At 48.3% G+C, this 281,079-nt stretch overlaps 5 protein-coding genes, 1 long non-coding RNA gene and 1 other non-coding gene across 47 annotated transcripts, besides 1 other annotated feature; 3 read left to right on the top strand and 4 right to left on the bottom strand.

Annotated features, from left to right (window-relative positions):
* Positions 1-5,555: 5,555 nt before the first annotated feature.
* On the bottom strand, positions 5,556-74,850 carry Gnb1l (guanine nucleotide binding protein (G protein), beta polypeptide 1-like). Of its 16 annotated transcripts, XM_011245830.1 has the most exons (10): positions 73,285-73,339; positions 73,096-73,190; positions 33,740-33,844; positions 31,661-31,801; positions 31,139-31,264; positions 27,963-28,121; positions 27,023-27,119; positions 24,045-24,143; positions 19,654-19,869; positions 5,556-8,201 (listed from the first exon to the last, which is right to left on the bottom strand). In XM_011245830.1, exons 4-10 carry the CDS (start codon positions 31,783-31,785, stop codon positions 7,950-7,952), a joined length of 1,074 nt encoding a protein of 357 aa, XP_011244132.1. In that variant the 5' UTR covers positions 31,786-31,801; positions 33,740-33,844; positions 73,096-73,190; positions 73,285-73,339; the 3' UTR covers positions 5,556-7,949. The 16 variants fall into 16 exon arrangements, 14 of the variants coding, with proteins under 14 accessions (XP_011244132.1, XP_011244131.1, NP_001272422.1 ...); XR_003951760.1 differs by lacking the exons at positions 27,023-27,119; positions 33,740-33,844; positions 73,285-73,339 and adding exons at positions 23,177-23,301; positions 73,385-74,850 and having other exon boundaries at positions 27,963-28,125; NR_104347.1 differs by lacking the exons at positions 27,023-27,119; positions 33,740-33,844 and adding an exon at positions 23,177-23,301 and having other exon boundaries at positions 27,963-28,125; positions 73,285-73,365.
* Positions 14,599-18,068: an enhancer, noted in NCBI's record as "VISTA enhancer mm321". NCBI's record gives its function as "enhancer in: limb[4/5] | eye[4/5] | heart[4/5] | facial mesenchyme[4/5]" and the evidence as "EXISTENCE:transgenic organism evidence [ECO:0001131][PMID:17130149]".
* Positions 74,851-93,162: 18,312 nt separating the features above from the next.
* Positions 93,163-145,819, bottom strand: Txnrd2 (thioredoxin reductase 2). 2 transcript variants are annotated; one of them, NM_013711.3, is made up of 18 exons: positions 145,677-145,819; positions 142,360-142,425; positions 135,619-135,675; positions 134,590-134,734; positions 133,843-133,917; positions 131,365-131,443; positions 130,426-130,488; positions 128,962-129,032; positions 118,496-118,515; positions 117,656-117,747; positions 116,038-116,212; positions 103,350-103,486; positions 99,987-100,082; positions 99,350-99,442; positions 97,483-97,554; positions 96,617-96,714; positions 94,379-94,585; positions 93,163-93,378 (listed from the first exon to the last, which is right to left on the bottom strand). In NM_013711.3, the coding sequence occupies exons 1-17, from the start codon at positions 145,789-145,791 to the stop codon at positions 94,456-94,458; spliced, it is 1,584 nt and encodes a 527-aa protein (NP_038739.2). In that variant the 5' UTR covers positions 145,792-145,819; the 3' UTR covers positions 93,163-93,378; positions 94,379-94,455. The 2 variants fall into 2 exon arrangements, with proteins under 2 accessions (NP_038739.2, NP_001340072.1); NM_001353143.1 differs by lacking the exon at positions 99,350-99,442.
* Comt (catechol-O-methyltransferase) lies at positions 145,520-165,354 on the top strand. 3 transcript variants are annotated; one of them, NM_001111062.1, is made up of 6 exons: positions 145,520-145,880; positions 147,876-147,932; positions 160,279-160,546; positions 160,916-161,109; positions 161,422-161,553; positions 164,196-165,354. In NM_001111062.1, exons 3-6 carry the CDS (start codon positions 160,279-160,281, stop codon positions 164,397-164,399), a joined length of 798 nt encoding a protein of 265 aa, NP_001104532.1. In that variant the 5' UTR covers positions 145,520-145,880; positions 147,876-147,932; the 3' UTR covers positions 164,400-165,354. The 3 variants fall into 3 exon arrangements, with proteins under 3 accessions (NP_001104532.1, NP_031770.2, NP_001104533.1); NM_007744.3 differs by lacking the exon at positions 147,876-147,932; NM_001111063.1 differs by lacking the exons at positions 145,520-145,880; positions 147,876-147,932 and adding an exon at positions 158,742-158,970.
* Positions 147,855-158,648, bottom strand: Gm15764. Of its 3 annotated transcripts, XR_875942.3 has the most exons (3): positions 155,320-158,648; positions 150,949-151,067; positions 147,855-150,556 (listed from the first exon to the last, which is right to left on the bottom strand). It is a non-coding gene; the product is annotated as a predicted gene 15764 (long non-coding RNA). The 3 variants fall into 3 exon arrangements; XR_003951900.1 differs by having other exon boundaries at positions 150,949-158,648; XR_003951901.1 differs by having other exon boundaries at positions 147,855-150,553; positions 150,949-158,648.
* Positions 165,160-224,054, bottom strand: Arvcf (armadillo repeat gene deleted in velocardiofacial syndrome). 11 transcript variants are annotated; one of them, NM_033474.3, is made up of 19 exons: positions 223,780-224,054; positions 219,399-219,450; positions 182,846-183,076; positions 175,119-175,277; positions 173,910-174,939; positions 173,091-173,274; positions 172,463-172,580; positions 171,983-172,151; positions 171,438-171,455; positions 170,598-170,669; positions 169,501-169,628; positions 169,186-169,336; positions 168,712-168,910; positions 168,497-168,608; positions 168,315-168,402; positions 168,048-168,101; positions 167,691-167,776; positions 167,015-167,134; positions 165,160-166,629 (listed from the first exon to the last, which is right to left on the bottom strand). In NM_033474.3, the coding sequence occupies exons 3-18, from the start codon at positions 183,056-183,058 to the stop codon at positions 167,027-167,029; spliced, it is 2,889 nt and encodes a 962-aa protein (NP_258435.2). In that variant the 5' UTR covers positions 183,059-183,076; positions 219,399-219,450; positions 223,780-224,054; the 3' UTR covers positions 165,160-166,629; positions 167,015-167,026. The 11 variants fall into 11 exon arrangements, 9 of the variants coding, with proteins under 9 accessions (NP_258435.2, NP_001258958.1, NP_001258957.1 ...); NM_001272029.1 differs by lacking the exon at positions 171,438-171,455; NM_001272028.1 differs by lacking the exons at positions 219,399-219,450; positions 223,780-224,054 and adding an exon at positions 191,278-191,453.
* An 83-nt stretch (positions 224,055-224,137) lies between these two features.
* Tango2 (transport and golgi organization 2) lies at positions 224,138-271,411 on the top strand. Of its 11 annotated transcripts, none has more exons than NM_001359110.1 (10): positions 224,138-224,365; positions 247,786-247,879; positions 252,449-252,492; positions 255,502-255,590; positions 259,478-259,597; positions 261,253-261,367; positions 264,196-264,266; positions 268,400-268,553; positions 269,446-269,550; positions 270,684-271,411. In NM_001359110.1, the coding sequence occupies exons 5-10, from the start codon at positions 259,486-259,488 to the stop codon at positions 270,802-270,804; spliced, it is 678 nt and encodes a 225-aa protein (NP_001346039.1). In that variant the 5' UTR covers positions 224,138-224,365; positions 247,786-247,879; positions 252,449-252,492; positions 255,502-255,590; positions 259,478-259,485; the 3' UTR covers positions 270,805-271,411. The 11 variants fall into 11 exon arrangements, 8 of the variants coding, with proteins under 8 accessions (NP_001346039.1, NP_001346037.1, NP_001346040.1 ...); NM_001359111.1 differs by lacking the exon at positions 224,138-224,365 and adding an exon at positions 228,304-228,341; XM_006522230.2 differs by lacking the exon at positions 224,138-224,365 and adding an exon at positions 228,324-228,438.
* On the top strand, positions 244,771-244,835 carry Mir185 (microRNA 185). Its single transcript, NR_029571.1, has one exon. It is a non-coding gene; the product is annotated as a microRNA 185 (primary transcript).
* Positions 271,412-281,079: the final 9,668 nt, after the last annotated feature.

Genomic DNA, 281,079 nt, shown 5'->3' with positions numbered 1-281,079 from the left:
CTGTGACAGGCCTGACTATGCTGCTTGTTGGCACAATGTAGACTTTGAGACTCTGGATTAGGAAAGTAATTGAACACTTTTAAGTGAAGCTTAGGGGGCCATACGAGTAGGAACGTGGAAGACAGTGGTGCTGAGAACGATGTAAATTATAATGGCCCAGCACAAGAAGTTTCAGTAAGTGGCCCAGAGACCACTCATGGAATATTTTTGGCAAAGAATGTGGCTGCTTTCTTTGTGGTAGGCCCTTGCCCTACAAACCTGCCTGTGGCTAAATTAGTTTTGAATTCATGGCTTTGGAAGAGGAGATTTCAAGATAGCTTAGTTTTGACTATGTCTATGGTATTTTTGTAATCACTCTTATGCAGGTCTACAATGAAAGGGAGCAAGCTGGACATGTAAAGTACAAAAAACCCTAAAAGTACAGACAAAAAAGAAGTCTGAGGAGAAAGGGGCATCAGGAAATGTTTTGTTGGAGCCTAGTATGGAGCTCTAAGACATAAAATGTTTAAAGAAAAGCATGATACTAATTGGAATAAAGGAAGTGGTGACCTCATGTCAAGACCCCACCCAGCTAAGTTTCCAATCTGTGGAAAGGAAGGAAAGAAAAACTTAAGCAGTGAAGGGAACCGTCAACAACAGAAAACTTTTGCACATGTAATTGGACAAGGGGACCAATTTTTGGCCCTATGAAGCCACATAACTTGGCAGGTTCAGCCACATGGTTCTGGCTTTGGAATCAAGAGTACAAGAAAGAGGTTGTGAAATAGCTCTCTGTGACTAAGGAAGGCCACTGAAGCCAGGTGTGTTTCAGGGGTGTCCAGGCGTGGAGGCCCAGAGAGGTCTTTTAGTGAGGCTGTGAGGGTAAAGCCTGGATTATGTCAGAGACCCCAAGTCATTGGAGAAGTCAGGTGTGGGACACCTGCGAAGTGAAGAACTACACACACACACACACACACACACAGAATATTTCATTCAATGAAGAGTTGGAGATCTGAGGAGCACTTTGACATCAGACATGGAGATACAAAATTTGGAGTTTGCCCTGGGTTTTAGCCTTGTTTTGGTCCAATATGTCCTTCAATGCTTCCTTTTGGAATGGTCATGTAAATTCTGTGTCAGTGTATGTTGGAAGTATGTGATCTGCTTTCTTGATTTTGATTTTTTACAGTGGGTTTCATATTGCCATGAGTCTCAGAAGAGATTTTGGACTTTTAAATAGTGTTGAGACTGTAACAGACTATGGGGACTTTTGAGGTTGAACTGAATGCATTTTTGCATTGATATGGTTATAAGCCTATGTGGGGCCAGGGAATGGAATGTAGTGGTTTGAATGAGAGTGGTTCCACAGGCTCATAGATTTGAGTGCTTTGTCACCAGGAAGTGGAACCATTTGAAAGGTTTAGAAGGATTAGGAGGTGTGGCCTTGTTGGAGGAAGGGTGTCACCAGGGGTGGGCTTTAAGGTTTCAAAAGCCCATGCCAGTTCCAGTCTCAGTCTCTCTCTCTCTTTCTCTGTGTGTGTAGCTCTTAGCTACTGCTCCAGCACCATGCTCCCTGCCACGATAATGAACTAAGACACTGAAACTATAAGCGAGCCCCCAGTTCAATGCTTTCTTGTTGCCTTGGACATGGTGTCTCTTCACAGCAGTAAAAAAGGGACTAAGACAAATATTTTACACAGCTCAGGCTGTCCTGAAACACACATACATATTTTAGAGAGTGCTGGGCTACTCCTGGCCTGTTGGATTTGCTCTTGGAGACTCCATGTAAGAAATTTAACTCTTCTGAGATGATTTCACTGAGAAAGAAAGGCACGGTTTGTACAATCCTCCTGTCACCAGCCTCTGGGGGACCTGGCCAGTGAATTGGTCAGATACATACCTGAAGGTGGAGGTCAAGGAGGGAAGAGCAGATACTCCTGCCATGTGACTGCTTTGTGGCGGAGATAAATCCCATGGCCAAGCTCTAAGAGACCCCTGACCACAATGAAAAGACAGCTGTTACACCCATCAGTTTACTATTCAACAACACTGACAGGCGGAGAAAATGATCCAATTCTGCAATAGTCTGCGTTTACAAACACTGAGTACAGTACCTCTGGCCTGTGCCCTGGGTAATGTCCCACTATCGTTCCTGCAGGTCAGATTTTCCCATGTGAGTGAAAGAGCTCCTAGCATGTCCATCTGCTATCTGGGCTGTGCCCAGACCCCTCAGGTACATGCACAAACCCCAGAGATGCCCTGTCATTGAGGAACAGTGTGCTTGGTAGTCACAGCCGGGCCCTCTTCATCTGCACGTAGTAGAGCTGGGTATTTAAAGTGAAGGCTGATATACTTTCTCTGTAAACACTGGCTGTGGCTCTGCACTTTGTCATCTCTGATTGGACATCATAGGGCACCTGTGAGCAACAAACAGGATGGCTGTGAACAGTGCCCAGGAGGCAGGAGCTTGGGCATGTTGCTCCCCACAGCCCATTCCCTGGCAGGATGGGCCATGAAAGCAGGCTGCTTATTTTATTTTATTTTTTGACATCATCTACTTTCTATTGAAGAACAGGGTAGATTCAAACTCAGGACCACAGACGTGTACTACAACACCTGGCAAAAAACCATTAGATCCCTTTTTGTTTTTGTTTTTGTTTTTTGGTTTTTGGTTTTTTTTTGAGACAGGGTTCCTCTGTGTAGCCCTGGCTGTCCTGGAACTCACTCTGTAGACCAGGATGGCCTCGAACTCAGGAATCCTCCTGCCTCTACCTCCCAAGTGCTGGGATTAAAGGTGTGTGCCACCACTGCCCGGCTAGTTCCCATTTTTAATTTTATTTTTTGGGGGACCGGGTCTTATTATATAATCCTGGTTGGCCTGAAACTCACTATGTAGTCATGGTTGCCTTTGCAAAGATTCACTTGCCTCTCAAGTGCTAGGATTAAAGGCATGTGCCATAATACTTGGCTAATTACTTTGTCTGTCTGTCTGTCTGTCTGTTGCTGGTAACAGGATTATCTTGCTGCATAGCCCAGGCTCACTTCAAATTGTGAAACTCCTGCCTTTGCTTCCTAGGGATGTAAGCTTCCACACTCAGCAGAAATGAGTGCTTGCTACTAATTTCGGCTTGATACTATTAGCTACACCATGTTCCCTAACAGTCCACAGTGTCCCTCTCACGTGGAGTTGCATGTTTCTTGAGCAGAGCTGAGAAATCTTTCCTGCACAGTCCACCAGTCTACCAGGTGAGCTATCTGCACCTTCCATCTATCTATCCATCCTGCCCAGACACTGCCATCCTGTTTTGCTCATGAGCCTCCCTGAAGGCCAGAATGGCTTGCTAACCTTCGGAGGCCACCAAAGTGTTAGGAGAGCTCACCTGCCAAGCTGCTGAGGCTTCCCCAGTCCTCAGGCAACTGCTCAACACCTATGGGGGATGGGGTGGGGTTGCAGGCTGAGGCCTCACAGCAGAGGCGGGCCTGGTAGACCCTGCAGCAACATGCTTTTCCGAAAGCTGGTGGAGTTGGTGGGTCTACGCCTTGTTTGTGTGAGACATAAGCATACAGCAAGTTAGCTTTAATAGTGTCATCGATGCCAGCTTGCTGTTTGCCACGGTGGGGTTCCGCATGAAGTTATACCTAGTTGAGAATCAAGCATTTCTAAAGAGCCCCAGAGGGATATTTTCTCTTTGAGCAAACAGTCCTTTTGTGCAGAGGGAGCTCTGTGGCTTTTTGGCAGACACAGTGGGGAACACCTCGGTGAACTCCATTCACTCCTGGGAAGCAGAGACATGCACCACACTTGAGCACAGCCCTGGGCACTGGTCTCTGCACACTGTGCAGCGAGTTGTCTTTGGATCTCAGGGCATCTGATAACCCCCAGCATTCAGAGCTGAATCCAGATGCAGCCTATCTAGTTTATCCCCAGAGGCCAGAGCTCTACACGACCTGTGATGCTGTCTTAGTTTCCTTTAGTTGCATAAAACCGTGACCAAAATCAGCGTGGGGAGGAAAGGGTTTATTTCATCTTGTAACTCTCGTGTTATAATCTCTCACAGAGGGAAGTCAGGGGAGGAACTCAAGGCAGGAACCCACCTGGAGGCAGCAACTGAGACAGGCCAAGAAGGATGCTGCTTATCGGCTGGCTCCCCATGGCTTGCCCAGCCTGCTTCCTTATACAACTTAGGACCACCTGCCCAGGGGTCCCATCTGAATCAATCATTAATCAAGAACATGCCAGGCAGCTTCTCAGTTTAAGAATCTTTCATCCCAAATGGAAGTGTCAAGTTAACAAACAAAACAACCAGTCAGCCAGCATACTAAGTTATCCAGAAACAGCCAGGGGCTCCAGGGTCACCTGTCCTACAGGGGCCCAGCGAGCAGCACAGGCTGAGTAGGTGCTGACCACCCCAATGGGTGATAATCAATGCTATCTCGGAGTAGCTATGAAGAGAGTGGGCATATAGAGGTCTAAAGGCAAAACTCTCTTCAGGTGGTCATACCTCAGTCCTCCAGGTCCGGTGCAGCAGCCACTGGGCATCTCTGGTAAAGCTCATAGGCTCTACCTCCAACCCTTAGACTGAGTTACCCGAGTAACGAAGCAGACACTCTCAAGGCTGTTCTATCTGTTAGATAGAGAAACATGGACAGGCCTTGGGGCAGCCCCACGAGTTCAGAGCCCTGCTCAGCAGCCACAGGGTCTGACAGGAACAGAAAAGGATCGTCCCACTACTTCTCATACTTCTGCTCCCAACTCAAGGAAATATCCAATAAGGACATATGGCAGTTGGAAGGCTCTGGTAATTGCACACAAAGACAGAAGGATGTAAAGTTTCAGGGTAGCCTGGGTTACAAAGGAAAACAAATGGAAAGGATGCACTGGCTGAATACAGCAACTCAGAATCAGCACTGAGCACAGGACTGCCTACCACTATTTCCAACACTAGTTTTCTTTGGCTGTGAGTGGCCTCCCGTGTTGTGAAAGCATGTGTGGGCAGCCACTAGAGAGGCAGTGGATGGGCTCTGTCGTTCAGGTGACTGGCCAGCTGGTCTACAAAATGTTTAAGGTGATGAGTACCCTTGATTACTGGTCAGGGCTATACTGCCGCAAGGAGCTATAGTCCCATAGGCTTGTTCTGGGAATATAAGCAACTTGTCCATGGAACAGCTCAGGTGTTGCCTCTGGGTCACACTTCCTTTCTGTGTGACTGTAGCTGATAGGAAGCTGCTTGTTTATTCAGACACAGGGACAACTTTCACAGAGGTCTCATGGCTTAGCCAATGTGGACGGTGCGATTTAAAATGACTCCCAAAGGAAACGGAAGGAAGAAAGCAGTTCAAGTTGCCCGAGTCGGCATTTGGGCACTGAGAAGAAGTCACAGGGTTGGATCCACACATCCCCATCATGTGATGCATGCGCTGGGTACAGGGGGCTCCCAGAGCATCACACAGGCAGATAAAGGCACTGTGGTTCTCCCATGTCCCATTCCCTATGTTGTATGTCTTCCTGGGGAGACATGGACATACACCCCAGATAAGGCACTGATGACAGTCCCCTGGACAAATCAAGTCTAGCGTAGTGAACCAATGACTTTATTGGGGTAACTTTTAGGGCATCTGAGATCCCCCAGGTCAGTCCTGGGGATCTCTCAAAGAAGCTGCGTCCCTGGAGCTCCTGGCTTAGCTTGCAGACAGTCCACTGGAGAGCGTCCTCTTCCCCAGCAATTGTTACTGCCTTTTGTAACTCTGGGCAGGGAGCCTGAGGATCTCAGAACTGAGTCCTGTAAGCCTCCTTCCTTGGAAGGAGGAGAGAATGTTCCACTGTGGAGGAAACAGCTCATGTACAGACGGGGCCTCCCGGTGTGTGGGGAAGGTTGGACAGAGCTTGTATGAGATGACACTTCCAGTCCTGGGCTTCCTGAGGCAGCCACATTGATCTACACAGGCTTGAGGTCATCTCCAAAAGTGTTGGTAAAAGACAACTGGAGCACTCCACGGAACAGCATTGCTCCGTGCTGCCGGGTATCACAGCACGGTTTGGCCACAGATGAACTGGGTTATCTTTCCCACTCATAGATGGGCTCACCAATTTCCCTTCAATCAACCTACCCATGCCCCCGGCCCAGGGTAATAAAATAGAGCACTTGGTGGTGGCAGGGCCCCTGGGGGATTCTGAGAGAAAAATGAGCAGTGTCTGGATGGTACTTCCTTCAAAGGGAGTGAAGAGGCCTGTGCCTGTGATGTGGGTTGGCCTGCTCGCTACTGCTTCTGCCTATGTGGACCAAGTTGATCCATGCCATTTCTAGGGACTCCAGGAAAGCCAGCTCTCGCGGTCAGGTTCTGCTGAGGGCTGCTCCCGATCCATAGCCCATTACGGGGAGCACTCCCACTGGGGCAGCTAGTGATCCCCACTCCAGTTAGAGATTCCAAACTGGAAGCTGCAGTTGTACTATCCCAGGACCTTAGTTGGAGCCAGGGCCTCCTGTGTGCAAGTGCTTACCACCAAGTCGTAGCCTTCACAGGTGTACAGAGAGGAGCCACCATGAAGCCCTCTGAGGATGTTCCCCCGGCAACTGCCTCCCTCAGTATGGGGCAAAAGGCACATCCTCCCAACCCAGCCCTAACAGGCCACATTCTGATCTTCCAACCGCTGGATCCCTTCCTCCACCTGGCTTCTCAGCTCCCCATGTACGTTAGTCAGACACAGTTCCCATCTTTTCAACTGTGTCTAACTAGCTTACCACCAATCCAACCAGCTCTCTCTGGCCCTGGCGCTGTGGCGGCAAGCCATAGTTCTTGATATATGTATTTCACCTGGACCACACACTCCTTTCCTGGCCTCCTACGTGTGCTCCCCAGCTTGGGGACACCAGGCTGAACTGTGACACTTTCAACATAGACACATTCAGCTTCAGCAGGCTATGTGTAGTGTTTAGTTATAGACCAGAGGCCCAAAGGGCAGTAGGGATTCTAAGTTAGCAGTGCCTGGCAGGGCAGCACTTGGGGGCGCCCCAGCTCTTCGGGGCACAGGATTCTTTCTGGCAGTGATGGAAGGAGAAAGGTCCGAGGTCCACACTCCTCACCTGCATCCTCACCTTTACAGTCCTCCACCCCAGTCAGCACTACCTCGGAGGCTGCTTCCCTGTCGGCCACATGGAAAGAGGCATCAGGCGCTCACTCCTGACTCTCAAGGCCTTGTTACTCCATATACCACATGGCTGTGCTTGCAGCCTGGGCACTACAGAAGGTCCAGTTTGTGGCCTGTCGAGAGTGCTTTCCCTTGCCTCCTGCAGGTTCACTGAAAGACAAGCTATCCCTTTACCTTATCCTGTCAGAGGCTAGAGCCTCCTTTCCTGGTCTTCTATCTGGCCTTATACTGCATTGTACACATCTCTCCTTCCCTGACCACCTTGGTCACCCCATTATTAACTCTTACTTGCCTCCCTCTTTAAGGAGCCCAGTTTCATCCATTCCTCATGCTGACCTGAGTCGTGGATGTCAGGAGTCCCAGAACATGTCTGGGACAATGTGCCAGAGGGTATGGCAGATAATCACTGTGGGATTGGCAGCCTCCCAAGGCCAAGTGCTGAGTACCTGCACCCAGAACCACTGCTTCCGAGTAAGGCTGATGACAGGCCTGCTGGGCAAGCTGAATGCTCTACTCTAAGTGCAGAACACAGGGAGATCTTTGGGGGAAGTTCCCACCTTGAGGCTTCAGGTTGGCAATGGGAAATTTATTGTCAAATATCTTTAGTCTGGCCACCCAACCAGGTCTAAAACATGCCTGTTACCAAGCTATAGGTGCCAGGTGTCTATCATCTGAATGACAGTCACAAAAGGAACAGAGAACCTCACGAAGAAAGTGGACCCCAGGGATCTTTGGCCACAATTTGCTGTCCTCAGAGGGACTTGAAGATCTTCCACAGGGCTGGGTCAAGACTGGAGTAAAATAGCAGTGTCCCACAGCTAAGTCATGGGCAGGGGTAGAGTGACCAGATGCTGATACGCTGGTCCTTGGACCCCGCAGCAAGCAAGCCATCAGCAGCAAAGGCCACGCAGTACACAGGAGCGCTGTGGAAAGCCAGAACAGCTAACGGTTTCATTGTCCTCCAGTGAAACACACGGATGCGATGGTCCCAGCCTGCTGTGGCTAAGATCTTGTGGTCTGGCCGGATGGTGACTTCGGCAATTCCAGGATTGGTGAGTTCATGAGTCTTCTTCACCTTTGAACAAGCAGAACAAGAATAATAAGGCTGTGCATGGATCTGCTGCAACCCTCGTCCTGCCCTCACTCTGCCACAGGCTTTGTGACATTCCACATTCTTGTGGATCTGGCTTCCTCCTCAGCCCCATGGTCACAGGAGGGGCTTCCCTGAGCAATCCAAGGCCAGCAGGCAGTGCTGTGCAGCTCCTCAGGCTGCTTGGACAACTCCAGCCCTGGAGGAGCCTGCGCGGCCAGATCCTGGATTCTCCATGTGGAGGACATAGCAGAAACCTCCATGGAAACTTGTGGCATGTGGGAGACACAAATCCCAGCAAAAATAACACTGAGAGGCAAAAAGACTTGGGGATGAGGGAGGGGTTCCAGGACAGCCAAGAGAAGGGCAGGGTGCTAAGATTGAATGTGTCCCACAAGAGTTCACAGGCAGAAACTTAATTCTCAAATTCACCCATTAATGCTATCTAAGGTTGGGTATTTGGCAGGGAACTAGGGCTATGTGAAATCAGAAGGCCTATTAGTGGCTTTTTCTAGGAGGAGACCTAAGCTGGCAGCCTGTTCTGTCTTGTCTGGGGATAGTTCCCATGCTGAGACCGGCACTCAGCAGATGCAGGCTTTGAGTCTCCTGGACTTCAGCACTAATAGCCAGATAAACCTTTATTTTTGAATAAAAATTGTCTTCCTTTGTATTTTTTGTGTTTGGGTGTTTTGTCTGCACATGTATCTGTGCACTCTATGCATGTAGCATCCACAGAGGCCAGAAGAGGGTGCTGGATCCCCTGGGACTAGAGATACAGACAGATGAGCTGAGAGCTGACATGTGGGTGCTGGGAATTGAACTTGGGTCCTCCGCAAGAACAGCTAGTGCTCTTAACCATTGAGTCATCTCTCTGCCCCCAAACTTCTATTCTTCATACACTGTCCAGTCTTAGCAGTCTTAGGCATTCTGTTGTAACAGAAAATGGAGTAAGGTACAGGGTGAGAGAGACAACACTGGAGGAGGCAGAAGAAATCACAGATGTACTCCTCACTGACTCTGGGACAGCCCATTTCTCTGGCTTTCTGTCTGTCAATGTGTCTATTCTTCTATATATTCTCTGCAGTGCCATTCCCACTGTGTCGCTGCCGGTGCAAGATAATGTGGCCACCCAAACTTTAGAACACTAGAACTTCAAGCAAATAAAACTGCCTTTATAAAGTTAGTCTGCCTTAGGCTCTTTGTTCTAGTAATGAACACAACTCTCAGCAGTGTTCAGGCTACTGGACATCTCTGTTCCTGTGAGTGGCCTGCCTCTGAACAACAAGCTTTCTGTGAGTCCCCCTTGTCTTCAGTGCCTTCTAGCAGGGCTGCATCACCCTTTAGAGACAAGGATGCACCTCCACAAAGATGACAAGGCGGCCGAGCACAGTGTGGCCTGTGCCTTTAATCCTAGCACTCTAGAGGAAGAGGAACGGGTAGGCTCTGTGAATTTGAAGCCAAACTGCTCTATATAGAGAGTTCTAGGCCAACCAGGGCTACAAAATGAGAGTCTGCCTTAAAAAGAAAAGAAAAGAAAAGAAAAGAAAAGAAAAGAAAAGAAAAGAAAAAGAAAAGAAGGAAAGAAAGAAAGAAAGAAGGAAGGAAGGAAGGAAGGAAGGAAGGAAGGAAGGAAGACATAAGGAAAAATAAAGAAATAGGAAAAATGAATGGTAGCATTCATGGAAGTCAGCAGAAATGGTCACAGAGCAATTTAGCTACAAATTATCAAAACACAACTTGATGGAGTAGGTTATTCTTAAACCAGGCCAGGCAGTCAATCACTATGGAAGCTGGTAGGGCTTGGGAAGGAGGAAGAAAAGAGTGATAAAGGGAACAGGGTACCAGTGAAGAACTTGAATGAAGCAGGATGGGGTGTGGAAGGGAGGATGATTAAAAAATACATCTGCAAGAACAAAGCAGTTAAAATGGACCAGAGAAAACACGAAGGGCAGCGGAGGAGCAACTTTAATTTATTGACATAGAAATTTTAGAATCTAAGCCAAAGAAAGGCTGTATGAGCATTCAAAAGTAAGATATGCTCTAAAATTATTAGGGGCTAAGAGTGAAGAAAGACATTCTGATAGCCAGGCTAACAACAACAACAAAAAAATCACATGGAAGATGAGGGCACAGTAAATGCTGTCACCAGAAAATTCCAGGGCTACATGTGTGCCAGCAGACAGCAGAGCAATACTTATACAGGCAGAAGGGGAGTATGGTCCAAGAGTTGTATATCCAGCCAAAGTGTCACTCAACTGTGAAAACAGTAGACAGACATTTTCGAACATGTAAGAGCTGAAAGATCATTGCTCCCGTAAGTCCTTCTGGAAGAACAAGAAGATTAACTCCATTCTTGCAGGAGATGGCGGGAGTAGTGCAGTGAACGGTCTGGCACACGGCACTGAGTGTGCTTACCTATAGGATTAGGCACAGACATGGGGATTATAGCTAGAAAACGAGTTATGTAACCAACGGAGGCATGGGTGGGTAATGAGAAAGATGGTGGCGCTGAGGATGTGGTCATCTAGGTGATCCGATCCCCGTCATGATCCCCGCAGCTTAGCATATTCCTTCTCCTCTCCCACCTCACGGGAGACACCTTGTTTTCCTGGTATTTGCTGTGCATACCTGAATATGATAATACCAGGACAATAAACATGCTCTGGCTTTATGATTAAATTTCACCCCAAAGCTAAATTTAAATCTGGGCTATGTAGAAAGAAACCCCAAAGGGTTAAACAATAGATAAGCCAGAACACAAGTGAGAGGCATAGTGGATCATTTGGGTTCCAAACCCAAAGCAGTAAGAGAAAACTTGGCACCTAATGCTGATCAAATGCTGTGCACAGGCCACACTCAAGAGCTGTGACTGTTTAGCAAATAAGGTTATCCTTCATAAAGTGGTTACAACCAAGTGTTTGATGCCTAACTAGTCACCTGGCTGGAAACAACCAGGAATGTGAACAAAACACACAAAGTAATTGTTAAAGGCCCTGGACAGCAGGCAGAGGCGGGGCCTGGCATTCTCTGCCTAGGGGCAAAATCAAACTGGAGTATCATAGTCACATTAAGCTGAGAAGCAGATCAAAATCTGCAGCAAGTAGAAGGCTGAGATCTGTGAGGATAAGATGGAGGGAGATGTGGCTTTGTGGGCTGAGGACTAGATATGGGTTCTCTAGGAGACCTTGTTTGAAGGCTAGGCTATGTATGCTCAGAGCAGATAACAGGCTGACCAGCAAGAGGCTGATGCAAGGCTTTAAGATTGAACAGCTATGAAAGGTCACCAGTGAGAACTAAGGAAGGGATGAGCCCCCACCAGGCCTCACATTAATAAGACCCCACGTAGGAGTGAGGCCTGCACTAAACATCTAACAAAGCCAGGAGCCAAGCCTGGCAAGGTCCGAGGGGGAGGGGCTAGCTGGGGTTGCAGAGACACCACAATGAAGGCGGCTGAGATGGTTTTTCCACAAACTTGCTCCAACACAGCATGAAGCCACGCCTACACAAGTCCAAAGTGAACAGACAGCCACTAAACCCACCACTAAAGAAGAAGAAGAAGAAGATAGATGCTCATCAGTTCAGAATAACAGAACTTATTGTAGTCATCACATGCCATTACAATGTCCAGCACATTAATAGGATGTACTAGGCACACAGAAAGGCAGGACAACAGGCTCTGTAGTCAAGGGAAAGTCCAACAGAAATGGGTCCCCAAACAGTGCTGGTGCCAAATATCAAATAAAGAGGTCTATGAAAGGAAAAGGGCTATGCGGATGGCATGGAATGTGAAGACCTGAGTTTGTATCTTTAGGACCCATGCACACACATATACAAGATACATAATACATACATACATACATACATACATACATACATACATACAGTCTTCTCCCAGATAAAAGGGTTGAACTCTAGGCAGGACTTGGGTGTCCAGGAAAAGTGCCAGAGCTGGCCATTGCTGATAAATACCAAACACTCTGCATGCGTGTGTGCATGTGCCTGTGTACATGTGTGCCTGTGTACATGTGTGCCTGTGTACATGTGTGCCTGCGCATGTGTGGGTGGGTGGGGCAGGGGATGCTTAGTAGGAAGAAGACCCATATGGCGGCTCACAACCTCCTGTAATTCAGCTCCAGGTGATCCGATGCTTTCTTCTGGTCTTTGCAGGCACCTGTATACAAGGTATCCACTCATACACAATACATAAACAAAAATTTAAAACCAAAACCTAACTGTCTAAGCTAGACAGTGGTGCTGTATACCTTTAGTCCCAGCACTATGAAGGCAGAGGCAGGCAGGCTGGGGGTTGACCTGTCAACAGCCCATGCAGGTAGGATCCATATTCAGAGGCTGCCACACTGGCCATCTTGAGATCCCACCAGAGGACTGGAAAATAGCCATGATTAATGGGAGGCCCCATAGATCATTCATGAATTCATGAATGCTCCAGCATGATGGGCACAGTGTCACCGGACTTTAATCTCAACACTCAGGAGGGAGAGGCAGGCAGGTCTCTGAGTTTGGATCCAGTGTGGTCCAAATAGCAAGTTTCCAAACAGCCAGGACTATATACAGAAACCATATATCTCAAAACAAAACAAAACAACAACAACAAAACAACCCAGGATTCTTCACTGTATAAAACACAACCCTCTGGGCTGCTATGGCAGCACACGTCATCCTGGTTCTTAGGAGACAGAGGCAGGGTCAGGAGTTCAAAGTCATCCTTGGCTACATAGTAAGACTGAGGGAAGTTTGGGCTGCATGAAATGTCTCAAAAATTAAAAATAAGGGGGCTGGAAAGATGGCTCAGCCATTAAGAGCACTTGCTGTTCTTCTAGAGGACCCATATTCGATTCCTGTCACCCACATTTTACCTGTCAGCCATCTGTAACTGCAGTTTCAGGGGATCTGACACCTCCTTCTGGCCTCTGCTGGCACTGAACACACATGGTTAACAGGCACACACAAAACACCCACACACATAAAATACAAATATTTTTAAAATATTAAAATAAAAGAAAATGTATGAAAGAATGAAAAAAAAGAATAAAAGAATATCAGAAACAACTGCAGCAGGGCGGCAGAGCAAAAGGGCTATACAAGAGACACACCTACATCTTGAAGGGCCAGGAAGGATTAAGAAAACCTAAACCTTGGTCTAAGCCACACTAACAGCTGGTTGATAGACCTCTTTTCCAGAAAGTGACTGAAGAAAACTAGGAAGGTAATTACTTTATTGGTTGTTCTAAAGCTGGCTTTTAAATGCATAAAGCAAGAAACAATGGGGATGGAGAAGAGGGAAGGGCAGGGCCAGCTCAGCTCTCACTATGGGCCTAGGCCACATATGTGCCTACCGGGCATCTAGTGCACAGTGGAGTACCTAGAGAGACCCTTTTCTTCTCAGCCACTTGTGGTCCATTTGTGCAAACAAGCCCAGCTCTCTGCACTTCAGAGAACGGAAATCATCCGGACCTTGTTCTCTGACCACAACGTAATTAAGTTAGAACTGGAAAACTAGAAGATAGCTGGGCTCTGAGGTGGGGAACCATAAGAACTCCAATCAGCTCAGCTCGGAGGCCAGGGAACAAATGAATTCAAGGTTCACCCAGAAGTGAGGTCTGATGGTACCTGGTAGTGTGGGACCCAGCTCCAGCGTCACATTATGGGAACACAGGCAGAGGAACTAGGTCTGACAGGTGCCATGTCCAACGTGAGTTGGAATGACTGAATGTGCCCCAGGACAGTAAGAAGAGAAAGAATCAAGGGAAAGGACTGAAGAAGGATGTCATTGACATTTACATATGTCCCCAACAACCTCAAAGTCTTCACGATTAATGTTAAAAATCTAGAGAAACACATCCCCCCCCAACCCCTTTCTCAAGCCCAGCACGCAGAGTCCAGACTCAGGCCAAGTATGTAAGGAGCAGCAAGAGGCCCCGTGTCTCCTTCCACTGGACCCCCAGCCCTGCAGTAAAACAGCCCAGACATAGCCACTGAGCAGGAGCAGCTCCCAGCCCCTCAGCACCATCAGCAGAACTATGTGGTAGAAAAGGCAGGTATCAGTTAACCCGCAGACCCAAACTGACCCAGCCGAGCAACGCGGAAAACATGCGGTGCACTGAGTTAGCTCGGAACTATTGTTCTTTGAGATGGAGTCTCATTGTTTGGCCAGAGTGGTCTTCAATTCCTGGGCTGGAGTGATCTGCTTGCCTCAGCCTTCTGGAGAGCAGACCCTACAGGCACACACTGCCACAGGAGGCTTTATTTCACTGCTTTAATACTAAAGGGAAAGCAACAATTGCATTTACTACATCAACAGTCAAGAAGAAAACCCAAGGCTGGAGAGAGCTCCTTCGGCAGCGTGTGCCTGAGTTTGGACTGCCAGCATCCACATAAAAAGCCCAGTGCAATGGTGCTTGCCTGTAATCCCAGGTGGAAGACAGTCTAGGTGAACGGGTGGCTCCAGGTTCAGTAAGAGAGACTCTCAAAAAGTGAGAGTGGATAGGTTGGAGAGATGGTGCCTGCATTGTCAGGTAGCTCACAACTGCCCATACCTCCAACTCTAGGACATCCAACACCCTCTTCTGGCCTCTGCTCATATACACATACACAGACCTTAAAATAAGATGAATCTTAAACAATAATAGAGTGGAGTGTGACTGATGAAGGTACCAGAGGCCAGCATGTACCTGCACAAACTAACACACACACACACACACACACACACACACACACATACACACACGAACACACATATACAAATAAAAGAAAACCTATGTCAGTCAGAGAGAGGCAATAAACACATATGTCAAAAGCTAGCATGCACTCACAATCCAGTTCTTCCCCAACAGATGCGGAAGAAATGTCAACCAATAAGAACCTGTCACTGCGCAATGGGAAACAGCTTCCCTGCCCAGTTCTATCCAAGGTGACCTGCTTACATATGACAGGTCTGGGTCACAATCAGTGCCACCAGCAGCTCAGTCCTCCAGCTTAATTGCTGCTCTGCCCTCCCCTGCCCTTCCAGCTGCTTCTCCAGTGCTTGGCTCCAATTCATGGACCTGCTGCCACTGTGTTGACTGGCCCTGACCTCTGACCCTCTGCTTGTCTCTTGTGGCCAGGCTACCTGTGTGTCCTGGATATTGTGTCCACCTTCGATGCTCACACCTAGCAGAGCCCCAGTTCTAATGTTAAATGCTTCCCCCATGTGCAGGCACAAGCATCAGAAGGGCTGTAGAGTGCAGCTATGGATGAGCTCGGGCAGTCTCTGGTCCCTGACATGTACCCTCCAACACCCCTCTTACATGGTCTGTCCTCACTGGGCTCCACCCACAGGCTGCACTCAAAGCCTGCTCCGGGGCAGGATGTGGGGCAGATGCTGTGGCGTGGTGCACCTGAGCACATATGTGGGGCCCACCCATGCCTGCAGACAGGACCAGTTGCTCCTCCCAAGACTGGAGTGCTATGGTCCTGCAGAACTGGAGGTGGGGGTGGGGTGAGAACCTGTGCAGCAGACTGGATTGACACTGTTTTATCCTTGTCTCCCTGGGGATGTTGGCTTGGCTGAGGTAGAAAGGGGACTGTTGGGCACAGAGAGTCTCCACTGGAACCCACTCAGAGCCTTGTCTCAGGGACACTTCCTTGCTATCTCCTTGTCCCAGGAACTTATCAACACTGTCAATTCCCAGAGAAAGAGAGTGGCTTTTAACCCTGTACCTGGCTACTAAGCACACCTTGTGCTGGCGAGGTCCACCAGAGCCCTGACTGATCCTCAGAGGCAGAGGTGTGCAGGGATGAGGGCAGCTCTCACATTCACTTCCCCCACCTCCCTACTGGTTCACCATGTGAGAGGGCCAATCTGCCAACTCTGACCAACCATGGCCCTCTGGGATAGGAGTGAGTTCATGTCCAGCACACCTGGAAACAGGTCATGGCATCGAGGTAGAGACGGCCTGGCTGGAGGACTGGGTATTGAGGGAGGTGAGAGACTGCAAGCCTGCTAGGAACTTAAACTGGACAAAGACCAGCGCCCACCCGGGGGCTGTGCTCCTGAGTGTGAGAAAGTGCAGGGACATGGAGGAATGGGCAGGCCCTGTGCCCCTATATCCCTCACACGAATACAAGCATGCAGCATGCTCACAACCCTGCTGCAAACCCTATGTCTGCTTCAGTATGCACAGGCAGTCTTGCTGCACATCAAGATGACTCTGGGGTTTCTTCTGCTGAGCAAACTGGGCTGCTCTGGCCCAGGGTTCACTGGAGTGGGGGAGCCTTGTTATTACTCAGAGACCTAAAATACTATTGGCTGTAAATCAGTCCCTGCTTCAAGGCTACGGGCCCTACTCCATGTGGAGGCAGGAGCAGGGCCTGGGCACCACCTGTACCTGACAATGCCCGCCCGAGGCTCAAACTTGGTGGCTAGCAGCAGTCACCTCAGGGAGGCAGGCTCGAGGTTCCCCAGGCACTTTCCGGTAGGTTGTCTCCCTGACTGAGCTCTGGCCTGGGCTCGGGACCCTCCAGAAGGATCTCTGGCCACCAGTGGCTCTCACAACTCATGACCTCAGGTGGCAGGAATGCTCGGCGCGGCGCCATCTGGTTCTGATTACCCATGCTAGGCTGCGGGCGCCTCAGCCAGGGATCTGCGTCCCAAGTGGCTGGAGATTGATTTGGGCTCCTCGGAGGCTTTAGCAGGAGGATGTGAGGAAGGCACATCTGCACCAAAGTGGGGCTTGGGCCAAGGCAGGCAGGCGGCCATGGTGCCGTGCCATGGCACCAGTGAGGATGCTGTGGACTGAAGGCCACCTCGATGGCCCTCAGGTGTTAAGAATTACCTCAAAGAGCTTGCTTTGCAGGTTACCAGAGGCTTCCTTCTCAGAGACCTGGGCTGTACAGAACCAGGATCCCTGGGCCTCTAGGGCCAACACTGGCCCTGACTCTGGGCGAAATAGGACCCAGCCTTCACCAAACCCGGAGTCATTCTCACCCTCCCAGGCAGGAAGGCAAGCTCAGCAGGGGGCTGGGGCTCCCCACCTCCTTTGATGTGTACAGGCCCTGCCCACCTTACCCCAACTACTTCCAGGCTGCAGTTCCTAGTTCCCCTTCTGCTTTAACTTTTCAAATCATTAGTAGAGTAAAAGTTCATCTCTGGACTAGAACATGCCCATAAATTAAGTCTTAAGTTCCAGCAGCTGTTTCCCAAACATGTTGGGAGATTCCAACTATCTGGGCTGGAAGGGCTGCCTCCTGGGTGCAGCCCCAGGGCCCTGAGTAGGAGCTGCATAGCTCTGCCTTCCAGCTGATGAGAGTCAAGCCACTAAGGAGATGGACGCTGGACCCACGGGGACACTGCTGCTCTCTTCCAGGCTTCAGAGGCAGCGAGTGAAGGGGAGCCCCAAGCTTACCTGTTGGGCTCAGCACCTGTGAGGTGGGGCTCAGGACACACAGACCCGGTGGCTGAGTACTGTGCTTCTCCACATGCTCACATGGTTCTGAGGGTTAGGGACTTCTCTGAAGGTTGGAGGCCCCTCCCTTCACAGCAAGGAACCTGTGGGTCTCTCAGACCCTGAGAGAAGGATGGATGGACTGACATATAGAGCAGTCTTATTCTGAATTCATTATGTGTCCAGCACAACTGGACCCCCAGGAATGGTCTTAGCTTAGAGCTGGGGATCAGAGGAGCCTGCCTTACCAGTGGGCCTACCTCCTTTTCCTACTAGGCACTGCTGGTGGGGAGGCCAGGTTATCTATGCTGTCTCTGCTCCCCAGTGAGGGCACTCCTGGATCTGTCCCTACTTAGTCACTTCATTGTTCCCAGGCCCCCAAGCTATGGTATGTCATCTCTTTTGGGCCTCTCTTATAGTTCTACTCCACATCAGTCTCTTTCTGCTCTAGGACTTCCACTGATCCTCTATCCACTGCCCATAACCAATCCCTTTCCCAGAATGGCCTCATGATAAGGCCCTGATTTGTACCCTGGGTTTAGTGACGCCCTTATGACCCTGGGTGCCATCCGGCATCAACCAAGCCCTACCTTTACCCACCCACCCACATGCCTCAGGAAGGATGGGTGGACAGACATAAAGGACAGTCTGCCTGTGTGGACAAGATACTCTGAATCCATTGTGCCCAGCAAAATTGGACCCCCCCCACCCCCCCCACGGACAGTCCTGGCTCAGAGTCTGCCTTACCAGTGGGCCTCAGTGCCCACCTTCCTTTCCTGGGAAGAGCCTTTACTGTCCACCTTCCTTTCTTGGGAAGAGCCTTTACTGCCCACCTTCCTTTCTTGGGAAGAGCCTTTACAAGGCACTGCTGGGAGGAGGAGGCACTTAGGCTTGGACCTGACCTGCTCAAAGCAAACCCCATCCTCAGCCATAAGGCCTGAGCTGAGCAGTGTGAGGCCGCTGTGCCATGTGAGGCCGCTGTGCCGTGTGAGGCCGCTGTGTAGTGTGAGGCCGCTGTGCAGTGTGAGGCTGCTGAGCAGTGTAAGGCTGCTGAGAGAGGCTTCCTTCCTACTTTGGGAAGGCAGCAGGAATGACCTGTGAAGCCTCCTATTGGGTGGAGGCAACCTGAACCATCATGCTCCCCAAGAAGGGTTGGCATGTCCCCCTAAGCTCTATCCTCAGTGCTCTGGCTAAGTCCAGTGAGGCTAGGAACTGGGCTATGGCCACACCATACTCCACAGGGCATGTAGCTCTTCCACCAGGGCGGTTTCTAAGGCTAGGTTTATCTCTGAAACTCCTGGTAACAGGCTCCTTTCCCACCCTGAGTCTGTATAACCAAGTCACCTCTGGGGGCTTGGCAGCCTGTTGTCTGGCAGGCCTGCACAAAACCAAGTCTGGGTACATCTTCCACAACCCCTCCATCCCAAATGGGGAACAAGCCAGCTGGGCCCTTTATGCTGCACTCAGAGGGCCAGAGGCAATCCTCAGGCCATAACAACTGGGATGGTCCACGAGACATTGTGGGGTTGTCTCTACCAAGCCCTGCTCAGCCAAGGCCTTCCTGCCTAGTGGGCTCTCCTGTTACACGTGACCAGCAGCCCCCCTAGGACCAGCTTACAGATCCTCCTAGGCCATGGCTTTGCAGGGCTTTCCACAAGTTCTCATTTCTTTTCTTTCCTTTTTCCCCCTTTGATTAATCAGTTCCTTACTGACCACATTCCTCCGAGTTTTCACAAAGGAGTTTGGTCTGCCTGGACACTACGTGCCTTTTCTCTAGATGGACAAGACTTGATGGCTGTTAACCTGAGGTCTAGGAGAAACCCAAACCATGTGAATGGCAAGCCCACGCCCACTGGCCCTTGCTCCCCTACTGCCTCCGAGTGATTAATTAGCTAGGGAACTGCAGCGGCTCCTCTTCATGCCTAAATATTGTTTCAGCCTATCAGACTGTTAGTGCGGAGCAGGATAAATGAGACCCGGGCCTGTGCACTGACCTGCAGGGACTGCTGATCGTCCAGACTCCAGACAGCCAGTACCTTCCCAGCAGAGCCAGAGATGCCCTTGGCCTTCTGAGAGTCGAAGTCGAGGCCCATGACAGGCTCTTCATGGCAGGTGATTTGGCTGCACACCTTCCGCTCTGAGATGTCCCACAGGGTTACTGATCCATCCTCATAGCCAGCCAGAAGGAGGGGGCGGAGACTGGAGTTAGTCTGTGGGGAATGGCACAGTGGTTGGCTCCCAAAGGGTCTTGTCTTCAATGAGCTCTAGGGCTGTGAGAACAGCTTTTTTTCTGGCCACGCCCAGAAGTGGGTTAGGCCAGAGAACAGTTCCTTTGCTTTCCATACAGCCTAGGCTCCGTATCCTAGCAGCCTTCCATACCCCTCTCATGGGGCTCCTAGGGCCACTGCTTAGTACCTGAGGAGCTAGAGGTGGAGTCCAGAGGCCTCAGAGTCATGCATTTCTACCTACACTGGATCCTGTCCAAATCAGGGATGACATGATACCCACTGGCACCCACCAGCACCCTGGGGTGGCTACGAACGGCCTCATCCTTCCTCCTCATCGGCCCCAGGTGTAAGCGTTGAAGCCACTCCTTGTTGAGGCCAGTCATCTAGAACCAGCAGGCAGGAAAGCTGAACGCTCAGTGAGGAGGCCTCTTTGGGCTTTGTTAATGAAGCTGCAGAAGCCCCCACCCTTGGAAGCTTGATGTGAGAGGCCCTCACTGTCATGATGGATGAGGGCGAGGGTCAGAGGGCTCTGCGCCCTGGGCTGACGCTCGTTTATTTAGCCTCTGAAACAACTACAAAAGAAGAGTGCTGCAGGATTCCAAGTCACCCTCAGGGACATGCCATCAGTCCCTGCACTGCACAGCAGCCTGAGAGAAACTGCACAGGGCCGAGCAAGGAGGCCCAGGCTAGCTGGAGGGCTATGGCATGCAGCTAACAACGGCATGAGGGCCAGGATGCTCGGGTCAGCACAAGCTGTGGCTGGGGTATGGTGCAGGACATCTTTGGTGGGAGGGGAGGGCAGGGCCTACTGAAGACTAGCATGTGGAGGGATGGCCACAACAAGGAAATAGGACACAAGTACCAGGCTTTTTTTTTTTCCAGCAAGTACAGTGAACTTGCCAAGGCCAGAGGGGCCAGTGCAGTTGTCTCTGACTATCTCCAGAAATGGCTTGTAGACTGATTGTGTCCTGTTGGTGGCCAAGTTCACACATAAAATAGGAGGGAGTGAGGTGCCTGGGAGGAGGCATGAAGCTTCCTTCCTGTGTTTTCTCGGGTGATTTCTTTTCAGCATCATCTTTAGTCCTTCTCCCTAGGGCCAGAGCCCACACTGTGCACTTTGACCGTACGGCAGCGGCAGGGTCGTCTCAGGTCTCCGAGCATGTACTTGGCTCTGCAGGGCCCTGGCTGCACTGCTGCTGTTCCTCAGCTTTATCACAGGCATGAGTTCCCTGCTTCTGTTTCTCAGGGCGCCTGCTTTGAAGTGATTTGTGCAGATCCACACTGTGTGCCCTATGGACAGGGAAGCCCCCTTCAGACAGGCTGCTCAGGCAAGCAGGTATGAGCTGGGTCAGGATTGGGGCAGCACCAGGGAAAAGAATTACAGAACCCTTTGCACCCCGATCAGGAATGCATGCCAACTGTTGCCACTCTTACTCCGCACCCACAGCGTGGCTACCTGGTAGAAGCTACCCTGAAGCCCATTTGAGAGAACGATCCCAGGCTCCTTGGATAGAGCCCTAAGCAGTGGTCTGTGCTGACATCTACGCCCACTACAGCTACGGCTCTGCGGCCTCTCTTCACCTGGCTGCTTCCCTTGCTTTTGGAGTCGGGGAGTCCAGAGCTTCCCATCATCACTGGTATCAGCTCTAGCGGCCATGCACAATGCTTGCTGACTATGAGTTCTGAGCAACATGGATTATTCAGGGACTACTAGAAAGACCCCTCTTCCGTGGTGGCCAGAGCAGGAGCCAGTTACCACCACAGTTCAGTACCTTGGCCACTTTACTCAATCTACCCTGGTCTCTGCAGCCTTCCAGTGACAGCCACCACAGGCTGGAAAAAGTGTTCTTGTAGCCACAAGGCCTCTGGTTGTCACAGCCTCAATGCTGCAGGAATGAGGATCTGAAGTCACCCTGCCTTGTCCTCTTTAGCATCTCCCCTGGCCCTCAGTTGGGACCCAGAGACAAAAACTGGCTCTGCAGCCTCTCCCGCCCTTTAAAGTACAACCTGAAAGGTGGTAGCAGGCCAGGGGCCAAAGGAACCCCAGAGAGGTGCACTAGAACTCCTGGAAGAGGCCCCAAGACTCAGACAGGCAATCTTCTCTAAGGGTGGGTACTGACGATGTTAGCTCAGGCCTGATTTACAGCCTGACCGATCCTATAATTATTATTATAATTATTGCAGCAACGCAGCACAGGTACTTTAAGGCACAGACCAAAGATAGAACCAAGTATTTCAGAAGGAAGTCTCGCAAGTCAGGATACTGTGCCACGCTCAGATTAGGAATTTCATACCCTAGGATCTCTGGATTTAGGAGAAACAAAGAACATTCTTATAACCAAAGGCTTTTCGCAGCTGCGGGCTTCCCATGGCTCTGTATCGCCAACAAAGCGGTGATTTGTCCTTCTGTCAACTATATTAATTACCTTAACAAGTTGATACATCCCATTCTACACATTTTTTTTTTCTGATGGAATTTTTACATGATTGTGCAATGACCTATGTTTTCCAGGGTACGGAATAGGAGTGTGCAGGCACAGGTGCCTTTGCCAGGACCTGTATGTATCACGGTCACTTCCCTGAATACCTCAGTGTGAGTACGGCTGGGGGGCAGGATGAGGGTACACGTATTTTCCCAGGGAAGTGCCCAGAAACTCTTGGGGAGCCGTGTCTGGACACACTGAGGCAGGAACTAGGCTCTGCCCGCGTCAGGCTGCAGACTTATATATAGACTCCAGGGGCTTTGTCAGACAGGGTCTGCCCTGACTCTGCCAAGGCTTCTCTCTAGGAAGCTATTATAACACAGGCAGCACACTAGGATCGACTTACTGAATGCTCCAAATCTAACCCAACCCTTGCAGGTAAGAAACTGCAAGGAGCTAGAGGGATGGCACAGTGGATAAAAGCACTGGCTGCTCTTGCAGAGGACCCTGATTTGGGTATCAGAACCTGCATGGCAGCTCACAACTATCTGCAACCCAGTTACGGGGATCTGAAGCTATCCTTTGACTTCATAGGCACCAGGCACACAAGAGGTACACACATATTCATGTAGCCAAAATACCCATACATACAAGATAAAAATTTAAAAGGAAACTGCAAAGAAAGCCAACTGGAAGCAGGCCAGAAATCTTTGTTCCATCCAGACAGACAGAATCTCTGGGGCAGGCACAAAGGTGCCCTTCCCATGCCTCTGGTGGGTCACACAGGCAATTCCAAACTGAACAAGTCCATCTCATCTCACTTTAGAAGAGTTCAAAGAGGCAGCAAGACATGAGGCAGAACTTACCAATGAGAACTAGGAAGGTGGCCAAAGGGTTACAATCTCTCTCAAAATAGGCAATACCCTGTGATGACCTTCCCACCGCCGCGTCTGTACCAGTTAAGACACGGACACTGAGGCTTCTGGGATTCCTTGCAGAAAAATACGGTAAATATAAGTGACCCAGAAAGTAAAAATGCTGACTTGGATATGGCCAGGGAAAACCTCACACTGGAAAAGTCTAGGCCTTTGTGTGTGTATGTGTGTGTGTGTTGTGGGGGAGGGCACAACTCCAGACCTTAGGCTGTGATATCTACCCGGGTCCTAGTTTTTGGAGCAGCCCTGGGAGATAGCACCTGACCCTCCAACAGAAAAAACAGTCAAGAACAAAGAAAATGGCTACAGGGTAGAACTCCATGGAATGGTCATGGGGAAATGATCCCGCTAATGTTCCTGGGACCTCCATAAGGTTGAGGAGTGGGAAAAGTGGATCCTAGCAGTGAGGTCCATGCAGGCTTGTTGGCATTAGTTAGCTTTTCCCCCAGCCTCGGCAGAGCCAAAGACCAAGGTGCTGAGGAAAAGAGCCTGCTGTTCTGGGAGCGGGTCCCACAGCTGACCCACTGTCCCTCCTCACAGCTACACACGGGCATCTGTAAGGCAACTGGCCAGGTTCTGTGGAGGGTGGCTATGGGCTTTCTCTGCAGTGTTTCTCTTGCGGTGCCTTCCAAGCACCAGCACCAGCTCAGGAGAGCCTGATGTCCAGTCAGCTTTGGGCCACAGAGGACAGCAGGTACATGGTCTCTAAGGGACAGTGCCCATAGATTTGATGACAAATCCAACCCTGAGTGGGGCATGACTCAGGGCTGTTGGGTGTGGCTGGCACATGCTGTCTTACCTGCCACAGCCCCAGGCACATGGGCATGCCTGGCCTGGCATCGGCCTCCGGCTTCAGGGTGCACACTGACGTCTTGGATGGCATCTCCAGAATCTGAACCTGACAGTGAGAAAACAAGCTGATTTGGGCTGATGCCAAGCCAAGTCTATGCTATGCAAACAAGAGACATTTAAGGCGATTAGCCAAGGCTGCTGCGAGTTTCTGTCTGCTCCTCTCCCTGTAGGGACCTGAGAGCAGAGCCTCCTAATTAGTCTGCACAGGCTAGAGAGCTTAGATGCTGCTGGGGTCCTTACAAAACAAATGCTCACATTATTCCTGAGTGACCAACCTTCCACCAGCAAATAGCTAGCACATGCCTTTGCCCATCTTGTCATCTGGGCAAGTCCTGGGCTTCTTGGTCCTGCTTACTTTGGACATTCTCCTTCCTTTCTTGTCTTTCTTGCCTGGGTAGGATTTCCAAGGGCCTTTTCTGAATAATATCATGCATGTAAGATGATGTGCAGAAAGCCTGGGACCACCAACCTAGGAAATCAGCATGTTACCCAGAGCCAAGGCCAGCTCCATTGGATCTTGAATCTTGGTTTCCTAGTACCCAAGAACCTGACTTATCAACCCAGACTACTAAGATGCCCGGGCTTTCCCGTGCCCAGGCTAAGATGGGCCTCGCGGCCCACATGGTCCAGCTTCCTTCCCATGTAGGTATGCAAGTCCAAGAAGACTGTTTATATGCTGGCCAGCATCATTCTTAGAGGATAGCCAAGGCCCAAGAACCAGACTGGATTGGGTTCCCAGACATCCCGTACCTAAGGTGCTAATCCTGTGCCGTCATTCATTTGGGGGGATGCAACACCTCTCTTATGAACTCAGGGAACAGAAGGGTCCCACATGACATGTTGCAGCATAGCATCAACCAGATGTTTCCTATGCCTTTTATCTGTGTGGTGTTCTACTGCACTGTTGGGCTTATGTATACCTTCTGGTGTCACGGGGCTGAGTGGGTTCTGGAATCCCTGAGCTTCTCCAGATATCAGCAAGAGCACAAAAGAGCCTGCTCAGCATGCACACACATGGCATCAGAGCTCCAAAGGGTGCGGGGCATCAACTGGACAGCACATACCTGGTATGACCAGACTGAGGCCGATGTCTGAGGAGCCAGAATCTGGGCATGTAAGAACTGTGTTGCCCTTTCCAACCTATGCCACATAGAACCTTATCTGCCACAGCCACAGAGATGATTCTTTATCAGCTGCCTGAGTCCTGTGGGGCTGAGTCCAGGGCAGCTTCCAGGCAGTGCAGAATGCCAGGCATACAGCCTGCACCTTCAGTTGGAGTCCTGCTGATATGTCCACTTCTGATAGATGGGTAGCCAGGGTGCTGTCTGGCAGGGTAATCTCACTAGGTTACAGTGACTGGACTTCTAATACCCAAATTGAATGCTAGAAATGGTTCATAGCTCTCTGTGCCATCTGCTGTAGGTGAGTCTTATAGCCTCTGCCTTTGGGAGACAGACTGGAGTCTGAAGAACCCTTGGCCACTGGTGGGAGGTGGTAAGGGATGGGGGTATGTTTGGAAGAAGCCAAGGCAGAGGCTAACAGGGTAGGAGGGCCGAGCTGCTGCAGGGCAGTGGAGATGGCCAGTGTGGCAGTGGGTCTGCAAGCTTGCATTACAGCTGCTCCCAGGCTGCAAGGCAGAGAGGAAAGGAGCAGCTCTTATCCATCCTGCCCCCTCAGGCCCATGGTCCTCCACAGCCAGCAGCACTGAGTAGGCAGCACCTAATGGTGCTGGCAGATCAGGTCGGTGTACTGGGTTAGACTTGGCTCCTGCCCAAGAAAAGTCATTTTGTCTCCAAGCAGATCTAGTTCATAAATAATGAGATAGTAACAGGCATTTATTTGTTCATGATTGCATTTAAATCACTAATTAGGAGCTACATACACTTTTCTTGCCAGTTTGCCAAAAACCTGTTAAGTTTTATTAATGTGAGGGGTAGGGGAATTGCTTCCTCCTCTACAGCAAGGCAGGTGGTACTAGGTCAGCCCAAGCCACAGACACACGAGATGCCACTCTGAGGGTTCAGAGGGCTGAGCCACCCTCAGGCCATGGACCAGTAGTCTTCCTCTTTGGAGGTCACACAGCTTCCTGGCCCTCATCTCCAACGCAGGTGGCACTGTATTTTCAAAACAATTTTTATTACATTTATTTATTAGTGTATGTGTGTGTGTGTGTGCGCGCGCGCGCGCGTGAGAAACTTTTGTGAATCAGCTTTCTCTCTTCACTGTGTGGGGTCTTGGAAGTTGAACACAGGTTGTCAGCCTAGGCAGCAGGAACCTTTACCCACTGAGCCGGACACTGCATTTTCAGAAGCAGCCAGCACATCCTGGGCAAATGATTGTTTTCCAGTCAGCCTGGAATCTGCCTAAACTGGGCTCTGGGAAGAGCATAGATGGCTTAGGCCCAAACAATGCCTGGGAGCATGCTCCCACCCCTCACGGCTGTCTGGGTGGCCACACTTGCTCAAACCTAGCATTTTTCCTTCTGGAAAAAAACAGTTGGGAGTTGGGTGCCAGGTGGAAAGCTCCAGGGTCTGTAGGAGGCTCCATGCTCAGGGAGGCTCCAGGAGGCCTGGGGAACCAGGCAAGGCAAGGTATCTGACCTGAGTCTGACCTTGGGATCCTGCCTTCTGATACAGGATGGTTGCTATGCTCTCTATACTCTTAATACACACCCCAGCTCAGACTCCTAGGCAGTCCTGGGTTTGCTGTCCCTCTTCTTATCCTGAGAACAAATCTGAACAGCTCCTACCTAAGGCCCTTGCTATTCAGCCTCTCCCTGCTACCACAGTGGGGTCTTTCTGGGCTTCTCATGACTTCCTGTCATGGCTTGTGGGCTGTGCAGATTGTGTATCGTTGACTTCTGCATCTGCAGGCTGCTGCGCTACCCACCCTAGATTGTACTTGTGTGGAGGGAAGCATCCTCACCCTTAGTGTTTGGATCAGAGCATAGTCCCGGCCCTTTGGCTGCTCATCACTGCCCACGCCTTGTGCCCGTACTCTGCCAACAGGGTGATGGCTGATTCTATAGAAAGAAGCCCCGAGACAGGGTTAGTTTATTCTCACAGAAAGCAGAGGCTCCTGGGGCTGCAGCCTGACTCCATCTCCTGGACTCCATATTACTCTGTCCTCATTGCTGCTAGGCTGTGGTTTTCAGATATCTTTTTTCCTGTTCTTCCTTTTTACCAGAGTTTGTAGAATAGTTTGTTTCACAGGTGGCCTGGATGTCCAGGAGCTCCTTGGTACCTCCAGACTCGCTCCCTTTCTGGCTTTTGAATTCAGACCTCCCTTCCCCAAGTTTGTGGCCATCCCCAACTTCATTCTGCTCCCAGAATCTGAATTTTTCACTGTATCATAGCTCTGTCCCTCATTGCGAACTCCCCTGTTGCTTCAGTTTTCTTTCCTGTGTCACTATATTGATATCTCTGGTGCCTCCTCCAACAGGTTGGCAGTACACCAAGGCCCCAGTTTCTGGAGAATCCTCTGTGTGTGTGTGTGTGTGTGTGTGTGTGTGTACGTACATGAATGTGTGAACAGATATGTATGCTTGTCTATGTGTGCACACAAACACTCAGGCCTGGACACAGCCCTAAGTGGCCCTCCTCCTGGAATAGTGTTATGTTAAGTCTCAAGGTTTGCCTGAACCCTTTCTGATTCTCACCATTGCCCTGGAAGGGTACGACATCACAGATGAGCAGCCCGAGGCTGCTGTAGCTGCAGTGAAGCAGGTAAGCCACAGACCTGCAGCTGGCAGGGTCCTGTGGCAGTACTAGGCCCTTCTTACTAGAGGAGGACAAGTGTGTCCAGTTAAGACAAAGCCAGTGCAATTAGTGTATGGAAGGGGCTCCAAGGGCTGGCTGGTCCTTACCTCGTCGCTGCCCTTCCCTGGCACAGCAAGCATCCAGCACTGCTGTCCCCTGACCAGGATGGAGCCCCTGCAGAAGCCCACACTGTCCAGCTGAACTGAGTCCATGATGGTGTTCCTGCCCTCCTCCAGGTCCCACAGGCACAGCCGCAGGTCTCGACCCTGGCTGACAAGGCAAGGGGAGGAGTCCGTGAGACACTGTAAACGTATATGTGCTGACTTGGACCCTCAATGGTGAAGGTAGCCATGTTCCCTGAAGACGGCTAGGTAAGCCTCACACCATCCGTGCTGAAGGCCTCAGTGAGGAGGGCTTTCCCCTCAGTGTTCACATCTGGGTTGGTACCCAGGGCCCTGAGGCCAGGACATTCAGTAGACTAAGGATGTGGACACTGAGGCATGAACCTTTGGCCAGTCTTGTGCCGTTCTGGTGCCACTAAAGCATACCCTGCACCCCTTTCCTTTCTGTCAACTGTCTTTAAGGACTCAGAAGTCTCACTCAGGCCTCTACCAAAGTGTATGTGAGAGCTGCATTCACTCTAATGCTATGCAAGCATGTTGACAGCAGCTCTATGCTTCATCACCCGAGCTGGAGACGACCCAGCTGCTCTGCAACAAAAGAACTACCAAGCATGCTGTGCCAGAGTGCCACTCAGCAAGGGACGGCGCCGACTGCTGACACATGCAACAGCTGGAAGGACGCTGAGCTGTGATTTGTTAAGTGAAAGAAGCCAGATCTGAAGGTTCTGCAACATGTAACTACACTCCTGTGACATTCTAGAAAAGGAAGGGCTAGAGAACCAGGAGAGAACTGACCACAGTGGGTAGCTCTGGGCTTTGTGGGATGGCAGGCTGTTTGATGTGGCCTTGGGGAAATGGACACACGACAGTGCTGTGCCAAACCCACAGACAGTCTGACTGTCACTGTGCACAATGAAAACAGCCCTAGCCAGCTGAGCTAGAGCCAGGAGCCTATGAGGGACGGCACTGTGATTGTGTGGATGGCAGTGCACTGGGCCAGGAAGCTCAAACATAAGTGGACCCAAGGCACACAGACAGCATGGGTAAAGACACACACAACTGTAGAAGCCATGGCCCTGAGCAGGCCTGGCTCCTTGCAGGCATCAGTTCTGCCCTCTCTGGCAGAGAAAATATGGGAGCCAGTAGTAGATATAAGGTTCCTTATCAAAGAGCTGATGAGCATATAACACTGTGGGTCAGGTCCGAGCTCAGAGGTCAGCATCAACATGCGTGTGGCAAGACACATGCAGATAGAACACACAGTTGAACATAGGTGAATGACAGTATGGGCAATGTAGGTTCACCCATGGACAACCGGGTTCATTGGTTTTCTAAACACAACAGCCAGGTTTCTGAAGAGATGTTGCTCTCAGATCTTTATACAGGGAGCGGTGGAACATGCCTTTAGGTCTAGCACTCAGGAGGCAGAGATAGGCTCATCTCTGTGAGTTCAGATCCAGGTTGGCCTATAACATAAGGAACTGAGGTTGGCCAGAGCTACATAGTGAGACCCCGTCTCAAAAAACGAGCGAACAAAACCAACAAGAAACAAGCTTTCAGATTTTTAGATTAGGGAACTTCAACCTCTAGGATGCTGACAGTGGCCCCAGCAGGCACTACCCACCTGTGTGACCAAAGCCAGTCTCTCCTGCCAAGGAGCCCCGGGGACTCATGCACCTCAGCACCACAAGGTTGGCAGTCACCACACTGGGCTTCCTCCCTGAGCCCAGGACCGTGTGGTCTTGTCCTGAAACTAGGGGTATTCTACCCTACAGAGAACTTGAGAAGTACTGAGAGCATGAGAAACGTGGACCAGGAAACTGATCTCAGAGCCCACACACAGCTGCTAGCATTTTCTTCCTGTCTGTGGCCTTAGATGCTGATGCCAACAGGGTTAAATCTACAGGGGGAGAACAGAAGGCAGGCTTTGCCTGCATCCCATATCAGCAGCACAATCCAGAGAAACTGTGGGTTTAAATGAAGCAACAGTGAGCTCGGGAAACAGGTAAGGACGCCCATCCATGTCTTAGCATAGGCTTCTCTACGACCCAGGAGCCTGACCACAAGGGGGAAGGCCTGGCCAATGCAACTCCATGAAGACACCCCTAAGAGAGGGGTGATATACACCACCCTGTTGCAAAAATTATCTGGAATAGAAGAATACTATCTGAAATATAATAAGAAAAGTGCAATCTGTCAATAGAACAGGTATGCATTAAATACCTGGTAGTCTTTTAGTTTGTTTTTTTTTTTTTCTCTTCTAACTTAAAGTTTAGAAAAACTCATAAAAATCATGCTTCTCCTTTTTTAAGACAACACATCAAGACAGTATAGCAAGTCCTGGCCGCCACTGACTCCACAGGGGGAGGTCACAGCTACAGTGCCGTCCTTGCCTGGGCAGTGGTTACTCAGGTGCTGCAAGGGCCGGCATACTCCTGAACTGGCCTGTAAATATGCGTTTCACGATGACAAAGGTAAAGAAATACTAGCTGGCGCAGCTCTTGTGGCCCAGGTGTGACCAGTGCTGGGGGTCCTCCAGCTTTGCTGGATATGAAAGCCCAAGCCCCTTCCAGGGCCTCTTGAAGAAACCTGGACCCAAACACAGCTGAGGCCAGGCAGCTTTGGTGGGCTGTGGTCTCCGGTGCCATGCAAATGCACCTGGCATTCCACACCCAAAGCCCCCACCACAGGCTCTGACCCTCAGTGGGGACCCTGGCTGGGAGATAAGGGGCTTATGTAAGGCATACCTTCATGCCTTTCAAGCCTGCCGGCTTGGCAGGCATACCTTCATGCCTTTCAAGCCTGCCGGCTTGGCCCTGCTTTATCCGTCCCTGTCCCTGTTGTTACCTCTGCCCACTTCTAAGCCATGGCCCAGAGCCTTGCCCTTAGCTGCCTGCTGGGCTGGTAGCAGCTACCTCTCATGGCACCTCCCAGACCTGTCTCAGAGCACCAAAGGGCCCCAGGGAAGAGGGTAATTTCACCTGACAGAAGTCAGAGTCATCTACTTCCCAAAGGCTGGAGCTGGCCCCACACTGTCCACAAGCTGCAGCCAAGTTGGCCAGATCCACGCCCTACCTCCACCCCACTCATTCTGCCACCCTGCTCTGTTAGAGTTCCTGGCATAAATCCCCTGGGACCTTCCTTGGGATGCTGTAACCCACCTGAGGAGCTGGTGTCCCTGTGGCAGTGTCTTCAGCCAGATTACACCCTGGCCCCCATGGCCATTTAGAGTGGTAACTATTCTTCTTGTTTGTAGGCTCCAGATATGTACTAGGCCATTCTGAGACCTGTTGGAAAGGAGTCGGACATAGACAGGTCAGGGCCTGGAGCAGTCTTGAACTCACTTCAGGCCAACATCACACACAGCCCGTGGATGAAGATACTTCAGCTGGAACTGATGGCTGACGCTGAACCAAAGATCAGACAAGCCTCCCTTGCAGCAAAGGTGGCCAGAAGGGCCAGGGGATGGGGTACTTTGTCAGAACTCAGTGTTGTGGGGCAGAGACATGACTGACTCTCTGCCCCTGCAAGGAGTTCAGAATGTGCAGTGTATCGGTCAGATTCTGAAAGCGAGGCACACTCCCTGAACAGTGCTTGCCACCAGCACCTGAGACGGCAACGTGCTCCATGCAGCTCCAGGATGGACCTCACCCTGGGCTTGGGGCAGGACAGCTGTCACTCACCCTGAGAAGAGAAGTGGGTTCCCTGCAGCTTGGGATGGTGGGCAGAAATGGAGCGTGTTCACAGCCGACTGTGTGCCTCGGAGGACAAATCTGGGACCAGGCGGTGGTGGGAACAGGGCTGCCATGTGGGTAAATGCAGTCCTGGGTACAAGGGAAGACATGTGAGAGTCAGGGAGCTCTACACACCTATAGAAAGCAGCTGGAGATCTTTGTTTATCTATAGAAGGCAGCCAGAGAGGGACATTTAAAAAGCTGTTGGCTCAGAACCTAACTTTCGCCCCTTCTGGAAAGGGATTCTGCTCCCCATGGTGTGGGCAGGCTCTGTGGCTAAAGAAGAGCCAGGCCTTGGTGTGGGCCACAGGGCTGCCACAGGTGCAGCCCAGCTTACGCCAACCGCCAGCCTGTCACTGTTCCCGATGGGTACCTTCTCCCCACCCTGGAGCCCTGTCCTATCCATCAGCTCTGTTATCACCAAGGCCCAAGCCTGTCCCTCTTGGCACGTAAGCCTGGGTACTGTGTATAGCCCTTGCTGCCTCTCTGGTAGAGTATATGTCTAGCAAGCTCAAGGCCCTGGGTTCTACTCCCAGTACCATAACAGAAAAGGAGCCTTTGTTTGGCCAAACTTGATTCGAGCTCCTAAGCATTCTTGTAGGCCCATGTGACTACAATTATAAAAAGTCAGGTCTACAGAGTGAGTTCCAGGACAGCCAGGGCTACACAGAGAAACCCTGTCTCAAAAAAAACAAAACAAAACAAAACAACAAACAAACTCTAAGTCAGTTTAATATCACCCTCATATCTGCATGCTTTCTGAACAATGGGGCCCCTCAGTGTTAACTGTCCACCACACGTGACGTTTGCTTACCCTGGCCCACCTTCAGCCTGAATCCTCGCAGCTGCTGTCTCTTCCTTCCTACTTCCCATGCACTTCCCCTACCTGCTCCTTGCTATGAACTCTATGTCACACTTGTCAGAGTTAGACCCAATCTCTTTCTCTCAGGAGTCCTTGTCCCTGTGACAGTCCATGAGTCAGGTACCCAGACTGTCTCCTCCCACGGTGACCCTGCATACTCACAGCACTCATCTGACAAGGTCTGGGCCGAGTCCTTTCCCAAGCAAGCAGGCTTTACTCGTGCCTCCCTCAGAAGCCCTCCCCTCTGTACAGGAATGGCGTGCCTGGATGACGAATCCCACTCCTGCCTTTTGGCTAGTGTGAGGAGTCTGGACTGCGCTGTCTCTGCCCTGCACTCAGTGGCTCAGCAGACATGTGCTTACAAATGAGAGTGGCATAGAGTCCTGAGAATGCTACAAACAGCCCTACTGGATCATGGCCTGAACCACCACATCTTCTAATTATAACCACTCTGCATAGCATACTTCTATTTTTTGAGAAACTGAGGCAGGATTCTGGGATGAGCTGCACTAGATTCCGTGGAATGGGCTTGAAATGTTCTCAAGACATGTGCCACCAAGGGGCTGAACAGCCTGGAAGGGTACATGGAAGGGGCAGGACCAAGTCTTTTGGCCACACCCATAGAGCTGCTGCCCCAACAGACAGACCACTCCTCAAATCACAGGACTTGTATTTAAGACCTGATAGGGTCTACCTTGCAAAAGAGAACTTTCCAGAGTCCGCCTCTGCAGACCACCCTTCTCACACTTCCGTAGTCCCACAATCACAAGCTGGATGAAGGAACAGGAAAGGGTCAGAGGGAGACAGCAGGGGGCCTGTAGCAGCTTGTTTCCGGAGCTTTTCCAAGGGGCAAGGGCAAATCCTACTCTACTTATATGCAGCCCACACAGCAGGGAGAGGAAGCTCTGCCCAACTTGGGTGGCAGTTCAGCCATCAAAAGAACATGGCAAGGAAAAGAACAGAGCAAAGGAGCTACCAGGCAGGATTCTTCTAGAGTGGAGACTGGCTTTAAGTCTGCGTGGAATGTGGGAAGAGAGACTACAGGCTGAGGCCACACCCAACTGTGTAGAAGCCAGAGAGACGAAGCCTCCCAAGGCAATCCCATCAGGTACATCTTCCAGCATGCTTCCTCCAGTGCCGTACCTCCACAAATCCTATGCCCTCACCTTTTCTTCTTTGTTAGGAGAAATGACGGTACGGGCTATGAGCCACACCACAGTGGAAGAAGGCACGCAACAGCCAGAGTCAGGCTCCCAGGAGGCCACCAGGCCCTATGGAGGGTAAACCGGAAGGATGGGGGTATGATCAGGGCTGTGCCAGGCCAGTGAGCTCTGTACCCATGCCAGTGGCATGAGATGAGACACGTATCTAGTCCTACTGACCTGATGCAGGTCCCACCAGGTCAAGCCCTTCCTGGGCTAACTCTACTCTTGAACCCTACCTCCCTCAGGGACTTAAAAAAAAAAAAAAAAAAAAAAAAAACAAAGTTAAAGGAATGCATGTACAAACTGCAAAATCCCCTATTTTGAGTTTTTTTGGGGGGAGGTAGGTGGGCAGGGAAGGAGCTTTAGCTAAATAAAACTCATAAATTGCTAAAAGGTAACTGACTCTTAAAAAATGTGATGGTGCCTTCTGCTAGAGGAGAGATAGGACCTCACACTGTTGTTCACAGACATATGCCCCAGATCACAGATGCTGGAAGAACTGCCTCAAACAGGTGATCCAAAGGACAGGGTCAGAGGGCAGCTGGTGGTCCTCCAAAGCTCAGCTGTGTTCTTGCCAGATACAGGTCTACAGGCCCTAGCTTCACCACTCTCAAGAACTTGATCTCTCACCCAGCAGGAAAGCTCCAAAGCCAGTCTAGGGGCATCCTGCCACATGGGTCCAGGCCATGAACTCTGACATGACTCTTTGTAGGCACATGGTGCAATCCAGATACCACACATACTGTAGCCATGTGTATATACACGGACACCTAGATGCTCACACTTATACATGCAAACATAAACACCCACCCACACAGATGCACCCCCTTCATGTGCATTCCACATGCGGGGACATACAGACCCTCAGGTACACACCAAAGCACATGTGCACACTTGTGTTCACATGCACATATGTGCATAAGAGTTCTCACACCATGACCCTGGGCAGTGCCAGCTGAAGCTCAGCCCACACTTGCCACCTGCCTGCGGCATGGTAGGAGTTTCCAGAACCTTATAGCAGAAGGCTCATTGTGAGGTGATGAAATCAAGGTCTCCTCTATTGTCTCCCGAGAAATGCAGGGAACAAACCCGTCACGTCACGCTGTTACAACAGCTGAAAAGCTCAGGCCAAAATGATGCATCAACAATTAAGGACTCCATCATTTCAGGCAATTAAAATAAACGCTTTATTTGAAAACTAATTAATTCAACCTACATATTTTTCCTATGACAATATCCTATGATTACTTGATTTATGACATCTAATTATTCTTTATTAATCTAATTGAGAATAATTGTATTATCCTATCACTCCTGGCCCCTGGCCACTGGCTGCCCTTGGTAGAGGCTGCAGCCCCTGTGCTCTGCCCTGTGCAGCCACAGTGCTACGTGGCTCGAACCCAATCTCTTCCTTTACAAGTGGGAAGGCAAACCATCAGAAAAAAATCCAGAGTACATTTTGGTTCTTCATGATGTCCGAGAGAGACAGTTTATTTAAGAAACTTACAGAAGAGAAAACCCAGTGATTTGGAAAATGGATGATCCTTCCTATAAATGCTGCAAAGTGCCCTGAAAGTGCCGAAGGCCTTGGCCCCCACACAGTAGATAATAACGGTGCCCCTGGGCAAGCCACAGCAGCCGTTGTCTAGAGACCTCAGGATTAGTCTCAAGGGGAGGTTCCTCTACTGCACTGCTAGCTTTATGTCACCTTTACACAAATTAGTATCATCCAGGAAGAGGGAGCCTCAATGGAGAAGATACCTACATCAGATTGGCCTGCAGGCAAGTACATGGAGGGCATTTTCTTGATTAGTGATTGATGTAGGAAGGCCCAGCCCACTGGTAGTGGCACCACGCCTGTGCAGATGGTCCTGGGTTGCATAAAAAAGCAAGCTGAGCAAGCCATGGAATTATAAGCTAGTAAACAGCGTTCCTCCGTGGTCTCTCGAGGTCCTGCCTCCAAGTTCCTGCCTCTGCTTGCATCCCTGCCCTGAATTCCCTCAATGACATTTTGTGATCAGGGCAAGTAAGCCAAATAAACCCTTTCCTCCCTAGTTGCTTTTGGTCACGGAGTTTTATCACAGCAATAGAAAACAAACTAGGATAGGAGGGATATATCCCAAATCAGATCTGAAAAAGATCCAATCTGGTAAAAGGTTGATAGGAAATAGGTTTCTATGGTACTCTTTTAAGGTTACTAGTCACAAAAGGTAAGTGTACCTTTACAATAGAGACATCTAGCTGTCATCACCTTCTCCAAATGATAGAAGCTGGCAACGCCAATGCTAAACAACAGCTTATCTCCTGATGATATGCGATAAGATACCATGGCACCATTGCATGAACCCATGCTGACAATGTTCAAACATGAACCTGGCCATGAGGAAACAGACACATCAGACATAGGACACAGTACAAGTCAGTGTAGCTTAGGCTTGTGAAAATGGCCAAGGTCAAGAGAAACTACAGAAGCAAAAGGCAGCAACTCTTCTATCTTAAAGTAGACTGAAGAGATATCAAAACCAGCTGGGAAGCTCTTGGGAGACAGAAGCAGGAGGATCGCTGAGTTAGGGACAGCTTGGTCTACATAGTGAGTTCTAGGACAGTGAAGGCTACACAGAGAAACCCTGTCTCACTCCTCTCCTACACACACACACACACACACACACACACACACACACACACACACATACGGGGGGCGGGCGGTGAGGGAGAGATGGAGAGAGAGGGAGATTAAAACCCAATACAACATGTAAACCTCAGATACTGTATATTGAATTAGATACTGAGTCAATCAACAGAGAGGGCTAGGCAAGGCATGATGGCACACGCCTTTGATCCCATCATGTAGGAGGCAGCATGTGGATCTCTGTGAGTGTAAGGTCAGCCTAGTCTATACAGAGTTTCATGCTAGATAGATAGGGCTACATAGATGCCTTCTCCCAAGAAAGAAAAGGAGTTGGAGGAGAAAAAAAGGAAAGGAAAGGACAACTAGGATACCAGGGGCTGTTCAGTGGATAAAGTACTTCCAATTCAAGCCTGGCAACCTGAGTTGAGCCCCAGCACCCACATGGAAGAAAGAGAGAACTCCACAAAGTTATTTTCCAACCCCCACATGCATGCATCAACAACCCCCCCATATCATTCATATACACATGAATTACATAAACAAAAACCAAGGGGAGAGCCATGATGGATACCCAGGGACATCTGATTTTGAAGATATTTGAGAAAATCTGGGTATGGACAACAGGTCATACTGTGTTATTTGTGTGTGTGAATGTGTAGTATATTTATTTTAGATTAAAAAAAATTAAGCCTGGTGGTGGTGGCACATGCCTTTAATTCCAGCACTTAAGAGGCAGAGGCAGGCAGATCTCTGAGTTCAAGGCCAGCCTGGTCTACAGAGTGAGTTCCAGGACAGCCAGGGCCACACAGAGAAACCCCGTCTCAAAAAACAAAAAATATTTTTTTGTTGTTGTTTATGGATGCTTTACCTGCATGTATGTCTATGTACCAAACGCATGTCTGGTACCTGCAGAGGTCAGGACAGGACATTAAATTTCTGGAACTTGAGTTGTAAATGGTTGTGAGACACCAAGTAGGTATTCGAAACTGAACCTGGATCTTCTGCAAGAACAATTGATCTTATCCACTCAGGCATCTCTCTGTGTTTTTTTGTTTTGTTTTGTTTTTTAACTTGGTAACAAACCAGGAAACAACAGGAAACATTAAGACATATTGATAGAAACTCAATATAAAATCAGAAAGAAAAAAATGCTGAAATAAACCACTAGGAAAGCAGAGGCATTCAGAGCATAAAGCCCGAGAAACGAGTGAGAAGAGATCAGAGGGGGGGAGAAAAACAATTACTTAAATACACAATGAAGGAAAGTTTGGGAAAGACAAGCGCTCAAAGAGGACATAGTAAACTCAAGCCACTGACATATGCATCATGATTAAATTCTGAAAAACAGAAGCACAGCAATGGGAACTGGGGACAGCTGACCTGAAGTGGCTTCTCTCCCAAGTCCCAAGCAATGTGGAACCCTTTATGTGTAGTACCTATTGTATTTATAACAATTCTCGCTCACTGCAGAGGGAGGACTAATCTCCAGGTCTCATGGGCACACTCTGGTGAGAATCGGGTACCTGAGCAGCAATCTGGATTCCTGTCTGATGATGGCTCCTTCCCTCTTGCACACACAGAAGTCATGATGTCACCTCCCCCAGCTCTTCCCCAGAGGACACCACTGTGACTGCCCACTCCCCCAGACTGTGCTAAGAACCCTTTTGTTCTAGGTTAGCCTTTCTCAAGTGCTTTCCTGTAGTACAGAAACAGAGAGCAAGCACCTCTGTGTCACCAGGCCTTCTTGCACTTCTGCTCATGAGCCTTTCACAGCCGTGGGTCCATAAATACACATAATGGATTTACTGATTGTATGGCATAAATTTATTCTAAAACAGTTCCTGTGTGTACATCTATTAAAGATAAAAGCAAGATTTAATGCTAATAAGATGAACGTGCTTATTTTTTATATAAAAACTAAGTCTTGCTTGAACATTGATATCACAGAATCTTCTAAGTTTTTAGGGTTAAAGGATAACTTGATTTTTTTAATTATTATTATTTTTAAAGATTTATTTATGTATGTGAGTACACTGTAGCTCTAGAGATGGTTGTGAGCCTTCATGTGGTTGTTGGGAATTGAATTTTTAGGGTCTCTGCTAGCTCTGGTTGGCCCCTCACACTCCAGTCAACTCTGATCGCTCGCTCAGTCCCTGCTTGCTCCGGCCCAAAGATTTATTTATTATTATACATAAGTACACTGTAGCTGATTTCAGACACACCAGAAGAGGGTGTCAGATCTAATTACGGGTGATTGTGAGCCACCATGTGGTTCCTGGGATTTGAACTCAGGACCTTTGGAAGAGCAGTCAGTGCTCTTACCAGCTGAGCCATCTCTCCAGCCTGGATAACTTGATTTTTATTACTGTCAATTCTGAGGACACGGCTTTACAAATATATAACAAAATATATATTACATATTATATATTACAAATATATAACAAAAGGGCAGAAGTATGTTTAGGGTTATTTTTTTTTTTTTTTAAGATTTATTTATTTACCTGGTTGATCCTGCCAGTAGCATATGCTTGTCTCAAAGATTAAGCCATGCATGTCTAAGTACGCACGGCCGGTACAGTGAAACTGCGAATGGCTCATTAAATCAGTTATGGTTCCTTTGGTCGCTCGCTCCTCTCCATGGAGTACTACTCAGCTATTAAAAAGAATGAATTTATGAAATTCCTAGCCAAATGGATGGACCTGGAGAGCATCATCCTGAGTGAGGTAACACAATCACAAAGGAACTCACACAATATGTACTCACTGATAAGTGGATACTAGCCCAAAACCTAGGATACCCACGATATAAGATACAATTTCCTAAACACATGAAACTCAAGAAAAATGAAGACTGAAGTGTGGACACTATGCCCCTCCTTAGAAGTGGGAACAAAACACCCATGGAAGGAGTTACAGAAACAAAGTATGGAGCTGAGATGAAAGGATGGACCATGTAGAGACTGCCATATCCAGGGATCCACCCCATAATCAGCTTCCAAATGCTGACACCATTGCATACACTAGCAAGATTTTACTGAAAGGACCCAGATGTAGCTGTCTCTTGTGAGACTATGCCGGGGCCTAGCAAACACAGAAGTGGATGCTCACAGTCAGCTAATGGATGGATCACAGGGCTCCCAATGGAGGAGCTAGAGAAAGTACCCAAGGAGCTAAAGGGATCTTCAACCCTATAGGTGGAACAACATTATGAACTAACCAGTACCCCTGAGCTCTTGACTCTAGCTGCATATGTATCAAAAGATGGCCTAGTCGGCCATCACTGGAAAGAGAGGCCCATTGGACACGCAGACTTTGTGTGCCCCGGTACAGGGGAACGCCAGGGCCAAAGGGGGGGAGTGGGTGGGTAGGGGAGTGGGGGTGGGTGGGTAAGGGGGTCTTTTGGTATAGCATTGGAAATGTAAATGAGCTAAATACCTAATAAAAAATGGAAAAAAAAAAAAGATTTATTTATTTATTATATGTAAGTACACTGTAGCTGTCTTCAGACACTCCAGAAGAGGGCGCCAGATCTTGTTAGGGATGGTTGTGAGCCACCATGTGGTTGCTGGGAATTGAACTCAGGACCTTCAGAAGAACAGTCGGGTGCTCTTATCTGTTGAGCCATCTCACCAGCCCCCTGTTTAGGGTTATTTTAAAAATTGTTGGAAATTCTCTCCCAATCCCAAGCTAAATTTTATTAAACAAATTAAACAAGACTCAAATCAGCAACTCAAACAATAATTTTTAAAACTATGCAAATACAATCCAAATATAATACACTAATTTGATACTTACCTGATCAGAAATAACGATAGAAAAAAATTAAATTTTTTTCTTTTCTCTAGCTTTCTGTAGGACAGTTGAGAAGAATGACAAGTCCCCGGATGGATGTAAAGGTTTCTCCTTGCCCTGTCAGTGAGCATGAATGCCTTACTATTTTATATGTATGAATGTTTTTCCTGCATATATATGTCTGTGTACCACACATGTGCCTGGTGTTCACTGAGGTCAGAAGAAGGTGTCAGATTCCCTCCAACTGGAGTTACATATGGTTGTGAGCTGCCATGTGAGTGCTGGAAACCAAACCAAAGTCCTCTGGAAGAGCGCCAATGCTCTTAAGGTCTGCATCATCCCTCCTCGTTAATAATCTTTAAAAACTTTTAAACCTTTAAAACATTAGCCAGGTGTGACGGCATACACCTTTAATTCCAGCGCTCAGGAGACAGAGGAGGACTGAGTGCATGAGTTCAAGGCTAGACTCATCTACAGAGTGAACTCTGGGACAACCAGGCCTGTGTAGAGAGACCCTGTCTCAAACAAACAAAGCAACGGTGGGGCTGGAGCTGGGTTCAACAATTTAGAGCACTGGATGCTTTTCCAGAGGCTCCAGGGTTCAGTTCCCAGCACCTATACTAGAGCAGCTCTAACTCTAATTCAAGGGGATCTGATGACCTCTTCTGGCTTCTGTGGGCACTGCATGCATGGTACACATATACATTCAGGCAAAATACCCATACAGGTAACACTGAAATTTAAAAATCTTAAGGAAAAACACAAAGCATGACACTGGCAGGCTGAGAAGATGGTGCCCTGGGTAGGAGCTCCTACAACAGAAGTATGAAGACCTGAGTTCAGATTTCCAGCACCCACGTAAAAAGCTGAGCAGCCACTGCACACCTAAACCCCAGCGCTGTGGGGAGCAGACACAGTAACTGACTGGCTGACAGCTTAGCTCAAGGGAATGAGATGGAGCAGGCTAGAACGGGATGCCCAGGTCTTCCTCTAGCATTCATTTGCACACTGTGCAGGAACTATGTAGTTGTAAGGCTTTATTTGAAGTAAGAAAAAAAGATTGGCTCAAAAAAAAAAAAAAACCTTAAAAAATAGATGAGTTTAATAAATCTAAAAACATCAGGTAACACTCAGGCACAGTCCACCAGAATTTCTAGGGAACAGTGTGAAAAGGTTGGAAACAGCTACCAGAAGAGTCAAAGATGCTAGAGCAAATGCCACACCCAGGCCAGGAGCAGTATTACCAGGAGGCACCAGAAAGACCCTCTCACCGCCTCACTGGGTGCTCAGTCCTAGCAACTGCCCCAGCAGGAGAGATATGCCCTTTCAAAGGCAGCCTGGCAGCTCAAGTGAGAAACTCGGACCAAGGTTCACTCTATCTGAAACCCAACAAGCCTGAGTACTGCAAGACTGTGGGAAGTAGCTTCGAACCAGATCCATGTAGTGCCCAGACCCCAAGTCTAAAGAGGAAAGAGCTGCACAGGTGCTAAAGTCCTGAAGGAGCATGCAGCGGTGTGACCAGGATCCGAGACTCTGCTGCAATATAACATTTACACTAACACCATTATTTTTTTTTATTATTATTATTTATTTATTATATGTAAGTACACTGCAGCTGTCTTCAGACACTCCAGAAGAGGACATCAGATCTTGTTACAGATGGTTGTGAGCCACCATGTGGTTGCTGGGATTTGAACTCTGGACCTTCGGAAGAGCAGTCGGGTGCTCTTACCCACTGAGCCATCTCACCAGCCCACTAACACCATTATTAACCCAATCATCCAAAGCAGGACAGAGAGGGGAGCACCTGCCTGCCCTCCCATCAGAGAGCAGCTGTCAGTAGCAGGGAGGTCTGGAAGCTGAGGAAGGAATGGAGAGAGAGTGCAGAATCCAGCAATCACAAAGTGAGTTCCATACCCTGTATCTCTACCCTCACACCTATTCCTTGTTTATACAATGTCTGATGTCAAGTTCACAGGCAACATGGCCCTGCTGTGCTTGCCCTATTTGTCTTATTTTTTTCTCAGCTTTCTCGTCCCCTTCTCTTTGTGTCTCTCAAAAACCACAGATGGGACTGGTCTGCAGGGTCTCTATGGCTCGGCTTCCTGACCCGGGGCAGCTCTGTGTTACCTAACAATCAGTACGTTTACCTCTTTATTCTCAGTCCCCAGAACACTTACACCTTTCCTACAGCTCTTCCTAGTTACAATTCCCATCTACATTCCTCAACCAAGCAGTTACCCTGAGACTTACTACCTACCTTCCGTCCTTCCTCTCTTCCTCCCTCCCTCTCTCCTTCCTACCTTTCTTCCTTCTTATGACAGGGCCAGGGTCTCTCTACAGACCCCTGGCTGTCCTGGAACTGCCTCTGCCTCTAAAGTGCAGACATATTAGTATACACACAGGTTCCATGCACACACATGTGGTAAGTAACATTAGTACATACATATAGGTTCCACTCATACACACAAGTACTTTGAGGGTCTCTTTACTCCCCAAAGTAGTTCAAGAATTGAGGGTCATCTTTTTGTTTGTCTGTTTGTTTGAGACAGGGTTTCTCTGTGTAGCTCTGGATGTCTTGGGACTCATTCTGTAGACCAGGCTAGCCTTGAGCTCAGACATTCCGCTGCCCCTGCTTCCCTGGTGCTGGGTTTAACTGTTTTCATAGAGGGTCTACCCACAGAGAGAGGCTGTTGTTGCATACAGTATTTCCCTCTAAGGGGAGGACTGTGATAGTGTCTAGTGCTCAAAACACCAGTGTTAACAAATGGCACCTTAACCCTACTAAGCTAGTCCTACTGAATACTGCAAACACTTTACTGAGAGAAGAAACCTGACTTAAATTTTAAAAAATATTAATAAGTCCAGATTTGCAAATCCAAAAGCAGAAAGCAAAAGAAAAATGAAAAACCAAGAGAGCATTGACCTATTCAAATATTACCAACCCCACAGTAATGGTTACCAATGATAAGGATATTCTTTTTCTCTTACAAAAACAAAAAACCTTAAGCAAAATACAAAAGTAACTACACACAAACAAAACAACAAAAACCACATAAAGTCTGCATTGCGTTGTCCAAGCATTCCAGTGAGTGAGCCCTCCCTGCCGTGTGGGTTTCAGTTCACTGAACGCTGTGTGGACCAGATTAAAGCCTTTTTCATAGTTTCCCAGGACTCAGTTGGTAAAGGTTCAGCCTACAGTCCCATGACAACTTGGCCTGAGTTTCATGAGAGTGTGAGTCATAGAAAAACTGAAGAGAAACCAAACTAAAATGTGGGGTCTGTATCCGATCGCAAAGATGCTTCCTGGTCCATGTCTAGTGCTGCTCTAGTAACAAAGATAGGAAATGAAATCAGCCTAGACATTCACCAACTGATGGATGGTTAATAAATATGTGGAAATTTATTGGTAAAGAAAAATGAGAAAATTTCAGGAAAATGGAGTTAGAAAATGTTATATTAAGTGAGGTAACTACCTCAGAAAGACAAACAGCACACGTATCTCCCTTTTAGAGACCCTAGCGTCTAATTTTTATGTATGTGGATTTCTATGGGAGTGAATAAATGTAGAGATCAGGACACTAGACAGAAGTCCCGAGAGGGAAAGGCTTTAAGGGAGAAGGGGAGTAAAACTCACGTGGCTATGGAAGTGGAAGGGATACATTTGGGGGAAGTAAGGTTTAAGAGGGAACAGGGGCAGGAAGATGAGGAGGAGAGGGAGTAGAAGGGGAGGGTCATCTATACTAAGGATATATGAAAAAGCCATAAGGAGACTCGATAGCTAACAAAGCAAAATTTTAAATATAGAGATGGCTCAGGATGGGTCTGGTGTCAAAAGACTTTAATCCCAACACTCGAGGGGCAGGGGCAGGGGCAGGGGCAGGGGCAGGGGCAGGGGCAGGGGCAGGGGCAGGGGCAGGGGCAGGGGCAGGGGCAGGGGCAGGGGCAGGGGCAGAGGCAGAGGGATCTCTGTGTAGACCAAGGCCAGCCTGGGCCCTTGCTGCCCAAGTAACATCGAAGTTCAGTTCCCGAGATCCACTTGGTGGAGAACCAGGAACCAGAGAGCATGAGCATGCTATAACTTCCACACAAAACAAATAAGTAAGTGGAGATGAAAAAAGTACTCTGCCCAGGTAGATAAAGGTGCTCCCAAAAGCCGTAAGTTATTAAATGCCAGGGGTGAGCTATCTCCATACAAGTTGTTGGCCAGGGAAGCCCTCTGGGTCCTCAAAACAATACAGGCAGCTGTCATTGTGATTGCTTACCTACCAGAACTATATGGTGTCTAAGCCACTGTTTTACTACTGTGAAGAGGCACCATGACCAAGGCAACTTTTATAAAAGAAATCATTTAATTAGGAGCTTGCTTACAGTTTCATAGGTTTAATCCATTATCATCATGGCAAGGAGTATGGTGGCACACAGGCAGACATGGTGCAGGAGAAGTAGCAAGAAATTACATATCCTGATCCATAGACAAAGACTGAGACTGGGGTTAGCCTGGGCTTTAGAAACCTCCACCCCACCCCCACCCCCACCCCCAGTAACACACTTCCTCCAACAAAGCCTCCTAATCCTTCTAATCCTCTCAAAGAGTTCCACTCCCTAGTGACTAGGCATTCAATTACATGAGCCTCTAATGGCCATTCTTTTTGTATGTTTGTTGTTTTGTTTTGCAAGACAGGAATTCTATGTGTAGCTCTGGTTGTCCTAGAACTCTCGATGTAGACCAGGCTGGACTTGAACTCACAGAGATCCACTTGTCTCTGCCTCCTGAGTCCTGTGATTAAAGGCATGTGCCACCATGTCTAGTTTTGGCAGTCATTCTGATTCAAACTATGACAGATGGTAAGACCCTGTAGTGGTTGAATAAGAATGGTTCCCATAGACTCATGTTTCAATGCTTGGTCCATAGGGAGTAGCACTATTAGGAGGTGTGACCTTGTTGGAGTAGGTGTGGCCTTGTTGGAGAAAGTGTGCCACTCTGGAGGATATGCTCAAGCTATTCCCAGTGTGGAACGCACTCTCCTGCTTCCAGCAGATCAAGATGTAGAGCTCTCAGCTCCTTCTCCAGCACCATGTCTGCCTACAAGCTGTCATGGCAATAATGGACTAACCTCTGAATCTTTAAGCCAGCTCCAATTAAATGTTTTCCTTTTAAGAGTTGCCACTGTCATGGTATGAAGTGGAAAGTTAAGGGTTCTTTGGAAAATCATTTGTGTTGGATGGTGTTTTACTGGGGAAAACACATGAAGGAACTTTTGTGGACACAGGTAAAAGGCTAAGGCAGACTCGTGAAGGAAGATTTCGCAGAAACAGACACAGGAGAAAGGATGTTCTGCTAAAGCAAGCACGTGAAAGGACATACAATGAAGGATGCTTTGCTAACAACACACATGTAATGGTCTGCCTTACATTGCGTAGTTGAACTGCATTTGTCAGGACTCCATAGAGAAAGGCACCAAGCAACTTCTGGTGACGGGCTACAGTTTCTTTCCACTTCTGAGGACTTGGGCTGTTTGGCAGTGATGTCAGCTGAGACAGATGCACGTGCTGAGGCAAAGCATGTGGAGGACACGTGATGTTTGGAGAGAATATAAAAAAGACTCGATGGACAGTGACGGAGGCTGAGCTTGGCTTGCTTTCAGAGTTAGCTGTGAACCCTTGTAGGTCTCTCATCTTCGATGACCTTCGCTTTGCTCAGAGAGGCATAGCTGAGAATTTCTCCTGGCGTCCCTCCTGGTCCCTCCTGCTGACTGAGCCGAGGCTGAGGCCTGGCTGTTTCTGCTAGGTTGGGCCACTGCTGCTGATTCATGTTTGCTATCCTGATACTACTGAAGTGGATTGCTGGTATATTCATGAAGTGTTTGCAAATGGATTGAGCTGCTGCTGCTAACCTGTGAACTGCACAGACGGCAGTTGCTCCAAAGAACCTTTCTAAACAGGTCCACTTGCCTGTAACCTTTCTTTTCCACTACTTCTGGTGGGTGGTGGGCTACAAGGGAGGTCAAAAGTATTTAAGAAGCAAGTAGGATTTGAAAAAATTGAAGTTACAATGGTATCTCTTCACATTAATGGAAACCCTTAGACAGACCCTACTACAGAAAAAACCACATGCCCTAGTTCCAGGACATAAATCAAACTGGAACTGAGATGGAGGGCTCCTCCCAACAGTAGCCCTCACAGTGCTGAAAAGCGTTACTAAGCTGCCAGGGAAGAACTGACATCCACAGCCTTATTCATAGTGAATCCTGCTAGATAATATGTGCTCTATCCAGCACACTGTGTAAACAACTGCTCTCTACAGAACTGAGGTATGCTCCACAGGAGGAAACTCATGTCCCGTACTGTCTGTCTATCGGATTAAAAGCCCATGGTCGGGGAAACCCTAGGCTTACTGTTTTGCTAACTGGACATGATATGCCTATCACATTGCCTTTGGAATATGTATAGAGTAGTGCTGCTGTGAGCTTTAGTTCGAGAAGTTCCTTTTGCAGGGGTCAGCAGTAACTGTAGAGGCTCATTATAAATGGTCAAAGCAATGAGACTTTAATGTTCAGACCTAAACAGGGTGTCTCAGGCCCTCAAGGTGCAAAGAACTCACCAAAGAGGGCAGGACAGGACAAGAGCCAAAGGATGAGGTAAAATGCCATTGTGGAGTGCTATCTTCTGGGCATGACACAGCCAGGGCACTCCGGAACTCATAGCAGTTGTGCACAAGACCTGCACAAGACTGGGCCCATCAGCATCTTGTCACAAAGGAGACAAGAAACTCGTGAGGTTCTACCTCTCGTTGAAGCCATTTATAATCACGGAGGGGAGGGAAGAGAGCTTCTGGTCAGTAGAATAGCCACTAGTAAGGTGCCCAGATCCCGTAAATAACCTTTCATCCATGCCATACACACGCAGACACACACAGACATGAAAGTAGGAGAGCTAGGTGGAAAGAAAGAGGAAAGCGACCAGTGGGTAGAGGGGCACAAGAGGGAGGATATCTATTTAAAACACATTATGGACATAATGAAGTCTGTTATTATGTATACTTACTATCCTAATAAAAAGATTAAATATGTGTATGTTAACAGAAACACATAGCCAAAACAAACAAACAAAAAAATTAGAATACCTAGGTAAGCATGGTAGCTCTCTACAAGTTTGAGGTCAGCCTGGTCTACACAGTGAGTTTCAGTACAGCTAGAGCTATGCATAGAGACTTAAAAACCAACAGACAAACAAACAAACAAAAATCAGAATACTCGAGACTATCAAAATTAAAAAAAAAAATAAAGATGGTATTAGACAGATGGCTCTAGTGACAAGTACTTGCTGCTCTTGTAGAGACCCAGGTTTGATTCCCAGCTCCAACATGGCAGCTCACAGCCATCTGATGGCACCACACGGTGCACAGACATACAAAGAAGCAAAACACCCATGCACATTATAAAAATAATAAACAAACAAACAGAAGGTAGGAAAGGAAGAGAGAAACAAAGCCCGAGGGAGAAAAAAGTGAAAAAATACTTAAATGAGGCCAATTATGTATTATTATAATAAACTTTGTCTTATCAACTATTATAATAAACATAAACATTCTTAGCATGTTAATTTTTTCCTTCTTGATACAGGATCTTGTTATGTCTCTCAGGTTGGCCTCTAATTCATAATCCTTCTGCCAAACTTTTCTCCAAAGGCCCAGTTAGGAGCCAGTGACACAGCGCATCTGGTAAAGGTGCTGCCACCAACACAGACCACCTCCATTTGATCCCCTGAACCCACATGATAGGATGAGCTAAGCATCAAAATTGCCCTCTAACATCCATACCACACACACTGTAACATATGTACATAACAAAATAAATGTAATAAAAATATTAAAAATTCTATTGCAAGCACATTGGAAAGCTGAGTCAGCTTCTCCATCCATCTGACAAGGCCCACATGCCCAGCTCCATCCAACAGCTCAAGTGCACGTGGACCATCGCCAAGATGGCCGTCATCCTCACTCCCAGAACAAAGCTTAACAAGTTTCAAGCGGGAGCACACTCACACAACTTGCTTACATACGCCTTGATTTGGAATCAGCACCTGCGTGTATCTATGGGTAGAGTGTGACATTCCAACCCATGCGCGCACACTGCCATTATCAAATTAGGGTAATCAGCACAGATGTCAGCTCAGTTATCAGTTCTTCATACTGGACAACATTCAAAGTCCTTTCTACTAGCTATTTTGAGATACACTATTGTCAACCAGCTACCCTGCTGTGCTATACTCAGCTGCAAAGTTATTCACTGAATACCACCTCTATACTCACCCTTCCTGAGCTATTAATGTCTAATCAGTTCCCAGCATTCATACAGAGGCCCACAAACATCTGTAACTCCAGTTTCAGGGCATCCAATGCCCTAGATGTATACACCTTCTAGGGTACTGCACAAATGTGGTGCATAGGCAAGCACACAGGCAAAACACCCATACACATGAAATAATAATTTTAATAATAATTTTTTAAAAAATATTTATTTATTTTTATATGTAAGTACACTGTAGCTGTCTTCAGACACACCACAAGAGGGCATCAGATTTCATTACAGATGGTTATGAGCCACCATGTGGTTGCTGGGATTTGAATTCACAACCTTTGGAAGAGCAGTTGGTGCTCTTAACCACTGAGCCATCTCACCAGCCCTTTTTTTTTAAAAAATATTTATTTATTTATTATATGTAAGTACACTGTAGCTGTCTTCAGACAAATAATTTTTTAAAAACCAACAAAAAGCCAGGTGGTGGTGGCGCACGCCTTTAATCCCAGTACTTGGGAAGCAGAGGCAGGCGGATTTCTGAGTTTGAGGCCAGCCTGGTCTACAAAGTGAGTTCCAGGACAGCCAGGGCTACACAGAGAAACCCTGTCTCGAAAAAAACCAAAAACCAACCAAACAAAAACAAAACTCAAAAAAATTTATCGTGTTCACGTGCCTTAAGGGGCTTGATCTTCAGGGCACTGCTACTGGATAGCACAGGACTCTTTAGGAGGTGACACTTAGTGGGAGACCCTTAGATCATTGTGGTGCACGCCCTTAAGCAGGACAGTCAGACCCCAGCCTCTTCATTTCTGTTCTGTTTCTTGTCCATGAGGTAGCCAGTGTGCTTTGCTGGGTATCCTTCATCACTGCCATCCTGAAGCCCAAAGCAATGGTGCCTGACTAGACTTGTGAGCTAATACAGCTTTTCTTTTTTATTTAATTAGGTATTTTCTTCATTTACATTTCCAGTGCTATTCCAAAAGTCCCCCATACCCTCCCCCCCCCCACTCCCCTACCCACCCACTCCCACTTCTTGGCCCTGTCGATCCCCTGTACTTAGGCATATAAAGTTTGCAAGACCAAGGGGCCTCTCTTCCCAATGATGGCCGAGTAGGCCATCTTCTGATACATATGCAGCTAGAGACACGAGCTCCAGGGGGTACTGGTTAGTTCATATTGTTGTTCCACCTATAGGGTGGCAGATCCCTTTAGCTCCTTGGGTACTTTCTCTAGCTCCTCCATTGGGGGCCCTGTGATCCATCCAATAGCTGACTGTGAGCATCCACTTCTATGTTTGCTAGGCCCCGGCATAGTTTCACAAGAGACAGCTATATCAGGGTCCTTTCAGCAAAATCTTGCTAATGTATGCAATGGTGTCAGCGTTTGGAGGCTGATTATGGGATGGATCCCCGGATATGGCAGTCTCTAGATGGTCCATCCTTTAGTCTCAGCTCCAAACTTTGTCTCTGTAACTCCTTCCATGGGTGTTTTGTTCCCAATTCTAAGAAGGGGCAAAGTATCCACACTTTGGTCGTCATTCTTCTTGAGTTTCATGTGTTTCACAAATTGTATCTTATATCTTGGGTATTCTAAGTTTCTGGGCTAATATCCACTTATCAGTGAGTACATATCGTGTGAGTTCTTTTGTGATTGGGTTACCTCACTCAGGATGATGCCCTCCAGGTCCATCCATTTGCCTAGGAATTTCATAAATTCATTCTTTTTAATAGCTGAGTAGTACTCCATTATGTAAATGTACCACATTTTCTGTATCCATTCCTCTGTTGAGGGGCATCTGGGTTCTTTCTAGCTTCTGGCTATTATAAATAAGGCTACTATGAACATAGTGGAGCATGTGTCCTAGATAGGGGACTAATATCCAATATATATAAAGAACTCAAGAAGGTGGACTCCAGAAAATCAAATAACTCCATTAAAAAATGGGGCTCAAAGCTAAACAAAGAATTCTCACCTGAGGAATACCGAATGGCTGAGAAGCACCTGAAAAAATGTTCAGCATCCTTAATCATCAGGGAAATGCAAATCAAAACAACCCTGAGATTCCACCTCACACCAGTCAGAATGGCTCAGATCAAAATTTCAGGTGACAGCAGATGCTGGCAAGGATGTGGAGAAAGAGGATCACTCCTCCATTGTTGGTGGGATTGCAAGCTTGTACAACCACTCTGGAAATCAGTCTGGCGGTCCCTCAGAAAATTGGACATAGTACTACCGGAGGATCCAGCAATATCTCTCCTGGGCATATATCCAGAAGATGTTCCAACCAGTAAGAAGGACACATCTTTTCTTTTATATATTAATTTCCTTGGGTATTTACTATGTTAAAGCAAAACTGACTAATACGTGATAGGAGACACAGTACTTCTTTTTAGTCTCTGTATAGGGATGTCCAATTCTCCCAACCCATCTCCTGAAGAGACTGTCAGCTTCAACTTCCACTAAGACTCAGCTGATGCTGGGCAGTGGTGACACATGCCTTTAATCCCAGCACTCACTCGGGAGGCAGAGGCAAGCAGATTTCTGAGTTTGAGGCCAGCCTGGTCTACAGAGTGAGTTCCAGGACAGCCAGGGCTATACAGAGAGAAACCCTGTCTCGAAAAAAAACAAAGGGCTGGTGAGATGGCTCAGTGGGTAAGAGCACCCGACTGCTCTTCCGAAGGTCCAGAGTTCAAATCCCAGCAACCACATGGTGGCTCACAACCATCTGTAACAAGATCTGACGCCCTCTTCTGGAGTGTCTGAGGACAGCTACAGTGTACTTACATATAATAAATAAATAAATCTTAAAAAAAAAAAAAAAAAAAAAAAAGAAAAAAAACAAAATAAAATAAAATAAAATGTCTCTTTTTTTCTCATTGAATCTTTCTGGGCTTTTTTCTTAGTACTAATCACACTTCCCTGTAAAACCATGCTCTGTTTCAGTGATGTTTTGCATTGTGTTTTTCTCAGTTCATTTATCTCTACCAGACCTTTATTCTTCCCTCCCACTAATGTGGGACTCATTAGTTCTCTCTGTATTGTTGTGAAACAGGGCCTTATTATGAATCGCTGGCTGGCTGGAACTTCCTATGTAGATCAGGCTGACCTCGAATGTAGAGATCCACCTGCTTCTGTTTCCAAGCGGGCTGATTAGTTCTTTTAAGGATAAATAGATTGATTGATTGATTGATGTATGTGTACACATGTATGCACATGTGTGCCACAGTTCACATGTCAGGGGCAGGGGACAGCATTTGCCTGCATCTTCTATCCCATTGAGACAAGGTCTCTCTTGTTTCTGTTGCTTTGATGAATACCAGAGAGCCGCCCTTCACTTTCCTAAGCAGGTTTCCTGTCTCCATCTCCCATCTCACCATAGGCATGCTGACATTACAAACTCACCACTGCATCTGTGTTCTTGGTTTTGTTACTGTGTTTTCTAACAGGTTCTGGGGCTTGCTTTTGGGTCAGCAGCTGAACCGCCATCTCTTGGTTAGTTCCTACTTTCCTAGTTCCTAAGCCACACAGTCATGCAATGCTTATTTGAAACCTTTGCACCTTGTGGATGTAGGTATTTGTGGTGGCAAACATCTTAAAACTCCTTTTGCTGTGCCCCACATATTTTTTTGAATACTGTTTTTTGGGGTTTTTTGTTGTTCTTTTTGTTGTTTGTTTCTTTATTTTTTCTGAGACAGGATTTTTCTGTGTTGCCCTGGCTGTCCTGGAACTCATTCTGTAGACCCCGAACTCACAGAGAACTCACAGATATCTGCCTGTCTCTGCCTCTCAAGTGCTGCAATTAAAGGTGTGAGCCATCACTGCCTGGCAGTATATTTTCTTTTTCTTTTTTTTCTAAATATTTATTTATTTACTTATTTTATATGAATACACCGTACTGTCTTAGACACACCAGAAGAGGGCATCAGATCCCCATTACAGATGGTTGTGAGCCACCATGTGGTTACTGGGAATTGAACTCAGGACCTCTGGGAGAGCAGTCAGTGCTCTTAACCATTGAGCCATCTCTCCAGACCCCATATTTCTATTTTCATATATCTCAAGAAATTTTCTATATTCCCCTTTTAATTTCTTCATGAACCCATATTGTCTAATTTTCACTTACTTCTATAATTTCCACAGCTCCTCTTGTTGGTTTCTAGTTTTGTGACCAGAAAAGAAATAATTTTGATTTCTAAAAATTCATTGAGATTGTTTTGTGGCCTGCTACATGGCTTACACTGGTGAGTTGCATACACTGAGGAGAGAATGCACTCTACAGAGGCTGCGGGGAACGTTCTGTGTGTGCCAAGCTGTTTGGTCTATTCTATAGTTTAATTCTGCCATTACATTGTTTGTGCCTGCGGAATCTGTCTCCTGGGAAGCTGACATCCCAGCTATTACTGTGTGTAGTGGCTATTCCTGGTTGTCAACTTGACAATATTTGGAATGAACTACAATCCGGAATTGGAAGGCTCACCAGTGACCCTTATCTGGAGGCTTGGAGATCCTTATCTGGATCTTGGTTTGAAGATCTTGAGCCATAGTGGCTATGGATTCCAGAAGATTGAATCTCCGAGTTTAAGGAACACACCTTTAATCTGGGCTACGCCTTTCATCTGGGATTAAAGGTGTGGTGGAACACACCTTTAATCTGGGCTACACCTTCTACTGGAGACAAAATAAGGACATTGGAAGAAGGGAGTCTAGCTCTTGCTCTTGCTCCTTCGCCTGCTTGCTGCGTGAGACTGAGTAACTGCTAGATCCTTGGACTTCCATTCACAGCTGCGACTGAACCATTGTTGGGAATTGGGCTGCCGACTGTAAGTCATCAATAAATTCCTTTACTATCTAGAGACTGTCCATAAGTTCTGTGACTCTAGAGAACCCTGACTAATACACTGTGTAAGATTCTCTCTCTCCCTTTAGACATGGCCACATTTGCTTTATGTATTTGAGTAGTGCTGTATTGGATGCATGCACTATCAATAGATGAACTGAATCTTTTTATCATTATACAACCATCTTCATTTTTTCACAGGCTTTTATTTCTATCTGCGTTAAGTATCTTTTCCTAGTCCTTCGCTTTCATCCTATGACTTTACACAAGAAGCAAGTAGAGAGACTACCTCTTAAAACTTTAAAGAGGGTTTCTTTTCCTCACAGAGAGAGACTTTTTCCTGTAGATGGAAGGTACTCTGTCAGTCTAGCATATTACTAAGTTAAATTTCAAGTGGACACAATAGTGCAGTTTCTTCAGCTGTGATGTTCACTGGTGATATACTTGTTTGTGTTAATGATCTAGCTTGTGGGTGTCTGTGATGCAGCTGTGTGGTACAGCTTTGCCAGGGATAAGTCTGCTGTTGCTTGGCAGACTGCAGAGCCACTGACTGGTGGCTGTGTGGCAGGCTCTCCAGTGGGTGGGGCTGTCAGCCTGAGTTTGTGTACTTGGGGGCACTGTGGGTTGGCAGCTAAGGAGCTGGCTCATAGGGGCAGAGTGAGGCTGCTACTTGGTTGGCTATCAAGACATGCACAAGTGTTCACAGGCATTTCAGGCTTGTGGTTATATGTCAGTTTCCACTCTGTTCCCTGGTGCCATATCAGTTTAGAAGCCAGAGTCTGGACACTTCTGCTAGGTGGATATTTTCAGAAGCTGGGGCTACGGTGGTGCAGTTGATCCTGAGTATGATGGAATAATGGCAGGTCCCCAAGAACAGACACAGAACATCTGCTGTTTTCTAGGGTGGGATGCACTGCACAGGTAGGTTCAGAGTCCAGATGACCATAGATACTTAGGCATAGTGTGTGTGTTTGGGCGGAGGTGGGGGTGTAAAAACATGAGCTCTTAACTATCGCATGACAGGCCTATGAACCCCAGACCACTCTCTGAATATCTCAGGTTCTGTGAGGACCGTGAAAGTCTGTCTACAGAGACAACAGGGACTCTGAGGTCTCCTTGTAAGCAGAAGGTTGCCTTGATCTGAATGGGAGAAGCAGAATACAGCCCTCTCCTCTCTGTGGTTAATGGGTTTGTGTCCCCCAGGGGTCCTGTTGTTTCTACTCGGATGCTCAGTCACTTCCCTACTGCCTTCTTTGTGGAGAGAATGAGTAAAAGGCAAACCGACTATCTTGTCAACATGTCTTCTAGAGGAAAATTTAAAGCATTAAAAGATAGCATTAGGCCTTTAATCCCAGCACTCAGGAAGCAGAGGCAGGAAGATTTCTGAGTTCGAGGCCAGCCTGGTCTACAGAGTGAGTTCCAGGACAGCCAAGGCTACACAGAGAAACCCTGTCTCGAAAAACAAAAAAACAAAACAAAACAAAAAAAAGATAGCATTAGAAGAGAAGATGAGGACCAGCATGACGACTTTGCAGTTAAGGGAACTAGCCACCAAACCTGAGAACCTGAGTTCCATCCCTGGGACCCATACGGTGGAAGGAGAGAGCTGACTGCCATGAGCTGTCTGTCCTCTGACCATGTGTGCACCATGGCATGCACAGGCCTAAATACATATACAAAATTAATAATCTAAGAAAAGTCTTCAAGCCAGGCATGGTAATACATATCTATAATCTCAGTACATGGGAGGCTGATGCAGAAGGATCATGTAAGCTGGAGGATAAACTATAAAGTGAGTTCCAACCTACCCTAAGAACATAGTAAGACCCTGCCTCAGAGAGATATAGGGGAAGAAGCCATCCATAGTCTTCAACTCAAAAGTAGTAACTAAGCTTCCAATTTAGAAAGCCAGAAAAAGTCAGTATAAAACTAAACAGCAGGAGAAAGAAGTAATAGGATTAGAGAGGAAATAAATGAAGAAGAGCACAAGCAGGGAGGAACCACAGAACTGGATGTGGAGACTAAGTAAGATGGGCAACTCTTCCTGGTCAACAGTGCTAAAAACAGAGAAGGAATAAATTAAACATAGACCAAAAGGGCTTATGCTTTAGACAGCAGAACACTGAAAACATGACACTATAAACCACACTTCTACCCCATAAAAAGCACAGCTTAGAGAAGGGCACCTAAGAGCTGCAGCCACTCCTTGAGTGGCTGCACTCTAAGCTCTGTTTTGTTTTGTAGTACTGAGGGTTAAGACCCAGGGCCTATTGCAAGCAGGGCAAACACTCTCCCTGCTGTGCTTTGTGCTACATGTTCTGCTTAAATCCTTGCAAAAACAAAATATACACAGTAATCCAGCTCACTGTGACCATCTGACACAGCTTACCAAATAGAGGAAGACATAACACTAGTTCTGTACAATGTCTTCCAAAAACCAAAACTAACAATAAATAATATTAATGGTAATGTTAGTAATGATTAATAATAATAGCAGCTTTAAATTATTTCCCTAAAACACAAACCAATATTCTTCATGCCTGGTCTACATAGCAAATTCTGGGCTAGCCAAACACACCTAGTCAGACCCCATCTCAAAAAAAAACCAAAAACAAAATAAAACAACAACAATAAAAAGTCCTAAAAAAAATCAGCAAAGAATCCATCATTACAAAAGAATATATGCTACTATCCTACAGTTTATCCCAGGAGTTGGAAACTGATTCAATATTCAAAAGCAAATTGATACTAAACACAAAACACTGAAAAAAATTGCCAAGTCATACTAGCTGACAGAAACTGGGAAAATTCATTATTCACCCATGATTTTTTTTAAAAGATTTATTTATTTATTATATGTAAGTACACTGTAGCTGTGATTTTTAAGAAATGTTCAGGCCAGGCGGAGGTGGCGCACGCCTTTAATCCCAGCACTCAGGAGGCAGAGGCAGGCGGATTTCTGAGTTCCAGGCCAGCCTGGTCTACAAAGTGAGTTCCAGGACAGTCAGGACTACACAGAGAAACCCTGTCTCAAAAAAACCAAAAAAAAAAAAAAAAAAAAAGAAAGGAAGGAAGGAAGAGGAAGGAAGGAAGGAAGGAAGGAAGGAAGGAAGGAAGGAAGAAAGAAAGAAAGAAAGAAAGAAAGAAAGAAAGAAAGAAAGAAAGAAAGAAAGAAAGAAAGGAAGAAAGAAAGGAAGAAAGAAAGAAAGAAAAAGAAAGAAAGAAAGAAGTGTTCAGGGCTGACAAGATAGCTCAACAGATAAAGGCACTTAAGCCAGGAGATCTAAGTTTGGTCCCAGAACACATGTAAAGATCGGAGGAGAGACCCTGCTCTATAAATCTGCCCTCTGACTTCCACATGCATGCTATGACACATGCATGCACACATCCACACTATGCACTCATACACACAATAATAAATCATAATACAAAATAATAAGTTCGATTTTAACTTTTACTCTTTAAAAAATACTGTAAGGGCTGAGCATGGTGGTGTACACTTAAATCCAGCCTTTGGAAGGCAGAGGCAGGCGGATCTCTGTGAAATGGAGGCCAGTCTTTGTTTACATAGCACATGGCAGAACAACAAGGGTTACAAAGTAAGACCCTGTCTCAAAAAACCAAGTCAAACAAAAATACTAAGACAGGCTGGAGAGATGGTCTGGCAGTTAAACAGCACTCACTGTTCTTCCAGAGGGAACGTGGAACCCAAGTTCAGTTCCCAGCACCTCCATTAGGCAGCTCAAAACTGCCTGTACCTCTCACAACCACCAGCTCCACAGACTCTAACATCCTCTTCTAGTCTCCTCAGGCACAGAACATGTGGCACACGTACACGCACACAGGAAAACAAGTTATCTTGAACATTACGTACAACTTTTTAAATATTTGTTTGTGTTGTGTGTGTGCCCTTGCAGGTAGAGTTACAGGCAATTAGTTATGAGCCTCCTGACACGGTGTTGGGACAAAGGGAACTCAGGTCCTCTGCAAAAGCAATAATAGTTCTTAATCATCAAGCTATCTCTCCAGCCCAAGTTATGAAATATTTTAAAAAATAATACAAGAAAATAGAAAGATAATCACCTAGGAAAAATATTTACAAATCATATCTGGTATACCTGGTAAATAATCTATATGAAGAGGGATGATGCAATTCAGTGGTAGATTCCATGTAAACTTGATCCCAGGGTAGAAAGGTAGAATTTATATGCTGAACTTAAAAAACAAACAAACAAAAACAAACAAAAAAAACCTGGGCTGGCAAACACACACCCATCCATACACACACACACACAATCAATCAATCAATAAAATGTCCTTTAAAATTTTTAAGTATGTACCAGGCATGATGACACGTCTATACCCCTAACACTCAGGCGGATAATACAGAAGGATTGCTGAGAGTTCAAGGTCAGCTGACCCACAGAGTAAGTTGAAAGCCAGCCTAGGATACATAATAAAACCCTGTCTCAAAAATCAGAGTAACTAATAAATTCAATGCTGATGCTGCAGCTTAAATGCAGCTTGGTGGTCCAGCACTTGTCCGCCATGCAGGACCCCCAGCACACATCAAAAAAGTGTTATTATTAGCTGGACAGAGTGAGACACAAGTGTAACCCTGGAGTTACACAAGTATAACTCTGGAGGCTGATCTAAGGTTTGGCCTAGCCTGCACTACATATAGAGCCCTAGCCTGAAATATACACAGAGCTCCTGTGAAGAAACAGTAAAACAACAAAATGAATTTTATTTTTTTCCAAATAAGACAATGACAAAAGATAGTTAAACAAAATTAAAACTAGGTAAACATATTTAAACAAATTCTTGGCCCTAAAACAAGTGGTTGGCAAATGAAAGCAGAGTGTCTCTGGTCCCTGTCACGAAGGAAGCATTATAATAAAAAGCCACTGTATGCCACCAGAATGGCTAAAATGGAAAAGCTGACACTAATTCCTGGAAAATATGTGAAGCAGCAGAAACAACCACACTCTGTAATGGGATTATAAAGTGGTACAACCACTTTGAAAAAAAGTTTGGTCATTTCTTTAAAAACAGTCCCAACCTGGAAATAACCCAAACATCCATCAACAGCTGAATAAACAGCCGTATATATCCACACAGTGGAACACACCGCACACTCTACTGTAAAGGGTAGGAAGGACGACACACGCCTCAACGGGAATGGATCTCAAAATACTCAGACAGAGTAAACACTCCGATCCTATTTATATAAAATTCTAGGAAATGCTAACTGACCTACTGGGAATCTAGGGAAGGGAAGTGTAGAGAAGGGGGAGGGGAGATGCATACAAAGGGGCAGGAGGAAACTCTGAGGACAATATGCCCATTGTGCTGAAGACACTGAGGTGTATTAGACCAGGGGTTGAAAATTGTCAAGCTGTTAAATGACTTATAATATGTTCAGTTTATTGTATATAAATATATGTTGATTTTCTAAAACTTAACAATTAAAACAAAATTTAAAACTATATATAGATTTTAATATACATACATACATATACATAAACATGGGCTAGAGAGATGGCTCAGTGGTTAAGCTCTTCTAGCAGAAGACCTGGGTTGAGTTCCTAGCACCCACATAGTGGTTCACAGTCACCTATAATTCCATCTCTAGGGGATCTGATACCTTCTTCTGACTTCTGCAGGCACCAGGTACACATGTGGTGGATACACGTATATGCAAATGAAGCACCATACACATAAAAATAATTATAAATAATTTTTAAAACAAACCACAAAACACCCTCTAAGATGCGCAAACAGTAAACAGGCAGAAAAGGATGTTCACTAATAGCCATTAGAGAGATGCAAATTAAACCAAAACCCAGACCAGTATCTACTGAGTGGCTAAAAGCTAGACAAGGCAACAGATAAAATCAAGTGCTGCCAACAAGGTCCCACTAAAACCCAGGTTTCTGGAGAAGGCACAGCATGGCAACACTCTGAAAAGTGGAAATTTCTTGAAAGTTAATATGAACCAAAGTAGCCCATTTCTAGGGTCTTAGGAGAGATAAAAACTTAAGGGCAAAAAAGCCTAAATATACATATAAATGTTTCGTTTCATTCATAATCTCTCTACACAGAAAATAACACAATTGACTCTCCTTAGGCATATGTGCTACAATGAGGAACAAGCTATTGACAAATCCAACAGTGTGGATTAATTTCCAGCAAATTAGTGTTAAGTAGCCAGGCAGTGGTGGTGCACACCTTTAATCTCAGCACTTGGGAGGCAGAGGCAGGTGGATTTCTGAGTTTGAGGCCAGCCTGGTCTACAGAGTGAGTTCCAGGACAGCCAGAGCTATACAGAGAAACCCTGCCTCGAAAAACAAAAAACAAACAAAAAATTCGTGTAAGTAAAAGGATATGTGATATACTGTTCTGTTCATGTAATTTTATATTTATTAATTTATTCATGTAATTATTAACATTTATGGAATGCTCCAGAGCAGTTTGGAAAAGACAGAAGTGGAGCTAGGAAGGAGAGATTAGTGGGCACTAGGGTCAGAGGAGAAGAAGGGCCTCATTATCAACAGGCTGTTGAGGGGATGAGTTTTCTGCAGCCTGACACTGCTATAGTCATGTTAAGCCTCACTGGTCACAAACACTTCTACTTCTACTAAAGTATCTACTAGTAAAGTCCATGCTCAGCAAGGTTTGATGGAAGCCACCCATGGCGGTACACACTGAGACCCCAGCACTTGGTGACTGTCGCAAGAGGATTACAGGCCAGCCTGGGGTGCACTACCAGACCCTGGGGGTGATCTCCCACACAGGATCCCACCTGACGTATGTTCTGGCTATGCAGTGACTCCCTTCCTTAGAGTGCAGGATGAAGAGAGCAACTGCAGTGGAGAAGCCTGAGGAACGCCACCTCTGCCAGCCGCCAAGGTCAGCATTGGCAGTGAGGAGGCACAGGGATGACACACACCAATGATTTTATGTAAAAATACAGGCACTTTATCTTTGTATTTTTCCTCCCTAAACCCAGGGCCTTGGTGTGATCATGAGGCAAAAAAGTGATAAATCAACTGAGGAGTGTTCTCCAATGTGCCAGCCAGACTATGGCGCCTCACAACTGCCAAGGTTATCAACAATTCAAAGGGTAAAGGACTACAGAAACGGCTCAGCAGTTAACATCACTGCCTGCTCTTCCAGAGGTCCTGCGTTCAATTCCCAGCAGCCACGCGGTGGATCACAGCCATCTGTAATGGGATCTGATTTCCAGTTCTGGTGTTCATGGTTACAGATCATTCATGTATATAAAAATAAAAAAAAATAAGAAAAAGAAGTATAAAAGACTGTCAAGAGTCAGTAGGCTGAGGAGACATGAGAAAAGGTACAAGGAGAGGTCCTGGGATGGAGAAGGACATTAGGTTTACGTCAGTCTGCACTCAGCCTGGATTTCAGTCCTCGGTGGTGCCTAAGATCTCAATGCAAGAGAGCTCTCTTTTGTGCTGGGCCCTGCTCACCTGGCCATCCTCTGGAAGGCTATATTCAAATAAAACATACTATGCAATGTATGTAGAGTAATTTTCTTGTACTTTGGTTAATGGCATTTTTTTTAAAGATTTATTTATTTATTATATGTAAGTACACTGTAGCTGTCTTCAGACATTCCAGAAGAGGGAGTCAGATCTCATTACAGATGGTTGTGAGCCACCATGTGGTTGCTGGGATTTGAACTCTGGACCTTCAAATCCCGGAAGAGCAGTCGGGTGCTCTTACCCACTGAGCCATCTCACCAGCCCAGTTAATGGCATTTAATTTGCCTCTACTATATGATAAAAACTCAATTCTTGTTCAGACATTTCTAGCTTTTGAGCAATCCCTAATTCTGCCCAAGGTCACTATAACAGACTTATAACACCTCATTTATTTCATTTTGTTTTTGAGACAGAGTCTCACCATGTGTTTGTTGTTGTTTTTAAGCCAAGACATTTATATGTAGCCCTGGCTGTCCTGGAACTCACTATGTAGACCAGGCTGATCTCTTATTCACAGAGCTCACCCTACCTTTGCCTCTTATGTGCTGGGATTAAAGATGTGTGCCATCTTGCTTGGGTATTTGTTTTATCTTAGGTATATGGGTGTTTGCCCCCATGTATGTATGTGTACCAAATATACCCAGTGCCCATGGAGGCCTTAAGAGGGCATCAGGACCCCTGGAACCAGAGCCATGAATGTGCTGGGAACTAAACCCAGGTCTTCTGCAAGAGCAGCAAGCCATCTCCTAGCCCCACAAGGCACTTTCTTTGCATACAAAACATTGTGCCAGGGAAAGTCAGCTTGTTCCCTTCAGCCTAGGGCACTTGTCATGATCCCCCAGTGTGGCAGGCCTGACAGGGGATACAGATGGGGTACAAGACCTCCTCCCACCTCCTGCTTGCCCAGCGCCTTCCAGGCTATACCTAGAACAAGGAAGGCACTGCCGGACCATTCTAATCTGAGCAGAGGACTCTCTGATGCGAGAATTCAGTGGCAGCCAGTTCAACATACTCTCCTTCATGAAGCTGTACTGCAGCTGTGGCTTCCAGTTCAACATACTCTCCTCCATGGAGCTGTACTGCAGCTGCAGATGCAGATGCAGCCTTGAGCTGTCCAGCCAGATGACTGACATGTTGCTCAGGGCTTCTTTGGCTTAAAACCCAGGCACCCAGAACCGAGCATAGCCTTCTGTATCTGTGAAGTGCAGGGTGATCCCAGAGATCAGTCTCCAATACCTTTTCAGTCATGAGTTGGTCAGTCCACAGCAAGATACACTTTAGTGGCCTGGACTGAGCCCAAGACAAGAGTGGAAGCGGCCTACAGAGCAACCTCAAACGAGAGACCTCAAGGCTTCTGAGGGGTGGTCCTGCCATAAGTAACACTGAGAAGATAGCCCTTTCCAGAGAGGGATGGCCTGCCTCCATGTGCTGCAGCAATGTCGTGTTCCCTGTCCCATAAAGAACTGGAGACACACTCCCAGGCAGGGTTCATGTGCTGCCAGCTCTGGCATCCAGAGACTGGGTCTCTACTACAACAGATGCTGCAGCTCAGCCCAGGAAGGACCCCAGGAGGCTGAACCCGCCCCAGCCACATCCCTTGTCCATGCCCATGCAGCCCCTCCCGGCTCCAAGTGCGCGGGAAGCAGGTCTGCAGAAGTAACTCAAGCTGCACAAAGAAACCATTCCTGGAATGGGGCTCCATTTGGAGACTCAGAGTCAAAGGCGCACTTCATTGCTGCTTTCCAAATCCCAAGCATTGTCAGGGCCTTTCCTCTTTGAAGCCTCGCTGAGTGATTGAAGCGTCTACTTTCTGAGGGGCAGATAGCACTGGGCCAGTAATCTGACTCTAAGCCACGGGATAAAGGTAGTTTGTTTCCTCTCAGCCTGTCTGTCAACACCTCCTCAGTAATTAGCCCTAATTATTACAAAGGGCCAGCCTCCCATTCGGTTATTAAATCAGAATTGGTATCATGGCCGGGCATCTGTCAACGCCCCAACTGGCGACCTTCGATTCATTGAATCCTCTGTCAGTCTCCGCCTTGGGAAGTACCCAGGCAGGCAGGGAGGCAGTAGCTTCAAAGCTACAGAACCCAGGAAGCATTCTGGGGCAGTAAGGAGGCAAAAGGATGGCAGGAAGATAAGGAAAACAGCAGAGAAAGTGGGTGCCTGTAGCCCAGTGCCAACGTGGGAACTGGCACCTTCCCCAGCGCCTAGAGGGCACACTCCAACCACTGTCTCACCTTGCTTACCACCGTCAATCTGTGAATGTGTAGACAGGTGCTCTTTCCTGAGAAGGGCAAGATACCCCAGGCCAACACTGGGACATATTCCATGAGAAAGACAGGCAGGCTGAAGCGTTGGCAGAAAGCTTGGCCTGAGGGCCAGGGAAGCCCTTAACTAGATTGTGTGGTTGCACAGATGATCTCCATGCTGAGCTGACACTGTATTCCTGAAAGGACTGAGCAGGCATGACTACTCCTGCAGCCTGAGCCAGAGCCTTGACTTCTCCCCAGGAGAAATAGGTTGCTGCTCCTTCTATGACTGAAACCAACCACTTGCCAATCACTGCCTAGTTCTGAGGTGGTACTGCTAGCATGGCTTTACTTCCCTTGGGGCAGTGTCCAATTCTGGTCCTCCATACCTCCTGGCCACTTGTCCCACCCGGTCTCTTTGCCCACTCCCAAAAGGCCCCAATGACTTAGAGAGGTGACAGAGACCAGCTACAGTCCCAGTTTCCCAACAGGCCTGCCCTGCTGGAGAGACAGCCAGTGTGATAGAGCAAGGAAGTAAGCAGACCATCTCAGCCCCCCTGCCAGCCCACGCTGCTACCTCTCTCTCCCAGCAGTGCCACCATCAAGTCCTGTCAAATCCTCATGGCTAATAACTGTCACAGTGGCAAGGCCGGGCTGACGGAGTAGTAGGAGTAGGTCTCAGGAGCTAAGTACATGAGGAAGTCGTCACCCTTGCTCTCTAGAAGTCTCTAGAAGTCTAGAACTCTCTCGGTTGGAGCATGTGAAGCACAGAGTACTGGTCAACCCTGCCTCTCAAGGCTTCCATCACTGACTGAGCTAAGAGCTAATGCCAGGATAGAATTCCTGAGCTGTGGGGCAGACAGGGGTTCTCCAAGAACAGGCACCACAAGTTGCACCCAAGGATATCTATCCACTGCTTAGGAGAGGTCTAAGGAGCCTAAGCAGTGTCAGGAAGGATACCTGCTCTGAAGCACTTACGGGCAGAGATGGGAACCTGGCCAACACAGGCCTTTCTGTGTCTCAACACATGGAAATTCCTGCTTCTCTACAGGAAGTGTGCCCATCCTGTGTTAGAACCAGCTCTAGAGCCCAGTAATCAAGGCCTCTTGGAGACAGTATCCTTAGCCATGGTGGTGGAGACACTGTCCAGCAGCCCCAGATATCCGTCCAGGCCCTTGCACTGTACAGTCACAAAGAACAGACCGTGGTAAGGGGAAAAGTCAGATGTCCCTTTCCATCTGCCTGGTAGCTCACTTACCAGCAGAAGAATGTGACAAATATACAAGCCTTCAAGAGCCATGGCTCTTAGCTTGCTGGCCTCAGTGTTTGGTGCCTGCTACGGAAGACACTGTGGCTCAAGGAACAACTACGGTAGCTCATGGCAGCTACTGTCCTAGAGAGCAGACTAGAGAGCAGGTTGCTTAGATACAGTGATCCCAGGACATGAGATACAAGTACTGCCAGAGCTGGGTGAGTGGCACACCAGAGCCCATTACACTTTCCTCTCTCGCTGGGAACAAATGTGGTTGTAAAATTAGCCAACATGAGGAAGAAGGTGCAGGCGGACATTTCTCTACCACAAAGTCAAGACTTCTTATAAAACTAGCTAACTAAGGATAGACTGTACCAGAGTGGAGTCAGAGAGCAGTGAGTGGCTGAGGCCAGACCCAGTTTGTGTTCCATGGAAAAGAGAGAAACAAAATCCTCTGTCAGTCAGGATACAACAGGCTGTACTCTGGCATGTGCATGCACACACACACACCCCTACCTCGGTGGCCTCACACATGAAAAATTTATTGCTTGCTCAGATTACACAGCCATTATGGTTGTCAAGAGTCTCTGCCCATCACAGGCCTTGACAGCAGACCCTCCCTTATCCCAGTCACACTAACAAGGAGACTCCAGGCTTAATGTCAAAGGCAACACATGAGACTTTAGGAAAACAGGACAATGCCTTTGAACCCTCATGTAGGGAAAAAATTTCTTAAATAATAAATGAAACAAGCTCATGTACAGAGCAGCTAAGAACAGCCTACTCAGGGTAGAGACTAGAAATTCCACACCTCAGCACTGGCCCTAAGACCAAGGACCCAAGGGGCCCTGCACACAGTACAAAGGCTGCCCACAGCACTGCTGAAAACCATGCCAAGCCCAGAGTCTCTCCCTCTTTGCCTACAGATCAGGATGTAGCTCTCAAGTACTTTAGCTACTGTTCCACTGCCGCCATGCTCCCCACCATGATGGAAATGGACTAAACCTCTGAAACTTTAAGAAGCCCCCAGTTAAATGTTTTCTTTTAAACAGTTGCCTTGGTCCTAGTGTACCTTCACAGCAATAGAACAGTGACTAAAACACCACCCCACATGAGGACCTTTGTACCTCAGGTGCAGATGTGGCTTCCTTTGGTCACAGGAGTGGAGGTTGGGTGACACGTATCACCTATGACCCATGATTCCCCTTTGCATCAATTGACTGTGCAGTACTTGCAGATGAGGACCTATTGGTGCACATCTACTCCATCCCAAGATATATAGATGAACAGCAAATGGCAGGTGCCCACTCAGGTTTCGGAGATTTTTAAGTTCTAGCTGATGCTGACAGAAGCTGTAAGAATGGCCGTTGTAACTCACCCAGTCCCTGCAAGTCAGCTCTTTAACTCTTCTAGTTTTGTTGTTCTTAACGTGATGACAGGGGCTTAGGCCTCTGCCAGGGCATAGTGTGTATCATCCTCATCCTCCTGACCAGCCAGTGAGGACAAACGGAAAGCATTTTATATCCCCACCAACTGCATGAGGGAGCCCACCTGCCATATCCTTTGTAATGCTGGACATGTAAAAGTGAAAATCTTAGAACTACTCATGTTTTTCTGCAGAACTGCTCTCGTTTGGATCTCAAATGCTCTGCAAAGCACACGTGTTAAACGACTAGTCCCCACCTTGGCTTCGCTAGGAGGTGGTAGAACCTTAGATGGGGTCTCAGGGAAGGTTTCAAGTCACAGGTGTGCCCTTGAAGGGGATCCTGGGACCTCTGCCCCTTCTTTCACCTTCTCATCCTGGACATGAGGTGAATGGTTTTACTACATGTTGCCACCAGGATGAACTACCAATAGAGGCAGCTGTGACCCCAAAATTGTGATCCCGAACCTTTCCTCTTCACAAACTGATTACCTCAGCACTTGTTACAATAGGAAGCTAGTAAGCATTTTTATGACCTTAAAAAAAAAATGTATCTTTAATCCATCTGGAGTGTGTGCTGCACTGATGTAGGCACCCTGCTCTACGACATTCCAGAAAGCCAGTCAGTTATCAAGTGGTTTTATTGGCATTCATTTGAAACACCACCCATGATGTGCCAAATTTTCAATATATATATGGATCTAAATGGTTTGTCTCACTGTTGTTTCTCTCTATTCCAATATCCAAGTACTTCAAAAATTGTAGCTTTACAAAGCACTCCAACGTCTCTGAGGACTTTATTGCCAGTACTTTCTGGTTTCCTTTTAAAAACCTTTTGATAAGGCCCATGGCCTATTGTCTAGAGATGAGAAGTCAGGGAAGTTAGCAATATACACTAATCAGAGGCATGCCTGTCATTGTGTCTACCTCCAGAAGAGCCCTCTTCTCGGTCATCATTCCTAGTGGAAGCACGGGTAGATGACCCCAGGCCCCGCACACAGGCCTAATCTGATACAGCCTTCTCTCGGAGGAATAGATCACCTGGGTCACTGCTGATGGAAGCTGGATGCTATTGACACTGTTGCTGATGTTACTAGAAACAAACTACTTTGTTTTGTTTTCATTTTTAACATTTGTATTTCATGTGCATTAGTGTTTTGCCTGCATGTGTGTCTATGTAAGGATGTTGGAGCCTCTAGAACTGGAGTTACAGAAGTTGTGAGCTGCCATGTGCTGGGAATTGAACCAGGGTCCTCTGGAAGAGCAACCAGTGCTCTTTAATCGATGAGCCATCTCTCCAGTCCTGAGACAAGCTACTTTATAATGGTCTGGAAGAGCACAATCCTATCTTTTGTTCCACCTACAGATACCCAGGGGCAGACAACCTGGTCACTACAACTACAAGGCCTCCTTTCCTCAGAACCCAACACAGTAAGACTTCTAAAGAGGACCCAGATTCATTTTCTAGGACACCTAGACTCTGCTGAGTGCTCTCAAGCCTGTCAACTGTAGACGCCATACACTAGGCCTTTAGACATTCGGCAGACCATTACCTTAAGGTTCGCCTTAAGAGATGTCCCAAGAAGATCAGGGTCAGCAAGAGTAATGGCAATTTCAAGTAGAGGGGAAGACAGATGCATTAGGAGCCAGCAACACAGCAAGTGCCAGTGAGTAATTAGACAAATCATCCCAGAGAGCCATTCCAGGGTCCACTACCAGAGTCCAAGGCAGGCCCAGCCACAGTCAATTAAAGAATAAGAGAGAGCAGTCCATTCTAGCCATGAGCAGCTGGGCAAACTGGAATAGAAGCCTAGTGCTCTACAAGACCATTTCTGTCAGCAACATTCCTAGCTGTTTTATGTACACAGGGTCTGTGCTTTGAAATAATTCACAAATAAACCACCTAGACTCAAAACATCTCTTAGTAAGTAAACAATGCAACAACCTGTTCCAATTCTCACCAGATGTTTGCTCATCATGGCCTCTCCTAAAGTAGCCAGCTGTATTTCCAATCTAGGATTCTATTAAACGTCTAGTAAAGTTTCCTCTTGTTGCTTCCACAGCGGTAAAACTGAAAGAGTGATGCTCTCGTCTAAGCACTTCCAAGTAGGCACATTCTGTATACTGGACAGCGGTATCCTGTCCTCAGATCAATTTGGCTCAAAGGAGCCTGCATGCTCAGCTCTCACTAAAAACTCACCCTTGTACAGAACTGGTCTTTCTTCATTCCGAGCCGAGGCCTCACATTCCCATCTGCTACCTGCTCCTCTCTTTACCTAAGCTCTCAGAAGTCAGATCCCCAGGCCACCCAACACCTGGCACTCCTTCCCCTTCTAGCCCCAGCTCTTCTGACCAGACCCTCTCACCTTCATAGGCTCCACTGGGAACTACCACTGCACACCTGTGACACTCAGCTGGGCTCTGCTGACAGAATGAGTACAGAATTTCTGTTCACAAAACAAGACTCTGTCAGCAGCCACCATACACTCAGCAGTTAAGTCAACTCGTGTTTATTGAGATCAGCAATGCTTCCAGGAACCCTGACATTGAGACTCAATCTGCGAGAGCGTGCGTGCGCGCGCGTGTGTGTGTGTGTGTGTGTGTGTGTGTGTGTGTGTGCATACTCTGCAGAGCGGGGGTGGGGTAGGGGCTTTTTTTTCAGCATAACCATGTATAGTGAGAATGTAGCCCTGTGAAAACGGCAACAACTAGAGTTGAACCTAGCAAGAGGCTTAGATCCTACCCTCCTGCATTCAAACCTCCCAGCTGCCCAAGGCTTCAAATAAGCCACAGGAAGTGTGGTTCTCAGCCAAGATGTCATCTTATCCCTCAGAAGGATGAATATGGTTGCTTCTGCACTGCTTACATGAAATGAAATCCAAGCTGGGCGTGGTGGGGCATGCCTTTAATCCTAGCACTTGGGAGGCAGAGGCAGGTGGATTTCTGAGTTTGAGGCCAGCCTGGTCTACAAAGTGAGTTCCAGGACAGCCAGGGCTACACAGAGAAACCCTGTCCCGTAAAAAAACAAAAACAAAAAAAGAAAAAATGAAATCCAAAGTATGCAGTAACAGGTACGTTTGGTGTTTTTTTTTAAAGTCAGTATATACATACAATAGGTTATTTAACCATTAAAAAAAAATCCAAAAACAAAAACAAACAAACAAACAAAAATCCAAGCAACATGGAACCAAAGGCACTGTTAAGTGAATTAAACAGGTAGAGACACAAATGCCACATGCATCTGCATCTGTATGTGAAAGCTCTCCGAGTTGATCTGATGGAAGCAGAAGGCAGATCGTGGTAACGAGACAGGAAAGACCAGGAAGAGACAGGAGTATTGGATACCTTCCACCACACATGTGTGCGTAAGAGTTGGCAATAACAGAGTTCATCTTTTATAAGGAACCATGAGAGGAGTGTAAATACCATCCCATACAAAGAAATTATCAACACTTAAGAAAAGGAAATGGTAATTACCAGATAGGATCATTATACATCTATATATCCAATTATACTATACTCCATAGATAGACCATTTTTAAAAAGGAAGAATAGCCGGGCGTGGTGGCGCACCGCCTTTAATCCCAGTACTCGGGAGGCAGAGGCAGGCTCATTTCTGAGTTTGAGACCAGCCTGGTCTACAAAGTGAGCTCCAGGACAGCCAGGGCTACACAGAGAAACCCTGTCTCAAAAAACCAAAAAAAAAAAAAAAAAAAAAAAAAAAAAAAAAAGGAAGAAAATTTAGTTCCAGCACTCAGAAGGCAGAGGCAGCGGGGTTGAGAGTTCAATGCCAGTCTGGTATATATCAAGTTCCAAACCAGGAAAAACTACATAGTGAAACACTGTCTCAAAAACAAAAAAGCCAAACCAACAAAAATATTTTAAAAAGAGCACTGGCTTCCTTCAAACAGCCTTCTTTCCATTGTAGACGAGCATCAGAAGTCACCAAGAGCAGGGCAGAGAAACACCAAGGTTATGTGTGGGGGCTGCATCTGGACACAGTGCTATAAATAATCTGATGGTGGCTGATTCCTGTAAAACTGGCCAAGTAAAACAACACTTCCAGGTGTGGGGCAGGAACTCAGCTAGGAGCCCAAAACAAGCCCACATCCCAGTAGGAGCAGGGAGAGCTTATGTACCTTTCTGTCTATCTATCCAGCCACAGGGTAGGTGGAGTCATCTGTAGACAGCACTGTCCTGTCTAGGAGCTGGGGGACTCCCTCACTCTGCACAGCACTTCATCTCAAAGGGCACTGCTGTACATCTAGAGCATGCTCAGAACACAGGGATAAGGAGTAGTGAACAGGGTGGCTCTTGTGGGATGTCTGGGACATTGTTCACCCACCATGGGATACCTAGCTACAACTCTCAGTCTCCTTATGTTTTAGAATTCTTCTCTGTTTTCTGAGGGTCTAAGTTCCTCAGATAAGCTGATTCTAGCTTCCAAGAAGAGGAGTTAACAGATTTTAAAGATACTGAAACAAGTTTGGGGGCTGCCTCCTTTAGATGGGAGACAAGTTGGCCTCACAGCATTACAATAAAGACTAAATGCAAAACTAGACTGGGTCAGGGACTCTCGGGGTCCAGGGGAGCTCTCCTTGGCCAGGTGCTCCTGGATATAGGGTTAGACCTCAACCAAGCAGGGTTTGGAGGGAGCAGCTAAGGCAGGCTTCAGTTCCCATGCTAGGGCTTCTGAGCACACCTAACTAAGCACAGCTGTGCTTAGTTGTGGGCTGCCGTGGGGCCACTGGTGGCTGGCTTGATGTGGAAGGCAGGAGACAGTGGCATGGTACTCAACAAAACTGTTTTGAATAACTTCTTCGAGATCCTGGCAGAAGAGTTCATAATCGCCAGGCAAGGTACCTATTTCGGTAGGGAGCGAGCCAGGCCCAAGCCAGGCCTATCAGTCAACTGAGGTTCTCACAGACAGAGCTGAGATTGTCCTAATAGTGTTCACAGTGGAAGACATACAATCACCCAGCTGAGCCAAAAAAGCAGTCTAGTAGTCGTGGAGAGCCATCGAAGGTTCCAGGTTGGAGCCAGGAACCCAGTGGAAGTCTGTCCTGAGTGGCCAAGGGTCTGGTATGCATCCAGCTGGAGGGCTCCTTTCTGCAGGCTTACTGGCAGCAGAGTCATTAATTCCACTGTTCCACTCCACGGTGATGCATACACATGTGGGGTTCCCACAGGAGGGCCTCTCAGACCAGGAATCCGCCAAGGGATCATGTCGTGAAGTCCCATCGTCTGCTGCCAAGGATGTGCGTTGGTGAAACTGGCTGCCATCTGGACAGGGTTGCCAGGGCTCTGCCAATGGTACCTGCCACGAAGCCTGCCAGGAGCGAAGGAAGGACGGGCCCATAGAAGACCTGGTGTGGACAGAAGAGGCAGGCACAGCACAATAGGCCAAGAAGCAGCTGGGCAGGGTGTGGCAGAATGCCATTCCAGGTAAATGTCGAGGACCAGGGGAGCTGAGGCAGTGAGAGTCGAGGGACTGTCAGATGCAGGCCATCATCCAAGGAAATCTGTCCAAAAACAAGGTAAGGAAGAGCAGGGACCAGGCTCAACCATCACCTCTGACTGGCAGGAGGAGGCAGCGGGCAGAAAACCCTAAGGGACCCGACTAACTGCTCTGAATTGGGGGAGGGACCAGAGGCTGGCCCTGGAGTTTGGAAATAAGACAAATGCTGCCTACAACTTCCAAGGTGTAATGACAGATGTTGTCAATCCAGATCAGAACATCAGGGAATTTTGGGGCAATGACAGCAGCAACTGTCATTTGTCCCATTTGTACTGAATGCTGACCACACACCACCCACAAATTGGGTACTATTATCATTGGCAAGAAGAACGGCAAAGTGATGTGTATGCAGTCACACACCAACTAGTAAATGATAGTAGAGGAACAGAACCTGGCTGCAGAGACGAGCTTAGCCACAGATCACTTTGAAGGTTACGGACTACCCTTCTACTACTTCAGAGTGGAGTGAGTGGGCTCTGGCTGCCTCAGCACTGTAAACTAATAAGAACAGAGCACACCAAAACACCCCTGCACACACAGCACCAGGCACACCTGGCAGACAGAGGCATTACAAAACTGTCTTGCTTATCTGTCTCCTCCTGCTCCCAGCATTTCCAGAGAGACCACCTGCAGGCAAAGCTACCCAATCCTGAGCACCTGTCCCTCGTCTTCATCCCAGTCAATAGCCAAGCACCCTCACCTCCACAAGTGAAATTCTGATTCCACTTGGAGGCCTCCTCCTGTGACCTCCAGCACACAGGCTGAGCCTGGAAAGTGCCTTCTGTGGTTGGATCTATCTGTATTCCAAGCTATGGTCACCAGAGGCCAGGCAAGGAAGGAGGACAAGGAACCCACCTGGACTCTCACACTCTGCTCCAATCTCTCTAGGGAGGGAAGCCCACCACTTGGAGAGCTCCTCTCAACTCTCTTCATCCCTATACACCTAGCCCAATTCTCCGCAACTCTCTCCTAGGAGCACCAAGTTCTGCACATGCCTTCACACCTGGCTTTCCATGTGTTTACCCCAAATCCAGAGTCAGTTTCTCCAAAAAGGCATAGCAAGGTTCATCTTTCACCAGCACCTCCCAACTGGCTTGTAACACTCAGCTGTCAGCACCCCCAGTACCTACTTCTACCACCCAAGCATTTCAGAACATCTCTGGTAGACCCTTGACTCACACCTGAAAGCCCAGCCCTTGACCTGGGATTCCCACCATAATTATCAGCCAGACCCAGTCTCTCAGTGAGTAATTCCCACAAGCCAGGCCCCACTCCCCAAAGTTAGGCTGCCCACAAACACCATGTTGCATGCCCAGAGCCCATGTGCCACCAAGACCTCTTGCCCCAACTTCGAACCTTAGATTTTATCTGCCTACCTGAGTGCCCCTGACAACCTAGGAAAAGAGCCCCTACCCCTGCGCGAGCAGTCAACTTCTGCTGCTTCCTTACTGAGATAGTCACTAGCTTTTTGAGCTTCATGATCATCCATCCCATGCTGAGGTCTCATGCCCTCAGCATGCCTGTCTGTTGAATTCTCTCGCTTCTCTCCGCCTTCCCTGCCTGGCACTAGGTAATTTCGTTCCTTTTCCCGGGCTGGACAACAATCTAGAAGAAGACGCAGGGCCGCGGCGCACGGTACTCTTCCTCCGAAGTTCTCTGCTCCCGAGACCCAGGAGACCCGGGAACAGAACATGCCCAAAGCCACCATGTGAGTGGAGGACAGACTACCTGCACCGCCCGCCCGCCAGAAACGCCATGCAGGACATTCAGCTCTTAAGCTCCGGGACAACTAAGTCCACCTACCTAGGACTGCGCCAGGAGGGGCCGCCAGGATCAGAGGCTCCGCTGGAGAACACCAGGCAGAGGGGCTTCTTCCGAGGGCAGGATCCCACCGCCACCTGCAAAGGGAAGAGCGAGATCAGGTGAGCGGGGACGGGACTCTTCAAGACAGGGCCCCTACGCCGGCTCCCCACCTCACGCCTCCACACAGACCCCGCCGCGAAGATCCGAGCCTAACGCAACCGGACCCGAGGGTCTTGCTGCCACCTCGTCGGCCACGCCCCCTCGGCGTGCGCGGCCACCCCCGACGTACCGGCTCTGGCGCTCCGCACGCCCCAAGTTAGCCTTCCCGCGGGGCTGCGCGCGCACGTTCGGCCCACCGCGCCTGCGCCGTAAACAGCGAGGCCTCCATCTCGCAGAGGGTCACACCGCGCCAGCGCGCCAGCGCGGAGGCTGATGGGAGCGCGCGCACCGTACTAAGTGGAGAGGCCCGGTGCGCAGGTGCTGGGTGGTCCTGGGTCCCACTGGAGCAGGCAGGGGGCGGTTCTCATGCGTTGTGAGTCCTGGAGGACTACCCAGAGCCGGCTTGGGTCTAAAGGCTAAGGGCGTCATCAGGCCTCCGGTACTGAGTGGCTGCTGAGCCTTCGGGCCTGGGGAGTATTTCTCTCTGAGTGGCAAGTGTCTGTCTTTTTGTGTGTGTTTTGTCCCTCCTCTTCAATGCCTAGCAGCTACAGGCAAGCAAGCTAGCGCGCTACGCAGCACTGTCACTTTAGAGAGGCCAGGAAATGAGCCTGTGTGCCCCTCACATGCATATGCATGGCTTGTCCCTGTAGCTCCTCTGTGTTCTTGTAGTGTCATCCATCCCACAACCAGGACATGTGTTTAGATGGGTCTTGGACCACGAACAGAAGGCTTTGCTGCATCCCATCTGAAAGCAAGCACACACATGACACACCACCTCCCTGTTTTCCCTGCTCTGATGACTCCTTTCATGAAAGATCTCTGAAATGTTATCTGCATTTACACCCAAACGCACTGGCTTTGATCCTTGAAAGGGGAATCAAAGATCACATTGTACCTTCCAAGGGTCTGTGGGCCTTTCAGTAGCTCGGGCCAAAAGCAATAAAAGTGGCACCCAGCCAGGAAACACCTCCTTGAAGTGTGAATGAAACTTAGCTTTTTTTTTTTTTTTTTCAGTTGTATCTTTTCTAATTGACCTGATAATTTAAACTTCCTCCCTTAAGGGAAGGGTTGTTTCTGTGAATTCCAATCACCCTCAGGCCCAAGCAGCTTTAGCCAGTTAATAGTGAACAGCAGGCTTGTGCAAAAGACTACCCAACTGTCGGCCTTTTTCCAAACTGCCTTTTGGGGGTTTTCTTGTTTTTTTTTTTTTTTTTTGGTTTTTCGAGACAGGGTTTCTCTGTGTAGCCTTGGTTGTCCTGGAACTCACTTTTTAGACCAGGCTGCCCTCGAACTCAGAAATCCACCTGCCTCTGCCTCCCAAATGCTGGGATTAAAGGTGTGCGCCACGCCCGGCCACCTTTTGGGTTTTATTTTAGGGCATCACCTCAAATGTCCACGACAAAAGTTAACATAGTAACCATTGTAAAGCATACAGTTCAGTAGTAATATTAATAAATGTATTCTCGAGGCTGTGCAACTATTGCCACCATATCCAAAACTATTTCATCACACTAGAAACTATCCATTAAGCACTGACTCCTCGTCTCCAAACCCTGAGCTCCCACCATTTGCAGTCTGAATTTGACTGTGTACCCCATGTAATTGGTGCTCATGAAATGTCCATTTGTGAATGTATTTAATTTCATATATTTTCAGGGTTCATCCATGCTGTAGTATGTACCTGAATTGCCTTCTTTTTAAGTGCTGACTGAGAGACTGGAGAGAAGGCACTGACGGCTCCTGCGTAGAACCTCAGTCTGTTTGCCAGCACCTACACTGTGGCTCACAAATATCCATAACTCCACTTCCAATGTATGATTTTTTTCTAGTTTCCGGTCACTAAGCACATACAGAGCTCACATATTACATGCATGCAGAAGCACTCATCCATATAAAAATAAACATTGGTTTTTTTTTTTGTTTTGTTTTGTTTTTCGAGACAGGGTTTCTCTGTATAGCCCTGGCTGTCCTGGACCTCACTTTGTAGACCAGGCTGGCCTCGAACTCAGAAATGAGCCTGCCTCTGCCTCCCGAGTGCTGGGATTAAAGGCGTGCGCCACCACGCCCGGCATAAACATTGTTTTAAGCCAGTCTTTAATCCAGAACTCAGGAGGCAGAAGCAAGTGGATTTCTATGAATTCCAGACCAGCTTGGTCTATATACTCAGGCATCTGTATCAAAACCACCTGTAGTGGCTATTCCTGGTTGTCAACTTGACTATATCTGGAATGAACTACAATTCAGAATTGGAAGGCTCACCAGTGACCCTAATCTGGAGGCTGGGAGATAGAAGTTTCTGATCTGGATCTTGATATGGAGATCTTGAGGCATAGTGGCTATGAATTCCAGAAGATTAAGACCCGGAGATCTCTGAGTTCAAGGTCATCTGGAATTAAAGGTGGCACACAACTTTAATCTGGGCTACACCTTCTGTTGGAGACCATATAAGGACAATGGAAGAAGGAACTCTCTCTTTCTCTCTCTCTCTCTCTCTCTCTCTCCCCCTCTCTCTCTCCCTCTCTCCCCCTCCCCCTCCCTCCCCCCCTTCCCCTCTNCCTCCCCCTCCTCTCCCTCTCCCTCTCCCTGTCCTTTGCCTGCTTGCCGTGCATGACTGAGCAACTGCTAGATCCTTGGACTTCCATTCACAGCTGCTACTGACCATTGTTGGGAATTGGACTGCAGACTGTAAGTCATCAATAAATTCCTTTACTATATAGAGACTATCCATAAGTTCTGTGACTCTAGAGAACCCCAATACACCACCCAAAAATAAACAAACAAAAGCTAATTGATCCCTCTCGTGAGTGTCTGCACTGCCCATCATCCCTTATGACACTGAACTGTTTGTGCTGGTGGCCACTGTGGGATAACAGTGCTGTAGGATCACTGATCACTGTACCTTAGGGTTTCTATTGCTTTGATGAAACACCATGACCAAAAGGTAAGTTGGGGTGGGGGGTTTATTTGTCCTACACTTTCAGATCTTAGTCTATCATTGGAGGAAGTCAGGACTAGAACTCAAACTGGGCAGGAACCTGGAGGGAGGAGTGCTGCTTACTGGCTGCTCCTTGCAGCTTGCTCAGCGTGCTTTCTTATAGAACCCAGAACTATCAGCCAAAGTATGGCACCATCTATAATGAGCTGGACCCTCCCTCATTGATCACTGAATAGAAAAATGCCCTACAGACCTGACTGCAGCCTGATCTTATGGAGGCATTTTTTAACTGAGGTTCCCTCCTCTCAGGTGAATTTAGTTTATGTCAAGTTGGCATAAAACTAGCCAGGACACACTGTAAAAGATGTTTGAGTCACTGGTTTTAATTTATTTAAAAAAAAAAAAAAGCGGGGGGTGGGGGTGGGAGAGGGCTGGAGAGATGGCTCAACGGTTAAGAGCACCGACTGCTCTTCCAGAGATCCTGAGTTCAATCACATCGTGGCTCACAACCATCTGTAATGGGATCTGATGCGCTCTTCTGGTGTGCCTGAAGGGAGCAATGGTGTACTCATATACATAAAATAAATAGATCTTTAAAAAAAAAGATTTATTTATTTACTGTATGTGAGCGTTCTATCTGCATATACATCTACATGCCAGAAGAGGGCATAAGACCCCATTATAGATGGTGTGAGCCACAATGCATTTGCTGGGAATTGAACTCAGGACTTCTAGAAGAAGATGGCCACATCATTATCTGTTGCCATCAGTGGTGCACAAGTCTTCCAATACCTCCACAACCTGCCAACAAGTAGCTATGCTCTGGGTTTGCCATGCAGATACTCAGTTTCCCAGAACTATTCATTAAAGATATTGTCCCTTCTCTGTCTTGTCACCTTTGTCAAAAGTCATTGGTGGGCTTAGAGAGGTGGCTCATTGGTTAAGAGCACTTGTTGCTTTCACACAGGACCCAGGTTCAGTTCTCAGCACCCACATGACAGCTCACAACTGTCTGCAACTCTAGTTCCAGGGTATTCAACACCTTCTGGCCTTTGAAGACACTGCATGCATGTATTGTACATATATGCAGGCAAAATAGTCATACTCATAAGATAAAAAACATTCTTAAAAAGTCATTTGATATTGTGTGCACAAGCTCACACACATTACACACATACTAGCAATCACAAACGTGTGTTTCTTTTTATACAGAGCTTTCTGTTGTTTTCCATTGGTCTATATATCTGATTTTTTTTTTCAAGATAGGGTTTCTCTGTGTAGCCCTGGCTGTCCTGGAACTCACTTTGTAGACCAGGCTGGCCTTGAACTCAGAAATCCACCTGCCTCTGCCTCCCAAGTGCTGGGATTAACGGTGTGTGCCACCACACCCAGCCTATATGTCTGATTTAATGCTAGTACCACACTGTTTTGAGTACTGTAGCTTTATAGTTAAGTTTGAAATCAAGAAGTATAAGACCTTCAAATTTGCTCTTTCTTTCTTCCTTCCTTCCTTCCTTTCTTTCTTTTTTTTAAAAGATTTATTTATTTATTATATGTAATAAGTACACTGTAGCTGTCTTCAGACACTCCAGAAGAGGGCGTCAGATCTTGTTACAGATAGTTGTGAACCACCATGTGGTTGCTGGGATTTGAACTCCGGACCTTCGGAAGAGCAGTTGGGTGCTCTTACCCACTGAGCCATCTCACCAGCCCCTCTTTCTTTCTTTCTTTCTTTCTTTCTTTCTTTCTTTCTTTCTTTCTTTCTTTCTTTCTTTCTTTCTTTCTTTCTTTCTCTCTCTCTCTCTCTCTCTCTCTCTCTCTCTCCCTCCCTCCCTCCCTCCCTCCCTCCCCCGATTCTTTCTTTCATAGCCCCCTTCTTTCTTACTGAGACAGACAGCCTCATTCTGTAGCCTACATTGGCAGCTGAGGTATGTTGCCCCTTGCCAAACAGTCTCTACCACAGCTGGTTGAACATGTTGATGCAGAATCCACAAGCACTGAAGACTATATGTGGGTTGTCTGTATATCAACCTATGTACATATCACACACACATTATTTATTTGAAATCCTGCTGTCTCAGATTCTTCCCTCTCAGTTGCCAGGGTTACAGACATATACCACCAAGGCCGGTTTAGAATAGGTTTTTCTATTTTTACCAAAACACCATTGAAGTGTTAATACAAATCGCTTAAGTCTTTAGATCACTTAGGGTGTATTGATATTTTAAAATATTGTGCTGGGATTCCAGGTGTGGTGGTACACACCTTTAGTCCCAGCACTCAGAAGTTAAAAGCAGGTGGATCTCTGAGTTCAATAACATCCTGGTCTACATTGCAAGTTACAGGACAGACCCTGTCTCACTACCCCCTCCCCCAATAAATAAAATATTGGGCTAGGATTATAGATCAGCAATGGACCACATGTCTAGTATGAATGAAACACAGCACAAAAATACTAAGTTTTCCAATCTATGAGCATAGAATATTTTTTTCTTTTGAAGTCATCTTTAGTGTTTTTTCAGCAGAATTAGACATGGTAGTGTTAGGATTAAAGGCACGTGCCACCACCGCCCAGCAACATTATTATTATTATTACTCTTGCTCATGGCAGTGTTTGAGAACTTCAGTAACACACGGGAAGTAGTAGCAGTGGGCACCTTTGACTCATCCCTTGCCTTAAAGGGAAATATTGGTTTTTTGTTGTTTTTTTTTTTTAACCACGTGTGACATTGGCTGCTGATGTTCATCCCACTGTTTTGCTAGTTTAAAGGGGTTTTACTTTTAAACATTTATTATTTAAATTGTATTTTACATGCACGTTGTTTTGCCTTGTATTTATGTCTTTTTTTTTTTTTCATCTCTCCAGCCTGTATTTATGTCTTTTACCACATGTATACCTGGTACTCTCAGAGGCCAGGAAAGCATCTAGGATCCTCTGGAACCAGAGTTTGTGAGTCACCATGTGAGCGTTAGAAACCAAGCCTGATCCTCAGGAAGAGCAGTAAGTGCTCTTAGCTGCTGAGCCAGCTCTGCAGTCCCAGAGTATTTTTCCTGAAGGTTTTCATAAAATGTGTGATAAACTTAGTTAAATATACTTCCTCTATTAATATGATTTTGATATTTTCTTTACCATCTAGTTAAGGTATTAAATTATATAAATAAAATGTTCAAAAGGAAACCATCTTGCATTCCTGGGATAAAGTCCTTGCATGTATTGCTAACTTCAATACATTCATATTCAAAAAGGAATTTAGCACGGTATTGGTATGTAACTTTCTCTGCCTATGATGTTATTGTCAATATCTTATGAATTTTAACTGCAGGAGCATACTTTAGAGCGTCTGATGATCTGCTCTGGTCTACAGGGACTCTTGCATTCACATGGTACATACAAATTCATACAGGTACATATGTACATAAAGAATAATATATTAATTTAAAATTTGTTTTAGATTTACTTATTTTGTGTGTTTTGCTTGCATGCATGTATGTGTACCCTGTGTGTGCCTAGTGCCCTCACAGGCTAGCAAGGGTATCAGATACCCTGTACGGGAGTTCAGATGTCTGTGAGCCACCTAATGAGTGATAGGAGTGAAATCCTGGTCCTCTGCAAGAGCAACAAGCGTTCTTAACCACTTGGATCACTCCAGCCTCCTTTAACTTTTTTTGAGACAGGGCCTCACTATGTACTCCTGGATGGCCTGAAATTCTGTAGACCAGACTCTATTTTTTTTTAAATACTTACATTATAATTATATAGGCTTTGTCTATTTTTTAAATTTTATTTTTCTATATGTTTCTATGTGCATGTAGATGACCGTAAGGTTCTCTTAACTACTGAACTATCTCTTTAGCCCATTCTGGTTTTTTGGGTGCAAAACTCACAACTCTACAGCCAAGGCTAGCCTAGAACTTGGAATACTCTCTTCTCAGCCTCCAGAATGCTGGTATTACAGATGGGAACGACTAAACTGGGATGCGCGCGTGTGTTCGAGTGACTGTATACCTGTATAGCCTTGGCTGGCTATGAATTCAACCCTTCTGTCTTGGTCTAAAGAATTCTACCACATCCACCTTCAAGAATTTAATTGTGGTGGCTGGGCATGATAGTACATGCCCTTGATCCCAGCACCGAGGAGGTAGAGGAAGGCAGAAGAAGGCAGATGGATGTGTTTCAGGCCAGATCAGAGCTACACAGTGAGACCCTGTCTCAAACAAACAAACAAACAAACAAACAAACAAACAAACAAACAGGAATTTCATTGTGGGCTGAATCTGGTTCCCAGAATGCACATGGTAGCTCACAACCATCCCTAACTTCAGGCTAGCACCCTCTTCTGTTGTCTGAGGGCACCAGGCATACATGATGCACGTATATAATATGCACACAAACACTCATCACTGTAAAGTAAAAGTAAACCTTAAAAATGGATGTCATTGTTTTATAATGAAGCTAATGAGTAGATATGCAACAAAAAATTTAAGAAGAATTTAGCCAGGCGGTGGTGGCACATGCCTTTAATCCCAGCACTGGGGAGGCAGAGGCAGGCAGATTTCTAAGTTCGAGGCCAGCCTGGTCTACAGAGTGAGTTCCTGGACAGCCAGGGCTATACAGAGAAACCCTGTCTCAAAAACAAAACAAAACAAAACAAAAAAAATAATAAAAAGAACTTAATTTTAATACATATATTATCTACTTCTGTAAGCTAAGGAACATGTCCACTTCATCTAAATTGTCAAATTTGTTAAATTAAGTTTGTTCATTTTATTCCTCATTATCATGAATGTGTACTGGGGATGAGCCTAGGATTCACACATGCTAGATGAGTGCTTTTCAAAGACTTCTACCACCAGCCTCGCAGAGCAGTAGTCTCAAACCCTGGATTTAAGCCTCAGGTACCTATGTAGCATATCAAAGAGTAACTGGCTGCTGGTTTGCTCTGCATCCCTCAGTCCCTACCAGTTACAGGGTGTGGCTGGTATACCACTTCCCTCTAACTCTCCAGCTCAGGGGCTGGGCTGCCCTTCCCCCACAGGCTCTTCCCCTCCCCTCTGTCCTTCTTGGACTCTCCAGATGTCCCTGCCTCTGGCTATGCTCTTCCCTTTCATCTACAGTAAACTACCCTCCTCCTCCTCCTCCTCCATACTTAGGAACAGTCATGTCCTTTCCTTTTTATTTTTCCAATACCTCCTGTAATAGTATTTTCTCTTTCATAAGTGAAGTTGAAAATCTTTCAAATATTCAACACTTCATTGATTTTCTTCAGACTTTAACATTTTAAAATTTCATGTATTAATTGAGGGAATGGTGTTTGCTCCAGTACCTGTGTGGAGGTTGGGAGTTGGTTCTCTTCTCCCACCATGTAAGTCCCAGAGATTGAACTCAGGTCCTCAGACTTGGCCACAAGCACCTAGATCCCAGATCTGCTGTGCCATCTCATCAGCACCATACTTAAGCCTATGCTTTTTGACACAATGTCTCATATGACCTGGCAGGGCTTCAGCTCTTGTAGAGCTGAGAATGAGCTTCTGGTCCTCCTGTTCCACCTCTGGGAGGCTGAGGTTAACACTGTGTGCCATCATGCTCAGGCTCAGTATATGGAGTTCCCCGAACGCTAGGCAAACATTCTACCGACTGAGCCACATACCCATCCCTGCTTCATATATATGTATATGTATATGTATATGTATATGTATATGTATATGTATATGTATATGTATATGTATATGTATATGTGTATATATATATATATATATATATATATATATATATATTTGCTTCCTATACTATTGATGTCCACTTTTTCTTTTTTTTTTAAATTAGGTATTTTCTTCATTTACATTTCCAATGCTATCCCAAAAGTTCCCCCATACCCTCCCCCCCCTCTTGCTTCTTGGCCCTGGCATTCCCCTGTACTGAGGCATATAAAGTTTGCAAGACCTATGGGCCTCTCTTTCCACTGATGGCCAACTAGGCCATCTTCTGATACATATGCAGCTAGAGACATGAGCTCGGCGGGGGGCGGGGGGAGTACTGGTTAGTTCATATTGTTGTTCCACCTATAGGGTTGCAGACCCCTTTAGTTCCTTGGGTACTTTTCTAGCTCCTCCATTGGGGGCCCTGTGATCCATCCATTAGCTGACTGTGAGCATCCACTTCTGTGTTTGCTAGGCCCCGGCATAGCCTCACAAGAGACAGCTATATCTGGGTCCTTTCAGCAAAATCTTGCTAGTGTATGCAATGGTGTCAGCGTTTGGAGGCTGATTATGGGATGGATCCCTGGGTATGGCAGTCTCTAGATGGTCCATCCTTTCATCTCAGCTCCAAACTTTGTCTCTGTAACTCCTTCCATGGGTGTTTTGTTCCTAATCCTAAGAAGGGGCAAAGTGTCCACATTTTGGTTTTCGTTCTTCTTGAGTTTCGTGTGTTTTGCAGATTGTATCTTGTATCTTGGGTATTCTAAGTTTCTGGGCTAATATCCACTTATCAGTGAGTACATATTATGTGAGTTCTTTTGTGATTGGGTTACCTCACTCAGGGTGATGCCCTCCAGGTCCATCCATTTGCCTAGGAATTTCATGAATTCATTCTTTTTAATAGCTGAGTAGTACTCCATTGTGTAAATGTACCACATTTTCTCTATCCATTCCTCTGTTGAAGGACATCTGGGTTCTTTCCAGCTTCTGGCTATTATAAATAAGGCTGCTATGAACATAGTGGAGCATGTGTCCTTCTTACCAGTTGGAACATCTTCTGGATATATGCCCAGGAGAGGTATTGCTGGATCCTCCGGTAGTACTATGTCCAATTTTCTGAGGGACCGCCAGACTGATTTCCAGAGTGGTTGTACAAGCTTGCAATCCCACCAACAATGGAGGAGTGTTCCTCTTTCTCCACATCCTCGCCAGCATCTGCTGTCACCTGAATTTTTGATCTTAGCCATTCTGACTGGTATGAGGTGGAATCTCAGGGTTGTTTTGATTTGCATTTCCCTGATGATTACGGATGTTGAACATTTTTTCAGGTGCTTCTCAGCCATTCGGTATTCCTCAGGTGAGAATTCTTTGTTTAGCTCTGAGCCCCATTTTTTAATGGGGGTTATTTGATTTTCTGGAGCCCACCTCCTTGAGTTCTTTATATATATTGGATATTACTCCCCTATCTGATTTAGGATTGGTAAAGATCCTTTCCCAATCTGTTGGTGCCCTTTTTGTCTTATTGATGGTGTCTTTTGCCTTTCAGAAGCTTTGTAATTTTATGAGGTCCCATTTGTTGATTCTTGATCTTACAGCACAAGCCATTGCTGTTCTATTCAGGACTTTTTTCCCTTGTGCCCATATCTTCGAGGCTTTTCCCTACTTTCTCCTCTATAAGTTTCAGTGTCTCTGGTTTTATGTGGAGTTCCTTAATCCACTTAGATTTGACCTTAGTACAAGGAGATAGGAATGGATCAATTCACATTCTTCAACATGATGACCGCCAGTTGTGCCAGCACCATTTGTTGAAAATGCTGTTTCTCCCCCCCCCCCACACACACACACTGAATGGATAGCTCCCTTGTCAAAGATCAAGTGACCATAGGTGTGTGGGTTCATTTCTGGGTCTTCAAGTCTTTTCCATTGGTCTACGTGTCTGTCGCTATACCAGTACAATGGAGTTTTTATCACAATTGCTCTGTAGTACAGCTTTAGGTAAGGCATGGTGATTCCACCAGAGGTTCTTTTGTCCTTGAGAAGAGTTTTTGCTATCCTAGGTTTTTTGTTATTTCAGATAAATTTGCAGATTGCCCTTTCTAATTCGTTGAAGAATTGAGTTGGAATTTTGATGGGGATTGCATTGAATCTGTAGATTGCTTTTGGCAAGATAGCCATTTTTACTATATTGATCCTGCCAATCCATGAGCATGGGAGATTTTTCCATCTTCTGAGATATTTAATTTCTTTCTTCAGAGACTTGAAGTTCTTATCATATAGATCTTTCACTTCCTCAGTTAGAGTCACGCCAAGGTATTTTATATTATTTGTGACTATTGTGAAGGGTGTTGTTTCCCTAATTTCTTTCTCAGTCTGTTTATCCTTTGTGTAGAGAAAGGCCATTGACTTGTTTGAGTTAATTTTATATCCAGCTACTTCACTGAAGCTGTTTATCAGGTTTAGGAGTTCTCTGGTGGAATTTTTAGGGTCACTTATATATACTATTATATCATCTGCAAAAAGTGATATTTTGACTTCTTCCTTTCCAATTTGTATCCCCTTGGTCTCCTTTTGTTGTCGAATTGCTCTGGCTAGGACTTCAAGTACTATGTTGAATAGGTATAGAGAAAGTGGACAGCCTTGTCTAGTCCCTGATTTTTAGTGGGATTGCTTCCAGCTTCTCACCATTTACTTTGATGTTGACTACTGGTTTGCTGTAGATTGCTTTTATCATGTTTAGGTATGGGCCTTGAATTCCTGATCTTTCCAAGACTTTTATCATGAATGGGTGTTGGATTTTGTCAAATGCTTTCTCCGCATCTAACGAGATGATCATGTGGTTTTGTCTTTAAGTTTGTTTATATAGTGGATTTCGTTGATGGATTTCCGTATATTAAACCATCCCTGCATCCCTGGAATGAAACATACTTCGTCAGGATGGATGATTGTTTTGATGTGTTCTTGGATTCAGTTAGCAAGAATTTTATTGAGGATTTTTGCATCGATATTCATAAGGGAAATTGGTCTGAAGTTCTCTATCTTCGTTGGATCTTTCTGTGGTATCAGAGTAATTGTGGCTTCATAGAATGAATTGTGTAGAGTACCTTCTGCTTCTATTTTGTGGAATAGTTTGTGAAGAACTGGAATTAGATCTTCTTTGAAGGTCTGATAGAACTCTGCACTAAACCCATCTGGTCCTGGGCTTTCTTTGGTTGGGAGGCTATTAATGACTGCTTCTATTCTTTTAGGGGATATAGGACTGTTCAGATATTAACCTGATCCTGATTTAACTTTGTTACCTGGTATCTGTCTAGAAATTTGTCCATTTAATCCAGGTTTTCCAGTTTTGTTGAGTATAGCCTTTTGTAGAAGGATCTGATGGTGTTTTGGATTTCAAAAAAAGATTTATTTATTTTATGAATGTGAGTACACTGTAGCTGTCTTCAGACACACCAGAAGAAAGCATCAGACCCCATTACAGATGGTTGTGAGCCACCATGTGGTTGCTGGAAATTAAACTCAGGACCTTTGGAAGAGTAGCCCATACTCTTAACCACTAAGCCGTCTCTACAACCCTGATGTCCACTTTTATTTTCACCTTCTAAGTAGTCTGAATTTCTGCCATCCTCTGGAAATGCTTAGGTAACAGTGTGTAGATGGTTCTTCTCAACAGAAGTATTTATTATGGTATTTATGCCTCCTGCATGTCTCCTTCTCCTCTCTTATCCTGACATGGGTGCTTGCTGCACTGCTGTCTTAGTCAGTGTTCTATTGCTGTGAAGTGACTCCATGACCAGGGCAACTATTACAAAAGAAAACATTTAATCAGAGCTGGCTTACAGTTTTAGAGGTTTAGTCCATGGTCATCATGGCAGGAAGCACGGCAGCACTCGGACAGACAAGGTACTGGAGCAGTAGTTGAGAGTTCAATATCTAGATCCTCAGGCAGCAGGAAGAGAGAGACACTGGTCCTAGCTTGAGCTTCTAACTTCAAAGCTCACCTCCAGTCACACACTTCCTCCTACAAGGCCACACCCACTGCACAAGGCCACACCTCCTAGTGTTTCTCAAGTAGTACTACTCCTTGATGACTAGGCATTCAAATACATGAATATATTCTTATTCAAACCACCACAGTTACCCAAACTGATCCCAAAGTTCTGCCTTCAAGAAATCTTTTCATTTCAGCTTCCTGAGTAGCTAGGACTGTAGGCACATTCTGCCAAACCTGACTTGAACAGATATTTAAAGCCTAACATTTCCTCTAACAGCTGTTAAGAAATACCAACAGGTTGATTCCACATCTCATATCATTTCCCTTTGGTGTTTTTTTTTTTAAAGTTTTGGTTTTTGAGACAAGATCTCATGTAGCCCAGGCTATTTTCAAGTTTGCTGTAGAGCCAAGGATGGCCTAGAACTCTTGATCCTCACGTCTTTATCTAAAAATATTGGTCTTACAGGCATGCATTTCTATGTCTGGCTATAATAGCTGCTTTAAAGTTTAATTTCAGGGGCTAGAGAGATGGCTCAGTGACTAAGGACCTGAATTCAATTCCTAGCAATCCCATGTGGTTTTTCTTTTTTCTCTCTCTCTATATATAAATGGAAGGCCTCTTTGGGTAAGAAAAACCACCCTTTCAGATGACAGGATGGACATTCTGCAGACACCCTGAGCAGGTGCCTCACCTTGGCAAGTATTTGGAAAAATATTCAGGAAGGGAGACCCTGCACTGACTACTACCCAATAGGAGGCAAAGCCAACCAAGGCAGAGGGCTAAAGCACATTTCTGGGCTATGACAGCCACATAAAACATGACAGAAAGACCAGGCAAAAGCAGGCTACGGTGGCTCAGTTACTTGAGGCAGAGGCAGGCAGACCTCTGTAAATTTGAGACTTGAACATAGAAAATTCCAGACTGTCCAGGCTACATTGAGACTGTTTCAAAAGCAAACAAGAAAAGCAGATAGAGTCAGCTGTGTGCTGAGGAGAATGTCCATGGCAGATGACCACTTTGATCCATTTAGCCCTCACAGCAGCCTCTGGTGAAGTGGGTGGGGTGGAATGAACCTGTCTGGGCCGGTGGTGGTAAGATTCACTCTCATTGTGTCTGGGTCTCCTAGTGGAGTTTGCTGCCCTGGCATGCCTGGGTGCTGGGAAGCTGACAGGTACAACACCTGAGTGGATGAAGCATGGGATGGGAGACTTGGCCTCGAAAAGAACAGGCTGATGAGAATAACAAAGTCCATTTACACACAGTTTCCCTCCCCAGACTTTGAAAACGAAATACTCCCCGAGCTATGGAAACCCAGCCACTGGCTGAATGCTAGAACTTTATTATTATAATGAGTCGGCCCAATTCCAGCCACCACAGGCAGAACAATGAGCCATTGAAGCTTTCTGAAGGTCTTACTTCCCATCCTCCCTCTCCCTGAGGCTGGGACCTGGTGCTGAGGCCTGAGAGGGGAGGGCAGTAGGGCAGGCATGCCTAACTCCTGGCTTAGCTATCAGCTCAGGGGGACTCCTGGCTTAGCTATCAGCTCAGGGGGACTCCTGGCTTAGCTATCAGCTCACAGGGACTCCTGGGGGTCTGAGAAGTGCTTTTCTGACAAATCAACCAGGGACCCCATAAAAACTACAAGCAGAGAAGCATTTGCAAAAGGCTTTACACTGACACTCCATTGTGCTGTGCAGCTTGACCCTTATGGGTTAGGAGCTGATTGTGTCTGTTTCCACAGAAGTTATGTGAAGATGCTGGAGACAAAAGGTCTCATGCCCAGCAGCGTGCCTTTCTAACATTAAATAGAACAAACGAGATAGCAGGGGGCCTCCTGCCTCCCCGCGGTGCTCATTGTCAGGCCCATGACCAGTACAAGGCCCTGGGGTCAGTGGCTGGCAACTGGGGCAGGGAGCTGTGCCCATCTGGCTCCCAACCCCCAGTTGCTATGGAACAAGGTCACACTATATCTTGTCCTGCTTTATTCCCAAGCATTTGGTGTTATTTGATCATCAGTTTTAAGCCCAAAATATCCAATTTTATTGGGAGAGAAAAAATTAATTTTATAGAACTACAAGGCCCAATTGCTGTCCCATGAAACCCTAGAAGGGCTTGGGCTGGGTCTGCCTTGCCCATTGCTTTTGCCTTTACTGCTGGCTTTGAGTTTCCTCCCTGAGACAAGGCCTTACCCTGCCCAGTGAGATTCCTCGGGTCTATCTGGATTGGATTTCCAGCCTATGAGTGCCCAGCACTATGTTCTGGTGAAGACCAGACTGAACACAGAAGGCCTATGAAGGGAGTCCTCTTACTGCCTACTAGGAAGGCCTCGTGTGCTCCTCAGACAGCACTGGGATGACGCCTGGGACCCCAGCTTGGGTTTCAGGACCAGGGTAACCTGAGTATCATAAGGCACAGCAGGGCTGAGATTAGGCGGGCTGGGTCTAAGATGCTTTGTCAGCCCCCTGGGAAATGGGAAGGTCTCCTCGCTGCCCTTGCAATCACAGGTGCTTGGCTGTGGACCAGAAACACAAGAAGAGCTCTTGGAGGACTTAGGGGGCTGGGGACAGCAAGGGGAAGTAGCAGAAGCCACCTTCCAGCAGCAGGGATGCTCAGGGTGGTTCTGCAGGAAAGTGAGGGCCAATAGCTGCTAGGCCCATGTCTGAGCAGCCATGGCCTTTGCTGGCTCACAATCAAATGGGCCTTCTGTTCCTCCTCCTCCTTCCAGGACAGCTCCCTGTCCAGAGTGGACAGCATCAATCTTGGGCCATACCAGGTGGGCAATGGCAGGCATGAATGAATTCAACATGACACTGCATGAAGAGGTAGGACCACCCTCAGGGAAGTATGGCTGCAGTTCCTTACTAAGGACCTGTGTGTGGCATTGATGGAAACTTAGTCACTGTCTTCAGCCATTGTCAAAACCTCACCCTGTCATAGTGGGTTCTGAAAATAGGAGTGTGTCCTGGGCTTTGGAAGTGGGTTACAAATAAGGCATATAAGACCTGATGCCCTATGGCTCAAGCCCTCTGTCCATCAGCCCGTGGTCTGGCGCTACCCCCCAGTTCTCTAGAGGCCTCTTGGCACCCCATGTTGAAGAATCTTCTGCCCAGTTATTTCTCATCCTGAACATTTCGGGTCATGGTTGGGCAAGCCCTCACCAGTCTCTCTGGGCAACTTTTTTTCTCTACCCTGTCTGGGAGGGTTGCTGAGCAACTGAGCCACGTTGATGGCAGGATAGAGGCATCTCCACAACTCTGGAGTCTCCCATCTCACAGCACCAGAGAGACCTTCACCTGCCTGTGAGGTACAGGCAGGGACTGAGCCTGGCAGTACCCTCCTGTTGCCTTCTGTTGTCTGTGAGAGCAAGGCACACATGTGTGGCTCCATTTATTTATTTGTGCCTTTGCCTAGTTCAGAAAGGACATAAGGAGCAGTTAAGCCTGATCAAAGCCCTATGCGTTCTGTTGGCTCTAGGCTTCCAGCGGAACCAGCACCTTCTGGAGACAATGAAGGGGACAGAAAAATGGGGCCAGCTCAACTGCTGTAGAGGCTTGTACTCAGCTCAGGTTCCTTAGAAGGCATCATATGCTGAGGGCAGATTTGGAGGGCTATGGTGGTTTGAGTAAAAATGGCCCCCAGAGGCTCATATATTTAAATGTTTAGTCATCTGGGAGTGGCACTACTTGGGAGAGATTAGGAGGTATGGATGTGCAGGAGGAAATGTGTCACTGGGGGTGGACTTCAAGGTTTCAAGGGCCTAGGCCAGACCCAGTGCCTCTTTCTCGCTGCCTGTGGAACCAGATGTAGAACTCTCAGCTACTTCCCCAGTACCCTGTCTGCCTGTGTGCTGCCGCTCTCCTGCTAGGATGAGAATGGGCTAAACCTCTAAAAAGGTAAGCAAGCTAGAGGCAGGCGGATTTCTGAGTTCAAGGTCAGCCTGGTGTACAAAGAGAGTTCCAGGACAGCCAGGGCTACACAGAGAAACCCTGTCTTGAAAAACCAAAAAAAAAAAAAAAAAAAAAACCAAAAAAAAAAACAAAAACAAAAACAACGGTAAGCAAGCTGCAATCAAATGCTTTCTTTTCTAAGAGTTGCTGTGGTCATGGTGTCTCTTCACAGCACTAGAACACTGGCCAAGACAGGGGCTGCTGCTTGAGTTTCCCACTTGACTAGGAAAGAGTCTGGAAACCCTTGTTCTAGCCCCTACCCCAGTTAGTGTTGGGCTGAGTCTCCTGCACACAGAAAGCCCACAGCCTGCAAGTTTGGGGCCAGGAGAGTACACTTTCCTCCTGGGCTGGAGTTGGCCCCCAGGAGCCAGGTCTATCTCAGGTCATTTGGATGGAGAATCAACTCACAGATGCTTCCAAAGGGAGTCAGACCTGTGTGGTCCACTCCTAAGCATCCAATGCCTACCTGCTGGCCTCAAGCTATAGAAATGCCCACTCATGTCTGGGTGTAACTTCACTCAGTCTCTATGTGTATCCCAATTGAAACTAAGGATGGACTGACTAGGGAGGTAGGAGGACAGATAGGCAGAGGCCAGGCCAGTCATTGTAAGGAGGTGCCCTTGCCTGGAGTATGTCACCCAAGGATACTGGGTGCAGGGAAAGTAGCATACGGAGGGACAGGTAAGGCAGAGGGAAGACACACAATCATGTGTTTCATTTGGTAGAGCCTCTGATCAGGGACCAGAAACCTTGAGCCAAAATAGTGACATGGCCTCATTTGTTTGTCTGAGACAAGATTTCTCTGTGTGGTCCTAGCTGTCCTGCAACTCGCTCTGTAGACCAGGCTGGTCTCGAACTCAGAGATCTGTCTGATTCTGCCTCTCAAGTGCTAGGATTAAAGGCATGCACCACCACCACCTGGGGTGACAACGGCCTTTAAACCCGGGGTCTCCTGAAGGGCACAGCTCCCTGACAGATATGCTGGACAGCAGTCTCAAAGTATCCTAAGAAGTCCCAGCTGGCCCAGAGCTCCAGGAAGCATGCAGTATGTGAGTGCTGGGAGTGGGCAAGGTTGGTTTGACTGAGTCTGCATCACAATGAGGCCCAGACACTGGTTCTGCTTGGGCATCCCTGCTGGGTTGGCTACTTACAGAATTGAGTCATATGTCAAGGTAGCAAAGAACAAAAATGTAGATCTCAGGGACAAGTGTCTGAGGCTTCAGACAGACACTGCTGCTTCTTTCAGGCAAGTCTACTTGCTGGCAAGGGTGCCCAGTCAGGACATGGAGATGGCTGTCACTCCCAGAAAGGCAGGAAGTACACACGCCCTCTGCTGCCAGCTGAGTAGAGGCAGGATCCCCAGAGGGCTTTGTGATACACAGAATGGGGAAGGGTGCACTCTCAGCAACTGCACTCTAAGAACCCATGGCTCTTCTCTAGCCTCTGCCGAAAGCTCCTAGAGCCTTGCTGGGCTCTGACCTCCACTACTGTGCCCTCAGCTGGTCCTCAAACCCTTCTCTGTGTGCCTGCAGCAGGGGGGTCTCAGGACAGCATGCATGAAGTGGGGATGGTGTGGAGAGGGCAACGTGATAGAGATGGGCGCTTCCTAAGACAGCCAAGGCAGTGAAGCAGGGAGGGAGCCCCTACCGGCTCCTCTCCTTCCCATTCCCTTGCGCAATCCAGAGCCACAAGCAGAGGTGTGTAAAACATTGCCGGGGGTAATTGCAGGTTACACAGAACAATCTGAGGAATTAAAAACATATTTTCATTGCATCATAAAAACATGCAAAGGCAGAGAGGAGGCAGCCCAGAGGAGCACCTGGCCCTGGGTTGAGGAGCACCAAACCCTGGGGCATTCTAGCCTTTCTGGTCCAGAGATAGGACTGGCCATGCAGCTCTGTAGGGTAGATACTCAGGACAGATGCCACTGCTGACGCAGCTCATCCACGGGTCCTGTTTCTGGCACTGGCTCTGCCTTCAGCGCAAGGAACATCAGCCCTCAGTGAATGGTTTAGGGTAGTTCCTAGTCTGTGCGCATTTGCCCTGATGGGGTCTTCTAGGTTTTGTTCTGGCTCCACAGATAACTGAGTGAGGGCTCTGGGCCCAGGTCTCCCTAGAACACTGGGCTGCCTATGTGGTCTCCTGAACATCCCCTTCTGGGCCCCATAGCCAGGCCAGTGTTTGAAGCTGTACTGGCCAGCTCACTGTTCTGGTGAGACCTGTATGGATATCACTGGCTGCCTGGGTAGGCAAGAAGCTATAGGCCAGTGTGTGCAAAGGACAAATCACAGGTTGCCTCTATTCGATCATCACCAAGTACCAAAGCCACTTTGAGGTGCTTGCCTGCCCCTATGGCAGGGACTGCCCCCCACCCCCAGGGCTTCGGTACCCATGGAATGCACCTGGGCAGACTCCAGAAGGTTTCCACTCCACTGGCCTGAAGCAGCAGGTGTTAGCTGACCTCTTCTGCCTCTGAGACAGACAAAACCTCAAGCTAAGGAGCACCCTCCCCACCCCCCAGCCACGCCCCAGGATCCTGGCAGGCTGGGGCGTGCCACCAGTGGTGCATTAAATAGGACATGGCTGATCTGCTTCTGCACTTGGCGTCTTAATTGGGCGTCTGAGAGCGCCTTGCACACTTCCACTTCCAGCCAGGCTCCTGTAGGCCCATTAAGGTGCAAACACATTCTTTTGTTGGCTGACAAGCAGGGTCCCATCCAAGGCTCCCGGGCCAGGCTAAGTGATGTTTTCTTAAGGAAGACGTGAGATTAGCCTCTGCTAAAGCCTCAGCATACTGCAAGGCCCTGCCCCTCACTGACAGGGCTGTCTCTCCCTGCAATGACTGAAAGGCTCTCCCTAGTCCATCAAGCTTCCATGTGGAGGATTAGCCAAAACCAGTCCACAAGCTGACTTGGAGGGCCACAGTGGGAATCTAAGGAGGTGAATGATACTCATTTTAGAGAGAAAACCTCAAACAACCCTGCCAAACCCTACCCTCCTGTTCCTGACCCTTGATGACTGCTGGAGGTAGGCCACCCTTGCTCCGAGATGCACGCAGCGACCTTACAGAGAAGGTACAGACCTCGGCAGAAGGTCCAATAGGGATACCTAGAAGACCTGAGCCAGTAGTTGAAGGGAGGATGAGGATGGTGGAAAATGCTGGATCCTACCAGGGACCAGAAGGGTTAGATCGGGGTAAGGGTCAGGCCAGGGATGTTCCTCCCAGTGGCTGCTGGGAACTCTGAGGCACTGCAGCTCCAGATATTATGGTTCTGGTGGTAGCAGATCCTGAGTAGAAGCTACTATCATGTGGCACTGGGGACAGCACACGCAGACATGCTTTAGTAAAACATCCTCTTTATTAGTGCTCTAGAAATGCCAGGGGTTCAAACCTGGGCGGCCCACATGGGGTTTCTGCCCAGGCCATCATCATCTGACGCTGGGAGTGTCAGAGGCTGGCCAGAGAATGTAGGGGTATAGTCATCCCTGCAGGACACACGATGTTCCATCCACATCTTCTCAGATCTCTGAGAGGCAGCAAGGCCTTCCAGTCCTGCCAATAACAGGTGGGGGTCAGCATGGGCCCACACATACATTGGCCTAGCCATGTTTACCCCCAAACCACAAGAGATCCTTGAGAGACTAAAAATAAGTCCCTGAAGAGAGTCCTCCCCAACCCACTCCCCCAGCCCAGAGCAAAGAGAGCACTGCAGTTGCAAACTGAGCTCTTAAAAAAAAAAAGCCCTGAAAGGAATAATATTCTGGGATGAGCCTCCCTAGGGTCCTCAGTGACAGACGCAGCCCTGGCTTGGAGAAGCTGTGGTGGAGTAGGTGCGTGAATGCCCAGACAGGCCCCTGTCAGAGAACCACTACTCGGATGCTCAGACCAGACATAGGGCATCTTGAGGGGAAAGGACTTTCTATAGCTTCCTCAGTTCTATTGAGAAGAGTGGTTACCAAGGGGCCCAGAACAAGAAGTGACAGCAAAGAGAGACGACAGGACGGGCTGTAGCTTGCAGATCAAGGACTGGGGATTCTGAAGGATGCAGTCAGACAGAGGTGTCACTGCAGGGGCAGAAGGCCCTCGCCAATTTCTTCTTCCTCAGGAAGCTACAAGGGCTAGTGATGCACTGTGCCTCCTGGCTGCCCACTTGGCCAGCCTGGCTGTGCAAGCTACAGCAGAGCCACACGGGGTGGCCAGTCAGCCATGCACAAGGCAGTATCTCCACCTTCTGGGCAAGGAGGAAATGAGTGACACTTAGGCTCACTGCAGGGACAAACGGCACACAGGGACTGTGACAGCCCAGCCTCGTGATACCGCTGCATGTGGGGAACAGCAATGACCAGGCAGGCAGGGATCTTACAGGTCCTTCAGGGATCCTCCATGGTCCCCCTCTGACGCTGTTCCTGGGCTACCGTGGCCTGACCAAGGGGAGAAACTTACCTGTTCTAGATAGCCTCACCATGTACCCGACATCATGCCCAATGGCATCATGCCCAACATGGTGGCTCCCATGACGATAACTACATACTCTCTTCTCAAGCCTGCTCACCTGGATCCAGGTGTCTGAGGAGCCTTCTATTGGGCACATGGCACACTGTGTGTCCTTAGCTCAGCAGGGATGGTGACTTAGCCTCAGCAACCAGTCACAGTAGGCTCCAGGCCGGAGCGCTTGGAGATGTGCAGCTTGACCACCTCCTCAGAGCAGGTGGGATGGATCCCTACTGTCTGCATCACCTGTGCATATGAAGCCCCACACCTGCACACATCAAGAAGGGGATGGTAAGTAGTCAGCAGGGGTGGGTAGGTGGCAGGGGGAGGTATGTCCATGGCATTCTGACCTTGGGAAGGTCTTAGAAGGTGTGTGATTTCCTTACTGAGTCAGCACTAAGAATATCTCTCCATGCCTATGCTGGACTGCCCACTGCCTCCCAGCAAACACCCACTGTCCACAAATGCCAAGTTGCTACCACTTCAGGCCCTCCTAGCTAACCTTCCCTTGGGTTGCTGTCCTGGCTGCCTGCTCTCCAGTCCTAATTGCCCCTTCCTTGAGGCCTGCTCTATCACTGTCAAGGTATGGCAGGAATCACCCAGCCCATTTACTTTTGACTGCAGCCTACAACCCATCCACCCACCCAGCTCTTCTACTCAGAAATCTACACATGGACATATGACACGCAAGCACAAGGCCAGGAAGTTGGTTGTTCTGTGGATGGCATTCTGTCAACTCAGAGTAAGTGCATGAAGGGAGGTAATCTAGCTCAGACTAGCCACTGGTCCTCTGAGAACAGCCTCCACTGTCAGCCCATCTCTTGGCCTCCACCCAGGTGCCCCAGCCTAGCTGCCAAAGATCTATAGCTTAATGACTGCTGTGGGCATTTCAGGTGGCTACATGTACACCTGCACATTCTCAGTGAGTACAGTCTAGCTCTTTGGGAGGCACAGCACTTATGGACACCAATAGCTTTCCTAATGTGCACACCCTGCGCCATGCAGGGTTTGGCAGGTAAACGCCCTACTTGAACAACAGGTGCATGCTCTTCAAATACAGCCAGGAGTTTCTAGTGGAGAGGTCCATCCCAGGGCCTCCTGACTGTGTCTGAAATATCAGTATGAGCACTCCACCTGCATGCTCAAACCATCAATGTCTCCACCTGCAAGCAGTGGAGAACCACCATGCTCTACAGCCTCAGGGATTGCTCTGCCACAACCAAAACCATTCTCTGGTATTTTAATAACATGGCCAAATGAGTGAGGCCGACTCCAGGTCTTGGTGTACGAGGAAAGAGCTGCCCAGTGTGACTGTGTGTATGAGTCCCTGGCTAAGGCTGTATGAGTTTTTGTTTGGTTTGTATTTATGTGGCATGTACATGTATTCACGGCTCTATGGATAGAACCCTGAAGGAGACAGTGGTGAGAAGGCATAGTGGACAGGAGAAGATTGTGTGGATATCAGGGTCCCCAGTGGGCTAGGAGCATGAGTGTGGCCAAGAGCTGGGTTTTGGGGATAAGAGGTCTAGGGACAGGGGAGAGAGGATTTCAACAGAGGAATAGGGCTAACGTGTTGAAGGATTGTGTGGGTGAGACAGGATTTGAGCCAAATACCTAGATGGAGCCACACCTATCATAGGACAGCAAACCTCAGGCCTACCTGACCTACAAATGTGTTAGGGCAATGGCTGGTGATAAAGTTCTCCCAGGCATGGGCTGTAAGACCCAGATGAGCCATGTCTTTGGAATATATATCTGTGGTCCTTAGGAGATCTGCAGCAGACTATCACATGGGACTTTATCACTATAGGACCCATGAGCCATCTGAACATCATGCTGGCACCTATGTGGATAGTGTCTACTGTGGATGCAAGGTGTGGATGACGGTAAGCAGGGCATCCGCAAGACCAGCTGGGCCAGGGAGAGCCCTGGGATTAATGGGACAGGGTTGTCCCACAGCACATTTCCATTCATTGTGCTGCATGCAGGGTCACTGTCCAGACAATTCAGTTGCTGGAAGAGTTTCTGGAAGTCTCTTTTTATAATATTGATTTCCTTAACATGCAAAGAGCTCTTATAACCCAATAACTGTGGCACAAACACTAGAAAGGAAACCATAGAATACACAAAGACAATTCTTAGGAGATAGACATGCTACAGACATGTACAACTCCCCTCCCCCGAAAAATGTGAACCCAGCAGCTTCCACTATTGTCAAAACAACTAACACAAACTGTACTGTCAAAACACAGAGGGAAGCAGATACAGTTCAGAATAGCCAGGATTCTATAGGACTTACTTGATCCCAAGAGCAAATCCTTGGGTGACTTCTCCAGCGTTGGGGCCAAGGAAGTGCAGGCCCAGCACCAGTTGTGGGGGCTCCCTCATGCATACCATCTGAAAGTCACAGTGTTTTTGACTATCACTTAGCCACAGGGGACCCACCCAACCATAGGGACCTGCATGTCCCATCTCTGCAGCCCTCAGAGGTTTCCATTTGCAGTAGTCAATTTGACAGGATCTATCAGACACCTAGGAGATAAAATCTATGAGGAAGTGTCTACATTACCTTGATTGTGGTGGACAGACCCATTATAATTAGACAGCACCATTCCACTGGGTTCCCATTGTAACTGTAGGCAGCCCCATTCCATACGCTACCCATTGCAACTGTGGGCAGCACCATTCCCTAGCCTACCTATTGCAACTGTGGGCAGTCCCACTGTACAGGCTACCCATTGCAACTGTGGGCAGCACCATTCCCTAGCCTACCTATTGCAACTGTGGGCAGTCCCACTGTACAGGCTACCCATTGCAACTGTGGGCTGAACCACCCCAGAGGTTACCCATTGTAACCCATTCCATGGGCTGGGATCCAGACTGCATAAAAAAGAAAACATGAGCTAAGCACCAGCATTCAGTAATTTGCTTAACTGCAGATCAAAGTGGCCAGCTGTTTCAGCTCCTGCCACATGCCTTCCCTTAAACTGTGAGACACAGTAAACCCTTCCTTTCTTAAGCAGCTTTTGTATGTACTCTGTCACATAAGGAAAGTGGCTAATATTCACTGTTCTGCCCTGTGGATATCAGAGCGTTCTCCATGGTAGTTAGCTTTTTCCCTCTTAGTCCCAGTGCATCCTATCCCTGGCCCCTAAACACACTCACCTTTATGTAGCACTGTGATGCATCCCTATCCGCCACCGTGAACTCTAGGGGCTTATAATATGCATGGTAAACCTGAGGGACAAGATACCAGCACTTAGTCAGTGGTCATGCCCAATACAGGTCTATAATCTTAGACCCAAGGGCACTTGTGTGACCCAAGAGTTAAAGTACAAAATGTGGAAACATCTCAGCTGGTTGTTGACAGTGTGTGCTCCTATGTTCAGGTAGCCTGTACCCACAGCTGGATAGTCTGCAGATAAACCCTCTCCCACCCACATCTCAGACTTCCCACTGAACACTATAGGAGAATAGGCATCACATTGCTGAGGTGCCTCTAGCCCTGACACAACACAGAGCCAGTGGTTTGAGCCATGGTATGGGTACTGGGTATCCCCAAGAAGTAGATGTTGGGCAGACCCAGGCCTCCCCAATACCAGTTCAAACTGGACAGGGAGACCTGTGGCAAATCGTTGGTGTACAAATGCCTATCCTACTCATGTGAGGAGAAATGGCTCTCAGATGGCTGCCTGCCTGGCCTCCCCAATACACGCTGGTGCTGGCTTGGCCTGAGCTTCAGCCAAGAGGAGGGGCAGGACAGGCCCAGCCTCACTGGAGCTGTGGGACAAGGGCTTTCAGCACCCATGAAGGGCTTGACAGTGTGTTCAGGGCTACAGCCATATAAAAAATGAGCAGGGCCCCACATGTGCTACACAGCCATTATTAATTAATAGGGCTTCAGAGAATATTGTTCTAAGCAAGACAGAACTGAAGAAAAAACAAACAAGAATGTTTGGCCATTCAACATCATGAAACATAAAACATTATAAAATGCTATGAACACATGTCCCAGTGTACTTATGATGAATCTAACAAAAATAGCAAATAAAGTGCTGGGGAGGCCGGCCTGTCAGACCTGTCTCCATGATGGAGGGCCTGGGTACATGGAGCGGGCAAACTCTACAGCCTAGTGACCTGGGCCTCACAGCTGCTGCAACAGGAAGACCTGCACCAAAGTCTTCCAGCTTCTACTATGTGGCAGCTTTCAAAGCTTCTAGCTACCTCAAACTATTCTGAAGGTACCCCAGGGGCCACAGCCAGCCTGCTGCTGCAGACTTCCCAAATCATCCTGGCCCAGTGAAAATCCTTTTGCTTAGGATGAAGGTTCCAGTCAGAGCACTGGGCCTGGAAGCACTAAAAGAGCTTGGGTAGAGGACAGAACTTGGGCTGGGAGTCTGTGTGTCTTAACTGTTGGAAACCTCAGGAGAGTCCCAGGAAGGTGGAGGGGCAGGTGGTAAGAGTGGGCCAGCCTGGGCAAGAAGGTGGAAGAGCCATTCAGGTTAAGGGAGAGACCTCCCCCTAAGAGTTAGGAAGAGCCCTACAGAGCAACACCAGGACCTGAGACCTTCTGTTGCATGCTCTCTGCATGCTGAAGTAGAATGGGCAGCAGCTGTCCAAGACTCTCGTAGCAATGCTAGGAACCTCAGCAGTGCTTCTAGGACATACAGTATAGCTGGGGGCGGGGCGTTAGAGTACATACAGTATAGCTGGGGGCGGGGCGTTGTAGTACATACAGTGTAGCTGGGGGCGGGGTGTTGGAGGCTACCAGATCATAAGACTTCAGAGGAAGGCAGCAGTCAGAGACCCAGGTGGACACCAGGGCAGCAGGGGACATTCAGTGGGACCAGAGAAGCGAAACTTAGGCACACACTAAAGCTGCCGGAGGCTTCCCTTGTTTCTGGGGCTGCTCCCCAACACTCCTGTCCTGTGGGGCCCCACACTATGCCCTGACAAGAGCAGCCTCCAGAAGTAGCCCCTGTTTACCAGACCTCCAATCTATAGAGGGGTTCTGTGGAGGAGAGTTCCCTACCTCTACATGCTCCTGGCCATGGAGAGCCACAGCCTCCTCCTCAGACAGCCCCACACAGCCATACTCCAGTGGTGTAAAGACAGTTGTGGGAACCTGGAAAGTAGGTCTGGAATCAGATGTGCTTTGTGTGTGTGTGTGTGTGTGTGTGTGTGGTCCCCCCACCCCCCTCTCCCAAACTGAAAATGCGTCCCCTGAGTGACACTTGAGCAGTAATCTGAGGCCAGGGACCCAGCCACACATGAGCACAGCAGGTGGCCACTCATTGTTCCTGGGCTGGACCAGGAGCTAAACTACATACATTCCTTTTTCTAGAAGAGGGAATGAGCTGCCAGGGATAGCTCACGGACACAGGCTTTCTCTGAACCCACTGATGTGCTGGTCCCATGATAGAGCTCAAAAGAGATTCGGCCATACTTCCCAGCGACTCAGGGTCTGGTTCACATGGCCCTAAAGACTGTATCCTCCTGCTCATGTGCACGCAGGTATTCACATCGGTGTGCACATACATACATGCACATACCCATGTGTGCATGCATGTATCCACGTACATGCAGGCACATAGATGCAAACACCCCTTACCCCAGAAGAACCAGCCAAGCCTTTCCTAGCTTGACCTGGGTCCTTTAAAGGAACTCACATTGCTGTAATCCATTAAGGTTGAGGATTTCCCAAAGAGCCGCTGAGCCAGAAGCTTTCCTGCCTTGATAGCTGTGGGCGTCAGCTCAGGCCGCCCCTGAGGGAAGAGTACAACAGCATTATACTGCAGACAGCCTGTGCAGATACCACACCACCACCCATCGCCCTCCTAGCAGGTGGTTGAAGACTCACAACACCATGCCACAGGCTTCAAAGACATGGACATGAGCTGTCAGGCTGTGCCAACCTCAAAAGCCTTCAGCACGCAAGGCTGATTCCCCACAGTGAGAATCCCAGGGCCTGTGGGTCTGCTTATCTACCCTTTCTCTAGAGGAGGGAAAGCAGCCGGGCTCAGCCCCACTACGCTCACTTGCACAGGCTCTTCTCTGAATAAGCCACACTGATGATCTCAGAGTGCTGGTCCCATGACAGAGCTCCAAAGAGATCCCGCCCATGGTTCCCCGTGACTCGGGGTCTGGTTCATATGGCCCCAAGCATGTCACGTGCTCCTGACACACAGCTTGACATGCATGTCATAGTCCATGACAAATCCCAAATCAGTGTCATTCTGCAGGAGACCACTTTGTCTCAGGGCGCACATCGCCTCGGGTATTCCTGCTTGCAGCAGCTCAGACCCCCACTGCCAATCGCCTCTGTAGCAGGAAATGCAGATGCTGTTTGGCATTCCAGAAATGAGTAGAGATCTACAGAGATAAACTACACTTCCAGCCAGCACATTCCATCCGGCCTGAGTAACCCAGGAAACATCCCCACACAGCACACCTTACCCCATTAGACAACACCACTACTTCACCCTAGGCTCTCTAGCTGCTGGCCTGACCTGAATGAAGGGGTATTAACTTCATGCTTACATTCATCTTTTAAACTGTGTATTGAAATTTTAAAATAAAGAAGGCTTTCCTGTGCCACATGCTGGTGGCAACCCAGCACTGTGTGCTAGACTGAGACACACTCGATGTCTCTCTTCTGAGACAACACAGGTGCTATCTCAGGGTACAGTGCTCACAAAACAGAGATGAGGCCTATAGTTGGAGAACAAGCAACCACACTGCCCAGGTTTGTGGCCTGAGCCTTAATTAGATAGTGGTGTAAAGTGCTGGAGAGGTGGCTCAGTGGTGAAGAGCACTGGCTGCCCTTCCACAAGACCTGGGTTTCAGCATCCATATAAAAGCTAACAATTCTTTGTAACTTCAGTTCCAGGGCACCTGACGCCCTCTTCTGGCTTCCATGTGCACCAGGCACACATGAGGTCCACACATAAAAAGAAGTTTAGATGGTGAAATGACCAGGAGGGAGCAGTGCTGGGCAGAAAGCTCTGTGGTACTTTTCATGCAGTCCTCCTTGGAACTGACATCTCTGAGGCCTGGTACCTGGCAGCAGTGAGAATCAGGCACCTCTTAGAGAGTCACATGTTCCTGAACTTAAAACACAGGGCCTGATGGTATCGTGTACAGTGGCCACGGCTCATATCTGAGCATTCTGACAGTTGTAGGGGACCCCTCTGGTACACCAAAGAGTCCAAGAGCCATGCTGACCTAGCAAGAGTTCTACTGGGACCTATTAGACTCAACCACTGGCTCCGTCTCCCCAGATTCTTCTCTACACTTTCCAAAGTGAGTTCCAAAGGGAACCAAGGCAGAGCAGCCACCTGGAAGGCATAGGTGCCAGATGCTCTTGCCTGGCCTGCTTTGCTTCCAACCAGAACCTTCAGTTACCCCAGCTTATGTCTCCTACCAGGATGGCCCCCATCCCATATACATGTTTCTGTGGTGGCTCCTCCTGGTAACTAGTGATGTTCCACACTCAAAACACTCAAGGCGGGAATATGCCAGCGCAGGTTAGACAGAGTCCCCCCACCAAAGGGGAAAAAATAACCTGCTTAGAACTTGGAAGTTGAGTTTATTTGGAAATGGGGTTTGTGTATAACATACAGGGTTTACATGGGTCTTAAGTCTGATGAAGGACAATCTGCAGGAGACACAGGAGGGCATAAAGCACCTGGAGGAGACTGTCAGTGATGATGGCACAGAGCTGGGGTTCAAGGACCACCCAGGCCCAGCATGGAAGAGGCAGGAGATAATGTACTGAAGAGCACAGCTCGACCACACTCAGATTTAACCTCAGGCCTCTTGTTATAGTGGCCCTGGGACAGAAACATACTTGTGGAAGATATATGGCAGGTCTCAGCACAAAGACAAGAGGGCCTGGGGACTCTGGGATCACCCATCAGCACGTCTAAGCAGGGGCCTCCTGAGCAGCTCCCCTGTTGGGTCAGTACATGCTGCTCTTAAGGCTCTAAGGACGCAGAGACCCAGGACTGATGGAGCAGGAGGGGCTTGTGAAGGACAGAAATTGTGGCTGGCTGTTTCCCAAGCCAGGGCTTCACCATCACCAGGGAGGTGCTGTGGGCCGTGATCTCCACAGAAGAGAGGGACACGGAGGGACACTGAGGAAGTGTCCACAGCCACAGGACTGGCCAGCAGGAATGGATCCAAAGCCCCATACCTTCCCCACACTGAGTCCCTCGCCCAAGAAAGATCAGTGAAAGCCTAGTCAGCAAGGGAATTGAAACAGCCTCAGGCTCAGAGGACAGAGGTAAGGACAAGGCCAGACGGCCTGAACTGGGGCTGGCCTCCTTCGGTGGCCATAAGACTTCTCCAAGGTCATGTCCAGCAACAGCTAACTCTGTTTTAAGAATTATTTTGTGGGATCTGGAGATAGGGCTCATTGGTACTGTCTGCTTTTCCAGAGGTCTTGAGTTCAATTCCCAGCAACCACATGGTGGCTCATATCCATCTGTACTGGGATCTGATGCCCTCTTCTGGCAATGCAGGTATACATACTGATAGAATGCTAATACATGTAAAATAGATAAATAAATCTTAAACATTTATTTTGTGCATGGGTATTTTGCCTGCATGCATGTCTATGTGCTCCACATATGTGCTTGGAAGCCAAAGAGGCAAGAGGGTGTCAGATACCCGGAAACTGAAGTTATAGATGGTTATGGACTGCCATGTGGATGCAAGGGATCCAGGTCCCCTGGGAGAGCAGCCAGTGCTGAACTGCTCAGCCATCTGTGCAGCTCCCACTTTTAAACTGTCCCACCCTGAGCCTCCCAGAAAGGCAAAGCATCAGAAGGAGCAGAGGGTAGTGCTCAGTCCTTCCCAGGATGCACCTGACTCGTGCCTAGAGTCGAATCCTGTGACTGTGCTCTGGGATTAGAGAGACACATATCTTATGGGAGAACAGCAGAGCCTACATCATGTTCAGCTCCACGCCCAGCTGCAACAGGTGAGAACACAGAAATAGGAGTGGTTGGCCAGACAGACATAGAGCATACCTCAGCAACATCTCCAATGGCATAGATGTGGGGAACAGAGGTAGCCTCCTGGGCATCCACAATAATCTTCTGATTCTTAGGGTTGGTACTGATGCCAGCCTTCTCCAGATTCAAAGTCCTGGTTTCTGGAACTCGCCCTTTAAGAAAAGAGAGAGAAAACTGAAATATTTGGATTAGCAGTTTTGGCATGGGTTAGTTTTATTTAAAATATTTCAACCAGATGTAGTGATACACACACACACACACACACACACACACACACACACACACACAAGATCCTAGCTCTTGGAAGGCTGAGGCAGGAAGATAACAAGTTCAGGTTCAGTCTGGGCTAAACATATAATCTATCTAAAAATACAAACAAACAGAACATCCAGGGTTGCCTGGACATGGTGTCGCATGCCTTTCATCCCAGCACTGGAAAGGCAAGAGGCAGGTGGATTTCTGAGTTTGAGGCCAGCCTGGTCTCCAGATTGAGGCCCAGGACAGCCAGAGCTACACAGAGAAACCCTGTCTCCCAAACAAGGGTGAGGATATGGTTCAGCAGCAGACCAAGCCTACACAAGGTTCCAGTTTAAGTCCCTGTATAATAAGTAGATCAGTCAATCAATAAACCATCTAACAAACATTTCTCAGAGCTGACTTCTACGGCTGGCTTAGAATCCCAGGTACTTTGAGAGGCCAAGGCAAGATGATTGCTTGAGCACCGGAGTGGAAAGCTGGCTAGACAACAGGGTAAGACTGTTCCCAAAAGAGAAAAAAAATTCTCAGAATAGTCACTGAGAAACTTTTCCACCTGACTGCAGAGGGGCAGGGTGTTAGCTCAGTCACTGAGGGGACTGCAACAGCCTCTGGCTCACATAAGAGAGTCTGTCAGTGCTCCTTGTGTAGTTATGACAACGACTAACTACTTACCCACAAAGCACTGCACCAATCAGTACACTTTAGAGTCTGTGGGCACCATCCACTGAGGATGGTGTCCCTCTCTAATGATGATTTCCAAAACATGGGTATGAATCAGGTGCCTGATGATACAACTATGGTGTGACATTAGTTTGCAGGGGCCAGACTCTAGAACCTTCCAAGTACCCTCCCAGAACCAGTATCAGTGGTTTCCAAATCAGGAGAAACCAGGCCTTCCTTGGAGGTAAAATGGCATTGTAGACATCTGTCTGTCTGTCCTTGCTGTATTGTCCTTACATCAAGCCTGATTTGCTTGACTCCATGACACTAGAACCACAGCTCACTCCTGGGTCTCTTCTCAGGAACACCTAACGCCTTACTAGACAGACTGGGGGAGCATGAGACCTCAGAGCTGTGTCTCTAGCCCATGTTCAGGGCCTCTGCCCAGGTGGGGCCTATGGGTCTCTTTAAATGGGGACAGCATGCAGGGTCCCACTGGTCTAGGTGGCAGGGCCTATGGTAGCCTCCAACATCTAATAGGCCCTAACCAACCTCAGCCATGTGTCTTCTTACTGTTTGCCCCTCGTCTACTTTCACAGGCTCACCTTTGCACAGTGATGTGCTCTTTCATTCCTTTGTTTGCTGGTCTTGTTTTGTCTGTTTTGCAATGCTGGATGAACCCAGGGCCTCACATGTGTTGGGCTAGCTTCATCCACTAACCCTAGTCTTCTGATCTAATGAGACCAGGTGGCATAGTATATTATGTCTCACAGTGCAGAGGAAGGTTGCTCCCATAGCCAAAGGTGAGACAACCTGGGCTCTACAGGTGACCCAAGAGACAGAGACCTTCATGAAGATACATAGGCCACCAATGTGGGGGAGGCGCTGAAGGCCTGTAGGTTAGCCTGGATACCAGTACTTTCTCGACCTCCTCAGTGCCAGGTCCTGGAAAACTTAACCTCCTCAGTCCCTTCAAGAACTCCTTAAATGTGACAGTATCCTCTGACCCCTTCCTGCTTTCCTTCCACAGGGCTGCCAGTACAGCTTCTCCCCCAGATAGCTGCCTGGGTCACCAGTCCTTCTGTGCAGAGCCCTGTCTTTCTTCTGTATCTGGGACCACCGTGAGCCCCTGAGAACTATGTGCTTGAATTTCTCTGATGTTGATGACAAGGGGAGCCCCTGATGTTAACTGAGGGGGCCTTGAGCAGGGCACGCAAGTGTCCCCTTGTGAAAACAGGGTGCACCTACATACAAGTGCACACACACACACACACACGTCTGTCAAATAAATCAATAAGAAGATTAAAAGCGGTATCCTATAAAGAGGGTAAGAGGTCAGTCATGGTGAGACATGGCTACCACCACAGTACTCAGGTAACTGCAGAGTAGGTTCTAGGTCAGCCAATGCTATATTGCAAGACCCTGTCTCAAAAAGGCAAAACAAACAAAAGAAAGAGAAGACAGTGGGATGGAGGTGAAAATACTAGTCTAAACACATCCTTTGACACTTTTTGTTTGTTTGTTTGGTTTATACATGGTTTATATATTCAAAAGAGATACTAACACAAGGAAAAAATTCCAAAAACCACAAACAATTTTAAATAAACGAAGCAACAGGCTGTGAGAGCCAATGACAGGATCACTACAGTTCTCTCAGCATCTTTGGGGGACAGTTTGGGAACCCCAGAAACCCACATCTGCACAAAGTCTCCCCCACCCTTCGTGCACTTGGCCCATGTCTAGGTGACTCCCAAGACCGACTGTGAATCAGTGTTAGGTACCAAGCTGCTACGCTGTCACTCGGCCACAAGCAAGCACCGTACGTATGTGCTCAGTCGGTAGAGTGTCCAGCACGAGTGAAGTACTGGGTTCAATCCCCGCAGCAGGCTGTGGAACCAGAAGGCCAAGGTCATCCTTGGCTATTCAGAATGTTTGAACCATCCTGGGCTACATGAGACCCTGTCTCAAAAATGGCAACGAATGAACTGTGGCAGAGCACCTGCTTTACATGTCCAAGGTTCCGTGGCCAGCACTAATGTACCCTCAGTGACTCCAGAGCTGTGGAAACCCTCAGATGCACACACAGGCCAACGGCTCTGAGGACACAGGGAATGTTCATGTTCACGGTGCGGATTCGCTCTTAACATGGAACTTACATAGATATCTATGCACCTTTCCAAGAAGACTGTTAACATCCTGTAATGTCAAATTTGTACTGGAAAGTCATGGTTTCTTCTCTTCCAAAATATGTAGTTTTGACCTCAAAACAAGTATTGAAGCACAAAGAGCCCTGGAGTGGCCCTGGTTTCAGCCTGGGCTATCCAAGGCCTTCCAACCACAGAGGGAGCCAGGCTCCATCGAGTTGCAAAGGACACAGCAAAGCATGATACAAGAGTCCCCCAGAAGCCGGGCATGGTGGCGCATGCCTTTAATCCCAGCACTCGGGAGGCAAGACAGGCGGATTTCTGAGTTTGAGGCCAGCCTGGTCTACAAAGTGAGTTCCAGGACAGCCAGGGCTAAACCCTGTCTCGAAAAACCAAAAAAGGCAACATGTCTCAAAGGGAAGACACCACTGTCTGGGGTGACCCCAGGGAGGTGGCTGTCCTATCTGTATAAATTGTAGGGTATCTGGGTCCATGCAGGCCTCATGTGAGCTAACTGGCTGGTACTTCCTCACATGGGAGGTCATTCTTACACTTCCCCAAATGCCAGGACTCTTGGAAAGTATTTGATCCTTCCTGTCTCCCCTGCAAGCCTCCTTCAGACAGGCTCCAAGTGTCACCTCCCACTAACAGACTATCTCTCTGCATGGACAGACTAGGCCCCGAGTGTCCAGAACTCACCGGATAGCCTGCAACATGAGCCGTGCGAGGAGCATGCTGACCGGGGCCAACAGGGAGAACAAGGTAATCCATGCCCTGCCAGACCCTCAGAGTAGGCTTGTCACTCCCTCACCAGGAGCCAGTTGTGGTGCTGAATAAGTAAGGCTGGTCTCAGAGCACAGGTCTCAATTTGCCCTCTCCTACACACCCCTGTAGCTGTCCAGCACACTGATCACAGCTGAAAGCAGATGGGTTTTCAGACAGTGTGTGAACCGAACATGCACCCTCAGCTTCAGCTTTTGGGAACAAAGTCCAGGACAGGGAAGGGACAGGCTTGTTCCTCTTGGTGTCAGTGTATCTGTCTCCTCATGCTCTACACAGTTCTGAGCCTTCAGGAAGGGTAGCGTGTGAGCTTCGTCATAGCTCAGCTGTCGGGGAGGTCCTCTTTGCCTTGGATTCAGATAACTGTGGCCCCTGAGCAAGTCCCCCAGAGCCAGACCGCTTATGCCTCTCAGGAGCTCAAGACAATTCCCCACTGACAGAGGTGATTTGGCATCAAAGGCATAGTTCCCACAGTTTTTGGTATCTGGGACAAGCTAGACTTCAGTCCAGGAAGTGGGTGGCGCCCACCTAAACATCTGGCAGATGAATCTTTAAGTCTCCAGCTGTTATGCTGGATGGGGAAGTCAAAACACAGAGACTCGGCTAAGCCTGGCTGCTATAGTTGGCTTGGGCTTGGCTCCAGCCTCTTGGCACTACTCAGCCACAGGAACTGGGTGTGGGCAAGCAGGCACCATGGGGATCAGCCTAGACTCAGGCAGTGGGGGGGCCACATCAGAGGAAGGAGCTGGGCCATGGGTAGGGATGGAGTGCATAGGAGGAGGTAAAGGCTCAGGAGCTTAGGGGCCTGAGGTTCAATCCTCGGGTCCCTTCTCCAGCTGCTGGGTCCAGCTTGCTCAGTCACTGCTGGAGCTGGAGTGGTCAAGGGAAACACTGTTAGGCTGCTCTTGATTCTGACCACATTGTTCATGATCTTCCTACACATATGCCCACCTGATCCTGTGAGGCCAAGAGCATCTCTTTGTGTTCCTTGTGGTAACTATGGTAACTACTGCTCTTGCAGATGCCAAAGAAGCTCTGTACCAAGATCCTTACGGAAATAAAAATACAATTAAATGATGCTTAATGACAAAGATTCATTTGATAAACGTGTCACTGAGTTGTTTGTCATTGTGTGAAGAATGAGTATTCTTACACAAACCTATACACTCTAGACTACCTCACAGGAAGACCTCTGTGGTACAGGCTACAATTGCATACAACATTCACTACCTGAATGCTACAGGCAACTGTAGCAGAGCAGGTCTGTGCCTCTAAACAGGTTTATTTCCATAGACCTTGCCATAGCATTACAACAGCCTTGGTGCCACCGTGCCAGAGAAATTTTTTAGCACTGGGATAATCTTCCAGGAAGGCTGGGTGGGATACACTATACATACATCTGAAAGTAGTACCAGGAGAGAAGGTAGGGGAGAAACTAAGTGCCCTTCATGGTCTATTGCAAAGCCAAGATTTCTTAGAACATGATGTGTTTATACATTTGGGAAGTACACAGGCATGTAAGCTGAGTCAAGTCTGCAGTATGAGGAACAAATGTCTGGCTGACTAGAGAGAGGAGAAACTCAGTATGGCAAAGAACTTGGCTAAGATGGTTTGTTACTGCTTCTGGAATGGATAGTAGAAGAAGGGAGGGAAGGACCATGGCTATACTGAGAAAGCTGTTATCAGCATGGTGTGGGCCCCGAAGCCAGAGAAGCCTCCCTCACTAGGCATCCTATATTGTGGAGCCATTCACTGGGGCTGAGACAAACTCTGAAGCCAGGGCACAGACCAGGGAGCAGGGTCTGTGGTCTGTGCCCTGTGGGCATGACCTAGGTCATAGCCCCACAGTTCCCTCAAGCTCTGCTCTCTCCCTTGTGATCAGAGCTGAGTCCAATCTCCCTGCTGACACTGAGGGCCCACCAGAGTTGTAGGCGCCTCTTCAGCTCAGGTCTGGAACCCAAGGAAAGTAGAAAACAGGTGCAGGTGACAATCCAGGGACCATCCACCTAAGCAGCTGACTCTAGGTGCTCCAGACCCCGTGACATGCTCATAAAATGAGAAGCAAGCACAACAGCTGTGCTCAGGTGATGCTAAATGGTGGCTGTCTGTCCCTCTGCACTGTGCTCAGCGCCTGGTCTCCAGACCCTGCTGTGCCCAGAGCCTCAGCTCTAGAGTAAGTGTGGTGGCGGCAACATACTCTTGAACATTTGTTTCTCGATGTGCTAAACTGCCTGGGCTCCACCAGGAAAGAGACCTGGCCAATCGCATGCCATTGGTTTCTCAGTGCTGACCCTCAGAAGAAGGGAAGCGAGCCGGGAGGGTGGGGCTTCCTGGCTCGTGGCAAGTGCTTGCTGGTTTGCTTTGCTTTTAACACTCTGGCCTCCTTTTTATTTTGCACTTCTTTGAATAATAAAGCTGTTTTATGCCTCTGGTTTCTTAATAGCATTTGTTCTCTCGCTTTCTCTCTCTCTCTCTCTCTCTCTCTTTCTTTCTTTCTTTCTTTCTTTCTTTCTTGTGAACTGCCAATCCCTGCCTTTGCCTATTTGTTGCCTTTCTTCACATGGAATCAATATATGATGCTCTGCCACTCCTTCTACAAGGAGAGAGCTCAACTCAACTCTGGCTGACTCTTCTACAACACCCCCCCCAACACACACACACACACACACACACACACACACACACACACACACAGGGTCTGCCACCATCCCTCCTTAATAGTTGACCCTACCCCCAAGGAGTGGCTAGAGGGCGGCAGGCCAAATGCCTAAGGCAGCCATCAGTCTTTACCACTTACTCTGCAGGATAAAGGCCGTGCAGGTGGAAGGCCACAAGCGGCACCCTGCGCCTCTCTGATCCACGCTAGTTAAACGAGCATGCCCTCCAATTTCATGCCTGCCTACAGCACATGTTCCCACCAGGGAAGGGCAATCCGTGAAATGAGGTGAGATTTAAGTGCCAGCAGGAACAGGGAGGGCGAATGAGGCGCTGTGATCCAGACTGATGTGGCCACACCAGGTGGCACAGGGTTGGACAGAGAAGTGTACAAGGTGACCTTGAGACAGCCTGACAGCCACAAAGGCCTGTGTGGAGAGTCTAGGCAACTGTCCCATGAGGCCCTGGTGGTACTCAAATGTGCTGAGCCTGGCCTGTTGCTTGCCTGATCCATTGAAGCTGTGTGTTTTTTAAATTGATCTTCTTTTTCCTTATCTGTGCTCATGGGTTCTTTCTGTAGAAAGGGTTTCGTATAAACCGAGCAGGTCTGCAACTCCCTATGTAGCTGAAGATGATCGTGAACTGATTCTCCTGCCTGCCATCCCAGTGCTGGGATTACAGGAATGTGCCTGTTTATACCAGTTTATATGAAGCGGAAGCCTGCATCTAGGGGTCTATGCTTGGTACGCAAGCACTCTACCAACTAAGTCACATCCCTAGCCTTTTATTCTTTTTTGGAAGGGGTGATATGTGGGGTAGCCCAGGCTGGCCCCAAACTCTCATCTAGCTCATGCTCCCCTTGGATTCATGGTAGTCTTTCTGCCTCAAAGTGCAGGGTTTACAGGTGAGGGTCACTAGCCAGCTCTCGTATTTGTTTAATCATGTACTTAGTTCTGGGGGAAAGTAACCCATTTACTTAGTGCAGCCCCTCCAGCATGTTAAATATGTCTACTTCTGAATCCCCTCTCTCTCCTCTTTATCCCTCTTTTTTTCTGTCATAGCCCTGACTCAATACAGCTCAGGCCCACCTACAGCTGCGAGGGCCCCACTACAGTGGCTGTATGCATGCTCTGCCCCTCTTCTGAGCCTTAGCTTAGCACCCAGTCCCAGGGACAAAGTCACCCCTCAAAACTCCCAGGCAGTCTAAAGCTGCCCTTTCCCTTTTGCTGAGCTTGGATCATTCCTGGTGATCCATGTCAGCCTGGAGGAGCTTGGTTCTGTTTATTCTCCTACCCCTTCTCCTGCTGCCCGGCACTCAGTGCTGAGGAAGTCTGTGCGGCTGTGGCTGCGGCTATGGCTGCAGTATGGGCATGCAGTCTGTATATATACAAATAGAGAGTCCTAGTAGGGAAGGAGAGCCAGACTGTACAGTTCACCCTGGGCTGATGTAGGGCCCTCAAGTACTGGGTGTCCCCTACACAGCTTCCCTGGGCCCTGCCTCCCTGGTTGTGGGCCAGGTGCACCAGTGTGGATGACCTATACAGACTCCTCATGGGTTCAGATGGAAGCTGGGAAGTCTGGCTCCAATACCTAAATAGTCAGGACTGTCTGGCTGCCCTCACACGATTGCCAGGACTCAGATGGGGAGTTTATTCATGAAGATGATGATGAAGGTGAAGACAAGATGCTAGGCTATCTAAGAGGAAGCCTAAAGGCGAAGAAATTGCTTAGTGGCCTGGGGTGAGAATCGGGCGAGCTCTTGCCCAGGTGTCACCTGCCACTCAGCCAATGTAGTCTGGTTTCTCAGAAAGGAAAACTGCTGTTTCCAGGTCTTATGATAACAGGGACTATGTAGGTGCAGCAAGGGCCCTGTTCCACACACTGGGAAGGAATCCTGTGACCCAAGAATGGATGTGCCTCAGCCTTGTCATCTTTCCTAAGCAGAGACCGAAAACTGGATGTGCTCTGGCAGCCTAGAGACACAGGTCAGTCTTAGTTCCGTTTCCAAGGCTGCTCCCCAGAGGCTCCACATGCCTTCCTCAAAACCAAATCAGCCTCTGAGAAGGCATCTGCCAGGGGCTGTCCGGGGCCAGCTCCCCAGACAGCATCGATTCAGGCCACAACTGGTTAACTCTGGGCTAGGCGACGCAGATCCCGCCTGCCTGGCCTGCGCAGGCTGACTGTCTTCACTCAGCGCTGTAATCGGCACATCTGCAGACAGGAAATCCTCCTCGCTGAGGTTCCCAGTCTATTATCTGAGACACCTGGTGTGGGCGGGTGATTCAGAGACAAACAATGAGGGGCCCCTGCACAGCAATTAACTGCTTTAACTGCTAATGTGTTTAATCCAGCACTGGAGATCAAGGCTGTGTGGAGGAGAAGGCTGCCTGTCCCTCTTGGCTTCCAGAGTGCAGCACCGCTTTGCCAGGGCTGCAACCTCACATTCTCACCGACTACGGAACACTGGTCCGGTCAGGTTTGAGGTCCTGGGCCTTCTATCCATGGATGTCATGGGAGGCTAGAAGGGCATCCATCCCTTTTATTAAATGTCTCTCAAAGTTCAGCTTGTTGGGACGGTATCAGCTGCTTGCTTGGATGGAAAGCACAACCAACAGAGATGTCTGAGGTACCAGCCATGCAATACCCAACCCTACCCCGTTTTATTTGAACCTCCCAGAGTGCATCATCTTACAGCAAGCAGAAATAATGCTTTGTTGCAGGCTTATCAGTACAAGCAGCAAAAAACATTCCCAGTTGTTCAAATGGGAAGTGGCTCCTGAATGTTTACAAAACCTGGCTCAGATGGGGGTGGTGAAGTCAGCACATGCCCGCGCGAGCGCCAGCCCCACCACCCAGAAGGCGTGCCAGAAACCGCTGCCGCCACTGCCACAGCCCTGGGGAAGAAGGGTCAGAGGCCAAGGACTTGGAAAAGCTTCTACCCACAGCATCAATCAGCCCTGCAGCCTGTCTGGGGGATATTCTTTTTGAACATACAAAAAGTAGAACAGATTCCCAGCAGGGTGGGGACAGAGGCTCTGCCTGGTGGGAACCCCTGGAAACCAGGGGGCTCAGGCTTTGCAAAGGTACAGACCCCATTCCATGAGCCACAGCTGTCCAACAGCATCTGGCCACACGGCCCAACGACCAGACAATGGGTGGGCACGGTGCATCACTCTGGTGGGTCCAGGACTTTGGAGTCTGAAGCACAAAGACTGCAAGTTTGAGACTAGCTTGGGCTACCTTGTGAGTTCCAATCAGCCTGGACTATGTGTATGTAGAGAGGACCTGTCTCAAAAACCAAAGCAAACAAGCAAAACAACAAAGACAGAGTTCTCTGTGCCCTCAGGGAGCTACAGAGGACCTTGAGGTGGGGCTGTCTCCTCACAAAGCTGTCTCCTCACCACTTAGAAAGGTCTAACACAGCCAGGCAGTGGTGGTGCACTGGTGTGAACACTTTTAATCCCAGCACTCAGAAGGCAGAAGCCAGAGGATCTCTGTGAGTTCCAAGTCAATCAGGGCTACACAGAGAAACCCTATCTCAAAAAACAAAGAAGCAAAAAAAAACCACACAAAATAGAGGTTTAAGATAAACCAGACACTTTAAGGTCTAAGATGTCACTTAATCTTTTGTACTGTTCATAATGAACATATTTAAAAATTAATTTTCACAATGGGACTAAGAACATCCTCTTTGGCTAAGGAGATGCTGGGGCACTCAGATGTACACTCACACCCCTCTCCTGTGTCTTGGTGTGACCCACTGGTCCAGCTCCTCTGGATTCAATCTCAGTTTCTTTTTTCCATTTTTCAAGACAGGGTTTTACCACGTAGCCCTGGCAGTCCTGGAACTCAGCCTGCAGACCAGGCTGGCCTCGAACTCACACACATCTGCCTGGCTCTGTCTTCTTAGTGCACCACTGCTGCCTGGCTCTCATTCTGATTTCTACATATTTGAACAATTAAGGAAAAAGTTTGTCCAGAAGCATATTTCTCTGTGACCCTGCCCTGCTCTTAGGAAGCCCCAGCCTGGGCCTATTGTGCCCTGAACCCCTCTGGCACACCTGGAGACCACCTGCCTCATTGAGGTGGAGCCAAAAAGGCATCTGAGGGTGATCTGGTTCTGAGCCCTGGCTCACATCAGGCAGACCCCAGAGACCCAGATATTCTGGGACAACGTGGTGAGATCAGTGTCTGTTGTTCCAGGCATTCCCTGTGTCAGTATGCAAGTTCATGAGGAAGCTGGGAAAACTAGAAGCCTGAACTAGAACATACTCACACTGAGGCAGGCAGGGATGTTCACGTGGGCATGCGCTCTGCCAGTGTTACCCTCACCAATGAGAAAGAACCATGGTGCTCCATGGGGACCCCATTCACTGTGGCCACAGTGCCTGTGACAGGAATGGCATCTTGGATCCCTGTTCTCCCCATTAACCTCTGGTTGAGCCCCCACAACCTTCTTTACTAGACCCAGGCCCTGGAGGCATTCCCCTAGCTACCCCCTCCTTCTCCCTAATGGGGTCTATCTAGGGAGGCCATATATCTAGCAAAGCCAGCGACAGCTAAGTATACAGCCTCACCTGCTAGGCTTTCACCCCATGAAAAACTGGGCCTACCACTCATGTGGCTATGTAGTGACAGCCAAGAGCACATGCTGGTATGAAGCCCTGGCCTGGGACACGCTAGGCAAGCCCCTGTTAAAAAAGTCCATCCTCTGGCCTGTATCAGAACAGCTAGACTGTGTACACTTGTGTTCACTGCAATATCACTGACAATAACCAAAAGGTGAAAGCAGCCTGCATGTCCATCAACAGCTCGATAAACAAAACTGTTCAGTCTTGAAGAAGAAGGAAATTTTGACACATGCTAGCACATGGATAAACCTTGAGGACATTATGATAAGTGACTCAGGCCAGGGACAAAAAGATAAATGCTGTTTGAGTCCACTTATGAGTCCCTGGAGTCATCATATTAAGATAGAAAGGTGGGCCTGGGCAGGAGGAAGCTGGCGTGCAGCAAGTAAGGGGCTTCAGAGCAGGGCAATGCTCTGCAAACAGATGGTGGTGGCAGCTGCACAGTAGTGTGAATGCCCTTAATGCCACTGAGCTAGATTAAAACAGAACGGTCTATGTTACACATGACCACAGTTTCTAAAACTTGAAAATGTCACTGTGTGCTCCTATGAAAACGTGTGTGGGGGTATGCATGCATGTGCATATGTGTGTGCAGATATGCATGTATGTGTGCAGGTATGCCTTTGTGTGTGTGTGTATGTGTGTACTCACACACACACGTGCGGGTATGCATACGTGTGTGCATATGTGTGAAGGCTAGATGTCCACTGCAGGTGTCATTCCTCTCAGGCTGCCCACCTTGTTCTCTGAGGCGTGGTTGGAGCTCACTGAATAGATGAGGCTGCCTAGCCGGCAAGCCCCAGGGACCCACCTGCTTCTGCTTCCTCAGCTCTGGAATTACAAGCAGGTTTCACCAAATGTAGCTTTTTACTTTGGGTTCTGGGGGCGGGGGGCAAACTCATGCTTAAGCGTGAAGCACTTTACCAACCAATAGTCTCTGCATCTCTCTACATATCATTTTTATGAGAAAACCAACTGGCTTAAATCAGATGTGGTGGTGCACACCTGTAATCCCAGCACTTGGGAAGCAGAGACAAGATGATCAGGAGTTGAAGTTCATCCTTGGGTATCTATGGAACATGAGGTTATCTTGGGCTATGGGAGGCACTGCCCCAAAGTAAAGAAACAAAAATCTAGCTTGAATTTACAATGTTAATAAAGCAAACATCTAATTCATTAAAGATAAATCTATCAAGGTTTAAGCCCTAGAGAGAATCTCTAGGTTTTATCCTGAAGCCTTAGAAACAATCTGTGAAGGGTTGTGGAAGGCCTCACATACCTTTGCTAAATGACAGCACCAACAAATCTCTTCTGTGATTTGCATTTCCAGAATATCATATGGCAATGGGAAAAGAACTAGAAGGACAGCTTGTCTGGGACAGCCAGGTGTGGACAGTCTGTCCCTAAGCTTCCACAGTGACTGGCAAGGTGTACCAGGCAGTGGCCAACCTGCTTAGGAGCCAGCAGAATGGAGGATCCAGGAGGTGATGGGAAGGAAGGCGAAGACCCTTCTTCCAAGGAAATATGGTTTCCTTGAGCTAGAGACAGTGTCCGTGTGGCTCGCCGCATCCTTACCTATGGCCCACAGGACAGTGTCAAAGGTGCCTGTGTCTTCCTTGCCAGAAGCATGATCCTCCCAAGTGACCTGCAGCTGGTTAGTTGGGAGTTTTTTGATGTGGGAGGGGACACAGCCTTTCAGGAACTGGGTGCCATGAGACTCCATGTGCTCTGTGACCAAAGATGACATTTGCTGGAAAGCACAAAGAGACACCACGAGGGTTAAGTCACTACTGGCACCAGGCACTGAGAAGCCCCAACCTCCGCCTTGCTCTCCATGCCTTGGTGGGGTCCCAAAAGGGTTCTCCCAGAGAAGAAGGCGGGGTGCCCACTACCCCCACCTCTGGGTCCCCTTGCCAAGTCAGAGGAGCTATCAGCTACCTCCTGGCTCCCAGGCTCAGACCCTAAGAGCACTGTGAGGATGTACTCAGCCTTCAGCCTCCTCTCTGGGTCACGGGATCCAGATCCCATGGGATCATGCCTCACTTCATCTAGATGGCTTTCCACTCCCTACCCAGTCCCCACCGACTGTCACAAACACCCGCTCACCGCCATCAGGAAGCTGGAGGTGGGGGGACTGTCAGAAGACTCTGACTCCCAAGAAATGCAGAGACAACGGTACAGGCCCAGACTCGGGGTTGGCAAAAGTGTTGCAACCACCTCCTTGCCCAGGGGCCTCATGTCTCCCCAGCCTAGCTGCAGCTGAGGCCAGTTCCCAGGCCAACAGTAGTGACTAGACACAGCTTCCTAAAGGGCATAGCAATCACCATTTAGATCCTGTGGCATCTGCCTCACAAGGTGGTTCATGCTGGACTACATGTAGCCCCTTATATCAGGGACCACATCTCAATTTGTCCAAACAAAGGACCTGGCACATCAGCTGCCTAGCACTCTACACGCCAGCAGATGCCTGATGGGCTCAGACACGGAGGCCTCTAAGGGGAGTTACGGCGCTATCCAGTGCCCAGTGGGTCTGTTACCATGTGGCCTGAGACGGCAGCCCTCCTCTCTAGAGGCCCCTTTACATCTGCACCCTGTCGACTGCCAACATATCTCTGGCAGCAGGCTACTCAGAGACTCTCCAGATGTTGTGTCCCTGTAGAGGGCTTTGTATGTACCCCCTCAGTTGTGGTGGCACAGCTTTGGGACGAAGCCGCACGCTCAGCTACATGAGATGAAAAGACCTTTGTGGGGTAGGGTGATGGGTCCAGGAGGCATGAGACCATGGTTCCAGTTCACTCTATCCTCAGGTGACTTTCTAGGCTTCTGCGACCAGAGTTTAACATGACTGGGAACTGAACTATCCTTGGTAGAGGACACAGAATATTTGACATCTCAGTGATAACCTCAAACTTAGTTTTAACGAATGGCTTATTTGTGGGGATGGGACTTGAAGTGCTGCTCAGGTTGGCCTCCACTCTTGGCCTTAGATGATCTCTCTGCCTTAGCCTCTCAAGTGCCAGAAGTAGAGGCTGGTGCCAAGATGCCTGGCTTTTAAGGAGTTGTTTCTGAGGATCTAGGCCGCTCCCCAAGGCCATACCTGCACCTGCTTGGGGCAGGGTAAGGTAGCCAAACAAGAGTATGGCCTCATGGGAGAAGCAGAGCCCAGGCAGGAGTAGGGGCTCCTGAGCACTACCTGGTCAAAGCCTCGGAGAGGGATGCTGCGCATCATGACAGTGGTATCCAGTCCAATTCCAGTGAGGAAGCCAGCACACTCTAGGGCCACATCTTCAGCAGCAGGCTAAAGCATACTAACTGACTGAGAGAGAGCAGGGGGGCAAAAGACCCTGGCCCCTGCTCTAACAGCCCAAGGTCCCATGCTACTGCTCAGTACCAGAAGGGGCCTCTAGTGAAAGCTACAGAGATTCCCTAACCCTAAGTCTCAAGTGCATAAAGCCGCCAGCCCCAGCTTCAAGCTCTCCCAACAGCACCTATCTGGCCCGTTATGCCTCCATGGGATTCCATCTGGCTCTGGTGTTTCATCTCAGCCTCCAGGAGAGAGGGTGGAGATTGAGTGGAGAGCTGCCGGCCAGACCCAGGGAGAAGAGCCTTGTGGGTAGAGCCAGGGAGCACTACCATGGCCTGTGCTCCTATGTCCAGCTTGCGGCTTTCATCTTCCCTCCCACATCCTGTCCTGACCCCAAGCCCCTCAGGGTTCCCCTCTTGACCCTTCCTGATCTGACTGCTTCTCCCACAGGAATGAGGTCAGATCAGGGCTGCTCTCCAGGGAGATGCTCATCACAGCCTTCCTGACTGCCTCACGGCCCTCTCCAGCTGCCCCAGCTGGCTTAGCGTGAGGCTCAGGAAGTGGTAGCCTTCAAAGGTCAGCCTCAAACAGTTCCCTGGGCCCAAACCCCTCCCGACAGGTCCAGCTGAGTCCCCACACAGGAAAACAAAGTATCTTTTGGGAGGGAGAATGGGAAAGGGGCTAAGCATCCTTCCTGAAGATGGCCATCTGTACTTTGGAAAAGGATACAGCTGGCTCCAACCACCAACCTGCAGAGAAAACCAGCAGAGAGCACACTAAGTACCAGCAAAGCCACATGCTGTTGTTCCAAAGCTGGGACAAAGACGAGTCCCGTAGCCTTTCCACCAGGTACTCATAAGCCAATGAGAGTGGAAGCAGACTGTTCAAACAGGTGATACAGAGTACAGAACCCACTTCCCAACAGCTACAACTATGAAATACAACACGACAAACAGTGCGATTGGACCAGCAAATTGCCTGGTGCTGAAGGTGCATGGGCAGTGATAAGTAACACCTGGCTTGGGAGAAGCCGAGGCAGCGCCAGACCCCAGGGAACACGTTGAGAGATGTCCCTCAGAAGCAGAGTTTCTTTCTGACCACAGGTGAGCCTTGTCTTAGGCTCCTCAGAACCTCTTGAGCCAGGATGGAAGCAGGGATGTCCCAGGACACCAAGAGGAACAGAATGGGGACAGAGGCTTATGGGAAGCAGCAGCTATGACCAGAGCCCATGACTATCTGCTCAACCCCACAACACGTGGGCCCAAGACTGAGAGATCATTCCCCTGCCTCCCTGCCAGAGCCAGGACATGACACTGTGACCCACCAGAAACAGTCATTTTAATGCTCTCATGACCAGCTCCATACTCCACATACATATACATGCATTCACACATACATGCACATATGTGTACACATACAGGAACATGCAAACATGAAAAGCCCTTTGCACGCACATACACATTATAAACACACTGGCATAGACAGTCACACACCTGCCCACATCCTCTCATATGCACACCCATGCAAACACACAGGCACATATGTGCACACTCATGCAAAAGGACTGGGGAAAAGAGGATTCCCAGCCAGGGCGGCTGCACGTGGGTGGGCTCGTCAGATCACCCCTTCAGTCTTTGAACAAGAGCAGGTGATGTAAGGATGGATAAGCCTGATGTCAGTACTAATCCTGGCAAGTACTAATGATATAATTCCATTTCAAAAAGCGGCGGATCCCTCAGAATACTTGTGCAGGTGCCCTGCGGGAACCATCTGGCATGCGGCTCTGCACAGAAGCTGGGGACAGAACCACACTTACTGGCTGAGTACAAGATGGCCCCAGCTGGTCATATAACCCCACTCAGCATGTTATGACTATGGACAGGGGATCCTGGGATCCCCAGCAGGCCGGGAGAACAGAGGTGCTTTCCAGGCCCCTGGAAACACCCCATGCACACGCCCACACAGGAGAGATGCTTTCTAAAGTACAAAGCCTAACACTTTTGCATCTGATGTATACAGTGAGAGCTCTGAGCCACTTAAGATAGGAAACTACGAGTCACTTGAGCTGCAAACAGAATTGAGCTGCTTTGATCATCCTGCCTCACCTGTAGTAAGATGGTAAGAAAGTCTGTGGGCATCGAACAATCAGTGCCTCTGCTCTCAACTCCTTAAAGAGCAGTGCCCAGCTCACACCTCCCAACAAACTATCCTGATCCAGTGGGGCAACATCAGTGTAGCCCTTCTGTTGATGGCTGGGCCTATCATCTCAAACTCCCTTCAGACTCTCTCCAAGCCAGCTGTAGCCCCCAACCCCATTTCTAGGCCCTCCTACCACATGGCTGAGCATGAAGCAAGCAGACTCCTGGATCCGATTCTTCTGTTTCTGCAGTCCACGTGTGCCTCCCAGCCTCCCACAGAGCAGGCTGGGTGTAGGAGATGGGTGGGCGGGCAGCCAGGGATCACCATCTGTTCTAGCACAGCGCCATGAGCACCACGGACCTCCTCCTGAGGTGGCCCCATAGCAGGAGGTGGGGTACCATTTCCCAGGTGCCCCCAGCCCTCAGGCTACCAAGTCCAAATTGCCAACTCCAGAGCACACACAGGAAAGGCAGACACCCACAGGCAGGCACATTCCTGGGGGTGGGGGAGTCTTGAGAGTATGCACTGAGATCTCTACGAAAGCTGGCATCGTGGTTGAATGGACAGTGACCTTGGGCCATTTGTTTTATGAGCTATGATGACAGTCAGCATTGGTTTTCTTACCCCACCTCTCCCTCTAATTGACCAATTAATGGGAATGTTTATTCTTTGAAAGATGAACACAAGAACTCGGAGGACTGAAGTTCTAGGAATGGCCACATATGTCAATAATCCCAGCACTCGGGAAATGAGGTAGGAGGATCATAAACTCAAGGCCAACTTGAGCTACACAGTGAGGTGTGAAGCCAGCCTGGACCTTGTCTTTAAAAAAAAAAAAAGACACTGAAACAAAAGCCATGAAGCTTCCAGATCTGAGTCAGTTCCCTAAGAGAGGCTGGCAGCTGTAGGTGGCTTCTACTGCCATGCGCATCCAGGACCAGCTACAAAGGCACAGTGACCAGTGCACATGCAGCCTGGGAGGCAGCAGAGGTGACAGTCTGGAAGGTGGTTTGGAACCCTGGGACTTAACACTACATTTAAAAACCAGAGCCCAGATCTTTGCTCACCCAGTAGTCACTATCCTACACCCTGGCAGCCTTGAACCCCATCTGCGTGTGTGTGTGTGTGGTGTCTCTGTGTCTCTTAGTGCCAGCATTCTCCATGGATGCATGACTACCATGAGATTAGTCTAATCACAGGGTGGCTTGCTTGTCAGAACTGAAAGCAGGAGGAAGCAGACACAAGGGCATTAACACAGACCTGTGAAGCTAGGCTTACAGTCTGCCTCTCAGCCTGCAGGACCCTAATCTTCTCTCCAGGAGGCACACCCACACAAGTGACAGTCTCACAAGAGCACCTGGCTTCTTGGAAGTACTACCAGTCCAGGAAGTGCCAGTCAAACCTGCAGAGCTCCAGTCACCCCACGAAAGCAGCACTTGAGAGGAGATGCCACAATCCTGCATCCTGGTGGAGCGGGCTCCAGATCTGCCTTGACACGACCTGCCAGCAGCACCCAACCCTTGGGGGTCTACCCCCCCCCCCAAGCCCTGAGTAGTGGAAGCTACCAGAGGCCCTTGCCCCACACAGGCAAACGAGCAGAAAAGCTGAGAATCAAGTCCTAGGCTGATAGCTGCTCTACCTTCTGCTACACCGGACTCCTCACACGAAATAGAAACAGAAGCCAAGCAGAAAATGAGAATACTATGCAGCCATGACTCTTCTAGATAAAATGTGCCTTCCTATCTCCTGTGCTTAGGATAGGAGAAAAATGGACACAATACCTTGGCCAGCTTCCTGACTTTATGAGGGTCAGAGCAGAGCTACTTCCATGACCAACTCTGATGACAGCATTGAATCAGCCTACTATAAAAACACTCTAGTGGGGCATGCTGACTCACACGTGTAGTCACAGCACGCGGTAAAGTGAGACGGGATGGGGTGGGGTCGTCACGCCATTGAGGCTGTCTTGGGCAGCACAGTAGGTTCCAGACTAGCCTGCACTAGAGACCCTGTCTCCAAACACAAACCACTATCTCAGCTTCATAGTGCCCAGAGACACAAAGCCTCAGGCTGGCAAGGGCACATGGGAGTGGACAGTCATGGGCAGTGTGGCGTGTATGAATGGGACGAACAGCAGTGGGAGAGGTTGGCCCCAAGCGCTGTAAGCCTTTTGGGGGCCTGAAGCAATGTGAAGGAACATCAGGAAGAAGTACCTGGGGACAGCAACTCAGCCCCTGGGTCTCAGGCCCCGCGTGGGAGAAGCCACTGAGCCAGGGCTCACTCATTCGCTGCAGTACCCTCACCATCTTGGTTACCAGCAGAAACAGTGAGCCTAGCAACAGCACCCACTGAGCAGCCTGATGGAGGCAACAGGATGTGGAATAGGGTGACTGGAACCCTGGTTCATGGTTTGGGTATCTAGGAGTACAGAAGAGGGGTCAAGAATGCTGGGCCTTAGCTGGGCGTGGTGGCGCACGTCTTTAATCCCAGCACTTGGGAGGCAGAGGCAGGCAGATTTCTGAGTTCGAGGCCAGCCTGGTCTACAGAGTGAGTTCCAGGACAGCCAGGGCTACACAGAGAAGCAGAGAAACCCTGTCTCAAAAAACCAAAAAAAAAAAAACAAAACAAAACAAAACCAAAAACCAAAAAACAAAACAATGCTGGGCCTGGTCAGTTGGGAGTCAGGCTTGAAAATCAGTAGAGTACAGGGGCTTCCTGGGGATGTGGGGGTGCAGAGAGACAGCCTGATCTACAAGGTTAGAGGCAGACTTTCTGGAGGTATGGAGGTACAGGAAGACAGCCTGAGACATACCTGGTTCAAGCCCATGAATCCCAATGCCAAGTCCAACCTCCCTAAAGCAGAGCTAAGGAGCAAGCTCATCTTTTCAGCTTCATCTTCCCATTGCCAGGGCCTTGCTGTATCAGTGGAACAGATTTCCCACCGGGCACCAGTCACCTTCCACACCCGCACTGGCTGTGGTGCCCGCCACAGTACCCACTGTCTCACCACCAGCTTTCCCCAAAGGGGCCCTGTGTCCTGGCCTCCCTCCTCCAACCTGTTCTGGATGTTGACAGTCAAAGAGCAACTGAAAAGGCAGGCCGGGCACACACTGGTGGCTGGGTGACCAAGACTGGGCAGGTGACAACTTGCAGTCCTACCCTTGGCCCCATACTGCTCAGCCTCAGCACTCTAAGATAAGACAAGGAGTCTGAAGCCACCTCTGCAAGCTCAGGGGTTGTCACTATGAAGTCACTAACACCCTGGTTCTAGCCAGGTGCTCTATCAGCTGACAGGTGTGGCCAGCTTGGCCAGCACCCAGCTGCAGGGTGAAGGTTATCACTTAACCATGTCTCCTATAGACAGGACTCGGACATAAGTGCCTCATCTCTGCCATCTGGCCAGCCCTGGGTTCTCTGAGACCCAGATGTCATCTACGGAGGAAAGGGACCCCTCATTTGATGCTCAGGGACAAAGGCAGTGCAAGGTAATCCTGGGAGCCCAGACAGGTATAGATAGTCACCAGGCTGAGTTCAGCTTCCTTATGGCTAGGTGGTAGTAATCCCCACTCCCCATACACATGCACTAGAAAATAAGTCCTGGCTGCTGCCTCTGCCAGGTAAGCAAAAGAAAAGAAACATTCTGAATGTCCTGCGGATCCCACCGAGGATCTGGAGCTAGACCATATAGATGGCTCTTCCTCAGCAAACGTCAGTCAGCAGATAGTGCCCACGGCAGGCCCAGGCCCAGGCCCAGAGGTGCCGTGCACCCTTGGCTGCTGACCTGGCCTCCTAGATGAGCCGTGTCAAAGTGTCACCCGGCTCTGGAAGGCACCCTGGGGCCACAGGGACAGCCCTGGGATCCATATTAATTTCAGCTCCATTTTAAAGGCGAGTTAAAATAAACACAGGGGATATTTATAAGGCAAATAAATCTAGCAGAAACAGCCCCTCCAAGTGTGAGCAGGGCCTCCCCCTCTGCCCCAGCCCAAGCTGATAAAATACAGAAATGCTACTGTAGACCCTCCAGGCTTATTTTGACTGCACAGAGGAATGTAACATGTAAACAGTGCCTCCCCTGCCGCACTGTTACAACTTGCATTAACAGCCTGGACAAAGCCGCATTTTCACAGAAGCATCGTACGGGGATATATCTCCAGCTTAATTTTTTTTAAAAAAAAACCATTTCCTCACATAAATCATGTTCAGAACTAAACGGGTGACTGATGCACCACAAACACTTTTTTCTTAAACAATAACATACCTAGATTCCATCTACACGAAGGAGCTTAAAAAAAAACAAAAAACTCTAAATGTTTTTTTTCTGAAGAAAATAAACATTGCAGTTTTGTTCCTGACTAAAATATCTGTGGCCATATCTTACCAGCTGAGCCGGCACCCCCAGCGCATAGTCACAGGGGAACCCCTAGGCTACTGGGGATGGGAGCTGGGGGTGCTTTCTTGCTGGGCTGCACTACTGCATAGCATTGGGTCAGCTTCCCCAAAATGGACCTGAATTGAACTCAGAAAATTCTGGCCTTTGGAGACATGGCCAGACATGGCCTTCAGAAACAGAACAACTTGAGCCCAGGAAGGGGCCCAGGCAGGACAGGAGAGAGGCAGGGAGGGCTAGCTTCCAGGACTGTTGCAGCTCTAGTGTTGCTCATGGAGGGTTCAGCACAGAGCATTATGGGAAGGCAGGAGAGTAAGAGGCAGCCAAAGAATCAGAGCAAAGGAAAGAGAGGGAGTGAGGCAGGCTTAGCAGCTATGAGCAGCAGCACTGCTTGCAGACAGGCAGCAGGTTCTGCAGGCACTGCAGCAATTCAACTCCATGGGCAAGGACAACCAGGCCCCAAACATTACAAAAACATCCAGCCAGAGGTGACTAAAAACCAAACCAAACCAAAAACCATGCTGGAGGAGGGACAGGCCCTTCTGAACATGTAATAAATCTAAAAGCCATTAAGAGCAAAGAGAGATTTAGGTTACATCTAAAGGGGAAAGAAACCATTTGTACATCTATAAGTTACAAAGAATCTTTATGGTGTGCAATACAGGGCCATCTCTGATATTTGAACCAGCTGGAAGATAAAGAAGAGATGAGGGGAGGGGGGACCCAGCCACATACAAGGCCAAGGACCACAGGGTTATCCACACAGAGACACTCTGAATTTCAGAGGAAGCCAAGAAATACATGAAAAGATGACCCATGGAATCCAAGTGTGTTCCACCTAGCAGACAGACAAAGCTAGGAAAACAGACAAGGAGTTGGGGCTGGAGCTCAGGAGGAGAGGACCTGTTTGTTTCTTGGTACAAAGCCCTGGGTCAAGTCCAGATCTCTCCACACCTAGAAATTATTATGGTCTAAAAGACAATGCTAATTGCTGACATAAAAATGAAAACTTTGGGTGGGGAAGCCTCTCAGTAGAACATTTCCATAGGGTATGTAAGGGCCTGAGTTTTGTCCTCAGCTCTGTAAATGAATTTAAAAAATAAGAAGAATTTGACAAATATGGGTAGTGGCAGTACACTCTTGGAAAACTGAGGCAGAAGAATCACAAGTTTGAGGTCAACCTGGGCAGCATAGTGAGTTTCAGATCAACTGGACTCCATTGTGAGGCTGTCTAAAACAAACAACAACAAACAGACAGACAAAAACTGGGAAAGGGGCAACGACTGGACTCTAAAAAAATAAAAGTAATTAAAAAAAAAAACCCTAAGTCGGCCGTGCAGTGGTGGCGCATGCCTTTAATCCCAGCACTTGGGAGGCAGAGGCAGGCGGAATTCTGAGTTCAAGGCCAGCCTGGTCTACAGAGTGAGTTCAAGGACAGCCAGGGCTACACAGAGAAACCCTGTCTCAAAAAAAAAAAACCCCAAAAACAAACAAACAAACAAACAAACACCCTAAGTAAATGCATAAATATCCATAAAAGTCAGAAGACAAAAAGCAGGGGCTGGGGAGATGGCTCAGTTCTTTAGAGTACTTGTTGCTCTTGCAGGGGACTTGGGTTGGATTCCCAGCACCCACAGAGTGGCTTATAATCAATCACCCATAACTCCAGTTCCAGGGGGTCTGATGCCCTCTTCTGACCTCCATGGGTACCAGGCACTATGTAGTACACACACAGACAGACAGATAGACAAAACACTCATACAGATAAATAATCTTTTTACAAAAGGCAAATCACAAGTTGGGTAGTGGTGTCACACACTTTTAATCCTAGCACTCAGAAGACAGAGAACAGCCTGGTCTACAGAGTGAGTTCCAGGACAACAAGAGCTGCACAGAGAAACCCTGTCTCGAAAAACAAACAAACAAACAAACAAATGGACAGACAAACAGACAAGGCAAAGCACAGTCTAGTGATCCAGTGGAAGTCATCATGCGTCAGTGAGAACTCAGTCTCAGTGTGAGGAGGGATACGGGCAACAGTGATAGTCACACATCGGCAATGAGAAGAGGGACATTCCATTCTGTGTCTTTAAAAAAAAATGCTGTCAATGCCCATGTTATGGGAATAAGGGGGAAGCCTGCAGCAGAGCATAGGGGACAGGCAACAACCAGCTTGTCAGCAAAGACCCTTGGACTCCACTTTTCTGCTTCTAGGAGAGACTTCCTCAGTAGGTGTATATAAACTAATATCACTGTTCTTCAAATGTGAGGGTGCAGCAACATGGGCCCTGGTGTACCACCAGTGGGAACCCCACCAGTGAGAACACCACCCATGGGAACACAGTACTGAACTACTGAAGGAAGTCTGAAGAGCATAATTCCCTTCCAGGCCAACAATTCCACTGCCATGCTCAAGAGAGTGGAGAGCAGGAGTCAGGTAGACATCAGTGTACCCACTTCACAGCAATGCAGTTCACACTGCCTGTCCATGGATGAGTAGATAAAGTGTGAGATGCTGGTGTGTTATGTGTCAGCTGTAAAAAAAACGAAGGAAGGGCCAGGCAGCTGGCCCACAAGTAAAGGCACATGCTCCCAGGCCAAGTTCTATCCCAGAACCCACCTGGTGGAAGGACAGAACTGATTTTTGAAGTTGTTCTCTAACTTGTACACGTGTGTCATACCATAAATGTATGTGTATGTGCGCTATGTATACATAAATAAAGCAATTAAAAATGTTTTGTTGGGGGCTGGTGAAATGGCTCAGTGGGTAAGAGCACCCGACCGCTCTTCCGAAGGTCCGAAGTTCAAATCCCAGCAACCACATGGTGGCTCACAACCATCTGTAACATGATCTGACGCCCTCTTCTGGAGTGTCTGAAGACAGCTACAGTGTACTTACATATAATAAATAAATAAATCTTGAAAAAAAAAATGTTTTGTTGTTGTTGTTTTTAAGGAAAAAGAAGCCAAGCATGATGGAGCGTGCCTGCAATCCCAGAAGCCAGTTGGTACAGACAGAAGGGTCAGAAGTTCAAGGTCATCTTTGTCTTCACTGTGAGTTCAAAGCCAGTCTAAGCTACATGAGCTCCTGTCTCAAAAGAAAGGAGCTGGGCCAATGACATGGCTCAGCAGGTAAAGATGCCAACAACCAGCACAACAACCCGGTCTTGACCTCTGAACCCATAGCGTGGAAGAAGAATACTGACTCCTGTAAGTGGTCCTCTGGCCTCCACATGCACAGCCCCACACTAAACAGATAAACAAACAGTGTGGGCCAGATGAGCTGGCCCAGTGCAAGAGCAAAAGCATTAGCTGTGCAAACCTGGAGACCTGAGCTCAGCCCACAGAATCCATACAAAGGTAGGAGACAATCAAACTCCACCTATCCTCTGACGTCTGAAAATGCACTGTGGCATACACGCACGCGCACATGCACGCACACACATACACCATGGATAGAGCTATATGCAATAATAAGTTTTTGGTTTTCTTTTGGATGTTTTTGGTTGGTTTTGTTTGTTTTTAAGGGTCTTTTTATTTATTTTATTTTATTCATATGAATACACTTGTAGCTGTCTTCAGACACACCAGAAGAGGGCATCGAATCTCATTACAGATGGTTGTGAGCCACCATGTGGTTGCTGGGACTTGGACTCAGGACCTTTGGAAGAGCAGCCGGTGCTCTTTTGCAGAGCAGTCTCTCCAGCCCTGTTTTAAGGATCTTGACAGCTAGGCATGATGAAAGGCTCACACCTTTCATCTTAGAACAGATGGCAGGTGGAGACAGAGGCAGGAGGAGCTCTGTGAATTTGAGGTCAGTATGGTTTGCATAGCAAACTCCAGGACAGCTAGGACTACACAGAGATCCTGTCTCAAGACAACAACAACAACAACACAACAAAGGAGCTTGGAGCTGGGAATATAGATTCCAAGACAAGGTGCCTGCCTAACATTAGTGAGGCCATAGGTTCAATCCCAAGTGCCATGGATGCAGGGGCAGTGTCTTACAGCTCCAACACACAGAAATTGGAGATCTGCACTCTCTGAAATAAATCCGGTGAATACATACACATTAAATCCACACCTGTGTCCACTCTCCAACATACACACCATTTACACCTACACATACACACATATTTACAAGCATACATATGTGCACATGCACACACTCAAGTGCATATGCCAGCCCACCACTGGGCTACTGTTTCCCACTAGTGTTTGCTTGAAAGTGCACAAGGCATTGAACAGCTATCAAGCAAGCCTCTGCCGCCCTCTCGTGGCCACTCTGGTCCCTGCAAGCAGGACGTCTGCACAATAAGGGTGTTGGCTGCATCCAGTATCCAAGAATAGATGGAGCTCTGGGCAGGCCGGCACATTTAGCACATGTGTTCTCACCGCCACACCTGGCCGTAACTTGGGGCATGCTCGATGCAAAAAGCAGAGAGGAGAGGAGATGATCTTCTATACCAGGGTACAGGGGATACTGCTGACAGCCACTGCCCTGTATCATGAACAGCTGACTCTATCTGTAACACTCATGTTATCACCTTCGAGATAGTCATGGGACATGGGGGTACAAAGGTTTTTCCTTCTTTAAGAGAACGACCTTTTGGCTCCAGTAGGAGAAGAAAGCATATCCACCAGCACAACATACCCCAGGCCTTACGTTTTCCCAGGGGACTCCTTCAGCCAGAAGATGTCGTCACTTGTGATTCCATATTCCAGGGCTCCTTTGACCTATGGAGGAAGAGAAGACTCATGTGATAAGATCACCATTGGCATGCCCCTGGGGTTTCTGAAAAAGCAACCCCATTCTGCAGGTTCTGGGGTTCTCTCAATCCATGAGGGGAAGTTTCATGGTTGGATATCTTCAGGTTGTGTCTCTTTGGGGATGGGAGGTGCACATTATGCCCTGGGCTCTTTCCCAAGCATGCACCCCTTCCTGGGAAAGCAGGAGTGGCAGCCTCATCCTCCAAGACAGTCATGCAGCATACAGTATGGAGGGAAGGCTCCCACAGGCATGCAGAGATTTCATGGTTCCTGGTTTTCAAAGGAAACCTCTGCAGACCTTAGCCGACAATAAGTGACCATACATAACAAAAAAGAAATGCCTCATAAAACCAGCTCAGAGAAGTCACCATAGCAATGAGAAGATCCCAGTGGGGAGTCACCAACATGAGTTACTTGAAATATTCTGCTTTTACCAAAAAACCTGAGGTATGTGAAGAAATCAGAAAGTGACTCCAGCTTCAGCTACAGGGAGTAAATATGGTGTAGCCTCTTTGGAAAACAAACTAGTGTCTCTCAAAGGTTAAGCCAAGTGAACTAGTGACCTAGTTCCATTCTTCATAAATACCCAGAAGAAGTTAAAACGAACTCCAGAAAAACACGGGTGCTCACAGCACATCGTGATTCATGAGAGCCACAAAGAGGAAGCAACAAAGGCATTCACCGAGGGGCAGGCGGATTAACAAAAGGCACTAACGCATAAAATGGAATATTACTCAGTCTTTTAAAAGAAGAATCTGATACATGCAGGTATAGGGAGCACATTCTGCTGGTGAGATTAACCAACACAAAGCACATATGTCATATGCATTGGTATGAGGCACCTAGAATCAGAAACCAGGGGAGCTGTCGTAAAGAATCAGCCTGGAATTCTGCAAAGGACCTAGAGATGGAGGGAAGTGGAAGACGCACTGAATGTATTAAACCACTGTGCCTCCCTCCTAAAGGGAATTTCTGCTAAGTGAATTTCATTCAAACTTTTAAGGAGCTGGGTGGCCAGGGTGGATGAAGAGCAAGACTGAAGTCCTGGATGGAGGCCCTGGAGTTCTGAAGTTAGAAAAGGCCGTGGCAATGGAGGCTTGGTGGAAGGAACAGAGGCCAGGTGTGATGCCCGCCACACATTTCAGTCAAAGCTAACTCTGGAGGCTGAAGTGGACAGACATGAATCCCAGGTGATCGGAAGCAGCCCGGACAACACAGAACTAAACACTGAGGAAGAAGGAGAGAGGACACAGGCCTCAGGAGCCTGCGGTGTGGAGTGGCCCTGAGCCACTGCCATGTGGTGTAGATTCAGGGAGGCCTGGAGAAGCAAGAGGAATGAGGGACACAGCAAGCCACTCACTTGTGTGGGGTACCTTGGCCGTCCTCCTGTAGCAATGACAATGTGCTCAGCTGAAAGCAGAGTCTGAGGATAAACAGAGAACCATATGTCAATCAGTGAACCGTCGGCTGCCAGAGCGCTCAAATGCCTGCGGTGGCTGAGGCAGCCGTTCCTGTGACCCCTGCTGTAGTGGGATGCTTTACCCTTATGTCTAAGTCACAGAGCAGGGGTCTCACATTGTCCACTCAACAGGAGGGCCAGGCAAAAGAGGGAGTGAGGCCAGCTCCACAAACTTCACAGTGTACAAGGCCTTTGCAAACCCTGCCTCTTCAGAGCCCCACAAACACTACAGAAAGGGAGTGACTCACCCCAAACTGCAGGAAAGCTAGCTGTGGCATTTGAACTGCTTAACAAGGGGTGTGTGTAGCTAAGGACTGATCTAGCTCAGGTTAGGCAAGCCTTCTGCCTCTGAACTACACCCCTACCTCTCTGTTCAATCTGTGTCTCTACATGTATGTGTGTGTGCATGTCAGCACGTGTCTGTGCACATATCTGTGTGTGCACAAGCCTTTGTGTGTTAGCATCTCTGTGAGCATGTGTCTGTGTGTGCATGCATGTGTATGTATGTGTGTGTACATGCATGTGTCTATGTGTGCATGTGTCTGTGTGCATATGCCTTGTGTGTATGTATCTGTTTCTCTCCATATGTCTACATGTGTCTCTGTTGGGGACACATGGTCCCACTATATAGCCCAGGGCTGGTCTAGGACTCAAGCTCCCATTTCTGCCTCCCTAGTGCTGGGATCTCGGGCTTGGCCACTGCACCCAGCTGTTGAATCACTCTGAAGAAGTGTGACTTCAAAGGCAGCTGTTAACACCAGATCAACACCCAGGCCAAACAGAACTGGAATCGGGTGCGAGAGGAGCCACCGAGACAGGCCACAGGCCGGTGACACTTACCGCCTTCCCGCCTTTGTCCACACCGCGAACTGTGTGCTCATCCACAAAGCTGGCTTTGATGTTAAAGTACTTGACTTTCCTGCAACATAAAGATAAGATTGCCTTTTCTTTATTTTATTTTTTGAAACAGGGTCGCAGGTTTTCTAGTCTAGGCCTCAAACCCTCTAAGTTAGGGTTTCTATTGCTGAAGAAACAACATAACCAAAAACAGCTTGGGGAGGAAAGGATGTATTTTCCTTCCACTTTCGCATCACTGAAGAAAGTCAGGACGGGAACCTGTAGGCAGGAGCTGCTGCACTGGGCAGGTGCGGAGTGCTGGCTCGCTCAGATTACACACTCTCTCTCTATATATATATATATGAAGCAGAAGTCCTGAATTCAAATTCTCAGCAACCACATGATCACTCAAAACCATCAGTACACTGTAGCTGTACTGATGGTTGTGAGCGATCATGTGGTTGCTGAGAATTTGAATTCAGGACTTCTGCTTGCTTGCTCAGGTCGGCCCCGCTCGCTTCAGTCTAAATATTTATTTATTATATATCTAAGAATACTGTAGCTGTCTTCAGACACACAAGAAGAGGATGTCAGATCTCATTATGGATGGTTGTGAGCCACCATGTGGTTGCTGGGATTTGAACTCAGGGCCTTTTGAAGAGCAGTCAGTGCTCTTAACCGCTCAGCCATCTCTCCAGCCCGCCTACTGCCAGTCTTATGGAGGCATTCGTCAGTTGATGTTCCCTCCTCTCAAAGGACTCTAGCTTGTGTCCAGTTGGCACAAACCTAGCCAGCATAGTCACTATGTGGCCGAGGATGACTCTGAACCCCTGATCTTTCTGCCCCCACCTCCACGGAAGCTGCAAACCAGGATTACAGGTGTGCACCACCACCACACCTGTCTCGAAAATTAAGGTTTTTCAAACACTTCCTCTGCAGACTCAGCCTCCAGAGCTGGTTAGACAAGTAGGGCCATGCCAGCTGCTAGGAAGCAGACACACACACACACACACACACACACACACACACACACACACACGCAAATAAATAAACGCATGTACAGATTTTTTAATGAACGAGAAAGAAGAAACCCAGCTCCAGCCGGGGGGCAGCCGCCTGGGGGAAAGCACACTGTGGTCTGTCAAAACAGGGACAGAGCCATGCTTGGTGCATCCCGAGAGCCCCAAACTGGGACTGGCAGAGGGAGGGAAATCTCATGGGTACTGTGCCTACCATATAAACGTAAGAACTGAGGAGGCCAGGAGAGCAGGTGCGGTGAGGTTGTATGAACAGGGCTGTGGTAAGCAGCGACCCATCCTCCCATTTCAAAGCCACACGGTAGCAGTACTAATCAGTGTCCCTCTCCCTTCCTCTCTGGTCCAGCTTTCTCTTATCTTGGCAATCAAGAAAGAGCCTTAATAACACAGACATGGGCTGGAGAGATGGCTCAGTGGTTATGAGCACTGACTGTTCTTCCAGGGGTCCTGAGTTCAGTTCCCAGCAACTGCAATCACATGGTGGCTCACAACCATCTGTAATGGGGCCCTCTTCTGGTATGTATGAAGACAGCAACAGTGTACTCATATACATAAAATAAATAAATCTTTAAAAAAAGTAACAGGGCTGGTGAGATGGCTCAGTGGGTAAGAGCACCCGACTGCTCTTCTAAAGGTCCAGAGTTCAAATCCCAGCAACCACATGGTGGCTCACAACCATCCCTAACGAGATCTGACTCCCTCTTCTGGAGTGTCTGAAGACAGCTACAGTGTACTTACATATAATCAATAAATAAATCTTTAAAAAAAAAGAATCCATTTTTTTAAATAAATAAATAAATAAATAAATAAATAAATAAATAAAGTAACAGACACATAGTAAGCATTCCACACTGGGCCTCTCCAGTGGTTAAAAGCACTGGCTGTTCTTCCAGAGGACTGAGTTTGAGTCCTAGCACCCATAAGGTGGCTCACAATCACCTGTCATAACAGTTCCTGGGACCAACATCCTCTTCTGACCTTTGTAGGCAACAAGCACACAGGTGGTACACAGACATATATGCAGGAGCACATGAGTGGAAAGAGCTGTCCCTCATACCCTCTGCTGCCTGACCGAGGCTCCATGCTCTAAACTGTGGAGGGACACAGTGGCCCTCCTGTCAACCCCCTGGGTGACCAACCTGTCATTGCTCATCAGTCCACCCAGTCCCATTCACAGGCTCAGGCCTGAGGCCTCTCCTGCCTGTCACTCTCTCACCAGCTCCAGCCATTCAGCTAGCACACCCTTCCTTTACTGTCCGTTTCCTCAGTTCCAGGGCCCTGGGGCATCCGCCACGAGAACTCTCATGTTAGTAACTCTCATATTATTACTACAGGGGTTGTGCTGCAGTGAATGCTTTCAGGGGTACAAAATGACCACAAGAAGGCCAGGAAGGTGGTGCCTGGGCCACATCACATGGCCACTGGGTCCTGAGAGTTTCAATACCTGTCCTGCAGTTGGACGCGATGACCCCAGTTCAAGGATTTCACATGGTTTTGCACGGCTTCTGCCATTGTCTTCCTGTTGACACACACACAAAAAACCATGAAACCCACAGCAGCAGAGTTGGCTTCAGCATTCATTCAGGCAGTAAGAGAAGACCACGTATCCCAGGAATATTGGGAAATAGAGGTATGGTAACTTTATTTTTTGGAGGGGGGCAGGGTTTTTCTAAGTAGCCCAGGCTGGCCTCAAGCTTAAGATCCCCCTGCCTCAGCCTTCTGAATCTGGGCCACAGGTGTGCCCCACCATATCCATCTTGCAGATATGTTTAAAAGGCTGAGAGTAAAGAAAACCTCTTGTGAACTGTACAAAAGCATCACCTGTCAATAAAAAAGCCTATGGCCAATGAACTGAGGCAGGAAATAGGAGGTGGGACTTCTAGCAGGTGGGGAGAGGGAGATTTACCCGAATTCTGGATGAGATGGGAGGAGACGATCACATAAAGCTGAAGAGAAGTAACTAGCTAAGTGGTGGGACTTGGAATAGAATAAAGTATTGAAATTAAGAGACAGTCAGGGAGCAAGTTAAGGTTTTTGGCCCAGGCATTTATTCATACATAAGAAGTCTCAGAGTCATTATTCTGGGATCAAAGAGGAGGCCGGGTGGAAAAGCTCACGGTTACAGATGAGTGGCAGAGAGCAAACCTCTCCTTTCAATGGGACCTGCAGAGGGCAAGGGCTTCTCTCTCACCAGTTGTGTTGGACAGGCTGGGCCACCTCCCAGCCATAGTGGTGAGCATCTCTGATCATGCCCCCCAGCAGTGCAGCCTGATGCATCAGCTTCTTGGGTATGCAACCCACGTTGACACAGGTGCCACCAAGGCCCCACTTGGTGCCTAGAATATCAGAAAAGCATGTATGTATGTGTATGGTAATATGTGTGTGTATGTGTGTACATGTATGTGTGTATATGTATTTGTATGTATGCTGCAGGGGTCAGAACCCAAGACTTTGCACATGCCAGGGAAGTATTCTGTCACCAAGTCACTCAGGCACTGGTAGGAATAGATTTGATTTCCCATGTAGGCTTTATTCTTCAGGCTCAGAATGCCTTTAGGACCTTCTATTCTGTGACTTGAACTTGGCCCAACTGAGCCTTCCCATACGGATTTGCTCCCTATGTCTATACTCAGAGTCATTAAAAAAAATTGAGATGCTAGAGAGATGGCTCAGTGGTTAAGAGCACTAACTGCTCTTCCAGAGGCCTCAGGTTCAATTCCCAGCACCCACATGGCAGCTGACAACTGTCTGTAACTCCTGTCCCCAGGAACCTGACCCCCTCACACATGCAGGCAAAACACCAATGTACATAAAATACATTTTTAATTAAAAAATTTTGAACATTTTATTATTTTTGTGTATATGGGTGTTTTGTGTACATGTATGTGTGTAAACCACATGTGTGCAGTGCCCACAGAGGCCAGAAGACCATGTCAGATCCCCTGGGACTGGAGTTATAGCTAGTTATGAGCCAACAGGTGAGAATCAAATCTCAGCCCTCTGGAAGAGCAGCCAGTGCTCTTGACCACTGAGCCATAGCTCCATCAGCACCCCATCAGTCATTTTAAAATAACAATGTTGTAGAAATGTTTGTATGCTGAACAAGATGCTGTGGGACTATGGGCATATGACTTCAGTGTAGCCTGAATCTGAGTTGTGTCCCATGTCCCTAGTCCCCTACCTTCGTCTAGGAGTCATGGCTTCTGTCTGGATTGCCTACCTCGGGGAGAAGGTTCCACATAGTCAGCCACAGCCACCTTCTTTCCCAGCTGAGCAGCTGAAATGATAAGGACATCTGCAGGTGAGCATAGCATGGAGCTGCCCAGGAGCCCATGAGGCCCAGAAGGAGGCAGGGGTTCAGGCCAACAGCTGAGCACAGAGGCCAGGTGGGTGTCCTGGTTCCTTTCCCCTGCCCATGCAGCTGCCCGCCAGCTTTGCACCAGCCCTGCCCGGGACCCACCCACCTTGCTGCCTGCAGGCAGGAGGCCCTCAGCCTCTTTGAAGACTCCAATGTTCACACCCGACATTGAGGAAGTGCTAGGATGCCCCGCTCCCAGAGTTCCTGCTCCCATCAGGGTGAGCCAAGTTCAGGGTGAGCCAAGTGTAGACTGACAGCACACAATGTCAGCCTCCCCAGCCACCGATAGAGTGGCTGTGGCACACAAGGAACACCTGTCGGGCAGAAGTGAGGTGGGGACCTGGTGCTGGAGGGAATGTATGATGTTACTCAGCGTAAAAAGGAGGGCTGTCTTGAGACAAACTGTGTCATCAATGAGCATGGATGACATCCCAACAAGTTAAAGAAATGACAGAGATCACAGGATCCCATTGACATGAAGTGCTGAGAAGAAGCAAAACCACTAAGACAGAGAGTAGTGGGTACAAGGGCCAGGGAAGAGACGGGATGACAAAATGGGAGGATGATTACTAATGAGTAATAATAATAACAACAGCAATAGTAATAATAATGAGGGTGCCCAGGTGGAGATGAAAATGTTCTAAATGATGGTGGTTATGCACTATTAGGAGGTGTGGCCTTGTTGGACGAAGTGTGTCACTGTGTGGCAGGCCTTGAGGTCTCCTACGCTCAAGCTGTGCCCAGTGGCACACAGTCTCCTCCTTGCTGCCTGTCGATCAAGATGTAGAGCTCTCTGCTCCTTCTCCAACAACATGCCTATCTGGGCGCTGCCATGCTTCCTGCCATGATGATAATGGACTGAACCTCTGAACCTGCAAGCCAGCCCTAATGAAATGTTTTTTATAAGAGTTCCCTTAGTCATGGTGTCTCTTCATTGCAACAAAACCCTAATTAAGACAGCCAGTCTGTGGGATGTCTTCTTGATTAATGATTGCTGTGGGAAGATCCAACCCGCTGTGAGTTGAGCCACCCATAACTGAGTGGTCCTGGAGTGTATACAGAAGTAACGTGAGGGCTGGAGAGATGGCTCTCTGGTTAGGAGATCTGACTGCTCTTCCAGAGGTCTTGAGTTCAATTCCCAGCAACCATATGGAAGCTCACAACCATCTGTAATGGGATGTGATGCCCTCTTCTGGTGAGTCTAAATACAGCTACGGTATACTCATATAAAATAAATAAATCTTTAAGTGGAAAAAAATAAAAAAGCAAAGTGAGCCGGCCCAGGGAAGCGCTCCAGGAAGCAGCACTTCAGCAGCCTCTGCTTCAGTTCCTGCCTCCAGGTTCCTGCCTTGAGCTCCTGCCCTGACTTCCTTAATGATGGACAGCGGCTTGGAAGTGTGAGTCAAATAAAGCCTTCTCTTCCCAAGTTCCTTTTGATCAGAACGTTTTACAGCAACAGAAAGCAAACTGGAGACAGAGGTCAACATGAGGGCTATGAGGTGTTGCTGTGAGGGCCTAACCACGTTGTTTTGGGAGGACTGTGGCAGCGTTTGAAGCTTTAGGCTAGAAAAGCCATTGAGTGCTCAGAGCTTACATGGCTGTTCTGTGGAGGCTTGGAAGGAGAACATGGAGAGAAATGCAGATGATGGAGGCCTGGTCTGTGACGTTTCAGAAGGACAACTAGTGGGGTTATTCTTGTGGTATATTTGAATTAAGACTATGGTTTCTGGTCAGCTGGAGATGAAGCATCAGCTTTGACTAAGACACTAGCCCTGGGGACTGGAGAGATGGCTCAGCAGTTAAGAGCCCCGATTGCTCTTCCGAAGGTCATGAGTTCGAATCCCAGCAACCACATGATGGCTCACAACCATCTGTTATGAGATCTGATACCCTCTTCTGGGGTGTCTGAAGACAGCTACAGCAAGGCAATGGGGCCAGAGTGAGAAGGAAAAAAAAAGTGTCTGAAGACAGCTGCAGTGTACTTAACATATAATAAATAAATTAAAAAAAAAAAAGAGAGAGACTAGCCCTGCTGAAGTGAAACCTTTGGGACACTGGTCAGCTGAAGCTGAGAAATTAGCGTCAATTAAGAAACCTACACCATGGTCTACAGAGTGAGTTCCAGGACAGCCAGGGCTACACAGAGAATCCCTGTCTCGAAAAAACAAAAACAAAAACAAAAACAAAACAAAAAAAAAAGCGGGGCGTGGTGGCGCACGCCTTTAATCCCAGCACTCGGGAGGCAGAGGCAGGCAGATTTCTGAGTTCGAAGCCAGCCTGGTCTACAGAGTGAGTTCCAGGACAGCCAGGGCTATACAGAGAAACCCTGTCTCGAAAAACCAAAACAACAAAAAACCAAAACAAAACAAAACAAAAAAAAGAAACCATTAACCAGCAAAACTCTTCCAGGAGGCTATAGTCCAGAGGGTTCAAGGCTACATCTCAAACTGGCAGCCAAACTTGGTAATGTATAAGAGTAGGCCACAGAGTACTGGTTTGGGGGATATGTAAGCTGCAGGACTGAAGGAGTCATGGGGAGAAGTTGAGCCTTGGCACCATGTGGCAGGGTCAGCGTCTCTGCAGAGAAACCAGGAGACCATTAGTGAGGGTCAGCCTCACTTGTAGTGAATGCCTTAGCATACTGGAGATGCCAGGACCACAGGATGACCAGCAAGGACAACGCAACTGTGATGTGGAGCTGGCCAGCGCCTACGAGAAGGCCTATGTGTGCTGTGGAGGGCAGAGATGGAGAGGTGGAGCTGTGTAAGGCCTTTGGAGTCCAAAGATCATGAGTGAGCAGACCTTGGGCAATGAGCTACAGGATTTAATTTATACTGCTTGATGTCGGTTTTGCTTTGATCTAATTGTAACTGTGCCCTGGTTCCTCCCTCTTGGAATGAGTATGTAACTTTCATTTTACAGGAGCCTAAAGTTGAAAGACTTTGAACTTTCAAAGAATTATTGGATTTTTTAAAAAGAACTTGGACTTTTAAAGTATTGGCATTTTTAAAGACTGTGGAGCTTTTAACTCTGTATTGATTTTGACCTTGTGATATTAACCTGTGATCTTGGAGATAAACAGAGAAGGGAAGTTTATGGCTTAATAGTGATATCTTCATGTATCAGAATGACAAAGCATCAATTATACTGGTTAGCTTTTGTCAACTTTATAAAAGCTGGGAAGAGGGAACCTCAATTGAGAAAATGCCTCCATCAGACTGGCCTGTAGGGTATTTTCACAAGTCTGTGAGGGTATTTTATTGATTAGTAATTGATATGGAAGGGACCAGCCCACTGTGGGTGGTGTCATCCCTAGCCAGGAGGTCTAATGGTTTCTTATAAAAACCAGGAAAACAACCAACCAAACAAAAAAAAAAAAAACAACAAAGCTGGGCGTGGTGGTGCATGCCTTTAATCCCAGCATTTGGGAGGCAGAGGCAGGTGGATTTCTGAGTTCGAGGCCAGCCTGGTCTACAGAGTGAGTTCCAGGACAGCCAAGGCTACACAGAGAAACCCTGTCTCGAAAAAATATATAAATAAATAAAAATTTAAAATAAAAGAAAGCCAGGGGAGTCACCAAGTAAGCAATGTTCCTCAACGGCTCTGTTCTACTTCCTGCCTCCAGGTTCCTGCCTTGACCTCCTGTCCTCAGTGATGAAGGTTAACAAGGAAGCACAAGCCAGCCCCAAGTGGCTTTTGTTTTGTTTTCTAAATTAATTATCTATTTTATGTGAGTACACTGTAGCTGTCTTCAGACACACCAGAAGAGGGCATCAGATCTTATTACAGATGGTTGTGAGACACCATGTGGTTGCTGGGATTTGAACTCAGGACCAGTCAGTGCTCCTAACCGCTGAGCCATCTCTCCACCCCCACCTGCTAAGTGGCTTTTGGTTAGATGTCTTAGCATGGCAATAGGAAACAAGCTAGAAATTTACACACTAAAAACTGTAAGTGGGTGGAGTCGGGGATGCTGGGGGAGGGGAGGGGAAACTGCAGCCAGAATGCAATATACGAGAGAAGAATAAAAAACAAAACAATGAGGTGATTGCCTGAAACCAAAGCACTTGAGAGGTGTGGGCGGAAGGACTGAGAATCTGGGGTCAGCCTGAGCTACATAATTGAACTCTGTCTCAAAACAATTTTATTTTTATCTTTATTTGTGGGTTTTTTTAAAAATACAGTCTCTCTATTATGTAGTTTGTAGTTCTGGTTGCCTCTGAACTCACTATGTAGGCTAGATTGGTCTTTAATTCACAAAGATATAGCTGCCTCTGCTTCCCGAGTGCTGGGATTAAAAGTGTGCACTACTACACCTGGCTGTCCTGGAACTTGCTCTGTAGACCAGGCTCCACATCCGGGGACAGAAAAAAAAAAAAAAATATATATATATATATATAATTGTTCTATGTGTATGTGTGTGCACCTCATGGCTAGAAGAGGATACTGAATCCCTTGTGACTAGAGTTACAGAGAGTTGCAAGCTGCCTGACAGGTGCTGGGAACCAAATCCAGGTCCTCTGCAACAGCAGCCAGTGCTTTTCAGCATGGAGCCAGCTTTCCAACATCTTCCAACATCTCAAAAAAGATTCTTGATAAATAAAGAGAAAAAAGGCTGATGAAGCCAGGCAGTGGTGGTGGTGCGCACCTTTAATCCCAGCACTTGGGAGGCAGAGGCAGGAGGATTTCTGAGTTCGAGGCCAGCCTGGTCTATAGAGTGAGTTCTAGGACAGCCAGGGCTACACAGAGAAACCCTGTCTCGAAAAAACCAAAACCAAACCAAACCAAACCAAACCAAAAATCTTAAAAAAAAAAAAAAAAAAAAGGCTGGTGAGATGTTTCAGTGGTTAAGAGCACTGACCGGCCTTCCAGAGGTCATGAGTTCAAATCCCAGCAACCACATGGTGGCTCACAACCATTCCTAATGAGAAACAAAACAAAAAACAAAAAAACTATGGGCCAGAGCAAATGGGGCTGGAGCAAGAGGGGCCTGGAGCAAGTGGGGAGGGGGAAGAAAAATAAATAAAGAGATGGGGGTGGGGGAGAGAACAAGCTACAAAATATTGCTGAGAAAATGGACGGGGAGGAAATCCCCAAAAGAAATACACCATATACCCAGCTGCTCCAGTTTCCCTAGAGAATTCCACGCACGCATTCAAAGCTGGGCATGGGGGCTCACATCTGTAATGTAAGCACCTGGGAAGGCGAGGCAGAAGGATCAGGAGTTCGAGGTCAGACTCGGCTATCGAGCAAGTTCTAGGTCATCCACGTCAGAATCTGTCCCACAGAAACCAAACCAAGGGGAAAGGGAGCTGGGAAGAGTGATGGGCCGAACTGTATTCTTCCTGCTAAAATCCATGTTAGTCATAACCCTCAGTACCAAAGAGTATGAGACAGAGCCGCAGAGACACAAATACACAGCTATATTTGGAGATAAAGTTGAATGAGGTTACAGGGTGGTCCGTCAGCCAACTGACTGGTGTGCTTGCTGTAAGGAGAGATTAGGATTCAGGGAAGTCCCCATGAAGACATGAGAGACACCACCTAAAAGCCAAGGAAAGAAGTCAGAAGGAGCCAAACCTGCTGATTTTTTGACCGTCAGACTGCCGGCATCCAGGACCTAAATCAAAGCCAGGTGGCAGTGGCATGTGCCTTTAGCCCCAGTACTCAGTAGGCAGAGGTAGACAGATCTTTGAGTTTGAGGCCAGTCTGGACTACAAATGAGTTCCAACGCAGTAGGGCTACACCTTGAAACCCGGTCTTGACCCCTCCCCAAAACAAACAAACAAAAAACAATCAAACAAAAGAAACCAAGAACAAAAACCAGAACCTCAGTCACTCTGAGGCTGTAGCTATGCAGCCTATGCGGACTGGTGAGAGGCGCCAGGCCTCCATCCTCACAGATACACCCACCAGTCGGACTACTCGCTTGATTTTTATTGCTTTGCTTGTTTACTTTGAGACAGAATCTCACCATGTCACCCAGGCTGGTCTCAAGCTCCTAGACTCACATGATTCCCCTGCCTCAGCCTCCTAAATAGCTAGTATCACAGATATTTATGATCAGACCCAGTCTCAAAGTTATTCCCTTTAATGTGTACTGGTTTAGTGTCTGTCAATGCTAGCTCATTCAAGTAAAAAACAACAACAACAACAACAACAACAAAAAATCTCAGAAACAAAAACCAAAATATGGGACTAGAGAGATGGCTCAGTGGTTAGGAGAACAGATTCCTCTTACAGAGGTCCTGAGTTCAGTTCCCGGCACTCATGTCAGAAGGCTAAACAACTGCATAATTCCAGCTCCAGGGGATCTGGTGCCCTATTCTAGAGTCTGCAAGTACCTGCACTCACAATCACATTTCCAGCACTGACACAGACACACATAATTTCAAAACAATAAAAATACATTTAGGAAAAACAGATAGGGACGGGGCTCTGCAGGAAAGAGCACACTCGGGATCTGTGTGGATTCCAGATTGGAGGAGACACCTGTTCCTGGAACATTCTGCTCCTGGACACAATGACCCATTCTCTCCTAGGAGACCCCAAGGCTTCGAAGTCCCAGCACACCAGAAGAGACACAAAATACAAGCTACATACCTTCCTTGGCACAAGCTAGGCCACCGGATCCCCCACCGATCACCAAGAGATCAAAGCTCTGCTGCCCTGGTGAGGAAGGGAGGAGAGATAAGAAGGCACCAGACCCAGCACCAGACCCACACCTGACCTTGCTCTCGTACCCTCAGTTCTGTGTGGTACAAAGCACTCAGGGGTGACCACACTGTCCGCACAAATAAGACAACAGAGAGTGCCGAGACTTACTGCTAGGGCGTATGTCCATCTTTGCAAAAAACCCCTCCCCAACTCCCAAAAAGAGTCTCAGAACCCAAGACTTCACTCAATGTCCTCAGCCAGACAGAACAAGAACATTTTCATTTAATCTACATGCTTTTCCGTGGTAAAGGTGACTCTTCACTATAGCAACAAAGAGTATATATATATGTAGTCCCTCCCACACAGTCAAGAGTCTCAGGGTTGTTCTCTGACCTCCACATGTGTGCCAGGACCATGCATGTATGCACCCACACCCATGAACACACTAAATAAATACACGAGCCAAATATAAACATAATACTTTTAAATGGCCACACCTTAAGTAGGCAAGGCTGCAGAGAAAACCCTGGACTCCCATACCCTTCAAGGTCACTGGCCTGCACCCCACCACAGGAACACATAGATGAAAGTCACGGGTTTGCAGCTCCACAGCTGAATCTACCCCAGATTCAAGTCCCGAGAAGGCCTGAACAGTTACAAATTATTTAATGGCTTTGATGTGCTCCTAAAAAAGAAAGGAGGCAAGTTGGCGTGAGGACCAGTTTGGCAGGCTTTGTGTGCTTTGTATGCCAGAGGTGGGAGATCCTGTCTTTACCCTGAAGAAGGATCCTACCTTCCATTGCTGATGCCTGTCCTGTCTGTTGCCCGAGTGGGGCTCCTATTGGGTCATCCTGCTCTGAGGCCCTATACTGTACCCTCTGTCTGTTTGCTACCAAATGACTGGCAGGGCTGGCTTATCGCAGGCCACTTGCTTTCCCACAGTGCACACCCAGGAGCCTCCTCTCTGATAAAAACTTAGAAGGCGGCCACAGTGAGAGTTTCAAGGGTCAGTATGAAGAAGGATGCGAGAAGCCTACTGGGGCCCTCACATCCCAGCCTTCACTCACTGTGCTTAGGCCTGTCCTTCTGCCCACAGCTCATCTCCAGAACATGTCTCTGTTTCAACTCTGCCTCAGGACTCACCGTGCTCCTGTTTCAGTTTCTTTCTATCGTCTGGAACAGGGCAGTAGGAATCTAATCGACATGACAAGGTCTAAATAAAGGGCCTGGCTGCTCTGATAAAGGAAGATGGTCTCCTAATGTGTACCTGCCTGCCAGAGAGGCCAACAGCCTTCTTATCCTAGCTCCAGTTTGGATGATACAACACCCTCTCCCACCCCTCAGCTGGAAAACATGGGTATTCCTGCTTCAAAAGGACAGACGGCAGAGCTGACCTGGACTCACAAGTGAACTCTGGAGTCATATGGCGGGTGGCATCTTCCCTAGACCTCACAACATCCTCACCAAAGCAAAGTCCTGAACCCTTGGGGTGTGAGACACGAGTCCTCCAGTCAGTAGTGGAGGACTCTGCCCAGTGGGAAACAAATCCCAAAGCCACAAGGGCTTCCTAGCAGCTTGAAGGGCCCTAGACTTGTGAGCTCAGTGAAGCTCCTGTCTACAGATTTCAACATACTCTTTGGCTTTTATTTATTTTATGTGCCTGAGTGTTCATTTGCACTTATGTCTGCACTGTGGGCACACAGTGCCAGAGGGCAGTGCCAGAGGGCTGTGCCAGAGGGCAGTGCCAGAGGGCAGATGAGGGCACGGGGTCCCCCTCGGAATGGAGTCATCATGTGGGTGCTGGGAACTGAACTTGGAGCCTCTGGAAGAGCAGTGAGTGCGGAGTCGCTCTTGTCCCTCCTTTACAGACATTTTACTGTTATTATGTAGGGTGACGGTACCAATGACACAGAGTGACGGTACCAATGGCACAGGTACTTTGACTGACTTGGGTTTTTTTTTTTTTTATTCCGAACCCCCCGATTGTTTTTTTTTTTTTAACCTCCACATAAATCACTAAAACTACCTCCACCTAATATACAGCACTAGGAGACCCTGAAGAGCCAGAGACCTGGGAGTTAGCAAAGCTACTGAAAGAGCACCCGTCAATCCCTGAGGTCTGTCCCCTAGGTTCCCACCTCACATGTAGTGACTGCTTCCTGGTACTCTCCCAGGTTAGCTTCTGCCACTGAGCCACAAGGCCTCTGCCAACTTCCACTTGCAGTCGGTCTACCTGCCTTGGCCCTGTAGACCAAGGGCCAGCCATTGTACCTTTCATAGCACTGCCTCTGTGAAGAACCCTGGCCTGCCCTTGCTCCTCTCCCTCTATGCTCGCTCCCTGTGGACAGAATTGAGTTCTGTCACTCACATTCAGGGGGCAGTATTAAGGGTGGTCACCATGAAAAGACATAATGGAGACCACTCATGAAACTGATCATACCACTGGGAAACTCTGGGGGAACTTGGCCTATTGGGGGTAGTGGACCCATGTTGAGAGGTACCCAGTTTCCCCCTTTGAAATTAATTACTATCCTGATTTCAGCAATAACGCTTCCTGGTGCAAACAAGTTGTTTCTTCCCCTTCTCAAGAGCCCTGACAAGCACTGGGGCTTGGTTCCACAAACTTTCTAGTGTCTTCTCACTCCCCAAACACTAGGCAGGTCATGAAGGTGCATTTGGAAGCTGAGGAAGGAAGGGCCAACACCTCAAGGCTAACTCTAGCTGCACTGCCAACTGACCATCACTCAAAAAATCAAAATCAAGCCCAAAACAACAAACCAAGGTAGTTCATGACTGTAACCCCAGAAGGCCACGGTCGGTGGCAACTACCTAAGCAGTCTGTGGCCAGCTTGGCTACATGGGGGTGGGATTACGGACAAAAACAAAAAGAAAAAACTAGAACAATAAAAAGAGTTGCTGCACCTAGGAAGTTGTGTGCCAATGGGGTACCTGTGACCATCAGAGCCCTTGACATCATCCCATCACAGCCCTGACATCAGGGCTACGATTAATATTGGGGACACAAATCCCAGAAGACTGGGCTTGCTGCCACCACAGGAGGGCCTCAGGCAAGGCACCGCCAACGTTTTAGACACCTGGGGAAAAAGCAGCCCTGCTAGAAGCAGGTCCCCTCCTAATCAGAACCCTGGCCTGTGTGGGCACGCCCACGCGGACACGTTCCAGGACAGCCCCGCCACCGCGACCCCCTGTGGACACTCGCACAGGCACCCTCTCCGCGTGCACCGCCCACGACCCCACCCTACCTCCCGCTGCACTCGCCGCGCCCCTTGTCCCGCGTGTCAGAGCCCGTGTCCGCGGCCGGAAGCGCCTGCTGGGTCCACGCAGCGCCGCCACCATCGCCGCCACCATCGCCGCCATGGTCCGGGGACCTCAGGCGGTCAGGGCTGCCCTTCGCACTGCCTGAGCGTCCGCGCCTCGGGGTCAGACCTGTGCGCGGCCTTGACGAGGTGAGTGGTGCCCGCCCGGAGCTCGGACTCGGGATCAGAATCTGCATGCACCGAACTGGGACTAGGGTGAAGGGCCCGTACGTGGGAACTGGTTCTGACCTAGGAGAGCGCAAGCCGGCGCTGGGGAATGGGGACACATGTGAAGGGGGTCTGATCTTGGCTGGGGGGTCGCTGAAGGGAGGCAGGTGACCGAACTTGAGTATCAGTGCTGTGGTGGAAGATATGTCCTTCGGTGGGGCTGTGGAGTTGGGCTTAACCTGGATAGAATGTAGCACATCCAGGGCCTGGCCCATTATAAGAGGGTCCGACTTACTTAGTTGTTGGATTGGGATGCAAACCTTAGGGTCAAAGTTACAGGGCTCAGGGATGGTCAGTAGAGTTGGAAGCTGTTGAACAGGGGTTCTTGAGAGAGGCCTTAGGGTGCCCCCGGGTCACTCCTTGCAAAAGAAGTGCTACCCACCCCCACCCCCCCACTCCCAAAGGGACCCCTTGGAGCTCAGGAGCACTAGGGCAGGAGCACTACGGCAGGCTTTGGGTGTGTGCTAAAAAGAGAAAGTCTTCCAGCCAGGGACTTTTGGGGTCCTTGCTGGCCCTCCAAGCCTTGGGAGAACAGTGGGAGCTGCCACGACTTGTGGGAGCTTGTGGTGGGGTAGGGCCCTAGAGGACATCTTGTCACAGAGAAACAGCATCGCCCTAATAATTGGGACAGATTTTACCTAGGAGCTGTAGGGGACCGGCTGAGTCATCTCCATTTGAGCAGAGGTGACAAGTGGGTGTCTTCTGGGGAACAAAGGAGCACAGAATCCATGAAGGGAAGGGAAGAGAAGGGAAGGGTGCTTTATACAGGCTCTTCGTGGCTTTGCTGCTGGGCTAATTCCCATGATCCCACAGAAGCTACAGAGCTGCAGACACTTTGGGGTCTAAAGTTGCTCTAGGGATGCACCCGTGAGCTGTCAGAGATGAAGCTAAAGTTTATATTTTTAAAAGGAGCTTGGCTAAATGTGGCTAAGCCTCCAGTGTGTGCACCCAGTAGAGGATCCTTTTCCAGGAAGGGAGACGTCCTTCCTATTGAACAGAAGTCCATTTTCTGTTCCATGTGAGGGTCATTCTTAAGAAGACAATAGAAAAGTTGGTGTTAGCCACAAATCAGTCTTTTTTTTTTTTTTTTTTTTTTTTTTTTTGGTTTTTCGGGACAGGGTTTCTCTGTGTAGCCCTGGCTTCTTAGAACTCACTTTGTAGACCGGGCTGACCTTGAACTCAGAAATCTGCCTGCCTCCCAAGTGCTGGGATCAAAGGTGTGAGCCACCACCGACCGGCAACAAATCAGTCTTTGCACATTTCTAGATGCCAGGTGCGAGTGTCTTTAGATGGTTGATGAGGAGCAGCCTGGAGGCTTTACCAAGTTGTCCTCTGAGTGTAGGAGGCAGAAGTGTGTGAGCACACGGTTTCAGGCGTGATCATTTCCTGGAGCAGTGTGTGCACCCAGTAGAGGACTTTCCCTCGTGGCCCTTGTAACCGAGGCAGAAAGCTGTCCCCAGAGTATTTGGTGTGTTGAAATCTGACATTTCTGTCAGATTCTCCCTCAAGCTTTCCCAGATCGTAGTGGGATAGGATAGCCGCATCAAGCACTGTTCCCAGCAGGACCCAAAACCATCAGGCTTTTGTTCCAAAGGTCAAGAAATTAGGAAGGAGAAGAATTGTGAACAGTTTGGAGAGTTGTGGGCAGATATTAAAGCCAGATGTAGCATGTGGATATATTTACACGCAGCTTAAAAGATGAAGCAGTGTGTCAGCACGCACCTGTGGTCCCAGCCCTCAGGCAGAAGCGAGAGAAGCATGGATTTTAGGTCAGTGTGCTACATAGTGATTTTCAGGCCTGCCTGGGTTACAGACCCTGCCTTTGGAGACAGAGAAAAAAAACTAAAAACATCAGCACTGTTTTCTCCTTGCAAATGAAGATGTAAGATGGCCTTCTGATGTCCATATTTTTATTAGGGGATGAGAGAGTCCTACCACAGTGAAACTCAAAGTTACAGACATTCTGGCCCATAAGTAAGTACAAGTTTTATTGTTGCTTTCACTTTTTGAAGATTGTCTAAAACCCCCATCAGCCTCTCCCATGTTGGGATGATGTTCCTAAGCTACCGTGCCTGGCTCTATCTGTGTTTGTGTGTGTGAGTATGGGCGAGCGCCTACCATGATGCACATGTGGAGACCAGAGGACTACTGTGGATGTCTTTTCTCGCCTCCTCGTTGCTTGGAGCAGGCTCTTTTCTCTTGTTTACTTCTCCTTATGCTGTGGTAGCTGGCCCTCAAGCTCCTGGGGTTTTTCTTTCTCTACCTCTCATCTCATAGCACTGGGATTACAAACATGTATTACCATGTTTGGCTTTAAGTGGGTTTGGGGATCAGACCTGGGTGATCTTTCCAGCCCCAGCTGTTTTACCATCATTTGAATGCATTAGGAAAACACTATTCTTTCTCTAGGCAGTTTTAGCTTTACCAGCTGTATTGAAGTTTCTTGACTTTTAGCCAACACAAACTGACCCTGGAATAAGGGACTTTTTCCCCTTTTCCTCTTGAGTTTTTCTGACTTCAGAAGGAAAGAACAAAGGCTGGGGAATGTAGCTTCGTTGGTAGAGTGCTTGCTTGGTATGCATGAGGTCCTGGGCTCTATCACTAGCACTTCATTAAACTAGGCATAGTGGCATATGTCTGTATTTCCAGCACCCAAAAACTAAAGCAAGAGTATGATAAATTCAATGTCAACCTCTTCTCCAGAGCAAGTTTGAGAGTAGTGTGGGCTGCATGAAACCTTATCCCTCACCCCCCCACCTCCAAAATCAACAAAGCATGTAAGAAAACAGGATGAAACAGGTAAGTCATAAATCCTCAAAGATAGTGAAGAAGATCAGAATCTGAAATCGGGGCACGAGGAGGAGCAACGTCATGCTTGAGTTCTCAGCGTCTGGGAGGTAGAAACCGCAGGATCAGGAGTTTAAGGCCAGTCTTGGCTACATAGCAAGTCTAAGCCCAGCCAGGGATACATGAGACCCTGTCTTAATAGAAGAGGAAGGAGAAGAAAAAGGAAACCAAGAATCTAATGAGCTACCGTACTTCTCTGTTGAAACACAGAAAGTTACATCCCTTTCTGATAAACATAAAACAGCATTTTGACTTTTTGTACAGTGCTGTGATTGTACCCTGGGGTATACTAACCTCTGAGCTCCTGAGCACAGCCCAAGATTATTCCTGTTTAAAAAAGATTCTGCCAGGCGTGATGGCGCACGCCTTTAATCCCAGCACTTGGGAGGCAGAGGCAGGCGGATTTCTGAGTTTGAGGCCATCCTGGTCTACAGAGTGAGTTCCAGGACAGCCAGGACTACACAGAGAATCCCTGTCTCAAAAAACAAAACAAAACAAAACAAAACAAAACAAAACAAAACAAAAAAAACAAAAGGAAAGAAAGGAAGAAAGAAAGAAAAAGAAAGAAAGAAAGAAAGAAAGAAAGAAAGAAAGAAAGAAAGAAAGAGAAAAAGAAAAAGATTCTAAGCCCAGCGCGGGTGACATGTTCCTTTGATCCCAGGACTCGGGAGTCAAAGGCAGGCAGATCTCTGAGTTCAAGGCCAGACTGGCCAGAGTAAGTTCCAGAACAGCCAGAAATACACAGAGAAACCCTGTCTCAAAAAAACAAAACAAAACAAAACAAAACCACAAACAAAATTTAGGTCCTAGAGAGATGCATTAGGGTTAAGAGCAAATACTGCTTTTAGAGGTCTGTTTGTTAGGACCTATTTCAAGGGACTCGTGACTCTGTAACTCCAGCTCGAGGAGATTGGACACCCTCCTCTGGTCTCCATGAACACTCACACACAAATAGTCACACAGACATATAAATCAAAATAAAAAAGAATTGTAGCTGGACATACTTTTATTTCCAGCATTCAGGAAGCAAAAGCAGTCAAATCCTTGAGTTTAAGGCAGCCTCAGGAACGTTAGGATGCCTTGACCTTGGTGAGAGCAAGGTACACCCAGATTTATAGAGGATGCCCGCATGGAGGGATGATGGCATATTCTTGGATGCTTCTGAGCCTTCAGAGGTCTTTTAAAATTCCTTATGGACCTCTGAGGCCCATGCTTTACTGGTATGAATAGGCAGGCCATTTCTAAGAAAGCAGAATGCTTTTTGTTGTATTTATTTATTTGTTGTTATTTTGATTGTTCTAGACAGAGTTTCTCTATGTAGCCTTGGCTGCCCTGGAACTCACTCTGTAGATCAGGCTGGCCTCCAATGCAGAGATCCGTCGATGCCTTCCAGTGCTGGGATTAAAGGCATGTAACACCACCCTGCCTTTGCATTTTGGTTTTTGTTTGTTTGTTTTAAGGGACAACATGGAGGTTGTTTTGTTTTGAGTCCGGGTCTCTCCATGTACCTTGATAACTTAGAGCTGTGTAGACCAGGCTTGTGAACTTGCTGAAATTCTCCTGCCTCTGCTTCCAGAATGGTAGGATGACAGATGCTACCATACCTGGCCAGCAAAGTTTTCAAGAGGGCTTTGTAAACATTAGCTCAATAAACTCAAACTTAGTTCCTTGAAGCTCTCTGATTCTGGGTGATGGGTCTCCAACAGGACATTCCAGTCAACAGGCTGCCTGAAGTTTCCAATTGTTTCCTGCTGGAAGAGAACAGACCCAACTGCAGCTCTGTAAATAACTGCTACCATGAAAGGAAGTACTTGGGAAGTTTGTTATTGGGAGGCATCAGACAGTGAGAAAAAGACGAATGTTTCAATTTAGCAAAGTATAATTTACTGAATAGTTATGAGTCATGGATAGTTAAAGAGAACTAGTTTCTTTTTATAACCAATAGATAAAAAAAATAGAACCCTAGAGAACAGTGTGCTGAACGACAGGAGGCAAAGCCTAGCTATCTTTTCATTTTATTCACTTCCATGTCCTTAATTCTTTATTCATTTTAAATTGTTTTTGGTTTTTAGACATTTTTAATTTGGGGGTAGTTTGGACACTATGAAGACCTGGTTGGCTTTGAACTCACAGATCAACTTACCCTCCTCCCAAGTGCTGGGATTGAAGGCTGGGCTACTCTCCAGCCCTTGTTCCTGTAGTTTTATTGTCATATATTGACTTTTGATCTGGACCAGCAGGTTGTTCTTCAGTGTCAGGATGCTGAGGAGGAAAGATCAGAGATAAAGAAGACAGAACAGGTAGCTCAGGAATTATGCATGACCTATCTCTTATACCTAGCAAGTTTATTAAGAAGTACACTATCTTATGTACTTTTGCAGAGGGACATGGGGCAGTCAGTGGGAAGCGACCATACAGTGGGACAAAGTCAGCAGGCCCCTGAGCAAGCAATATTGCCTAGGGAAACACAGGATCTCTCAAGGGTGTCTGAGACCTAAGCACATAGCAGCCTTAGGGCTCAATACAGCAGTCACTCAGCAGGGGGTGCGTGGGTGAGGGAGGTTAGTTTAAAAGTCAAATTCCCAGGAAATAAAACCTTACCTCCTTCCAGTCCCTGACCCCAGGCGCAAGTATAGGCCTTGCCAGCCTGCCTCTGGGCAAGGACATAGAACCAGGTTCCTTTGTCTTTTCATCAGGGCCTCTAAGAAAGCCTTGGATTGGCCTGGCTCTCAACGGATTATACATGGTATATTGATTATGTATATATTTGTGAATACAAACTCTGTGTGTGTGTGTGTGTGTGTGTGTGTGTGTGTGTGTGTTGCTGAGGATGGGACTCAGGACACTGCACATGCTGCACACATGCTTTTTACTGAAGTGTGTTCTCAACTCATATATTTAGATATTGTTAACATGGATCTTACAAAAATAAACTAGGAAATAAAGTTACAAGTTTATCACATGCCAGGATCTGCCACAGATTAGTACAGTACATGAATTCATCATCTCATGACCTCTAGCGGTATTTTTATGATGATAATGATTTTGTGTGTGTGTGTGTGTGTGTGTGTGTGTGTGTGTGTATGTGTGTGTACATGCCTTGGGTGTCATTCTTCAGGAACGAGGTATCTTGATGTTTGAGACAGGGTCCCTTACTGGCCTGGAGCTCTCAGAGTAGGCCCAGCTGACTGCCTAGTCAGAGGATCGTCCTGTGGCTACCTCCCTCTGTGCCTGGCTTTTTACATGGATTCTGGGAAATAAACTCAAGCCCACATGCTTGCATAGCAAGCATTTTGCTAACTGAGCCAGCTCCTGGTACCTTTTTTGGGGGGGGGGGGCTAGGGGGTACAGTCTCTTTATGTTGCCCTGGCTGTCCTGGGCCTTGCTATGGAGACCAAAATAACCTTGAACTCACAGACATCTGCCTGCCTTTGCCTCCTAAGTGCTGGAATTAAAGGTGTGCACTACTACACACATTTTTTTTTAATGTTGAAAGAATATGTTCATTAATTTATTAATTAGATGTGAACTTTTTAGTCATTCTGTACATCTAAACATACTTAGTTAAAAGATAGAGATAGACAGCTTATCTTGCCTGGCAGACAGTTGTGGATTTGGACCCAGCAGAGAAAGAGAAAGAGCAAGGGGGGTGTTGCACATCTGTAACTCCAACACTGAGAAGGTGAAGGCAGGAGGAGGAGAAGGTCATTATTAGCTACTAGAAAATTCAAGAACAACCTAGGCTGAGTAAGTCCTTGTCTCAAAAAAAAAAAAAAAAAAAAAGGAAGGAAGCTGAGACGATGGCCTGGTGTGCACTGTGCTTGGTGTGCACTTGTGGGGACCTGAGTGCAGAATGCAAGAACCCATTAGAATATGGGCAAAATGGCCAGACATGGTGGCAAATGCCTCTAATCCCAGAATTCAGGAAGCAGATGTAGGTGGAGCTCTGTGAGTCTGGGGCCATCCTAGTCTACATAGAGAGTTCTGGGACAGCCAGTCCTACATAGAGAGACCATCTCAAATTACTAAACCAAACAACAGCAAAACAAAATAGTGTTGCTCCAGGGATGGGAGGTCCCTAGGCTGATCTCCAGAGCTCACTGGCCAGCTATCTACAAGCTCCAGACCCTGCTTAAGGGGGGGGGGGGGGTCGAGAGCAATAGGGGAAGCCCATTGTCAGTGTCTGGCTTGCATGCATACAGTCACACCCATGTGCAGGCAACACACATGTGCTTGTCTAGTTTGGTGCTGGGGTGGAGTGCAGGGTTCCAAACAACAGTTAGTTACATGCAGGCCTCATCCCAACCCTCCAATTTGTGTTTTCTTCAGGTGGTTGCTTTGGTGGGTCCCTGAATTCTTAGAACACCTACAAAGGTGAAGGGTCTCAGATCTTAGAGACCACCCAAAGCTGAGCAGCCGGAGAAGTGAGGGCCCTGTCTGGTGGCATAGGCAGGAGTGGAGCTTGGACTTGAAAGGGAGTCTATGAGATGAAGCTGGGTTGCCCAAGGAAAGGTCCGTGCAGTGGAAGGGTGAGGCCAAGGCTGCCACATGGCTCGTTGTCCAGTGTCAGTGCCTGCAGTGTATGCAGGGCTCCAGGCTCCATCCTAGTGTCCTCCCCATAAACCACTCCACTTTATTTTTTTGAGACAGGGTCTCAGTCTGGGGCTCATTGATTCACTAAGGCTGGCCTAACTCCTGGGATGGGCCAGTGTAGTCCCTATCTCCCACCCCCTGCCTCCTGCCAGCCAAGTGCCAGGTTTTTATTGTGTTAGGGATGTGAACTCATATCTGAATGCTTGTGCTAATACAGCTAAGCAACCACCCCCCAGCCCTTCCCCACCACCACAGGCTCTCACTGTAACCAAAGCCGGCTTGGGACTCACTGCATAGCCCAAGTTAGCTTTGCATTGGTAAGCTTCCTGCCTTAGGCTGCCAACTGTTAGGATTACAAACTCTGGTCAAATCATGGTGAACAGCATGGGTGTAGCTGGTGGAGTGCTTGCCTTGCATGCTCTTGAGGTTCTGTCTTTAGCACCAGAAGGGAGGCATTGTCATCTGGGAATGTGGAGCCTGACCACTGTGCTGGAGGCGGCTGAGCTGACCTTACTATTACTTATTACTGGCTCATTAGGCCTAACTACCTATATCCTGGATGGGAGCTCTGTGCTTCTTGGGCATGTTTGTGGCCAGCAGGTGCCAGGTGCTATGTAACCTCTTGTCCTGCCTTGTAGGATCTGTAAGACTTTCATCCCAGCTTACAGAGGAAAGAACTGCTCAGGACCTGTCCTAAGAGCAGGCTTGATTCTTGCCCCAGAGTTGCCCTGTGAGCCTCTCTTCTTAGCCTCTGACTGCTCAGGTGCAAGAACATCATGATCTCAGAGTTAACCTATACGATTGTGCTTTCCAGAACTGGGAGTTGAGGGCACAAGTCAGCGTGTGGAACGCAGTAGACCCTTGGGAAAGCCTATGCCCAGATGTGGCCACAGCAGCAGCCCTGGCACAAAGCCTCTGTACAAAGAAGCTTCAGGGTGCTTGCAGATGTGGCACCCCAGCGCCATTCCTGCTGCTCCTTCTGGAGATGGCAACTGGAGGTGCCCACATGCAATAGGGCATGGGGGTGGCACCTAGAGGTACCAAGGGGCAAGTGGCCGCCACCCGTTTTGTTTTTGTTTTTTTAAAAAAAAAAAAAAAGCTGGGGCTGGAGAGATGGCTCAGAGGTTAAGGGCACTGACTGCTCTTCCAAAGGTCCTGAGTTCAGTTCCCAGAAACCACGTGGTTGCTCTCAACCATCTGTAATAGGATTCGATGCCCTCTTCTGGTGTGTCTGAAGACAGTGATAATGTACTCATATAAATAAAACAAATAAATCTTTTTTTAAAAAGCCAAACAAAAATTTTTGTAGCTCTGGGGCATTTTTGTAGCCCTGGATGGCCTGGAATGCACTATGTAGCCCAGGCTGGCCTCACCCACTCTTTTTTTCTTTTTTTTTTTTTTAATAATTTTATTAGGTATTTTCCTCATTTACACTTCCAATGCTATCCCAAAAGTCCCCCATACCCACCCACCCCCAATCCCCTACCCACCCACTCCCCCTTTTTGGCCTGGCGTTCCCCTGTACTGGGGCATATAAAGTTTGCAAGTCCAGTGGGCCTCTCTTTCCAGTGATGGCCGACTAGGCCATCCTTTGATACATATGCAGCTAGAGTCAAGAGCTCCAGGGTACTGGTTAGTTCATATTGTTGTTCCACCTATAGGGTTGCAGATCCCTTCCTCACCCACTCTTGACCCTCCTTTCTCAATCTCCTGTGTGTTGGAACTCCAGGTGCATACCACCAAGCTGTCTTCACCCTCCCTCTCCTTCCCTCCTTTCCTGGTTTCTCTCTTCCTCCTACCTCCCCCTCTCAGCCAGAGCAGTTCAGAAGCCTTGCTGGGGCCTTGCTGGGGCCTTGCTGGGGCCTTGCCGCCCTCCCCCTCACAGCTACAAGATGAGTCCCTGGTTCCGTCTAGTACCTACCTGGTTCAGTGAACCCAGGAGTCACAGAGGCTGAGGAAGACTGACTCCCCTCCACACACATACCCCGAAAAGCTGTGAACCTTGTGAAGGTTGTTTCCCCCCAACCCCACTCCATGCAGTAGATAGTGGCTCTTTCTTCTTCCACTTAAAGCCGACTCTCCCGTTGTTCTCACAACGCCCCCTTTACTCCCACCCACCTCGAGGCTCTTTCGTGACAAAGCTCATTCTGGCTCAGCTCCCCGCTGCTTGATCTAACCGGAAGTCAGTAGTTCTAACAGTGAGGATTCTAACCTAAACCTGTGTGCGCATGTGTGCACTTGTGTGCATGCAGGCTGTGTCCTAGGAACGTAGAATCTAGGTCACACTTCTCACATCCGAGAACTTGTGTGTTTTCGGACATGCCGGGGTTATGCGCCAAACACACCCTGCTCTGGGTTCAGCAGAAACAGCCTTTGTATCACCAGCAGATGATTAACGTTCTTTCCAGGCTGCTGGCACTTCTGTAAATAACTTTAGGATGAAAACATCAGACTTGGCCATTTGTCAGGCACGAAGGGCGTTCATGGTATTGTGTAATTGTTACCAGAACTTTCTCATCATTCCACGCTGTCACTCTCTAGCCACAAAGTGATTTCCTATCCCCTTCCCTCTGCTCCCATAGCTACTCAGTTTCCAGTCCTGTGCTATTTGCTAGCCTGTGTCTGGATGATTTTGCTTGCAGGCCCATCCTTGCTGGAGCATGGGTCTGTACTTCTCGCCACAGCAACACACACCCCATTGTGGAGCGTCCTGGCTGGCCTAGCTCAAACAAGAGCAGGCAGATATCTGAAGACCTGCTCCCGGTCCTGGCTACACAGCACTGTCACGTGCATAGCCTCTTGTGGGAGCATAAAACTGTTTCCCCCAGTTTTCACCTAGTGTGTCAGGGGTCTAATTTTTTCCCCATATTTTTACTAACTTTATCGTCTTACTTTAAAATAGAAATTAAAAAAAAAAAAAAATCAGGCCTGATAGTGCAGACCTGAGAGCCATTCTCTACGGAGTTGTAAGAAGATAGAGAGTTCAAGGCCAACCTGAGCAACTTAATGACAACTTGTCTCAAAAATACGTGGGTGGCAATGCAGCTCAGTGAAGCCCTGTGTGCTGCCCCTGGTATCTTGCCCCAGAAAAATGTTCTTTCCATTGTGGCTTTGATACACATTTCCTTAGTAACTGTAACTAACAATGCTAAGACTCTTCACAGAAAGGCTTTCCTGACAAAGCTTGTGTTTCCCAGGCTGTCCTTGAACTCACGAGGATGATCTTGGTCTTCTGACCATCCAGCCCTGGATGTCAGGATCATAGGAGCGTTCCGTCATGCTAAACTGGAGTGGGGCTGGAACCGAGGGCTTTCTGAAGGCCAGACAAACACTCTGTCACCTGAGCTGCATCCCAGCCTCTCCCCAGTGCCCTAGTTTTAAAACACTTTATGCATGTTATGTTAGACAGGCATTCGACCACAGAGCTAACACCCAAGCCCTAAAAGCCCTAAATCCTCTTTTCCTTTTTTTTTTTTTAAAGATTTGAAAAAACTTTTTTTTATTATTGATTTTATTGATTGATTTGGGACAGAGTCTAGTATGGCCCAGGCTGCCCTCAAACTCATGATCTTTTTTAGACTCTTAAGTGCTAGAATCTCAGATGTCAAATACTCAACACTATGTTTTAACTTACCACATTGTTTTAATTACTGTAGCTTTGTAGTTAGTTTTAAATAAGGAAGGTAAGTTCTTCACCTCTGTTTCAAGATTAATTTGGTTATTTGTGCTCCCTAGAGATTGGATAAAACTTAGCATGGATTTCTCTACTGGGTAGTGCTGAGAATCTTAACAGCATAGTATCAACAATGTTATCAATAGCAAGTCTTCCATTCTGCCTCGGTTACTGACATCTTCATTTTTATACTCTCTTGATCAACTAAGATCAACTAAATGTGAGATCTGCAGAGCCCAGCCCCTGCCTAGAACTCCTAAAGAGTTGATTCCAGGAGCCTGCAGAATAGGGCTCAGAGCTGTGGAGCTACCCCAGCACTGCTTCCATTTCCTCACTTACACGATCTTTTCTGAGCTTTGGGAAACAGGCTGCAGTGTGGCCCGTCAGCCTCAGTATTGAGCTTACTGTGTGCATTACCACAAATGGCTTTTCCTCTGTAAAAACCCTAGGAAGTAATGACTGCTTGAGTTTGGCAGTTGCCCCTTAGTTGCTCCATTTCCCATGGCCAGGTGGGCATGGCTCCACCCACTCCTCACAGTGCACAAAGCAGAGGAGGGCAGTTTTCAACTGAGCCTTGCACTCTGGGGATCCCCCCCAAGGAAGATGAGTCTTTTGGAAGGCAATTGGGGCTGTATTAGGGTTCTCTAGAGGAACAAAACTGATAAAATATCTATATATTAAATATTGTGTAGATAGATATAGGTTTTTCAAGACAGGGTTCCTCTGTGTAGCTCTGGCTCTCCTAGAACTCATTTTGTAGGTTAGGCTGACCTTGAACTCAGAGTTACACCTGCCTCTGCCTCATGAGGATTAAAGGATTAAAGGTGTGTAACACCACTGCCAGGTTTAAATATGTGTGTGTGTGTGTACATGCATGTATACATACATATATACATACATACATACATACATACATACATACATACATACTTAGGCTGACCTCAAACTGTTAATTATACTGTCAATGTTGTGTAAGCTTCTAAGCTACCTCTCTAGCTGAATTTTGGATGGATGGATGGATGGATGGATGGATGGATGGATGGATAGACAGTATAGCTCATTGACTCACATCCAATGCTACTTCTAGTATAATAATGGATAGTATAAACTAAGACACCCAAGCACGTGTTAGGAAAACTGAGCCACAGAATGGAGGAAAATGAGGCCGGCGTCAGATAGTCCCGAAATGCCCATAATCCCAGTCCGCAGCCTTTCAGGCAGACTCTGGCGCCTGTTTCCACTTTGCTGCACCCACTCTTGGCCTTCTCTGGTAAGCTGCACAGTAGCCACAGGGACCATTGTCCCCCTGGATAGTTTCCTGTAGGTTTACATGTGTGCTCTGTAACTGACTGCTGGTGTGTGATAGTGGGAAGCAATGGACTGAGCAAAGCAACTCTCTCCTGCTTCTCCCAAGTACACATGACATCAGGGCCCCTGATTGGAGCGATACCCACACTCTCTGAGACTGGGAATGTGCTGGAATATTTGGACCTTGGTCATTTCTAGGTCAGTTTCTGTCAAAAATTGGCCAAAAGACAAGTTGAGTTCCTCAGAATTTCATACAGTTTCCATGTCTGCTCAGCTCAATAAGAGGTGGAGTCCAGGCCCTTCCTAGAACCGATCATGAGGGTAAGAGCTGGATGTGAGATGGCTTGACTGACGGAAGCCCATGGGTATATAAAGGCTCAGGCCCAGTGTGCATGCAGAGTGACCACATGAGCACTCTGCCTTTTGGAAATAGGTGACATGAGTGTGTGGGCTGTAGAGCCTCAGCTTTGAGGTCCCTCTCTTGAGACTATCCTGAAGCAGCCCTCACACCTAGGGCTTGGACCTGCCTCCTCTAAAGACTCTTCCACAAGCCTTCCCAACCTAGATCAGCACTCTACCCTGGAAGGAACTGTAAGTGGCCACAGTCGTGGGTGGAAGCTTCCCTAGTTCCTCTTTCTTGTGTCTTTTTAGGTTCTCGCAAGCCTTTGCTGTGAACTTAGTGAACCCAGTGTCAGCTGTGGGGACGCTGGTGAACTGCATCTATTAGATCCTGGGCTATGCTCCCCAGCTCTTGCTTACCAGAAGGAGTGTGTGTGTGTGTGTGTGTGAGCATAGTCACTCACACTTACCGTGTACTGGGGACAGAACTCAGGCCCTTCTGTGTGCTAAACACTACACTACTGAGCTCACCCAGCCCTGTGGTTTTAGATCTGCAATCTGAAGCTATTCCTTACTTCAATGGGGAGAGATCCCAGTGTCTCACTTAGTTCCTCTGTGAGTCTTCAGCCAAGTCTGGTAAATCAGTCAGTGCAAGGCTTAGTGGCAAGAGGAGAGCTCACGTTTTATTAAATTTGCACAGCCCTGGAGATCTACACAAGGAGATGTGCCCCAGCGAAATGACCAAATGATTATAGGCATGGTAGTACATGCCTATATATAATCCCAGCCCTCAGGAAGATTAGGAGTTCAAGACTAGCCTGGGCTGTATAGCCTGGCTGAAGAAAGCGGGTTGATCAGTAGAGGTTAGTGGTGGAGTGCTTACCTTGTACACATAAAGTGCCATCCACAACCAAAAGAAAATAAAGTACACAGGGCCACAGCTTTCCTGCTTTCTGAGGCAAAGAATGATAATTTTATAGGGGAAAAAGGACATAGATCTCTGGATGAGGCTGGTGAATTCTAGAGATGTTGCTTGGTAATCAATGCGGGTTGTGAAGCCAGCTAGGAAATGAGGGTCACTCCAAAGAGATTATTTATTCAGGTCCCCAGCCCCATTAACAGTCTCTGCTTGACGAAGGCTATTTTTCCATCTTGGTACTAGAGAACTCTCACCCCAAGAAATCTTCACATTCTGCCACTTGTAGGAGCAAACAGGTCACATGGCCCATCCTGTACCCACAGTTCCTCTTTCTGCTAGAAACAGTCGGAATGCTGGTTCAGTGCAAAATGACACTGCCTTCCTGGAGAAAATACTCAGGGCTTGGGACCATGCCTCACGGTCCTCTACACGGGACTCCAGGAGGCACAAATGTGCCTGCTCTGCAGCCACAGGCCAGTGAGCAGGGTGGCTTCACCCAGCGAGGCACTGACCCATCTTCATGTAGTCTCTGAACCTTGGACCTCCTTGGCACAAGGGACCAATTAAGCGAGCCAAGAACAAGTGGGTAGGCAGGAAGGGCACATGACACACAGCCTGTCTACCCTGCCCCCGCCCTGCAGATGCTGTTGGCTGCTGTCTCATTGGGTCTCCTGTTGCTGGCCTTCCTCCTGCTCCTGCGACACCTAGGCTGGGGCTTGGTGGCTATTGGTTGGTTTGAGTTCGTGCAGCAGCCGGTCCACAACCTGCTCATGGGTGGCACAAAGGAGCAGCGCATCCTGCGCCATGTGCAGCAACACGCAAAGCCTGGAGACCCCCAGAGCGTCCTGGAGGCCATTGATACCTACTGCTCAGAGAAGGAGTGGGCCATGAACGTGGGTGACGCAAAAGGTACATGGCCCAGCAGCATGCAAGTGACGGGGAAACTGAAGTGGGTATGGCAGCGCTTATAGGAGAGCCTGTTAGAGGGAGAGCGAATCATGGGTCATGCTTCTGTCTAGCCCCTGTGGAGACCGAATCATTTACACTGGAAAAGGCCAGGTAGGTGGGTGAGAGGGGTCCCTGTGTGTGAAAGTCCAGTGAACTCTCCAAGGGTGTATGCAGCAGGGTCCTCTGGGCTATCAGAAGGCAAAGGGCCTTTCTCAGCAGGTCAGGAGCATGAGAGGAATGTGTGTTGCTGGTCCGGAGAGGAGTAAGGCCAGAGTTGGGGATGGGTTTCCCTCCCTCTACCTGTACTTACGCCCTACTCACCACCCTCAGGCCAAATCATGGATGCAGTGATTCGGGAGTACAGGCCCTCGCTGGTGCTGGAGCTAGGAGCTTATTGTGGCTACTCAGCCGTGCGAATGGCCCGCCTGCTGCCACCTGGAGCCAGGCTTCTCACCATGGAGATTAACCCTGACTACGCTGCCATCACCCAGCAAATGCTGGACTTCGCAGGCCTACAGGACAAAGTAGGGCCCAGTGTGGCAGCTGAGGGGTGAAGAGGGGGAGAGCTGGGCAGGCAGTGGGGGAGGGTGATGAGATCCTTGGCCAGCCACTAAGCACCTGCCGTATCTAACACTGGAGTCAAGGAAGCAACCCCAGCAAGTTAGGCACATGGTCTTACTGGCCTATCCTGTAGAGCAAGCAACAGCCAGGACTGCCAGGGAAACTCAATGCAGATTCCTCTCCAAAGCCCCAAAGAGATGTAGACACAGGTGGGGGGGTCCAGGCAAGCTCCTGCATGTCACAGTGGGCACAGTTCTGACAGAGCATTGTTCCAGGTTTCCATCCTCATCGGGGCATCCCAGGACCTTATCCCCCAGCTGAAGAAGAAGTACGATGTGGACACATTAGACATGGTCTTTCTTGACCACTGGAAAGACCGCTACCTTCCAGACACACTTCTCCTGGAGGTGAGCTGAACTACTGCTGCTCAGCACGATGGCCTCTGTGCGGTTACTGCTGGGGTCACTGAGCCTTGACCTCTTGAACAGCCCAAGGGCATAGGTGGGCCCAGGGACAGTCTGAGTTCTGTGGGTTGCAGAGGCCCTGTGGTGGGTGGAGATGAAAGGAAGAGGTAGGAATGCCAAGCCAGGGACTCCCTGCACTGCAAGCAGGGTACTGTAGGGAGTGGGGCAGGTACCAGAGACCAGAACACTTGGGCCTGAAGGACCCAGAACTGAGTACCCAAGGGAGCAGAACTGGGTGTCAAATGGGTCTGACTGGGGGTCAACTGGGGCTACCCACGGGGATGGCAAGCATGTCTACGCTCCCTAAGCCTTTTCAGCCCTCAGCACTGCCCAGCCACTTTCCCCTAGCAGGACCCCAGCTCTGACTGGGGAAGCCATCCCTACTCCCAAGTGACTAGAGTATAAGGGGACATTACCTTGTCCTGCTCTGGTGGCCTGCAAAGAGACATGGAATGGCTCCTTGGCCCTCACTTGGTCTCCTCACAGCCTTTCACAGCCAATGGGGCTGTCCATGTGGTATTTACCAGCCAGCTGTCTCAAGAGCTGTATACCCTGTCATATACAGTGGAGTCCCGAATGTGGGAGGATCAGGCAGTAAGCCCAGGGGCAGGACAGGGCCACTGTGGCTTGGGCAGGATTCAGATGGCTCTGGTGCGTGTAAGAACACAGACAAAGGAAAATTCAGGCATGGGCTCACTAGGGTCAGAGGCAGGGATAGCCCAGGGCAGGCAAAAAGGAGACCAGCAGGCCCGGTCAACCATGGGAAGCTGCCTCAGACAGGGTCCTGTCCCTGGCAGACACTGAACACGATGTTACCTACTGAGAACAGAGAAAGGCAGCTGAGCAGTCAGGCTCTACCTATACAGGAGAGTCAAGCACAGTGCAGGGAGTTGGGCTTCTGCACTTTCTGTGTGTGATCATTGAAGAGGCCTGCCTTTAGAAAAGACGGAAATACTGCTGTTCAGTAACTAGGAAACTAACGGTTTTCAGTGCTGCTGCTTAAAGCTGGCAATTAGCTCCAGAAGAGAGGCATACATTGGAAATGGGCACACTCATTTTTTTTTTCAATGTATGATTGTAGGGAATTGAACCCAAAGGAAGAACCTTTAAGAATAGAGATCATAAACTAAAACTACTTGTACCCAGGCTTACTGCTGCACACGGACAATCTCAGTACTTGAAGGCAGGAGGATCATCTGCTGGAGGCCAGCCTAGGTTACACAATAAGATATTGTCTCACAAAGCAAGCATCTTGTCTTACCTATAGCATTCAGTACTCTATCTCCTTAGCATAGAAGCCCCAGCACTCAGACACAGATGCAGTCTTACCTGGAATTCCCTGGGTGGCCTGAGAATTCTTTCAGGAGGCTCTTGGTACCTGAATACTGTCACCAGACAAGGCATGTTTCCTGAAGGGCAGCATGGGTGCCTAGCACCACCAAAGTGCATACCTTCCTGTCATGAAATCGGAAGTTTTCTGTCTCAGTGTCTGACTGACAGTCAACATGTAACTCTTGATGTTTCCATGTCCCTGGCTAAGCCTCAGCACCTCATGCTCATCTTGACCCTTTCCCACTCTAACTGCAGGGTCCCCTTCTGGACTGGGCAGGGTCCTATTCATAGCGAGACACTTGGATGTTGTGGCGGGAGACTATCCCGAGCTTACTGACCAGCCTCAGGGTCCCTCAGCCCTCTCATAGTCCACACCCCACCCCCACCCACTAGGGCCAGCTGGAGCCCTGGTCAACTGTAAGAGCACAGCACTGGTGTGTGAGGACCCAGAGCCCTCTGCTTTCTCTCTGGGACAGCAGCATGATGGGATGTTTTTATTTGTGTGTGTGCCTGCTAGCAGTGCTCTTCCCACTGAGACACACTTCAGCCAAGGGCTACTTACTGGATTTTACTTTCCATTTTGGGTTGCTTCCAGTATGTTTGAAGACAAGTGCCTTACATGTCTTACATAGTCCGGGTAGCCTGGAACCAATGAATCTGCCTCAGCCTCCCGACCGCTGAGATTACAGACGTGACCCCATCAGACAGAACTGCTGTTATTATCTTTTGTTTCATGATTATGTTAAAAACAACCCCCTAAGCCTCCTGGGCAAACAGATATTCAAGTGTCCTGTTTCCTGGCTCTCCCTACCCCTGCCCCCTCCCACCCCTTTCTTGGCAGGTACTTCAGTTATTTGTATGCTATCAGCTGATATACTTCCCAGAGAGGATAGACAAGCATCCTACATGGGATTCTCACAATCACAAGTTCTAGACCCACTGCTCCAAGGGCCCAGGAACGACTCCCTCCTGCTCAGAGCCTAGCACCTAGTGTCTTCCCTGGCCCAAAAAAAGTCCAGAGCAGATCCTCAAGGGCAGGGTTGTTGGTGAGGATGCCATATTCTTGGCATAGAGTGTTGGAGGGAAACTGGCGAACCTCCAAACCTTCACTGTGTGGCCTACATGCTCCTCTAGGGCTGGGGATGGATTCGAGGAAGAATAGGAGTTGGAAGTGGTTCCATGGGAGAGCAGCTGCCCATGGATTGCACTGTGCTTGCCAAGCATTCCTGACCCTCCCTGTCTGTCCCCTGCAGGAATGTGGCCTGCTGCGCAAGGGGACGGTGCTCCTAGCTGACAATGTCATTGTCCCGGGAACCCCTGACTTCCTGGCGTATGTGAGGGGGAGCAGCAGCTTCGAGTGCACACACTACAGCTCATACCTGGAGTACATGAAAGTGGTGGACGGCTTGGAGAAGGCAGTCTACCAGGGTCCAGGCAGCAGCCCCGTGAAGTCCTGACCACTCAGCCTGATGAGCTTCCGTCCCAGCTCCCTTCTGCACGATGACACACACTCACTCTGACCCCCTCTATGCTTCTGGGGCCTTTCCTCAGGGCCTGTGGCTCCAGATTGTCATACACTGGCACATTAAAGGTAGTGAGCTCACCATGCAAACCACTACAATACCCCTGGAAAACACCTGTGCATCAAAGGCTGCATTGAGGCCAGAGATGCAGTAGATCACAGTGCGTGCCTGGCACGCAAAACCCCTCACGGTGAATCCTCTGCACCCAAGAACAAAAAGGGAGATTTAAAAAAAAAAAAAAAGGGGGACTGGTGAGATGGCTCAGTGGGTAAGAGCACCCGACTGCTCTTCTGAAGGTCCAGAGTTCAAATCCCAGCAACCACATGGTGGCTCACAACCATCCGTAACAAGATCTGATGCCCTCTTCTGGTGTGTCTGAAGACAGCTACAGTGTATTTACATATAATAAATAAATAAATCTTTTAAAAAAAAAAAAAAAAAAAAAAAAAAAAAAAAAAAAAAAAAAAAAAAAAAAATCAAAGCAGGTGTCATCCTGATGGCCTCACTAACTGGAAGAGGAGATTTTTTACAAAGTTTCAGTGTGGGATCCCTAGGCACTGCCATCACTCAGCAAGAAGTCAGGAAACTGAACATATCCAGATACCATTCGGCTGTCACCAATGGCAGCAACGACTCAGACGGTACTGTCACCAGCAACTCATACCACATTTCATCTTAAGAATGAGTCACAAACTTTTCAGGTATGATGGCGCATGCCTTTAATCCCAGAATCCAGGAGGCAGAGGCAGATGGATCTGAGTTCTGTGCCAGCCTGGTCTACACAGTGAGTTCCAGGACAGCCAGGGCTACATAGAAATACTTTGAAAAAAAAAGTCATAATCTCTTTTATATTATAAAAGAAATTAAAGATCTAAATATTTGGATATAAGAAATTCACTGAGTTATTCTTTTCAGCTACCACACTGCTCTTACTTGGCGCAGAACAGCCTTTGTACTCATCTCTGACTAAACAGGCATGGGGCCACGCTGTCCCCGATGTCTCTGGGATAAACAGTCTCTCCAGTTCACACCATTGAGGCATGTCTGCCAGGCACCCAGATTCTGAGGAAGTGCCAACCCAAGCTTAAGAGTCACCCTAGCCCCCATCTCTTTCAAGAGGCTCCTCAAGGCCTCAGTAGGGGCCCATTTCCTAGACTAGAAACAAAGGTCAGCTCCATCTTGTCTGCTCCCACATATGCCCATATTGGTCAGCCGGCACACAGGAGCCAGGAGTGACAGCAGTGGGACGTGCCTGAGGCCAGGGGCAGAGCACAACCCCCATACCCCTTCCACCCCCTCCCTGCAATGGGACTTGAGGGAACTGTATCTTCACCAGGGGGCAGTGGTGGCTCAGCTAGCACAGGACTGTGCCCTCTCCTGGTGAGCCAAGGCAGAAGACAGGCAGTTCTTTGCTGCTTTTTTAATCTTTAAATTTTCTTACAAAAATTTCAATTTTTGTTGATAGTCTTATTTTGGTTTCATTTTTAATGCATTTTGTCAGTTTTCTTCATTTTAAAGTCACAAACAGCAGGCACTGAACAGCAGTTCCCCCCACTGCTGCCGGCAGTCAGGCCCCGAGGTTACTTGAGGTTCTAGGCAGATGCAACAGCCAGGGTGGCCCCAGCCACAGGCAGCTTAGGAGGAGTATGCTGCAGAGGGAAGGTGTTCCAGGAATCCAAGGATGGGGGTGCTGGTGACAAGCACAGCTTGCCACTACCCCCAATCTGGCTGCCTCCTAAACTTCCCTGTCTGGACTCTTTTAGAGCAGCCCTCCCTGTGGTCAGCCTACATGCAGTGTAGTACTCCAGCCACCCTTGGGAGCCCAAGTTCTTTTCCAAGGCCCCCTACTTGTCCCATTGCCTGCTCCAGGACCTCCAATCCAGGCTTGTATTTGCTCCTCTGTGGCTGTGCATGGGGACCTCCCCCCAGCCTCCTCTCCTACCACACAGCACCATGTCAGTAAACAGCTAACTCAGACCTGGAGAGTTAGAGCAGAAGAGTAGAGAAGAGGGTAGGGTAAGGTAGGACAAGAGGCTTGGCCACCCTGCCACAGCAGGGTGGGGCTCCTGGCTCCAAGACTGGTTCTGCTCAAGATGGCGGGCCCTCTGGCCCTCTTCCAGCTACCTCGATGCGATCCCTAAGAACAAACAGCTGGGCCAGGGCCCTGCAAAGGAAGGCAAAGACAGATGTTTAGTCGGGAGCCCAGATAGATAAGAGGCAGCAAAGTGTAGCAAGGTGACTTGGGACCTCCATACAGGGAGCTGCCTTGATAGGCCATACAGAAGCAGTAGCTGTGGAGTGAGGGATGGGCCATACCAAGACCCTTGACACCAGAACCAGTCCTGTCTTGCGGGTCCTCACAGGGCCCTGTGCTGGGGGTATTTGAGGAAATAGGGGGCCTGTTTCCCCAGGACCCTGATCTCCAGAGACCGGAACAGGGCTGTTGTCAAGTCCTGCCAGAGATCACATAGGGAGCTCAGTCATGCAGCAAGCAGAGATGAACACGGAGCCCTAGTCCAAGGATGGGCAAACCAGAGGAAGGAACGTACCAGGCATGCAAGCTAGACCCAGGAGTCAACAGGCTGAGGCTTAGTGTCCCCCACGGCGTCCACCAGCCTGACCGAGGGCCTGCTGGGCCCAGGCGGAGGGGCCTTCCTGCCAGGATCGGGCTGCAGTGCATGGTGGGTGGGCAGACAGGAGTTAGAAGCAGAAAATAAAAGCAGGTTAACTGCAACTAAGGGTAGGCTAGACTGGTTCAGGCTGATTGATGTATATAAGGAAGGGGTGGCATGGAGGGCCTGCCAAGGCAGTACAAGGAAGCCAAGCTCTGGGGTTGGTTATGGCTCACACATGAATGTACCCAGAGGCTGGTACGTGAAGCCAGGATACTGGCACACAGGTGGTAGATGCTGCCTTTTCCAGGGGACCACAGTAGACACCTTGCCCATACACATGTAAGAGAAAGGTACAAATCCGTTTGCTCGGACTCTCTGGACCTACGCAGCCTGTGGCCAGGCAGAGCTGCCCCTGTCTGCTTCTTTGCGGCAGGTGCGTGCACCAGACCCCCTCAGTGCTGAAGTCTGATTGATGATGGATATATAGGCTACTTCCTGGGCCCTGCAAGTGAGTGCCACTCCAGCCGTGTCCTCCAATTCTGATCAGGCTCAACACTATCTGGCTGTTCTCTTGACAAGCCTCCCTGGACACTTGCTTGCTGTTACTCACTCTCAATAGTTCTTTCTCAGAGGTGTCCCCTGTGGAGTCACTGCCCAGTGTCCTCCTCTCCCTCCGGTCAACTGTGGCGTAACCATCTGTAGGGTGGAACAGAGCATGGAATAAATGGAGTTCTGGGGAAGTCACCATGGGGATAGGTGATCTTCCTTCAGTCCAAATACAGAAAGCCCTGGGATGGGGGACTTCTGGTCTAAGTGCCAGCTCCAACCAGTCCTGAGGCCTCTAAATCAACCACCTATCTTTTCTCCAATTGACATCTTATCATAGCAAGGCCTCGGCATCGCCCAGGGTTACACCATGAAACCGGGTGGTCCTCCCCAGTCCTCTTGCCTGCACACCTGCACTCACCTGGACCAAGGGTATCCATGGGGATCACATCCCGGGTGTTTGACTTCTCCCCATCTGCAAGGCATGAGCAGGTGTCCATGAGCAGTGTGCAGGCATGGGGAGGGCAGGACAGACATGCTGACATGCTCGCCACAGAACAGTGCTCAGTGTCTTCTGTCAGGAGTCTGTCCTATCTCCTTAACCCCACCTACCTTGTGCATTAGCAGGTGGGAGCTACCCTTAAGCCTCAGGGTAAGTCTCATGTCCCTCTCCCCTGCTTGTGCTCACCAAGGCTCTTGTCTACCAGTGGCAGTGTGCTGTCATCAAAGCCGCCAGAACTTGGTGTCCCTTTGGGTCCTTTGGCAGTGCTAGCAGACTGAGGAGTCACAAAACACAAGCAAGAGTTAAGGCCTAAGAAACTGCTTGGGATCAGACGTGACAAAGTAAGAGAGAAGGCGGGGCAGCTGTACCTGGAAGCGTGACTTCGTCCAGCCATCCCTCTGCAGGGCTCCACGCAGCTCCTTGTAGCTCCATACAGTCTGTAGCACGTGTGATGCTGCCTTGGCCTCCCGCACTGACTGGCTGCAGCAGCAGCAGCCAGGGCTGGGGTCAGTGGCCTACCGCATCCTAGTCTCCCTCCATCCCCAAACCCACCCGACCCTCAGCAGGCCCTGCCCTCACCCACCTGGAGGCCACAAGTGCTACCAGGGCAGGCACACCACGGGCCTGCAGGAGGGAGCGAGCATTGTCCAGGCTGTCGGACACGATCTCATGGATGGTGTTGAGCACGGCAACCACAGTATCCTCCTCCAGGTGGGCACTGGGGTGAGCGGGAGCCTGTGCATTGCGAACATTCCGAACCAGCTCTGTCATGGCATAGCTCCCTAAGAGGCAGGGTCAGACATTAGGACATATCTCTGCTCTACCCCTGTGAGAAGGACTGGCATTCAGACAATGGGTATCACCAGACACAACCTCTGCTAGCAGGTTGAGCCTCAGTGACTGGGGAAAGACCTAAGCCCCTATAGCTCAGGGTAGGACCAGCCCAACCAACCACCTGGGAGGAGGAATCTGGCCCCCTGAACTTAATCCTCCCACAGCCTGTTCCCTGTACCTGCCCCATTTCACAAGCCCTGGCCTATCACAGCAGCATCCTCACCGATGAGGTCTTTGTTCCGCTGGTCTAGTGAGAGGTTGCGCAGCGCGATGGCTACAGCGCGCACCACCTTGTCGGTCTCAGACTGTAGCAGTTCCACCAGTACTGGCAGCCCACGTTCCTTGCGCACTGTGGCACGGATGTACGTGGCCCACTGTGAGGGTAGCAGAGGAGGTGACTGCTCAGATGGGGGGTGCTTCCTCGCACAGCACCAACCGCATTGGCCCAGATGGAGCTAAGGGCTCAAGGCAGAGCCACTGAGGTGTCTGGGACTCCTTCTGTCCAGGTCTTGTCCTCCCTGCCAACCCGACTCCTCACCGTCCAGTTGCCAGCACTGAGGTTTTGCAGGGCACCGGCTGCAGCTTCCAGGGTGTTGAAGTTCCGGCTCTCCGTAAGGAGTGAGAGGTAGAGACGTACCACCTCCGGCTGGTACAGCAGCTCGAAGCCTAGATACAGGGCAATGGCAGCCCAGAGTCATTGTTAAACTCCTCTCCCCACCTCCAGCCCCTTCTTATTCATTGTTCTGGAGGTAGGGAGCAGGACAGATACTGAAGTCATGTTTAACATCAATTAATGTCCCCATTCAGATGGGCAAACTGATGGTGAGCCGGGGGGTAAAGCAGGAAGATGAGGATACCCCTTAACACGGACGTACATCCAGGAGGAAGGTAGAGCGAGATGGACACTAGGCTACTTCAGCAACAGAACCTACCTTCCAGGGCAGCACCCTTAAAGACACGGTTTACCTACCCTATCTGACCATAGGGACCACCCTCACCAGTGAGTAAGTAACAAGACTGTGTAGCAGATGTCCACCTCTAGCAACAGGCATCCCTGGGCAACTACTCCAGGCTCTTCAGTGACTGAGGCCCAGCCTAGCAGCAAGGTGGCCAGCAGAAGGCCTCATGGGTAAGAGCTAAGGTGCTTTCAGGCCTGCCCCAATTAGGGGCATCTGGGTTCTTTTGATATCCTGGGCTTGGCCGGGCCTACCAGGGCAGTTTCTCACTGAGGCTAGTTCACAGTGCACTCACTGCACAATGTCAGTGGAAATCCAGCAGACATAACAAACAGCAGGGGTGACCCACCCTGGACTGCAGATGTCCATTCTCACACCCTGGCCCGTGGGTCATGCCCCTTTGAAGTCACACAGCTTGGTCACTGTCAGTATCTCTCCAACTCATATACCTCTCTCTCACTTGCTGCATGACTAGGAAAGAGCTTACCTGAAACAACGTGTACGTACCGACTGAACCCTCAGGGGTTACCAGGCCTAGGCCATTCTCTAGGGAACCCCACTCTGATGCGTTGGTCTGTTTATGTACCTGACCTCCAAACCCAAGCCTTCTTGGCCTACTCATGGCACAAAGTTTTGACCCCTGGCCAGGCTCCCCAGCTCTGCCTCTTTATCCATTCACCTTTTGCAGCCTCCGTTCGTTTAGGCAGGTCCAGTGTGTCAAAGTTCCGGTCCATCTCTGCATCCTTCTTCCCTGAAACAGAAGGGTGGTACGAATTGAGAGGGAGGAAGAGTCCATGACAGACAAGTGTGTGGCAAGAGTTAGGCACAGCCCTCTCCTGCTCAGAGCCCAAAGGGGACCTAAGACACCCTGGCAGAGATGTACTGTCCTCAGAGAAGTCAGGCTAGCCCAGGACAGAGGTGGCATTGGAGCGTAGGAACAGCCTAACCATGTCCTGAGTACGTAGGCCTCCCTCTCATCAGGGGCATTGATGCAGCATACCAGACCACAGTGCAACAAGGCTGGCCTAAAAGTTCCATCCAAGGGGAAAACTTCCCCTAGTTGGGGACCAGCCGTCGGCCAACCTATAGCAGCCAGCAAGCCACTGCAGATGACCTGGTGTTCCTGCCCTGCTTACCCATATATACTTCTGTGCTACACATCACCCATTTCTTCCGAGGGGCAGATGGTCCCCTGGTGCTGGCCACTCCTAGGCCCTGCCCACTGTTTGCTCTGTCCCAGTGCTGGCTTGGTAGCTTGTTCTGACTTTGTAAGCAGCAGCCCCTGGGCCTCCCCACCAGCCCAGGGCTACATTCCAGCCTCTGTCATGTCTATGCAGTTGTCATGGAGATGGCTGCCCTTCCAGGGGACTGGGGGGTGGGGCAGGGCCTGAAGGCTGGATGGCATCCCAGCTGCCCTACAGTTGTCATGGAAATAACTGCCTGAGCCTAGGTAACAGAGTGTTACTCTGTTGCCCACTGCACTTGCCAGACCTGGACAGCAGAACAAACAGGGACTCACCTTGATGGAACCACTCCTCTGGGCGGCCGGAGGAAGCACAGGAGAGAGCAGATGAGCCTGAGCAGCAGAACCCTCCCATGACTTACATCCCCACCCATGGCAGGCCAAGCAAGACAGGACTGTGCGACAGGACTCACTCCGGGAACTCCGGGGAAGGACTCAGTACCCGGAAGGCACAGGGCAGAGCACCTGTCCCACTGCTACAGCTGGAGGATGCAGGGACCTGAACCTGTACCCTGCAAATGCTGAGGGCACCTGGCCAGGTGAAGGAGAGGGCTGTGCTTTGCAGGCTGCTCTGTGAATAGCCAGGTAGTGTCATTTATGGGCCCTCAGATCCTTCCCCAGAGGAGACAAAGGTAAAAGCAACCCATGACCCACAGGAAAGGGTTAAGGCTAGGCCTGGAGTCTGCACCTTTCCCACTTGCTGCACACCCATGGGGACCGACTGGATGTCTTCAGGACTCTGGGACCACTGCCATGGACATGGAGAGCCCTGAGCCTTGGAAGCGGTGGGAAAGAGACACATCTCCGCCTCACCCACCCACCTTTTGCTTTCTTGCCACCAAAGCAGCTGGCGTCATCCTTCCTCCGTCGCTGGGAGGTTGTGCTGCCCGGGATCCCAGGCTCTGCCTCCTGGTACCTGTCAGCCCCTGGAACTTCTTTGTGCACGTGGTAGGACAGGTTCCGCATGATGCACACACAGTTCTCTACTGACTGTGGGGAAGAGGTGTCCTGGTTGAGCAGAAAACACTGGACAAGGGGGCTGCTGAGCGTCCAGACCCTTGTGTGAAGCCGTGGCTAGTTAACAACAGTGGCACTGTCAGCCTAAGATGGGGAGAACTGCCAGAGCGACCCTGTGTCATGTCCCTGTGCCATGTGAGGGACTGTGTGTCTTGTTCTGGATAGTTACAACCTGTTCTCATCTGTGCCATTCTGGGGTACTCCCTGTGACCCTTGGCCTCTGTTCCTGTGACCCTCGGGCTGAGAATCTGGAGGGCAGGCTGCTCCCCATCTGCCCCACCCACCTTATTATCTGTGTCTTTCCTGCCCACAGCTGACTGCAGGGCATGTAGGAGAGCGTCCACCAGCCCTTCGCACTCACGGAGTCGCCGCCGGGCCTCTGCACCATCTGAGCTCACATTCCTGGATGGGAGGGAGCAGGACCACCAGTGACTACCCCCACCCCCCATTTTTGTTCCACTAAATTCCCCAGACCACAGGGACTTTTATCTGCACAGTAGACCCTGCTGGATCTCAGTGAAGGTGAACAGGGTGGCCAATCCCAAGCAGTCAGGCTTTAGCCTTGTATGAGGGGGGTGAGGGTGGGGGACAAGTTCCCCCTGCTCCCCAGCTGAACTGGAACAGGATAGAGATGGGCCCCAAGGGGCCAGAATCCATGATATGTAGGTAATTCTGCCCCTCCCCCAAACAGCAGTCCCCAGGACCCTGTAGGGTCACAACGGTACAAAACTGATGGACAGGCAGGACCTCAGGGACGCAGAATTCTATCTGTGGGTGTGAGCAGATCTCCACTGCAAACCCCAGAGACTTACGATGTGGCTCAGGAATGCCTAAACTTTGAACAAGCTGGGATATAAACATGGCAGCTCCTGCCACCCTACAGACAGGCCTGTGCCCCAACCCTGCCCACACCTCAGGCAGCCTGATGTGTTCTTGAAGACTGTTGTCCACTCGGCATCCCGGGGCTTCGAGTCTTCGTTAGGCTCTCGCTCCCAGCCGGAATGGGGCACGATGACCTCATGGGTCAGAGTCTGTAAGCCGTGGTCAATGATGACCATCTTCAGGGGCTCGTAGGATGACAGGTTCCAGAGTGTGCCTGTAATGTGCCTCTAGTCAACACTGTTGACCATGACCCTACTGCCTCGGCCTCCCCAGGGATGACACAATCTGCTTCTGCTTTCCCTCCTTGTCCTCTAGCCAGCACCTGAACCCAGCATAGTTGCTACTGTTTTTGTGGGGTGTGGGGGTGGAGAGCAGGGATAGGAAGTTGTCTCAAAGATGGCACCCAGGGCCTTTGCACATGTTAGGCAAACATTTACACTGAGTGACACTCAGTTCACATAAGGACCACTGAAAGCTGTAAGAGGTTCTGGGCCCTGTACAACAAGATGTATGTATAGGCAGCACTTAGTAGGAGCTTTCAGCTAACAAGGAAAAACTATAGAAGAGGCATAACCAGTGATAGTTTATCCCATCCATTCCCTGTTACACCCAAGTGGGTGGACTGGCAAATGCTCCTGAGACTACAGGACCATGGACACGGTCCTGTGACTCCCAAGCTCTCCAAGGCACAAGCTCCAGTTTAGGAACCAGGGCGACAGGGTCTGGTGCCAGCAACCCCATGGTTGAGAGAGTTGGGGACCCATCCCACAACATGGGCCTGCTATACTCCTGTTTCCCCAATTTCGGGCTGAGCCACGCTCATGTCAGCTATGGCCAATGCCCACTCACCAGTGACCAGCTCACGGACCTCATTGTCACGGGCCGCCCGCAGTAGGCGCACCAGGGCTGGCACGCCCCCGCAGTCCCGGATGGCGGCCTTGTTGTCAGTATCCCGGCCATAGGAGAGGTTGCGCAGTGCCCCACAGGCCCGGCGCCGCACCTCAGCCCGAGGGTGATCTAGTAATGCCACAAGCAGGGGGAGCCCACGCAGCTGCCGCACTCGCCGCTTAATACCCTCGTTCTCAAAGCAGAGGTGCTGCAGGTAGGCTGCAGCATTGGCTTTCACAGGGTCCACAGGGTGCCGCAGCATGGCCAACACCTCTGGCAGCTCGGGGTCCCGCCAGCGTGGCTCCTTGCGGGTGCTATCCACTGAAGGTGAGCGCCGCACTACTCGGTCCAAGCTGCCCAGGCTGCCCCTCTCAGGCTGGGCCAGAGGGGCTGTTGCTGCTGGAAATGGGGGACGCTCTTCTATCAGCTCACCAGCATCATCTGCTGTGTCTTCAAAGGCCCTGGCACGAAGGCCCCGCCCGTACTCAGGTCTTCTCCGGGTTGCCGTGCTATAGTCAGGCTCCAGGTCGGGGCCACCCTCATCATCCGCAGCCAGGCTCCGTGTATCATCCTCCAGGCCATATGGTTCAGCTTGGAAATGCTCAGGCAGAGAGCGGCCGCTTGGTGGTCCGGATTCAGAGCCCATGGGGAAGGCTTCTCGGCGGCCAGGCAGTGTGAAACAGCCATCACCAGGTCCTGGGCCCAGGAGGCCAGTACGTGGTGGCCGTACCCCGAGCCCTCGGGACAAGCTGCCATAGCTTGGAATATCACGGGACTCGGGGCCATCGGGAAAGCCACCTCCACTGCTGTGGTAGGTTCGGGAGAGTGTGGCTGCTGGACCACCACCACCACGAAGTAGGTAATGCCGGTCCAGGGGCCCGTCAGCAAAAGAGCCAAGTGGAGGGCCGCCGTCCAGCAAGGGGAGTCCATCTGGGCCCAAAGGCACCTGGCGTACTGTCCTTGTGGTCACAGTCTTGACCGTCTTAGTGACCTGATGGACAAGAAAGTAGCAAATGGGTTTGGTGGCTCTAGAGAACAAGATCGGTGCCAGGGTGGCCTCAATTCCCCATCCAAACAAGTGGTGCTTGGGGGTCAGCTCGCACGTCTGTTCCACAGAGGGACAGCTATGCTTGCCCAAGCTACTCTCTTCTTTCCTGGGTCAAGCCATACCTTAGTCTCAGTCCGCCGGGTTGTACCATCTTCTGATGTGACGATGGACACGTGAGAGGTGGGGGTGCCAGGGTCTTCCTCCACAGTCACTGTCTCCTCCAGTACCTCGGGTGCCTCTGGCATCGTGGCCAGCGATGCCTGGCTACCCGGGCTCTGCTCCTAGAGAGAGAAGGATGTCAGAGGTCAATATCCATATACAACTCACTCTGCCTTGTATGCCTGCTGAGCAGGAGTTATCAGTTCCTCAAACTGGGGCTGACGTACAAGACAAGTCCATCTGGACCTAAAGGCACCTGGCAGGCTGTCCTTGTGGACAAGAAAATAGTATATGGGCTTGCTGGCTCTAGAGATGGAGATAGTGCCCTAAGCCAGGGTAGTCTCAATTCTCCTGGGTCCAAGGTAGCCTCCCTGAGCTTCATGGTTCTGCCACAGGCTTTTCTAGGCACAAAGCGGAACCAAGAAGGTCCTGCAGGATGTTCAGTAGACATCACTTGCCTCCTCACATTGACCTTCCTCCTTACTACCACCCTGCAGAGAGGCATGGTGGGGGAATTGTAGGCAAGATAGTTATGGACTGAGGCCCACTTGTGTATTAGTCAGACTAGCCAGCATGGAAGCCAACTCCAAGAAGACAGGCCAGTTCCTGCTGTGCAGAGTAGCACATGGATCTGAGAGCCAGTCTGTTCTGGGTCCAGGGCCTTATCCTGTCAACATCTCAGGGTTGGCATCTGGCCTGAATAGGGCTTGGAACTCAAGCTACAGTGGGCGGGTTAGAGGGACACATTCCTTCGTAACCATGGTTAGGTCAGCAGTAGGCTGTGCCTCCCCACCCAAGGCCCAGGGAGGCCAAGTAGTTCATACTACACCTCCCCAGCTACAGAGCCACAATGCCCTTCCCTGGCCTGGGTACTGTGCTATGCAGGGAACCAGGCTGTCCTCATGACAGGACTACCTGCAGAGATCACAGGGACAGTAAACCTTCTCAGGCTAGCTCCTGTACTGGGGGAGCGCCTGGCCCCTGGCAGCGCGAGTGTATGTCACTAGCATAGCATCTAGGACATCCCCTGGCCTCTGGTAACATGGGACAGTGGAGCCACAGAGTATTACTCCACCCCCCCACCCCCCACCCCGCCTTTGGAGACTTAAGAGGTGACTTTATAAGTGAGAGAACTGAGGCCTGGATGAAGAAGAGGCTTGCCAGAACCACACAGGTCCTAGCAGAGGGATTTCAGGAATTCGTCTTACAAGGAACCGGTGAGGTTTGCCGCACCTCTCTGGGACAGGCTTTGGAGGTCCCTTTCCTAGGCTATGAATTAGATGGAATGTCTGGGACCTGTCCAGGGAGAGGAGACCCTGTTCCCTGGGAAAGAGAAATAGATGAGGCCCAATGTAGGGACAACTGGAAAGATGCCAGACTGGGTGACCTGGGCACTTTTCCAAGGACACTGACTCTGTGCTGAGCGCTGCGCGGCTGCTCCATCTCTATTTGGTGCCTGAATGTCAAGCTGCAGGTCTAACTGCTGGACTCTCCGAAGCTCAGCAGGGTTTTTTGGGGGGTTGGGGAGGTGGGGTAGGGGTGGGGGGTAGGGAGGGGAACTAGGAGCAGCATTCCTAGCTACGAAGGAGGGGGAGGAGCAAGGCGAGGGGACAAGTTGCTTAGGACATTCTGCCAGGGGACAGGGCCCCTTTGTAGATTTGCATGCATCTACATACATTAAACATTCAGAGAAGAACCCCGCCCTACTCCCTACAAAGGTGGTAAAGCAAAGAAGGATCTAGGACATTGTGAATCACAGACCCTGGGCTGTGCTGAACATGTGATACACTGCCACGCAGTAGTCCGTAGAAACAGGATCCCAGCAAAGGTTGGCCACCTACGGTAGTCACCCTCTAATGTATGGGCTGAGAGATCCGGCGATTCTGAGTCTCTGCTAGCAGATGACCTCAGGAAGCTAAAAGCAGTCAATGACTTCACCCAGGCAGCCAGGAGTGTAAGTCAGTCATGTTCCTGGGAAAGTCAGGCCAGCTAAACATGCCTGAGCATACACACAGAGAGGGATCTAGACTCACAAACACAGATGTCTCTAACCCCTCCAACAGGGGCACATGCACACACGAGTTCCCAATCAGGAACACAGGCACAAGTGCACTGATTTACTTATGAGATCTGACAGTGCCCCAAGTGCATTATGTCCCCTGTTCTCAAACATACCCTATCTCCCATCCACCTGTCTGGACTTTTATTGGCAATGGCTCTTACGTGTGCTTCTAACACACAGGGAAGTAGCCATGGACACCCAGCCACCTAGCCACTGTTGGGTTCTCAGTGCTTATACAGATGGGAAAACTGAGGCCTCTGATAGTAAGAAGCACAAGGCCATCCTGGAACCCAGCTTCTGGAATCCCCCCCCACCCCCACCCCCACCTCCCAGACAGGGTTTCTCTGTGTAGCCCTGGCTGTCCTGGAACTCACTCTGTAGACCAGGCTGGCCTTGAACTCAGAAATCCGCCTGCCTCTGCCTCCCAAGTGCTGGGATTAAAGGCGTGCAACACCACGCCCGGCTGCTTCTGGAATTTCTTTGTGGTGCATCTGTAAAATGGTGGGCTAAACCAGCAATCAATATTCAATAGCGAGGGCTGGTGGAGTGTCTCCATGTTTCACAACCCACCTACCAGCCTATCTATTCCCCATACTTGTAGCCTAGCCTGATAGCCGATACTGAGTTATTCCACTCTGTACCAGACATGTGCACCTTTGACTACATTGTCACAGCCCTGTGCAACACTGTGTGCCAACTATGTACTATCACCCCTCCTTGGCCCCAGCCTCAACCTTTCTCTATAGAAGCCATTTCCATCCTCCACACTTTGGCGCTACTAGGCCTATACAGGAGAGGAGCTGCTGTGCAGTCCTGGGTTTGCTAGGACCCACCCAGCTACCCTGCTCCCTAGAGGGGCCCCACAAGCATTGTGCTGAACACAAACTTGTAGGGACTCAGCTTCCTCATGCCGAGAGGAAAGGCTCCAGAAACCCATTCCACCCATAGGTCTAATGCCAGGACCATGGGGAGAAAACCAAAATATGTCAGGATACAAGAGCTCATGCACTTTATGCACAAGCATCTATAGTCTGTATCATACAGAACAGACCACAGGTCTTCGTGCCCCACCCTGTGCAGTTGCTGCTGGCATACATCAACCACAAAGTGAAGTCGGATGTACACCTGGAGCCCACACCTCTGGGGACAGGTCCCCAGGGGGCACAAAGTGGCTACTAGCAGATGGATGGAGTTCTGAACTCCAGCATGGCCCTCCTAAACAGAGCATAGGACAAGTCAGGCTGTCATCTCCTACTAGGCAGGCCCTTGGTCACCACAAAATACCACCTCCTTTATGCCCAGTCTGCACAACCCTTCCATAGCCCACAGGAGCAGTAAGCCTGCCAGGGTGTGGCTCCAGACAGTGGCTAAAAGGCCAAGAGTCGTTTGGTGGGCTGAAGAAGCTGGAGAGCGGACCGAGTGTCACCACTCCCAGTTTACCTTAAGCCTGAACCCCAGTCACACTGACCACAAATCCATGATTTTCTGACTGGGCAGTCAGTGACCAGAAGCTATGGACCACATTAGGTGTGTGGCAGACCTCCCTCCTACTACCATCAGGAGTCTTTTAGGCAGTCCCTGCTCCACACAGCTTCAGTTTCACTGCTTATCAAATCCCACTCCCTCTGAACACAGTACATGTAGCACACCTGCTCCTCACTAGTACTGGAACGCATACAGGCGGGAAGCCGGGTAGACCCCTCTCGCCACCACATGTGGGCAGTACCGGGCTCTGCTCCTCCCTTGCCCTCCCCTCACGTGCAATGCCGCGGCAGAAAGGGTTTCCATTAAATCTCAAGAAGCTGCTCCACTGGTCCCTAGAGTGTTGTTGGAAGCGAGCGGAAAGGGAATGAAGGGGAGCCGAGAGAGTCCCCAGGGAGCAAGAGGCCTAGGCCAGTTTTTCCTTCATCTGGAGGGCCTCGCTCTGTTTGGGGAGGGGCCACCTAGAAGGCCCTGTGCCCCGCCTTTTCCCCCTCCCCCGCCACCTGTCCCACAGGCAGAGGGGTGTACCCTTCCCAGGTCACCCTCGATTCGAGTGCGGGGTCACCCGGCTTGCTCCCCAACGCGGGGCTCCAGCCTCTAAGGTACCGAGGCGCATGGTGTTCGCACACGCCCCCTCCACGCAGGGCAGCTGGCTCACTCCCGCCACCGCCACCGCTCCTGCCCTGGGGGTCAATGCAGCCCGCTCCAGAGCAGACAATAGCTGCGGAGGGCTGGCTGCTCGCCGAAACAAAAGCAGGTCTTCTCGGTAGGCCAGGGCCTCAGGACACCGCCCCCGACCCCCGCGGGACCGAGTTCTTTCCAACCTGTCTGAGTTCGGCCGGCATCGGACCGAGGCTGGGAAGCTGCAAGCCGGCGGGGGCGGCAGCTGGACCGCACTCCGCGGGCGCTCCGGCCGCTCCGGCTCTACTGACTCCCTCCAGTGCAGGCGGACCTGGCAGCGGCCAAGACCAGCAGCCAATCGGGAGGGGCGCGCCCAGGCGGGGCGGGCGAGGCTCCGCCCCCCACAGGCTGGGGCGGGACTCTGCAGCTAGGCCTGACGGGCTGCCAGCCCCAGGTCTTGTCTCCTAGCATCACACCCTAGGGTTGGCAACCCCATCCCCAACCCACACACACCAAGAGACTTGGGCAATCGTTCCTACTCAAGTCTCAATCTATCCCCAGGGACTGTGTATATGCCTATTCACCTTTACAGTTGTGTAAACTGAGGTCCCACAAAGTAGACCTGACCCAAGCTACTTCTCCTGTGAGTCATTTTGCTCTAAGACATAGTTCTGGTATGCTCAAGCTACAGGGTCCTCACTCCACATGGGACTCCAAGGAAAGGTCACTGCAGAGCTTAGTGGGGGCTTTACTGCTACGTCTTGGGTTCCCCATCAAGACACAAGTCAGCATAGTCTCACCTTTTGAAGGCCATTACAGTGTATCAGACAGTGGGACAAAAGTCTGGTTTGTCCTGGGCTAGAAAGTCTCTGGAATGGGGCTCTTGTCAGAAGCCCTGGAAACAGAACTGGCTGTATACCCTATCCTCGATGCCTTAAGTCTACTAGGAAATGACAGATGGGCTGTGGGGATCGGAGCTAGCAAGATGTATCTTGCTCCACCCTAAGCTGTCCAGCAGCCACACCTGGGGAGTTTGACTGCTGGAGGAAAACAAGGGCAGGGAGGGGTGAGGCCTAGACTAAGGCCACACTACAGAGCACGCTAATGATTCCTGCATATGAAGATAGAACTTGAGAGAGGAGAACTGAGGCCAGCCCAGGGAAACCTAGTGGGTATTCCAAGTACTCCAAGGAAGGGGCCCAGGCTTGGTTCTCTGCCTCAAGTCTGCTACTTCCCACCCCAATCTGAAAAGTCAAAGCTGTCCTGAGGCCCCACCTCGCCTCCACGATGTGCCACCAGCAGAGGCTGCACAGCCAGCATGCTCAAGCAGGCTAAGTGCTCACTGGCCTCAGTTTCCCTACTCAGACCAGAATGACCTCCTTCATCCTTCATTCATAGCCAGCCTGGTCAGTTAATAGAACACAGTTTGAGGGAATGCAGACCAGATTTTCCAACAGTTAGCGCAGCCACTTGGCTGAGCTGGAGGCAGGTCCGGTAACCTGACTGACCAGGTCATAGTAGTGTGTTCCCCTCATCCAAGGTGAGTGTCTTCATCCTGTTAGAAGATGAAGGGCAGGCAGCCAGGACTATGGAACAGTCCAGTGAACAAGTCTGCTGCAACCTTTGACCCTAGCTCCCAAGCTGCAGGCCACAGCTACCTGCCTTGCAACCACTCTAAACTCTCAACTACCTATGATGACCCTGTGCCTCAGAGGTAGGTTCCAGGACAGCTCTTATTGAGATTAAGATACAAAGATTCAACACCGAAGCAATGGCCTGGCTGGCCTGAGCCTCCTCATGTCCCCATTAGCCTATCAGATCTGGCTAGAACTAGAAAGCCAAGAGTGGGTTGCAATAGTGGGTAAGGAGAAAACACAGCCTGAGGTCAGCAGCCTGAGACTATGGGAACATCTTCCTGCCAGGACACTGACCCTGAGGGCGCCCTGTCTTCCAGTACTGGTTGTCAATGAGATGGAGAACAGAGCCTGTTCTATCCTTGGAAGACTGTACTGAGTGTCTTGGTGCCTGAGGAACAGCCTCAGGGACAGTGACCACCACTGACCCCATGTGGCCCAGCTGAGCGGTTCTATTTCCTTTAGAAGGTTAGCCATACAGAACGCACACGCTAGGGCCTCCTGCGTGCTAGACACACACTATTAGAGCTACAATCCTCAAGGCTTACAGGAAAGACCTAGGGTCTGGATTTTGACTCAGCAAGTGCCTCATGGGTGCAGCCCATTCTTCCAGGCCTACTACTCAGTCCTAATTCACCATGCTGCCTTTCAGAAAACATTGGTACCACGCAGTTGAAAAAAGGGCTCTTCAGTCAGGAAGCACAGCCAGACGGATTTCTTGTGAGTTTGAGGCCAGCCAGGGCTACACAGTAAGACCTTGCCTCAAGGGGAGAAAAGGGGGATGGTGTCGATGAGAAGTGGGGGGTGAAGAAGAGGAGGAGAGGAGGGAAACATGACTCCCTGCTGGGCTTGAGTCTTCTGGAAATGTGGAGATCTTTGGCTCTGACTGCGTTTTAGGTGAGTAGATTTGAGTAGATATAGGAACCTGAATCTGTGAGCCATCAGACAAGGACAGCTGGGGACTGTCTCAACCTGACCCCCTGAGCCTTGCACAGGCAGCTTGTCTATGAGTCTCACCTGCCTACCTCCTCCCTCCCTCTCTGGCTGAAACAGGCCAGGGTTCCTCCAGTCTCTACCAAGTACATGTTAGGCATAGCTCCCTAGGGTGCAGGTCCAGGAGGACCAGAAAAGGGCTAAGATTGAGGATGCTAGCATGAAAGGGCTGCTGCCAAGTTTAAGAATGCAGGAGCTGAGCATCTCCATTCTTTCTCCTTCCCTGAGAAGCTCAGGGGGACAAGAGCAGTGCAAGCATCGTCCTGAGTGGTAAGGAGTAGCCTCCTCTTCCTGCTGGTAACTGGGCAAATTTCAGACTTAAGGAAACCTTGATAATCACAGTAGACCTCAACCTCTGGATTTCCTCATTCTGGGACCTCTGTCATAAGGGCATAGGGAAGGGCTAAGACACTCCCACTTGTATATCCCCCAGTCCTGGTTATGGGACAGAGCTTCCTGTGTGGGGCCTCCATGCAGTCTGAGAGCAATGGACAATGGGGAAACTGATGCTAGGTCACAGAGATGTAGGCAGATGGTGGGATCATGCCTGGTTGGACTACACTCTTAAAGGAACTGCCCCAAAACAGATCCAATCCAGCTACCTGGACCCTGAGGGCTCACACAATGGAGGCAGTGAGATTCTAAGGATCAGGCATGTCCTGTTCTTTCTGAGGGCTCACACAATGGAGGCAGCGAGATTCTAAGGATCAGGCATGTCCTGTTCTTTTCTTCATACTGTGCCTAGCATAGACAATTGGGGCTTCTGGCCCCGTTTCTACTTTCCTTTCCTTCCTCCCAGGTCCCAGCAGACCTACAAGCCACTTCATGCTAGCTGAGATCCACCAAGACCTCAACTGTTTGCCTACTTGGCTGTCTTTACCATGTCCCAGACTATTACCTGCAGAACCAGCTGCTGCCAGGCCATTGGCAGGGGCTGCCCACTGCCCACCATACCACCACTGCTCATGCCAGGCTGCTGGGCACGCTCCAGCTGCAGGGCAACATGGCGCCGTTCTTGTTCTAGTGCCCGTGTCAGCCGCTCGAAACGGGCCTCCTGTTCCTTCACCGAGGCCAAAATGCTGGCGGCCGAATGCACGTTGCAGTCCTCCATGACCAGGGTGCCAGCAGCCTGCAGGCAAAACAGAACAAGCTCAGGGTAGGGTGGAGCATCAACCTGGTGAGGCCATCCTGGGCCCCTGCCACCCTACTCACAGATCATAGGACTCTCTCCCAGGCCAGAGCATCCAGCTCTCTGGAGGGAAGCTGCATTGATTAAATTCTAAATTAAAAGTCATTAATCTAAGCTGGCCGGAAGCAGGCAACTCCCTCCCCGCGAAGCTGGGCCTCTGACCCAGGCTCTTTGCTTCCTGCCAAGCACAGCTGAGCCATAGACCAGGGGTTTCTCAGAGCCTGGTGGGAGGGGGGATGTGATCTGATAAATATTCTCTATCTTCCTGGCTTCTGGTTGCCCCTGATTCTGCCAGCTGATTCCAGTCTCATGGGACCACCTCAATCCTGTCCAACAGAGACCCACAGAGAGTGAGGGTCCAGCAGCAGCCACAAAGCCAGTATGGCCAAGTCAAAGCAGCCAGCAGGCAGGGCATGAGAGGCTGGACATCAAGGCTGGTGGGTGGGTGAGGACCACTACCTTGGAGCTCCTAGAAAGACTGGCTGTGGACTAGGAATTCAGCCTCCACTGGTTCACTATGACTCCAGGAGTCACAGCCACTCCATCCAGAGCAGGGGTTGTTTCTGCTTCTCAAGGCTGAATAAAATCAGGCTGAGGTTCTGGGAGAGCTACATTAGACTCCCCTTGCTTAAAACTGGCTTGTGCATAACAGGCCTGATCTAGAGGGAGTCCCCAAGCATCTGAGGTCCAGCGTTTACGGAGGCACAGGTTTGCCCACACACTTGCAGAGTGCTATTCCTTGAGCCCCAGGCCCCAGGGGATCAGAGGGAAGGGGCTTGGTGTTTGCGGTGATAAGCCAGCATTTTTCCTTGCCGCTCATTCTCTGGCTGACCAGTGTGTTTGTTTTTCATGAACAACAAAAATGGTCCAAGTATGCAAGGCTCAGATGCAGGCTCTTGGCAGGGTGGGGGTGGGGGTTGTACAAACATACACCATACTCAGTATGTGGCCTGAAGCCCAGTGCTGCTTGGGACCTGCTCCCAGCTGGTTCCACACAAGCCCACTGAAGCAGACTGCTGGACCACTCATCCCTGCACCAACATAGTGTCTGAGCTGAGAGAAGGAAGGCCCTTGCACGGGAATACCATGCATGTACTGGGTGATACCATAGAAGACCACTTCTGCAGCAGCACACTGGTGACACATGTAACCCAGAGATAAAAAGCACAGTCCCTCAGCAAGCAGCAAGGCAGCTCGGGGGGGGGGGGGGGGTGGGGGGGGGGCGATGAGGCCCAGGGGAGATAAGGAGTGAGTGTTGGCCCCCACAGCTGTTCACTTCCTCTGCACCTGTCACATGAATAAAACTGCCAATGTGACCCTTGCAGAACACTGGAGTGGGCAGAGGAACTGTCCTTAGCTAACCATAACCTGTAAAATTAGCCAAACTTCTTTCTGTTGGGAGAGGTGGTGGCCACCTCTAGGGTAAGAGATAGGAAGAGAGGTACAGATTGGGCTCTCTGGACACCATGGCAACACAGAAGCAAAAGGCATAGTACCAGCAGGGGCACTCCACCCCTCACCCCGCCCCCCCCCCTCGCCCGCAATCCTCCCCCCACCCCCAACAGCCTAAGTGTTGTCAGGATGCTTGATGAGGGTACAGGCTGAGCCTAGAAGAGGGTCCCACCCTGAAGGGGAACCTTACCCTAGGGAGGGCTGAGGTGGGTCATGGAGTCTGATTATCTTGCTGGAAACATCAGCCCACCTAACCTGAGCTTTAGAACCACCAGGCAGGGTGACCTGACAGACAGCTATCCATCTTGTGGACAAGTTAGCTTCCTTCCCTCCAGTGTAAAGATGGAGACTCCTGCCTTACCTCTGATTTCACCCCTGTGTCCTCCAACCCCTGTTAAGGTTAAAACTCTGTTGCTATGTATTGTAATGCTGAACACTGGCCCCCAAGGTCTGGCTGCCCCCAGGGACAAGGAGATCCTCAAGTACACCAAGTGCTGCTATGTGACCTTGCTCTTCAGGAGAGAGGTAGGCGGAGTTTCGGTTCCCAGGCTTGGGGTCTGAGGCAGGAGAGAAGAGAGAGAGGAAGACCCCATGAGGTAAGGGATCCTGAGAACTAGCCACGAGGGCTGGCCAGATGGAGAAAGAGCTACACAGTAGGAACACAGCAAGTCATACCTCGGGGTTATTCACAGGGAGTTAGATAAAACAGCCATAGAGGGTAGATATCTGCCCAGCTCTATTGCTAATTAAGGCTTATTATAAATATAAAAGTTTTGTGTCTTATATCCTGGGACTAAATGATCTAAGGCCGGGTACGAACCCCCCACTGAGATTAACTATTTACCACAACAAACCCCCATCTGGCATAACCAACCCTGGGCTGCCTGGAGATAGCTTCCCAGACCCAAGCCACCTCAAACATGCCACAGCTCAGGGAGCCAAAAAGATTCGCTCTGAAGGATATCCACTGTCTGGGGCTGGCTGGGGGCCCGGAACTCTGAGGCTACAATGAGAAAGTAGCCAAACCGCACATTGGCCTTTCCATTGCCCAATTCAGCTAGCTCAGAGCTAAATGACTGTTGAGTTTCCCAGGGAACATCCCGAACACTAGCTAGATTGTGGGGAGGTCGAGTCCTGGCAACTCCCATAGGAGAGCAAAGAGATGTGTGCTGAGCCCCTGCCATCTTCCCAAACTATGTGTACCTGTCTGCTCTTAGATGGGGTACTGACTCCAAAGTGTGGGTACCCATCTAGGCTGATCAGTGGAGGCCCACACATGAGATATGGGTGACCCAGGACCAGAACACCAAGAGACAGTGGGTTTTTTTGTTTGTTTTTGGATTTCTGAGAGTCTCACTTTATACCTCTTGCTAGCCTGGAACTCACTCACTACATAGATCAGGCTGACCTCAAACTCCCAGAGATCTGCCTGCTCCTGCTGGATTAAGGGTATATGCCACCATGCCCATCTCAGGGCATGGACAGTAACTCAAATTGCTATTTTTATATTAAAACAGTAATTGTAAAACTGAGAGTAGTCACACACACACACTTGGGAGGCAGAGGCAGACAGATCTTTGTGAGTTTGAGGCCAGCATGGTCTACAGAGTGAGTTCTAGGACAGCCAGAACTACACAGTGAGACCCTGTCTTGCAAAAACCCAAACCCAAACCAAACAACCAAAACCAGTAAATATTTGTTGTCATGGAAAGCTAAAACAAACAAACAAACAAACAAACAACCCAAAACCATGAATTTTTTTTCAAAGATTGACAATAGAGACTTCAAAGATCTTATCCCAGGTAGAGCTTGGGGGCACAGAGCTATAGATTTAGAGTAGGGGTGGACACCAACTATGCATCTGCTGGATCCCTGGGATTACCTCAGGAACATCCAGGCAAGCGTGATGCTGTGGACCTTTCCACTGGCTGCTATCAGCCTGGGAAGACCCAGCAGCTCCATACAACATCCCATCCAGGTCCAGCAACCAACTGCACATTCTTGTAAAATATGCAGTGGAACAGAATAACAAAGGCTCCCCTCCGTGTGTGGACGAATACCAGGAATGCCAGAGGAACCCAGGAACCTAGAAGAGGGAGCTGAAAGTCAGGACTGAGATTAAACTTGAAAAACTCAACTGCAAAAGAACAGCGGTTGCCAGGCTTGATGGCACATGCATGCGTTCTCAGTGCTTAAGAGGCAGAGGCAGGAGGATTATCACAAATTTGAGGCAAGCCAGCCCAGTTTCCATGGTTCAAGGACAGTGAGCACTGCACAGTGAAACCCTGTCTCAAGACAACAGGAAGATGGCTCATCGGGTAAAGAACTTGTTGCACATGACCTAAATCCTGGTCCCAAGAATCCACGTGAAAACGAGACACGGTGGCACACTGTCTGTAATCCCAGCATGCTCTACATGGAGATGGGAGACAGCCAGGAGAATCTTCGGAAGCTCCAAGACTAGCTAGCCTGGTGTATGCAGCAGTAACTACGAGAGAGTCCATGTCTCCAACAAGATGGAAGGCAAGAACTGATGTCCACAGTTGTCCTCTGATCTCCACATGTGAACTGTGGCATATGCACACTTACATTTGTACACAAGCACACAAACTTGTACATGCACACACATACATGGGTGGGTGGCAGGATTTAAAAACAAAACCAAAAAAATGAGAGTAGCCACAGTCACAGCAGTGAGTGACAGTGGCAGGGTTAGAGGCCTCATTCCTGTGCTCTCAGACGCGACGAAGAGGCCCAGGGCAGAGACCCTGCAGAAGGTAGCTGATCCGGGCAACAGGGCACAAAGGGAGGCTAGACAAAGTGTAAATCAGACAGGAAGACAGAGGCAATGGGAGGGACCGGTGGGTGGTGGAGAGATGGGCAGGTGAGTGGAGATGGTAGCGTCGTACAGACTGATGCAGTAACAGATGGGTGGGTGCTAAGTGAACGAGTAAGAGTGGTGAGTAGAAATGATTGTGGATGGGCAGACTGGGAGATGCATGGTGGATGAGTGAGAGGATAGATTACTGAGATGTGAAAGAAGGATGGGGCAGGAGGAGGCTGGATGGAAGGGGTACGGTGTGAGTGGGTGACAGAACGGGTATGTGCCAAGAGAATGAAGACGGCTGTGTGGGCACACAGGGTCCACTGGAGATGGGCGGTCTGACAGGCAGGCAAATGGTTGAATGGGAGACAGGCAGATCGAAGGATGGCTGCGGGCCAGAGAGCTGAGGGAAGGATGAATGAAAATGGAGAGCTGGGTGTGGCACAGTCCCAGCACTCTGGAGGCAGAGGCAGCAGACCTGTTAGCTATCTTGGTCTGAGTAGAAAGTTCAAGGCCAGCCAGGCCTACAGAGGGAGACACAATCGCAAAGAGGCAGGGGTGAAGGAGAACAGGAGGATGGGAGTATAAATGATGGGTATAAGAATACAGGTCTCGGGACCACAGAAAGAGGATGCCTGGTGGCTGTGTACTCTGCAGCAAAGAAAGCCCTCACTGGTTCTATGAGAGAGCAACAGGCACTATCAGAGGGGACTGGGATGGAGGCTGACAATCCCTGAAACCTAAAGCAGCATTTTCTGCCTTCTTGCTGACCCAGACATTCCTCCTCTGAAGGAGCACAGCCAAAGGCCTGGCCCGGAAAAGCAAATTACAGGGCCGAGGTCAATTAGGGTCGAGGAATTAGAGGAATTTCTTAAGGGTCAGTAGGGGGTGAGAGGGGGCCTGGCTCCAGGCCTGAGACCTTAGGAGCCACCTATCAAAGGCCAGAAAGACACTGGGAACAGTTTTACCTCCTACTGATCCATACTCCACACTCTGCCCATCTCAAGCAGGAAAAGAACAGGGCACAAGGGAGTAGCCTGACAGGAGCTGCATGCAGGCCCAGAAGTGCCAGGCCCATCCTCTGCGCCTGGGAGGGTATCCTGGGAGCAGCTCTGGTCTCATGCCCTCAGCTCTGCCACACAGGAAACATGCTTCCTATATATGGATGGCCAAGCCTTGGGAGAACTCCATCTTTATCTTGTCGTCCTCATTGAGGTCAGATGGTACCCAGAACCTTGGGAATGGCTTCTAGCCAAGCTCAAAAGGACAGGCACTGTGCCCAGACTGGGGACAAATCAGAGGAGGTCTGGAGTGTGGGGTTCACAAAACTCTGCACCAAGGCCGGGAGCAGTCTCTGGCAGGAGGGAGAGGGTCAAGGGTGCTGGGTTAGGAAGTAGCTGTTCTCGGCCTCTCTCGTCATAAAGATGCACCAGCAGGATTTTGTGAGAACGAAACATTTCTGTACGTTACAAACAAAAACAAACAAATAAAAATACTACAGAGTGTGGTCATTCTTTAAAAGTGACACACTGAACAACACATGCAGCAAGCATTTCAGGTGACGCAACAGCAGGAGCTTCATGTCTGCACAGTGCCTTCAGCACAACAGAGGCAGGGCAGAGTGCAGGCCACCAGCACCCCCTGCCCCCGCGCCTCTCTACTTTGTACCTTAACCATTTCCAAAAGACTGTGGAGGAAGCCACATGGAGTGGCATATTCCTGCATTCCTACCTACCTAAGAAACTGAGGTAGGAGAATCACTTAAGCCTTGGACAGTGGTTCTCAACCCTCCTAATGCTGCAGCCCTTTAATGCAATTCCTGATGTTGTGGTGACCCCAACCAGAAAGTTATTTTCATTGCTACTTCATAACTGCAATTTGACTACTGTTATGAATCATAATGTAAATATCTGGTATATAGGATATCGGACATGTGACCCCTGTGGAAGAGTCACTCAATCACTCAACCCTCAAGGAGGTCAGGTTGAAAACTGGGGTGGGGGTGGGGGGTGAGAGGGTGGTGCTAGGAGGTCAAGGTCAGGCTGGGCAACACAGTGAGACCCCGAATACAAATACACTGAGGTGGTAGGGGTCAGAGGGGACAAAGTTACAGAACTTCAGAAGGCAACTGTCCCACTGGGATTAAGTATTTCAAAACATTGAACAGTAAAGTAATATTCTTAGTTCATTAAGGTACTCTTATACTTTTTGGTTTTTTCAAGACAGGGTTTCTCTGTGAGTAGTCCTGGCTATCTTGGAACTCTACCTGTAGATCAGGCTGGCCTAGAATTCACAGACATCCACCTGCCTTTGCCTCCTGAGTGCTGGCATTAAAGATGTGTGCCACCATGCCTTAAGGTGCTCTTACATAAAAAAAACAAAAACTAACCAGCTGAAAGTGGATAAAATGATGTACACAGATGACATGTCTAAAGAGGCATAGGAATGACTTTGTATACACGTAGGCACAGGAAAACTATAAGGACCCACATCCTGGGGGGTCACAGCCGTAGCCGGGGGTGGGGGTGGGGGTCACAGCTGCTGCTGGAGCTCCTCAGCTCCAGTTTTGCACATATGAGAAGCAGAGTTATTATGGATATAAACAACTCTGAGAAAGGGAGAGGCAGTCATCTTTCCAACCAGGCACTGAAGACTCCAAGCCTGCTTAGGAAGGGGGAGGGGGAGGGCGAGGGATGCGTCGCTGCCTAGGGAAGCAGCTGGTTTTCAGGCAGCCTGCAATCAGATACAGCCTGGAAATTAGATTTCCCACAAAAGAGGCAGACCATTCTGGCAAAGGCTCTGGTTGGGGTGGGGGTGGGGAGACACATTCTTCAGGGACTTCTGTCTCCTAGGGTATGCCCATGGTGTCCCAACAGCATGGCCTCAGAGAATGGATCTCAACATGTAAGGGGACCCTCAGTGGGTTCTTGCCTCACAATAGTGGGGCACTTTAAGCCAAGGGTTGTCCAGGATCAAGGGAAACAGGTCAGCCCCAGAGCAAAGGGCCTTTGAGAGATCTAGGGAGATTAGAGGTTATAGTAGGGGTGAACTGAGACACTGGGGGCTCTAATCAAGGACAGGATGATGCTGTGGCCAAGGAGCCAGGTGACTCAAGGTGACTCTTGGGGGCTGAAGGGCAAGTGGGCGGATTAGTATTCCAGGAGCTGTGTCCTCTTTTATAGGAGGCCTGGTCCGCGGGAAGCTACTGCTAGAGCCTGGGCTCAAGATTTCTCTGGGGGCAGACACCTGTTCTCTATTTGGTTCCCTTCAAGCCTCCGTGTTCCATGAGACTCATCTCTCCATAGGACTTAGACATGGAAGATAGATGTCTCCCACTTGGGGCAGTCCCTGATACCCCATCCGTGTCTGACGCAGACCTCAGCTACAGACAATGGTGCTGCCTTTGCAGGCTCCGAAAGTGTCTCTAAGGAAGCAAGGAGGACTTCAAGTAGCTGGCTGGTGTCAACCTTGAGGGCTAAAGGCCACGAGCAGGTGCTCCCCCAGTATGTGTCCTCTCACAGGTGTCTAATGCACCCTGACCAAAATGGAGCCAAACCCTGTTTGGTTGGAGATGTTGCTGAGCTACTAAGGATGCTCCAAGGGATGCAGAAGTCCCTCCAGGATATTCCCCGTATGTACTCAAAGATGCTCAGTGCACTCTACCCAATTACAGAGGCTACATAGGTCACCCCAAGGCATGGGGTGAGGCAGTGAAGGTGGCCAGCCATTGCTTCTACTGTCTTCTCTGATTGCTACATGCCAGTGGCCTGGCATCTTACAGAGACAGGAAGCAAGGTACTGAGGTCCCAGACACAAAACTAAGCTTGCCCCCTTCATTTTGAGGTAGGTATGAGGATCAAAGTACCTTTAAAAGGTGACTAAGGTTCTCAGGAGTTTGGATGCCCACTCTTATCCCTAGCGATACTTATGACCCCATGGAGGCCCTGTCAAGGCCAGTGTCCTGCAAGATACAGGCCTCAGCGGGCAGGTGCAACAGTCACTGCGTTGGCTGTCAGCCCTGCAGACTGTGCTGTTGGCCTGCAATGTCCTTCCTCCCCCAACCCCGCCTCAGATGGTGGGACCCCCTTCTGCCAGGCCCCTCTATTACCATGGCAACACTCTGGCTTCTCTAGAAGGACAGAGCCTCTTTGTGGTGACACAAAGCCCCTTTGAGGTGCGCCCCCCTGCTGTAGTCAGAGAGCCTCTGAGGGACAAAGGTGGCCCCCAGTTCAGCCTCCCGGAATACAAAGCTAAGGAGATGAGGTGGGAAATCCTAGTGGTTAGGTACTGAGCTCTGACTATCCACAGAACCACCCCTGGTCAGGAGGAGTTGTCAGAGAGACCCCAGCACAAGCAATAGCTGTTCTCTGAGCTTAAGAGTCTTAGTCTTTCCTATATACTTTTAACAAAGGAGAAACTTTACTAGGTGGTGGGAAAGGCTTTTGAAACAAGGGGCTGAAATCCCAGCAGGAACAGGGATGCTAGAAGTCCTCAGCAGACTGGCAGGTGGGGGCCATGCCGCTTCCTGGATGGAAGGAGAGGTTCAGTACCATGTCTGCTGCAGGGCCTAGTGATGGCCGTCTTGGTTTTGTTCCAGATCCCTTTAGTTTCTATAACATCAGTTCCCCCTGCCATAAAGAATCTCAATGTCCCTGCTTGCTCTAGAAAAAAATGTGGCCAGGAACAGCTCTGCTATGCCCACAAGCCAACATCAGGCCTGACAAGGAGGGTTCCTCACTGTGGACTGGCTCATTCTAAGGTTAGGGATATAGAATCCTGAGGACAGAACAGGTCCCACATACAGTGACAGGCACCCTGTGCAGAACTCCCCTGGTGTAGTAGCTGTATATTTACTCCAACATCACAGTCTAGGAGGCCAAGAGAGGGTCAGGCCACCCTACAGCAGGCCTCAGCCCAAGATGGCTTAAACAGGGACACCCCCACCCCTCCTACCAGCTATCCTGGCCTGAGGGTCATGCCCACCCTGACTGCTGCTGATCAGGCACTTGGCAGTGCCCTGGCATGCTAGGCGCTCTGCCCAGAGGCCCTCACCAAGTGACCTCGGTCTGACCCAAAACAGCTTTGCTAACTAAGCCCCTAGTGGGGTAATGAGTTCTAGTGGAAGGTCTAGTGAGGTAGCGTGGGCTTGAGGTGGTGGTGGGGGAAATCAATCCTTTTGTGGTTAAGTGTACCGAAGCCCCAGGGAGACCAGCCAAGAGACCATTCCCAACTCTGCAGGGCCTCTGAATCAGCAAGCACCACAAGTGGCTTCGTCATAGGCCCATGCTGCCCTCCCCAGCCCGCTTCCCCATCGGCATTCAAGTTATCTGCTGACACCATGGACATGAGGATGCTAAGCAGGGGCCTGCAAATCCCCTCGGTCAGCTCACAGAGGCTCCTCCACCAGGGACAATAGTGGCTCTGCAGAACTGTCCCAGTCTCTGACAGACAGCAGCTGAGAAAAAAATGGAGTGATGCTCCCATTCATTTCTTCATCAAGGAAACACTACTTAGGCCTCGGGCAGGGAGACTGTCCTCCCTGCAACACCCTGGCCTGGCCCGGCCCATCCTGTGTGTAGTGCATAAACCAAGGTCTAACTAGTGTGCTGTGGAGAAACATGTGGCCAATGCAGGAGGCAACCTATGGCTGGCATGTCTGGATGGCACGGCTGTGGTAGGTCTGTGCCCACCTGGTTCTAGATGGATGGAAGGTCAGAGTAGGTAAGAGGATGCAGACACCCTGCCTAGCTCAAGGGACCCAGACCTGCCTTCATAGGGACAGGTGGGACTGACTCTGTCGAGATAGGGGGATGCTCAAGGGCCCCTAAATCCAAGAGGTTCTAAGTGAGACATTCACAATGGCAATTGGAACCGGTGGCTTTAGCCCATGAAGCCATGAATCAGGAGTTCGTGCAAACAGCACCATCCCACCAGGTCTTCTTTGACAAGAAACTGGCAGTACTCTCTCACTGTCAGCCACCATGGATATAGGAAGGGCAAAACAGGCCATGGCACTCAGAGCTGAGCCCTGGGGGATGCAGGTCACCATTCCTTTGTAACAGTGGCCTGTCTACATCCAGGTGACTCTCAGGAGAAATACTGTCCCTGGCATGACCTCCTGGTAAACAATTCAGAGAAGCAAGCAACACAGACGTCTTGTAAGGGAATACTGGTTCACTCTGGCCAACAGGATGTAATCTTTAACCCAGCTGTCAACCTGATGAAGTTCCAAACTATCTAAAACATAAGAGGATTACTTCAGTCCAATCAGTCAGTTACTTGGCTAAGGGATCAGCCCTAGAAAGGTGGGCTCACCTTAAGGGCTCCCACACTAGGGAGACAAGTGCAGTAATGACTCCTTTAATGAGATGCTGCCCTTCTTAGAATCCCTGCTCCCACATGCTCCCCTTGGGCTGTCCTAAGGGTCCATGGATCTTTGCACCTTTCTGAGCCCTGACTGAAAAAGCTGTAACTTTCTCTTCTCTTCTACTTCTGTCTCCTTCAGCCACTAGCTAGAACCTAAGGTTTGTTTGTTTCTGTTGCTGTTTTCTTACTCTTTGGGCTTCCTTACTCTTTCTCTAAAGCTCTCCTCCCCACTATGAGGCAGCTTGTCTGCCATGTGCTTACTGCTATGCCCTCTAAACTAACACCGCATCATTTTCTTCCTCCTTGCTGTCTCCTTTCCCCTCCTACTGGCAATTGCTGAGGATTATGGCTTTCCTGCCCTGGGTTGGGTGTTTTGTTTTGTTTTGTTTTGTTTTTTCACTCTAATAAAAAAGTCCTCTTGGAACAAACTTTAACTTTCAAACTCTTCCTGCCTTTTAATTCTTTTTGTTTAATCATTTTTTTAGAATGAATATATATATATATATATATATATATATATATATGTGTGTGTGTGTGTGTGTGTGTGTGTGTGTATCAATTGTGTGTATGTACACATACACACACACACACACACACACACACGCACGCACGCACGCACCTCACCCAGTGTAGACTTCTAGCCCTTCAGTGCTGCCTGGCTTCTCAACTCCACACCCCTCAGAGGCTCTGGGATTTGGAGATCCTTCTCTGGAGGGGGTGGAGATCTGAGACAGGATCATTCTCCTGTGTGTCCCATCTCCACTCTTTCCAAAAGGACCCCTGAATCATCAGCACTTCCTGTTCCTGAGGCTGTCATCATTTGAGACAGGACCCCTCTATGTACCCCAGGCTCAAGATGTAGCCACGGTTGACCCTGAACTCCTGTATGGCCTGACAGTACTGGAATTACAGGCATGCAGAGCCTGCAGTCCTGATGACTGAACCCAAGGACTGTGTGTGCAGGGACCTTGCCACTGAACTACACCGCTAGCCAGGTCTGGGGATTCTCTGCTGTGAGAGGCCTGGGAAAGCTGCCTCCCGCTGAGTCACATGACTGCATTTATCTGCACAGAGGGGAAGGACTAAAGCTATGACCCTCCCTCCCCCAACCCCTGCCAAAGGTTAAAGATGATGTTCAATGAATTGGGAACTGGCCACAAAGAAAAGGAAGCATCATAAATGTCTTTTACAAAACCACACCAAAGGCAGTTGATTGCAGAGAGGAACAGATAGCAGTAGCAGAAACTCAAGCCTGGTGGGGTAGAAAGCAAACTCAAGCTGCAAACAGGCAGAAAATGACAAAGATGACCAAAAGGCCAGGCAAGCAAAAAGGCAGAGAGAAACTCCCAGAGCAGAACAGAAGTTTCAACCACAGAGACAAGACCAGAAACTGCTGGAGGCAAGCCTCATGGGGGCTTGTCAGGATTATGGTCAGAACCTGGGTTGGGGTGAGCTTCCTGTCCAGAAAGCTGTCTGTACCTGTTTCTACTGTTAGTAACAGTGCCACACCCAAGGAGGTTAGAGAGGAAAAGCTTATGATTTTAGTCTAAGGTCACGAGGCTGTATTGAAGTGTGGTCTTGCCAGCAGGGTTGCAAGGTGGTCCAGGGTGTCACATGCTGGAGAAACAGAGCACAGGAGACCTAGGTCACCACCCTGTACAACAGATCCACTCTTGGATAACCATTAACAAATTTAAAAAAAAAAAAAAACAACCAAACATAAAAAACCAGGTTAATCTATTCAGGAGGGCAGAGCCCTAATCACTTCCTAAAGCCTCCTTCCGGACCATTCTTATTATCTTATAAAGTGAAATTAAATTTCAGCCAGCGGTCTGGAGGAAACAAGCCACATTCAAACCACAGCAGAAGCCACTGCAAGAGTGGACATGTCTCTCAGCATTTTACAAGTCTTATCAAGGTCACATGTCTTCTGGTCTCCCAGGTGTGCTGTGTCCCCTGCACGGTTCAGGAAACAGTCGGCCTGGTCCCTGCTAGGCTTGGTGAGTGTGGACACTGCTCATCAACAAAAGTCAACGCCTGCCTTCTTCCTCTTAGATGCTTTTTTTTTTTTTTTTTTTTTTTTTTTTTTTGGTTTTTCGAGACAGGGTTTGTCTGTATAGCCCTGGCTGTCCTGGAACTCACTTTGTAGACCAGGCTGGCCTCGAACTCAGAAATCCACCTGCCTCTGCCTCCCGAGTGCTGGGATTAAAGGCGTGCGCCACCACCGCCGGGCTCTCTTAGATGCTTTTATGAAAAGGAAGAGCTAATGGCTTTTTAAAAGCACAACACTATTCCTTTCTCACTTAAGGAATGTTTTTGTTTTCACCTGTTTAAAAGTTAGGGGCTTACTATTTTGCACAAGCTGGTCTTAAACTTCTGGTATCAAGTGATTCTCCTGTCTTGGGTTCCCGAGTACCTGGTGCGGGCCAGGGGCCTGGCCTTGCGGTCTTCAGAAACACTAAACCGCTCTGAAACCCTTCAGCAAGCAGCAGGTGAAGCCTTATTTTCAGCCTCATGACTGCTCCACTCCCTGTCACACTGCTCCTCAGAGTAAAGCTAAATCACCCAGAGCCCTAGACTCTAAAGAAGCAGTTAAGCCGGGCAGAGGTGGCACATGCCTTTAATCCCAGCACTTGGGAAACTGAGGCAGGCAGATCTCTGTAAACTGAGGCCAGACTGGTCTACAAAGCAAGTCTGGGACAGGCCTGTTACAGAGAGAAATCCCGCTCAGAAAATGGGAGAAGAAAGAAGGCGCAGCAGTGGTGCCACGCTCCTTTATTTACCAACGATTTAAGGGCGAAGCCAACATGTGGTTCGGGGCTACCTTGAACCCCTGACTCAAGGTATTCTTCTGCCTCAATCTTCTGTGAAGCTGGAATTTGAGAAATACGAGTCACTGCCTGCTTAGTACCTCAGCTCCTTTTTGCTAGTGTTTTTTTGTTTTGTATTTATGACTTTTAATTATCATTAAAGACTGAGTAGTTTAAAAATGACAATAATTCAGTAAGTCATTTTGAGTTAATAAAAAGCCATCAACTTAAGACTAATATTAAAAATATAAAATAGTGCTGAGTGGGGGTACAGCCTTTAATCCCAGACCTTGGGAGGCAGAGGCCTACAGGACAGCCACAGCTACTCAGAAAAACCCTGTCTGGAACCACTCCCACTTCCAAACATACGTACATACATGCATGTGTGTGTGTGTGTGTGTGTGTGTGTGTGTGTGTGTGTAAAACAGAGATCAGGAAAAATAAGCAAAACAAAACTCACTGGACACCACTGTATATTTCTAACACATCAATTTATTCTGAAAATTGACAATTCAGAGAACTTAAAATATGCATTTATCCTGCTTTTCCAGAAAAAAAAAAAAACCACCTATATTCAAGGAAACTATGTTTTTTTGTCTTTTATTTTAAACCCTGTTTTATTATAAACATGTATAAGCAGTGTGCCAAGGACATTTTCATGCACGTGTATTGTATGTTCTGATCATAGTTATTCTACTACTCTCTCATCTTCTTTCCACTTCCTGACTGCCCTTCCCAGTTAATCCCCTCCCACTTCTTTCTTGTTTTATGAATCCTGAGGCCGGGCCCCCTCTGTGAGGGGAAGATGGCAGGGCTAATCTTGTGCAGATCTCATGGATGACAACAGCTGATCAGGCTTCAGGAACCAATGGCCTTGTCCTGCCAGGATTGAGTGTTCCTCACCATTCCTGCCTCTCCTCCAGTTACTGCATTCCCCTGACCTGTATCTTCTCCTATGGTGCTCTCGAAGTCCTGAAGGAACGGTGTAAATGTCCCATTTATGGCTGATCACTTGTGAGCCTTGGAAGTTATCACTGTCTACTGCAAAAGTAAGTTTCTCTGACCAAAGCTGACAGTGGCATTAATCTATGGGCATAAATACAGACACTTAGAAGGAATCTGGTGGGCAAATTATGTCCACTTACCAAAACAGCAGCTGTAGCACGCATGCTAGGGTCTATGGACTACCAAGCCATGGGCTTCTGCCCATGTCTACAGTACCAGGTATGAATAGACCTCAACTCCAATGAGAAAGTGGCAGGCTGCCTTCATAATAAATGCCCATATTGCAGCAGGGGCACAACTTGTCTGGCAGTCAGGAGGATGCATGGAGGGTCCATGGCTCTATTACTCAGAATTCTCTAAACAAACAGAACTGGTAGAATTAATATATAGGGTTTATTACAAGCTGTGGTCAAAGTCGTTCAACAACACTATGTTTTAGAAGGCCAAGAATACCATAATAGTTCAGTCCACAAGACTGAATGTGTTAGATGTCTCAACTGAGTGTTGGAGTCCTGGAGGATTTCTTGAGAGATGCTGTTATCTTACCAGTCTCAGTTAGAATGTTGAAGAATTATGTTCTAATACCAGCAAAGTAGCGCTTCAGCAACAGGATAGAAAACTTGCCAGCAAGAGTGAAGGCAAGCAGGCAAAAAGCAAAACCTTCTATGGCGGTTTGAATATGCTTGGCCTAGGGAGTGGCTCTATTGGGAAGTATGGCCTTGAAGGAGGTGTGTCACTGTGGAGGCAGGGCTTTGAGGTAATATATATGTTCATGTTCTGATCAGTGTCTCACACAGTAGTCTCCTGCTGTTTGTTGCCTTTGAATCAAGATGTAGAACTCTTGCCCCCGGCAGTTGTGGAGCACGCCTTTAATCCCAGCATTTGGGAGGCAGAGGCAGGCGGATTTTCTGAGTTCAAGGACAGCCTGTTCTACAAAGTGAGTTCCAGGACAGCCAAGGTTATACAGAGAAACCAAAAAAAAAAAAAAAAAAAAAAAAAGGGAAGAAGTTGTTTCAGAGGAAAATTTTAGTACGTTGCCTTGTTCTTGTGATATTTTGGTGAGAAGATTCAGATTCATTCATTTCATTGACAAAGGAAATCAAATCAACCAAGTTTAGACACTGTCCTGTGATCCACTGTTATGAGGAGTATTTTGATCAAGTGTAGCAAGCTTAGAAAGCAAAAATACAAAATGTGTGGTTCAAAGAGTAAAGGGGCACCAGGACATGCGATGGAGTTGAATCCTATGCTGAAGAAAACTACATGGAATTAAGGGAGTGCTGACCTCTGGACAAGATCCTACCCAGCTAAGCATATTATGTTTGCAGTTGAACAAGGGATAGTTATATCATATTAGATGTTATTATGACCTGGTTATTGTTTTCATTTGGAACATTTCATTTTATCTGGAATGAACTACAGTCCAGAAATGGAGGACAGACCTGTGATCCAGATCTTGAGGCTGGAAGACACAGGCTTTTGACCCAAATCTTGAGGCACTGTGGCCGTGAATAGCTTAGGGCTAGGCACAGTCGTACATACCTTTAATCCCAGGAGACAAAAATCAAGCATATTTCTGAGTGCAAGGCCAGCCTGGCACAGAGCAAGTTCTGGGTGAAGAAAAGCTTAAGTCCAGGTGTGGTGGTACACACCGTTATTCTAAGCATTCAGGAGGCAGATCCATGCAGATCTCTTGAGTTCAAGGTCAGTCTACAGAGCAAGTTCCAGGATAGTCAAGCTTAGGCAGTGAATGAAATCACTGAAAACAGAAAGCTGGTAAAGATTTAATAGAACAAGGAGGCTGACTATGTTCAAGCCCCAGTAAGTAGCAGAACTCAGCAGCTTTGGCTATATGGCTCTGGCTTTAGAGTCAAGGACAGAAGAGACTACTGGGACAATGGATGCTGGTTAGTTGGAGCTAAGAAATTAGTGGTGGTTAAGAAGAGATCAACATCAGGCCGGGCAGTGGTGGCACATGTCTTTAACCTCAGCACTTGGGAGGCAGAGGCAGGCAGATTTCTGAGTTCAAGGCCAGCCTGGTCTACAGAGTGAGTTCCAGGACAGCCAGAGCTGTACAGAGAAACTCTGTCTTGAAAGAAAAAAAAAAAAAAAAAGAGAAGAGAGAGACCAGCATCACTGATCATCTTTTGGGAAATGTTTCCTGAAAGCACAAAGAAGTTGTGTTCCAGAGATAATCAAGGTTGTACCTTGTGCTGCAACTGGATTTGGTAATATGTAAGAGTTACCCAGATGGTTGGGTTTTGATGGCATGAAGAGGTCATGGAGAGCAGCTGAGGCTCGGCACTGTGAGAGCCCACTGGTGAAGGTGCAGCCTCAGGTGCAGTTGATGGTCCAGGACTGAAGGGGTCATCAAAGAGGTTGAGATTGGCACCATGAAGTGAGTCTATGAGAGACTATTGGTAAAGCCTAGTTGCATTGGAAGACCCCAGTGTATTGGAGATGCCAGTACCATAGGACGATCACCGAGAACAGCAGTGGCAATGGAGTGGAGTTAACTTGAGCCTAGGTTGCCACAGACAGCAGAACTGGAGAAGTGAGTGCTCCAAGCCCTTTGGAGGAGCCCAGAAGAGCATGTGTGAATCCCAGACACTGGAACAATAGCTATAACACTGAAGTTGCCTTGGAGACTCCAAGATGTTAGAGATGCCACAGCAGTGGGTTACCTGCTGAAGACAGCTGCTAACGGGGAGTTGGGATCAGCCCAGGAAAAAGTAGTGTGTTGCAGTCAACAAAGATGAAAGGAGCTGGAGATCTGAAGAGCGCTTTGACATCAGACATGGAGATGTGCAGAGTTTGGAGTTCACAGATGAGGTAAGTTAATGGCCAAGATCATCCATCATAACAGCTAAGATTGTTGATGACAATAATCCCCAAAAGAGCCTGCACAGAGGTTTCTGTCTCTATGAGGGCTGACCACTAGGGAGTTAGCTTCCATCTAAGCTCCAACCTCCCATCTCCACTTCTCTGTGTCCTATAGTCAGAGTGAGTGATGTTTTCAGCAATGGTGTCTAAGGTCTAGTTGTGGCAACTGCCTCAAGGCCTTCCTTGGCCAACAATTTATAAGGAGGTGACTCAGTTCTGTCTCTAAGATTATCATTTACCAGCCTATGGCTTCTGACAGCAACTTTCCTCACCACGAAGGTGCCTCTGCTCACACATTTTCTTTTTCCATTAGCTTACCAAGAACCAGATTCCCTCATGGCTGTTCCATACATTTTTAGTTTTAGATGCCCTTCCCTCCTGTGCCTGAGAGCCCCTCCTCCATTTTCATATCACCTGTATTGTGCTATCACCCCCGACTGCCTTTATCCCTGTCTCATGGGCCCACTTCTAGTTTCCTGGATGCTACAGACACTCCAGATTATGTGACATATTGTATTTATTGATTTGCATATGCTTAACTGTTCCTGCATTTCCAACATTCAAAGTACCTTGATTATAAACTTTCATGCTGTAGTCATTTTTGAGTCTAAAAGACCTCATTTAATAATAAAAATTCCTTGTGTGTGCACACTACATTTGGGGGGGGGGTGTTTTGAGACAGGGTTTCTCTGTTTAGCCCTGGCTGTCCTGGAACTCACTTTGTAGGGTACTGAAATCACCCACAACTACTGTGGTGCAGTTAATGGAGATCCCATTCCTGTCTCCCTTTTGCTAAGGACTCAAAAAACTTTTTTTTTTTTTTACAACATTTATATATAGAAGTGGAAAGGTCAGAGGACAACTTTTTAAGAGTCATTTCTCTTTTTCTACCACATGGATCCCAAAGAGCCAGACTCATGTCATTAGGCTTGGTGGCAATGCCTTTACCCACTGAGCCAGAGGACATCTGTAGTGAGTTCCTGGCTGACTTGTTCTAAGTGAGCAGTTAGATGGGTCCCTGGTGTTCTCTTGCCTTAGCTGGTCTTTGCTTGTGCTGGGTGCTGTGTGACAGAAGAGTATGTGTGAGCCTGTTGCTTCACGGCTGTTTCAGTTACCTGCACTAGAGTGTGGGGGAGGGGAGGTGGTAAGGCATTGTCTGAGTGGGGTCCCCACTTCCTCTGACCCTGGGGTTTCATTTCACTCCCCAGTGGAAGCTGGTTAGCCATGCATTCCATCAGAAGCTCCCAGATGCTTCTATATTACCTACCATTCAAAGCTAGCTCTGAAATTCCTGCAAGAAGTAGCAAGACAGACACTATGCTTATAAATACATGTAACAAGAGTGTGACAGTCACTGATAAGAAACATAGCCACCAGAACACCGTAAGACAAAAATCGTGTGACGGTGGTACATTTGTCTCTTGATATCTTGTACTGTATTCACTTTCCTTGTGATAAGTCACATAATGGCTATGACATGAGATGAATTCTTTCTAGAATTTTCCATTTAACATTTCTGAACCAGGGTCAACCACTGGTTGCAAAGACTGAGGAAAAGAGGAAGATACTGTAGACCTGTGTCATCAAAAAGGAGCCAATCAATGATCAAAGACCTAACAGGAAAAACTCCAGAGCCAAATGACTTCACTGCTTAACTCTACTTAACATTTGAACACTCAGAAACTAACACTAATCTTGCTCCAACTCTACCCAGAAAATTAGAGTATATTGCCAGACTCGTGATGTGCTGCCATCTTGACAGTAAACACAAAGACACAAGGAGAGAAGAAAATTATAGCTCTATATAACCAGTAAATCCTGAAGCAAAGGGCTTCAATTCAGAAACACGTAAGGAGGATGATAACTTCTACCCATGTGGCACCTGGATGGTTCAATATATAAGAGTCACTATGTTCAATCTGTCACACTAAAATAACAATCATCAATGTACCACACTAATACATTAATCAAGGAAAACTAAGGGGAACAAAAACCATGCAAATGAATACAGAAGAGGCTGGAGAAATGGTTTAGCAGTTAAGAGCACTGCTCTTCCAGAGGTCCTGAGTTCCGTTCCTAGCAACCACGTGGTGGCTCACAACCATCTGTAATGGAATCTGATTCTCTCTTCTGGTGTGTCTGAAGACAGTTACAGAATACGCCTACACATAAAATAAATAATTTAATCCCAGCACTTGGGAGGCAGAGGCAGATAGATTTCTGAGTTCAAGGCCAGCCTGGTCTACAGAGCGAGTTCCAGAACAGCCAGGGCTACACAAAGAAACCCTGTCTCACACCACACACCCCCAAAAAAGAAGAATACAGAAAATTTGACAAATCTTAGCATTCTTTTGTGATAAAACAAAACATTCAAATGAGGCAAAAGAGTAAACTTTAACATAATGAAAGCTATATATGGCAGGCACACAGTAAACATACTTTTTGTTGTTGCTGTTGTTTGGTTTTTGAGACAGGGTTTGTCTATGTATTCCTGGCTGTCCTGGAACTTGATTTGTAGACCCCGCTGGCCTCCATCTCCCAGAGATTCTGCTGCTTCTGCCTCCTGGGATCAAAGGTGTGCAAACCACGACCAGCTTAGCGAACATACTTAAGGGAGGATAAAAAGAAAGTTGTTCCCTTAAGATCCAACAGTACATGTCTGTGATCTCAGTGTGTGGAAAGCTGAGATAGGGAGATTGATGCAATCTGAGACCAGCCTTAGCAAAACAAAGCAAAAATGGAAATTCAACACAGAAATAGAGATCCTAGACAAAGCATTAAGACAAGAAATAAGAATAAGGCCTGCCTGGCACAGTCATGCACACCTTTAATCCCGGCACTCAGGAAGCAGATCTTAGTGAGGTCCAGGACAGCCTGGTTTACAGAATAAGTTTCTGGACAGCAAGAGCTACAACAGTGAGACCCTAAAACAAAGCAAAACAAGAAATTGGGAATAAAGGCCCTAAAGACTACACATGGGAACACATCAGCAGTAAAAACAAAATCAGCAAAGTTATAAAATGTGAGTCAACAAAGAGAAAACAGCTTTGTAATTATACACAAATAACAAAGACTACGAACAGAAAACATAAAAATCTATTCCATTTACAATCAGGTGGTAGCACATTCTGTCATCCCAAGGGAGGTTATGACAAGTATATCCTCAGTTCAAAGCCAGCCTGGCTCCATACTGAGTAGCAAGGTGAAACCTTATCTCAAAAGAACAAAAACAAAAACAAAAAACTTAAGGGCTGGGAACCTAATTTAGCAGTAGAGTTCTTGTCGAGCATGTACAAAATCCTACATTTGATCCCTAGCACAATGCTCACAAAATCTGCCGTTTGAAATAGCACTAAAAATAATAATAAACCCCTCCTAGTGATGCCAGGGATGTAGATCAACAGAATGTCTGCCCAGCAGGCAAATAGCCCTGAATTCAGTGAACACCCTGTAAACCAGCATGGTGAGGCATGCTTGTAATTCTAATCCTCCAAGAAAAGGCAGGAAGATCAGGAGCTCAGGGTTATGAGACCCCATCACAAAATCAGCAGGAGCAGCAGCAATAAATATAGGATTCGTACATTGAAGATACAAATACAAAGGGCACATCTGTGGCAGTCAGAGAATAACTTGGGGGAGCTGATTCTTCTTTTCCACCACTTGGGCCTGGAGGGGGTGAGCTCGGGTCATCAGGCCTGGGGGCAGGAGTCTTTACCCACTTAGCCATCTTGCTAGCCCTAAAAGTCTTCATTACTGGGCTGGAGAGATGGCTCAGGGGTTAAGAGCACTCTCTGCTCATCCAGGGGTCCTGAGTTCAAATCCCAACACCCACATGGTGGCTCACAACCATCTGCAGTGTGATCTGATGCCCTATTCTGCCATGAGGTGTGTACACGCAGATAGAATACTTACACATAAAATAAATAAGTAAATAATTTTTTTAATTGACTTCATTACTGTTTATCATGACACCGGAGCAAAGTAGTTCCTGTTTTTCAGATCAAAGTCTCGATGGCATGTATCAAAAGATTCACTAGGATCTTAGAGGAGCTCAAAGACCCTAAACAGTCTTGAAAAAACAAAGCTGGAGGCTCATACTTACGACTTCAAAATGTTTCTACAAGCTGGGCATGGTGGCCCACACCACCGTTCAGCACCATAGGATGCCGAGCCCACGAAGCAGCTCTCCTGAATACAGTCACATGGCATCTGCACACTGTTCACTGAAGCAGGATGCACGGCTTGGGAAGCAGCTCTTATGTATGCAGTCAAATAACTTTCAACAGGGTTAACAAGTCCACTCAGTGAGGAAAGTCTTCTCAACTATGATAGGTCTGGCGAAACCAGACATCATATGGAATGAAATTGGATCCTTATCTTAGACTGGATATCTAAGTACCTCCAAACGGATCAGAAACCTAAATAAGAGAAAACTTGACACTGTAAAACCTAGAAGAAAAATGTCATGACACTGGATTTGGCATTTCTAGATCAGATGCCAAAGCTACTGACAACAAAAAATAAAATAGATGAGTTCAAAATTAAAAACACTGGGCGGCAGGTAAAAAAAAGGGTGGAACATTTGTTTTGCATAAGTAAAGGCCTGGCTTCAATCTCTAGCAACAAATCAATCAACCAAACAAACAAACAGACAATTAAAAACATCTGCGTGAGCCAGGCGTGGGGACATACTGCCTGTAACTGCAGCATCTGTGAGGTTATGAAAGGAGAATAGATCATCAGGAGTTCAAGGCCAGCCTCAGCCACACTTCAAATGCAAGGCCAATCCGGGTTACACAAACTCTATCTATCTCAAAAAAAGGAAAAAAAGCCAACCAAGAAACTGGGGGCTGGGGGCTGGGTCCTGAGTTCAATTCCCAGCAACCACATGGTGGCTCATAACCATCTGTAATGGGATCCAACGCCCTCTTCTGGTGTGTCTGAAGACAGCTACAGTGTACTCCTATACGTTAAATTAAAAATAAATAAATACATATCTTTAAGAAACAAACAAACTGGGGACAGAAAGATGGCTAGGTAGTTTTAGCTGGACATGGTGGAGCACCGTTATTTAATGCTAGCACTCAGCAAGCTGAGGCAAGTAGATTTCTGAGAGTTCCAAGCCAGATGAGTCTACAAGTAAGTTTTGGGCCAGCCAGGGCCACAAAATGAGACCTTGTATCAGAAAACAAAACTAACAAGCAAACAATCAATAATAATAAAATAAATAGTATTTTGCTACTAAAGAGATAGCTCAGTGGGTAAGAGGACAGGTTGCTCTTCCAGAGGAACTGTGTTCAGTTCCCAGCACCCACATGGGCGGCTTACATCTTTCTGTAACTCTCTCATTTTAGGAGATACTACACACTGTTCTGGTCTCTGTAGGCACCTGTCACATACGAGGTGAACCAGTAAACATGCAGTCAAAACACTCATACACAAAATAAAAATCAATATTTTAAAATAAATTAAAGTAAGTCGGGTATGGTGACGCACGCCTTTAATCCCAGCACTCGGGAGGCTGAGGCAGGCGGACTTCTGAGTTCAAGGCCAGCCTGGTCTACAAAGTGAGTTCCAGGACAGTCAGGACTATACAGAAAAACCCTGTCTCAAAAAAACCCAAAAAAAAAAAAAAAAAAGAAAAAGTAAAATCTTTTTAAAACAAAACCTCAAGAAACAATGGGAAAATCTGTTTGCCAAAAGACAGGGCCAAATCATATATTTGATATTTGGATAATACACCAGAGGCCTTCCACGGAGATCTCTGGCCAGGCCTGGTGCGAGGGTTCAGAAGAGAAGTGAGTGTGGGCAGGGAGGGTAAGTCGCTTCCTCACTTCTGCTGCAGCTGTCGGCTCCACCTCCATCTCGGCCATGCTGTGCGGTAATTCCATGCTGCCCTGCACTGAGTAGGGCTGGGCTGGGACGAGAAGCCAATTAGCCAGTGCAGCAGAGCCTCAGGAGGCCAGGTCTCTTCCTGAGTGTTACAGCTTTTAGGACAAAAGTCTTGGACGACTGAGTAGTTCCCGAACCCCTAATCCTTCCGGATAGGATTCTTTTTTTTTTTTTTTTTTTTTTTTTTAAAAGATTTATTTATTTTATGTATATGGTACACTCTACTCATGGTTGTGAGCTTTCATGTGGTTGCTGGGAATGGAGGTTGTGGTTGGCCCTGCTCACTCCAGTCCAAAGATTTATAAGTACACTGTAGCTGTCTTCAGACACACCAGAAGAGGGCGTCAGATCTCATTATGGGTGGTTGTGAGCCACCATGTGGTTGCTGGGATTTGAACTCAGGACCTTTGGAAGAGCAGCCGGTGCTCTTAACCGCTGAGCCATCTCACCAGCCCCCCCCCCGGATAGGATTCTTATATACAGTTTTAGGATCGAAGGGTCTGAGAACAGGTACTTCTCATTGTTTTGGTCTGAGAGCTTTGGGGAAACCTTATTTGCAGGGCTTAGTGGAGGGAAGGCTTAGTGCTGCTCCTACGTGACTGATGGCCATGTACCTGGGGGGGTGGGGGGGTGGGAGCGGGACCTGAGGCTGTGGGAGGCTGAAGGTACATGGCAGGAGCTAGAGACCTAGGAGGCATAGCCAAACACCTGCTGTCCCATGCAGGTGGAAATCACCACCCATGGGTCACCGGGGTTCCAGATCTTTGCTCAACTGGGGACAGGCTGTCTGTGCATGCTCCCCCCCCCAATACATAATGTAAAAATAACTAAAATTAATGAAGAAAAAATTCAAAGCAAACAATCTAATTTTTAAAAATTAGCAAGAGTTGGATATGTAAATGTATAAATACCTCTCCAAAGAAGATACCCAAATTATCCACAAACCTTTTAAAAAATATTACCCACTCCCAATCCTTTGGGGGTGGAATTAACCACCCAATTTACTACAGTTTACACCCCTTTTTTTTTTTTTTTTTTTTTTTTTTTTTTTGGTTTTTCGAGACAGGGTTTCTCTGTATAGCCCTGGCTGTCCTGGAGCTCACTTTGTAGACCAGGCTGGCCTCAAACTCAGAAATCTGCCTGCCTCTGCCTCCCGAGTGCTGGGATTAAAGGCATGCGCCACCACTGCCCAGCTAATTTTTTTAAATAATAAAATGTCTTAGCAAGATCTGGACAGATTAGAACCCTGTGCACCGTCAGTGTTGCAGCCACTGTGAATATAAAGTTTTTGATTAAAAAAAAAAAGTTTAAAAATAATCATGTGCTCCAGCAATCCTAAAACTTGATGGGATCTGTAGTGGTTTGAATGACCCGGAGGCTCGCAGACATGGATGCTTGGTCAGCAGTTGGTGGTATTGCTTGGGGATGTAACCTGGTGGTGTGGCTTTGAGACTTCAGAGCTGCATGCCAGCCTCACTCACTCTCTGCTTCCTGTTTGTGGATGAAGGTGTGATTTCTCAGCTTCCTGCTCCTGCTGCCACGCCTCTGGGCCACGGTGGACTCGCCCTCTATAACCCTAAGCCCAAATAAACTCTCTGGCCTGTAAATTACTGGTCATGACATCACTACGGTGATGGGAAAGTGACCAGGTTACACAGACCTGAAAGCAGCTTTTGAAGACACATCTGGGCACTCACTCACTTTTACAGAAGTATCATTTGTAACTGCCAGGAGAAGGAAGCAAGGAAGCAATCCAAGTACACGATGGTGAAGGAGTCAATCTGTGGGCTACATAGTATTATCTGCTTTATAAAGGAAGAAAGCCAGGCATGGTGGCTCAGGCCTACACTCTCAGGAGGGTTGGGTATATGCACTATGTGTCTGGAATCTATCTATAAAATAAAATAAAAGGAAGGAAACCCTGATACACAGGAATTTGTTCTCATTCCTGAGATGGGGCTCACTCTGTAGCCCAGGCTGGCCGGGAACTTGCAGCAACCTGTTGGGTCAGCCTCCTGAACACTGGAACTATAAGTATGAATCACCATGCCTGACCACACATGGATCCTTTGTGAGATTACTGTAACACGTGTATTGTTTGTGGGTATACACACATTTGAGTGCAGGTATTTACAGCGTCCAGGATGGACATCAAATCCCCTAGACCTAGAGTTGTATGAGGTTGTTAGCCACCTGACACGGACACTGGGAACTATAATGGTGTCCTCTGCAAGAACAGCCCACAGTGTCAATCCGTGAGCAATCTCTCCAGCTCCTCAGATGAATCCTGAAGACACCGTGAGCACCAGACATTAAGGTACAGGAGGCATCTAGAGTAGCCAAGAGAAGACAAAGGGCAGTGCTCAGAGGGTCAGGGGAGGAAGAGAGACCCACTGCTCAGAGCTTCAGTTTGTAGGAGACTGCAGAACAAGTTACGTATAGTTAACACTACTGCACCGTGTCTTTGAAGGCGAAGTGTATTTTCCCACAGTTTAAAGACTCTCCTCATGTTAGAAGTCACAGAGCTGGGCAGATGATTCCCTGGGTGAAGAGCTTGGAGCGTGCTTGCCATGCAAGCCTGAGCAGCTCAGTTTGAATCCTCCAACCTGAGGAAAAGCCAGGCAGTCATCAAGTCGGGTAATGTCAGTGCTCCTGTGGGTGGACAGGACAGGAAACAGGAGCGAACATCCTCCGTCAGTCACGGTTCAGTCAGCCTGGACTGCACAGCTGCACTCCCTCCTCAAGGGCCGACAACGGCTGGCACCTGAGGCTGGTCTCTGACCTCTTCACTCTGCACTGTGAAAACTGTCTTCACTCTCACATGCGAATGGGTACACACATGTGAGTACACACACACACACACACACACATACACACACACACAATTACAAAGACTTTTAAATAAACAGGCCAGAAATAAAAATGTTTTAAATATAGCATTGGGCCAGGTTTGGTAATGCATGCCTTTAATCTAAGCACTTGGGAAGGCAGAGGCAGGCAGATCTCTGTGAGTTTGAGGCCATCCTGGTCTACAGAGTGACTTCTAAGACAGCCAAGGCTACACAGAGAAATCCTGTTCCAAAAAACAAAAACAAAACAAACAAACAAACTACATATACATAAATATATGTATATATAGATAAATGTTGGCTATTTAGAAACAGTGGGAAAAGTGGAGAAATGACTCAGTAGTTATGAACACTGGCTGTTCTTCCAGAAGACCCAGATTCAATTACCAGCACCCACATGGTGGTTCACACCATGTGTAATTCCAGTCCCGGGGGATCCAACACCCTCCTCTGGTCTCCTTGGTCACTGTATGCACATGGTACACAGACACATGGAGGCAAACTACATGTTGTATGTCAACTTAACACAAGCTAGAGTCATCAAAGAAGGAGGGGTCTCAGTTAAGGAAATGACTCCATGAGATCTAGCTGTGAGGCATTTTAGTTAGTGATTTGTGGGGGAGGGCCCAGCCTATTATGGGTGGCGCCATCCCTAGGCTGGTAGATCTTAGGTTCTAGAAGAAAGCAGACTGAGCAAGCCACGAGAAGCAAGCCAGTCAGCAGAACTCCTCCATGGCCTCTGCTTCAGCTCTTGCCTCCAGATTCCTGCCCCGCTTGAGTTCCTGTCCTGACTTCCTCCAATGGTGGACTATGATCTGGAAGCGTAAACTGAACAAACCCTTTTCTCCCCAACCTGCTTTTTGGTCACGGTGTTTTCATCACAGCAATAGAAACCCTGAGACACTCATATATATAAAATAAAAATAAATGAATCTGCCAGGCAGTGGTGGCACACACCTTTAATCCCAGCACTCGGGAGACAGAGGTGGGTGGATCTCTCAGTTTGAGGCAAGCTTGGTCTACAGGGTGAGTTCCAGGACAGACAGCCAGATAAATAAGTAAACAACAGAAACAGTGTGTGTGTGTGTGGGGGGAACTCTTACATCACACATTAAGAACAGATTATGCCAGAGGCTGGAAGTCCTAGAGACCCACAATAGAACCAAACACAAATGGCAAAAAAAAAAAAAAAAAAATTATAATAATTCCTAATGATATCCTGCTATACTCATAGATTGGCATCTAGCCCAATTGTCATCAGAGAGGCTTCATCCAGCAACTGATGGAAACTGATGCAGAGACCCACATTAGTTGGAGCTTGGGGAATCATGTGGAAGAGAGTGAGGAAGGGTTGTAGGAGCCAGAGAAGTCAAGGACACTACAAGAAAACCTACAGAATTAACCAACATGAGCTCATAGGGGTGTACAGAGACTGAACCACCAACCAGAGAGCCTGCATGGGCCTGTCTTAGACCCTTCACACATATGTTAGAGTTGTGTAGCTTGGTCTTTTTGTGGGACTCCTAACAGCAGGAGTAGGAGCTGTTTCTGACTGTGTTGCCTGCTTTTGGGACTCTTTCCCCCTACTGGGTTGCCTTGTCTAGCTTCAATAGAAGAGGAGGCCTAGTCTTACTGAAACTTGATATGTAATGGCTGATTGATGTCCGTTGAGGCCAGCTCTTTTCTGAAGAGAAACTGAGGAGGACTTGGGGGTGGGATTGGGGGTGGGGCTGGAAGAAGAGCAGGGAGGGGAAACTGCAGTCTGGATGTAAAACAAACAAACAAACAAACAAATAGATTAAGGCCAAACTTAGTGGAGTATACCTTTCATCCCAGCAGCCTTTAATTCCCATACTCAGAGGGTGAGGCAGGTGGATCTCTGTTAGTCTGAGGCTAGCCTGGTCTATATAGCAAATTACAGACAGCCAGAACTACGTAGAAAGACCTTGTTCCAAAACAGTTTTTAAAATACACACCTATCATTGGCTATCTCTCACACTCCATAGCTAATAAACATGGTTCCGAGAGGAAGAAAGACCTAGAAACTCCATCTGTGAGGCTATGTGAAGCTGCCTGCTGTGCCTCTACAGCCTATGCTTGGGTCAGGAAGATTTAAAAAACCCTAAACCTTCCTTCCCTTCCCTTGTCATGTCATCTAGAAAGAAAGGTCAAACTGGGGGAGACAAGACCCCACTGTCCTTTGCTGGATTATACACTTGATCTTAGCCAAAAGGCCGAGAAGCGATCCTTTGCTGGATTATAAACCAGAGCAGTGCTTAGGTGTGTCTGTCACATGGGGAAGAAAGGACACAGAACTGGAGAACGGTGCCCAGGTGGCACAGCTCCCTAGCCTGGCTGTGCCCAAGGAATGGTGGGGGTGGGGCAGGCAGACTGCCTTAGGACTGACTGCAAATGGATCAGAGACCTACGAGATGAAGGCATGTAGGAGGGCCAGGGCTGTGTTGCCCCGTGGGCTGCAGAGCTGAGAAGGGTGTAACTGAGAGAAGCTGTTGTAGAGAACTGGTGTGTGGTGGGGAGCTTTTATTATGACGGTAACAGGGAAGGTATTAACAGTCAAATGCTTGCTAAAGCAGTGGTGAGCCAGGCCCAGGGCAGGAGCTTCCCAGGCCTGACAGCATCTCCCACCAGCTGCAGGGAATAAAGGAGACACTTCCCAGAGCCAGAGTGTGGCTGGTTCTGCAAAATAAGAGCATTAGTGTGGGAAGGGAGGCTCTGAGAGAACTGGACATGTGAGGTCCAGGGCCATGGGGCCCTCCCACAGGCTGGTCTTCCAGGTCCCACTAAAGTCTGTACCCAGCACACACATTCTGTTCTGCTAGGAGCTCAAGGTCAAGTCCAAGTTGTTCTAATATAGAAAAGTGGCTCTGGGTGTATGAGGCATTTTCTATAGTACCCCGGATCTGGCAGAGATCTGCAAATGGTTTGCACCACGGGAAAAAGGGAGAGTTTCTAAGCATCTGAGGAAGGTACAAGGCTGCAAGGGGAGAAGCTGAGCTCTCGGGAGGTGGGCTAGGTGGGTGACGGGAGATGCCAACCAATGAAAGGATATGAGAGAGCAGACTACAATCTGCAGCACACGTGGGTCCCATCCTCATCACAGCAACACAACAATATGCGAAAACTCACAAGGAGAACAGTGGTACTAGGTCATGGGACTCAGGAGGACTCACAAGGAGGACTGTGGTGCTAATCAGCGGGACTCACAAGGTGGAGAACAGTGCTTAGTGGTTCTAGTTGTGGAGAAACAAACATGGTTTCTTTTTTTTTTTTTTAAAGATTTATTTATTATTATATGTAAGTACACTGTAGCTGTCTTCAGACACACCAGAAGAGGGAGTCAGATCTTGTTACGGATGGTTGTGAGCCACCATGTGGTTGCTGGGATTTGAACTCTGGACCTTCAGAAGAGCAGTCGGGTGCTCTTACCCACTGAGCCATCTCTCCAGCCCCCCAAACATGGTTTCTTTTCTACATTTTCTATCAACAAGCAGATACTGACTTATTTATTAAAATTAAGGTCACAAAGGAAGATGCCAGCAGCTCAGTGGCCTCTCAGGGACACCCAGCAGAGACTGGTCCTGCCATATTTGTGTTCCATATGTGTCATCATGAGGCTGTGGCCTTAACTCCAGGCCTGGTGTCAGTGTGGTCCTCTGAGAAAGGAGATGGAAAGGGGACGTATACCTTGCTGGGCTAACACCTACACCATCCCAGACTCCACACGGCCTAGGTCTCAGCTTCCCCATCTGTATATCCCGTCTCTGTCCACATGGCAGCCTAGAATCTGGTCATCTAGAATGGGCCCTGGAGGTGCTCTCTGGGACACAAAGTAAAGGCTCTAGGGAAGATGCAGCTGGAGTTGAAAGAGTAATAAACTCAATGCTCCAAGGTATGCTAATCATAAAGCAGATAGCAACATTCCTTCCTCCACCCACCAGCTTCCTGGGTTCAAAGAGTGTTCATTCAAAGAAAGTCACCCTGACCCACCCTGACCACTACTGGAACCCACTATGCAAAGGTGCTATTGCTAGGGGCTCTTAGATTGTTAGGGGCTCTTAGAAACTGTCTTGAGAGATAACCTGACACTTGTGACTTTGTACTTCCTTGTGACTCTTAACTGGTATTTTTGGTATTTTCCAACAACGCCCTTCCCACCTCCTTGAGTTGTGGTTCCTTCCTTTAAATACCCCCTTACTTAGCTACTCGGAGCGCCACGGTCCGTGATGTATGACCATGGGCCCGAGAGCGCTCTTGAATAAAAATCCTCTTGCAATTTGCAGCAAGACCGTTTCTCGTTGGTGATTTTGGGGTGTTGCCTCTCCTGAGTCAGAACATGGAGGAGTCCTCACGTTGTGGGTCTTTCAGAGTCACCTCTGCAGCCTCATCTGGCAGAGCTCAGCAAGAGCATCCGGGAGCATATGCCCCCTAAGAACTCCAGGGAAGGAAGCATTTCATAAACTGAGTTTGGCATTTTCAAGAAACTCAACAGGCCACTTTCAAACATCAAGAGGAACCACAGAATCACAACTCTGCCCGAATCCTTCATCCTCTGCATCCTTACACAAGTGACCTCCTTCAGCCCGTACTGGTCAGAAAAGCCTAAGAACTCCTGGCCGGACATCTTACTGCAGTGGAAGCTGATATGGTAACTCCTAGGTTCCCCAGCTGAGGAGCGGGGACACCCAGGCCTGGGGGCATCTAAGGTCCCCCCCCCAAGGTAGCCAGTGACCCAGCAGGGGCCCCGCCCAAGCAGGGGCCTTTGTCTATAACCAGGTAACTACAGGCCTCCAGAGATTAGATGGCAGCACACCATGCCACTGTGAGTCACTCTGAGCAGGGGATGTGAGGTTTCTTAGTTTCATATCTGTTGCTGTCATAAAATGCTCTGAGAAAAAGCAACGCAGGTTATCTGGCTTGGTGGCACATACTGTTAATCCCAGCACCTGGGAGGGAGAAGCAGCTCACAGTCGGGGGGGGGGGTGCAGTAGAAAGAATGTACTCGATCCCTTGCTCGCTTGATCAGCTCCACCTCAAACACCTCATCCCAGTCCATGCGGTTCAGGACACTCTGCCTACAGAATGGTGCCCCCAGTGGACTGGGTCTCCCCACATCAATTAAGACAAACCCTCCACAGACATGCCCACAGGCTCCTAATGTAGACAATCCCTCATTAACACTCTCTTCCTGGTGATTCTAAGCTGTGTTAAGTCAATAATTAAAGCTAACCAGCATACCTGGTGTATTAGTGTTCTCCAGAGTAACAGAACTTATAGAATGAATCAATATCCTCTTCCCCACGCTCCCCTCCATACAGAATGGCTTACAGGCTGGGGTCTAGCTAATCCAACAATGGTTGACTATGAACAGAAGGTCCAAGAATCTAGTGATTGTTCAGTCCCCTGGATAACTCAGCTGGTCTTTAGTATGCACCAGAATCCTGATGATGTAGGTTCTAATGCCAGTGAAGGAGTGGATTTGTTAGGGAGGGTGGGAGGAGGCAGGCAAAAATAGACAGCTTCCATCTTCTATGTCCTTATATAGGCTTCCAACAGAAGGTATGGCCCAGATGAAAGGTGGGTCTTCCCACCTCAAACATTCAGATTAGAAGTGGATCTTTCCACTTCAAATGGCCAAATTAACCAAACCAAATCAAACCAAACAAAAAAAAAAACCACACAAAACAACAACAAAAATCCCTCAACGGTGTGCCCAACCATTTTGGATTTTAGTTAATCACAGATGTAGTCAAACTGACAACCAACAATAGCTATCACATGTGACAAAGGCAGATGGCCAGTTTGGGCTGGGCTCTCCAGTCAAGTAGGCAAGGTTCTTGTGAGGCAGCCAGGCCAACTGACCACACCCACCCCTGGGGCTGAGACACAATTTGGAACTATTTGAGTATTCAGCCTAGAAATGCTTGCCCCAGTACAGGGGAATGCCAGGGCCAAAAAAATGGGAATGGGTGGGTAGGGAAGTGGGGGGGAGGGTATGGGGGACTTTTGGGATAGCATTGGAAATGTAATTGAGGAAAATATGTAATAAAAAAAAAAAAGAAATGCTTGCAACCTGGGGCTATCAGGATTCCAGAGCCTACCACCCAGAGGAGGAACACAATGATCACCCATAGCAGAACAGAGCTGCTTGGGCAAGGGGCCTCCAACTGAAGATCTGCACACACTGATACCAGGATGACTCCTCTGCCCCAATGCAGAGTTATTCAGACCCTGAAGGTGCAGCAACGTCACCAGTCAACACCAACATATCATTTTAGGACCAGACACCTCTAAGGAGACCCAGGGTACTTTGAGAGCTTTTGGAATAGACCTCACCACAGCAGGGACCAGGTCCCATGGTCAGCCAACAGTCTCCAAGTGTGTCACAAGTATCGAAGTTTGCTCAAGTGGCACCACCTCCAAGATACCCACAGAGATACGAGGGAAGGAAACACACGGAGGATCAGCAGGTATCTAGATTATATGTGCAATCCAAGTAAGGCAGCACATACCTTTAATCTAAGCACTCAGGAGGCAGAGACAGGTGGATCTTCATGAATTTGAGGCTAGTCTGGTCTACATAGCATGTTCTAGGCCAGCTATGGCTACATATGAGACCCGACTCCAAAAGCAAACAATATGTGCGTGTGTGCATCCATATATGCACGTAAAGAGCTAGAGGACGCTGCGTGTCCTGGCCTATCACTCTCTATCTTATTCTTGTGAGGCAGGTGATGGTTGATAGATTGACAATCCTCTTGTCTCTGTCCTCCACAGTACTGGGGTTATAGGCTCAAGCATGTAAATATACTCAATTTTTAAAAACTAAGATGAAGATTTGAACTCAGGTCCTCACACTTGAGCAGTGAGCACTCTTACCTGTTGAGCCATCATCCCTGCCTCCAATACTTGGTCTTTTTAGTGAAAGCAATAAGTACTAGCTGAATGCATCACAAGTGAAAGCAAATCTGAGACCTGGAAGATACAGAAACATGTGTGTGTGTGTGTGTGTGTATAGACACACATACTCACACACTCACTCACACACACACACACACTCACTCACACACACATGCACACTCACACACACTCACACACACTCACACGCACACACTCACTCACACACACATGCACACTCACACACACTCACACACACTCACACACTCACTCACACACATACACACTCACATACACTCACACACACACACACTCACACACGCACACACCCCACCCTTTTAAAGTGAACATGGTCTCCCTTTACTAAAACTTAGGCAGCTGATTTCATGAACTGGGAAAAGCAGCAGGGGTTAGCACCTCCCAAGTACAAGGGAGCCTTACCCTTGGAAAAGCACCTTCCTGATCAAGTCTCTCTGTTATGTCAAAATAAATTCAAGGCAGATTAAATCTTGGGTGTAAAGGCCTAAGGTGGCAGCATCTAGTAGAAGACAGACAGACAGACAGACACTATTTATGTAGCCACATGCCAGGGAGGGTGGACACCACAGAGGGCTAGAGTAATCCTAGAGAGGGAACAGTCCATGTTTCTTAGTAAGTATGAGAAATTTCAATCATCAAGAACTGCCAGGCTGGAGAGATGGCTCAGTGGTTAAGAGCACCGACTGCTCTTCCAAAGGTCTTGAGTTTAAATCCCAGCAGCTACATAGTGGCTCAGGACCATCTGTAATGAGACCTGACACCCTCTTCTGGTGCATCTGAAGACAGCTACAGTGTACTTAGATATAATAATAAATAAGTATTTTTTTAAAAAAAAAATTCGGGCTGGAGAGATGGCTCAGCAGGTAAGAACACTGACTGCTCTTCCAAAGGTCCTGAGTTCAATTCCCAGCAACCACATGGTGGCTCACAACCATCGGTAATGAGATCTGATGCCCTCTTCTGGTGTATCTGAAGACAGCTACAGTGTACTAACTTATAATAAATAAATAAATTTTTAAAAAAAATTGCCACAGACAAAGATGTAATTATGCAAGAGGCAGAGAACTGGTATCGTTACTACTTAAAGACTTGAACTAACGGGCTAAAACCATCAATCCCTCAGGGCAACCCTGGTGCTAGACACCACCAGGTACACTTCTGAGAGGTGGCAGAAGACTGGTTTAGTGGTGAGAAGGGAACATTATTACCCAGGCCTTGCATCGAGGTGTGTCACTCCCTCACATTGCCTTTAGGTTCTCCTTCTTCAGGAAGCCCCATTAATTCAATCTCACAACCCCAAATTTGCAATTGTCCTTGTTCATCTCCTCAGAAAGCTGGGAATTCCTCCGCTGCATGTGAAGATGCAATGATTGCAGTGAGCATGCATTGCCACAGTGTTCAGTGACTAAAGGTGAGCAAGGGGGACACACGAGTGCTTGCCACTAACCTCATCTACCTTAGCTCCAAGGGCCCCTGTACACAGAGACACACTGTAAGATAGAACAGAACAGGAAGCCATAAGCCAGAGCCAAGATTTTGCTTGCCAATCTATGAAATGGGCCCAGACCAAAGCAGAGACAGTACAAATGATGCCAACCATGCCTTCAAAACCCAGAACAGGCATGAATAATCAATCAAAAACAGCAGAACACAGACAGACAAAGGAAGAAAATGAAAGAGAAAGGGGCAAAGAAAAATGGGGAGAAGGAGCTAGAAGCAGAGAGGGAAGAAAGGACAGGAAAGGAGGATGCCAGAGTAAAAAGAAGGTTTCAGGTATGCCCTGAGTATTACTAGGGCCATTATCTGAGCCCTGGCTAACCTGGCCTCCCAATGTGCACCAGCCTATAACAAGCTGACAGGGTCTGAGCTTGCCCAGCTCATACAGGATCCTGGATTTGAACCCCAGCATCAAAAGGGAAATAGTATGAGGGGTGCAGCTCCTCTTTCCACTGTTGTCCCCCTATGATGTCACTTGTTCTATAGGAAGTGCCATGGGCCAGGGCCTGGACGCTCTGGCCCAGTGAGCCCTGGACAGAGCCTAAGCTTTTTTAGCTCAGAAACCACTGACTATACACTGAAATGCTCAGTGGACTATACACTGAAATGTTTGGTCAAATACTGGCCTTCCTATACATGAATAGACATGGCTTGTCTAGCCAGAATCTTCCCACACCCAAGTTCTCTAGTCACAAGTGAAGAGAAATCAGACCAACCTATCCATCCACTGTGTCTAATATCCCTTAAGAGAGGGCCCTCAAACATCCAGAAGCCTGGTGCTGCTGGGTGTGCAGCTACCACCTTCTTCTCCCCAGCACCACATTATGGGGCCAGATTTCCCCTCAGGGTATAGTGTCGGCAGAACAGAACTCAGTGAATGAAAGGGGGATAGATAGTCTGGACAGCTGTGGTGGATACACAAGAATGGCCAGGGGCCATCCTTGTAACTAGCAGCCATTCTGCCCCAAAGCAATCACCAAAGAGTGTCAAATGCCATCAAAGTGTCTCTTCCATTCATAGAGTACCAGAGGACGCAGGAACAACCATGCCACCCAGCCTGCCACACTTCATGGGCATCATACCTCTCAATGCCACTGAAGCTGGCAGCCATAATTCACAGATGAACAAAGTAACCACCCCAGCCAAGCCAGTCCACACAGCAGGGCTATGCTTAGAGCAGTGTTACTGATCTCCTACCCTCTAGTGGCAGAGGAATGAGGCTGAGAGAGAACAGGCACACAAAACTGTAAGGCTCATTCATACTCTGCAGGTCCATGGAGCCTTGGGGCTTATCAGCAGTGGCCAGCCGGAGGCTCCATTCTCCCTTGGGCAGTCAGAAGCATCCCTGAGCTGAGCTCTAGGCCAAGCAGTCTATGCTGACATCAGATACCACCATGGCTGGCATCCAAGCTGAGATGGACAGAGATCAGACCCAGCTAATGTCCTCATTAACAATGCCCAGCATTCTGCTAGGTCAGCCGCACTGTGGGCTCACCCTCAAGACAGACATCCATCAGGTGGCTACTATGCACACCTGAGCCACTGGGAAATCTAAGTTAGCGTGGCAGGCCCCCATATTTGGTCCTGTCCAGTCTTGAGACTGTGCCCAACCAGGGTGAAGCTGAACAGACAAGAGTACACAATGCGTAGGTCCAGACCATTCCAAAACTGGCCACGCCCGCCAAACTCACCAGGACACTCTGCTATCCTGAGCAACACAGATAACTTACCTATTTCGGGGGATCTCAGCATGTCCTAACACCCATCTTGTGGACTCTGTTCCTGTAGAGAAACCAGAGGATACTATGTGAAGCTCCCCTAAAATCAGACCCCTTTGGATATAGGCATACTAGCCCAGACTGTCCCCCAAGCAGGACACTGGCATCCCAGATCCTAAGGTCACCCTGTGGTACTCCTGACTCAGCTACACATTGTATGTATTTCCCTGTCCCCCCACACAACTGGGACTGTAGTTTGCATCAGGTCGACTTCCCTTCTGATGAGATAGAGAGGTCAGAGATATGAACTGATAGTGTCCTCTTTCTCCTCCCAGAAGATTGCATCATTAGGGTCTTGGGGCTCCACATAGAGTCTTCCAGACCTGCAGCCCATACCTTCCTTGTGGGACGGCATCTGCCTCTCCCAAGGCTCCCCAAAGCTAGCTTGAACCCTGGCTCCCAGTTCCTATGACATTGGTGGCGGGCAAGTTGTAGGACTTGGTCCTGCAGCGTGGACTGCTCACAGTACATGGACGTGAGACAGCACTGGTGTCTGCTCTGCAAGCAATTCCACCATGGCTCCAAGGAACCGTTGCTTCCTGTCTTGGCAGACAGTCTAGGGACACATTCCCTCTTGGTATATCTGAGCCTAGGGACACTGCCAGAGTATTTATGTCATAAAAATGAAAACCTGTATGACATAGACAGTCAGGGATAGGTGGCAAAGGAGCTATCTCTGGGGCACTATGATATAAGTGATGGGAGTTCTTCCCTTTCTGGTCTGTTTCCAGACTGTTCTGTGCTTCTGCCCACTCTTCCTCTGTGCACTCTTATCTACTTGGTCCTAGAGGTGTCTCTGTCTCACAACAGCCTAGTAAGCTTTTGGGTAAGAATTCCATCTAACCTAGATTGTTTGTGCATGTGTGTGCCCGTGCGCGTGCATGTGTTGGGGGTAACAAGTGGGGGCAGTACTCAGAGCCTGGTTTACTGGCAGTCCCTGAGGCCCTCTGGTGGCCATATTCAGGCCAGGCTATGGCTGCCAGGCCATCTGGTAGAGAGGTTTCAAGTAGAACATGGAAAGTTGGTTAAATATTAGAGTGGGATCATGGAATATGTGGGTGAAGGCCAGCATACAGCACCAAAGGCAAGGGGGAGCCTGGCACATGCTAAGGCAGGAGGACTGGCTGATAGTGGAGGAGCGGTTGGATAGAGTTGTCCACTTACTCTTCCCCTAAGCAGAGGCAAAGCCCTGCTCTAAGCATGGCATTTCTGGGACATCTCTGCTTTTAACTCAAATGTTAACCTAGATTTTTGTCTCACAGAGAACCATGTGACTTTGTTATCAGCCCCAATGTTCAAAAAGTCTCTCACCAGGACTTACCACACGCCACAGCCTTGGCCACATGAGTGGGGAGCCAACATCTGACTCCCATTGACTGTACATGATAGGTATAATTCCCCATTTTTCAAATGTGAGAACCAGAGCCAGTCCAGGCAGGATCTGAACTCAAGTCTTCCTATCCCCAGGGTTTCCCATACTCCTCACCCAGCAGGAAATGACATGGCTACAATAATGTGACCCCTGCCATGGGAGACTCCAGGAGAGAAGGTAGGAGAAAGGTGGAGAGGGGCTACTATAGGAGGCAGGGTGGTAGAGGTCACCAGAGGAATGGGTGTCTTTCCAGGAGTGCTCATCACAGGAGCAAGGCACGGGAGTGGTCAGGGTGGAGTAACTATGGCCAGCCTGCTGGGAGCCCTGAATCACGACACACAGGAAATAACCAGAGAGATTGGACAGAGCCGTGAAACAAAGGCAGATCTAAAGATGGGGCTCAAATAGTGGATACCCAGCTTGTAACCCTTTGAACATTCTGCTGAACTGGTCTACAGGCTCTGGGGTCACCCACCTGGCCAAAGACCACCGGGTGCTTTGCCAGGCTCCAGTTCTCCCACGAGGATGGTCTGAGCCTACCCTTGCCATAACCTGCCTGCCAGGCACACACACTGGGTTTCTCCACAGAGACACTGCCACTACCTGCCTGTACCCCACAGACCTACTCAGACTCTGGGAAGGGTCTGCAGCCATGTTATAGCGCCATGCCACTGACGTAACCATGGGGCTTAAGACTGGGGTACAAGCTTAAACACCAGACCAGCAAGCTATGGGCCAGCAAAGGCTGACTATGTGGAGAGTTCCCACAGGTACAAGCTGAGTCAGGCCAGACTGAGCATGAGAGGCAGGTAATTTAGGATCACATACGCCCACCCTGGATCAAGATGGCCTGCCTAAGTAAGAGCTTGCTCGGTGCTGACTGTATTGTACCGCAGCAGGCTGTAGTCTTGCATGGGTCGCCTTGGGCTCTGCTCTGTACGCATAGGTAGGACTGAAAATGCAAGTAGCTGGGAACGTGCCCTTCCAGTAATCACAGATACAGAGAGCCCTTCAGCCAACAGGCAGGGAAATTCATTCTGCTCAATGACGAGTACCTGCCCCAGCCAAACCATCCCTCCTTACCCATGACAAGAACGCACTGACTGTTCCTATGAACACTGATGTGTTCATACACGTGGACACAGCTCATGTCTGGACTGCCCTGCAAAACCATTTCCATCTACCAGTGCCCTTCTGGGTCTAGGTGTCACTATCCCATGACTACGTGGCCCTCAGATCTCCCTCAGAGCTCAAGAAATCTCTACCTCCTCCCCAACTGTGCATCCTGACAACCAGCCAAGAAGGAGCAGAGCCCTGGCTTTCCAGCTAGGCATGTGTTGGAGCTCCAGGCTCCTGTGGTGTGAAGGGAGCTCAGCCTGAACCCCTGTGCTGCACAAAGAAGGATGGGGTACGTCGTCGCCCTGCTCCTGTGGAAGCCATGCAGAGGGTGCCTGGGACAAGAAAAGGCGACCTGGAAGGGGAGGGGAGGGAGAGAATGAATGTCGGGAGCCACAGAGCACAGACTGAGCGGGGAGGAGTGTAGCAGCTGGGACATGGGAGAGCCTTGGTCACCAGCGTCTGTGCAGACAAGTGCTGAGGATGGCACATCTAAGAGGCCCCAAGTGGGCACTGGCTTGGCCGTGCTCGGAAGCACCTCTGTCATCATGCCAAGTTTTTCCTGCCTGACCCCAAATGGAAAGTGGTCATAGACAACAAGAAGCATCAAATACCTCAGATGACACAAACTTGTAGGTTCAGGCCTTTTCAGATAGCTAATATCTCTCTAGACCACCTGTTTCTGAAGCAAACTTAACCTCAGAACACAGGGACCAACTTCAACATCCTGGTATATCCTCAAGATCCTGAGACACTCCCCAAAGCAGGCAACACTTGCTCTGGATAGACTACCCGGGTCCTGGACCAAAAGAGAGGTAGAAGGACTGGGGATCCCAGTGTGGAATTACAGGCACTCAATGCATAGCTGGTCCTACTTAGGGAAAAGATATTCCCAAAGACAATTTGGGTATGGCTCCATCCCTTAGCTTTATAAAAGTAAGCATGTGTTTTGCATTTCGGATTGTTAGCCCACATTAAGAGTCTAGCCTAAGAGTTAACACAAACAGAAGCATTTTCTTTCTTTTCCATCATTTCTAAATGTCTGAATCCTCAGAGACAGTCCCCTAGTACCTTAGACACTGATACCTGACACTGAAACAAATAGTTAAATATTGAATATAAGTAGCATTTAATTATTTAAAAATTAAAAGGGGAAAGCCATGGTATCCAGGCCTCCTGAAGCAGAGCAACTCCAGACTTGCATATTCTCCAGGGCTGGTGTCCCACTGAGGAATGTAGGGGTATCTAGGGAGGAGATTCAAGCAGGGACACCAGACAAGGGATTCCCAGCAGCGCCTCCTCTCTCTTTTGTGAGGCCTTAGGAGCATCGTCGCTGCGTAGGGACATTCCCTTGGCATCGCCAAGACCCTGCGCTCACCAACAGCCGTACCACCCCGGGAAGTTCCCCAGCCTCGCCGCCCGAGTCCTGGTAAAGTTTCCATAGCCGTCGGGTCCCTGCTTGCAGGCTCTGCAGTGGCTCGCGGAGGGCAAAGCTGTGGGAGCTGGGTCCAGTTCATCCCGGAGGCTGAACAGCCCGGAGGCTGAAGCCGGCGCCGTAGCCAGGTTGGACAGAGCCCTGAGGTCATGCACAAAGGGACCCGCCCCCAACCACCCGGGTCTCTGGGGACCCGTCGTGTGCTAGAGCGCGGGTGAGCAGAAGAACCAGCTTCCGAGCCCCACCCAGACCTAAAGTCCGAGCCCAGGACCCTGTCCCTATCTTAGTCCGCATCTCAGTCTAGACACTATACCAGCTCGCTCCCCCAGGACCTACCCCTAATCCTGGCCGGGGCCCGAGTGTCCAGCCCCAGGCCCACAGCCGGACCCCGCCCACCCGGCCGAGCTCACCTGGCGCGCGGCGTGGGCGGCTCCGCAGCGCGGCCTCCGCCCCCAAGACAGGCGTCCCCAGGTCCCCCGGTGCGCGGGGAGCGGCCTCTCCAGCGCCCAGCACCGAAAGTGGCTCCCGGGGCCACAACTTGTGCTTGTGAGGAGGTGAGGGGGGGAACACTCCTCCTCCCCTACTGGAGCAGCCAGCAAGCAGGCTAGCCCTCCTACCCCTCCCGCTGCCCGTGCGCAAAGCGGACCTGGCCGGAGACGAGGCCTCCGCCCCGCCCCATCCAACTGCGAATTTTCCCATTGGTAGAGAGACGCGCCCCGCAACCCGCACCGATTGGATGGATGTGCAGAGATTGCGGCTTGCTGTTGGGTTCCTGGTATTGTCAGTCTTAGCCCAGGTCGGCCCCCTAGCAGAGCAGGCCCTGACACCTGCCCGGAATGCTGTGGCTGCAGCAGCTGCAGGAGGCTCGGAGTTGCCCCCTCCCGGCCATCTTCAGAGGAGTTCTGGGGATAGTAGGCCCTGAGCTGGAACTTGCAGGGCAGGCGGTCACTCCCGGATTCCAGCAGCGTTGTCTCCATCTCCACCCCAAGTTCCCAGGTATCCTGCTGTTAACCGGACATTGAGCGTCGATTCCTTTCTATTGGCATAGAATGGTATTTATCTTACACTCCGCAAGTGTAAAGATAAATCCCATTTTACAGATAGAAAATTGAGGCTTTAGGCAACCAGGGCGTGAACCCAGTCGTTGGACTTCCAGCCTTGGGGGCTCTCTCACTGTCCCCATAACCCCTGCAGCAAGGACGAACAAGGTCAGCTAGGCTGGTACAAAGTGGGGATGGTTGCAGTGATTTTGAGGGCAAAAGCAGACTCTAGAAAAACTAGAGCTTTTTTTCTTCTATGAAGCCTGTATTTACAGAGCCTTTGGGCACTCCCTACAGCTGCATGAGACTGCTCTTTCCCCGGGGCAATGAAAAGCGTCCTCTTCCCGGGAAAGGGGAATTATGTGTTTATCTCTTCCCCACTACACCCTGGTGTCCCGATTTCCTCTGCCCTGCTTTGAGTCTTGGAGAAATATCAAGGAGCTTTATCCACTGCCTGAAAAGATAAACACATATTTCCCTACTAGGTAAAGCACACCAAACACATCTCTGCAGTGACATAAGGCAGTGGAGGGGACCCACGGGGGATGCTGTAACATAAACAGGAGATGGAAGTGCAGACTGTGGAAATGAATCTGGCCTGTGCTTGCTCAGAAGCCTCTTATCCTGAGTGCACTGGAAATGAGCAACTCTTCTGGGCTGTCGGTGTTTCCCAAGGCCCCTTACAGATAGTGCTAATGGAGGCCAGGGTGTGTGTGTGTGTGTGCGTTTGTGTGTGTAGGGGGTCTACCCAGATGGTCATATTTCACCCACCTATGCTGAGTCCAGTGTGCTCACCCAATAAGGGTTGCTTGGTGAAGACAAAGAAAGTAAATGCCTGGAGCAGGAGCTCACTTCTGGGTCGCCTACAATACAAATTGATACCAGGAGCTTTTCAGAGTCAAGGCAGTTGCTACTAATCCGTTGGTATTGCTACTTGAAATGAACACCATTTGGCATCCTGGTATTGAGATATTGTTGCAGCTCTGGCAAGGCAGAGTGAGCAACTCTAAGAAAGCAGAGTCTTCCAAGAAGGTAGCTCTCTCTAGGTAAAGCTGTAACTACAGCTCTCTACTAACTACAGCTGTCTTTCTGGTTAAGTTGCTGTGTGGTGGGGACTCTCTTTCCTCAGTTAGAAGTGGATTTAGTCAATCCAGCTCTACCCTGGCCCGTACTCATCCTGGAGCACCTCTCTTGAAGACCCCATAGCTCTGGATCATACCACTTCCCCATACTTGCTGATGGGACAGAGGCTGAACAGGTTTTTCTCTGCTAGAAGAGGGCAAAAGGGAGACATAGCCTCCCAGTGTAGGAATGTCCCCTTTTAGAGACCTGGCTGCTTTAGAGCCTGATCATCAGCTGCATAGAGGAAATCAGGGTGGATAGAGACAGCTCAGATAGGTTTCAGGGCTGCTATCTTACAGTCTCCTTACCAGGGCCAATAATGAATATCTCCCCCCTTCTCTCTGCCTCTCTGTCTCTCTGTTTGTCTCTCTGTCTTTCTCTCTGTCTCTGTCTCTCTCTCTCTCACTGTGTGTGTGTTTCTTGCTCTGTCTGTCTCCCCCCCCCCCACTCCCCCCCCCACTCCCCCCCCCCCATCCTCCTTATCCATCCAGCTGCTGGCCATTTCTGTAGGGATAGTGCTGGGGAAAGCCACAGAGAGGAAGTGTTTGTCAGGAAGAACTTCCTAACTAGTTGGCACTTAAATCCTAAAAAGGTGTTTACAAAAAGTGGTGAGCTCCCATTCGAGGAATGAACAATGAGCCAGACTCAAATGGGAGAGAATGTCAGAGTGCATAACTATTAAAAAAAAAAAAATAGGGGCAGGAATTGGATCCCCTTCCCCTAATTTGGACTGCCTAGTTGGGCCTCAGAGGGAGAGGGTGTGCTGGGATTAGATGTCCCAGGGTGGGGTGGTACCCAAGGGGGGCTCCCCCTTCTATGAGGAGGAGGGGAGGGTGTAATAGGGGGTTGGATTTGGGACTGGGAGGAGAGGAAGGAGGGGAGCTGCTATCAGGATGTAAAGTTAATAAATAATTAAGGAAAAAATTGGGGCAGAGGTTCAAATCCCCCCCGCCCCCAAAGGGCCACCTGCTGCCTGTGATGGGATTCGAACCACTGTTCAACATGTTCTTACATCTCTCTTTATGGATAGGATTGATGAGAAAGCATATCCAGCCATTGTCCCACTCTGAATTCATGGCTTGGTGCTTTGGGGACAAGCTACTGTGTATCTGCTATATCCCAGACCATGCTCTTTTAGCCTCAAGCCCGTGTCCTGCTTGTCCATGACTACCTCTTAGTCCTGTAGACCAAGTGATCTGGCAGCTCAGATGGAGACAGCTGGCAGGAGCACAGGGTGACTGTGCTAAGCTGGAGGAAGAATGGAAGTGCCTAGCTAGGTCTGCCACCTGCTGGCCAGGAGTCATAGTCTCCGGAGTCTGGTCATGTTTGCAAATGATTTCCTTTAGTTCTCAGGAGGAATGCTGGTGAGGCTGTGTGAGAGAGGGCAGAGCTGTGACTGGGTCTGGCTACAGCCTTGCTTTCGCCTCTCTGAGTTCCAGTTTTCTGCAAAACATCAGCATTGAAGTTTGGGACCATGGCACCTAGATCGTCCAGGCAGCTAATGCCACTTGGCATTTTTTTTTTTTTTTTTTTTTAGATTTATTTATTTTTTTTTTATTATATGTAAGTACACTGTAGCTGCCTTCAAACACTCCAGAAGTCAGATCTCATTACGGATGGTTGTGAGCCACCATGTAGTTGCTGGGATTTGAACTTCGGACCTTTGGAAGAGCAGTCGGGTGCTCTTACCAACTGAGCCATCTCACCAGCCCGGCATTTTTTTTTTAAATCAATTACATTTTATTTTGTGAGTATATACCACAATGCACATGTGGTGATCAGAGAACAACATAAAGGACACAGATCTCTCCTTCCACCATGTGGATCCCAAGGATGGAACACAGGTGGCCAGGTTTGACAGCGAGCATCTATACCCAGGCAGCTATCTTGCTAGCCCTTTATTTTACTTCAAGTGAATAGCTTAACTGCTCTGAGCAATTATATTTACATCTCTCAAGTGGAGTGAATGAGAACTGGGTATCAAGTCAACTGGGTTGAGAGTCTGTAGTACAGTATCATTGTCTTTAATGTGGTTGTGATCCTTGTACTGAGTACTCACTTTGGGGAGGACCTCTGATGCTCCCTCCACCTTAGCGATGGATGCTCAAGCCCCTTACACAACCTGATATTAACAGGTACAGGAAGCCCCCAGTGATTGTCCTGGCCCTGTTCTAAATGTCCCAGTCATTGTCCAAACATAGCTCAAGCATGGTAAATTCCTCATCCTTGGGGGTCTGGACTCACAGAACAGCCTCTGTGACTTCTTAAGGACTATGGAAGGCACGGTGGAGCAGAAGTCCGTGTTCTGTGTTGTTTTTTAGTGCAGGGAATACAATAGATGAGAAGTCAGAGGCCAAGGATACAGGCAGTCTAGTAAGACTTGGAGGCGACAAAGGGAGGGGAGGGCTATCTGGGACAGATGATATGGTCTAGAGATAAAGACCAGGACTTTGTCTAAAGGGGGTGGAGGTGGGTCCAGCGCCTGAACCGGGCGGGGTGCAGGGTCTCACAGAGATAACCCACAGGCTGAGGAGCTGTGGCTGCATGAAAGGACCAGATGCCCACACAGCTCCAGCCTTGGTGCATCGCCAGCCTTGGTGCATCTCCAGTCTTGGTGCAGCTGCGGGGGCGGAGCGCTATATCTCTAAGCGACAGCACATACGGCCAACAAGGCCGCGGTTCTGGGTTCGATGCTCCGCCCTTCGCTGCTGCGCCCAATAGCGAGCGCTCTGGAGGCGGGCCGGGCGGGTTCTGGGCTGGAGGCTAAAGCCCGCGGGTGCGGCACCCGGAAGTCGGCGGCGGCGGAGGCGGTGAGTGTGCAGCGGGTGGCTGGGGCTAGCGGGCTGCGCTCCTGGCGGGGCTGACCCAAGGTCGGGCGCCGGGCTCCTGGAACGCGGTCTGGATCAGGTTGGTCGAGGACGAGGCGGTCCGCCCCTTCTCGTCATAATTCAGTTTTCCCTTTCCAAGGCATTAAATGGAAACTAAACGGCCTGCTGGTTCGGGACTCTAGTCTGACAGACCAGACCAGACTGTCTCTGATAATTGAAAGCAAAACCCTCACGGTACTGGAAGATGTTTCTATTTATCCCTGTCAGGATTGGGTGCGGGGAAGGGTCTCGGCAGCAGGGGCAGACTTGCTGTGTAAGAGGCTAGATTGGCGGGACAGAGAGCTGCATGGTTGTTGCAGGGTGAAGGGCTGCAGTCTCCAGTGTCAAGAATTACTCTGGAGCCTAGTCATGTCGCCCCTCTCACTCTGAAACCTCCGATGGGGCCTTGGGCTTCACAGAATGTCAGAGTAGACAGCAAGTGCTGGGTCATTCTTATGCCTGATATGGGCTTTACTGGGCTGGCGTAGTGAACCCTTGCTCAGAACGGGAGGACATTGCGTGTAGGCTGCATCCAGGCCAGGTCTGGCCCCACTCTAGGCTCATTGGCAGCTGAGGTTTTGCTTGTTTGCCTCTTGGACAGTGGACAAGGAGGCCCTGATGTTGAGATCCATCCATGTACCCTCAGCATCTTTCCTATGTTTCCTTCTGCCCGATAAGTCATGTCTTTAGAGTGCACCCTATGCCCTTGCAAATGCCTTGCTCAGCAGACCTGTCTGCTGTCTGGGCCTGCTGACTACCGTTTTGCCACTACTAAGCTCAGCCATCTTCTATGGGGTAGATGTGACAGCTATAAGGGACAGGTGAGAGACATGTCCTCTAGACAATTTTTTAAGGTAGTTTCATTAGTCCAACCTTGTACATAGTGAAGTAAACTCTAGCCAAGGAGGCATGTGTTTCCAAGGCTGCTGCAAGCCAGGGTGATTGGCTTCCAGGCCCGTGCTTCTTCCCCTTTCCCTGAGACCTCCTGGGTCATGTGGTCTGCTGGAGAGGGTGACTGTTCCCAGATAGAACAGAGCCTCTGCCCCTCCTCCAGATTCCTAGTGTTGCTGCTGGGATGTGAGATGCTGTGGTGCTCACATCTCTTCAGGTTCCCCCACATGGTCCCCAATCCCACATTTTCATTTTACTTTTGTGTCTTTATTTTACTTTAAGTGTTTGGGGGACACATGGCAGAGGGGCCCAGCTCCCAGCTGTCAAGTCAGCAGCCTGAGAATTTCCCCTAGTTTTAAGGACCTAGTCTCAGATCACACCAGGCTTTGATGATGAAAAGAATTCCAGGCTAGCCAGTTTAGGAAGCAGAGTTGGAGATTGTGTTAAAGATATTTAAATAGAGGCTTAAGTATGAAGATTAGGCACAAAAGAGGTGCCCAAAAGAAAAAAGTAAAACATACTTCAGAGCTTGGGCTCGGAGCTTCTCCGCTTCTCTGATGCATCTCATTGAGTGAGGTTTAAAAGTCCTGTCTTATTCATGGCTCCTAACTAGGTTCAAAGTCAAAAGTTCAGCCCTGGGAATAGAGGAAGGTAGGATATCTTACTGTCAACAGTTTTGTTTGAGGTTCTCTAACTGTGTCTGGGAAGAGAGATAAGGCCATACCCAAGATCATATGCATTTTTTTCAGGCCTTAAGTGTATTGTTATCTTAACATAAAATACCTGTAAATGAGGCCAGGCATGGAGGCTCACACCTTTAATCCCAGCACTTGGGATGCAGAAGCAGGCAGAACTCTGTGAGCTTAGTCAGGGCCACACAGTGAGAACTTGTCTCAAAACAAACAAACAAACAAACAAATGTAAAAATATCTGTATATGAAAATCCTGGTAAGCGTCGGCACCCGTAGCACTGACTGTGCTGGGCCACTTGCTTTTTGCTGGCAAACGCATTAACCCTGGTCCAGGAGGAGGTCCTGCCCTTGCTTCTCTTCACGTCATTGGCCTGTGTCTCCACCCTGCCTCAGCTAGATGCAGTCTGATCACCTACTTGCTCTCATATATGGTACCCCTTAGCCCTTCCCTGGATGTGGGTGACCGATCACCTGTACAAAGAACAGGACAGGAAGGCTTGGAGGAGTTCTAGAAACAGAGCCAAGTTTGTTGTTGACACTAGGTGGGGAAGAGCCAGAGTTCGTCCTTTGGTGATGTGTCAGTCAGCTTACAACAGTAGTAACTGTGAGTCTGGCGTGTGTTGACTCAGACCACAGGGCCTGCTTGGTAAAGGGCTCCTGACAACAAGATCACCTCAAGCCAACTTGATTTTTTGAGATAATCTGTACCATTTTCACCTCTTACCTCAACTATTCATTGTTTGTTCTTTGAGGCAATATAGTCTTGATGAGACTAGAACTTGCTATGTTGCCCAGGCTGGCCTTGAGCTCCTGGCTGTCTTATTTCTTGGCCTCCAGGGTGCTGTCAACTTTAATATTCTGTGTGTGTGTGTGTCTGTGTGTGTGTGTGTCTGTGTGTGTGTGTCTTGCTATGTCACCTAGGCTGACATTGAATTGGCCATCCTCCTGTCTCTGCCTCCTAGGTTGGAGGATCACAGGTGTGCATGCTACACCCAGCTCCCCTTTGAGATTTCAAAAGTCATGTATACAAACTTAAAAAAAAAAATGCCTCCATGTCCCAGCAACTACTCCCATGGTATACTGCTGACACTTGTGTCTACTGGCAAGGTGTCTTAGTGCTTGCCTCTATCCTCTCTGGAGAAGCTGTGAGCTAGAGATGGCTCTATAGTTAAAAGCACTTGTTCTTGTTTGTTTGTTTATTTCAAGACAGGGTTTCTCTGTATAGTCCTGGCTGTCCTGGAACTCACTTTGTAGACCAGGCTGGCCTCAAACTCAGAAATCCGCCTGCCTCTGCCTCCCGAGTGCCACTTGTTCTTGCACAGGTTCTGGGTTTGGCTCCTAGCAACCAGATAGCGCCTTCCAGGAAACCTGACATCCTCTTTGACCTTTGCAGGCACCAGGAATGCATATGGTACACATAGGCATGCATGTAAGCTAACTATCAGATGCATAAATAAATTATTTTAAAGATATATTTATTTTATGTATATGAGTATACTGTAGCTGTCTTCAGACACACCGGAAGAGGGCATCAGATCCCATTACGGATGGTTGTGAACCACCATGTGGTTGCTGGGAATTGAACTCAGGACCTCTGAAAGAGCAGTCTTATCCACTGAGCCATCTCTCTAGCCCACCCCGTCCCCTTTTTTTTAAAAAAGAAATGCCATATTTTGTCTGGTTCTAGATCAGCCAGGGCTCCTGTTTCAAAAAACAAACAAACAAACTAAACAGAATATCCTATTTTATGTATTTATTATTTAATACAAAATGAGGTGATAGAAGCCACCTGAGGGCCAGGCCTGTCGCTATTGTGGGGGCAAGGGACAGGCTGGGCTTCCTACCAAGAGAAAACTGAAATGCTTGCCAGCCCTGTATCAAGCTTTCTGTCAAGCCCATAGTATGTTTGGTTTGTGCTATTCCTTTGAACTGTGAATGACACCCTGGTGTGAGGTTGAATTAATGTCTTCAGAGCATTGGGGAGATCTGAGGAGAAGGTATCACAGGAGACAATTTGTCATGGTGAACTGCTGTGGAACAGCTGGATTGAGCAGCATAGGCTTACAGAGCTCTGGCTGCCAAGATGGGAGGAGAGGAGGGTGCTGCAGCTGATTGGTTGCCTGGGGATTTCTCAGCCAAGGTCTCAGGAATGGTGACACTGTGTTCCATATGTGTTTACCTCTTCTGCTGGCACTCCCTGGAGCCCAGATCACAGCCCATCACATCGGAAGTTTCTTCCTGTCTTGTCCTGCCCAAAAGAACAGCTTCACCCCCAGGAGCTACTACAGCCAGCAGTGACTTGGCTGCAGGACCTGGCCACTGACCATCTTTTTCAGACTGATATTTTTACTCCTTGTCATTGAAGTTGTCAGCTGATTGCATGAGCCCCAAAGCCTCTGCCCAAAGCCTTGATCCAGACACCCCTGATAGACTGTCTCAAATTGTTAGCTCTCCAGCTGGGAAGTCAGAAAAACATCACTCCTGTTCCTTTGTGTGTGCCCCACATTGCCACCTTTCTGTTCACATACCCTGCTTGCTTTTTTTCAAGGTCCTGGGTTATGTTGCACGGTGCTCAGGTAAATAAGACAGTCCACTTGTGCTCTGCCCTGTGCCTCTGTGTTCTGTGCCATGACATCGGCTCATTCTCTCTTGGTTTCTGCTGCATATATCAGTATGGGGAGAGCAAGGTTTCTGAGTTTTCTTCTAGGGCTCTTTGGAAGTAGGCAGCTTTCTTTGTCTTGAAACATGCCAACGGCAGGCACACAGGTTTTCAGCATCATACTTGATGGATTCTATTAGGAAGCCAGTCCATTCACAGGCAGAGACAAAAGCCACTGCTGTCGCCCAGGCATCTGCTTCTTCTTGTCACAACACTGTCCCTGAGACCAGATGGTTCTGTCTGCCTTCTGACACCATGGACAGGTCTTGCTTATATCTAGTCTGTAATGGTTATTCCTGGTTGTCAAGTTGTCTATATCTGGAATGAGCTACCGTCCAGAATTGGAGGGCTCACATGTGATCCAGATCATGAGGCTGGAAGACACAAGTTTCTGACCTGGATCTTGGCATGAAGATCTTGAATGGATCTGAAAGCCCACTAGATCTTAGGCCCAGATAGGGTAGTACACACCTTTATCTTTTTATTTTTTTAAAAGATTTATTTATTATTATACATAGGTACAGTGTAACTGACTTGAGACGCATCAGAAGAGAGCATCAGATTTCATTACAGGTGGCTGTGAGCCACCATGTGGTTGCTGGGATTTGAACTCAGGATCTTCTGAAGAGCAGTCAGTGCTTACAGGCTGAGCCATCTCACCAGCCCAATACATACCTTTAATCTCAGGAGACTAAGGCAAGATCTCTGAGTTCAAGGTCAGCCTGGGACAAAATTTGTTCTGGATCCAGGTATGGTGGTACACACCTTTAATCTGGGCCACACCTTCTGCTGGAGACCTACATAAGGACATTGGAAAGAAAAATTCGTTCTTCTTCGTTTGCTTGCATTTACTTCCAGCACATCTCTTGCAGTCTACTTCTACAGAAGACCAGCTGAAACAACTAGCCTCGTAGGACTGAGCAACTACTAGATTCTTGGACTTCCCATTTACAGCTGACCATTGTTGGGGTAGTTGAACTACAGACTGTAAGTCATCATAAGAAATTCCCTTTATGAAGACATTCCATAAGTTCGGTGATCCTAGAGAACCCTGACTAATAGACGAGTCACTGACAAAAAAGACGGTGATGTTTGCTCTCTTGGCTGCTATCTGCTTGTTGCTGCTCCCAGGCAGGGACTTGTTATTTGCCATTGTGTGCTGCTCCAGGGCAGGGCAGTAGATCGAGTGCTTGTAAGCAACCTTAGGCATGTATGATGCTGTGGTTCCATCTCCAGCACCACACGAACATAAGGTTTTGAAGCTATGGACCTCCTTACTGTGTTGCTTCTTGGTCTACTGGCACACTGGCATGGCTAATAGGGATAGTGTTATTTTTGGACTTAGAACCACAGCATTTGTCCCAACAAGCCAAGTTCCACCACTGTCCTCAATAAACTAATTAAAAGATTCAAATGAAAGGTTTGGAGAAATGGCTTAGCTGTTAAAAGCTCTTGCTGTTCTCACAGAGGATCCAGGTTCTGTTCCCAGCACCTACATGATAGCTCACAACTATCCATAGACATACATGATGTACACAGACATATATACAGACACTTATACTAATAAATTAATAAGATTCTTATACATAAAATAAATAAATTTTAAAAAATTAAAGACCTAAGTTAATAGTGAAAAGCAGTAAAAGGTTTCTGCTTTGCGGCCACACTGGGAAGAAGGACAGAGGCCGAGTAGCTTGCCCATCCCATGCTTACCCATAAGGCCTGTTCCATCAGGTGCTCTGAGACAGATGTAGGTGATCCGTGTCCTTGAAGGCACTGGCAGGGGAAGCTGTAATATTGTGTAGTTGTCCTTGTGTTAGTAATCTTTAGAGAAGGGCCTCCGAACGCAGCGGATCAGTGAATAAGGTTATGATTTAGGAAACGAATCCTAGCATTCCGCCTTATCTCAGGGCTGCCACATGCACATGCCTTAACAGTTTAGGGAAGGTGCTCGGTAGCCTGTAAAGCCTGGCTGATCCCCTCCACAGGGGCAGCCTCTCAGCTCTAACATTCATTGCAGGGTCCCTAACAATGAGGGTCCCTAACAGTTTAAAGAGAAGGAAGGAAGTGTTACTAAGCAGTCCAGCAAGGACACTAAGCCTGTCTGACCAGGCTAGTCTCTCTCGTGAGGTCATCTGACACGGTGACTGTTTCCCTGGGTTGTCCCTGGGCTTTCGTCCAGCTGGAGATCCCTGGGAGAATTCAGTTCCTTGGGTGCCTTGTTTTGTTTGTTTGTTTGTTTGTTTTGTTTTGTTTTTAAAGATTTATTTGTTTGTTTGTTTGTTTATTATATGTAAGTACACTGTAGCTGTCTTCAGATACTTCAGAAGAGGGCATCAGATTCTGTTACGGATGGTTGTGAGCCACCATGTGGTTGCTGGGATTTGAACTCAGGACCTTCGGAAGAGCGGTCGGCACTCTTAACCACTGAGCCATCTCACCAGCTCCCGGGTGCCTTGTTTTTAACCACTGAGAGAGTCAGAATGGGGGCACAAGTGTTTAATTAACGTGTCCTCATTTCTCCCAGACACTGCAGCATCGATGATCCAGCTAGGCTTCTAGAAGATACCTTTTTTAAGCTAAGGTCTCCTGTATTCCAGGATGACCTTAAACTGAAAAATGGCTGAAGATAACCTTGACCTTCTGATCTTCCTGTCTTATCTCCCAAGTGGTAGAGTTCTGTATATAGACTACCATGCGAGTACAGAACGACTCTGTTAGTTTAGTTCTCACTGCTGCAGTACAGCAAAACAGGTTTCAATTTTCTTTGTTTTTCTTTTCCTCCTCCTCCTCCTCCTCCTCCTCCTCCTCTTCCTCTTCCTCCTCCCTTTTCCTCTTCTAAGATATTGAACATACATAAGATGTGGTGCCGACTCTGGCAAGCCCCCATCTTCCACTGGCTGCATCATCCAGAAGATGGCAGTATCAGGAGCACGTGCTTTCAGCTCTTGTAATGAGTCGCTTCTTCAAAAGCCCACAAGCAAGCAAGCCCTCCTTAGGCCTTATCAAAGCCAGCATCCTCATTTACCTAAGGGCCTCCCTCTAGACCTACATTCTTTTAATTTATTATTTATTTTTATGTGTATGAGTGTTTTGCCTGCATGTATGTATGTGTGCCACATGCATGTAGTGCTCTCAAATGCTAGATGAGGGCGTTACTGTACATGTTACATACAGTCTGAGCTGTCATGTGAGTTCTGGGTCTCAAACCCAGGTCCTCTGGAAGACCACCCAGTGCCTTTAACCACTGAGCCATCTCTCCAGCCCCCTCTCCAGCCAAACTCTTTTAGCACCCAGCACCACTTAGCACCATTGCCCCATGGGGTTGGTGAGGCTGAGTTTGAGATGTAGCCAAACCATAGCATCTATGAATAGCCAGGAAAGAAACCGGCTCTCTAGACACTGGAGCAGAAACTGGGGTGAAGGTTACCTGCTGCATCATTGGAACCTGGGGATGCTGCCAGGCCTGAGGGTTTGGGAGTGTTAATGTGGGACCGGCCCGATGGTTCAACCAGACACCTGGGCATTGGCTAAGCATTTGGGAAGCTCAGTTGTTCTCCTGCCTTGCATCATCCAAACAGACAAGTCTGGTCTCACTTTGGGCTAGGAAGAAAGTTATTTAAAAAGGCAGGATACAAAACTTATGTAGTAAAGGTGGCAAATTTTAGCCAGGTGTGGTATATTCCTGCGATTTCAGGCCTCAAAGGCAGGAGGAAAAGGAGTTCCAAGTCAGTCTTGGCTATATAGCGAGTTCAGAGCTGTTGCAACTTAAAACGAAGGTTTGTGGGAAGGAGCTGACATGAGATCAGCCTTTCAAAGAACTTTGTTAGGAGAGAGGGTCCTGAGGGGGGAGAGCAGGCCCTTGGGTCCAGAGAAGAATTTCATTTGGAGGGATAGTTGCCATGTTTATCACCATGAGATCTGAAGGAGAGAGATAAACACCGATAAATTCTGGACTAGAGATAACAGCATGGCCATAGACAATCAGATGGGGCCTCAAAGGGAAGAGAATCTTCCCTTCAAAGTATGGGTAAACAGAGGAGTTTTATGACTCTTGGAGTTTTTCAGAGAAGGGTAGGCAGACTTCATTCGGGGAACTGAGCCCACTTGCCACAAGCAGAGAGACTGTACTAGGTAGGATCATGACCCCAAATATCTTGAATTTGGGGTTAGGGGCAAGGCTTGCTTTTTCAAGAAGGAAATTTTGCTGTGATGTAAGAGTTTGCTCCACTAAGCTGAAGGAAGGGTGTGGTAGGTAGGTCATGAGGCAGGCACATAGATGTACCAAAAAGGAGGGAATCTCAACTGGAGAATGGGATTCTAGGAAGGATGGTGGAACCTCTGAGGCCGCCTGAATGGACAGTGCTTACTGAGATGGTTCTAGAAAGCATTATTAGCAAATGGGCCAGGGATTCCTGGAAAACTGTCCTTCCCAATCCTTTCTGTGTACTAAGATTAGCTTGGGGTGGGACACACCTTTTGTTGTTGTTTTGAGACGGAATGTCATAGAGTTTTATTGCTCTGAAGGGAGAGTATGACTATGGCAACCCCTTGTAAAGGGAAACATTTATTGGAGCTGGCTGGCTTTCAGAGGTTCAGTCCATTATCATCATGGTGGAAGCATGGCAAAATGCAGGCAGTATGCTGGCAAAGGAGTTGAGAGTGCTATGTCTTGATCCATAGGCAACAGAAGTCTTCGTGCCACACTGGGTATAGCTTAAGCATATCAGACCTCAAATCCTGTCCCACAGTAACACACTTTCTCCAACAAGGCCATACTTATAGTGCCACTCCCTATGACCAAGCATTCTAATACATGAATCTATGAGGGTCAAACCTATTCAAACCACCACAAGGTTTCATTGTGTAGACCTTGAACTCAGAGATCTTTTGCCTGAATGATGGGATTAAAGGCATGTACCACCACTGCTGTCCAGCTTGGCATATTTGGGAGGCTGAGGCAGAGAGATCTCTGTGAGTTTTAGACTAGACTGGTCTACATAGTAAATTCTAGGTCAGCTAGGGCTATACAGGAAGGCCCTGTCTAAAAAACCAAAACAATAGCTCAAATGCAAGATACTTTCTGGTTTTTAGAATTGGCTAGTTGGACCAGGGAATCTGAGCCATCATTCTGAGAAGACTTTCATCAGCAGGCTTAGAAAACTGGAAGTCCTAAGCTTCATACGTGAAGACTCTCTTTACATCTTGTACATCCTTCTGGCATGGTCCGGGTGTGCCTAATAACATCAGTTGTGTATGGAACACACTGAAAGTTTTCCTTCTTGCCAGTGACTGGGGACTAGCAAGCAGCCTTTTGAGGTTCAGTTCTAGTGCCCTCCCCCCATCTTCCTGGCATGGTCAGCAGAGGCACTGCCAGGTCCCAAGTGCTGTTGTTCCTGGACCTCAGCCAACAGAGGCCACATGTGTCCTCCAAGTATCTATTTTAATCGGGGCTGGGCCCTACAGGAAGTGAAAGGGCCTGATCCAGTACCTATTTGCCAGAGCTACCCATACTCTGGTGATAGAGCTAGAGATGGGGAGGCTCTGTAGCCAAGGACAGCTCAGAGAAAGTTGGGGTACTCTCTTAGGTTTGGAAGTCTTGACCGCCACAGAACACTGAGACCTTCCTTTGTTATCTTGTCTGCATTGAAGGACCTTGGCTGTTCTCAGACATGGACAGAGCTGTTTAGTGTAGGTGTCCATCCATTCATTGTGTATTGACCAGCCCCCTGTATGTTCTAGCAAGTAGGACATACTTCAGAGTGTGTACCAGGACCCTGGTCATGAAGGAGCTCCCATGTAGGCTGTAGGACAGGGTGGGGGTTATATGCTTTGTACATGCCAGAGAATTTTTGACCACATTTCCTCCAGGATCTGCTTAAAGCATTCTAATTTTCTGTAAACATTCTAAAAAAGAAGGAAGCTAATGTTAAGTAAGTGTGAGACTGACTACTTTGTAATACTCAGTGTTTATATAGCTCAAATTCAAACTGTCTCCTATTAGGCTCATGTTTTCCTTGTTCCCCAGCAGGTATCACAGTTTTGGGGGCCTAGTTGCTGAAAATGGGCATGGTGGCTCACACCTTTAATCTCAGCACTTGGGAGTTAAAGGCAAGTAGTTCTTTGTGAGTTTGAAGCCAGCATGGTCTCATTTGTGAATTCCATCGTTGAGACCCCCATCTCAAAAATAACAAAACAAAACAACACAAACAACAACAAAAAATAAAAAGAAAGTAGATCATACTCAGCCATGGTTTACCTACTATGTGTTTCTTGGTTCTCCATGGCATGAGGAGCCTCTGCCACAGGCTAGGTCATGGTCTCCACCATATCCTGCCTGCCATGATGGTCAGAAACTATGAGCCAAAATCTTTCTCCCTCAAGTTTCTTTCAGATGTTGTCACAGTGAAATAAAAGACACTAATGTAGAAAATTCTCCAGAAAAGGTACACTCTTTGTTTTGTAACTAAATTTGACCATGAAGTTTTTAAACCTTTGGAACTGTCCTGCAAGGTGAATTTACAAGATTGGAGATGTGGGCTAGAGAAGCCCCAGAATGTTATAATTGAACGGGCAGGATGCAGCTAGAAATACAAGTGGCAAAGACTGCCTCAAGGCTTCCAACGGTGGAGTCTGTTAGAGTCCAGAAATTTTGATTGAGGCTGTACTCAAAATGGACAGTTGAGTTTGTCAGAGGAAATTTAACCTGGTCTGTAGTGAGATTAGAGGCAAAAGAACAGAAAGATGTGAAAAAACACGTACTTTGATTGGAAAGGGAGCATGAGCATATTTTAAAGTGTATGTCAAGCAAGAGTGGCCAGAGCTGTTAGGGGAATCTTGGCAGCGGATCTGAGTTCTGAGAGTGAGTCCCAGAACAGCCAGAGCTACACAGAGAAACCCAGTCTCAAAAAAAAAAAAAAAAAAAAAAAAAAAAAGACAAAAGACAGGGCCAGGCTGTGGTGGCGCACACCTTTAATCGCAGCACTTGGGAGGCAGAGGCAGGCGGATTTCTGAGTTCGAGGACAGCCTGGTCTACAGAGTGAGTTCCAGGACAGCCAGGGCTATACAGAGAAACCCTGTCTGGAAAAACCAAATAAATAAATAAAAAGAAAGAAAGAAAAGAAAAAGAAGAAAAGGAAAGAAAAAGAAACACCAGGACTGAAGGCAAACCAGGGAGAAAAGGGTTTATCTGGCTTACACTTCCACATCCATAGTCACCACTGAAGGAAGTCAGGACAGGGGCTCAGGCAGGACAGGAACTGGAAGCAGAGCTGATGCAGAGGGTATGGAGGGATGCTGCTCACTGGCTTGCTCACCATAGTTGGCTCAGCCTGTTTTCTTACAGAACCTAGGAGCATCCCCCATCAATCACTAATTAAGAAAATGCCTTACAGGCTTGCCTACAGCCTGGTTTTATGGAGACATTTTCTCATTTGGGGTTCCCTCTCCTCTCTAGCTTGTGTTAAGATGACACAAAATTAGCTAGCACAATGGGTATACTCTTCAGTTCTGAGAGTGTGTTGGCCTTCATTTGTTATTTTCTGTATTTTCGGAAGGTCTGTTTTCAATTAAAATTTGTTTATGGCTCCTGGCTGATAAGGGGCTGCTTAGGGAAGACAGGGGACCTTAGTGCTTCAGTTAATCGGGGTTCTGTGGAGTCACAGTGTTGTGTCTCTGGAGCCCCTAAAGACCACCAAGGAGCCAATTGGACTGCAATAGCACTAGGGTCTTTATTCCAGCTTGAGCTTCAGCCACACCACAGGATGGGAGGGTGAAGCCCCGAGCCCAGTTTCAAGCAAGCATTTATAGAGGCAAGCAAACAAGCAAGGGGCTTTTCGGCTTGGCACACAGCTGATTGGGGGGGGGGGGCAGGGAACTATTATGGAATTTGCTATACTTTAAGATCCTAAGTACAACTATAACTTCTGCTTTCCTCCTGATTGGTGGTGGTTAGGAAGTGACCTGGAGACTAGTGCTAGGTGTAGGTTTGGTGGTTAACTGGAGTTCAACCTTAGGTCAGGTTCTCTAAGATGGAGCCTGAACCCGAGATGGAGTTGCTGTGGTCTCTCAACAGAAGTTATAGAATGTCTGTAATAGTAAGGGAATTCATTGGAATGACTTACAGGCTGCAGTCCTACTAACCCAACAATGGGCAGCTGTTAATGGGAAGAAGATCAAGACCTAAGATCAAGATCTGGATCAAAAGCCTGTGTGTCTTCCAGCCTCAAGATCTGGATCGCAGGTGTGACCTCCATTTCTGGATTGTAGTTCATTCCAGGTGTAGTCAAGTTGACAACCAGGAATAGCCATCACAGCTTCTCACTGTTATTTTATGCATATGAGTGTTTTGCTTGCACGTATGAATGTGCACTGTGTGCATTGCCTGATGCCTACAGAAGATAAAAGGGTGTCAGACCCCTAGAGTTATAGACAGTTGTATGCCATTATTTGGGTCCTGAGAACTGAACACAGGCCCTCTACTAGAGTTCTGCATGCCCTTAAGCACTAAGCCATTTTTTTTTTTTTAGCCCTTGCTGTTTGCTTTTTGATTAAAGCATTTGGGAGCTTACTGTAGCCAAGGTCTAAGGGGATCTGGAGGCCGTTTTTCAGAGTAGTAGCAGAACTTGTCATTGTCCACATGGTAGTGGTTTCACAGACTTGCAGGGTGAGTGAATTACAAGGACATGGAGGCTGACTCCTAGAGCAGTGGTTCTCACCCTTCCCAGTGCTGCAGCTCCTCGTGTGCTGACCCTAATGATACAATTTTTTTTTATTATTCCATTAACTGTAATTTTACTACTTGTGAATTATAACATAAATATCTGATATGTGAATGAAATATAAAAAATATAAAGGAAACACAACTGGTCCTGGGTTTTGGCACCAGATGAATAAAAAAAAAGGAAAGGAAAGAACATGAGTGCTCCTACGTATGATGGAGGAGAAGGTTCGTTATAGTCGTGGGACAATACAGCCAGAGGTGGGGACTTAAAGGAGAGTCAGGAGTGAGCATGAGCCTCAGCTGTGCCCCGTGGGGAGCAGGAGGGGAAGGGAGCTTGGAGAGAGGGGAACCAGGTGCAGCAGCCAGAGGCCCAAAGGTACAAAGAGAATGGGTAACCAAAATGGTTGGATTATATGGGGAAGAGCAGCCCAGCCCTGGGCTGGAGAGTTAGGGGTATTCCAGCCTAGAGGGCCCTGCCCTGTAATGTAGTGCCAGGGAAATGATAGAGGTTTCCAAAAGTCATACAGGAGCTGATCTGATGCAATCATAGTATGGCCTGTTTCTTCGAGCTAGCTCCGGCCCCTCAGAGCACCACCGTCGTGCAGTATGGTTTTGGTGAGGAGGAGCCCCAAATATCTATCGGTGCAAGGCAAGTTGGAGGGTGGGGTAAGTGTTTAGAATTAATTGGCTGGTGTTGGGAATCAAATTGTAAATTTAATTTCCATTTCCCTCTGCATTGGTGGCCATTAGGCAAGGGCGCTGACCTTGTTGGGGGTGAGCTAGGCTCAGGTTTTGTTGGGGGGTAACTTGGAAACTGATGCTAGGTACTGGCCTGTTAGTTTACCTGAGTTCAGACTTAGGTCAGGTTCTCTAAAATAGAGTCTGAATTTAAAAGGTTTGGCCTCTCAATAGCAAGTAGGGACTGAGGGACACTGGAGGGACCTGGTGGCCAGTGTCTGCTTTTCTATGTTAAGTAGGCACCTCAGCCATTTGTCCCAGGCTAGATGCAGGCTACACTCTGAGCCCTACTGGTTAACTTGGAGTTACAGAATTTAATGTTTTCTCTACTGAGTTTCTGTCTTACTTTGATCTTCCCTTACTATGTAGGATGGTTGTGTTGAGTCTGGGTTTGATCAATTAGGCAGTCACCAACAGCAGAGTTTTCTGGGCCTGTGGGATGTCCTCGTAGAGCAAAGGGGTCGGTGGTCTCTTTGGACCACCTGGGTTCAGTGGCCTGGGCTGTGGAAGTAGCCGAAGTGGCCGGTTGATGGGCCCTAGGGCCCCCGCTGCTCTGAGGAATGTGGTGAATATAGCAGCTCACAGATATGGAAGGGAGTGAAAGGGCTAGGGTGTCATCAGGAAGCAGGGGCCACTGCATGGCCTTACACCAGGGTGCTCCCCTCTCTGAGTCACTGTGTGGTGACTTCTTGTAGGGCCACAGTTTTGTTGAAGAAACCTCAAAACCATCTTCATTCAACTGATCCCTATCAGATCAGAGTTGTAGTCTTAGTACAGTTTATTACAAGGGATGGGTATCGATTAAAATCAACAGTAGAAAAAGGACAAAGCACAGAATCTAAGCAAGACTAGGCACAGGTTCCTATTTGCCATTTCTCAATGGAGCTGCGTGCCCCTGCTCAATTCTCAGCAGCGGTATGTGAACAACACAGATGGAATTTGCCAGCTGGAAAACTTGCTAAGCTGGGTATCCATGGTTTTATTTTACTAGAACTTGATTATATGGAATTGGCAGATTTCTGTACCATGTGGCTGACTTTTTGTAATATCCAGCTGATAACTACATGTCCCAAGGCCACCATCACAAGTCATAGTAACAGAGCCTATCTGGCATTGCCCAAGGCTTTGTGTTAGTGAGGACTCTTTCCACAAGCAGGACATTCCAAAGAGACTATTAGAGTATGTAGGCTGTAGGTAGCCCAGGTCTCCTGCACTGAGCCTGCACTGTACACACCTTGGCTGCCAGTGAGCCCACTGAGCAGAGAGGTGTACTTGTATTGGTGGAAATGGGGTGCTTGACTTTTTTTATAGAGGCCAAGGACATAGTGTGAGCCCTCTGTCCAGTGACAGGTGGGTGTGAGATGTGGGTGCTCTGGGCTCTTTCTGCACTTGTAACCTCAAGAACCTTTTGGCATGGGTCCCAGTCCCCAGGCTGGAATCTACTATCATGGTCTCAGCCTTTGCTCACTGCTTTCCGAGGAACCCCCAGGACTGAGGCCCTGTGCTTAGCAGGCTGTCACCCTCCTCCCTTTCTACAAATGCCCAGAGGGTTTTTGGTTTTGTTTTCCATTTTATTGTTATGTATATGGGTGTTTTTCCTGAGTGTATGTCCATGTACCACATGTGTGCAGTGGACCAGGGAGCCCGGAAAAGGCATTGGACTCCCTGAAATTGGAGATACAGATGGTTGTGAGCCACCTTGTGCATGCAGGGAAATGAACCCAGGCCCTCTGAAGAGCAGCCAGTGCCCTTTTTTTGTTATTGTTTGTTTTTTGTTTTGTTTTGTTTTGTTTTTTGAGACAGGGTTTCTCTGTGTGGGCCTGGCTGTCCTGGAACTCACTCTGTAGACCAGGCTGGCCTCAAACTCAGAAATCCGCCTGCCTCTGCCTCCCAAGTGCTACGATTAAAGGCGTGCGCCACGCCCGACTCAGCCAGTGCTCTTAATTGCTGACTTATTTCTCCAGCTCTTCCAGGGAGTTTTATTTTTTTAATCTCTCACCATTGTAACTGACTAATCTGACCTCAAGCAATTCTACAGTTTTTATGACCCTGGTCACTCGGGCTTTTTTTGGACTGCCAAGAACAGAAATTCTACTGAAAACCCACTAGCTAATAATAAGCCCAGGAATAGCGAGGTAGAATTATCATGAAGAAATCCAGGCACATCTCTCCCCAGGACATGGCCCTCGGACACAGCCTTATGGCCTTTAAGGACCCCCTGTGGTACGAGCGCTCTGTTGTGGTCCCATGGGCCCTGCTGGTCCAGAGAGCATGGGAAGTATCTAGTGAGTTCAGGGGTGTGAACCCTGTGAGGTAGTTTTGACTATCACGTACCTACTTTCTCTGCAGTGTGCGATCAGAAGGCTAGGGAATGGCTAGGGTTTGCTCTCAGCCCACAGGTGAACAGGAGCAAGAAAGGGGCTAAAGAAGTGGCATAGCAGAAGGGACCTCACCAAGTCCCGAAAAGAGCATCAGACCCTCGGGTGCCGGTTGGAGATGCCTGGCATTCACAGGGGCTTGCCAGCCGCTTCCTGGGAAAACATCTGGGCTTAGGTAAAGGCAGGATCTGTTACGGGAGAGGTATATCAGGAAAAAGGTATGAGGAGTAATTTGCTGGCCAGAGACGGCAGAGGGACTGTGGGGCAGCGGGCCTGGCTTGAGTGGGGGGTGAGGGATTGGAGAGAAAGGCAGTTCCTGATGGTCCCCTCCCAGGGGCTGGCTTTCCTCTGGTCCTTCTCTCCCAATGACTGCGTCTTCATCGATGCTGCAACCCTGAGCTCTGGCAGCACCTCCAACTCCAGGCTGCCTGGAGACACATCGATGGCCTTCCTGTGGACCTTGGAGCCCTCCTCACATCTCCAACCTAGAGGGCTGGTCTGCTAGGGCCAGCTAGGATGGCAGGTCCTGCAGCTGAACTAGAGAAACACCCTTGATCTGGCTATGTCTGCTGATAGCTGCCTCTGCCAGAGGTCCTACCCAGTACAGCCTAGGGAGGACCAAAGGAGTCTAAGAGCCAAAGCCTCTTCCTGACACCAGCAGCTGATAGGAGGGGCATGTAGGTCCAATACCTCCCATAAAGACAGTTCTTTGCACTGCCTGTCTCATTAGCTGTGTCCAGTCCGGTCTTGAATTTATCATTGTTCTGTCACACACACACACACACCCCATAATGCTGTTGGCCTTCGTGGGCCCTATGGCGGTCATTTTTTGTTGTTGTTTTTTTTCAAGACAGGGTTTCTCTGTGTAGCCCTGGCTGTCCTGGAACTCACTCTGTAAACCAGGCTGGCCTCGAACTCAGAAACTGCCTCTGCCTCCCAAGTGCTGGGATTAAAGGCGAGTGCCACCACATTTGAAAAATGACCGGCGGCTGTCATTTTTCAAAGAACTTTGTAAAGATTCCTTTTTGTGCTTTGACCCCTGGTTTTCTCTCTTGCTTTTTCTATCCCATAGCTGTTTTCCTGACTGCTTTTCTTTTTCTAGAATGGCTAGTCTGTGATATGCATGTCAATCTTAATTAATTGCCAAGGTCACTGAATTTTAGGGTTCTTCACCCCACAGTGTGGCTTTGTTTCCTGTTTTATAGAATGCTAGGTATGCCACAATTTCTCTTAGAACAGCCCCATTTTATTTTATTTTATTTTATTTTATTTTTATATTGTGAACGTGTTGCCTGAATGTATGTGTGTACACCATATATGTGCCTAGACCCATGGAGGCTAGAATGGACCCTCTGAGACTGGAGTTACAGATGGTTGTGAGCTACTGTGTGGGTGCTGGGAATTGGAACTTGGTTTTCCTGGAAGAGCAGCCAGTTTTCTCAGTTGCTAAGCCATCACCTCACCTCTTCCTTTTTACTTTTAAAATCTTATGAATGATTATTGTTGTATTTAGAAGTGGGCATACATGCCACAGCATACTTGGGGAGGTTAGATGACAACTGACCTCTTTCCGTTTATGTGTGCATTCCTGGGGTTGAGCTCAAGCCCTGCCCACCATACCCTGCTTTCCTCTTTTATTTATACACAATGTTTCCGAGCTCCTGAAGATAGCTGTGGGTATAGTCCTCCCTTACCCCGAGAGCATTTGTCTCAGCCTAGTTCTAGGGTAGGTCTTTTATGTGGCTTTGACTTTATGCCTTTCTGGAGATTGCTGAACTCTAAGCCCCAATTTGCCAGCTACTCTGGGACAGATGTTGTGGCACTGTCACAGATTGCTGAGGCTGCTAGCTTCCCCAGGGCTCTAAGGCAAGATGTAGCCGTGACAGACTGTCCTGAGCCTCCTTACCACGGTAGTGCAGGCACTGCTTTGGTGGCAGTCTGAAGAAGCTTAATTTCATAGACCCAAGAATTAGAATTGCCAGTGTCTGTCACAGTGATACCCTTGGTATCCCTGGAGCTGGGGCTTCTTCCAAGGCTGTAGTGGCTGTTAGGATTCCTGAAGAAGTGAGTGACAGCTGTCTTTAGGTCTCCAACCCCATGCTTTCTGCTGATGTGCCTCAGGGAGACTTTGAAGGCCCTCACCTAGGGCCCTGGAGTAGAGAATAGGCTGGGTTCTAGGTGTATTGTGCTGCAAAGGAGGGCTATCAAGGGCCTGACCCACAGGCCCATCTTTATGTGTGCACCAACTAGGACCAAGGCCACTGCACAAACCCTCTCCAAACCTGAGAGTGAACACAACCTGACCTGAGCCCTAGGACCTCCAAAGATAGGACACCAGCTACCCTGACCTCTGAGGCTTCTATTTGTGACATGGTGGTCTCCTCTGGACATACACGTGCTCACGAAGACAGAGTCAAATGACTTACAAACACCATGCACAAGTACACATGGCCAGAGATACAAAGTGACATAATACTCCTGTACTTAGGCACCTCAGCAAACGCACATCTACCCCTCCATTTACTGCTTGGCTCCCTCAGTACTGGAACAGTTGCTTGGCTGTCCCAGGTTTCAGCTGCAGGCATTAGCTGTGTCCCGGAATATGACACTAAATCATTGCGTTTATGTACGGTTCAGGGATCTTCGGGTCTCCGTTCCAGAGCTGATGCATAGAGATTAGCTCTGATCTCAGGACCAGAAAATAGGGGAATGCCTTCTGGGCCCCAGAGGCTCTGGGACATGGGGTCCTTGCCCCAAGGGACTGTGTACTTCGTCTGTGTTTCCTCAGCACCCAGGTGTGTGTGCATGTGCTTGGCACTGGTTTCTGCCTACTAATGTGGGTACGAAGAACCATTAGGTCCTTTGGGGTGGGCGTGTGTGTTAGGTAAAGGCCTGAGGGGACATGGGTCACAGATCATCCCCAGTGAGTGGGCCCTGATGCCTGGCCTTGGGCACCATGAGCTGAGATGAAGGTGTCTCCCTCTGTGGCTCATGGGCAGTACTTGGTGCGACTGCTGGGGAGAGGACTTGCTACTCCTTCACTCCAGCCTTACGTGTGTGGTTCCTATCGCTGCTGCTGCCCCTTCCAGCACCCACTCACCACTCCCATGTAGCATGTCCAGGGTAAGGGAGTGTCATGGCGGTGGACTTACAAGCTGATGCTGGTGGGCCCAGGTGAGGGGAGATGTCTATTATGTCACCAAGCATCTGGTGCTCACCAGTCCAGCCCCACTCACTGATGGAGAGAGACATCCGAAAAGCCCTCTGACTCTGCTGTTCACAGCTCATTGTTCTCCTTTTCCCACAGACCTTGTGACCGTGTGAGCAAAGCCACCCTTGCAACCCATGTGCATCATCTTCTTTAAGTTTGATCCTCGTCCTGTTTCCAAAAATGCATACAGGTAATGAATGCCCTTGTTCTGCCTCCGCCAGGCTGCTCCAGGCCTGAGGTCCACGGCTGTTCCTCACCCCTGGGGTGCCATATATGCAGGAGACAATGGCAGGCTGCTGGGTGTGTGTCCTCTGAGTAACTGAGTCTTGACTTCTGGTTGCCTGGAGACATCCTGTACAAGCCTGGTCCGGCTGTCTTGGACAGTGTCTGCTTAGCATGGGGTGCTGGGAGGAGCCCACCCTAGAGCAAGGGCTCAGAGCTAATGTGCAGGTGTGGCGAGACAGAGGGATGAGGCGAAGTTCTGTGGCCTGTGATTAGGGTCACATCTGCAGAGCTGGAGTAGTGGTGACAGAGAGGGGCGCTGCTGGGTTGGGTTGGGTGAGGTGTCTGGCTGGTGGCAGATTGAGGAAAGCATCCATGGGTTTTAGCTGGAGTAGCTGAGTACCAGCCAAGGACATGGGAAACAGTAGGCAGAGAAGGGAACTAGGGGCCAGCCCTCCCTGCTCTTCTAGTGCCAGTTACACGCAGGGCAGCCCCTTGGTTCTTTAGCATGTGCCAGCATTTGTTTGTCCATGTAGAGCACAAGGCAGAAATTTAGCCCACAACTGGAAATGGACTGTGGAACTCCTCTCTTACGTTTGTCTGGAACATTTTCAAAATCTTAGGATGTGTTCCAGAAACAAAGTAGTTTCAGTGAGATCCTCCTGTTGAGTCACTTTGTGGAATGCCTGGCACAGTGGCTGGGTTCCCTCATTTCAGTCTAGGGAATAGGATGTAGGGACTCAGCATTTCCTCTTCTACAGAGGGCAGGCAACAGAGCTGGATCAGGCTAGAGGAGGTGATTCTAGTTTTCTGGCAGAAGAGTTAAAGGGAGTTAGTGGAATCCTACAAGGAAAATGATAAACAGTTAGTCACATCACAGGCTATCTGGGGAGAGCTGAACAAAGTAATGAATTCCCAAAGACTGGATGTGAGAAGCAACCACTATACTGTTTGCACGGAGCAGCGCCTATCTGTCGTTCTCATACTATAATCCTCAGTGAGGCTACTGGAGAGGTAGCTTGCTGCTCTTCCAGAGAGCTGGGGTTGTTATCAGGACCCACATGGTTCTCACAACTGTGTGTAACTTGAGTTCCAGGGAATCCAGTGCCTTCTTTTGGCCTCCACAGATGCCAGGCACTCCAGGGATACACAAATATATATATAGACAAAACAGCCATACACATACAATTAAAAGGGGAGGGGGTATGTGTGTCCATGGATGGCACAGTTGTGACTCCTTAATGGCCAAAATATTCTTCAGGTATTATCCTGCTAGATCTTTCTGGAGTCTGCTGTCTAAAGTACCTAAAGCTATGACATTGGTCACAGAACAGGTGCTAGGTGAAGGTGCCTACCCATTGGTGCTGCTTATATTGTGCATTGTGGGAGCTAAGACCTGGGGAGCACAGGTCTCAGGAGCCTCCTACCTGTGAAAGCAGCGAGTGTGTCTCCGGTGCCTTCTGTTAAAACCTAACTGCACCAGCAGCAGAGTTGAGCTTCATTTCTACAGCGCAGGCAGTAAAGGGTGGCTGTGAGCCTTCACTCGATAAGCTGGGAAGTGGCATGGCCCCTCCTTGCTCTCCTCAGCCCTTACCCCTTACATTCATGCAAACTTCCCCGCACCAGCAAAAGCAAAGTTGTGTTTCCGTTTGGGGTGACATGGCCTAACATTCATGCAAACTTCCCCACACCAGCAAAAGCAAAGTTGTGTTTCCGTTTGGGGTGACACGGCCTAACATTCATGCAAACTTACCCACACCAGCAAAAGCAAAGTTGTGTTTCCGTTTGGGGTGACACGGCCTAACAGTTCCGTAGTCTTGGGTGATGTGTGAATCCTGGGTTTGGCCGGAGCCTACTTGATGGTTTATTCCTTGAAGACCACCTGCAGGTAAAATTAAAACAGGAAGAAAGAAAGATAAGAAATTGGCAAGTGGGGTCTAGTGAGATGGCTCAGTGGTTAAGAGCACTGTCAGCTCTCCCAATTCCCAGCAACCACATGGTGGCTCGCATGGTGGTATAAGGGGATCTAATACCTTCTTCTGGCATTCAGGTGTACATGCAGCAAAGCATGCATGCAATAAATTTAAAAAAGGAAGGAAGGAAAGAAAGAAAGAAATTGGCAAGTATACATCACATACAGTAGGTAGTAAAGTCCTATGTGAGCCAATTATGACTGCACACAGTGGGCTCAGGCAGGACTAGGTAGATGGGAAGGAGGAAGAGGATGACACACAGCAACAAAGGCAACACTGCTACCTTCCTGTTCCCGGGGGTTACCCTGTACACCTTTCAATTATGCTGAGCTGTTAAGAGATCCACACTGAGACCTGGTCTGAAATCTTTGTCCAGCTTTGGGTGACTGAAGTTCACCTATTCCTCTCTCACAGGAGAGTAGTCGAGGCTGTACATGTGGCAGGGTCCACCCACCTCAGCCCTGCTGGAAGACTCTGCTTCAGCAATCCTGGTCTATAGGGGCAATCGGTGACATTCACCAGTCACCACCTGGGCCTCACTGCACAACACCTGTACACTTAGTTAGTCTGAGACCCTGGAGACCAGTCTTGACCCAATCAATAATAGGATAATTAAAAAACAGACTTAGAAGACCTGAGCCTTAAATAACAATTGGAAACCAGATGGCTCACACCGGTATTCACAGCAGTGGGGAGGCAAGCAGGAGGATCAGGAAGAGTTCAAGGCCAATGTGGGCGACATGAAACTCTGAGGAAAAAAAAAAAAAAGATTGAACATAAAGCCAGGCTTGGTCCTCAGGTCTTACCTATGGCTGTTACAGATGGCTTGTGAAGTGGGAGAAAAGTCTCCTTAGGTTTGTTCCCTTAGAAGAGGTGTGTCCCAGGGGATGAGATTTGAGGTTTCAAAAGACTTGAGCCACTCCCAGTAACTCGTTTCTGCGTCTGACTTGTGGATTAAGTTGTGAGGTCTTAATGTTCCTGCCAGCACACCTTGGCTTGGCCATCATGGATTCTCGCTCTCTGAAGCTGTGAGCCCCGAATTAAACACTTTCTTTTATAAGTTGTTCTGGTGGTGATGTTTTATCACAGCAATAAAGAAGTAACTAGATAGCTACATACAACCACAGGATGTTATGGGTAGAATATGTCCAGGTTCCTACCTTTAAATTCTAACTGCAGAAGCTGGAAAGATGGCTCATCAGTTAAGAGACTGACTGTTCTTCCAGAGATCATGAGTTCACTTCCCAACAACCACTCGGTGGCTCACAGCCATCTGTAATGGGATCTGATGCCCTCTTCTGGAGTGTCTGAAGACAGCTACAGTGTACTCACATATAAAATGAAGAAAATCTTTTTTTAAAAAAATCAGAAAAAAACATTCTAACTACAGATGGGTGTAGTAGTGCAGACCTTTAATCCCAGCATGCCAGAACTAGAGCCAGGTGGCTCTTTACGAGTTCTAGGACAGCAAGAGGTACAGACTGACCCTATATCAAAAACCAAAAAAAAAAAAATAAAAATTCTGACTGCCAGTATATCAGAATACAACTCTCTTTGGAGACAGAACTTCAAAGAAGTGATTAAGGTAAAATGAAGCTACATGGATGGGCCTTGGTTCCATATGCTGAGTGTCCCGAGAAGAGATGAGAATATAGAAGACGGATGCTGTGAACAGAGATAAAGGTCAGGGACCTTGGCAGAAACTCCCTGCCAGAGCCTCCATCTTGGACTTCCAGCCTCCAGAGCTACGAGACAATGAACTGCTAATGTTGAAGCCACCAGCCTATGGTGATCTGTCAACATACAAGTCACTGGTCTGTGCTTCTGATGGAGATGAAGAGACCTAATGGATCTCACTAAATTAGCCCTGGGCAACTGAACAAAAATAAGTCATATTTTCCCAAGTTCACTTTGGTAGCTACTTCTATCCCAGCCCCAGGGATGTCTGGTCATGGTGGCAGACTGCAACCCCCAGCTGTCACCTTAGGTATGGCCAAGTAGCCTTCTGAGTTGTTCACTAAGAAGACAAGTGAGCGGGCTGGTGAGATGGCTCAGTGGGTAAGAGCACCCGACTGCTCTTCCAAAGGTCCGGAGTTCAAATCCCAGCAACCACATGGTGGCTCACAACCATCCGTAACAAGATCTGATGCCCTCTTCTGGTGTGTCTGAAGACAGCTACAGTGTACTTACATATAATAAATAAATAAATCTTTAAAAAAAAAAAAAAGAAGACAAGTGAGCAAGTGGGCAGTGCTGTAGACCCTGGCCAAGATCCCTAAAGATCAGTACAAACACCCCAAAGGTCTAAAGACCCCCAGATCAGAACCACAAAATACAAAACGGAAAAAGATGGTGCTTAAGGTATATATACAACTCAGTAGTGGAGGGTTGGCTCCAATCCTCAGCACTACAAAAATAAAACCATAAAGCAATTATTGAACTCAGGGCCTTAGTTCAACCTAGCATAATGCCTTCTAAAGGAATAGGTCAAAAGTCAAGCACAGGAATGCTTATCACTGTGGTACGTCAAAATCGATAACTGATTACATGAAATACTCTTACAGACAACCTAAACAGCTTTAACAAGATTGATTGATCAGTAACCACAGTAAGTCAGTGTATTCTGTCCAGTCACCCAAAGAGCCGTGTTCTGGTGAAACTTGCATTCTTCATAAACGCAAACGCAAGCATGCCTCTTCATTTCCTCCATTTCCTGGGAGAAGTTTCAGTGTTTCATCCCCTTCCATGCACAAAACTGACAATGATGCATTCTAATTAAACATGTTTTTCATGAGCATGTGGTGTGTATGCATGTCTGTAGGCACACTTGTTTATATATGCACGTGCACATGTGTGCATGCGTTTGTGCACATGCATGTGGAGGCCTGAGGCTCATGTTGCAAGCCTCCTTCAATCGCTCTCTGCTTTATTCATTAGGACAGGGTCTCTCAATTGAATCTGGAGCTTGCCTCATGGGTAGCCTAGTTAGTCAGGTTGCTCCAAGGACTGGAATTACAGACAGGCCACCATGTATCAATTACATGGGTGCTAGGAACTGGAACTCAGAGCACAAACGAAACTTCATGGGCACCACAGTCCCTCCATGTGTTAGCTGAGGGAGTTGTTTCTGCTCTCATCTAGCACTTGATGTGGGTGCTTATCTCTTAGTACTTCCCTAAATTACAGAATCTCTGCAAGCCATCAGCACTTCAACTTGTGATAAAAATGACCCAGCAGTTAGTGTTCTTGAGTAATTAAGCAAACACATTTCTTGTTTATAAATATGTAGTTGAGTTACTGGAAAGATGGCTCCGCAGCTAAGAGCAGTGGCTGCTCTTCCAGAGCACTCGGGTTTGAGTCTCTGCACTCACATGGTGGTTTACAGCCACCTGTAACTCCAGTTCTTGTCCCGGCCTCCATGGGCTGCATGCAGGTGATGCCGACACATAACAACACCCATAGACAAAGTTCAAAAACAAGAAGCTGAACGCCTAGGATAGGATTCTGCTTACACAGATTTTTTCTTTCCCCCCTTTTTGATTTGCTTCGTGTTTCATTTACTAGAGTTATATCAGAATCAGCTCTCGGGGCCGCAGAGCTTGTTGAGAGCACAGGCTACCAGCAGGGACTTCCTGGTTCCACTGTCCCCAACTCATTGTCAAGGAGTTCAGGAAACAAGAATGGAGAGGAAAGAAGCCGACCCTACCCCTGGGAGAACTGGGTCTCCCAGCCCGGTCCATGCAGACTAACGCCTTGGGGCTATGGTTTCTTCCTCCTAGCCACTGCAGGATGGGCTCGAGACTAGTGTCCTTGTGAATGCTGGCATTGCTGACAACTCAGGGGACAACTCTACCCCAAAAGGGACAGGACAGAACTTGGTTGCTGAAGGTGCAGAGAGTTGTTCTGAGTGTCTGTGTCTTTATCAAGGACAGCGATGACATCTCCCTACCCTAGGTGACTCCTGGAAGTGAGAACTGGGACAAGGGGGTGGGGCACTCTGGATGTGGTGAGGCTTCTACAGGAGACCCAGAAGGGCTGTTTCTATCCTTATTCTACAAACAACATGGGGCAGTCTCCCAGAGGATCCCCGTGACCCAGGTGCTGCTGATGTCCAGTGTGTCTGTCCTCAAGCTCCTTTTGATGGAAGTTCTAGGTGTGCTTGGGGGTTTGCCGTGGACGGGCAAATAGGTGGAAGGAAGAAAGCACCCCACCCCAGCCTGGCCCGTGTCCTTGGAAATACCATTAATCCTTACTGGGTTGGCACTTTTGGGGTATGACATGGAGTGAGGCTGTCCCACAAGATCTAGTAGATCTGTCCCATCTAGCTGAGCCACAAAAACCTATCAGTGGCCATCAGAAATACACCTCCATGCTTCCACGCTGCCTCCCATAGCGGCCTGAGAGAGATTCACTCAGGTAAGGCAGTAAAGTGTGATAGTGTGGTCTTTTTAGATGGAGGTTTCATTGGGTAGCCTTGTCTGGCCTGGAACTCAAGAGATCTGCCTGCATCTGCCCCTCTGCCTCTGCCTCTCTAATGCTGGGACTAAAGACATCTTGACTCTACTACCAGGAAAATAATTTCAGAGTGACTCAGTATGAAGCAAAGTTGAGGTTTATTGACAAGAGATTTTAACATAGATTTTTGACACAGAGGATATCATCATAGAGACACTCAGGTATGAGATAAGACACACCCAGGGGCAAAGGCATGGGCTTTCCCAGAGAGCCACACTTCAGTGTCTTCTAAAGGTACATCTCAAAGGGTACTGTGCCGCGTGAAGGGACATCTCAGAGGAGCATGCAAATTCCATGCCTCCTGAAGAAGTGTCTCAGAGGGTTGCAGAGCTCATACAGTGGCTCCTTGGGGCACTGGGTCAGAAGCTGATAAGGGTGACAGGGAGGGCAAGGGGTACTTTTACTGTACACAGGTTTCAATGTTTGTGAGATTCTCAGCAAATGTCAGTAACATCTGGGTAAAGTACTAAGGCCATGCTCATGGGCGTTAACGCTCAGGCCTTAACAAGACATTGCTAATCTGACATTCTCATTTGAAAAAGAAATCTAAATAAGAATATTGTCTTTAAGATTTATTTTTATTATAAATTATATTTTATGGATATGTGCACAAAAGTACAGGTGCCCACAGATACCAGGTGTGTGGAATTTCCTAGAGCTGGGGTTCAAGGTAATTGTGAGCTTCCTGATGTGTATTCTGGGAGTTGAACTCCAGTCCTCTGGAAGGGCAGTTTATGCTCATTAACTGCGGAATCATCGCATGTACCTGCCCAATGTAATCAATCTTAACAGCAAATATTCATTTTTTACTAGAATTCTGAATTCTGAGTTTGTGAGACAGTTCAACCCTTTCCCTTCCTCTGTCTTCCAAATTTTCTTTCTATCCTACCTCATACTTTCCTCTCTTCCCAGCACCTGCCTGTCTCCTGAGCAGGGGCCCTGTGGATGGGTAGCAAGGACTCAGGTGGAGCCGAGGGTGGGGTCCTTACTCACGTTGCTGCTGCTGTAGATTTAATGTTAAACAAGAGAGGCTGCAGCTCCGAGGTGGAGCACATGCAGGCCAGCCCTAGCACATGGCTTCCCTTGAACTTTCTTTTCCCAGGCTCATCTTGGCAGCCAACAGAGATGAATTCTATAACAGGCCGTCCAAGTTGGCAGACTTCTGGGGGAACAACAGTGAGATCCTCAGTGGTAAGTGTGTCTCCGAACCTGGTGAGCAGCTGTTAACGTGATCCACTTGTCTTGTGAGGTGGCACCCACCAAATAGGGCTAGTAATGGCCATGCATCCACATGCAAATGCTGAATGCATAAGTAGCCATGAATAATGGCTTTGGGGGACTTGGCCAGCCCCAGAATCAAGTATCTCTAGATGTGAGCCAATTGTTAAGAGACAGTTTGCTCTTTGCTTTAAGGCCTCTTAGGGAGGTGAGAAGCTAGCCCCACTAGAGCTAAGTGTTTTTGATTCTGTCACAGTCGGTGAATCTCCTGGAAGCTCTGGCCTCTCTGCTCTACTGTCCCATGACCTCTGGTCACTTTAGTCTCCCTGGACCTCCAGAACTGTCCTCAGATCACAGAGACTGCTAAGTCCCGTGGGGTTCATGGCTCATAAGTCCTGTGGAGTTCATGGGCTCCTCTCATTTGTTTCTTGTCTTTCAGACCCTTTATCTTTTTTTTTTTTTTTTAAGATTTTTTTTTAAATGTATGTAAGTATACTGACAATGTCTTTAGACACACCAGAAGAGGGCATCAGATCCCATTACAGATGGTTGTGAGCCACCGAGTGGTTGCTGGGAATTGAACTCAGGACCTCTAAAAGAGCAGTCAGTGCTCTTAACCTCTGAACCATCTCTCTAGCCCCATCAGGATAACTTTTTATCTTACCAGTTCCCTTTGTGTTTTTGCTGGTCCTTCTTACCTTTTTACCTTCCATCCATCCATCCATCCATCCATCCATCCATCCATCCATCCATGAATGGAATGAGTTCTCTATGTAGCCTTGGCTGACCTCAAACTTAGAGATCCCCCTGCCTCTGCTTCCCTGAGTAGTGGGAAGGCATGTGCCACCACATCCAGCTTCTTCCCTTTCACCTTATTTATTTAGTGTGTGTGCGTGTGTGTGTGTGTGTGTGTGTGTGTGTGTGCATGTGTTTGTATGTGTGTGTGTGTGCATGTGTTTGTATGTGTGTGTGTGTGTGCGTGTGTATGTGTGTGTGTGCATGTGTTTATGTGTGCGTGTGTGTGTGCGTGTGTGTGTGTGTGCATGTGTTTGTATGTGTGTGTGTGTGCATGTGTTTATGTGTGCGTGTGTGTGTGCATGTGTTTGTATGTGTGTGTGTGTGCATGTGTTTGTATGTGTGTGTGTGTGTGTGTGTGTGTGTGTGTGTGTGTGTGTGCGCGCACTCCTGCCATGGGGGTTTAACATCAGGCTTGGCAGCAAGCACCATTATCCACTGATCCATCTTGTCAGGCCACCTCAGTCTCACTGTGTGTTTCTGGCCGGTCTGCAGCTTGCTGCCTCTGCCTTCTGGGATTAGAGGTGTACACTATCATGTCTCACACCCTGGTCCACTCTTCCTCTGAATGTCCATGTTCTCATAAGGTTTATTTTTGGTGGGTTTAGGTGGGAGAGGAAATCCTGACTCTGTTGCTTGGCCAGACAGTGAGAGCTAATTCATTTTTCAATTATTGATTTGTAGGGGGTTTTTTGTTTCTGATTTGTTTTTATGAATTCTGGTTAAGAGTCTTTTGATGGATAAGTGAGCTGCCAACTAATTTCCTTAGTACTTTTTGGTGAGCAGAACATTATTTTTTTTTAATTTTTATTTCTTATGTATACAGTGTTCTGCTTATGGGTATGCCTGATCCCATTACAGATGGTTGTGCTCACCATGTGGTTGCTGGGAATTGAACTCAGGACCTCTGGAAGAGCAGTCAGTGCTCTTAACCTCTGAGCCATCTCTCTGCCCACGGAACACTGTTTTTAATAAATACATTTTTTTGGTTTGTTCTTCTTTGTCTTATTCAGGAACCCTGTTCCTCTCCCAGGCCATGACATTTTAAACTCTAAGTTGGCAGTCTGACTTTTGTCTCAAATTAATTTTTATTGTGTGTATGTTTGAGTTCATGTATAAGTGTGTGCACATGTGTACATGGAGCCAAAGGACAACTTCAGGACAGACAGAGTCTCATTGGCCTGAAGCTCACCCGTTTGTCTAGACTGTCCCATCACAGTCTCCCATGATCAGCCTTTCTCTGCCTGTACCACCTCATCCTGCATCTTAGATACAGGTTCTCATCCTTGCCAGGCAAGCACATCACTAACTCTCATCCTAGCTCTGCAATCAACTTGTGTGCCTGGGGTGAGTTAAGGGTTGAGATCTATCCCTCTGGTGACTGGTTACTGCAGTCAGCTGAGCATACATGGGTAGGTTTGCTCAGGACACACATGTCACACTGAACTGTATGTGTCTGGGTGCTACAGTCTCTGTCACTGTCCTTATGAGCTGAATACAGTGGCTGCACCTGATCTTTTGAGCCTGAGAGTTCAAGGTTCTAAATATTTTTTAATACTGTTTTAAATGGTACATTTAAAGTTCCACTTTCTAAGCCAAGCATGGTGATATAACCCAGTAATTACAAAACTTTTGAGTCTGAGACAGGAATGTGACCATGAGGTCCAGGTCAAGACCTTCCTCATGAGACCCCAACTTACAAAAACAAAACAAAATAGGGCTAGGGATGTAGCTCAGTTGGTAGAGTGCTTGCCTAGCATGCATTACATAAATCAGGCCCGGGTGGTATACACTGGTAATTTCATCACTTAGGTTAAGACAGAGGAATCAGGTGTTCAAGGTCAACCTCAGCTAAGTAGCAAATTCAAGACCAACCTGAGCTACATTAGACCTTCACTCAAATACCAGTGAACAAGTGAACGAGTAAACATTGGTTCTCCAGCTCTCGAGCCCAACACCATGCTGGTGCTGGTGGGTTGTCGGGTCTGTTTGGCTTTCTAACCCACCCTACCATAGAGCTTGGTTTTCCTTCCTGGGTTCACGTTGTATATTGCTTTCTCTGTTATAATTGATTTTGAAACATGACATTTTAGGGCTAGGAAGGTGCTTCATTGGGTAAGAGAAGCATGAGGACCTGAGTTCAAGTTCTAGCATGGCCCAGCAGCACGCCCTTGTGTGCCTGTAACCCAGTCTGTGGGGGCAGAGACAGAGTCACTGAGGCTTGCCGGCCCCCAGCCTAGTTCCAAATTTAGTGAGAGACGTTGTTATAAAGGGTGAGGTGGAAAGCGACAAGATACCTGTTGTCTTTCTGAAGCTCCCACTCATGCACAGGTACACGTACAAACACATTCATATTACACATACGCACTCATGCAAGCAAATACTTCCTCATATGACATCTCTTTTTTTTTTTTTTTTTTTTTTTTTGATTTTTCGAGACAGGGTTTCTCTGTGTAGCCCTGGCTGTCCTGGAACTCACTTTGTAGACCAGGCTGGCCTCGAACTCAGAAATCCACCTGCCTCTGCCTCCCGAGTGCTGGGATTAAAGGTGTGTACTACCACACCCGGCCTCATATGACATCTTAATGATGATTTTTACTCAGACTTGAGTGCAGTGGCCTAATGGTCTGGCTGGGACACCTCCTGTTTTCTTTTTTTGTTTGTTTTTTGTTTTTTCGAGACAGGGTTTCTCTGTGTAGCCCTGGCTGTCCTGGAACTCACTTTGTAGACCAGGCTGACCTCGAACTCAGAAATCCTTCTGCCTCTGCCTCCCAAGTGCTAGGCGTGCGCCACCACCGCCTGTTTCTCTCTCTTTTTTTTTTCCTCGTTTTTCTAAGGTCTCTCTCACACATACACATCCCTAAGCCACACCTCTCAGCTCCTCTCCTAAGGCTCATTGAGCCTGGACAACCCAGTGTGGGGCTTAGTGGCAACAGCATCTATCCTATGAAGAGCTGTGTGTCCTGGCAGAGCTGTGGAACGTGCCTCTTGAGGACTGAGCAAGAGGGTACCAGCGGGGCCCATCACAGGAACTTGGCTGCTGGTAATGTTGTCATCTGCTGTAGGGCTCGACATGGAGGAAGGCAAGGCAGGAGGAACATGGCTGGGCATCAGCACACGTGGGAAGCTGGGGGCACTCACCAACTACCTACAGCCCCGGCAAGAGCCAGACGCCCGTGGTAGAGGTAAGGCATCTATGGGACCAAATGGGACCTAGGTAGGACAAAGCCAAGACACACTGGGGAGGAGCTTAGGCAAGACTGGCAGAGTGATGGAAGTGTACAGATCTTGGTACAATGGGGGAGGAAGAAAGGCACCCTGCCAAGGTTCTGCTGGTGCGCCCCACACCCTCCATGCCTCTCACAACAGTGACAGGAAGAAGAGATGGCCAGGTATTGCCAATGTGATTATACCAGGCATTGTCCTTCAGGCTTATGACTCCCTGACCGCTGTATCATTGTGCCCTGCTTGTTGAGTTTCACCTTTCTTTTTATTTCTAAAAGAGATTCGGCTGGGCAGTGGTGGCACACGCCTTTAATCCCAGCATTTGGGAGGCATAGGCAGGTGGATTTCTGAGTTTGAGGCCAGCCTGGTCTACAGAGTGAGTTTCAGCAGAGCTACACAAAGAAACCTTGTCTCGAAAAAAAAAAAACAAGAGAGAGAGAGAGAGAGAGAGAGAGAGAGAGAGAGAGAGAGATATTCATTTAAAGACTGGAGAGATGGCTCTGCGATTAAGAGCACTGACTGCTTCTTCCAGAGGTCCTGAGTTCAATTCCCAGCAACTGCATGGTGGTTCCACATGGTGGTTCACAACCATCTGTAATGGAATTCTATGCCCTCTTCTGCTGTGTCTGAAGATAGCAACAGTGTACTCAGATAAAACAAATTTAAAAAAAAAAGATTTGTTTATCTATGTATATATCTTATGTATGTAAGTACATATATGCCTGCATTTGAAGGCATTGGATCCCATTATAGTCCTTTGTGAACCACCATGTGGGTGCTTAGAATTGAATTCAGGATCTCTGGAAGAGTGGCCAGAGTTCTTAACCACTGAGCCATCTCTCCTTCCCCGAGTTTCATCTTTCTTTTTTTTTCTTTTTCTTCTGTATATCTGTATAGCCCTGGCTGTCCTGGAACTCACTTTGTAGACCAGGCTGACCTCGAACTGAGAAATCTGCCTGCCTCTGCCTCTCGAGTGCTGGGATTAAAGGAGTGTGCCACCACACCTGGCAAGTTTCATTTTTCTTAATGCTGTATTTCCACATATATCCAGAGTGGGCAAATGGTATTTTCTTAAATTTATCTGTTCATTCCACCATGTTGAGATTGAACCCAGGGCATCGAACAAGCTAGACAACGGTTTGGCTGTCCTGGGACTTCCTGTTTATACCAGGCTGGCCTCAAACTCAGAGATCTACCTGCCCCTACCTCCCAAGTTGTGGGATCAAAGGCATGCCCCAACCACTACCCAGGCCTAGAAAGTATTTTTAAAAGTGTTCTCCATAGGGCTGGAGAGATGGCTCAGAGGTTAAGAGCACTGACTGCTCTTCCAGAGGTCCTGAGTTCAAATCCCAGCAACCACATGGTGGCTCACAACCATCCGTAATGAGATCTGATGCCCTCTTCTGGTGTGTCTGAGAACACTGATAGTGTACACTCATACATATTTAATAATAAATAGATAAATTTTAAAAAGTGTTCTCCATAATAATCCAGTTATCAAAGTATGGCTGACTCCAGATGTTGGAGTCCCAGTGGAACCCCTCTTCCTATGTCCTCCTGGGGCAGGAATTTACATCTGCTGTCTTGGCCATTGATATGTGTGCCCTGCCTACAGGTGAACTTGTGTCTCACTTTCTGACCAGTGACATGGACAGCCTGTCCTACCTGAAGAAGGTCTCTACAGAGGGCCACCTGTATAACGGCTTTAACATCATAGCAGCTGACCTGAGGTGGGTTTGCTTTGGTAACTAGGCCTTGAACAGTTCTCTACAGGTCCCTGCCCCAGTCAGCTTAGTTCCCTTTCCCAGGACTTCAATTAAGGGGCATTTGGCAAGCATTTCAGGGCCTAAGCTGCCTCAGACCCGCTGACTGACCATAGGGATGTAGAGATCACTGGCTCCCTATGTGAGAGAACTGCAGTGCAGAGCTGGCAGTGCTGAGCCTGAGGAGCCACTTGCTTGGGGTGACTGCAGCTGGGCATCATCCCTCTTGTGGGATGCTTCATAACAGGCAGTCTGTCCTCACTAGGCCCATGAACTCCCGGGTGGTTCTCATGTTGCTGATATGGCTGTAGGAACACACGTTTTATATGCTTAGCCTTTCGGGGGTAAATATCCTTATCTCCCTTTACCTACCCCTGATGTCAGCGAATGCTATGAGCTTCCCCCAGAGGGAGGCTGCTGTCTGTCTATATGCAGATGTCTGTCCTAAGCTGCCTTCTATCAGAGGGTTGGGTGGGTCCTTAGATGAGCCTGAGGCTCAGTGTGTCTTGAACATCCATTGTGTATGCTGTGCCCTGTGTCATTCCTGGGCTACATGGATAGATTGGCTCGATGTGGAAGCTGAGTGAGGTGCAGTGGTCACAGGAAGAAGGCCCAGAGTAGGAGCTGGAAAGGCATGGTACCATCCTCCCTTCTCACACTGGGGGTTCCTAGAGGCCATAAACCTATGCTTGCCCTCCTCTCTAAACATGGAGCTACGTATGCATTTTTCATAGTAGTTCCATGTATGTTTGATCCAGCCCCAAGAAATCTGGGGGTTACGATGTACACAGGAATTCAGTGGCTATGTCAAACAGCTGGAAACCAGGCTGCTGTTTAAGCTGAGCAGATCCACATTGGCTTCTGCAGGTGGGCCTCTGGAAATCTGAATAGCCTTCCTTGCTGTAGACCCTGCAGGGTCAGAGGGCTGCTAAAAAGCAATTTCACAAGTTAGGCTGCTTTTGCCATGGCTGAGGCTGCAGGATATCAGTTGGGTACTGAGAAGCCTAGGTTCTAAGCTGGGCATGATAAAGCACACCTTTAATCCCAGCACTTGACTCAGAGACAGGCAGATCTCAGTGGATTCAACGACAGTTGGTCTACATAAAGAGTTGTAGGCCAGCTAGGACCAAACAGTGAGACTTGGTCTCAAAACAAGCAACTAAGCCCTAGGGCTGCAGAGATGGATCAGTGGCTCCAAGTGCATGCAGCTTTTGCAGAGGACAAGAGTGCAGTTCCCAACACCCATGTCAAATGACTCCTGCAACCGGAGCTCCAGGGGAGCCTAGTTTCTGGTGTCCACAGGCACCCATACACATACAATAAAAAAATAACAACAAATATTTAAAAACAACTTCAAAAACAACAAAAAGAAACCAAGGCCTACAACAGAGGTTTGGCCTGGCCATAGTTGTCCCTGGACTGGCCTTTCCCTTGTCTGTCCATGGCAAGGATGACAGAGACCCCAACATAAGTACTCAATACCATGGGTCCTTACACAAAAAAAAAAAAATAAATAAAAGAAACAAAACAGAATAACAACCCCCAAAATCAGTATCTCCAAAATGTATTAGCTAAACATCTTAAAGTTTCAAGGGTAAGGTGAAGAAGAAAATAAAAGGAATACGAACCCAGACTGGGACTGCTGGGTCTGTAGGCAAGTCATGCCTGGTGTTCATGTGTAACAAGAGGAATGGTCTCAATAACCAACGCCACCATGTCCGTGTTCATCCATTTGGAAGGTATTTCAGACTCACTTCTAAGGTCCAGCTTATCCTGGGCCCCCATAGTCAAACACATGAGTCTATGGGGGCCATACCTTGCCATAGCATAATGCAAAATACATTTAGTCCACCTTCAAAAGTCCCCATAGTCTATAACAGTCTCAACAGTGTTAAAAGTCTAAAGTTCAAGGTCTCTTCTGAGATTCATGCAATCTCTTAACTGTAATTTCCTATAATGTCAAAATTTAAAAAAATCAGATCACATACCTCCAACATCACAGGGTATACTACCATTCCAAAATGCCATAGTGAGGAAATCCTGGACAAAAGCAAGACCAAAAGCCATAACTCCGCATCTCCATGTCTGATGTCAAAGCGCTCTTCAGATCTCCAGCTCCTTTCTGCCTTGTTGACTACAGCACAATGCAGCAGCAAGAAACTCCATTCTCTTGGGCTCTTTCCACAACCTGTTAGACTAATTGCATTAACAAAGGAAGTCTTAACCAAGTTTAGATAGACCTTGTCCTCTGGTTTACTCTCATGAAGAGTATTTTGGTCAAGTGTAGCAAACTGAGAAAGAAAAATATAAAGTGTGTGGTTCAAGTATTAAAGGGGCACCAGAAAGTGCAGTGGAGCTAAATCCTCAGTTCTAGGAGATAAACAGATTAAGGGAGTGGTGGCCTCAGGATAAGATCCCACCCCCACAGTGACACACTTCCTCCAACAAGGCCACATCTCCTGGTAGTGCCACTCCCTGAGCCAAGCACATTCAAACCACCATGGTGCAGTTATCACAACATATCGGGGCCATAGAATATTTAGAGAAGTATGGGGAACTTAGTGCTTTCTCCTCCCTAGTTCCAAAGTGAGCCAGAAGTATACCTATAGGGCTGGACAGTGCCTGGTGTCTCTGGCCTAGCTTTCAGGCCCAGAGCTGAGCTGAAGTAGGCCATTGTTTGTGCTAATAGCGAGCCCAGGCTAGAGGCAGGACTGTGAGATCACTGAGCAGTGCTGGGAACAGAGGTGCTTATGACTCCCATCTGACTTTCTCTGGCTTTTGGCTTCTATTCACAGCACGTCAAAAGGAGATGTTGTTTGCTACTATGGAAACCGGGGGGAGCCTGAGCCTATTGTCTTGACACCAGGTGAGCCTGCTTTGGTGTCTAGACAGGGTGGGGACTGCTCCTATATTGGGAATACTATGTGGTAAGACTAAGCAAGACCCCTGGGAAACAGCATTATTGGGGTCCAGCAGCACAGCCCTGGGTGAACTAACCTGGGGCCAGCTGCTTTCTCTAGTCACAGCCTGTGGACAGTCCTTGCTAGTAACATCTTGGGTCTGTGGGCCTTGTACTCTAACTTGGGTGCCTACAACTGAGCCATTGGCTCATATCAAGTATCCCTACCCCTAGGGAAAGAGTCAGTGTCCTCAATAACATCCATATCCCACCTCTTGTGACAGATTTCATTTGTAATAGTTTCCTCATCTCAAAGTCATGAAGCCTTTCTTAGGCAGGTGGCACAGGTTACTAAGATTGCAGGACACATGTCACTCCTGCCCAGTGAGGAGCAATGGGAGGCCCAAAATGTTGTGTTCCAGGTGGAACTTAAGGGAGGTGGGTGGAGCCCCCAGGAAAGCTGGATAGTCCTATCCTGCCTGAGCTACTAGTTCCAGGGATAATTGTAGAGTCTGTGGTCCTAGCTTACTGCATACCAGAATTCATAACACAGGTTTATATCAACACAGAATTCCAGCTTTTCATGACTGTCTGGGGATGTTTGAGCCCCCGGTGGGCCAAGGGGCTCCAGAGCTTCCACCAGTTTGCTGGGTTATGTCCAGGCCAGGATGTCATGGGCTGATGAGATCCTAGAACAGGCAGCCCACACCAAAGCATAGGTTCTAGTCCATCCCACTAGCTCTCCCACACAGCTCACAAGGGACTCTCTGCCAGCTGTGGGCACGCTGGCTATAGTGCCCTCAGTGCCCTCGATGCTGTTTGTGCTCCCTTTCTTGTGCAAGCCCCAGAACAGGTCCAGTAGCGCCCCAAGGACCAGCTGCTGTCTGACTTGACGTCCTGAGTGTAGGCAGTCATTTGGGTTCATCTTTAGCCAGATCTTGCCACTCTGCTGCAGAGCCCTTTTGTTTCAGCTCCTTGGGGTCTGCAGATCCATTGAAGGGGGTTTGTATCCTAGGAGTCCATCTCCTACCAGCCCAATCTCAAGTGTCCGAGAAGCTCTTGGGAGAGCAGCTGGAAGCTAGGGCATGAGGCCTGCTGTTCTCAGAGTGGAAGACTCCCTGACAGAGCTTATTTTCTAGTACAGTTTCTTCCCATCTACTCCATGATTTATTCCTGAACTTGCCTCTACTTGATCTTTATCCACTCTTTTCTAGTGTTGAGACTTGAACCTACAGTCTTACACCTACTAAACATACTCTTAGTAAACACTCAGACCTCTGCTTTTAAGCAGGCCACTTGCCCTGAATTCAAATTCAGCACTGACTACATAGTGAGTGCCAAGCCTGTGTTACAGAATGACGTTCTCAAAAAACAAACCTTCATTGAAACGTGACTCTTACATGCTGTGCACGTAAAGTCTATCACACAGCCAGCTATGGTGACACAAGCCTATAATCCCAGCACTAGGAAGGCAAAGGCAAAAAGACAGTCATAATTTTAAGGCCAGTTGATGTACAGAATAAGTTCAAAGCCAGCCAAGGCTCCATGACAAGCCTCTTTCTTAAGAAAGGAAGGAAGTAGGTGGGGCTGGTAAGATGGCTCAGTGGTTAAGAGCACTGGCTGCTCTTCCAGAGTTCCTGAGTTCAATTCCCAGCAACCACATGGTGGCTCACAACCATCTGTAACAGGGATCCAATGCCCTCTTCTGAAGACAGCAACAGTGTACTCACATACATGAAATAAGTAAATCTTTAAAAAATGGGGGAGTGGGGTGGGGCTGGTGAGATGGCTCAGTGGGTAAGAGCACCTGTCTGCTCTTCTTAAGGTCCGAAGTTCAAATCTCAGCAACCACGTGGTGGCTCACAACCACCTGTAATGAGATCTGATGCCCTCTTCTGGTGCATCTGAAGTCAGCTACAGTGTACTTACATATAATAAGTAAGTAAGTAAATAAATAAATAAATAAATAAATTTTTTTAAAAAAGGAAGGAAGGGAGGAAGGCAGGTAGGAAGGGTGTTTCTTATAAGCTGGGAGTGGTGGTACTCAGGCTGCTGAGGCAGAAGGATCATAGATTGAGGTCAGACTGGACTCCATTAACAGTCAACAGACGCTGGGTGTGTTGGTGCACACCTTTAAATCTTAGCACTCAGGGAGGCAGAGGCAGATGATTCTCTATGAATTCCAGGCCAACCTGGTTTATACATTGAGTTTCAGGTCAGCCAAGGTTACATACTGAGACTATCTTAACACACCAAATAAATTTTTAAAATAAAGAACTGATGGTGACCTGGGCATGGTGTGCACATCTTTAATCCCAGCACTCAGGCAGAGGCAGGCAGATATCTGTAAGTTAGAGGCCAGTCTGCTTTACATAGGGAGCTCCAGTAATTCCAATTTTTTTTCGTTATCCACCAGAAACCCCCAGATTTATGTGCACCTGCTCCCGCTCATGTCCTGTGTAGTGGGGTTTATGCATTCTGAACATTGTCGTTTGGGTGGAAGCAGCCATGTGGTGGAGGAAGCTGACCTCTAATTTGGCTCACTTGCCTTGGTGTTTTCAAGTGCCTTTACCCCAGAGCCATGTCACTGGCCCATACATCTCACTCCATTCAAGCCTGGAACTTCCACGTAGTTTGCCAAAGCATCTATACCATTTTACACCTCTGCCAGCAGTTTGCAAAGGTTCCTGTTTCCCGAGCTCCCACCAAGACTTACTGTTCTCTCTCTTAGGGAGAGGGTTCTAGAGGTGAAACCCAGGCCTGTAAACATGCTGAGCACATACTGTGCCACTGAGCTACATCCTCAGGCCTTTGTTACCCACCTCCCCAACCCCACATCATTACCACTACCTCTCCCTTTTCAGAGAGGGATTAGAGGCTCATCTATCCCAGGCTAGCCAGACTCACACTCAGTGTATCGAGGATGGCGTTGAGTTTCTGACTCTCCCACTGCCTCCTTCTGAATGCTGGAATTACAGGTGTGATCTATCCATCTGGAAACTGTGTTCTCTTGTAGTCTTGTAAAAGTTCCTTCTATAATCTACAAATCTCATTGGATACCTAACTTGCAGAAATCCTTTCCCATTTTGTGTTTAAGTAAAACTTCTTTGGCACTGTTTTTTTTTTTTTTCGAGACAGAGTTTCTCTGTATAGCCCTGACTGCCCTGGAACTCACTCTGTAGACCAGGCTGGCCTCGAACTCAGAAATCAGCCTGCCTCTGCCTCCCAAGTGCTGGGATTAAAGGCATGCGCCACCACTGCCCGACTCTTTGGCACATTTTTAAAATACATAACTTTAAATGAATATGAAGTCCCATTTATCTCGTTGATATGCTTGTGTTGTCTTACGTAATAAATCATTGCTCACTGGGTCATGAAGCTTTTTCTTTTACAAATGTGTTTACTGCCTGTGTGCATGTGTGTGCGCTAGCACATGCACTCACATTGGGACACAGTCTCATTCAACCCAGGCTGACCTGGAGCTTGCTACGTAGGCTGACCTCAAACCTGCCAAATCTTGCCTCAGCCTCCTGAGTTCGGATTATAGATACATGCCACCATATTTGATCCTAAAGTGGGTTTTAGAGATAGGTTTCATATAAACAAACTTGCCTCAAACCTTTCTCTCTGTTGTGCATGTGTGTGTGCGTGTACATGCCTGTGTGCCCACACCTCAGTTTGCATGTGGAGGTCAGAGGACAAACTTGCAGGAGGCAGTTCTCTCCCTCAACCAGGTAGGTCCCAGAGCTTGAACTCAGGTCATCAGGCTTGGTGGCACGTGCCTTTACCCACTGAGCCATCTTTCTGGCTTTGAGGTAATTTTTGCATAGTGTGAGAGGTCAGGTCCAACTCCATTCTTTGTGAATCTCCCAGCTCCATTATGGAATGGTCTTCCAAACTAGTCCAGAAAGAAAATGCAGTGCCATAGGACTGACAGCTTCACCTTGGGGGCTCCAGTAGAGCCAGAGTGATGGTCTAGGTTCCCAGCTGGACCTGTAGAATTGGCTTCTACAGGTGCCTTGTTTAGGATGCTTGACTGTAAGCCATCTGCTCCAGCTACCTGTGGCCTCTGCATGGCCAGGCTGACCTTCTTCCTATAGGAACCTATGGGCTAAGCAATGCCCTGCTGGAGACGCCCTGGAAGAAGCTGTGCTTTGGCAAACAACTCTTCATGGAAGCAGTGGAGCAGAGCGAAGCACTCCCTAAGGACGTCCTTGTCACTCAGCTCCTAGATGTCCTCAACAATGAGGAGGCGTAAGTGAGCAAGACCCTCTGGGGCAGCCACACTGGTCTAGAGCAGGGAAGAAGGCAGGCTCTACTACCTTCAAGGTCTGTGACGATTGGCAAACAGATTGACTCATCAACTGTAGGAATGCCTTACCTGACATGTTCCTCTACCCACTTAAGACTCAATCCTATTCATCTTGGGGAAGCATACAGGGTGTCCATGGGGCCCTGGATAAGAAGAGATGGTGTAGCCAGGGGCCTGTGCTCAGCAAACCTTAGGGAGAAGAGCCAAAGAATCCAGAAGCCAGTCAGAACAGGGTTTGACATTGTTTGCTATGTCCTGTCTCCAGTGACCTTGAAGCTAGGCGGTAGGCAAAAACACACCTGTCCCTGGAAGGAACAAACACCCCACATACATCCTCTTCCATGCCCATAGCCTTCTTCATGGGGCACCCTCAGACTCTGGGCCCTTGGGCCTTAGCCATCCAAACCAAGAGTCCGGATGTCCACCATGCCACTTTGCTCAGCCATGTGACCACATGGTCCTCAATCACTTGAGCAGGCCAAGTATGGCTTTGGCTTTTCTTATTGATAACTATAGTCATGGTACAAGTTGTGCTGGTTGGTGAGTCTCAGGGTTTCAGTGGGTTCTTGTGTATGGCCAAATGCCCACAGGGTACCACTAAGACACAATAGAGAGTGTATGTGCCATCTGGATGCCTAGGTTTAGTGTTGGAGTGGAAGGGTGGCAAAGTAGAAGAAGCCAAGTAGGAAAGTTATGAATAAGCCTATGATTCCTCTCCCCACAGGGCTCCTTGGGAATCTCAGGCAGCTAGCATGGCATATAGGGGTCCCCATATACATAAGCTACAGACAGGCAGTAAGGACTAACAGCTTCTCTGGCCCTCTGTTCTTCTAGACAGCTGCCAGACCCAGCCATTGAGGACCAGGGCCAGGAGTATGTACAGCCAATTCTGAACAAGTATGCAGCTGTGTGTGTCCGCTGTGCCACCTATGGCACCAGGTGATCTGGATTGGGACTGCTGGGCACGTTCACTTCCTGTTGGGTATCCCCCACAATACAGCTGGCCATGGCTAGGTACCACCCCTGACTCAGTGCATTCCAGTGTCTCTTCAGACTTAACTGTAGGTTGATCAGATCCTTTAGGTAAGGTGCCCGTGCATAGGTCAGGTGGGTCAGAGCTCTGGCCTCCTGAAGCTGCCAATGTATCCTAGGTGGGGCTTCTGGCTGCCTCACCTGTTCATAGAAGCCAGAGATGGCATTTGGGATGTTTCTGCTGGCAGATATTGGTTGGCAGATGCCCTGGCACTGCTTTTCCAGAGCCTGTGATTTACATGCTGGATGGCAGCTATGAGCTGGTCTTTCCTTTGTGTGCCAGCTCTTTTGAAGGGCAGGAGCTTACACATGAGAACCTACTCAGGATGGGCTGGAAGGAACAAGCAAGGGAGCCAGCTGACTTAGCCTGGGCCCGTGGAGGAAGAAGGAGATACAGGAGAATTCTAGGTGAACAGACCATGCACCTCAAGTCGTTGAGAGCTCAACGTCTTGTTCTTGAACATTCAAACATGGCTAGGTATCTGGGGGCCTGGTGTACTGCCGGTGGGGTCAGATCTGGGACCACCCTGTAAGGAATGTGGTAAATTGGTATTTTTTTTTTTTTTGGCTTTTTGTTGTTGTTGTTTTGTTTTGGTTTTGGTTTTTTTTTTCTTTTTGTTTTTTCGAGAGAGAGTTTCTATATAGGCCTGGCCATCCAGGAACTTGCTATGTAGACCTGGCTGGCCTCCAACTCAGAGATTCACCTGCCTCTGCCTCCTGAATGCTGGGATTAAAGGAGTGCGCTACTACCACCCAACCTGTGAAATGGGTCTTGCTATAGAAAAAGGTCAGGCCAAGCTGAAGTGTTTTAGAGCAGCAGTAGTAGGACTCTCCCACTATGTGCTGGCCAAGGGCCCAGATGCCTCTGGTGAACCCCTCATGTCTTCAAACTTGAGGCTATTATTTTAATAGCCCACCTGATGCCAGAGCTGAGTAGCTAGCTCAGACCTTGGGTATGATGGGTACCCTTCCTACCTCAGGTCTGGTCCCAGCCATGATGCTAAAACACGGGGCTGGGGCTAAAGGATGCTTTCTTTCAGAACCAACACCATCATCCTTGTGGATGCAAATGGCCACGTGACCTTCACTGAACGGAGCATGCTGGACAAAGACACCTCTCGCTGGGAGACCAACACCTATGAGTTCACACTACAGAGTTAGCCCCTGCCAGGTTCCAAGGATGCTGTTCCTGAAGGGCCAGCGTGGACAGGAACCTTTCACGGCCACTCTGCAGGTCTGTGGCTCAGCCAGCACCCCTAGGACCAGGTTGTTCTGATTTGTGTCCTCATACTCAGCTCAGGGTCTCTCTTTGTACCAATGGAGAACGACAGAGTTAAATACTAGGCGTGAGTCAGGCCTGGGTATGCCGTATGTGAACACACAGACCTGTTTGTTGCTCAACCCCACTGCCACTGTGTGCACCTGACTGATGAGTAGGATCATGCCTCTCACCTCACACGTTTGGGCAGTGGGTCTCATCCATGGACGGGTAACAAAAGCAGACTCTTTACAGAAACTGGAGATCCTGTATTTGTTTGTGTTCATATGTGTTCGGTGGTTCTTCATATACGAGGACCCTGTGTGCATTTTCTCAGTCCTGTAGTGTGGACCCTGGGATCTCTTAGACCCCTGCTTGCCCAGGATTGTGGGTTCTGAGCAAGACATCTTCAACCAGTCCCGTCCATCTCCCATTGCCCTTGTTATGGTATACACCATAGGAATGTGAACTTGAATGTGCACAGTTGATAATAAATCTTTGAAGTTGTAATGAGTGTTGGCTTTTTCTAAAAAAGACTATTTTATTGGGTTCTTATATATCTTACTCCCTTCCATCCTTATTGTACCCTAATCCCTTTCAACCTCCCAACTTAGTAGATGAGAGAAAGATGGTTAGAGGGGAGAGGGTGGGCATGGACCTCTTTTTGCTACTTACTACTGATAGGGGCATTGAGTTCCTTGGGTCAGGTCCAATCTTCATTGTTAGGATATTTCCAACTTCTCATTAAACAGCAACATCAGCAACCGGGAGCAGCAGCCTCCTCAGGCCCTCTCTGGGGTCTCTTATTTGTACCCTCTGCAGAGTCCCCGGAGTTAAACTATCTGAAACTGGCAAAAATCATGCCCCTGCCGGTGCGTGAGGCAAATCATAATCACCTGCTTCGAAACAGCCTTTTATCCCACACCTGGGATTAAAACCAAAATATTCACATAACATAACTGAGTTTTAAAAAAAATCTCACTACAAGTTAATGGTGTTTCAGCGTTTTCTTCCTTTGGGTGGTAGCAACAGTCAGAACTGTATCATGGTGGGTCAGATGCCCACTTGAGAATCTTTATTTTTACATAAGCTCTGGAGCACTGATGGATGCCTGCAGGTCAAGCCATCTGTCTGCCTGTCTGTCCTTAGGCAGAGCCTGGGTGTGAGAGCACCTGTTTGTGACTACAGAGTGAGCTGCCACCACCGGGGAGTCATCAGCGTCCCTAGGATCCTTTGGTTCATAAGGAGGCCCTAGAAGAAGAGATAGTGAGAGGGTGGTAGGATTGGGGAGGTAGAGAGAGGTCAAGGGGGTGTCTTTAACCCTAGATCTTGGGAACCATGCTCCTCTGCCCTACCAGCTACAAGCCCATAGCTCAGGTTCCTTGTACCTCTTCAGCCACCTGTCTTGGTATTTTGGAGTAGTGAGCCAGGATGGTTCTGAACTGGGTATTCCAGACTGAATGTGATTAGTTGCTGGTCCCTCTAGGGAAGAGCAAGAGCCTGAATTTACCCTTCCTGTCTCTACTATCCTCCTCTGGGGTCCAAGAGAAATACTGCTTGATTCAAACTAAGGTTGAAGAGGTGACAAAGCCTATCAGTGAGGCCTAAGAAGAAAGAGATACCGAATGCCACACTGGCTGGGCCCCACAGGTTGTAGATCCTGCATCCTTGTTCTATACTGGTTCCTACTCTCATGGGAACCCCTCATATGTCTAGTCTCTGTCTGTCCTGCTGTGCAGCCAGGGAATGCTTTCCAAACCCTGGTCATAGAGTCCTCTGCCCCAAGTCGGCCTGGAGCTTCTTGGTGGCTTCCTGTAGAAGGGGTGACCCAAAAGTGTAGCTTCTCTTATGGACTAAGTTTTATCCTCCCAAAAGGAAATCCTCCTCTCAGTCCTGCCGAGTAAGACTGTCTGGAGATGGGCTTTGTAGAGGAGATGATCATAACCTAAAGCCATTCTTTGCTATCCAAATCTCGTGACCTTTTTTTTTTTTTCTAGACAGTTTCTCTGTGTAGCTTTGGCTGCCCTAGAACTTACTCTGTAGACCAGGCTGGGCAGTTGTGACTTATGTAATAGGACACATGCAGATACGAGTCCCTGTATGCTGGAGTCCTATAGCAGTCAAGGTGCACCTGGAGCTTGTAGAGGGTGCACAGCCTTGCTGCCACCTCCATCCTGACACCCAGCCTCCAAAGCTCTAAAAGTATCTGCTGTGTTGGTGGGCATCCAGCAGCCCTGACACTCCAGTCAGACCTCAGCCATCTCCAAAAAGGAAAACAAGCCATATGTAGTGATGTATGCCTATGATCCTAGCACTCCAGAGACTGAGACAGGATGGTTACAGAAAGTTTGTGACCAAGCCAGGCAACTGTGGTGTATGCCTTTAATCCCAATACTCAGGAGGCAGAGACAGGTGGATCTCTGAGTTTGAGGCCAGTCTGGTCTACATAGTCAGTTCCAGGACAGCCAGGACTATCCAGAGAAACCCTGACTCAAAAAAAGAAAAGAAAAAGAAAGTTTGAGACTATCCTGAGCTACCTAGTGAAATCCTGTCTCATAAAACTAAAACTGTAGTCAAGCCGGGCGTGGTGGCGCACGCCTTTAATCCCAGCACTCGAGAGGCAGAGGCAGGTGGATTTCTGAGTTCGAGGCCAGCCTGGTCTACAAAGTGAGCTCCAGGACAGCCAGGGCTATGCAGAGAAACCCTGTCTCAAAAAACCAAAAAACTGTAGTCAAAACCAAACCCCAAGTAAAGCAAATATTCTTCTGAATAAGGTATTTATTACCACTGTGTGTGCTGTGGTAGCACGAGGAAAGGAATACAGCTTTACCTGTGAGGCACCCTACTCAAAAGAGCTTCCTGGTCCCTTAGTTACCACACAGGTGAGGAAGCAGAGACCTGAAGCCAAAACAAAGACAAGCTGTTGCCTGTTGCCACTGCTGCAGCTTGGCAGTGGTGGCGCATGCCTTTAATCCCAGCACTTGGGAGGCAGAAACAGGCAGATTTCTGAGTTCAAGGCCAGCCTGGTCTACAGAGTGAGTTCCAGGACAGCCAGGGCTACACAGAGAAACCCTGTCTCGAAAAAACCAAAAAACAAACAAACAAAGAAGAAAGAACAAACTCAATAAATTCTTCTTCTTCTCCTCCTCCTCCTTCTTCTTCTAATTAAAAAGATTTTATTTATTTATTATATGTAAGTACACTGTAGCTGTCTTCAGATCTCATTATGGGTGGTTGTGAGCCACCATGTGGTTACTGGGATTTGAACTCAGGACCTCCAGAAGATCAGTCAGTGCTCTTAACTGCTGAGCCATCTCACCAGTCCCCTTCTTCTTCTTTTTAAAGATTTATTTATGTGAGTATACTGTCAATGTCTTCAGACACACCAGAAGAGGGCATTGGATCCCACTATAGATGGTTGTGAGCCACCATGTGATTGCTGGAATTAAATTCAGGACCTCCGGAAGAACAGTCAGTGTTCTTAACCGCTGAGCCATCTCTCCAGCCCCATAAAATATCTTCTGAATTGAATTTTACACACACACACACACACACACACACACCCCAAAAAGTCTTTTTTGGGCTGACTAGATTGTTCTGCACCTGCTGCTAAGTGTAACTGTTTGAAATGGATTCTCAGAACCCACAAGGTAGAAATAGAGAACTTATTCCACAAAATTGTCCTCTGAACTCGACATGTAAACCACTGGACACAGGACCCACAAACATACATAAGCATACAGTAAGTAAATAAATGTTAAAAAAAAAAAAAGCCCTTTACAGAATGTTACGTTTTAGCAAATGACCTTGGTCAATGAACCTATCTTAGTAGGAAAAAGCAGGAGAGAAAATACACATATGTTAACACTGTAATTGTGTTTTGTAGTACCCCGAAGAACTGGGAAGCTATCAAATAGTTAAAGACTATTACTTAGTAGGGCATGCTGCATTTGAGACCCAGTTTTAGGATCAATGATGGTAAGCTGTGGTCAGAGCATTTGTTATCTATTTTAAAAATAGCATTATGGGGGCTGGAGAGATGGTTCAGCGGTTAAGAGCACTGACTGCTCTTCCAGAGGTCCTGAGTTCAATTCCCAGCAACCACATGATAGCTCACAACCACCTGTAATGGGAATCTGATGCCCTCTTCTGGTGTGTCTGAGGACAGCTACAGTGTACTCATACATGAAATAAATAAATCTTTTTTTTTTTAAAGTGACCCTTTAAAAAAAAACCAAAGCATTATGGTAAGAGTAGCAGGGGCTGCAAGGATAAGAACACTGGCTACTCTTCAAGGAAACTGAGTTCAGTTCCCAGCACCCACATGGTGGCACTCAACCATCTATAATTCCAATTAAAGAGGGGAGCCAACACCCTCTTTTGGCTTCCAGAGACAGCAGGCATGTACATAGAACACAGACATATACACAGGCAAAACACCCATACACATAACAATAAAATACAAATTAAAATAAAAAATAGCATCGTGGGCTACAGAGATGGCTCTTCTGTTAAGAACACTAGTTGTGACCCTTCGCTTCCCCCTTCCCCTCCCATTTCCCTTCCTCCCTTCTCCCTATTCTCCATCCCCTTCCAAAAAAACAAAAAACAAAAGGAACATTGGTTGCTCTTGCAGAAGACCTGGGTTTGGTCCCCAGCACCTATATGGTGTTTCCTCACTGGTGCAACTCTGGTTTCAGGAAATCTGGTCCTCTCTACTCGACTCACAGGTTCTAGGCAAGCACCTGGTGCCCATACCTACATGTAGGCTAAACACTGAAACACAGGGAAAAATTCTTTAAAAAGCAACCTAAGAGCACTGGCTGCTCTTCCAGAGGGCCGGAGTTTGGTTCCCAGAACTCACATGGCAGCTCACAGTTATCTGTAACTCCAGTTCCAGGGGATCTGGGACCTTCATAACATAGACAGATGTACATGCAGGTAAAGCACCAATGCACATTAAAAACAAAACAAAACCTTAAATCAAGCAGTGGTGGTACATTCCTTTAATCCCAGCACTCAAGACAGACTGCTATCTGTGAGTCTGAGGCCAGCCAGGTCTGCACAGAGAAACGTTCTCTCAAAAAACCAACCTAACAAAAGTAAAACATAAAATGCATCTGGAAACAGAACAGCAGCTTGATGCTTCATCATGTTGCATCTGGCAGAAACTTTTTATTTTGGGGGGGAGAGAGTTTTGAGACAAGGGTTCACTATGCAGCTCTAGTTGTCCTGGAATTCTGTAGATCAGGCCGACCTTGAACTCATTGATATTGCCTGCCTTTGCCTCCCAAGTGCTGGTGTAAAGGTAGGTGCCACTACACACCCCTTAATTTTGTGTCTCTTGAGACATGTCTTACTATGTTAGCCTGGCAAGCTTGGAATTAACAGATTATCTACCTGCCTCTGTTTAGGAGTGCTTGGATTAAAAACATGTTACTACGCCCAATTTAAGATGTTTTCCTGGGGGCTAGAGAGATGGCTCAGCGGTTAAAAGCACCAACTGCTCTTCCAGAGGTCCTGAGTTCAATTCCCAGCAACCACATGGTGGCTCACAATCATCTGTAATGAGATCTGATGCCCTCTTCTGGTGTGTACTCATATACATTAAATTAAAAAAAAAAAAGATGTGGGCTGGTGAGATGGCTCAGTGGGTAAGAGCACCCGACTGCTCTTCCGAAGGTCCAGAGTTCAAATCCCAGCAACCACATGGTGGCTCACAACCATCTGTAATGAGATCTGACTCCCTCTTCTGGAATGTCTGAAGACAGCTACAGTGTACTTACATATAATAAATAAATAAATCTTTAAAAAAAAAAAAAAAAAAAAAAAGATGTAAACCGGGCGTGGTGGTGCACGCCTTTAATCCCAGCACTCAGGAGGCAGAGGCAGGCAGATTTCTGATGTTCGAGGCCAGCCTGGTCTACAAAGTGAGCTCCAGGACAGCCAGGGCTATACAGAGAAACCCTGTCTCAAAAAACCAAAAAAAGGGGGCAGGTGAGATGGCTCAGTGGGTAAGAGCACCCAACTGCTCTTCCGAAGGTCAGGAGTTCAAATTCCAGCAACCACATGGTGGCTCACAACCATCCGATCAAGAGATCTGACTCCCTCTTTTGAAGTGTCTGAAGACAGCTACAGTGTACTTACATATAATAAATAAATAAATAAGTAAATCTTTAAAAAAAAATATGTTTTCCTTTTTTATTTCTTCTTTCTTTCTTTTTCTTTCTTCCTTCTTTCCTTTTTTTTCTTTTCTTTTTTCTTTTCTTCCTTTCTTCCTTCCTTCTTTCCTTCCTTCCTTCCTTCCTTCCTTCCTTCCTTCCTTCCTTCCTTCCTTCCTTTCCTTTTCTTTTTTTGGAGACAGAGTCTCTTTACATAGTCCTGGCTGTCTTGGAACTCACTCTGTAGACCAGGCTGGCCTCAAACTCACAGAGATCCACCTGCTTCTGTCTCCTGAGTGCTGGAATTAAAGTCATACACCACCATAACTGGCCTCCAGTCTTAGATTTTTTAAAATTATGTATGTCTAGGTCTGTTAGGGTGTATATATAGGGTGCAGGTGCCCTCAGAGGCCAAGGGTCTTAGAACCTAGAACTGGAGTGTTTCAGGCTATTGTGAGCTGCCAAACATGAAGAATGAGAATAAAACTCTTCTGGTCCTCTGCATGAGTAGTACATGTTCAACACACCAGAAGAGGGCGTCCTATCTCATTACGGGTGGTTACGAGCCACCATGTGGTTGCTGGGATTTGAACTCAGGACCTCTGGAAGAGCAGTCAGTGCTGAGCCATCTCTTCAGCTCCAGAAGCCTCTCTCCTTAGCATTGTGTTCCATAGTAATAGGAAGATTTCCTGTTACCAACAAAAATACTGAGCCTAATGTTTTAGAGTACACAGAGGGTCTAAGCCAAACATTGTTTGTTTTGTGAACACTGGTTTTATCTTGATAACTTATAATGGATCTACATACTAAATTAGATGTTAAAATATCTCATGTTGCTCTCTGCTCTCTCTGCCTTTCTCTGCCTCTACTACCCTCTCAACTACCCTCCCCATGCCCTGAATAAACACTCTCTCTCTCTCTCTCTCTCTCTCTCTCTCTCTCTCTATATATATATATATATATATATATATATATTGGTTTTTGGAGACAGGGTTTCTCTGTATAGCCCTGGCTGTCCTGAAACTCACTTTGTAGACCAGGCTGGCCTCGAACTCAGAAATCCACCTGCCTCTGCCTCCCGAGTGCTGGGATTAAAGGCGTGAGCCACCACCACGCCCGACAAATAAACTCTATTTTATAATAAAAAAAAATCCTCATGTTTATAACAGAACATATTATCTATTAGTATTAATTAATGTTCAGTGACAACCTTTTCATCCTAATATAGCAAAAATAGTAATTTCAACATTGACAAAATACATATATATTCTACATAGACCAAAGTCCAGAAACCATGTACAAGTGTCTCTACATATAGTCTGGTCCTTTGATTTTCTTTTGAATTTATATTTTAAGTTTTCATACCAAAATTAAAAAAAAAAAAAAACAGTTTAAAATTTCCTGAGTAGCTGGGTGGTGGTGGTGCACACCTTTGATTCCAGCACTCAGGAGGCAGAGGCAGGCAGATCTCTGTAAGTTCAAGGTCAACCTGGTCTACAGAGTTCCAGGACAGCCAGGGCTACACAGAGAAACTCTTATCTCGAAAACCAAAACCAAATCCAAAACTTTCTTGAGTATCTAATAAAAGATTATTTATTTATTTATTTATTTATTTATTTATTTATTTATTTATTGAAGCAAGGTCTATCTGTGTGGCGCTGGCTGTCCTGGAGCTAAGTAGACCAGCTGCTGGCCATGAACTCATAGAGATCTACTTGTTTCTGCCTTCGGAGTGCTGGGATTAAAGGCATATACAAGTATACTTAGCAAAAAGCATATTTTAACAATGTAATCATGCAAGGTATTAATTATATCTCTTGAAAAACTATAGCAAGTTTTAAAAAATTTTAGCCCTTTTTCTCCAGTAAGAATATTTGAAAATGATAGATTCAAACCATTTGACCAGAAAACAGTTTATTTTTAAAAATAAATTTTATTTTGTTGCATAGGAATGTTTGCCTGCATATAGATATGTGCACTATTTGAGTGCCTGGTGCCCACAGTGACAGAAAAGGGCATCGGAGCCTCTGGAACTAAACTTACAGATGGTTGTGAGCTGTCCTGTGGGAACCGGAAGTAACATTTTCTGCAAGAGCAGCAAGTACTCCTAACCACTGCGCCATCTCCCCAGTCCCAGAAAGCTCAAAATTAAATGTTTTAATTTCATCAACATTGTTAGGCCTGGATAAGTTAAAAATCTTTGCATAACCAGTTCTCTCTAAAGAGAAGCATACTAGATGCTTTTGCAGAGAACCCAGGTTCAGTTCCCAGAACGTACTTGGTGGCTCACAACTGTCTGTAATTCTAGCTTTAGAGAAGCTGTGAACTCTTCTGACCACTTTCTGTGCACAAACACACATTCATACATAAAAGACACTTTCTAAAAAAGAGTCAGCAGGTAAATCTTGTTATGTAGACTTCAGGTTAATATCTTTTCCTGTTTTTAAGAGCTAGTCAGCAGAGAGAGCTGCCCTCAAAAACTAAGTCAGAAAACTGCTTTGTTGGAGATCCAAGGTAACCAAGTGAGTCCCAGAGTCTTGACATGACTCAGAGAACTCTGCAACCAATACTTTTAGCCCAGATTTTCCCACCAGAGAATATGACAATATCAGGTTTCTCTCTCATTTTCTTAAAATGCCCAAAGCAATCTTTTCTTTTGACATAGATTTTATTCCATTTGAGGATTATGAGAGAAGAGAGTGATGGAGGAGGATGAAGCTGGTGTTTTTCTTATAGAGGACATATGGGGCAGAGGGCCGAGAAGGACTTTTAGAATTTAAATTTTGACACCATCTCTAAAATTTTGCTAACATCCAGACCTTAAATATCTTGATTCTGAGAGTTTAAAATACTCTCATATTAACTTTATGTTGTTGACTTTGAGACAGGGTTTCTCTGTGTAGCCCTGGTTGTCCTGGAACTCATTGTGTAGACCAGGCTGGCCTCAAGATCCACCTGCTTCTGCCTCCTGAATAAAGGTGTGTGCCACCACTGCCCAGTTCATTTTTCTCTCTTTTTTATCTTAAATTTTTTTGAGACAGTGTCTCATTATGTAGCCTTGGCTGGCCTCAGACTCACAGAGATGTATCTGGACTCACAGAGATGTATCTGCTACATTGCTTGGCTTATTTCTTCTCTCTCTCTCTCTCTCTCTCTCTCTCTCTCAGGTTTATTTATTTATATAAGTACACTATAGCTGTCATCAGACACACCAAAGAGGGCATCAGATCCCATTACAGATGGTTGTGAGCTACCATGTGATTGCTGGGAATTGAATTCAGGACCTCTGGAAGAGCAGTCAGTGCTCTTAACCTCTGAGGCATCTCTCTAGCTCCTTTATTTCTACTCTTAAATGCATTTAAATTCCACTTAAAGCTGACTGCTCACTTATTATCTTTAGTTTTATTGCTTGGAGTTCTAGATTAGCATGCAGAAAAAAATCAGCAATACTGAATGATCCTCACTGAGGGAAATATAAAGCCAAGATATCTTTAGTCAGAATTCTATTTACAAATGCTTACAATTTGCACTATCTTAATTGTCAATCAGAAAATCAACTCTGGGGGCTAGGGAGATGGTTTCGATCATCTTACAGAGGACCCAGGTTCTGTTCTCAGTACCTACATGGTGGTTTGCAATCATTGCAATTCCAGTTCCAGGGGATTCAATTTCCTCTTCTGACTACTGTGGCCATCTAGTACACATACATATTTGTAGGCAAAAAATAGTAAGACTGACTGGAGTATCAAATAGTAGCTTTTTTCCCATATTTTCCCTCCTTCCTTGGATCTATTTCCCATTCTTGAAATCTAAAGCCTATCTGTGCTTGCTGGGAATCTGTATCTCCAAAAGTTTGGTGCTGACTTCAACATTCATTCCCATGTTAGTTCTTCCCAGTGTGCATTCAGCTTTTCCTAAAGGTTTGAAGATACTCAGGACTCTGATGGTTGTCAGGACAAATGGCTGTGGTTCCTAGCATACCAAAGCACCTCTAGGCCCCCAGGCTCACTCAGTACC

Source organism: Mus musculus, chromosome 16 (assembly GCF_000001635.26).
Source record: "Mus musculus strain C57BL/6J chromosome 16, GRCm38.p6 C57BL/6J".
Classification (NCBI taxonomy): domain Eukaryota; kingdom Metazoa; phylum Chordata; class Mammalia; order Rodentia; family Muridae; genus Mus; species Mus musculus.
Note: the sequence above shows the minus strand (reverse complement) of the source record. Positions and strands in the feature narration are given on the sequence as shown.

Bases quoted from the DNA above. Each gene is read 5' to 3' on its own strand.
- Arvcf (NM_033474.3), bottom strand. From the start codon at position 183,058: ATGGAGGACTGCAACGTGCATTCGGCCGCCAGCATTTTGGCCTCGGTG. The intron at 169,337-169,500 runs GTGAGGAGTCGG...CTACCCTCACAG, and splicing joins TCAGTGCTGGCAACTGGACG to TGGGCCACGTACATCCGTGC. The intron at 168,609-168,711 runs GTGGGTGAGGGC...CTGCTGCTGCAG, and splicing joins GTAGCACTTGTGGCCTCCAG to CCAGTCAGTGCGGGAGGCCA.
- Comt (NM_007744.3), top strand. From the start codon at position 160,279: ATGCTGTTGGCTGCTGTCTCATTGGGTCTCCTGTTGCTGGCCTTCCTC. The intron at 161,110-161,421 runs GTAGGGCCCAGT...GCATTGTTCCAG, and splicing joins TCGCAGGCCTACAGGACAAA to GTTTCCATCCTCATCGGGGC. The intron at 161,554-164,195 runs GTGAGCTGAACT...TGTCCCCTGCAG, and splicing joins CAGACACACTTCTCCTGGAG to GAATGTGGCCTGCTGCGCAA.
- Tango2 (NM_001359108.1), top strand. From the start codon at position 247,824: ATGTGCATCATCTTCTTTAAGTTTGATCCTCGTCCTGTTTCCAAAAAT. The intron at 255,591-259,477 runs GTAAGTGTGTCT...CATCTGCTGTAG, and splicing joins CAACAGTGAGATCCTCAGTG to GGCTCGACATGGAGGAAGGC. The intron at 269,551-270,683 runs GTGATCTGGATT...GCTTTCTTTCAG, and splicing joins TGTGCCACCTATGGCACCAG to AACCAACACCATCATCCTTG.
- Gnb1l (XM_011245828.1), bottom strand. From the start codon at position 45,878: ATGAGAGACCTACAAGGGTTCACAGCTAACTCTGAAAGCAAGCCAAGC. The intron at 33,845-45,614 runs GTAAGGCAGACC...TACCCTCCATAG, and splicing joins ATGCAGTTCAACTACGCAAT to GGCCTGGTGGCCTCCTGGGA. The intron at 24,144-31,138 runs GTGGGTTACAGC...TCTCACTGTCAG, and splicing joins CAGGGACACCAGCTCCTCAG to GTTCAGATTCTGGAGATGCC.